The 250,574-nt window shown below is 39.2% G+C and overlaps 3 protein-coding genes and 1 long non-coding RNA gene across 16 annotated transcripts; 2 read left to right on the top strand and 2 right to left on the bottom strand.

Annotated features, from left to right (window-relative positions):
* The first annotated feature begins 8,795 nt into the window (after positions 1 to 8,795).
* Positions 8,796 to 65,760, top strand: igsf9ba (immunoglobulin superfamily, member 9Ba). 9 transcript variants are annotated; one of them, XR_004463191.1, is made up of 22 exons: positions 8,796 to 9,193; positions 23,906 to 24,103; positions 29,519 to 29,665; positions 34,897 to 35,048; positions 39,236 to 39,353; positions 41,625 to 41,766; positions 44,032 to 44,177; positions 45,865 to 46,007; positions 47,052 to 47,192; positions 47,305 to 47,424; positions 47,572 to 47,722; positions 50,140 to 50,263; positions 52,443 to 52,618; positions 53,907 to 54,133; positions 54,666 to 54,750; positions 54,873 to 55,034; positions 55,696 to 55,741; positions 56,585 to 56,671; positions 57,409 to 59,034; positions 61,368 to 61,413; positions 62,214 to 64,150; positions 64,241 to 64,254. XR_004463191.1 is itself a non-coding variant. In XM_033325494.1 (21 exons), the coding sequence occupies exons 1-21, from the start codon at positions 9,130 to 9,132 to the stop codon at positions 64,447 to 64,449; spliced, it is 4,383 nt and encodes a 1,460-aa protein (XP_033181385.1). In that variant the 5' UTR covers positions 8,796 to 9,129; the 3' UTR covers positions 64,450 to 65,760. The 9 variants fall into 9 exon arrangements, 8 of the variants coding, with proteins under 8 accessions (XP_033181385.1, XP_026171299.1, XP_033181386.1 ...); XM_033325494.1 differs by lacking the exon at positions 61,368 to 61,413 and having other exon boundaries at positions 50,140 to 50,251; positions 64,020 to 64,150; positions 64,241 to 65,760; XM_026315514.1 differs by lacking the exon at positions 61,368 to 61,413 and having other exon boundaries at positions 8,797 to 9,193; positions 64,020 to 64,150; positions 64,241 to 65,760.
* LOC113135481 (uncharacterized) lies at positions 56,770 to 61,444 on the bottom strand. The gene is made up of 3 exons (XR_003296180.1): positions 61,343 to 61,444; positions 57,406 to 57,518; positions 56,770 to 57,160 (listed from the first exon to the last, which is right to left on the bottom strand). It is a non-coding gene; the product is annotated as an uncharacterized LOC113135481 (long non-coding RNA).
* A 4,995-nt stretch (positions 65,761 to 70,755) lies between the features above and the next one.
* On the top strand, positions 70,756 to 92,909 carry arhgap32a (Rho GTPase activating protein 32a). Of its 3 annotated transcripts, none has more exons than XM_026298826.1 (22): positions 70,756 to 71,002; positions 76,431 to 76,544; positions 77,435 to 77,540; positions 78,205 to 78,293; positions 78,551 to 78,635; positions 82,154 to 82,240; positions 82,358 to 82,495; positions 82,706 to 82,798; positions 83,693 to 83,815; positions 83,969 to 84,046; positions 84,488 to 84,569; positions 84,799 to 84,948; positions 85,667 to 85,769; positions 86,417 to 86,561; positions 86,925 to 87,007; positions 87,310 to 87,417; positions 87,563 to 87,708; positions 87,814 to 88,027; positions 88,426 to 88,574; positions 88,744 to 88,818; positions 88,937 to 89,611; positions 89,785 to 92,909. In XM_026298826.1, exons 2-22 carry the CDS (start codon positions 76,456 to 76,458, stop codon positions 92,028 to 92,030), a joined length of 5,064 nt encoding a protein of 1,687 aa, XP_026154611.1. In that variant the 5' UTR covers positions 70,756 to 71,002; positions 76,431 to 76,455; the 3' UTR covers positions 92,031 to 92,909. The 3 variants fall into 3 exon arrangements, with proteins under 3 accessions (XP_026154611.1, XP_026154612.1, XP_026154614.1); XM_026298827.1 differs by having other exon boundaries at positions 88,429 to 88,574; XM_026298829.1 differs by lacking the exons at positions 70,756 to 71,002; positions 77,435 to 77,540 and having other exon boundaries at positions 76,435 to 76,544.
* Positions 92,910 to 106,888: 13,979 nt separating this feature from the next.
* cadm1b (cell adhesion molecule 1b) lies at positions 106,889 to 241,150 on the bottom strand. Of its 3 annotated transcripts, XM_026319461.1 has the most exons (11): positions 241,023 to 241,150; positions 149,706 to 149,726; positions 145,011 to 145,157; positions 140,407 to 140,559; positions 137,745 to 137,882; positions 133,050 to 133,208; positions 131,024 to 131,120; positions 130,584 to 130,756; positions 122,547 to 122,597; positions 108,495 to 108,623; positions 106,889 to 108,339 (listed from the first exon to the last, which is right to left on the bottom strand). In XM_026319461.1, the coding sequence occupies exons 1-11, from the start codon at positions 241,096 to 241,098 to the stop codon at positions 108,221 to 108,223; spliced, it is 1,263 nt and encodes a 420-aa protein (XP_026175246.1). In that variant the 5' UTR covers positions 241,099 to 241,150; the 3' UTR covers positions 106,889 to 108,220. The 3 variants fall into 3 exon arrangements, with proteins under 3 accessions (XP_026175246.1, XP_026175263.1, XP_026175254.1); XM_026319478.1 differs by lacking the exon at positions 122,547 to 122,597; XM_026319469.1 differs by lacking the exon at positions 149,706 to 149,726 and having other exon boundaries at positions 241,023 to 241,139.
* Between the last annotated feature and the right edge of the window lie 9,424 nt (positions 241,151 to 250,574).

A 250,574-nucleotide genomic window follows, 5' to 3' on the forward strand; every position in this document is an offset into this window, starting at 1 on the left:
CACCTAAAATCATATGTAACACAAATGTACTAAGCCACTCCTGGGCTTGCTAAACTATTAACAGTAGTTCTTAAATCAACACACAGTGTGAGGAGAAATATATTCTTCCATGTGGTTCATCATATTAATCTTATATTTCTTATATATTTAATACAACATCATTTGTTAAAAGAACTGACCCTACAATAACCATCCAATCATCTTAATTAGTTTTAATTATAACAATGAGCAATTAATACCTCATCTGCTCTAACAGTCTGCTCTAATAAAAATAATCATAATAATTAGCTTCCATTATTCAGTTCAGTGATGTTAAGGCCAAATTTGCCTCTAACCATCGAGATCTTAGATCCAACAGATTCTGACCAGTATTTTCTGGGCTTATATCTGCCTAATATACGGTGTATAGCCTAATATATATGAAGTTTTCAAAACATTTGGTTATTAACTGTAGTTTTAGCTACTTGATAACTGATTGAATAGTCTAGTCATACAGTGCAAATAGATATTTGACATGCTTGGTGCCAATGTGAGAAGCTTGATGCAATGATCAAAGAGGGATGATAGAAAAGCCACCAATTATCTTTTTAGTAATCACCAATATCGAACAATTCATCAGGTGTCATGGAAAAGCTTGATAGAATCATAAAACACTGTCAAAAGGTTTTTTGACCAATAGCAGATATTTGGTCTATCTGTCGATGGTCTATAATTTTTGCATATTTCCCCTTTAGGGTGTCTTCATATAAACTACTGGATGCCCAAAAGGTCACAAGATACATTTCTCATGTTTTACAAAATGGTTATAGTGAAGAAGACTTACAAATACCATATTTACTCTTTTGCTCTTCATTTCTAAAAAGCAATTTTAGTCAGACTGTTCACATCTCTTAGACATCTTTTAGTATATGCAAACACACATAGATATTTGCACACAGACATATGCAAACATCACTGGTAGGAAACCGATGAAGCTGTGCCTCCACTGTATTTGTATTATCTTCATCAGCCGCAGAAGGTTTGATTTGGCAGAGAGTTTGTGTGCTATTGACCGGCAAGCCAGCAACTCTACAGAAGCTTGCATGTATTGTGATCTCTTAAAATATGTATGATAACATAAATTGATCATTATGCACTTGATATCATTTTGACAGTGCTATGTAGCCATGCCAATGTCACGTCTTTTCTGAGAAAACACAAAGTAAATTTTCACTGCATATTAGTTTGCAGATTATCTTTGTGATTCATCAGTTAGGTGTTTGGTTTGTAGATCTGCGAATTAACTGTCAATCACTTCAGTTAGAATCTAAAATGCTATTGGGTACTATTGACTTTAATCACTGTAAAGTCATAAGTGGGGAGGGGAGCTCTAAAATAATTTTAGTGGTGTAAAAATATAATATTTCCCTATGAAATGTAGTTGGGTAGAATGATAAATGAGCATGGAAAGAAAACCCCTAAATTTATATTTAACTACTGTACTTGGGAAAATATTTCCACCCTAGTGCAGTCTAACCTCCATTGCTAGAATAGTATTAATCTTATGGGAATACACTGTACCAATCAGCTGGCTGGCAGGCTGAATCAGTTTGTGTTGCCAAGCACTGCAAGAAGTGTCTATATTGGTCGCAATGGGATTAACTTTCTGAAAGTCATCACAAGCTGAAAAACAATGACTGACTCTAAATGTTCTCTCCCTCTGTCATTCTTTCACAAACACATACATAGATACTCCCCTTGGTCACAGCAGCTTGAATAGCCAGTTCCTTCATGCTAAAGAGATGCTGTCAACTGAATTTCAACCACGGTGAAGTTCACCCCGCTCAGAAAGGCCAAACGGCACTATGATGCTATACACTGCACGGAAATTAGCAGGCACTGCATCTGCAGCTCAGTTAGCACTGTGATATTAATAGCTTTCACAAGCGAACTGAAAGACAGCATGATGCACAGGAGGAACGACGGTGGTGATTTCACAGTGATAAAGGAAACGTATAGATTTAAAATATGATTTCCACATAATTTCGTCTTTTTACATAGGATATTGGTGACTGGGTGGATTTTAAATAACAAATTAATAAGAAGTGTTGTTTCTAGCAGGAATGTAGAGAGGTATGCAAAATGACAATTTTTATGCACCTCTAGCTGAATTGGGTTTAACAAAAGGTTTGGATGTTGTGCAGTCAGAATGTGGAGCTGGATTATTGTCACTCCATGTGAAAGATTAATAGATAAATGTCAGATAACAAGACAGTGATTTAATGCAGTGTGCAGGCATGTAGAATGCTGTTGTGATTCAGTACACAAAAAAGGCAAAGGCCGGTGCTTCCCTTTCCCCATAGATCCTCCATTTGGGTGGGTTGCTCACAGACTCCACTGATGACCACTGAACATGACAAGTGATTCTCATGTGAGGAGCAGTGCAGAGAGTGAAAGTGACTTTGAGGCCCTAAGCCTTTCTGCCAACACAACGCGTGTGTCATTCCCATCTGCTGCTTCATAGGCAGACAGAGAAAAAAGACAGGGAAGTGAACTTTCAGCCCTGATATTGGAGGTTTTATTTTACATTTAATACCCAGTTCAAATTACATTTGTATGTACAGTCATTTCTCTGAAGGCTACAGTGTCTCTTAAGCACATAAAAGGCACATATATACTGTAATTATTAAGAATGTGAGTAAAACAGTAAATTTGGTGAAATTTATTTAATGTATTATACCTTCAGTGCTATTTATGATCAAATGATACCTGCTTACACAGTGTATATGACATACTGTATGCTCAAGATATCTGGCAACATCTTGCTATGATCAGCTTGGTCTGTTTAATTCTTTGCAAAAAAAAAATAAGTAAAGGTGTCTGACTGTTGATGTCAGCGATAGCAAAAGAAAAACAATGGCATTAACTTTCCCTATCAGAGGCAAAAACTACTTGTCTAGGTTTAGTTTAGTTTGGTTTGGTTCAGTTCATGGCTTCGGTTCATATGCTCATCAATAAAAACACAATGTTTTACAGTGGAACTTTGGGAAAGTCTGATGTTTTATGAACCATCCATCAACCCCAGTGTCTTCCTGACATAGACTTTCTCACTTTATATACTATGTCACCCCATTGCCTAATTTGATTGCATCATCATTACTTCACCGACTAGAGATCACCCATTTACCGCATCTATCGATACTGGGAGACGCTTCCTGAACCATATTTATGGCAGTGATAATGACAGATACTAACCAATGAATGGTGTGACCACACTGAAATTGGCTGTTTATTGCACAGACTATGTTAGGCTGTTGTCCTTACTTAAAGTCAAAGGGTGAATTGAAATTCCCCAAATTAGATGCTGTTATTTTTATCAGAATTAAAATATTTATGTATTTATTATTAAACTGTGATATAGCTTATTTTAAGAACGGGGCCTTTCTTTTCTTTGTCATTAATCGTGTTGCCTATAAGTCATAAGACAACAGCCCCAAAGCACATATTGGGATTTTAAAATTACATATATATCCCACATATTATATATTTATATTTATTATTTACAGTTCAGTGCTGAAATGTTTATATACTTACAGGAGGTAATTTCTCTTATAACTGACTTTTTTTTGGGTCAGAATCCATAATAATATGAATAACTTGAAACATAAATATATGATGTGGTTAAATCAGTGACACATACTAAAATTGTATATTCTTAGATTGTTTTATGATAAGTTTATAAACATATATTTATATATGTTTATACATAAACGTTTATACATAAACGCACAAATAAATACTACTGAGAAACAAACCTATAGCCTTTTGTGTAAAACGTTGCTGACCACTACTGGTCAAAAAGATTAATTTACTGGAGTGTGAGGCTATGACGACAAGCAGAGCTTATAAAACACCATAAACAGACATGCAGCAGAACATCTGTTCAGCAGCCAGCATGCTCAACATCTTGTTTGGTGCAGGCAGGTTAGTCAGCTGCAGGTTGACTGATTGATGCTGGATAGGGCCCCTCAGCATACACATCCATATGTCTATGTCACTAAAGCATCTGACTCTGTGTGGAAGTATGCCGGTCTATGCTTAGTCACGCTAGTGCACAGATTTACAGTGCATAGGAATCGAGGAACAGTGCCAGGATTGTTGTAAATTTTGAGTATTTGCAAATTTTAATATTACAGTCAAGCATTATGGATTTGGAATGCCCTACAGATGCATACTGCCTTTCAGTCTCTAATGTGTCTTTCTGCTGTGGAGGACATTAAAAAAGCCTTCACCAATGCAGACATCAAACAAGTCACCTAGGCTACCCATCATGGTGACAGACTGAGAAGATCCCACTGGATAATGGTCCTAAAAATAAATGTGTGACAAATATGTATTAAATTTTTATTACATTGTTTTTGGCAGGGCACCAGACATACAGCAATACAAAGATTATCTTATCTTGTCACAGCAAAATAAATAAATACATAGGCTACTATATTATTTTCTCTCAAAACAAGACTATGCTGCACTGGTGATTTTAGAGTCTTTACAGGGGCGTGCACCTATATGGCACCTTAAACATGGATTGTCCAACATGCCAATAAAGTGAAGAAGAAGCAGAGAAAGAAGAAGCAGAAGAAGAACACCAACAATAGCAACAGCAAGGTGGCCAAGGTAAAATTACAGCCGAGTTGAAATATTATGAAATAAAATGGACATTATTCGTTACAAAAAGAAAGAAAATTCACTGGTAATATTTACTGTTATATTAAATAAGTCAATGGTCTCAGAGCAGAATTTAGTTTTTTTTTTCAATATGATGTCTTTCTTACTTTCTCTTATGTCTTCCTATGTGTTTGTTTTATTTTTTCAAATATAGCTCACAGAAACAGCTTAACATGATGTAATTTGCTAAACGTCACCCTCTCACTTGAGAGATCTAGATCTATCATATAGATTGTGATAATATGTATTATTCATTGTAATATATTAATTGCTACAGTTGAATATCATTTCAGCTGTGACACACAGGTTCTCTCAGTATAGTTATATGAATATAAAGTTTGATTGCACTGCCATATTTTGTCTAAAAACAAACAAATCACAGTCTGTTTTTCAGTGTTTCAACTCCACTTTGAAGTAGTCACTATGTGCCTTATTCTGATGGCTTTATGGTATGCTTACATTACATTAATTTACAGTGAACTGAAATATTGGAACAAACTCAGTCCGCTTTTTCAGGTTGAGATATGATTTTTTTTTTTTTTTTAGAAAAAAGAATAAGATCAAAATTATGTTACCTGACTGCCATCCCCACAGCAACCCAGTATTTAATTAGACTAGTGTTATAAATCAATATGGATAAATTATACCTTGTATTAGATTATAAATTCTCTGTTTGGTTATGTTTTTCTTTTGGTTGACAACCCAAGGAAGGAGAGAGGATGAAAGAGGTAGAGAAGGAGAGAGAGCAGGATGGAGTGAGAACAAGAACCAGGTGAGAAAGTGGACAAGTAGTCAAGGTCATATGTTGATAAACTTCTGTTTTCATCACATTGATTGCAGTGGAATCCATAATGATTTCTCATAACTAACCAAACAATTATCAAATGTAAAACATTCAAGTGAAAGTCCTGTATTCAAAATCCTGCTTAGTTAAAAACACATACAGTAAGTATTACTGAACTATCCATCCATCCATTTTCTATACCCGCTTATTCTTTAACCAGTGTCACAGGGATCTGCTGGAGCCTATCCCAGCTCTCTTTGGGTGGAAGGCAGGGGTACACCCTGGACAGGTCACCAGTCCATCACAGGACTATTACTGTACTAAAATATCAAAATTAAATGTACTTATTCTGCAGTACAATGGTCCGGTGATTGATATATCAGAATATCGAACATTATTATAGTTATCTAATTTTACTCTATGCGCTGTTTACTGTCACTATCACCTGTGCATTTGTGAGTTTGTTAATGTGACTGAAAGTAAGAAAAAAAAGTCCTGATGGACACATCTAATTTTATTTGTTGGATATAATTGCTTTTTCTGAAATCATAGTTAATGTTTTCTGTTTTTAGACAGCAAAGACTCATCTAAATCTCACTTTGTAACAAAAACAACTCATGGACATGGGAAACATGACAAAGATACAAAACAATAAAGTAATTTGCTCTGGTATAGAATTCAAATAAAAATACATCAGAATATTTTTTCTGTGGCAGTTCAAGAGTAAATCTCCCTAGTTCAGTTGCACAACTGTTCTTAAAATGAGAGGTAAACCATTAAAGGGCTGTTAGTGGACATAGTGAGTAGGTCAGCATTAATGGGAATATCCTTCTTCTGATCACTGAGAGGTGAGAGGTGCAAACATTCATGGGATACTGAGTAAAAGATGGATCTGATCATTTATACATTTAACCAGGGATATGACAGCTTCCTGCAGAAAATAATAAAGTTGTTTTTTCTAGACGATGCCCCAGATCCCTGCAGTTTTTAAAGTTTAGAAACATTTTCATGTTCCCTCTGTGGCCTGTGGTAACAGCCATTCTCAGTCTCCCTTAACAGAGCTGTAAAACTAATAGTTTTGTTGCATAAGAGATTATCTTAAGTGCTCTTATCTCCTCTCTCCCCTAGCTGGGAGGAAATCAAATTTTATCATAGAAAAAAAGGAAAACTAACTCTCTTGTGGCTTCATGAAGCAAATGTGGTGTGGATTATTGTGGAAACAGAGTTCATACTTGTCAAGCTTTATGCTACTCAAAGTACAGGCCTACAGTATGTTCTGGGGTTGTGTCAGCACTTCTTTAACTTTTAGGTGGGAGTGTGTAGGTAATGTGACCTTGTTTTGTCATGCAGCAGTCGCAGCACTCTATCGCACACCTCCGCTGACAGTAATTGTAAGAATCTGTGGGGTTGCTGGAAGATCCACCTTCAAAATGGCTCGGTCATTGACAGTAACAATTCCTCCATGCTGCCCTCTCTCTGTGGAGGAGAGTTTCAAATGTGAAACCCTTTGTTTCACCTGTTTGGTCAAATAGCTGAATGACTCCACAAGGACTGCACAACTAATAATTAAGATTCATAACTTATGACTCTTAACTTGAATCTTCTGCAGAGTAAGGTTTTCCCTCCGTCAGTTGTGCTACTGTCTTAAACTTTTTGTGTCTGCGATCTCACATGCATTCATTCTGCTTTCACTCACTATTTTGGAGAAATACTAACATGCATACATCTGTCAAATAAAATGCTAAGCCTGAATAAATGAGTTAAAAAATATATATAAGAAATACGGAGGGGGTTGCTGAGTGGATTGATGAGTATAAAAATTATGTGAATCATAAGCCCTGGATTTCACAGTCCCCAGAGATCAACCTGGCTGGCAGATTTTACCTTAAGCACAAACGTATTAAGCAGCGCTGTCCATCATCATCATCAGAAGACCAAATGAGGGAACATGCATTGGAAATGATGCTGTGCTCTACGATTCCAGAGAGGTGGAGATTGCATGCTAAAGAGCAGTGCCCAGCTCTTGATGCACCAAACACTATTCTAACATACTTCATGATGACGAATGTCTTAGATTTGTCACCCATGTCTATTTAATGATGCCGGATCTGTGATGCCTTGACATGAGAGCGAGCAAGCACAGCTGAACATTATGGTTTTCAAAACTGAACTGCAAAATGTAGGGCTAGTCCCCTGAGACAGAAATGGGACCTGTCAGCCGAATACAAGCTTGAGATGATTATAGTGATAATGTTTAAATGTTTCATTAAAAATATCATTTAGTGGGATTTTACTGCAGGAAATAAGAGGGTCTGAGAATGTCTTTGATGGTTTTGGTCACCTCCTCTGATTTTTTTTTTTTTTTTGATTTCAGACAGGAATATGACACTCTCCAAAAAAAGAAGGGAGGAGGGGGAGACAGACAGACAGAAATGCCAGACAGAAATGTTACAAAGTCAAGATTGGAAAATCACAGGGCTAGTGCCTAGTCTTCCCCAAATTCCTCTCAAAAATGACAGATCTGTTATGTTACACATTCCAGTAACACACAGCAGCAGCAGCAGCAGCAGGCAGTGTGCGAGCATGTTATTTGGCTGTGATCTGGTGCTGATGTCGAGCAGCCAGGGGCGCACAGGCGCTATGATTCCTCTGCGGTCATTGCATGTAGAAAACAGAGGGAGTGAAACCGAGGAGGCAGCCTTATCAGTGGTGAGCATGTGTGTGCAGTGGGCAGCCTGATGAAGAGCTGCATCCTCACCGCCGTCGAGGAAAAAAAAAAAACGAACACAGGCGAACGGTATTGTATCTGTCGCCACACCCATCACATAAAGCCAGACACGGCGAGTGGGGTGGTGGTGGTGGTGGTGGATGGGTTGGTGGGTGTGGGGGGGGGGAAGAGCGTTTTATGTCGATGACAGCGACATGACAACAGCCGAGGGCTATGGGTGAGCGACAGATGAGTCACACCACATCCACCAGTTTTCCCCCCTCTTTTTTTCCCTCGCTCATACAGTAAACCCGCAGCATAAGGAGCTTTATGGAGCCAATGCTGACATGATGAACGGTGCAAAAAAAAAAAAAAAAAAAAAAAAAAAAAAAAGAAAAGAAAAGAAAAAAAAAGGAGCAGTATGGATGAATGGATGATGGTGCACGTGGGGCCCGGTTTAGGAGAGAGGTATTTAACGATGTGGACGCGGCTCTCTTGTCAATGCGCATGATACTGCGGTTCCACTACTACAGCACGCTCCAACTCACCTTGAATCGGCGCACGGCCCCGCTCTCCTGTCATTCGGGTGCGGGGCGTAAGGAGAACCAATACACGCCCCAAAGCCTCAATCAGCAGCCAATCCGATGACGGAAGAGGCGGACCTGTGGCTGCATTCTCACACTTGGTTTCACTATGCGCTCGTAAAACGGCTCCGTCTACTACAAACGCGGCGGTGCAGGTGCTCTGTCTCTTCGGGAGAGGATGCGGATGGAAGGACGGGGGAGGGAAGGGATGAAGGGAAACGCCACGAGGAAAGAAAACGGGATATGAAAAGGGGCTTTTGCTGCGAGACCGTGAGGTGCAAGGTCGAATATGAGAGATTGGTTGAACGGGGCACTTTGCGTGGTAATAGCTGGTCGGCTGTAGTACTATGATTTGGTATGTGGCCACTCTGATAGCAAGTGTATTCAGCACCAGAGGAACGGCCGCTCAAGGTGAGTTGAAGTGCAGTATATATATATATTGTGCCGCACACAGCGTAGGATTTCTTCTGTCATGGTGTGCGAGTGGTGCTGCTTTTTGCAATCGTTTTTTTAAATTTAATTTAATTTAATTGAATTGAATTTTTGTGTGTGTTAGGTCATATGAACTGTGAGGCTGTTTCATCCTAACAAACAGCTGCATATATCATATGTAAGGTTAAAGTTCATCCTTTGATAAATTCTAGCAGGGAAACAGCATTTGTCTTGAAACAGCCTGGTTTATGTGCATGATGTCTTGAGATGGGGACCATTCACAGGCTGACCACGACAACTATAAGTTGATTCATATGGCTGTGGGTTAGGCCTGTGTTGTGATACACATATGAGGCTCATCCGTGCCATTAAAACACGCAAATTGCTGAGAGGAGATGTGTGTGTGTGTGTGTGTGTGTGTGTGTGTGTGTGTGTGTGTGTGTGTGTGCGCGCATCGTAGGCTATCATCATACCAAGCAGTCCCATTTGAGTTCTCCAGAGAGGGGTGTGACCATCTCAGCCCTCAAGATGGAAAAGTAACTAAATAATGCATCACGTGTCAGATAAAATACACTCTTGCATTTGACACAGCCCACTGCTGCATGTAAGCCTGTTCGATTCATTCTCTGGATTTCACGTTGCCCACAGATAGGGGTCACAGTGGTGTATGTGACGCGCTGAACATGTGTAGGCTGCAAGACCCGCATACTGCTGATCTGAGTGGCTCAAAAACTAGTCATTCCCGGGGCCACAAACCACACAGTCTCCGTTTTGTTCGTGTTCTTCTGAGCACACTGTATACTGATCCACGTACTTACTTAACCTTGCTTTTCCGCTCATGTCCAGATGAGGGAGACATGTGCCAAGCTGCTGCCTGGTAACTGATCCCAATGACCCCACATACCCAGTCAAAACTGGTCTGCTCACAGGTCTGGCTCCTCCTGTAAAGACAGCTGAATCCAAGCGAAGCACAATGTGAAAATGCACTTAAAAACGCTGTGAAACACATCTGACAATGGAACATCCCTGGGGTGCCATTGTCTATAGCATAAATTCACTATTTTACCAAGACTTTGTGCCTTAATAATGTTGATTCAAATGTGTCGTCTGGTATCGGCACTGCACTGAAGGTGAATTACTTAAGAATGGGCTTATAGACTGCTCCGGAGAGTCACAAATCTCCACATAGCAGGTTAGTAATAACAAATGAGAACTGGTTTCTTCCTTCTATTGTGCTTTTTCAGTGTGTGAAGTGTCTGAACCCAGCCTGGTGCTTCACAGAGCATGCAACCCATATTCACTGAGGCTCATTTTCCATTCCCTTTTGCTAATGATAAAAACAACTCAATAACCTGCCATCTAAGCTTAATCTTTTTTTTTTTTGAGAATAACAATGTATCTTTAACAGTTATATACTTTGCATAATCCACTCACAGGCTATAGACTCAGGAAAAGTATATATGTATGCAGTTTGCAGCTTTGAAGTACAGCAGGTGTAAGGATGGTTTACTATTTCTTATTAAAGGGAAAGACATTTTGGAAAATCCACTTTTTCATCTTATTTCTGAGAGGTAGATGAGGAGCAATAAGCTGGAACCAGCACCTTTATATCTTACCAACATGTTTGTTTTTCGTTTTATGCATGTTATATGTCGGACTATTTCTTGTTGAGACCTGTCATTATTACAGCTGAGCCTCCACAAAGCCACTTTTTCAAGTTAATAAATAGCGGAGCATATTATTCTTCATAGATTTTTCACTTTGGTTTTTGTGCAGATTAAACATCAATGTTTTATGTACTAATAGTGAGTTTTAGAGGTGCTCGTAGGCAGTTTTGTTTTTGTTTAACCCTTGGTAGAGCTGTGTTAGCTGTTGTCGGTCTTTAATCTAAACAGCTGCTGGCGCAGTCTTCATATATAGGCTACTGCAGAAACCGAAAAGTGCTAGCAATCTTCTCATCTAAATCTCAGCAAGAAAGCGAATACATGTTCCAGACTATCACTTTCTCCATTGAGTCCCCCACCCTGGATGGGGTCAGATTGGACTGGATGTCATAATACCAAAATAGTGGTCAGCACCTGACCCTTACTGAACAGTTAGAAAATACCATATTGGTTTCCCATGGTTACCATATGGTTTTCCATTGTCAGGCTTGAAGATAGGATTGCAGATTATGCTGTGATTAAGTCGGTTTTGTACATTTTCTTCATCTGACGATACTAGCCTATACATCGGAATAATTTAGTATTACTTGATGTGTTTAATTCAGAACGTCACTGTGGGTGCATTGTGCAACCCTTTAGGAAGGTGGTGTCATCTGCAAACATGTGAAGTATGAAAAAGTGAGGGACATATGCATCTATGTCAATGCAACAGAAGAAGTGGAAGAGCATGTAGTTGATAACCCCTATAGGAGTTTATTAACTAGGGTAGGGATAGGATGTAGGTAGGATTATGTTTCTGTAAAGTGGCCTGTAAAATAACCAGTGAACAAAGCCGAGCATGTCTGCATTTTTCAGAAGTGTCCTCTGTGTTAACTGTATGCTTCATTTTCAAATTTGTCTGACAAAGGAAACTGAGGGTCATACACTGTATTCATATCAGGATTAAAGCATCCTGATGTTATTTAAATATCATGGCTTGATGTTTAAATAACCTTGTCCATTTTGATGAACAAAGGCTGAAGCCAAACCATGTTTGCAGCTGTAAGAAACACCATATTTGCATGTGACTGCTGCAGTGTGCACAGGCCATGGCAAGAAAGACAAGAGCACTGTGTAAGGAAGTCACCACAGTTTATTTAATGATCCACCTGCTTTGGCACAGCTGGGATGCCATCTGACAAAAAAAAAAAAAAAAAATTGCAGCTAGCTCAACTTTTGCAGTAATCCAATGCAGTGCCTGCTGACAACATCAGAACTCTGAGGTGACACACCTTATATGAGATGAGATGAAGTGGTGAAAATTAAGACAATAGAAAATTCTTTGCACAGTTAAAATGCATCTAAGATTGCCGTAGGTATTTATTGTGATATGCTCCCACAGTTTGTTAGAAGCTCTGGAACGTCCTGGACAGCGAAATGATTCATCTGATCTAGAAGAATACCAGTGATTTTTCCAGGGATCTGATTTGTTATTTGTTGAGCTGTTCCTGCTTCTGAGCAGGTTAGTTGTGCAGGGTGGTTACCATAGTGATCTTAGCTGGTTAAAAGTGAGGCAGCTTGATGATACCAGAAAACCTGAGTTAAGGCCAAAGATAACTGGATAACCCACTAATCTTCATGGTAGAGGCCCACTGAGGATTACTTTGTAACATTCATTGCTTTGCAGGTTTGTAGTGTCTGATTAGCCTTCAAATACATGCACTGTCATCTAACTTATACTTGGAACAACATGTCCTCACTAGTGCAACTAATTGCTTTCTTTAAATAGATGACTCATTGTGATTTAAAAGTGTGCTAAATAACCTTTGTCACTGCACCAGGACATTCACCTGCACCTGTTGTCTTGTTCTTGGCAGGTGCCGGAAATGTTAGGCTTGCAGTGAGCTATGGTATTAGCCTGCAGATGAGCTGTTTAATTAAATCATTAATTAAACTTTAAAGACCAAAAATAAGTTGTAACTTTGAGAAGTGAACGTAAAAATAGTTAAAAAAAATTTTTTTTAATTTCATTGTAGAAAATTGATGCAGTCCACAACTTTGTGAAAAAAACTATTGAACCAGTTTCCAATTTTTTTAAGTTCAGTTGTGCATAAGGAAAAACAGACTTAATCACAAAAAAAATCTATGTACAAATGTAATTACAAATGTTTACCTCACACTCTTTTTTTTTACAACCAGTTAACAACATCAGTCAGTGATTTACACTGAACAGTTCAGGTATGAGCAATCAGTCACAGTAAATGGACGGTCAAAGAAGTTTTCTTGTGCCAAGTGCCCATCGGGGAGGTAGCATATGGTCAGGGAGACTCGAGATTAGTTCAACAAAGTCACCGGTGACTTGGCAACCAATCAAGGTGAAGCAAGAGGGACTCTGATGGCAATACAGAAGTAATTAAATGTCATTGGCAACTGTCGGGAAAGTGGTATATTTGCAGAACTATTTTCAGTTAGAATCACTGATGGCAGATTGAGTTTCCTCTAAGGTCAAGCACTGGGACCCTGTGTTTTTTAACTATTTGTTGAGCTGGCTTTTGGCCAGATGGTATTCATCTGTGATTCCCTTCCTGTGAGCCAGCTCCTTGATGTTTCACAGGATTCAGTTCTCCCTTGTGAACCGTGGGCTGGCACACTTGTTCTTGTCACTGGAACAAAGGGGATATATAGAAGAAGACAGGGTTTGTGAAGGTGTCAAAACTGTCACTCAAATATCTGAGGCCTCCCAGTAGTGCACCGTCTGAGAGCCATTCTACTTTCTCTGTGGGTTCAGCGTCAGATTGTGGTTCGGCTAGATTGGGCTGTCTTTTTTTTTTTTTTTTTCATTTTCTCCGGATGTTGAAACACTCGGGGATGTTGTGTGTCTGCTTTCCCTGAGACGACTGAGAAAATGTTTTGACAGCAGTGTTTTAATTTGTGTGACATATGCAGTGCTTTCAAAAGTTTTAATGATATGGGTAAGGAATACAATTCTTCCTTGAGAGACTGTCCTGTAAAAAAAAAAAAGAGTCCATATGTCGTTTGTGTCTGTATCTTATTACAAGGAAAAGTAACATGTTGTGGTTAGGTGACCTCTAGGGACTATGGTAATTGTGAAATGAGCAATGACGGAAGTCAGGGGAGATAGTATATAACCACAGGAGGTGCTTGGGGTGAAACATATTTTTTATCGACAACTACCCTGACGCTAACCACGTTTATTACTGTAACTATGTAACTATTTTAATGCAAACCTCATAAAACTGCAACAATAGTATACTCTTTGTGAAAAACATTCATATAATTTCAGAACACATAATTTTGGTGCAATTTCTCTTTAGATATAATTGATGTCATTAAATCACATTTGTTTGACCCTCACCATCTGTAAGAATTAAAGTGTCTAGGTCCCTGAGAGTGCTTGCAAGCCCTGCAGTTTTACATCCTGGTAATGCGCTAATGGGCACTGGCCATTCTGGGCTGCAGAGGTTGGGTTCACCTTTTTTTTAAAGGCAATTAACGCTGCACGTGAATAAAGAAAAACAATATTTGATGGATCTGAATTTGATTTCTGGCTTGATATGGTGAGGAATTTGGCATGTTGCAAGTCTTTATTCTTGTATTTTCTTTGGATAGAGATTATAGTCATAAGTGCTGTGCTCTTTGCCCTGGACTATGGATGAACACGTAATATTATGACTGACAGATCCCTGCAAATGATTTTTAGATAGCCAAACAACATTTGATGGAAAAAAAGACTGGTCTAGTGGAGCAAAGCAAGAGAATTTTCTATACTAATAATACAGAGGGGATTATACAACATGCAACAAAGGTTTTTTTGTAAATGCTGTACATGGCTAATGATTTGATACTTTTCAATACTGCTGATTGTAATTGTGATATTAAAGGGACAATAAAGTACATCTTGAGCTTGATATCTTGAGCATCTGGACAATTATGTTTCTGTACTATATCACGCAACAAGGATGATAATTTGAGTACATGTGGCTCCTAGTAGTGCACCATCCTTTGTATAATGCACGCTATATTTTCTCTTCTGAACAATACAATAAATGGAGTCATGTATATAAGGTTGAATTATATAGTAGCTCTCACTGTGTCACTCAGTCACTGATTTCTATTATTACTCATTGCCAGAATGGTGATAGTATTCACAGCCTATGTTTTATGTCTATTAGTTAATCTCAGAACAATATATCATGTTTTAGAAACTGATTTTTTGGATTCAATTTTTATCTAGAAAAAGCGACTAATAATATCAGATAACTGTCACTGATGATTATTTTCCTTACTCATTAATCATGAGTGAAATGTTTAGGACCCGTTAAGATCACTCCATCAGGAAAACACACTGGAGAGGTTTGTTGATCTGAGCTGCAAGACCCAACAAAAGGATCTAAACCATCACCACCATGTGACTGTGCTCAAAAGCAAACTGGCCTTGTGCAGCTCATACAAACATCACTAATGGCATTTAATGAAATCTTATCAGACAGTTTAACATCTTGTTTTCTCAGAGCATCTGTGTACTGCACTCACTTGTTATTTATCTTTATTTTTCGCAGCATTGTGTCATTTGCATTCTTACATTTTTAGGTTTTTTGAAGTGTGAGTATGTGCATCAGCCATCTTTGCTTGATGCTGATGCATTAACCTATATCCGAAGCCAGACTGAAATGATCTGCCCTTGATTTTTGGTCCAATCAGATGATCATTTTCAAACAACCATACAGTATAACTTCATCTCGCTTCTTCTTTTTTTTTTTTTGCTGTACTTTCTTGCTCACAGTCATGCGAGTAAAGCTTAGTAATGAGCTTAGGAGAGGGCCTGTGCTCAAGCAGTGGATGGCAGACTCTCAGTACTGGGCATGTGCCAGCTCTTTCTGGTGATGCCCTCTCCCCCTCCTCCTACTCTCCTTTCTCTCCCCCCTCAGCCAGTACAGTCCTAGAGGAATATCCTTGCAAATAAAGCCAAGAGCATTCTGGGATGCCACTTTTTCAGATCATGTGGTTTTGGTTGGATGGACTAATGCTCAGAGCCAGTAGACCATTATTTTTCTGAAAATGTGGAGTGCGACTTATTATCCTTACATTAGGTGCAGTTAGATTATCTGTAGCAACACTCAAGACATACTGTGCAGTAAAATCTGTCTCCATATGGATTTGAAAAATAAATACGTATACACCCATGATCAGGCAGTCGACCGATAAATGTATGTAATGATTTACTCTGTGGAAAAACAAAACAGTAGTCTTTGGATGACTATAATGTAATGCAGATTATGTAATGTAACTTACTGAGATCCCGACTGATGAAGCTTTGTTTATAGAAAGAAAGTCTGGATGCTATTGGTCACATTTTCAGTATATTGCCATTGAGCTTATTTTACATAATTATATTGTTGCCCTGTTATCACTTGACATTTTTATTGGGTGACATTTGTAGACAAAGAAAATCTAAATTTCACATTTTCCAAAATATCAGCTGTAAAATGACTGATGAGCACTACTGATTTCTTGATGAATGTCTCCATTATATTCTTGCATGAAAAGGTATATTCCTATTCCTAGTTCTGCAACAACTCAATTCATTGATTACTCAATTGACAGAAAACTAAATCAGAACTATTATAAGAATAATTTCAGACATGTTTTAAGTTTTTCCAGAGCGAGAATTGGCTGCTTTTATTGAAAATCTCAGGTGTTTGGACTGTTGGGCAAAACAAGACATTTGAAGACATCGGTGTAGTTGTGGCGGGAGTATGTTTTGTATTATCATAATGCGGAAATGTGTTTATTTGGAAAGGTGCAAAAATCCTGATATCGAATGTATCAGTAAAGTGTTCTCTGACATTGTATTTGTTTCCCTCCCAGATCTCTGGTTATACTGTATACCTGGTCAAGGTTAGAGAAAGATCATGGTCTGATTTAAAACTGAAAAAGTAAAAGAGTCACTTTTACATTTAACCAAAAGTGATTCACATGTTCATACAAAACTGTCTTTCACCCGAAGAGAGCTGGGATAGGCTCCAGCAGATCCCTGTGTCCCTAAATAGGAATAAGTGTGTGTAGCTGATGGATGGATGGATGGATGGATGGATGGATGGATGGATTTAGGGTGATGTTTGACAATAATCTTTGTGATCTAAATGTATTTCTAGTGTTAGAATATAGTGAAAAGGTGAGTAAACAAGTAAGAGAGCATAAGACAGAAAGGACAATATCAAACAAAGCCACTACTGCAAATTAAATTAAACCACTTATGGAAGGAAAAAGGAACCACTACATGCATATATATATAATAGTATACATAATCGGAACTATTTTCATCTTTCCTCAGAACACAACTTCTTCTACCTTCAATCAAGGGCACAATTTGTGCAGCTGAGAGGAACTTTCCAATCCTGAATCTGTCATTCTCTCTATTTTAAGGACCCACATACAAGAAGTACTTATATCCAGAGATAACTTTGAGCACATTTCCATGGCTGTGGACTGAGCTCGAGTGTGTATACTGTATTAGCAGCCATAGAAAGAGGAAGTGAACATGAGAGAGGGCAGGAGCGAATGGGAATTATTTGAAAGTGGATACACTGATTGGAAGATATGTGCAGCTGATGTTGTTCGGTCGATGCATGTAATATAAGCTGCTTTGAATTTTTCACTAACACGGTTCTATACGATTTATTGATGCTGAACAGGCATTTTCATAACCAGCTATATAGCCACATGAAAGCACCAATAACAGTTATTAGCAGCAGTATGCCACTTTGTGTAATTACTTTAAAATACTTTGGCTAAGGTATTTATAATTCATGTAAAAAAAAAAAATGCTTTAAGTGATTATAAAATAACTGAATCATGGCTGGACTGAGGATTTTCTGTGACTTGCTCCTGGCAACGATGCATTATAATGTGCACCTCTGGCAGTGTAGTGACCAGCAATGTTGGTTTGCCCTTTGTGCCTTTGGCAAGCCGAGCCCGTTTCACACATCTCCCTCGCTCTCTCCTTGCTGTGTCTTTGAGCAGGTGTCAGCACATCCAATGCACCCCTGACTGAGCATTGCTCGTCTGTGAGGGAGGAGCTTTGCCATTGAAGAGGGCTAAATAATGAAGAGACCAAATCAAAAGAACTGTGAGCAGGTTGCAATTTTTACCTCCTGTAAGTCTGCAAAAGTACTGAAGTACTGTATATAAACACAACTTTTTAAGTACTTATGATACTGTTTCAATACATTTTAGGCAGCAACACTGCACTTTTTACTGCAGTTCAATTAGTTAATGGTTGGAGTTATTATGTTTCATTAGAGAATTTGAATTAATTAATTGTTTAGGATGAAACTGCCTAAGAGTGCAGTATATAGTAAAATTGCTAATCGATAATGATAGTATAATATGCCATTTAGCAAATAGCTTACTTTTAGTGCATTTCATTGTTGATACATCTATATTTTATTAAAGGATCTCCATCAGTGCCAGGTTATGTTAAGGTTTTTGAATTAATGTAAAGAGTATGTCAGGAATTTTTTAAGGATTTTGGCATTTTGCCTTTATTCCTTAGTGATCAGTAGAATAATGACAGTAAATAAGGGTAAAAGAAAGGAAAACTAAAATGCGATCACAGTACATGGGCATTTTAACAAATAAACTGTCAGAGTGGCCTCTTATCCTGGTTTTTAATCTCTGTTTGCTGAGTACACAGGTGCATCTTTAACCTGAGTTGTAGTGGTGTTTGAGAGTCCTTAATAGGAATCACTGGTTGTGGAGTTTGTATTAGTGCCTCAAAGCTTATACTTCACTAGAGATCAGTATGGGTTTACACTTGGATAAGAGGTAATATATATCAACAATACAAATTAAATTAGTTCACATTAAAACTCCTGTAGCTTTGTCCTCATGATTTCAGTAAATATCAGCTATACACATATGATTAATCTCAAAAAAACCATTGTGTGTCAGCTAGCCTCTTACAGGCAGTCTGCTCAGCCACATGTTGCCATCTAGTCTTAAATCATGTTATATGGTGATCATTACTCATCCTGTAGTCGCAATGACAGTACCTTTATCTCAAATATATCCATCAAGATGTGAGAGAACTATCAGACAAACTACATGAACTGATATATACTAGCTCCTGACATGCTTGTATACATGCTGTCCAATCAAACCTACAGGGCCAGTGTGCCCGAATCCTACTGCAAGCTTGATGAATAAACAGGTAAATGTTGTACCTATGATGTGATCACAGTCATGATAACAGTCTGATTACAGTTTGGATCCTGTCGTAGTTTAGCTGTTGCTGATTTGAAATTCACAAACTCAGATAAACACTGGCAGACAGATAGGCGCAGATACACACAGGCATATCCCCCACACCACAACACATACTGTACACACTATTCAGTGATTTGACCTTCAGCACATGCAGGCTGGCATTCAATTACCGCCCTGTCAGTGGCCCACCCAGCCCAGTGGCTGCATGTCCTTGAGATCCTCTATCCAGCTCCCCGGTCTTTGTCCAGTCTATATTCCATTACATCCTCCACATTGGGAGGTCTGTCCAGCATAAAGCGGCACTCCAGTCCTCTCGCACATCATTTCAACTCTTGATGTATCTCCAGCTGCAGTGAGCAGTGGTAATCCTTGCTACATGGAATCAAATCCAGGCAGGAGGTAAATGTTAGATTTTAGTTTTACTGGGTGAAATATTATTCTGGCTTCAAAAAAAGACATTAAGGGACTCTAGACCAGAAAAAAAGCACTGTTTATCTCACATTTTCTTTCATTGAACTCCCTCAGTTTTCACATTTTTCCTCAATATTGTTCTTTTGTGTTATTGGACCTTATTACAGTCAAAACATTGCGGTGGCTCTGTTCTGACTGATTATGGTCCAAAATTGGACTGAGAATCTATTTACTGTAAAAATCTGTGATCATTACTGAAAGAACAGTGTAGCTTTTGTAAAAAGGCCCATTTTCAGTCAGTATGACTAAAAAAAATGTTGGAATCCATTGCATATTTAACCCTGCATGACCTGAGAGTTATACTGTGATGATTCATCTGCCAGTCTGGACTGCTGTTGATTGACCTCAGATATCTCTCATTGGTTTATATTTGTTACATTACATTATATGTATAAGTGAATATCTTTCTTTGGATGCTTAACTGTTCCTAATATTTTTTAATTAATGCTATAAAGCATAAACTGAACAACACCCTTTGGATTGGCGGTATGTAACTTATCTCAGTAGAGATTCTCAGTATTGCAATTATTAGTTAATCAATTAGTCAACTGCAGTCAATTAGTTAAAATCATTATTCAAGGTAAAATACCAAACTCTTTATAGTTTCTGCTGCTTTGTTTAAGATTTTTTGATGTTCTTGTCTCAGTATTTCCACATCCAGGGGTGTAGTCATCTCAAATGCATCTCGCGCTGAATCTAAATGAACCACAGGAACCTTAATGGAATAGGTATGAAGAAAAAAAATTAAGTTCCGCTGCACTAATTTGAATTTTTATCTCCAATCTCAGACCCATTTAGGACTGGAGACAGTCTAAGCCCTCATTGAAAAGCTCAGGCCATTGGTTGTGCACCTCATTTTAGTGAAGTTGGAGCGCTTAACTAGATGTACATGGAACAAGTCTTTTCTGTTGGAAACACCAAACATATAAATCATCTATCGCACTATTGTGTTGCTTACCCATGTAGATTTTTAGTGCAGTGCCATCCTCAGCTCACCATGGTCTGTTATGTTTTAATGGGCTCATAACTGCCCCCTGAGGCCAAAGGGTGGAAAACACCCTACTAGTACTTGATGGCTAGTGAGCAAGAGGCAGCAATCAGCCCATTCCACAATCAAACCTTAAAAATCAATACAAAGGTGAATTTTATCTGTGTCACAGCCTATCAAACAATATATTTTTTTCTATTAACACAAAGCTTTCCAAAACATTTTTGAGGGAGCTATTTAATCAATAAATAAGTAAGTACTGAACTTTGGGTTAAAGGCCATGGGTTAAAGGATCACAAGTTAACAGGTTTGGGGTCTTAGATCAATGATGAATTGAAAATTTTGCATTTTGTATTATTGGTTGGACAAAACAAAGTGTCTGAAGATATCATTTTGAGTGCCAGGAAATTGTAACTGGTATTTTGACTAACTCACTGTGGCAATGGCCATTTAACCTGTGTCAAAGAATGAGGAATTATTTCCTCTTATTTTTCTTTTCTACATGAACTACCTGCCATTTAGATGATTTATCTGACAACTGACTGAATTGTTACCTTTCAGAAAATTCATGATCATAGCAGTAAATCCACTATACAACAAGGATAGACACATAAAACATATTTGTCTCCTGAATTTATTAGCTGCCTGATTTATGCAGATCAGATTTCTACCTCTGTGGGGTTTCAGTCTTCACTCTCCAACTTGAGTTCAGTTGACATTTACAGTACCAAAGCCAAATCTGTCATCATTCCTCAGCTGTTTTAAACCTTTTATATCTACAGTGCTGTTTATTAGGAAGGTCTTAAACATGGACCCCTGTATCACATTTATGTCTTGTTGAGAACATAAATATGTTCCCCTTAATAAATCCACATAAAAACTACTGGGTCACCATGTCTCCATTAAGGAAATGAAAAAGGCAGAAATTGTGATCAAGGTTGTGCTGATGATCCCCTCATGAGGATCTCATAAAGGAACTGGAGAATCATTAGCCCTCCAATATATTATGCCAAGTCTCTTCTGTGTCCAAAGCATGCTTCCCTCGCAACTAGGAATAAAAAATAAATAAAAAATAAAGGCAGCTAGAAACCTAAGCAGCTAAAAATCTGCAACCTGAGCTGTCTGTATAGAAAACAATGGATTTCAGCAGCATGCACTGTTGTACCACAGAGTTTGAGCCTATGCTTCACGTCAGGTGACTCTACTTACTAAGCTAAACAATGTTTCCAGTGTGTTTCATGGTGAAAGGGAGCATGTGTTCTGTTTCCTTCTGACCAAAGAGCACAAGTGTGTCAACCCTTCAGGAAAAAAGACATTTGAAATTGTCACAGCAGCGACTTGGACACCGCAGACTGTAGTGAAGTCATGAGAGTGGTATAAAACGACCTCAAATCTTGGCAATAAAACAAACAAGCATAATTTCCAAAATGTCTAAACATGTCTTTAGTACACTCAAAGATGGCACAGGACCCACTTTGAGATTCACTCATTAAATTTCCTTAGTTCTAAATAGAATTTGCCAGGCAAATTTAGTGGTTCACGCCTCCCAGCCTAAGCACGGTACGAAATGTTGACCCATGTTATTGTGATCATTTTAAAAAGTGTTACAAATGAGGCTTCAGTGGAGCGTGCTGAGGTGTGAATTTCAGGCTTGTGGAAAACCTAAAAAGGGTTACTTTAGCAGATTTCTGATTTTGTTGTGGTTATTACTGGATGGGAGATATTTTTTGAAGAGCACATTAAAGGGTCATGTTGTATTCAGGTTGCAGGGCAGAGTCATGCCCACAGAAGCTCCCCACTAGTTAATTCTCAGCAGTCTTTATGCATTTTGACATTTTACACTGTGCTTGAGTCAACTCACTTTCCAGCTTTGCCTCATTTTTAAGATGATTAAGATGGTTCAAATTAGCACATGTTTAATTGTAATTGTCAATTGGTTACCATATGAGCTTTTTCATTAGGTATTTACAGATAGGTCCAAAGTTAATTTTGCTTTACGGTAGTAGTCACACTTTGTCAGCTTCTTGTACTCTGGCGCTAGTCTATATAGGACCTATACAGACATATTTTATTTTGGGTTGGTTTGCTCATTAGTAAAGAGGCACCATAATAAAGCAGATTCCAGGACTGAGGCCTGTAACTGGCAGACCACATCTCCACTTTAAAAAGTGTAATTTGATTAAATCTGCACTGTTTCGGTCCAGAATCTGTGCTGGCTGGAATGAATGAAGTGGATTAACTCTATCAAAGGATAATGCAGATTAAACTGGTAAACACAATCACTAAGTGATGCATATGGCCTTTAGGGGTGGAATTAGAGCTTTATTTTTCAGACAGAGGAACTGGTGAAAATATTTGGGTTTTAATTTCAGTTAAAGTGCAGTGCTGATGTTCAAGTGGAAATTTCATTTCAAACAATAGTGATGGTGTCAGAACCTGAAGTAGAGAAACATCATTTCACACGGTAACCTAAGTGCTGCTTGAGGTCATAATGCTTCTGTCCTTCCTTTAAAAATTTGACCAGATAATGCAAATGATACTCCTAATGAAAGTGTTAAGTTATTCAGATGGTGCTTCTCTGGAGTGAAATGTCAGCATGTCTCTTGATCCCTGAAGCTGTTCTCCCTGTGGGCGAGGGTGGGTAGCCATGCTTGCTCTGACAGTGGAGATAAAGCCAGGTCAATGAAAGCGGGGGTGGCGGCTGGAGAAAATCCATTCCCAGAGTGAGCGCTCTGCTGAGGCAGGTATGCCGACCTTTCAGTCATCTGATAGGTCAATGCTCGGCAGCGTGCCTGGACATTCATGGCAAAACGCCAGGCCTGGTGGTGCTCATAGTAAAGCTCATCTGAGCAGCAGCCAGCTATGATCAATGGAACTCCTTGGCAGCTCATTTATAGTACAGTATGGCACCGCCACAAAGCACTCACCAACAGATGCAAATGACAGATGACAATGGAGGGATGAGGAAAGGTGATGAAAGGGAGTGCGTTTGCCCATGTTCATGGTGGCCAGTCAAAATCTGCATAGCAATTCCAATGTAGGCCATGAGTTGCAGTGCATCTTAAAAACAATGCAGTTTTAATCCATTGCACGAAACAGTTTATTCGCTCACTTTTAACTGCCACCCAATTATTGCTTATAAATTACTCTTGGATAGCTTAAATGCAATGACATTTTTCTGCATTGTCTGCAGAAGTCCTAGCAGATGTTTTTTTCCTGCATCGTGCATAAAAGAGTATCTTGTGTTCTAGACATTAAAATGCCTTGGTTGTACTGAAAGCAACCTCTTTCTCCTCTCAGGTGCCCACGGAGTGAGAGAGGAGCCCCGGTTTGTGACAGCGCGCGCCGGAGAGAGCGTGATCCTGGGGTGTGACGTGTCCCCTCCCCTGGACGGCCAGCAGCCCCCCTATGTGGTGGAGTGGTTTAAGTTTGGAGTGCCTATACCCTTCTTCATCAACTTTCGCTTCTACCCTCCTCATGTGGATCCAGAGTACACTGGTAAGATGATCATAGGTGTGTCAAATAGGCTGACACAGAATACAGAGACATTGTGAAAAGTCTGTTGTATCTGTAACTAATTTAATTAAAAACTTTCAAATTAGTGAACATTTGGATGGATCTGAGGATAAATCAGTTTCAAAATCTTTTTAGTTGCCAAGAACAGTAAATCCACAGGATATTAACTTGCTGACACTGCAGTCGATACCAAGTTGGCAACAGTAGGCTTCATACTGATAAACTGTGACCATATAGGACACAAATGGGGCTAAAACATGTAACGCACCTACTCTAAGGGCTGTTTATGGTCTCTGAGAGCGGTGCTGTTCAACTATGTCGGAAATCAAAAATGTTGATAGCCTTTCCAAAAGCCATCACTGGCTGTGAAAACTGGCTGTGATAGAAATGGAGGAGACATGATTTTGGAAATGGTGACAAGGAGATATTCATAGAGATTAAACAAACAAGATGTAATATGTTAATTATTGAGCACTGAGGTGCTTTAGGTGAACTTTGTAATATTTGAGTAGATCTTCTCATTTCTCAGTAAAAAAGTGTTGCATTAACTAAAATAATCCATTTACTGAAGTTCGATGGTATTGGTATTGTCAACTAGGAAAGTCATTCCTTGACCATTATTTCTCTACACCAGAATTGGCTACAGAGCATGTCTACCTTTGTGAGGACATCAAACTGATGGCTATAGTAATGTAAAGTAGGATAGATGAAGGCTATAATAATGATATATAGCATCAAAAACATTGCAGAGTTTAGCTTTAAGGGTCCTGCATAACTATAATCATTTTGTAAACATCCCTTTGATTATGAAGTATATAGCTTTCCCTGCACTGCTGCAGACCCTAATTATGAGCTCCTGGCTGAGAGCTGAGCCATTTCTGACAACCAGTTAAATAAACTGCAGTGCAAATGTGCTGTGTACATGTACCCCTCAATCCTATTTAATTGAAAAGATTGACCCACAATTCTGGCACGATACAGTGATTTTTTTTTTTCTGAAGGGATACTTCAGCTGTTTAGAGTTTAACTATGAAGCAAGGTACAGTACACTCAGCCTTCTTTTGTGTAGAGAGAAGACTTGTCCATCTTTGCAGTTTTGCTTCCTGAACTACATTTCTTTGTGTTATAATATGTTCAGGACTATGCAACGGTGACCCAAATGTTAGTACCTTCAAAAAAGAGGATTTATTGCAGGAGTGTTATATTAGACAGCATCGGTTTTAGTTAGGTTTTTAACTAACATTATGAGCTTCATAAAGATCGATGCGCATGACTGGGCCCTTGCATTGGAATGCATTAGATTGTACATGTGTAATGTACCTAATAATGTGCCTAGTGAATCCATGATGTCACTGAACACTGTAGGCATTTTGCTTCACATTCATTGCAGCATCACACAACCTTAATCTCCCTCTTATGGCCTAGACAATGTGTCTGCGACTGTCTTCATACAGACTCCTTACTGCAGAAAATTGGTTCCTCTGATGTTGCATCAGTGTCTGTGACAAGATGGTGAGCTGTCAGATTGAGGTCAGAATTATCCCTTCCTCTTCCCACGTCTTTACCAAGTACAAAACCCCTGCCTGACCTGGTAATATGCTGTGAAATAAAGGCAAAGCACAGCTTGTCGAAACGCTGGAGGATTCATCTCCCTGGTGTGAGTGTCCTAAATGTAGACACAACGGATTTTTCTTTTTTTTCTAATTATATGAACAGAGTGAAAATTGAATTTATTGAAATTCCTCCCTGTGGGCTTTTCAAGTAGGGTCCTAACTGCATACAAGCCTAATGGCAGTGACTCACTGCCTGGGGAACCCTCCTTTTTGTTTTGTAGGGACTACAGTACATAGCGCAGCTGCTGGAGCATTTCATTGTTTACTTTAACCTCCTGACTAGCAACAGGGTATGAGTGAACAGCGCTTTTCAAACAGCATAACACTCCACTGTGCTCACTGGGGATCTAGTAGTGGGCCTCTGCCATGTGGCGTCAGGTCCACTGTAGAGAAATTACCAGTGAACAGATGCAATATGAATATGGCCAGTCTCATTACATAGATTAAAATGTATTCTGGGGATTGCATGTGCATGACGACAGTGTGATAATGATGCTGGACTGTAGTTTACGAGATGCTCTTTGGGTTGCTTAATGGGTCTGTGCAGTCTCCGAGCTCATTTGGACTATTCTCATGAATTGTTATCACTCAATATGAAGAAAATTGGTGAATAGAATGAATGTGCTTATTATTTCAACGCACAGCTGTGACCAAAATATCGTGGATTATCCCTGAATGCTGTACTTACAGTACTGAAAAATCCAAATGTTTTCACAGCACACTGTAGTTCAGATTATAGTTTCGATTTCAGTGATACTAAATCCATCCAGGTCCAATGCGGCTGAGTTTGTCTGGATCAGTGAGCATTACCACTGTTCAGTTTAAAATGTAAGCATAGACATTTTTTCATTACTGCCTTGTGTTTTCCCTGGCTAATTGTCTGCTCAGCGACAAATGATACATATCACCTTACAGACAGAAAGCTATAGATCTTTTTTGCCAGTTTCTCTTGCAGCTATATAAAAAATTACATTTGAAAATAGCTATTTTTGTACTTACTAAAGCAAAAGCAATAAGTCAGATGTGCAGCTATTGGAAAACTCCTAGCACCAGCTTTAGCCAAACAACACAAGAATAATATGAAGGCATATATATGTGCATTGTTATTTTTAGATTGCTACAGACTGTTAAAATAAAGAGGGAGTTACTTCTAATTGTTAAGCAGACAGAAAAAATACAAAGGTGTCATTTGTGCATTTTTTTCATGAGTTCAGCTCTAAGCAAGGTAGCACTTTTTTTTTTCAAATTCAATGACATTTTCAACTGGAATTAAAAATAAAGACAATTTCTGGTTTTCCCTCTCATTTCATTCTGCTGGCATTGCATAAATGCTGCAAAAAACACTAGTTTATCTTTAATTTTGTTCCATTCCAGTTAGGTCCAGAGCACTAAATAATCTTTAGGTGATTATAAATACTAAATTGTGAGATGATTCTTTTAAGGTAGCTTTACTGCTCATCCTGTATTTATAATATTTACTACTTTAAGTAAAAGATATATGTGAGCTTTGCCCTTTATCCACATTTTCCTCAGTGAATCATATCTTTTTGGAATTTGCGGAGTTAAGTGAACCACATTGCCAATCTTGTCACTTTGGATATGTAGTTTTGCCTTTTCAAAGCTATTTGACAACACCTGTGACACGATTTGATCGAGGCACTAGCGCTTCTGTTTTCACAGCAGACAGAACCCTATGCTGTGTAAGCGGTGTATGCTCAGGGGGACGGTCCTGACGTGGATACATCCCTGTTAACTCTGTTTACAGCAGCACGCCTTCACTCCTTGACAAATGGGAGCCGAGGTTGATCCCCACCTGTCACGGCAACACCCACCCCACTCAGCACTTTGATGCCGAAGCAAAAATAGACCTGACTTTTTAAAGACAAGCTTACTACTTTTACGGCAAGACTGCAGTCCACACTCCTGTTCTTCACTCTTTGTTATATTGATTTTCTGCTAACCAAAAAAACAACATCAGTTTTTTACCCCTTCTATGGCACGAATCCCATGATTGGGGTATCAATCTATTGCATTTATATACAGTGCTGTTAGAGCAATTTAGCCTTCCCCTCAGTGTCAATATATTTACTTGACACCACAGTGTCAAGTAACAGGAAAAAGGGTTTTCAGTACATCTACACATCAAAGTTTGGAAAAATGCTCCATCTGAGAACACTCGTCAGACAGAGTAGAGGCGAGTGTTTCAGTCTGTTGGGCTGTCAGAGGCAGCCATGTGAGCAGCGGGCTGGAGGCTTAAAGACAGGCAGCTTAGCAGCTGAAGATGCTGGTTTCCTGAACTTCTACCATCCCTTCTGAAGTCCTCCTTTTAGAATTTCAATTTATCCCCAGGCTTGGAGAAAAAAAGGAGGGCGAGATTGAAAAGTTCCAGAGGAAATTGATGATTTCTATGAAACTGAAGCCCGGTCCTTTTCCACACTAAGACCAGATAACTTAACATCATTTTAATTCAAGCTGTGGCTCTCTCTGGCCTGAGAGAGACAGTTTTACGGTTAAACTGTATGATGTTTAAAGCTGGAGGAATTCAAACATTTTAGGGAATGAATTTATTTACCAAGAAGATACAAGTGTCGTATCTGTTGTTGAGATATGAAGCTATAGCAAGGAGATGGTTAGTTTAAGTACTAGCTGAGAATGCAGACTCATTGGAAAGTGTTGCTCTGCACAAAGGTAACAAAATTCTAAATAATATATTTATAAATATAATAATTATTTTTAAAAAAACTCTCAGGGTTGTGTCTTATTTGTGGACATTCATGAACAATGACAAAGGGAAATATTTGCTTAAAGGAACATTTAGAGACTGGGAAGGCCTGTTTACTCTCTTGCCAAGTGTTAGTGAGATAGATACCACTTCATACCAGCAGCAACTTAGCTTAGAACCAGTGCTTGGACACACACTAACCAAAGTCCACCTCTAAACTCAAAACTTTTACCGCATCTTTCGTAAAGGGCCAGGTTAGCTGTTTGACCTACTTCTATTATTGCAAAGTTGACATTAAGCTGACCATCTCCTCGTGCTTCAGTTTTTGTACAAACAAAACTATTTTGCCAACAATCCTTGGAGTTTGGGGGTATCTAGAGTCTGTGTGCTCTTTATATCCATTTGTGTTTCCTCCAACAGTCAAACGTCTTGCAAGTCAGGCTGAGTGAAGGCTTTAAATTGCCTGAAGATGAATGTACACTAAGTGTTATGGATTGTCTGTCTCTCTTAGCTCTGGGAGAGACTGGCAACCTGTCCAGGGTGTTTTCCTGCCTGCAGTGCTTGGACCAACTCCAGACTGTTACACTCTGTGAAAAGGAATAAGAAGGCAAATAATCCTAGACTTTGTACATCAGAATAAGCCTGTGCTTGTTCTTATTTTAGAGCTAGTCGTTCAAAGTCTGAATTTGTGTAACCCTTGAAGAATGGTTGGAAACGGGAGAAACAAAAACTGAAATAATTCTCCACTTTAATTTCATTAAAGATCAAATAAAGGCTTATTTAAACAGCTAGTTACCGCTCAGCACTAACCTATTACACAATGACTTTAGACTGCTGTTGATGCAAAAGCCACCCAGCACATCATAAATCTGTTTCTTGCTGCAAGTTCAAGTAAAGCACTTAGCCCCCAGCTGCTATGATTGATCTATGTGGTGACCAGGAAAGCTGCTGGGTGTGAGTTTAAATAGAGAAGCCAACCACTGTGGGAAAAGAGCAAACATGTGTCTTAAAAAGATGAATGTATAGTGCTGAAGTGGTTAATTGTGGTATTTCTGACTGCAGGTAGAGCCTCTCTGCATGGGAAGGCCTCCCTCCAGATCGATCCAGTGCGGTCCGAGGACCAGGGTTGGTATGAGTGCAGGGTCCTGATGCTGGAGCAACAGTATGACACCTTCCACAACGGCAGCTGGGTGCACCTCACAGTCAATGGTGAGTCACCTGACTGTATAGCCTGCTCTCTGAAGCGGGATTGTGTGCGTGGGTGTGAGTGAATATGATGATCTTACCAGTGTACTCTGGATGTCCTGAAGACATTTAGAGTCTGTCAGTATATCTTTATAATAATTATTTAAATTAATTATGTAAATGTAAATGTTAACATGGTTTAAAGTCATGTTACTAGTGTTCAGTTTTTACATTAGTTTCAGTGACATTCGTTTCATTAGTTTCAGTTATTTCTGGCATCGGGATTGAAGTAATTTTAAGAAATAAAAAATTACATTCCAATTAGATTTTCTTGAACTTGAATTTTTAATAGATTATAATGATTTTTTTTTGCTTCAGGAGCAATGATCCAATGTTATTTAGAATTATATTATACATACAATCTTTTTTTCTGGCTTGTTTTCAATGGCTGATTTTCACACTTGCTTTGGTTTTATTTCAATATTTTAAACATGAAATATATTGTAACACCATCTGTTGGTAATGGTTCATGGTCTAAGTTCTCACGATGATAATGTGAATGACATTTCCTGCAACATTTTTTTCAAAACATTCTCAGGTGAAGAGGAATGAGGGGCTGGTTAAAAGAGGATTGATCGAAGGGCGGTTCCGGCAGGGATCGTCTGTGATAGCCTGAGAGCTATCAAACTGATGACAAGGCAGAAAAAAAATCTGCATCTTTTGCATTTCCAAGGAAAGCCCTAGTGGTTTAGAAAATCCTGTGTAAAGTGGGTCTTCACGTTGTTGCAGAGGACAAGAGACTACAGATGCCACTGTTTTATTTTTTTAAGCTCAGTATCTTTTTCATATAAGCAATGCTTTTTCAACAGATATTATTTTAAGCCGCTTCATATGCTTTGCTGTAGGTGGAATTGAATAAAAGTTTGCTGTTTGCAGATATGCGTTTATGAATAATGCAGCAGTGATGCAGTATAGTTGCCAAAGTAGATTCATATCGTATGTCTCATTTTGAAGTATTATTGCATTTCTCTGCATTTTTTTTTTTTTTTTACAGTAGTTGAGTTTGAGTTTGAGTTGAGTTAATACATATGGTGGAAGATTTCTTAAATAGGCATTTGAAAAGGAAAGGCTAATGCGAAAAGAGGTGATTTCTTATGTTGAAGCTTCACAGGTCTATGATTTCAGAGAGCTATAATCCTCTATGTTGGTAGAGAGAGACTTTGAGAGCAAACTACTGTCAAGCTCATTCACATGTATATTTTTAGTCCGTGAACTTATGAGCGCGGTGTGAAACTCATGCATATTCGATTTGATCATACACATGTTTTACAGTAGATGCAGTTCTCATACTTGAGGAATGATTACACTGTGCTGTATGCCATATACTGTGTAAAGACCCTTTTATAAAGTCTGTTGTGCCGCATAATCACTTTGGATTAAAAAAAAAAGGTGACTTGTATAAATGGTTATTATCAATGCAGAATATCATGTTTTCTTTTCGCTCATATTTCGGTGTCAGGATGTGTTAATACACCATGCATTTTTAAATGACTTTCTGTCCTGTGTTCTGTGTACAGCGCATTCCATCAACATTGACATGAGAGCGTCTCATTTTGCATTTTGTGAGTTTGTATGCCGCTAAATGAGATCTCTGTCTGCTGGTTGAAGTTGTAGCTGTAGAGCGAATGGGTCGTACTCTGCCGCCGAGTGTCACCTGCACACTCTTGTGATGTTTGGAGTTTGTGATCTTTGGAGTTTGTGAACGTCCGTGAACGTGTGTGTCTGTATGTATGAATGTCTTGTTGTGTAGGCATACAGCGTCTCTGTAGCTTGCCTCATCAGTATTCACTCCTAACTGCTTCCCTACCTCCTTCTTCTCCTGCTCTACTCTCCTGTCAGGCCTTTTAACAGAAACTGAGCTCTTTGAGCTGTAGCCGAACTGATAATATCCCTGAATGTCATATGTATTTGGCATTTTAAATGATGGCGTATTACATGACCACATGTATGTAATGCGTGTATCTAAAGAGATGCAGTAGAACCTGCATGTACACTGATGTACACTTGGAGCAGATACATAGACAGGCACAAAATTTACTTTTTCTAGGGCTGTTATTTGAATAATTCATGGATATATCAGAAGCAGCAGTTCTTTTAGTGTCTAGACATCTAACAGGGGAATTTATGTGAAGACTTTATGCTACTGTTCTCTTCTAAATGGATGTCTGTGAGAGAAGCAGGTGCCATTTTCGACTGGCCTCCACACAGACATTAAGGGCACCCATTTCCTTTAGCCGCTGGTATTTGCATACACTCCTCCTTTGAGTTCCTGTTTGCTGGCCTTAACTTCCTGCCAAACGGACAGGGAATTCATGCCCACTCAGTGGCAGGTGTCAGATGGCAAGGCTTTGTGCCCAAGAAAGACACTAAGGCCATTCTCTCTAATTGCCCTCCCTCCTACTCATCCTCTCTTCTCTAGTCTTGTCTCCCCTGTCCTTCATATCACTTTATTTTTAAAGCAGTAGGCTTTTCAGAGATAAAAAAAATACACCAGCACATGAGCATTTTTATATGATTTTAAGGTAACAATCTATGCTGACATAAAATATTAAACTCTGCCATTGTGTCAATGTGTTTGTGATGGGCTGGCATTTAGGGCACATTTGGTTCACCCAGCTGGGGCTCAAATTCCATCTCATTTGGCCATCAGCTCCACATACTCCCCATGTGTGTCCGGTCTCGTCTGTCACTAATGGGGCCCAGTGTGGCTACAAGTGGAGCCCATATCAACGACCGTCCTCAGGACTGAATGTGACCCCAAGGTTAAAATGTTTTTCTCTGTCTTTGCCACCAAATTTGTCACATGGTCGAAAATGTCAACCAATTAGGAATCCATGTTCAGCCTGTGTAAATATCAAGCTAGTATTTAATTAAAAAATGTGTTTTTCTGCATCAGTGTAAGGCCAGGATCACACTACACGCCTTTATCATTTAAGACATTTTTTGGCATTTTGTCATCTTAACATCTTCTACAAGATACTCTAGGATGAATTAGGAAGATTTTTATTTCAATTTCAAGGTAACCTGTCAATTTATGTCAATCCAGGTCAGTTTATTTGTAGAGCACAAAACAACAAAGCTGAAAGTGCTGTACAGCATGATGAAATTATGAGCTTATTACTCCAGTAATCCTCAACACAAGGCCATTATACCAAATTAAAGAACACCAAGGTGGAAAATAGTAGTTCCCTGCTGCAGTTGCAGACTTTACCACACCCAATAGCTATTGCAGTATGGTTCGAGAGGAAGCAGGTCCTTCTTTTTGTTCTCTTAATTATAAAACGTTATAATCTCGATTATGTGGAGTACCTTGAGCACGCTGACACTGGGAGAGGACGGAAAGTATCCTTGAGTGCGTCTTTCTTCTCTCTGTAACAGTTTTCACTGAAACGTTTGAGGTTCAGGATGTGAAATCAATGAAAAATGTGCTCTCTGCGTAGCTGTAGTCTCTCAGGAGGAGAGGCAAGAAAAGAATGACCGAGCAAGAGAGTGAAATAATGCAGACACACTCTTAAGTTAGAGAGCAAATAACAGCGAATGTAAACCTTCAAAAACACAGACCTAAATCCAGCATCCAGGCCATCTGCTTATGTGCTGTGTTGTCTGCAGAAAAGAACAGTGAGGGTGCAGCATCTTCAAGCATCTCTTAATGTATATAATTGATGAAGATCTGCATTAAGTAGGGCAAGAATTTTATACTCATCTTACTCTTTTTGTAGAGCAACTCCCTGGTTTCCCAGGCATGGGGAGACTACTGTGTGTGACGAGCTGTGAAGCAACTCCCAGGTTGACCAATGTACCTTCTGCTGTCACTGCCATGTGTGCCACCTATTTTCTGTCAACTGATCCATATTCCCCTGAGAATAGTCTAATTAAGATTTGAATTAATAACAGCTCAGCACACCACTTGAGTGGTGGAATAAGTGCTCAGATCCTTTACTCTTTGGTACTTTAAGTAAAAATACACCCTACTAAGTCATTAGCATGAAGTGATTAATTGGTGTAGACAAAGTTCTGCTCCACAATTTTAATTTTTATACTTTTTGATAATTTCTGCTGTATTGCAGAACTATTGAATAATTTTGCATTGGCCTCAAACTGTTTTTCAAAGGAAGTCATTTAAGAATGGAGGGCCAATCTGTTCTTGGTGAATCTGCTACTACATCATAGACCCCCCACTAAAAAAAAAAAAAAGGCTGGGAATAACTAGTTTAAACTTTAATGTGTGTGTAAAAAGTGCATTTAAACTGAGATGCAACCTGCAACTAAAGCTGTCAAACATAATGTAGTGGAATAAACAGTGTAGTATTTTGCTCTTTAATTGTACTGGAGCATCAATTTGAAAAGTGTGAAATAGAGTACCCGAAAATTGCACTTAAATTCAATACTTGAGTAAACGTACACCACTGAACAGTTAAATGTAAGAGGATGATGCCGCCATAAGCAGAACAGACTCAGTGGTTAAAAATAATTAGTGTGGGTCACTTCTCCCAGTGATAGATTTATCTTGAGATAGAAGTGAAGCTACTGCACAGAGTTGGCTCTTAATAACAAAATGACGCCCCATCAACTACGTGAGCTAAGGACACATAAACCAGTCGTGCATTTTATTAGAATCTGCATTAATCTGCTGTATCGTGTAATGCAACGAGTGTTGGTGAGTGAGAGGGCAGTATGGACAGGCAGATGTCTAAATGTGCTAATTGGGCGATTTGTTTACACCATGCCAGGTGCTTGTGTGCAAGTTGAAGCGTGGCAACACTCCCAGCAGCAAGCAATGACCCACTTGTACAGCAGCGCCTTTTTTTCTCTTTAGTTTAACCCACTGTCACTGTTTATAATCAGAATGTTATATTGCAACATTAAAGGCAGCTGACTGGGGAAGCTACACTTTACTGGTCTGGGGTAGGTGGTGACACCCTTACAGCTGTTTGGTGGAGGTCACAAACATCAGGTTGAAGTTCTGTAATATTGCAGAGTCATTTCTTTAGGTTTTGAACGACATCAGCTGCTGCAGCAGCATGTGTTTTGCTGAGGCAATTAATAGATGGTGATTCAACTTGATGGCCATTTTTGCGGTGTGCAACAAACTAACAAAGACACCTCTCAGTATAACTAAACACAATTTGTCAATTAAATGTTATTTGTTTTTTGCCTCATCAGTTACTACTGTTTCTCCTTCATTTTCTCCACAGCCCCACCCTCATTTACAGTGACGCCACCACAATATGTGGAGGCGAAGGAAGGGGGAAGCACTCTGCTTAGCTGCTCTGCCCAGGGAAATCCAAAACCAATGATCAGCTGGCTGAGGGAGGGGGAGGAGCTCGCAACCAACGCAAAATACTCGGTAAGAAAAAATAATGGCTGTAATACTGATTTATGATTGGGTTTAAAAATAGAAGCAGGATGTGCACACAGATGGTGTCATCCACTGAGTCCATCTGTACTGAAAATATGTTATAAACTATATCTCACTCTGGCTAATATCAGTTTATTGTGTTGCTGTGCTGTGGAAATATTACATTTTTCTGTAATAAACATCAGTCAGTGGGTCAGTACCTGCTTTAGTCTTTAAGATTGGTGGTGCTGAGTCTTCTGATAATGGCATGTTGCAGTGAGTTAGTTTACAGATAGGGATGTGTTATTGTAAGAATAATATCAATATCTTTTATTTACATTTGATCACAGACACTGTAAACTGATATCTGAATGTATTTTGCATACAGGGCATATGAGGTTGTATAACATTTGGTTAACAAGGACCACAATTTTTGATCAGCCTGACTCTTTCTGTTTTTCTGTAATGTCTTTAGTGAAACAAAAATGTACCTTGAATCATTTCAGCAATGTTAAAAACAGCTTCTGGAGACACACCTCACATTTCTGTCGTCTGGTGATACCTGATTTATATTCCTGTGGATAAATTCCCAAACGTAGAGCTCCTGATGTCATGACGAGATATTTCTGGCACAGGCTCAGCAGGGCTTGATAGCGGCGAAATGTCTCAATTTAAAGCCTCAGCATAAACCATCAACAATAAACATCGGGTTTTTGGTATAAGTCGCACAGAACATTTAACACACCGTCCCTTTACAGATGACTCAGGAACACCAAAAACCTTCAACAGACGGTGAGGCATTGCAGCCACAGGATGTTGCAGCATGAGTAAAAGGTGCAAATGTCACTTATTCTCACAAGTACTCTCTCCACCTACACGTGTAGCTGACAGCTGAATGCAACCAGTACACATCTGGGAGTCTGAGCAGATACAGGAATCAGAAGTAGAGGAGGGAAAGTCCTGGTAAGCTAAAATATTAAATTCCCAGCAGCTCATAACTAAAAGAGCTGCTAGAATGCTTTGGACATGGTGTATTGTTGATTATGCAAAGCAAGCACAAGGGCACTGAAGGGTGTTTTTTGTGCTCCTTGTAATTGTTTTTGGAAAGTTTTGAAATGTGGATGCCTTCTTCCTTTTCTGCAGGCCTTCAAGTTCTCATATGTCACTGATATTGCAGTCTGCTGCAGGCGCTATCAACCCATTACAGCTGCCTGTGTGATATGGTGTAGAGGAAGTGACAGGAATGTCTGTTAGGGCTCTTTCTGCTTTCATTTTCATCCTTTTTTGCTCCACCATTACCCCCTTCAGCCACCTCTTTTTAACACCATCTCCTTATTAAATGATTAGACAACATTCTGATGCATTATTAATCAGCTTCTCCCTCATCAATATTACATTAGTTCTAATATGAATGTTTCACCAAAAAGGAGAGTCAAATAGCTTCACTGTTATATATGGAAAATATAAAAAAGCAGCGCATTTGCCAGCTTTCTTCATCCATTTCCCTTTTCTTTGTGTATGGCCAAGCAAAAGCCTCGAGCTTGCTCTCTCTCTCTCTCTCTCTCTCTCTCTTTCTCGTGATGAAAAGAGAACCAGTGTGTGTCTGCGTGTGTGAGCAAGCATAAGGGTATATTTGCTCACCCACATGCTCAGATCCATGGAGACGTGTTGGAGAAAGGGTGGAATGTGACAGACAGGGTTAGAGAGGAGAAGGAATCCTCATCCTACTTCTCGCTTTACTTTTCTTTACTGCAGACTTCTACTGCAGACTTCCTCCACCTCCTCATGCTTTTTTTTCTCGAATCATCTCTCCCTCACCTTGCATTGAGCTCATCCAAGTTATTAAAGGAGTTGAAACGGACTTATGACCATTAAATATGTTGAAGTTTGAGATAAATGAACATTGAAAGGCCCATCACAGGTTAACAAATCATGCTACAGCTTATCTTTCCTGCAACCTGCACTTTCTTCAGCAATTTACATGAAGTTGCACCAAGTAGTGTTTTGGTTTTGTTAGCTTCTTTAATGCACAGACCACAGGCATATTAAAAGAGAGGTGTTAGAAAGTGTAATAATGGCACAGCCTGAAAGCCAAGTTTAGGGTGGCACACCACATACACAAGCCAGGCACATTTTCAACACTTGTGAAAATGTCCCCCTTTCTTTATCGATGTCTCCTGATTCCTGTGCCTGCCTCTCTGCAAGCCACTGGAAAATAAAGGTAAAAATGCCCCAAAAAATAAAGGAATAATGATGTTCTCGTCCACAGACATGTGTCAACGGCAGGTAAAGACTTCTTGGCCCAGCACAGCATTGCATTTCAGTTGTTGCTGGGTAGTGGCCAGTTTTTCACAGTCCTGCATCACCTAATCCCATAATGCCTTGTGAAGTGCTCTTCGCTTTGAGCCGGACTTTTCCCTCAGCAGTCCAGCAGTCCAATTTTCTTCATTTATTTATTTTTGAATTTATTTTTTCAGGTTTTTTGTGCAAATGACGTGAGCCAAAAAAAATCTGTTCGCATTCTGCCTTAATATTTTACAGCTCCACCTTTATGAATACAATGAGAGCGAACAATAATAAAACACATAACACCTCAGGAAAAGGGCTCACATCAAGAATGGTATTTGTTTTTTATAGTAAGTTGTAACACAAATAGCAGATCAATAATACAGGTGCTGTATGTCAAGGTGGCTGAACAGTAACAGAACACAAGGCAAATCAGCCCAGTCAGTATTCACAATGTCATCAAGCTAAGCTTCAAATCAATGCTTCACAACACACCAGTGTTTAGTTTAGCTCAGCACTTCACGCATGTTGTATGTTGTTGCTGCAGTGATACTCAAAAGTGTTATCCTGTGACAGACATTCTGAGCGATCATGGCAACACAGTTTGCCAACAGACTGGCAGACGTTGAATGTTGCTTGTGCTGGTCTACTAATAGTTTCGGCTGTAAAACATTTGAGAGACAGATGAATAGGGATAATTCTGCAGGCATGGCAGATTCCCCCTCAGCTGCATGAATGGACAGACTACAGCTGTGTGTGACTTGAATGGACAGAGCCTCTCGCAACCTGTTACATAATTTATGAGGGCATTTTTGTTAAGTTTGGTAATTGCGTTTTTTTCTTTCTCCACTTATTGGTTCTCATCAGTTCCTGCGCACAGGGACACAAAAAAACATAGAGCCAGACGATTCAGACCTGGAGTTAGTTAAATTTTGTCCCATTCATGACTTTTATGTGTATGATGCATTTTCTTTCATGTAGACTCTCACCACAAACCTTATGTCTATATCGTTATATAAGCTACTGTTTGTTAGCAATGTAAAATAAACTAGTGGACTGTAATTAGGTTTGAAGTGGAGGTAGGATGCAGTATTTGTATGGTACTTTTTAAATTTTGACCATTATAGTTACAGTATCAACAAGAATTTACATCTGAATCAAGTTTACATGCCAATGAGTCAATCTCTACAAAAAATGCATCTTGACTAGTTTTTAGTAATGGATTAATGTAAATAATTTTCCCATGCAAAAATGACTCCAGCTCCTTGTTTTAACACTTAATCCTCACAGTATATCACCAAGTCAGTTAAACCTCAGGGATATCAATTTGTGCATTTAGGAAGCACATGTGATTGTGAATCAGTGTCACCTCTTTTAGTACAAAAGAAGGTGACGACAGATGCAATGGAAAAGCAAAAGAAAACCCCTTAAAAGGAAATGATTTTACACGTGGTGGCCACAGACAAACATACTTTTCTTATGCTTCCTGACTGATTCTTCTCAGGTTTTGTGTTTTGCTAGTGTCCTTGTCACTACTGGTAGCATAAGGCAGTACCTGCAGCCTAATCAGTTTGCACAGGTAGTACAGTTACTCCAAAAAGGCACATACATACATCACGAAGGTTTGCCGTGTCTCCCAGCACAGTCTCAAGCACCTGGAGGAGACACCAGGAGCCTGCTAATCATGTCCGATGAACAGTAAAAACTCAAAAGCACTGCACCTACTATCATAGAAGAGTAGAAAAAGTCAGGCAAATATTTACATTGTACAATTTTTGTTCAGATTGTAAATGATTAATCGATTAATCATTGACTCGCTAGTCTGAATATTTCCCTTGTGTTAATCACTGTATTTCATTGTTTGTATCAGAAGACGGATGTTATTCTGTTTCTCCTGCATGTAACCACAGGTACATGATGGCAGTCTCACCATACTTGGCATAACTAGAGATGACAGAGGGGCGTACACGTGCCGAGCCTACAGTGATCAGGGAGAAGTGCTCCACACCACCCGCCTGTTGGTTCAAGGTAAGCGAACTGTATCAGTCAAGCTAAGTCACTACAAAACTATTTATTTAAGTGTTTTTAACAAATGTATGTGTACAGATGTGGGAAAAAAGAGTAGTTAAGTTTTAGTACTTATCCTTCAAAGCATTTACTGTAGTAGCCTTTTAATGCAAAACTATGCAACTCTCAAATGTACTAATGTATGAAATATACTTTATGGATCTGTATCAGTCAGTCAATACCTCAGTCTGAGGTCTCTGTTATGTCATGCGTGTGTATTGCTGTGCACAGCCATGTGTGTACAACAGGATCTGTCTGTGAGAACGTCACCGTCTGTCTCCGGTCCATTAACCAGGCTCTCTTCTAGACACAGATCAGATAGACAGTTGTGATACCAGCCTCTAGTTCCTCTTGCTCTCCTGATGTAGCATCACTGGGGGGAGATTACAGTGTGTATTTAACAAGCAACCGAGCATCTCACTGTTATGGTAGAGTTAGTGTAAGGTCTGATTTAATGCCTGGCAAAACAGATGAACAACTCTTTGTTCCCAGTATAGTAAATATAAGTGCACAGATAGTGCAAACACACATTAAGAAACCATCAAGTTGTAACCTAGTGTAACCAGTTTTGGAGATATTGAATTCTCATATATACTTTATGGTTATTCTCAGACTTTGCCAACTATGCAAGTCATTAAAAAAAAAAAAAACCCATGACAACAAGGCTTCTCTTTTCTCATAAAAATATGCTTTGGAGATTTTCACAGGACACTAACACAATGCAAGCCAAAGTGGGCAGATGCTGAAACACAGAGACTTATCCGAAACAAAATTACACAACAATTATTTTGTGTTAAGATACTGGAGAAGAGTTTCCCTAGATTGTCCCCATATAGACAAACTTTTCAACAGAGTTTTAACAAATGAATGTTCCCATTTTCTAAAAATAACCAAGATAATTTGTTTACATGCTCTAGAAAAGGATTAAAATATTAGAGCAAAAATAAATCTAACATCAGCCAACCCCCAAATTGAGACACTGTGGGATACAATTTGTGCAGTAATTTTTTTTGGATTAAAAAGTAGTTTTTATTGGCCAGCTGCTTGATTTGATTACACCATGTTTTTCTGTTATTTTGTCCAACCCTATTCACAGAGCTTTCTCCTGCCATGAGTGAGGCTGAGCTTTAAATCTAACTCCCTGCAATCGAGTTAAACCTTATGTCATATTATAATCAGAATATGATTATATATCTTATACTACTGACTGTACACACACACACACGCGCACACACACACACACACACACACACACACACACACACACACATTGTTACATTTTACCTCATAAAACCTTTTAATGGATGAAATGCTTGAGTAACAGAATATAAAAATCTAGAGTAAGATGTAATAGGATGTTGAGTTTGTTTGGAGTTGGCATAAAAAATACTGGAAAAAAAAAAAATAGATGATATGACTCATATCCAGAGCAATAACAAGTAGATATCTGAGGAGTCATGATTCTCACTCTGGTGATCTGTTTTTAATTGTTATGTGAGACGGTGCCGTCAGTAGTCCCATCTGATGTTTAAAGCTGTTCTCGCTGAGAGGAAAATAACTAAGGAGCCTGTATCTGGGCCCACTCATAAAAGACAGCTTACCTTTCATGGCATCTGCTGTTTTATTGAGAGTTAAGAGCAAACCTGGAGTGTCTCGAGGGGTAAAAAGCTCACAATGTGAAGCACGCATAAGCTTCAACACTGAATAATATTAAGGTTACAGTATCTGGCTGCTCACTGTATTTTACATCAGACTCCGGTGATATATTGTAAATAACATACTGAATGTTCTCTCTCACTCTGAAAGAAAAAATAAAGACGTTTCCAAAGCAGGAGAAGTGATGGCTCACATATGGTTTTAAGACCATTTTATGATTTAATAATACTTTTCAATCTTTTAATGTGCTTTTCTATTGTTTGGTAGAAAACATATTTTAAGTTGTGATATGTAAGTTCTGTTCAGTTCAGTTCTAATCTGACTGAGCTACTCAGTTAAAGGCCAGGCCTGTTTAAGAGAAGATATAGATATATAACTGCTTAGAACATTATATTCTGTTATAAACCCCTTATTAATTCATCATATGCTGCTTCTAAATGCTAAACAGCATGTTTGGACTGTAGTTACCGCTCAGATGACAAAGAATTGCAAAATAACTTTTTACTTTACTTACTTACTGTGTTGTTACAGCTGCACAACAAACTCAAACTATTGTTTTTGTTTTTTTCCTTTTAGGGCCTCCATACATTGTGTCACCACCAGAAAACATCACGGTAAACATATCCCAGAATGCACCCTTCACCTGCCAAGCGGAGGCGTATCCTGGCAACCTGACCTATACCTGGTTTTGGGAAGAGGATAACGTCTACTTCAAGAAGTAAAGTTATGATCAAGTTTACTTCTGTACTGTAGCTGCAGTACCTCTCTGTGTATGGAAACATTTTAGTTTAGCGCTTAGGTGAGATTAGGACTTAGAGCTGCACTCATTTAAATCGACACCATGAAGCCTTGTGAAGTGACACCGTGTGTCTCTTAGCCCTTTGCTGCGCTAAATTTTGAGTCACTGTCAAATGGTATTTGCTCTCTGTATTTCTATATGTTTATGTGTGTGTGAGTGTGTATGTGTGTGTGCCCATGCCCTGTCCTGCTGTGATCTTAAAGGCAGTAAGACACAGCCTGGCAGGGGTCTGTCTGGAGCATGCCAGGCGAGTTAGTGTACTCTGATGACAATATCACATGACTCAGGCCGTGTGTCATCTTATGCCTCTCATGCAGTGATGATCTGAAGCATAGCCAGGACCTCTGTGGGCTCCCCAGAGCACGTCTTTAGAGTCTGAGAGGGTTTTTACAGAGAGCAAGTGACAGACAGAGCTAGTGGAAGAGAAGAATAAGTGAATGGGATTTTGACTGGCAGTGAAAACAAGTGCCTGAGGGGCTTTCACAGAGAGGGTGCACTGCAGTGTCCAGTCTAATTTTAAACAGCTTTAATGGCGGCGATCTTTACTTTTTTTCTGCAGGATAGGTAAGATTTACTTGAGAAAATTGTTACCCTTTTCTAATAAGGTACCCTTTATAAAACAATGAGCCAAGATATGGCCCCTTTACACTCCAGTCATGTGTGATCCTTGTGGCCAGGCCAACATAGGACCAAGTTTTTACAATGACTGCTGCTGCAACCCATGTCTACAAACTAACCAAGAACAAGACGACATGAAATGAAGCAGCATACACCACAGAATGAACACACACAGACCAAATCCATGAACTGTGACTCATCAGTGAAAGAACATAAACATGGATAGCACAGATGGACGACCCCAGTCAGTTTGCATTGGTTCTCATTTACAAATTTTTTGTGGACATTCCTCAGATTGACATTGTACAGTCTGATATAGAGCAAGACCCAAATTTTATTAGACCTTATGCACCTTATATGGGGTGACACACAATAAACTTACACAATGTTGTCACACAGTTTACAGGTTTTGATAGAGTTAAAACAGTTTTTCACTCAATGTGAGGAATATGACACTTACTTATCAAGCATCCTGATCTTGTTTATACGAAGTGGAGGAGGAATGTTTAAGAGAAGCTCATCGCTGGTCATGTGATTTGTGCTTCATCTTCCATAATGTTTTAATTCTTTAAAAAAAATTCAGCAATTTTAAGTTTTGCCCAGTGATATGCTTTTCTGCAAAACTAGATGTGGCTTTAATTTTTTTTCAGAAAAAACTTTTATTTTTGTGAGATCTGTAATTACTGCTGGAGCAGTTAACATGTGAACAGCATAATTTATAACATATAATGTTGGACTCTGTGGGGGTCTTACTGTTTGTTGCAGGACTCCTTGTTCTTCTTTTGTCTGAATATCAGTCTACCTACCTGAAGTGGATAAGAATCTAAACATCTAATTTGCCCAACACATACATATATACTGTGTGTATATTGCATATATTGCACAATTTTCATCTGTGGTTTGATATATGATCATGTATATATATATATACATATATGTATATAATACATAATTATGCATTTATTATTAACAATGTATTGGTTTCCCATATAAATGCACATTTCCAATACAAACAAATATAGATTATCTAATAAGAAAATAAAGGAGCAAAATACCATATCTAGAACCAATAAAATAAAATGTTTATTTCTACTTTTGGACCATTTTGAATAAAGATCTAATTATTTATGTGTTTTGGTCGAAATCAGTCAATGGGACTTTTCACAATCCAGCAATATGTAATCTCTAAAACTTTAGTAACCTATACACTACCTACCTGTGAGCCACTGGTTATAATTGATAAACTTGGTACTGCTTTATTTGAGAGACAGTCAATTAGAACTTCAGTGCTGTTTCATGATAAAATGGTGAATTACTGTGTGGTTAAGGAGAGTAGCGCCATTAAAAAAGACAGAAAATTGAATACTGTATGTGCTCCATCATTTGTGTGTTTAATTTTAAATGGTGTCAAGAGGGAAAGCACTGTTTGACTCTCTGCTGCTCTCTTATGGCACCTTAATGTAATGTACCAAAAAAAAAAAAAAAAAATAGAAATAGATGGGTGCCCTGTTGTGTTGGTGTGTTTCAGTACACAGTGTGACAGGACGTCTATGTGTCTTCTTGCAGTGATCTAAAGCTCCGAGTGCGCATCCTCATCGACGGCACCCTTATCATCTTCCGGGTCAAGCCAGAGGACGCTGGGAAATACACCTGCAGTCCGAGCAACAGCCTCGGCATCTCGCCCTCAGCATCAGCCTACCTGACTGTTCAGTGTGAGTGTTACCGTGGCAACAAAGTGGCGGGGGAGGGGCGGGAGCGGGCTGTGTGAGGAGAAGGAAACAGCAGCAGCAATATGGAGGCTGCTCGTGGTGGTGGCTGCTGTATTTTCTGGCTGATCCGCCATACCACTGTAATGCAAAGTCACCTTCTTCAATTTCAAGGTCACACTTTACACAGAGGGAGCAGAGATTCCCCTTCATCATTTTGACTGAGCCTATTTGACCGTTTTCATCGTCTCAGAGGATTTTATTGATTGAATTATAATCTATTTCGACTCCAGCCTCATTCCTGTGCACAAAGATGGAGACCGTCTTGTACTCAGGCTCCATTTTTCCTGGCCTTTTTTTGAACCTGGCCCCAGGAAATAAAACGGTGACTTTCCGGTTTTACAGTCACGGCTGATGAGACAGAAACAACACTACTAGCTATCTGACGTTTCATCATCAGCCCTTGGGTGTTGTGCTAATTTGCTCCCAAGTTGCTGCTGGTTATTGATTACCGTGCTGCACAGTATGAGAGAGAGAGATGGTGGATTCACAGCACTGCAGGCTCTGATTTCTTTACAGGCTTCAAATACAGCAGGCCATTTTGAAACCAGTGTCTTGAATATTTTATGCAAAGCATATTATGGGCCTGTATTTATCAAGCACCTCAAAATCACTAAAGTTAACCAAGCACTAAAAACACTCCTACATGTAACTAAGAGTGGGTCTGTCGGAATAATTTCTTGGTTGAGCATCTTTCACTTAATTACGGCAGTAAACAAAGACCAATGGTCAATACATTTGATGTGTGTTTTTGTATATTTCAGTGATTCCCTATTGATGCTAAATGAACAGTCCTTTATTTTAATAATTTAAATCAACTAAATGCAGCTGCAGGTGTGAAAAGTCAACACAAAAAGTTAATTCAAAAAATTTATTACCACACATCTTTACTACAGTAGTATCAGACGCTGCAGTCATCGTGTGATGCTTAACGTCTGTGTAACGTGAATTTATATGACAATTTTATAGGTGTTATTGATACTGCAACCTGTCATAGTTATATAGTCATTTATTAACCATTTACATACTGCTTTTAAAGTTAAATAGGGCCATTTAAAGTAAAATGTTACCAAGCAGTGTATTTATAAATAAAAATAGTAGGTAGTTTGAGTTGGCTGGGGAAATGGCCCTGTCCAATCATATCTTTTTACAAGAGTGTACATTGCACAAAGATGATCTGAGTTTATCTTTATGACTATTGAAATTGTTGGTTCAGGCGGAAGCAACACTGGGGCACGGTTGTATTTTCCACATTCCCAAAAACATTCGAGGGCATCGGTCTCTGAGGAGAGATCATGTGCTCTAATCTGCATTCTGCACAAATACAGTCTAATTTACTTTTTGTCAAAACACTGTTTTAACAAGCTTATTGTCATTTCCAAAACATCCTATGCATGAACACACTCCAAACATTTTGATTTCCTAAATTAAGAAAGTTGATAAAACACTGACTCATTTTTCTTTGTGGCCAAGCTTAAAGGGATTTTCTATTCTGAGACTTTGATCTTTTCCTTCTAGTAACAGTCCACATGTTCTGCTGTGAAAGGTTCTTTACACATTAGATTATATCAAACATTCATGTTATTGGTCATGTGTCCAGCATCCCTCACACTTGTCTTTCCTTTACTTTCAGACCCTGCCCGAGTGATCAACATGCCCCCAGTCATCTACGTTCCACGGAAACTGCCAGGTATCATTCGCTGCCCAGTGGACGCCAACCCACCTGTGACATCAGTGAAGTGGGAGAAAGATGGTTATCCTCTCAGAGTGGAGAAGGTCAGTCTGCTTCAGGCCTTTAATAAGTCAGGCCATTCTCTGGGTTACTTCTATATTACCTTTAAATGCCTTTGCTTTGTTTTCTATGTTTTGTGTTGCTTTCCTGCAGTTCTGTACTGTATGTCTCAGGCTAAATAGAGTTTGACAGTTGTTCCAAATTCATGTGAAATATGATTATGCTGCGATACAGTATGAACCATTGTTGATTTGTAGGTGGCTCCATCCGCCCCACAGTATCGGTAATTATCAGATCAACAATAGATTTTCTAACAAGAACACAGTTTTTTTTGTTCAAAATGTTCAGTTTAAGTTGCTAGACTGAGATTTTTAATAAACAAACAAAATACAGTCATACATGTGCAGCCTGCAGCCTCAAGTGGTGAGTAGAGCTAACTTTATTATGGGTTTAGTCCAGAGCCAATGGCATTGATCTTTTTGATCAATTTGGACATAGTGCTTTGAAGTTAGGGACATCATATTTCAATCATATTTCATATTCCTGTGTGTTTTGTCAAGATTATTTTTTCTTTATTTTTTCTTTATGTATAAACCCATTAATACATACCAGTACATGTGTATTTTACGTTCAGCTAAGATTTTATAATAGTACCTAGTCCATTAGGTGATACAATGTCACTGATTTAAATGGTCTCATTTTTAATCAATGGTCTTTGTAAATATAGTAAGCAATCAATAACTCAGCTAAGGAGTTTCGTTATCATTTCAGTATCTATCACTGTCACTATCCTGTCTTTGTGGAGCAGTGTCTCTTTCAAATTTGTGTCCCTCAGTCCCTCTCTCTCTCTCTCTTTCTCTCTCTCTTTCTCTGTTGCTCTGTTTATCTGCTCTCTAATCTGTTGTCACTGAGGTCACACAATATTTTGCTGCTGTTGAGGTCAGGACTGTATTGCATAACCACCTGATTTAAATAGAGTTTTGGGGTATTTCTGTTTTTCTGTGCAGTTCAAAAACATTTAGATGGGACCCTGAGATTTCAGGAAAAACCCTGAAATCAAGCATTTTAGATGCCCCCTTGTCTTGTAGTACCCTGGTTGGAGCCTGATGCCAGATGGAAGTATCCGGGTGGCGGAGGCCACAGAAGACTCCCTGGGCACCTACACCTGTGTGCCTTACAACGCCCTAGGTACCATGGGCATGTCCCCCCCTGCCACTTTGGTGCTAAAGGTACATCATTGCTGCACTGGGAGTGTCTGCAGTTCAGTTTCAGGTTCATGTTTTATTATGGACAGGTCTGCCCAGAAGTATGCATGATGTGTGATTGTGTGTGTTTATCAAGGATCCCCCTTACTTTAATGTGAGGCCTGGGGGGGAGTACCGTCAGGAGGCTGGGAGAGAGCTAGTAATCCCCTGTGCTGCTTCTGGAGACCCTGATATACCATCCATCACCTGGAGAAAGGTGTAGTAGACAAAACACATTCCCATAACAAATCTTCTGAAAAGTAAATCATTTTGTGTTTGCTTATACTTTTAAGGATTTATGCTGAAATATGTGTTTGCCCAGCTCTGCTGAACCATGTCACTGTAATTTTTGTCTCCATTAAAGGTGGGGAAGCCAAGCAGGAGTAAGCACAACATCCTACCCAGTGGCAGCTTACAGTTTGTGTCCCTCAGCAAGGAGGACCATGGAGAATGGGAGTGTGTAGCCACCAATGTGGTCACAAGCATCACTGCCAGCACGCGTATCCTAGTCATCGGTACAAACTGCACAATCTGCACGGTGCTCTCAGCTTCCTCAGCCACTGACCTTTCATAGATATTTTGAGTTCAGTGGGGTCCCACTTTGCTGTCTTTTAAATTATGTGCATGAAGAAGACGAAGAAGAAGAACCTCATCTGTCATCTCCACCAATTTTTTCCCCTGTGCATCATTAAAATGTCATTTGATCTCATCTGTAATCACTTCATACAGTTAATTTAATGCCTCAATTTGTAACTTGCAGTGTGGTATCCACCCCTCTGCTAAATCCCTGGTACTGCAGTCTTCGTCTGTTAAGTCAATCGACCAAAAACATTATTTTACTCTTAAACTGATTAACTGAAGGGTTGACAGAGGCATGCAGCGTTATGAAGTTTACAGACAGTTGCGAACGTGCACATACACAAAGATTTCATTGTTAAGGCTTTTTTTAAAAATCTTTGGACCTTGGCTTTTTCGCTGTGCGTTTAAAGGTCATGGTACCTCCAGCCTTCAAACGAATTGTTGAATGTCTCCTTTAACATACAAATATACAAATTATAGGGTTCCGATTTTTAATAAGTAATTTTGGTGCCTTTGTCTTTGGGCAGCTATTATCCAATTTGAGATTGTAGCACTGATTATGCCCGTTCCGTGTTTTGTCTTTATAGCAGTAATAACAGCTATTTTAGGCAGGTACGATACATGCATTGCCCCAGTAAAGGGGCAGAATTTTAGAAAAGTGTAGTCCTCCACCCTTAGCCCTTTAATGTTTGCAGAGGGAAGAGCACTACATGTGATCACTTTCAAATTTTGAATTTTTTTTTTTTTTTGTAATTTAACTCTATATCAAGAGAGATGACAATGGTCTCTTAGCTAGGAAACAAACCATGAATGCTGTAACCATATGGCATGCACCCCAGCCTCTGAAATGTAAAAGAAATGTTATTACAATAGTATTTTATTGAAAGATCTGTGTTTTTTTTTTTTACATCTTGAGAAAATAAGCTCATTTACTTTATGGCATATAGTTAGTTAATGTATACCTCTCTCATGTCTGAACATTAAACATGGAGCTAGCAGCAGCCACTTGGCTCAGACTAATACAGAACTAGGAGGAAATAGCTGACCCGATTGTGATCAAAGGTAAACAAAGGTCTACCAGCCTTGTGGCCTCACAGCGAGAAGACTCTGGGTTCAAACCAGTGCCTTTCTGTGCAGAGTTTACATGTTTTCCCCATGCACTCTGGCTTCCTCCCACAGTCCAAACACATGCAGGTTAGATTCATTGTTGCCTCCAATAAATTGCATGTGGGTGTGAATGTTTCTGTCTACATGTCAGCTCTGTGACAGACTGGTGATCTGCCCCCCAAAGGCATACTGTAGATAAGGGATTTATCTAATTTCTCTGGACAAAAAACAAGTTACTTAATGCTAACTTGACTTTACTGAGCCTTCTGGCTTTAGCATTAGATAGTGTGTAGAGATATGAGATTATATTAATGTTTCAGCAGGAATAAGCATATTTTCCAAATGTTAAACTATACATTTATCTGTTCATCTGTGAAATGTGAGCAAGTCAGTGAATCTGCCCCAGTATCCCATTGCCCCAGTGCCTATAGAGTCATTATAATGTCACACAGCTGGCAGTGCTCATCCTACTTCCGTGTGACCAGCCCGCAGCTGGCAGGTGTCACAGGGCAGCACACACAGCTGTGCTCCTCAGACCATGCTCAGGTCTCTCTTTTATGCCAGGGAGAAGCAGCTGGCTTCAGGCCACACTGCAGCTGTTAGGTGGGTGGAACTGCAGACAGCACTGCTGCTCTTGAACTTGACCTTAGAGTGGTCAACACCTCAACCAGCATCACTTTATCCCCCAAGATACATGATGCAACACAGCAGGTTGTGGATGTAAACAACATCAAATTCCATCTATCCATCCATTTTCTATACCCTCGTATTCCTATTTAGGGTCACAGGGATCTGCTGGAGCCTATCCCAGCTCTCTTTGGGTGAATGCAGGGGTACAGCCTGGACAGGTCACCAGCCCATCACAGGGCCACATATAGACACACAAAGACAAACAACCTCACACACTCACACTCACTCCTATGTTTTTGGACTGTGGGAGGAAACCCATGCAACCGCAGGGAGAACATGCAAACTCCACACAGAAAGGCCAGGTTACGAGCCCACGACCTTCTTGCTGGGAGGCACCAGTGATGACCACTCATCCACCGTGCTACACAACAACATCAAATCGCTCAGTATAATAAATATTTTCAAACACAATCAGCCATCAGGAGTCTGGTTAGCTTCATTCCTGCTGAGTGATATTAAATGACCATTTTAACTAGTTGTATACTAGTTGTAAATTAGTACTTATGTGCTTTAAATTTATTCCCACTCTCTTTCTCTGTCTCTCTAAACTACTCAGGCACCAGCCCACACGCTCCTGGCAATATCCACGTATTGCCCTCGACAACTACTGCTAATGTGTCCTGGGAACCAGGTTATGATGGCGGCTTCGAACAGACATTCTCTGTGTGGTACGGTCCAGTGTGAGTGCTCTTAGTTTACTTCAAATCAGTGGCAGCAGTCTGCAGATGTGGAAACACTACCTGGAGGCTATCAGCCCAGTTTGACATACAGTAGGAGCAGGGTTCTCTCATTGACGGTGATAAAATATGCAGTTCAGTCAGAGGTTCGCAGCAGAATTGTTTTGACAGCACATTTCTCTAGGTATTTCATGTGCATAATTCATAGTGTGTATTAGGTGAGTAACGGAGGGCCACTGCAGCAACATGCCTCTCAGCGTTATACATGAGCTGTATGCACCTAGTAGGCAGAACAGTGAACATATTTGTTTGATGCATGAGTAAATGAAGAAACTGATACTGCTGTAGGTTTTTGCCACAGCTGCCATATGTGCAATGGCATTTCACATGGAGATGAAACTACAGATTTATATGGGTCAAAGTGTTGTAATTAGTAAGAGATAATTACATGCTAGACAAATTTTGCATTGTCTATCCAAGGCACACATTACACCCTACTGGAGTGTAGTGGATGTAAACACAACTAAAAAACAGTGATTTGTCCTTAACATGGCTGTATGTAAAGTGTGCATTTTGCCAGTAATAAGTAAAATGCACAAAAGAACTAGGCAAGTTTATAGTTGTGTTCAGGTTTTATCCTCTTCAGCATCACTCACCTTGTTTTTGCTTAGCTAATATCAAAAGTCAGATGAATGAAGAGAGAAATGGATGAACATGTTGATATGCTCATCTAGTTTGCTATCAGTTATTCCTGTGTTCACAGCAATTATATTTTGAGAAGCAGAAAATAAATTGATGACTTGTTTTTTCCAAAGTTTTGACTTTCAGGATGCAAACAGGTGGCTGCGCTCCTCTTTGATTGGCACACGTTTATACCTAAATAACTAGTTTTGGTAAATCAGCAATAAGAACAAAATGTTGTCTTTTCAATGCGAAGCTGGTCAGTGTCATTAAAACAGTACAGTAGACATTATTCTGTGTGGAAGTCCACACACTTACATACAGGGAGTAGAGGTGAAGAAGGTGAAGGATTTTAAGTACCTAGGGTCAACAGTCCAGAGCAACAGAGAGTGTGGAAAAGAAGTGAAGAGACGTGTGCAAGCAGGTTGGAACGGGTGGAGGAAAGTGTCAGGTGTGATGTGTGACAAAAGAGTGTCAGCAAGAATGAAAGGAAAGGTGGACAAGACAGTGGTGAGACCATCAATGTTGTCTGGTTTAGAGACTGTGGCTCTGAGAAAAAGACAGGAGGCAGAGCTGGAGGTAGCAGAGCTGAAGATGTTGAGGTTCTCTCTGGGAGTGATGAGGATGGATAGGATCAGGAATGAGGACATCAGAGGGACAGCTCATGTTAGATGTTTTGGAGAAAAAGCCAGGGAAGCCAATTTGAGATGGTTTGGACATGTTCAGAGGAGGGACAGTGAATACATTGGTAAAAGGATGCTGAGGTTAGAGCTGCCAGGAAGGAGGCCTAGAGGAAGACCAAAGAGGAGGTTCTTGGATGTAGGAAAAGAAGAATAAGTCCACACACTTATGTACACATGCAGCGTTATGTTTACATTTTCTTGCTAAGCCTGAGGCTTAGTTTTAAGTCAGCTGTTGTTGGAAATATTTCAAATTAGAAAACTAAAACTGTCCAGTGGCCAGTTGTAATGCCTGCAATATGAGTATTTTATGAGGTGATAGTGATAGGTCAGTACTACCAATTTGATACGACACCTAGAACACAGTGAGTTTTACTATAATGCTGCACTAAGCAGAATTTGATTTGTAGTAGTTGCAACTGCAAATATTAAATTTGTTATTTTTCTCACATCTTTCTACTTGGCACTCTGCTGTGTACTGTACTTACTGTTGCAACAACGCAATTTCCTCACTGCGGGACAAATAGAGGTTTTCTTATCTTATCTTATCTTAAAGTGAAGCTTATGTCACTTTGATGAGGGATATATTTTTACAGTTAGAGTAACGATATAAACACTTTCAGATGCTCCCGAATGCCACACCAAAGGTTTTTGTCCTGAAAAAGCTAAAACACCCAGGTTCATACATTAAAACATTCCAGACAAGTAGGCTGGTGCAAGACCATGAAGTCCTTCCAAGACAAGTAAATAATTTTACTTAGTTTTATTTTTAATCGTACTGCACATTGTGTTCTGTTTTTCTGTCTCATTTCTGTTCTCAGGTCAAAGAGAATGGATTTCGGTCCTCATGACTGGCATTCGATGCCAGTTTCTGGTGCTCAGACCTGGTTACTGGTGTCAGGGCTGGAGCCTGGAACAGAGTATCAGTTCAGTGTGTTGGCACAAAACAAACTGGGCACTGGCCCTTTTAGTGAAGTGGTGACTGTCAACACTGCAGGTGGGTGCCATAAATCAAAGGTTTTTCCATCTATGTCAACTCACTGAGCTGCACTATTTATAGATTTAGAATAAAATTATTAGAAGCAGTATGGGGTATACTGCCCTCTAGTGATGTCTAAATTGATGTATTCAAGAGCCTAATTTCTACATGTATAATTTCCATATATATATATATATGTAAAATGTGTGCTGTTCTTTCATGATATAAAACAGTAAACATTAAATCCACCAATATTAAACGCCAAAGCCAACAAATTATTTTTAATAACTAAGCAAACCAGATTTTATCAGAAATGTAATGCCCGTGCCTAAGATTTACAGGCATCATAAGGAAACAAACTGATTTCAGGTGCACAATGCCAGTCCAAAAACACATGAACAAATATATTGTAGATCATGTCTTAATGTGGTCAGCTACGAAATAAGTATTTCTCATTTTACACACTGTGAATTGTTGAAGCACAGTTGTAGTTTAATTATAATGTTGGCACTGGGCCATTTAGATATGCCAATAGGCCAGCAGGTACAGGCTTTATTAATGTTATTACTTCAACCCGTGTTTGACAGGTCATCCTGTTTGCTGTGAGAAAGATGTGTGTGGGGAAATGAGTAGTTTGTCAGTCACTTAAGCTAAATGTAGCTGCTGCTAAGAAATTCATGTTTAATGTGTATCATTACTGTATATTCTTGTGTGTGTTTGGATAAGTCTTTACATGCCCGCCATGTGAACACAGACTAAATTAAAGGTGTGTGGTATTTAAAATCAATGTCTCAGCAAAAAAAGGCATGAAAGGAGAAAAGTGCAAGGCTGGAATTTCCACCATATATATGGCAGGCACAAAAAAAGTGTAGGTTTTGATTGAAGGAATGCATAAAACAAGGCACACACAAATTCTGTAACATCCACACAATGATTTTTTTTAAAATCAAGAGAAAAGTAAAATCATCCTCAGAATTGGAGATTTAGGAAAACATAGAAATGAATGCATGAATTCATGTTATATAGCTATACAAATATATCCAGGCAGCTTGGGCTTACAGACACCTAAATTCATACAAGCCATTATTATGACTACACAACATAAATCAGACATCACTCATAGTCTTATTCCTAATGCAACATTTCTTTTCTTTCTTTGTGAAATATAAATGGAAGATAGACTTTGGATAAAGACATAACTGGTACATCACATGATACACCAGAGTATTAACCAGAGTATTTTACTGCAAAGTATCATTCAGAATGTTTTTGTCTTTGTAAAATGTGCAAAATTACTGGTCCACAGGCTCTCCCCTGGGCACCCCAGAACCACTGGTGCTTCTTACTCCACCACGTTGCCTCACAGCCAACCGCACGCAGCACGGAGTCCTCCTCACTTGGCTCCCTCCAGCGAACCACTCCTCGCCAATCGACCGATACATCATGGAGTTCCGCCTCGGGGAGAGGTGGGAGGTGCTGGATGACTTGATCCCATCCACTGAGACCGAGCTCATAGCCCGAGACCTTGTTCAGGTTAGTTAAATGCACATTTTGATAGAAGGTTTTCACTCTTCGTTCTTTTATTTCTTTGAATCCTAAGTGGTGCAGGAACAACTGAGGAAGGAGGAGGAACAACTGAATGAAAAGTTAATCTTACAGAATCGTTTTTTGTTCCTGGTTCCAACCATAACTGGTAATAACATCAACATGTATTATCGTTATCATATGTAATTAATTTTAGAGAACTGACCACTGATCAGTATTGACTGTCCTAATCAAAGTGTATTTTTTTATTTAGCTTAATTTTAATTCATTGCATTTTAATAGTATTCAGCTGTAGACAACAAAATCTAATTTCTAAAAACTTATTTTTAGTGCTTTAGTGCTTAAATTACTACATAACATTTAAACAAAACAGTTGTAAATCTGAATTCTCTTATAATTATGCTGACATTAAACACAAAAGACTTACTGCATGTGACATTATAAAACCCAGTCACAAAATGCTTTGAACAAACAATGCAGTCTGTATCATAAGAGTGTGTTTGGTGTGTGTTATTGACAGGAGTCCTGGTACGAGTTTCGAGTGATGGCTGTTATGGATGACCTGATCAGTGAGAGCAGCAATGTAGTGGGAGTGTCCAGCACAGGTCGGTTTCATCTCTGAGAAGTATTCTGAACTACATATTGAAATGATTGACCCTCGAGGGAGTACATTTGGGAGCTTTTTGTTCGCAGCCTTCCCATTTTACCTCCTCGTCTGTCCCCTTAGACCCCTTCCCCCCTGCGGAGTTGCCTGAAGAGGGCCTGGCACGGCCTGTGGTGGCGGGTGTCGTGGCAACTATCTGTTTTCTGGCAGCAGCAGTACTATTCAGCACTCTAGCAGCTTGCTTTGTCAATAAGCAACACCGTCGCAAACTTAAGCGTAAACCAGGTCGGTGTCCCTCTCCACTTAATTCACATATATTAAATATAGTGCGTGGCCCACCATGGATGGATTACAGACCTATGAGGCACAGGTTAGGGGGTCCTTGGCCAAACCTCTTATTATATGTTTATTACTGTTAATAAATTGGACAAAAGACAGACAGACAGACAGACACAAAAGGGCTACAAAGAGACACAAAATATATATACATATATAAAATATACACAAAATATATATAAAGAGATGCATATATGCTGTAAAATGACAGATGCAAATTCAAAAGAAAAAGGAGACAAAGACACTCAGAACAACTACAGGTACAAATACATACTAAACTGTCAAATACATACCGAACTACAAGGTGCCACCGATTCAAAATAACCAAACAAAAAAAAAAAGTACCATAAATAAATGAAAATCAAACACAAAGAGACAAAAAATCCAGACTCAACGCAAATACTGTACATGCAAAAGAACTAGAACTGGTTAAAAAAAACAGAGTAGTAGTAGAAACAGTGATGCAAAATGACGCATGCGTGAGTGATGCAGAGCCTGGTACATATATGTGCCCAGGTGTCCATTGTATCATAATCATTCCACGTGTCTGACTTCTACTTATGGTGTTCAACAAAGGAAATGCTAAAATGAATTATTTTTGTCCTCTCAGATCCTCCCTTGTCGGTGACACACTTCAGGAAAAGCATTGAATCACCGTAAGTAAAACCTATGCCAGAGCCCAGGTCCAGAGGTGGCAACTACTGTGCATCTTCTTTTGCATTTATTACAAACTTTTTCTTCCTTGCAACACTTTGACAAGACATTTAATAATGAATAACAGGGAAACCTGCCAAAAAGCAACTAGTAATAGTCTTTTTAGAGTCTTGTTGGTGAAATTGCATATTATACAATCCATGCATTGTGATGTGCTTTCAGACAAGAGGTGATACAGCAAAAGATTGTGTATTTAAGCACTAACCAAATAAGCATGCAGAAGAAGCAACTTTGACGAACAATAATAATAATAATGAAAAAAATCATTGATTACATGCTCAAGCTTTTCTGGAGGGTGTGGAAGAACATGTACAGTAGCAACACCTGGAATGTCATGGGCAGAAGAATAAGTAGAGTCCAAAGTGGTCAAGTCAACATTTTAAGCACATTACCCAGAGTGACCAAACTACAATACGTGCATTTCTGATCCATCTGTATTCTTTAACCTCAAACACTGTCTGCTTTCTGCATGATACTCAGTGTTTAATAATCTGTTTTTTTTTTAGCTGCATATTTATTGTATAGTGTCAGCTACATATGTGCACTTGTCTGTCTGTCTGTCTGTAAAACTTGTGTACATCATTTGTGACAATAATCTGTGCAAATCCCATTTCAGAATAAATGTTTGTTTTTGCCTGAGATTTTAGGTAAATCATTTTTATGAGATCACTTTTGTCTATTTTAATTAAATGGAGCAGGCAGGTCAGTGAGGTTACGCTGAGTTCTTCCTGCTAAGGGCGTAGTTAAAGATGAACCAGGCCTATGTCGTTTGTCTCCCATCGCAGGCCTCCTCTCACCCCCTTGCCAGGGGTAGAGCCCTGCTGGGACGAGCCTGCCAGGAGCAGTTTCTTGCCCCCGCCCGCCAGCCCCCTGTGAGTGCCTGCCTGCACCAAAATACAGAGTGTGCTGCACTGCACTGGCTTGGCTGCATGGTTAATGCATTGCATAGTAATGATCAATTGACAATGACTATTTGTTGTAGCAAAGCCTTACTGCTGGCTTTATTGCATGACTGTTTTTTCTTCGCATCATACAGGGATTAAATTGCATTAGCTCAGCTGCATGTACAGTACAATAGTGGGTATACGCACTCTTGTCTGGTATGACTACCTGACACATTCAGGGACCCAGTAAGTGTCAACTATGCTGCTCCTGGTGTGGGCAAATGAGGCCTGGTTAGATGTCATCTGCTTTCCCCATCACCGTTTGGTGCAGCATATGGAAATAGGTCTCCCGTCTGTTCAAGAAGATGTAGATTCAACAGATCTTTGGTATGGTTGTCATGGCTGCATCACTGGTTCTCCTCTCATCCTGTCACCCTGGCTTGGTTCATTGGTGGCTGTCCTGTCAAAATGCTGCCCCTGCCATAAACTGGTCATTATTATAATGCTACATTATTTATTATGGCTGTCTTGATAGAGTGCTTTGGCTTTGTATCATGTCATCCTGTTAGTCTAAGAGTGTAATCATGCCTATTCATTTACAGATTGCTTCAGAGTTGTTTCTCTTTCTCTTTTTTAAAATAGTTTACACATTTTCCTCTTGGGTTTCATTTGGTAGAAAATATGTTAAATTAAGCCTGTGGCCTTGTCTCTCTATATTTTACCAGGTTATCGTCTGGAAAGATAAGTCCAGAGAGCTCCCCTCCATCTCGGCCCCGCTCTCTTTCTTCAGAGGGTTCCCATGGTCCAGGCTTGTACGTCAGGAAGCTGCCCAGCCCTCAGAGAGAGAAAGACAAAGAGCTCTCATTCTACAAGAAAACCAAGCGTGCCATAGCCAGCAAGAAATACAGTGTATCCAAGCATGAAGCAGAGGTCACCACACCTATTGAGCTGATAAGCCGTGGCCCTGATGGCCGCTTCGTCATGGAGAGCAGCCCTCCACCACGCCGCATCCAGGGCTTCCCCTTTGCAGAGGAGTCTGACATGTACCCTGAGTTCCGGCAGTCTGATGAGGAGAATGATTTTGACCCCGGGCCTCTGCCGCCCATCATGCCCACGCTGCGGCCCCAGCTCTCCCCAACGTCCTCCAGCCTGGAATCAACGCAGCCCCCCACCTACAGTCCCCGCCTACACAGGCCCATGGAAGGTATGAGCTTTGCAGAGGGCAGTGCACTTCACGCCTCAGGGCAGGCCCCGGCCTCCCGCTACCGGGGCTTTCCCCAGGGCCCATTCTATGGGTATCTAGGCAGCCGTGTTGAATCAGGGATTCCACCACCATTCTACATGCCTGACATCAGCCCGCGTAGCTCCGCTCTGTCCTCCCCCCCTGGCACAGCAGAGGGGCCTTTTGGTTACCCCTCCATCCCCGAGGAGAGTGGTGAGATGGAGCACCATCAGTACACTGCGTCTGGCCATTCTCTGTCTCACACACACAGCCCTCCTCCTCGCTCACCTGAAAGCTGGCAGCCTCATGAGCTACCCTTCCTGGGTCTAGAGGGTCCACGGTTCATATATCCACCTCACCATCCCTTACATCATCCCCAGGATCTCCCTGACCCACCCCCATACCCTCCTCACTCTCTTCCCCCCAGTCGCCTGCACCTCCCTCCCCTGAAGGATCCAACAAGCCCTGGACTCCTGCAGCTGGAGGTACCTGTGGCTCCCCCAGGCAGAGACAGGCCCCCAGGGCCTCCGGTTAGGCGTTTAGCTATGCAACAGGCCCAAAGTCTCGGCCAGCTCAGACACACGGCCCACGGTGTGGGTGTACCAGTGTTGCCTTACCCTGACCCGGCAGCCCGTGCAGGGAGCCCAAGCACAGCCCCCAGTAGTAGCCCTCAATCTTGGCTCAGCCCGAGGGCAGGGCGCCGGGCGGATCCCAGCCTACCCCCACTAGTTCTCCAGCCCTCCCGCCTCTCTCCACTTTCTCAAAGCCCCCTAAGCACCCAGCCGGGTTCTCCAGATATTCTAGTGCGACCCCCTCCACGCCCTAGCATCCTCCGCACCTCTCGGTCTCTGGAGATGCCTGAGATCACCTTGCAGCCCTCGGCCACTGTCAGTTTCTCCCGGAGGTCCTCCCTGACCGCCTCTCCCACTCAGAGCCAGGGCGCCAAGCAACCCAGCCCCAGTTACCACGCCCATATGTCCTATGCCTCCACTGCAGCCAGTTACCCTTCCCAGTCCCCCTCTCCCCCTCCGGAGGGCAGGGATGTTTTCGGGCAGAGGCCATCCCAGAGAAGGACAGAGGAGGAGATGCTACCCTCAGAGCCCTCCCAGCTCCAGATATCAGCCTCAGGGTAGGTGATCCATTCCAGTAGAGAATAGTCACATATTGATGTAAAGAGGAGACTTGTCTCCTCATCTGCTCGCTATTCCAAATTTCCTCAGTATTTATCCACAGTTTTAAATTGATGTTTCCATTTAGGTATAATTAAGATGCATATTGTACTTTAATATGCAGAAGGCATGTAATTGCATTTAGCACACGTTGTAAGGTTTATAAAAATAACAGTTCTATAAACGTATATAAACAGATTTAGTGGAAAAATCAGTTTGATCATGCATTTTATCTTTAGTATCTAATAGCTTATTTTTAATTCAATAAAATATTGATTTCATCTGAACTGAAAATTAAAATAATGACTGGAGGAAGATTTAATTTAAACCCTCAAGTTTACTGTTTTTTAGAATTGTGCTATCTTTTTTTTAATCAAAGTATTTTGCACAGCTTGATACACTTTGAGTTTAATAGATGTTGGAAAGTAAAGTATTAATGTGTGAAGCACTAGCAAATGTTTTCTATGCTCAGTGTTAACAATTTACTGTATATTTTATTAACACATTTACAGTTATACTGTGACATAAACAAAAGGTACACCTTTCTGATAAGTCATTATTTATAAAGTATTTATAATCTGTAACAAATGGCTTTACTAATGGTTCATTAATTGTTTAGTAATATTAAAAAACAACTTTTGAGTAGCTAGGTTGTGTCTTATGATTATTTTTGACTGCAGAGTTGAATTATTCTAAGAAACATAGTGTTATGTACAAATACTGATGATTTACTAACTTCCGCATGTAGCTAATTAGCAAGTCAGAAACTCTTGGCTTTTCTAACCCTTTTCTAATGATTACATGTTTATGTTAATGAGTGCAGACCTGATGGTTTGTTACCCTTTATATCGATTACATTTATCCAGAGATTTTTCACAACCTGGCAAACCAAAGGTTCTTTTTTTCAGTGATTTGTAACTGTTCCACAGAGCATAAAAAGTTAATCAGTCGCCTGTATTTATAAGGTTAGTAAGTCATTAATACAGGGTTCTTTTAAAACTCTAGGTCTGCAGTTAGAAGTAACAATTAGTTGTTAATTAATACCCTGGCTCAGATGCTCTGCAGCCCTTTTCCAGGAGATCAGAGGTCAAACAATCCATCAGAGGGGACTTTGTAATGAATAAAAGAACTACAGGGACAAGCTACAACACTGAATATTGTTTTTTTTAGCAGTCCATTGTGCAGCTAACATGCTTAAAACAAAAGGAAGTGTGCACAACTGTACAAGACAATAATTATAAGCAGCAAACAAGCAAAAAATCTTGCAAAGAGGCACGAGTGCTTTTACATATCTTTATCATGTGCTGAGTAACACTCATTTGTCTTTCTGTCTTAATGATCTTGTCGGTGACACACTTCTGTCTCTAGATGAGTATTATAATATTATTTTTGCACCAACCTTTTTTCATTGCTCTGATGGATTCTTTGTGGGAAATATATCCTACATATCTGAATGCTGTATGAGTCATTTTGTTACATATTGTATATTAAATTAAGTTCTGATCATTTTGTTTAACGTAGTTGTCCTTTTGACACAGAAATTATTTTTTGTGTGAAGCTTTATATATGACTGGTTTTTTTCTTAAAAATCTAAAAAATCTCTCCTACTGCTGAGAGGATAGCTCTCAAGGTGTTTTTTGCTTGTTTTCAGCCTTATGTTATTAAGACGTGTAGTTGAGTATATCAACTTGATGTTTTCATAGCTACTGTACACATTGGACAGCTAAAAAAACAGAAGTACAAAATCAACCATAACTTATAAACAAAACAATAATTATTTAAGAGCTTTCAGCTGTCACCAAAGCATTAGTAAACAATTCATCAACCATTGGCTTTAATAAGTTGACGTTGTCAGAGTAATTAGTTAAACCTTAGAAACCCTTTATAAAAAGAGCCTTATTTGAAAGTGGTACCCATTAAGACAAAGCCTCATTGAGTATAAGACAGTTTGTCAGTGTTCACACTACAAATCATTTTCACTAGAAGGAACTATTTTCCCCCCACAACATCGCACATATTGATGGGTCAGGGCCTCTGTATCTACAGATAAAAACATAAAATCATGTCTGAGGCTCATAAAGTTTTATGCCCCTTAGTGTTTTATACTGGATACTCTCCTGTGGCCCCTCACACCCACCTCACAACCCCAGAAGCTACAGTCATACAGTAGCTAAAGCGACGAGGCAGAGACTTGCTCCTGCAATATCACTGGCCTTTAAGGGAAAGTAGCTTATAGGGCTGCTGCTTTATACAGGGTAAGGGTCTTACCTGATGTGTTTTTGATTGATCTCAGCTATCTGGGCAGCGTTGTTGTGACCCGGTCCCCCACGCCGCAATAGGTAAGGGTCGGACCCATGTCTGAGAGGGGAGGGGTCAGCAGGGGGAGGGCTCTAATCACTCTCTCCTTTAAAGGGGAATTGCTTTGGGTTGTGCCTCTGTGCTGGATTCAAGTGAAGTACAACTAATGGTAAAAATGACTGCAGGACCCATTTGTCAATACAGTTCCAAGGCACAGTAAGCCTGCTGTGGTGTAGGCTGCAGTAATTAGGCTTCTGAGCAAGCAAGAGGAGCGGTTTTAGACTGTGGAGAAGCATTTGATTTTTGTCTTTTGATTGTTTGAATACAGACATGTTTCCCTGCACCAAAAAAAGCCTTGAATCAATAGAGGACGCACATGAATGATTGACTGGAGTATTCCCCTTTAAAGTTTTGTTCCATGTGCAAAATGCCATGCATGCATTCTCTAAACTTCTCTCTACAACCAAACAAATAACAACAATTCTCAAACTAAATTCTTTGTCACATTTGTTGTCCTAAGTGCTTTTGTTTTTCTGTCATGTGACTGTTTTAATGGCCATTTCCTCTTCCTGTCATGTGACTTGTTCTTTAACGGCCATTTCCTCTTCCTGCCATCTCCTCCCGTCAGCATGGTGAAGCCTCTGTACGCAGTGTTCATGTTTATAAAAGTGTGCTGTACAGTGTTTATGTCTATGGAAATGTCCTGTATTTAAAGACACTGTGGTCTCTGCACACAGTTTATGTGATAATGGAAATGTTCTCTATCTGTCCAGGACTGTTACACTTCTCAGATTTGTCTCCCCCTCCCTGCTAATGACTCTCAACCTCTCTCTCTTCACAGTGACAAACGATGGACATCGTCTCTAAAGCTTTGCGTTCCTGTGCCTTTTGAAACAGTACATGTTTGGCACATCAACCTGACTTAATAAAAGCGTTACGTCAGGTTCTGAAGCTGTTTGTATTCAGTTCTTTGAAAGATCCTGAGCCAAGATTGAGCCTCATGAACCACAACTTAAATGCTGAGTTTGTGAGGCTCTTTGGACTTTATTTAACTTTGTTGGATCTTTCTATGGAGTATAGAGTATGAGGTAACACAACGTCAAAGATAGACCCCATGCTATGAAGATGCTCTAACTTTACGTGATTATTTTTTTTAGCTGATTAAACATTGATTCTTTTTTCATTCAGTTTAGCATGTATCACTCATGAAATGAAAATGGTTCTTCAAATTTCAGATCCCTGCTTATTCACCAATTTGAAATACGTTTGCACACATACTGTACCTTCGCGCTCTCTCACCTACCCTACTACAGGGGTCAGCAACCTTTTCTATAATGAGTGAATAGAACCGGTCTGAGAGTGGCATTTGATAATGCACATACTATTTATTTATTTATTTATTTATTTATTCTGTGTATTGATAGTTAAGTGGAAGTATTGTTTCAAATTCTTAAAAGGTTTTAGGGTTATTGTGCACAGTCTTCTCTCTAACTTAAACTCATAAAAAATCATATTATGATGTAGCCTGTTAATAATGATAATGTAAAGTAGATTGATCATCTTTTCAAATCCCTGCCATTTTACTGTTCAGTAACACCATGTCCCTTTTTTAGTCATTTCAGTATTTCTGTAATGCATCTCTCTGCAGCGTCCTTAATCCTAAACATGACGGTGTCATTACTCTGCAGTCAGGCAAAAAAAAAAGACACCTACTGTTGAAGAAAGCCTCTTTTATGTATTGTCTGTCTCTGCTGCGTCTTGTTTGACTCAGCTTTTTAGTTTCAAAATGACGCTTTACTTGAAGTTCCACACACTGTGTTATGCACAAACAACCTGGCCTCCTCATACAAGAAAGTAGATATTATTGATGTCAGTACTGTCGGAGAGTATGTGCTTTGTCACGTGCCACTGAAAATAGATTTGCATGTGTGATAGGTTGCTGACCTATGACCTACTGAATACTAAAAATATTTTATTGGAGCATTTTAAAACTAAATCTACAATAAGACTTTATTGATATTGGAACATTGATTGTACAGTTCCAGAAATAATTTTCATTTTATGAGTTTTATACAAAAAACAACCAATATTGCCCATGTTTCTGGAGCAGTCATTTTTTTTAAAGACCTTGACCTGAAGTGGCACAGTAACTGCTTGTCTAAACGTTTCCATGCCGCAATGCCAAAGTCGATGATTTTAAATTACAATTATGGCACTGAGAATTGTTGAAATCATTTTAGAATAATTTGGAATCTGTATTGCGATAATCTTTATAAATCCTGGACTGGGTCTTTAAAATAAGGATTGTTTGAGAAGAAACCAATAGCCAATAACTTCACCAAATCCACTGCCACATTGTCAACTATTCTTTCGCTTTCTTTCTTCCACTTTTCCTTTCACTCTTTCTGACTGTCTTTGTGCCAAATTTTTACCATCCATTAATGCAGATAGAAAGTGGAAAGTCACCATCTTAGAGAACGGACTCTCAGTAGAAGTACAAGAACTCATCAAATCATATGATAGCACCTGCTGGATGTAGCAACCAAAGTACCATTGTGGTTTTTTTTTTTCACTCTGACGCAGGTCTGAACACGACTGTTAAATTAATCCAGAACAACGTATGCTGTGCTGTCTCCCATCTTCTCAGGGAACCTCTAGGTGCGTCTAGTGATCCTGCCGGGTCTGAGAGCTTACCAGCACTGCTACACCACTGCATTACTAAAGCCAAGGGAGTGGCTGCCAACAACAATAACAACACAACCTCCAGAAGGAGAACAGGTTAGACTGCCAAGTAAAAAAGAGATGGTAAATCAGTTGTAATATCTGTGGGTGCTGTGTTACTCCTGTGCTCCTCTGCCTCCCTCTCAGGTGTGTCACCCTCTCAGACCCAGCAGCAATCTCAGACACCCCAAGAGGGAGAGGATCTCAACTTCAACAGAAAGAGGAAAAGGCAAAACAAGAAGAACCCCTATCTCTATTTGACCTCCTTCCTGCGTCGCAGGCAGTCTGAGGAGGACCAGACAGGCATCCTGGCCAGTGCAGACTCTGAGGGCCCAAATTATGGGACTCTACGCTGACCTGTGTGCCTACCAAGCCATTGGACTCGACTAAACTGACCTCCCCTTAAAAAAAACAAACAAACAAAAAAAATAATAAACTAAAAATAAACAAAAAAAAAAAAAAACACCTCAGTCCTTCCTACTCCAACATGGTCTCTGTAACAAGCTAATACATTTATAATCTCTAAAAGTTCATCTGTGTTTGGGGAACAGGAAACATTATTCTGAATACTCTAGGGTTGGAAAAATCTTATTTCAAGACAAGAACAATGGCTTTTCTGAGTTGTCACTACTACTTGTCTCTGAGGAATTTCACTTTAAAATGCTCTAAAAATATATAATGTATATAAATAGTAAACAAGGGAATTTAGCTTCCTCCTACAGTAATAACAATGTGTTGGTTGAGTATGTCACAACACGTTAAAGATTTTTCACTCACTAGTCATTGAGGGGTCCATATCTTTAGGTTTTTCACTGATACAGTGTACTGTTAAGCCTGGTGCGTCCTCGGACAGGGGCATGAGTCTACCTTTCCTACAATACAGATAGTGTCAGTATTTAAACACAGGGTTTCTACTGCAAAATATACCTCAGAGTAAACGCAGAGTTGCTGTAATTCTTGTGGTATACTGTACGTACTTGACCTTTTTACATATGAACGGTATGTTTAAAAAGGTTTATATCACACACCACACTCATTCAAATGGATAATATGGCCTAACTTGATCTAATTTAGAAGCTTTTATTATCAGTAATAGCTGGCATGCCGCGTTTAGTTGATTTACGATACAATGCCAACCATTAGAGGACAGCGTCTTAATTTTAGTGCTTGATGGCTCGGTGTGTTTACACTTTTCATTAGAGCACTGCAATTAGGACAAGATCACAGCCTTCGAGAGAATAATTTGGGACTTACTTGCTCAGCAGAGGTTGGACTTGTGGGGTTAGAAGAACAGGGTGATGAATTGTGAAGTGTACTGTAGTATGTTTCATTTGTTAAGGAGTCATTTGTGAAATGTGGCACTTTGCGAGGTGCCTTTTTTTGCCTTTTTCTCTCTCTTGTTTCTTTGAATTTTTTTTTTTCTAACATAGACTGCCTTTTTTCTTTGCCTTCTCATATTTGTCTCATCAAGGGGAGTGTTGGGCTGCAGTTATATGTGTGTCGTTCATTTCTCTGCCAAGGACACATGAGAGAAAATGCTATGAAGGATGCGTAACTCTTGCATTATTATTTTGTTTTTCAATTTATATTTTCAGTGGGTACCTGCTCAAACTGTGTATATCCAAGTAATAGGACAGAATTAGAATACGCCCCCCCCCAAAAAAAAATAAATTAAAAATACAGAACTTTTGATTCAAAACAAGGCAAGAAAATCAATAAATGTAACTGCAGTGAGAAAGTAAAGAAGCACCATGGTTTTTCATGTGGGAGGAACAAAGCAGTTCAGCAAAGATGTTAACAGATGTGAACAGCAGCTGTAAGAGGTAGATTGTAATTTCTTTATAAAGCAAACAATAGGAAATACTCAAACTACGGCCACCCTGACTGTTTATCTCTATCAACTGTATAGTACCTGCTAGCTACTTCTCTGTATGTTTATTAATTTTTCGACACTAACCGATAATGAATGTATGTTTTGCTGTACAGGAAAATGAATGTGCCGATGTCAGAGTACACTGAATGACCCATTACGTTGTTTATAGCGCAGCTGCGATTGGTGAGATGCCCAGTTGGCACATTAAGTCCAACAAATTTTAACTTGTGTTTTCTTCCTGTGTGTGGTGACGACTAATGGGCCCCACACAGGTTCTGAGCCAAGCTCCCTTTGTTCCAACAGCTCCAAACACTACTGTTTTCCTTTTACCGCAAAGCGTAGTTCACTCAAAGACATATCAGATAGACTTTCACCTGCTACCAACAAATCTGAGGTTTTCCAACAAATATCCACAGGAATGCATCAACTCAATGTCTGCTTACTGAAATGTCAAAACTCTTTACACAAGTGAGAAAGTGATGATTGCCTGAAAATGAGCGTCGACGTGAATATTCTACTTTAACGAATTGGTTTCCTGTAAGATACGATGAAAAAAAAAAATCTATATTTGTTATGTACTGTACATGGTGAGTATTGTATTTGTAAAGAGACATCAAACCATGTTTTACAGGAAGATGTTCTTGTATGACAATGAATGAAAAGACGGGAAGGACAAAGAAATTAGATTCTATATAAAAATATTGCTTACAGTACGGCTTTAAGTGGATAATGTTTTTAAAACATTTTAAGGTGCCTCATTTGTCATATTTTAGCAGACATTATTATATCTGAGAAGAAAAGAAACCTTAATGTTAGTACCGTACAATGTATTATTGCCATAGCCTGCTGGCTGCACAAGTTGAGTAGTATTTTCTCTGATGTATAGTATGTGAATGCCCATTGGAAAAAGCTTTAGAAGCAAGAAGTGTGTTGCCCTCTATAATATTTCTGGAACAAAGTTATACTGTATTTTGCCCTTTCATGAGCACACGTGTAGATTTACTCCAGATCTCTTTGCCTTCAGGAGTCCAAAGCAAATAAACTGAAGGAAATTTTTTTCTAAGAGTCACAGACATGCTATAGTCATGTACAATACGTGCTGTGGAGGAAACTGTGTTTACATTAGTTTGATAAAGAAAAGCGTGTTAGGGCATAGTTGCTTTGAACATTAAGACTTGGTGCTATGTTTAACTTTGTGGTGCTGTAGAATAGAGGTCTAAAGATTTTTTCGTTTTCTGTTTCCACAAGCAACTCTTTTGGCCTTGTGTGTTTGAGCAACTAAACTAGCTCTGGTAGACACAATAGGTCCTTATCATAACAGTATCATGGCGTGATGACAGTAATAGACAATACTGGAAAATAGTAGTATAACCTCAAATAATAGAGATTTGTGACATTCAGATTAATTCAAGGTGACCTGTTTTCTATAGTGTGTTTGCAATGTCTGTCTGTGCTTCCAAGGTACCCTCTCTAAAGTATATTTGTGATGATACTGAGAATATTAACCCAGCCTAAAAGGAATAACATAATCTGATTTAGATTAGTAAACACCACAGGACACATGGGAGGGAATCTGAGAGCATCGTCAGGTCATGGTAGCGGGGAGCTTTTCTACACACTTCCTATAGGTCTACAATCTTTGGTTAACAGCACTGTTTTTCAAGCACACTACTGCAGGGGCGTAACCGTCTCACATCATCCGACCACCTCTTTGACGGTAGAATTCCTAATAGTACTGTACAGTATAGCCATGAGTAGTCACCAGACCATGTTTGCATTTACCGATGGTTCTCCTGGTTGAAAGGTATAGGGAAAGCTCATACATCCTCTCCATGGATTTTATGAATGGATGTCTTCCGGGCTCTTTTTTGCATATTAAACCGAAACATGTACAGTGTTTAAGAGGGCTGCTTTGGACATACTGTTAGCTCTATTTGTTTTTTTTATTTGTTTGTTTTTTTTTGTTTGTTTTTGTTCTGTTTTTCCAGTTTTTCTGCTTACAGCTTTTAGTGCATCAGTAGGTGCTGGTAGGATGATACTTGGAACTGATTTGATTTTATTGTATTATTCTTGCATGTAGAGACAATACAAAAACGCCTATTTAGCAATCATTCATGGACATCTGAGCTGGTTGTTATTGGACGGAAAATAGAAATATGTAGTATTTTCTATATTCTCTGTTTTTTCATGTGTACCAGCACTGAGAAACTAGAATGTATTATTATTGTAGGCTACAATAAGCACTACATTGTTGACTGTTTTAGCTAATGCTCATACTTAAGCAAACCAAGTAGTGCTTAAAAGGAAGAAAATTTACAATGTCATTTCATTTTCACCCACTGAACTCTGTGCTGTACATCACATGTTTACATTCTGTATTATATGTTGTTTTTTTTCTTAATGTTTTGTGCTTAACATTTCCATCATGTCCTTCTTTCAGTTGAAACATGTATTCAACAGTGTTCATATGTAAATATTTCAAAGCATAAACATTTTTTTTTACTTTTATCTGTTTTAAAATGATAACCTGATGTTTCCTTTTTTTTTTTTTATAAACTAGTCATTCTGTTCTGTCACTGCATCAGGTATTAAGCTTCACTTAACTTTTTTTTTGTGAGCGATTAACTCATACTGTATGGTGCTGTACCAAAGCCTTATGTATAATAGTTGTATTACTTTTCTCTCGTTTGCCACTGCTGTCCAGTGATTTCTGTATCGTCTGAGATCATGTCTTACTCACTCTTCATGTTCAACTGCCATGGATCTCGCTTCTTTGTTGAGTTCAAACAGAAACCTGAACAACCTATGATGTACAAACACTGGCCTGTTACCAACTGGCCTGGATATATAATGACAGTCGCCATCTCAAGCCTTTATTGGGGAAAACTCACTGGCTCACTCTGGGTGGCTTATAATGACGTAGACATGGGCCTGGCACATGATCTATGCTCTATCTATGGCATGTCTGTGAGAATATGAAAGCAGTGTTGTATTCATGTCACCATATCATTTCAAATGCTTAGTCCCATACGAAATTTTCCTCTCAAATTTTTGTATTTTGATATAATAAAAAAATCAAAAGAGTTTTTTTTTTTTTTTTCTTGTTTTGTCTCTGGGAACGAAGTGTGATTCAGTCTTTAAAGAAAAGGAAGGTGTAGTTCATATGCTGGACACAGGGTGTAAGTGTTGGGCAAAGAGTGGGAAAGATAGTGTCGTGATAAGTGCAGCTTAATCAGGTCAGCTTTTTTTTTTAATTTGTTTTAATTCTAGGACACACACAGTGTTTCAAATACATTTTTCCTAAAAAAAAAAACAAAAAACAAAAACAAAACACACAGTTATCAACACTTACAAATGCAACCTAATTTATAACCATAACTGTTCAAGGAAAAACAAGGGTTATGTTTAGACGTGTGCATTTGTTCAATGATTAATAATTTGACCCCAGCTTTACCATCTCCACCAAGAAAGAAAGGAATGAATTGTGTGTCGGCTGAGCCAGAACAAGGGAAAACAAATAACATGAAAGTGGATGAGGCCTGTCAGATTGACCTTTGTTCTTTTGTTCAGATTCCCTTGGGCAGGCTGGGAAACAAACAAATGAGCTGCCATCTGCCTACACCTGAGGAAAACCTGAAGTGCAGTTAATCCACTGATCAAACACACAAACCTTTGGAGGCCAAGCAGCCTGAATTTCTCAGAAGATTCTTGACTAGAGAGGTTTAATTGTATTCTCACTTGTAATAATCCACCATTAGGCAAATTTGTTTTGGTAAAATAATCATTGATTTAAGTGAATTTAATCTAGGGATGTTTTCTTAATTTTTATTAAATTGTTTCTTAATTTTCAGTAATTTTTTGGCTACAAGATGCCAGAAAACAGCAAAAACTAAAATAAAATACTTACAAATTAATCACAATTTCAAGTCCAAGGAGACAGTAACCACAAGGTAGAGTATTAGACAGTTAGCTCAGCCTCACACCGAGACTGGAAATAATTAATCTGACTCTGCTCCAAACGGAAAACAGCCAAACATCTTCTCACAAATAACTTGCTATAACTTGTTTGTTTAATCCTCAATAAACTTCATTCTAAAAATGACAAATTGAGGTTTTATGAGTGTTATGCCATATTATTTCTTGGTTTGGGAGCAGTAAGTCTCCGGAGACTTGCTGTGACTGAGGTGGCAGGCAACAAGCTGAGATTTATGGAAGGTACTGTTCCCTCGGTTTTTGGTAGTTTCTTTCTAAAACACTTAACTCTAGCCACGCTACGGTCAGTATACTATGTGTTAGACATTTCTGCTTCATAAAATGTAGAAATAGGGATTAATACATTTTATCTTATCTTATTGTCTCAAAAGGAGGAAACATATTGGTTCAAACATAATGTGTCATTAGTTTTGAGTTCAAGGATTCCAAAAAAAATGTAGTCTTGCAGGGATAGGGGTCCCAGTGGTCCCCTACCAAAAAAACAGAATTTTCACATTATGTCCTTCAGTGGACGAGCACAATAAGATGGTGTATTAGGATGAGTGATTTCCACACCAGGTTTCACTCCTCTCACTGTTACACCCACCTACACTAGATAGTTATGTAATTCTGTACCAGGCATTACCTAACACCACACAACTTGCCAGTTTGGGGGCTCCTCTGACTGCTCAGTATGACCATGCATACCCGCACTCTGACCTCACATTTGGGTCCTTTACTTTGAAAAGGTCTGAAAGACCCTGGGGCTAAAATATTGGAGGCGCGGGCACGACATCTGTTGCGCGCGCTCCCGTTGCCCGGTGCAGATTTCTCAGGAGTCAGTCAGTTAGGCAGGCAGTCAGGCAGTCAGGCAGTCAGTCGTGGGTCCTCGATGTGATGACCACACTGCCTCGGCGATGTCGCAGCATCTGGCGTGAAAACACCGACTGGTGATGATCGGCTGTAGCCTGCGTGTGTGTCCGAGCTGAGCGTTTCTGCACTGCGATGCTGACAACATGTTTCCTGGTCGAGAAGCGTAGAGGAGGAGGCAGCAGCAGTTACAGGTAGGCTGCTGGAGCCAGGCACTGCCGCTGTCACGTCCTGCACACACTGTTGTGTAATGGCAATTTCTGAGCTTGACATTTATTTCTTTTTTTTTAATACAGCTGAGCAGCTTGACAGTGTGTGTGCGTGAGAGTGCGCGCGCGCGCGCGCGCGTGTGATCGGTGATCTGCCAGGCCCAACAGGTCAGAGTACGCTGGTGGTAAAACTTTTCCCATTGGATCCCAGTGCAGTCTGTGGTTATGTACTATAGGGTTGTGTTCACATGACATGAAAACAAACCTGAATTTATCTGTCAGGAGAATTTTTGGTGCTAATTTATTTATTTATTTATTTGTTGTTTTTTTTTTTTTTTTTTTTTATGGCTGCTGTTCCTGTAGTTAACATGACCGTGCACTGTGCGGCCTGTGTCGGGTGTCGACAGGTGCAGGGACAGAAATAACTGGTACATGTCAGGTAGTTTGCGTGGAGATGAAAAATTTGATTGACAGGAATTCCTCAAACACAATTTTAAAAGTCGATTACACTTTTAGGTCATATAGTTTGTACAGACCAAACAAACTGAAGATGAATAAAGCTATAGCACTGAATAAAAAAGAAATAAATCGTTATTTGCAGCCCTATAAGATCTGGTAAAGCCTCTAATAATCCAAACACATTCAACATTCCCAAAATTTAGTGGTTTAAGCTCCCAGTTTTACAAATTTGTATATTTGTGTGTATTTTCTTCTCTTTTCAGATATCATGGTAAACTGAATATCTTTTGATTTTGGACAGTTGGTGGGAAAGTACAACAGAAAGCTGTGACATTTATGATTGCCTGACTTTTTTTTTTTTTTTTAAACCAAATGATTCATTAAGAAAATTGTAAGATTAATCAACAAGTGAAAAATTGCAACCCAGCTTTGCGTTTTGGAAGGATGTACTTACAATATACAGTGTTCATATTTGTGTTGAAGCGTAAGAGGAGAAAATAGGGCATACATAACTCAAAGGTTATGAAATGGCTAGTCAACTATTTTTATAATCAAATCATGGGTTAGGTCATTTTTTAAAGTGCAAATGCCAAATATACCCCAGCTCCAGCTGCTCAGTTATAAGGATTTGTTGCTGCTTTTTGTTTGTCTGATAACAACATAAACATATCTTTAGATTTTCAAGTATGCATTGGGTAAAAAGGTGGCATTTTATGAACTCTACGAGATTCTGATGGTCATTTTTCAGAGTATTGTACTTGTTGCAGTGATATTGTATTGGATTGCATTAGACTGCACAGGTAGTTGTGATCCTGTATCACTTACTGTGTGTGTGTGGGGGTGTTTGTGTGGTGCTCAGTACTGCATTGAGCCAGTTGCACAGCATTATGGTTATACTCTCTAGAAACACCCCTAACATATTTGTTCCTCACAACAAATTTCCTCTTACTTTCCATATTGTTCTGTTATTGGTCTGTGGAAAAGGAGGTAACTGCATTTGTGCTTGAAAGAGAAAGGCCCATGCTTCACAGCTTGAGTTGTCTTCCTTGGTGACAGATCGGCTTGTTGATTAAATATTTGGGTCTTTGTTGCCTACAACTTAATCGCCCTGCTGTTTACGCCGCTCTCTGCCCTTCATCTGGGATCACTGAAGGTTGAGCTGTGACACGGACTCAGTGTGAAATGAAATAAAGTTAATCTCGCTCTGGTGGATTTTTAAGGAGATTATTGGATCATATGCCATCCCACCTCCCCATCCTCCTCCACCAAGAAGTGAAAGTGAGTGACACAGGTCCAGGCACGATGGTTTGATGTAAAGCACTTCCTGCATTGTGGCTGGCTTAGACAGCAGCAGCAGCACCCCGGGGAGTCTGAATCCTGCAGGCGATGTCATCACCTCCAGGCAGATTGGCTGATTGGGTGGTGATGATAATGGTGATGATGTGTCAGAGCTTGTGGTCAGAGGTTCCCATAAGGCTTCATTTTCCCTCTGGTGCCACCCTCGTCCTCAGTCTGGAGGAGAGTCTAGTCACGATGGACAGGAGAGAGGTTACCATAGCAACCGTGGGCCTTCCTCCACTGCGTCTCTGGCTTGTGTTGACTGCATTCCCGAGCTCAGAATGAGAGCATGAAACCAACTTTCCCTCACTGACAACAAGGGGCTATCACTTCTTTAGGATCTGCAGCAAAATCACAGCGTTTTGAAGGTGCAGTTAAAGCTGCTGTAATCAATATTTTTATACACTGGATACAATATTGATAGCAAAATGATGCATGTGTGTGCGTGTGTGTGTGTGTGAGTGCATGTGTGAGAAAGGGCTCGCTCGTAGTGATGAAGCCACAGAAAAACAGATCATCTAACTTTTGCAATTTGCCACAGCTCTACAGAGCATTTCAGTGCCTCTCAGCTCATTGTTGAAGTTTTCTGGCTAACACCATTATTGGCTCAGTCTAACAGCACCCAGCCTATACACAAACTGCCAAGCACTATACAATAAACACACACATTTAGCAACTAGCTGGTGAACACAGAGGAGCATTTAGCATCTAAAGAGCCATTTATATCCCCCAGGAGCTGGTGGAGACTAAACACAGAGAAGAAGGGTGAATCTTGTTTGGACACAAACACCTTCTAAAATGCATCATAATATTGCTCCGTATCTGCTGCATATACAAATAAGCAAATGTCAAGTACATCTCAATGTAAAGGATTGTACCAGAGGCTATTTGATGTTACTACATTTCCATAATCACCTGCAGGGGCCTATAGAAGTACTACCTACTAATCATGTGTGGACTATACTAGAATAAAAGAGGTCTACATGTGTCAGGTACATGCAGGCCTAATTGCGTTCGCATGGAGTCTTTGTTGTCAAACCCCAATAAAGGTCAAGAGGCACATTCCCTCTTCTTTTCCTCAATTGTACTGAGCTGTAACTCTCTTCTTCTGACCGTGTGTTTGTACCTACAGATAAGTACGCAGCTATTTAAGTGTTAACACGCCCTGATACTGGTTTCATAAACAGCGCAGAATTGTGTAGGCTGCCCTGTCTTTTTCCTGCAGACAGCATGTAGGCCATCAGATACCAGGCCGACATCCTTCTGCGCTGACACAGTCTCCTGAGCGTCTCTGTCAGTAAGCGTGGCAGGTAAAATGTCATCTCTATCATTGCATTGTGGAGTAGTTGCTTAAAACTTTATGAGTGTTAGATAATGGAGCGATATTTTCTGCCTGATTGACGGTTGTGTTGGTTAGGGTTTCTAACATCAAACTTAGTGTTACAGATTCTGTGCTGCCTAGTTCCAATATTGTTCCCTTTTTCTTGCATGTGATGCTGCCCACAGCGTCAGTATGTGCCATCCATTTTCCTCTCTGGACAGTGTCACATACAAAGCTTAAATCTTACACTTTTTACAGCAGTGACAGTCTAGTCTTTTTATAGCTCAAGCTATTTGGGGATTCTTCAAAACAGTCTGTTTTTCTTGTATTTGTAGGATTCGTAATGCTGAGGGACACTTGCTATAATGGATTCACTTTTCTAAACGTTGCTTTCATAGGGTCTCTGATTGTAGATTTTAGATGCAAACAAAAAAGCCCATGACTCTTTTGCGAATCAAGCTATTTTGTAGCACGCAGCTAGGCATCCTCCTCCGCACAATGTGAAGTACAACATGTTCCTGCACTTCAAAAGACTCAGCGTCTGATGTGGTACAGTCTGCAAGGTCAGGCATTGTACTGCGTACCATCCAGTGTTTTTTATCAAAGAATGCATGCAGCCGCCAGGAATATTTGTCCTTCATTAGCATGACATATTCAAAATATTGCAGACTGGGTAATCATAATAATCACATCTTGATAACTGTGTGGTGCAGCTTTTGCAACATCACATCATTACATGACGTGCTGCTCCTTCAGATGACTTTAAAAAGATGTTTTTCCTAAGCGACACGTATAAAATAGCACTTTCTGAAAGAGTAAATGAATCTGCTGTTCTGTGCGTTGGCAAGCTCCTGGGGTCAGTTCGAGAGGAGATTCAGCATGAGATGTGAACAGAGTGGAGTCCAGTCTGGCCTGTATTCCTGTCTGCCTGCTTGCATTCTGCTGAGTCAGGAGGCTTTGTGGAAGTCAGTCAACAGCAACTTAGTGAGGCTCCGGGCCAGAGGGGCTGGTGGGAAACTGCTACTACAGCAGAGGTCGAGCCTGATGAATCTACTGGTCTATTGCAAACATTTCCAAAGTACTAATGAGTGAGTGTTGCTTAGGGAAGAGGTAAAACTGCCTCTGTGTTAACTGAAGGGATTTTTTCTGTGCTGTAGTTGGATGTCTGAGGTGGGAGATGGAGCCTGTTTTTGTGCACACATGCCCTGGAGTCATTGTTTAACTCTAAGCACTCAAATACATACGAAACATAATGTGAACAAATTGAAGCGGAACAGCAGGAGGAGTTCAGTTTCACTTCATCGAGACGTGTCCTTTGTTTGTCTAGAGCAAATTGTATAGTAATAACGCTAGGGTGTGGTAAGGGGTGAGAGTTATAGGGCCTTTCCCAGTATCCTGTATCATGTGAGCAACATATTGACCAAGAGCCCTCTAAAAGAGCGGTCCAGACAATGTGATAACGACTCCACCTTAGATGACACTGTATTTAAGTGGTGCAAATTTACAATGAACCATCTTGCAAAAAGAAAAACAGCTGAAACACAGTGAACCTGGTTTTCTGGGCTTTACTATCATGTATAAATTTCTAACTTATGCAAAAACAACTTAGAGTCTTAGATTTTTTTTTTGTTGTTTTTTTTTTTGTTTTTTTACTTAAATCATATTCCTTTAGCACAGCATTGATTTGAATAATTTGTGTGAAAAATAGGATGGATGGTACTAATTCACTGTATATTTGGTGGGTTCACAACATAGAACATCACTGAGATGTCACCTGTCATTGTGGCTGAACTACTCTTAAAACACCATAGCAGTTTATATAGTCTAGAGAAAATACATCTCCGTTATCTCCGTTATTCCAGAAATGAAGACATAACCTAAATAAATACAAAAATGTGGACCCTAAACCTGGATATCCAGGCAAACATACTGAAGCGGCTGTGACAGTCTTGACGTTTCATATTTTCCAGCTAAAACCTGTCAGTGCTCAGCTAAAACCCACCCGATACTCTGGTGAACCCATCCTATGAATGTGCAGCCTGACATGCATTATCTCTGAAGCAGCTCCCGGCACCATAGCATGATGTCATCGCTGATTACAGTCTGGGCTCTGTGGACTGTAGCCTTCACGGTCGCACATGCTGCATCCTCAAACGGGTTTAGGTGTCTGGCTTCATTGCTTCAGAGTCTTTCACCCATCTTTAACTCTTTTACCCACCCACCTTCCTTCCCTCTCTCACTCTCTCTCTCTCTCGCACTCTCTCCCTTTTTCCTCCCACTCACGTTTGTCTACAGCGGGCTGTTGCAGTAAGGCAGCATCATGGAGGCTGGATGTGTGGTTGCCGCGGTGATTGAAAATGCTACCTCAGGACCCCAGAGGGAACCAGGAAGTGGTGACGTCCTTGAAGGGTGAGTTACTCTCTTCACTCGTTTCATGTCAGCTGATCTGAATTATGTAAAACCATAGATAGCTGTGTGTGTAAGTACTATGTGTCTGCGTGGCCATTTATAGGTATGTTTGCATTTAAATTACCTGCTACATATAAGAAGGAGCCAAACTGCCCTGTGTTAGGGAAAAACATGACCCTATTCTCACAGAGAGATGATCTGTCCCTCTTTAAAGCTCAGGTTCATAACTGACTGGATTTCTTATTTATTTACTTTATGGCTGTAATTAGTTGTGTCACATGTGAATCAGATGAATTCCGCTGTGTATTAGTGTCCTGATCTCGTCACACTTAATCACTTTGGCAAATCCGAGACCTCTGTCTCTCTCTTTTTATTTTTCTTTACTCAAAAAAGTTGAGTTGAATGGACCTCACCCTCCACTCCCAAATTCTTTGACTCACAGGAGTAGATTTTGTGAAGCACTCCCTTGTGGGTGGATTCCCTTTATAACTCTCTGGATAAACCAGCTTTGCTATCCTGAGTGCATACTGAATGACACCATGGGCCTTTAATGGAAGATCCTACCATTTTTTTTAATACTAATCTGTGTTAAGGATTAGTTTCTTGCATTTGTTCTATCTAGGTCTAATTGGAACAGATGATTGTTTGCTCATGTTTTATTGAGGCTGTTACAGATTCAGATACTACAAACCTAGTACATCATGTTTTCTGGATCATGCTGGTGCAGTGTCATGATTTGAGCCCAAGCCACCTAATATGAATTTATCTCCCTGACTTGCTCCCTCTGGTGTATTTTTAAGAAACTACAAGTCTTATTTTAAAGCCATGCATATGTAGGTGGGCATGTCCTTGTTCTAGCATTTTAATTGCTGGTCTGTGTTTTTCTGCAGAAACACGCTAACATCTACTGATTTGGGCAAAGACGACGCTTTACCTCAACCCACTAACAATAATCCTACAGAAGAGAAACAGCCACATGAGACATCCTCTGCCATGGTACATGCCCACAAACACAACTCTGACTCATCACTTGCAGTATACAGAAAGATACATGAACACATACCAAAGGACACGTCACCCTTCTTCTACTAGGCCGCATTGCTTCTCTAATGTAGTTCATGCCATCATGTCACACAGCATGATGTCATGTGGTAGGCATGTGAGTCACAGTGATAAAGGAGTGGACAGGTATAATTTTGCATTAGAGAATGTCTCTCCGGAGAGGGAGGTGGCATGTTTCAAGATTGCTGAGGTAATGGTGCCATGACAATAGATAATTGTTGATTTATAATTAATGTTTTGAAACCATATATCATGAATCCTGACGTACCATAACAAACCATACAATCATAATGCTAGCAAAGCATTGCATAATATTGCATTGACATTGTTTTTGCTACATATACTACTAATGTAGCAAAACAACATTGTTCTATAACATAAACTAAGAAAGCATTAGTATAATATAAAATATGCTTCCAGACTTAAAATAAACTAAACACTACTCACTACTTTATTAATATAGCAGGCATCTAGAGTAGTATCTTCCCTCTTTTGCTGCATAATCACTGTTTTATGGTGATCATAGTTTGAGTGCAATTTCATCCCTATCTGTTGTCCTTCGATTGACTCAATGATGTCTGTATTCTCTACATGGCAGGTGAGGAGTGATATCACGGAGCACACAGCCGAACCCCTCCTGCGCTCCTGCGTTAGCACGGCCAGCATGAAGGTCAAGAACATGAAGAAGTAGGTGCTCCCTGTGACGGTGTTGCTGCTATTATAGGCTGCAAACCAGGACTCTTATCCAGGCCAGTGAAATGAAGGCCTATTAAATGATGGGTGCGGCACAGACAGACAAGTCACAAGTCATCCTGCTGCATTTCTAACCCTGTTCTCACACATAGGTCTTTGCGCTCCCTTTCTTTCCTCTCCATCACAGTGTCAGTGTGTTGAATACTTATTAGGTGCTGTTGTTTTTTTGTTTTTTTTTTTCTCTTTTTTAGGCTAACGTTCCCCAGAGGTCACTTCCCCAGGTTGGCTGAGTGTGCCCATTTCCATTATGAGACTGTTGACTTTGGCAGCGTTCAGGTGAGCCCTGAAAAGTTTTTACTGAGAGTTCCACAGCAGAGAGTTACTGTGTGTGTGTAGTAATTGTGTCTTTGGCTCAGGTTCAGTGGCCATTTTGTTTATGAAATTCAAATTATTTTTTTTTTAAATAGAAAGTGGCAATTCAGTCAGTAGCCTTGGTTGTCTTTCCTGTATAATCCCACCTCGATAATTACATGTTCCTTCTGTTTTCATTTGAGCTGTCAGTGTGTCATTTTACCAGAACTATAAAAAAATTAATTTGTCCACAATTATACCCTGCCTCTCATAAATCGTGTTTTCTACATTACAGATTTTATTAGTCCTATTCATATTAAACCTATGATCCAATTTTATCAAAGCGTTAATCCACTGATTTCCAGTATATCATCCTACCTGTGTAAACCTGTGATGCTGCCTTATCAGTGTGACTAAAGCACGTGATGTCAGCAAGTGAATAATTGAGATTAACCAGTTTCCTGCATAGAGACTTGAGTCTCTCCAGGAACCGGAATAGACGACTCATCTTAAAGTAAATATCTGTCCTGACAAAAGTAACATAGGGATTTTATGGTTACGGTTGTGTGTAAATATCACAGTGTTGTGTTATAGACGGTTTTCTAAATATTGTAATCAAACTGTTTGTAAGTAATATTTAGCCACACCAGCAACATGACTCTAAGAATGCAATCGATGCATTTCTCAATGCAATTCTCAGATATTCAGTGAAATAGCACATCTACAAGATGAATTGGCACAAAACTTGGTAGAGACATTCATGCCGCCTTAAGGATCAATTGTAATAATTTTTCATTTCTTTAAATAACAAGGATGTTTATGGTTAGCATGCATTCAACTCAAAATATACTTTAGCTCTTTAATTTTTTTTTTAGATAATATGGTAAATTAGTTGCATGATTCAAACTTTAGGTGGAGGGCTTCAAATTGAAAAACCTACGGTTTTAGATTTTGTTATTGTGGATCTACTCAGTCTTTTAACAGTCAGCACATGATTTGGATATCTAGACATTTTCTTACTTTAAAGCAGAGCTTCTTCACAGCACGATAATGAGAGAGAGAGCTAAAGCATTGAAGTGGTTGCTCAGTCATGTGGAAATGGCTGTTTTCTGCCTGGTTAACCATAGTGCAGTTCTGTTTGCTTGCCAGCAGAGCGCAGCAGTCGTTTCTTCACAGCCAGACACTGCCAGTGCAGCTTAACACAAAGGAGAGCAGGAACAGTGCACATATGCTGAAGGGGTGAGTGGGTGTAGCAGGATGGATGGGGCTTAAATCCCCAAGATGCTGTCACTCTGTTGGGTAAATGTCCTGCTGTGGTCGCTATGATTGTAAAGGCTCAATCAGTAGAATAGAGGAGAGTGAAGCAGCACAACAGTTTCAGTGACCTTGAAAATTCCCACAGGGAGAAGAAAGAGAGAGAGAGCAGAGTCGGGAGACACCGACATGAAAACTGTACACGCTGGGTGCACATTCACGTACAAACAGAAAGCAGGCACCACTAAGATGATTTTTTTTTTTTTTTTTAACAGTGAAGGACGAGTCTTTTCTTATGTTGATATATTTATATTATATTTATAATTCTTTTCTTATCCATAATGCATTAGCTGGTCTCTGTGTTCCCAGACTGTGGCAGCAGGGAGGGAGGGTGGTGAGGTCTCATGTATCCTAATGGCAGAACAGCACTAGGACAGCAGACTGTCTGTCTACACTCTTTCTGACTGATTCCTTTCCAGATTAGCCCCTGTCTCACAGACAGCGGAATGAATGAGATTTGTTTTGTAATGAAGACGGGTTGTCTATCTATCTTATGCAGCTTTGCAGCTGTATGATGGATGAACATGTGCATCTGTGTGTACCAGTTGAGCCCATTTACTGCCAAACCCTCTTTGTCATTAGAGAAAGGAGAAGTGGCTAAGAGAGAGAGAGGGAGGAAGGGCAATATGGAGGGGAAGGGGGATGGGGGGGAGAAGGAGGCAGAGTACAGGAGAGGGAGGAGGGATGAGATCGATGGACGAAAGGAGAAAGGGGCGTAAGACGCACACAGTGGGAAGCATCCTCTCTTCATATTTTGTGCTTTGAATAGAGCAGTGAGTGCATGGTGATCCAAAGCTCTGTGAATGAGGGTTTTACGTAAGCAGCAGGAGGCGACAGACAGGAGAGTAAGGAGCAGCATTTAAACGCTGCTTCCCCCAGCCAGAACTGGGCTTGTTGGGAAAGATTACTAAGGTCCAGGACTGCGGTGGCACACAAAGAGAGAGCCACTTCCTCCAGCTGCGGATGGAGATGCCTTAGTGGCAGGTAATATGAATGTGTGGCTATTTCAGTATTAATATGCACTTCTGCTGCCAGATGTTTGAATAAATGTCATAACGCAGGTTTATGTATGTTTCTGTGCAAGGGGTTAAGACGGGGGCTGTGTTGGTGTGTTTTTGTATAAAATAAAGGTTTTAGGTCAGGAGGATTAATTTGAGGTTATGAGCATCACAGAGGAAGTGATGCGCAAGCATGCCTTTAGTGAAAACTTTCAGAATTTTTGCTGTTGTTTTTCTTTTTCTTTTTTTTTTTTGTTATTTTAATCAGGCTAGTTCTTTGTTACATCAAAAACTGATCCTATTTAATCTGTACTTCTCATATGATCTAGGTTCCCATCATCCTTTTGGCCTCTTGATTCCCATTCAGTACTTCATGCAGCTGTTTGGATCCGACTGTTTTTTTTTGTTTTGTTTTTTTTTCCAGCTAATCCTTGCAGTGAATAAGTCCTCTTCCCTCATGAACTAATCAACAGCAATTCTTCAGTCCAAGTTCTTTGTCAGTGTGATTTGTTGTCTTGGTGTTGAGCAGTAACTAGGTTGCTATGTGTTGTGTAACAGTGTATCTGGATGAGCAGTTATAAATAACCAGAACTTCCCCATTGGCTTCCAGGCCTTTGAAGTCTCTGTAGCAGTAATGTCTATCGGTGTATTCACAAAATCTCACAAGGCTTTGAGCTCCTCGGTTTTGGGGCACAGAAAATAATGACGAAGAGGAAGAAGAAGAGCTCTGAACTACATGTACAGCACCACCAAGCACTGATGTCTTAGCAGCTTATGTATTATACATTTCATACTGTAGGATTTATGATGAAGTGAGAATATGAATCACTTCTGTGTTGGCAGAAGACAACGCATTTTTATTTCTCAAATTAAAGGCTGTCCAATTCATAAAACATATACCAGACTTTCTGTGGACACTCATTTCTAAAAAAGAAAACGCTTTTATTTATCTATTTTTAATGTTTCTTTAAGTATTTCCTCTTGTGACTCTGTTACTTGGGTCACTATACTTCACTACTGTAACAGTGGTTTTACTATTTAATAGGAAAAAGGGATTGGACATGGTGCTCTTGTATACCAGGTCACATGCAAAGAGGTTGTTGTATTATACACATTCATTATTTAGAATATAGCCCTGCTCCATGTTAGCTCTTCTGCTGCTCACTTTTCTCTGGTTGCTTCCTCTTATAGCTGTCCTTCGCAGAGGGCCAGAGTGAAGGACCAAAGGCTGGTCTGGACTCTAAAGAGCTGGTCTTTCTGGTCCAGATCACTTGTCAGGTACCACTGTTTAAAAATTTGAGAAAAAGATTGCATGATATCACATATTTTCTAATAATTCTTTTCTTCAGCCACAGCGGAGTTTCTCATCTTTTGGATTTGGTTTGTTTTTGCCAGGGTCGAAACTGGCTGGTGAAGAGGTCATATGAAGACTTCCGGGTGCTGGACAAACACCTGCACTTGTGTATCTACGACCGCCGTTACTCCCACCTGACGGAGCTGCCTCGATATGACACGTTAAAGGACACAGTTGAGGTATCACACAGCAATAGTTAATCTGTAATTTGTAATACACAAGTTACTTTACACAGATAATCACATAGCAGAAGATAGAAAATAAAAGAAAAACATTTCTGGTAATCAGGTTTTCTGATAATAAGATTAGCTTGTTCTGTCTGATGTTGTGAGAGAAGTGACAGTTTGTTAGATTTTTCTAAATCTTGATAATTTTGTCTTTCCTTTCAGTCAGTAACCAAGATGTTGTCCACGTACCTGTCCCGCTTCTCAGCCATCGCTGACAACAAGATCAACTGTGGTCCAGTACTAACATGGCTGGAGGTATCAGTTTTTTGCTCATTGTTGCTATTGATTCTATCCAGTCTGGACCCACTGTCTAAAACTACAATATGCAAGTTCTGCCAATCAAGTTATCATTACAATGACACAATGAAGTAGACCACTCAGCTCCTCCCATCCCTGTCTCTCCCTTCTCCATTATGCCACACCCAGCCCTTCACATATATGTCCTTGTTGTGTTCAGTGACTCAGTCAATACAGGAATCAGGAGTTTCCTAGCTGGCGAGTCAGGCACAGCATCATCTTCCATTAGCTTTATGTCTTGGTGTGAAGGAAACGACAGACCAGATATGTGTTCAAGCATCGAATAACAGCTGTGAGCTGTGTCTCCTGACTTTACCTATCTCTGATTGGTTAGAAGGGCGAGGCTCACACAGAAATGTTAGAAGGGAAAATCTGCCAGAACACTGTGGCGCAGCTCAGCACAAACTGGGGTTATCATTTATCCTCACAACAAGAATGTGACTAGTTAATGAGAAAATATGATAACACGGTACAGCGGGACATGCTGTGTGAAGTTAGGTTTACAGCATTTTGCCAGCTTTTGGAACTATGAGGTTTTTCTTGGCAGGTTTCTATTTTCATTTATTATGTGGGAGTAGGCTTATAAACAATCTTGTGTTTCTGCTTTGTTGTAAACACATATAAATAACAAACTGTTATAAATATGTGATTGGCTTTGTTATGATGCATTGGCCAAGGGCTTCTACAAGTCACAATACAAGCAAAACCCTAACTAAAAAAAGATCTAGTTGCTTCCTCTCTCTGCCACTCTTTTTAACTTTTCAAAATAAAGTTACAAAGGATAATGGGACTAACAAGAATACACTTCCTCAAATGTCACACAGTGTTTATCTCATGCCTTTTTATTTTTAGATCGACAACAAGGGGAACCATCTGCTGGTGTCCGAAGAAGCCTCAATCAACGTCCCTGCTATCGCTGCTGCCCACGTCACCAAACGCTACACAGCCCAGGCCACAGACGAGTTGACCTTTGAGGTAGACTCTGAGTATATATCAGTTATCATCAATCATTCTGCCATCATTCGCCTGCTCTTTCATATTTGGGCAGAATATTTTTTTTTTTTTTTTACTAGATGTGTTTTGTTTTTTCTGATCCCATCATAATGCATTTTTTATTTTGTGATCCAGGTGGGCGACATTGTGTCAGTGATAGACATGCCTCCTAAAGAAGACACAGGCTGGTGGAGAGGGAAACATGGCTTTCAGGTTGGGCATCTGCTTTAAACTGTACTGTAAAATAAGGTGGACTGCCACAACTGCACAACTTGATGATAATGCAGTGATTAAGCAAAAACATTTTGCATCCAAATGACATTCTGGAGCCCAGGGAATTCGTAGTTAGAGATTAGAGAGTGACATAGTGTCTGTTTAGCTCCCTGTTTGTTCCAGTTGAAATTGTATGAGTTTAGTTCTATATTTTTCGATAGCATTAGTGAAAGGAAGCTAGGATGTCACTGTGGCTGAGTGAGAATGCTTAACACAATAAGAAAGTAAACCAGTGATTTTTAGCCTTAGGCAGTTTGTACCCTTATGTTTGCTGACCTAATTCTGCACCTTCACCCTTCAACGGTCTGCTACAGCACTAAATGCCCCCACAGACCCTTTAAAGGACCAGTCTCTATTGTCTCTGCTCCTCTGTGCTTTTAGGTTGGTTTCTTCCCCTGTGACTGTGTAGAGCTGATAAATGACAAGATTCCCCCCAGTGTTCAAAGCTCAGTGCCGAAGCCAGGTACTCTTCAGTGTGTCTGTTTAGCTGTCAATGATTTATTTAATACTCACTCCCACGATATGAGGTGGATTGATTTATAGTGGCCGTGTGTGTGTGTGTGTGTGTGTGTGCGCGTGTGTGTGTGTGCGCGTGTGTGTGTGTGCGCGCGTGTGTGTGCGCGTGTGTGTGTGCGCGTGTGTGTGTGCGCGTGTGTGCGTGTGTGTGTGTGTGTGTACGCCATTTTAACCAGTGTGCAAGAAGCATGGGAAACTCGTAACGTTCCTGAGGTCTTTTATGAAGTCTCGACCTCCGCCACAGAAGCTGCGGCAGCGCGGTATCCTCAGGGAGCGAGTGTTTGGCTGTGACCTGGGGGAACATCTCCACAACTCTGGACATGAAGGTAAAGTAGTAATTTTATTTAATATTTTTTATTAAAAAAAAAGATTCTGTGATTCTTCCTTGCAGACAATTCACAGCGAAATGATTCACATTTTCTAATTTTAAATACCCCAAGAAAGGATGACCAATGAGAATCTGCTGGGTCTGTCATAGATTGCGGTCATATGCTCGATGTGAAATGACTGTTTTGTTTGCCAGGAGTGTGTGATTCTGCATAGAACTGTGTAAATTTGTCAAAAGTTGCTTTGCTTGTTTTCAAATGTTTTTAACCTCTGAAGAGTTTACTTTTAAAAAAAAAAAAAAAAATCATCTACTTTTCTTCAGATGACTTTAAGCTCTGAGATATTTTAAGCTTGTCCTGCACTAGCAGGGTGTTTAGCATGTTAGCATCTACCCACAGATTTAGTCTTTTTGCTGCAGGGATTGTAGCACTATATTTTGCTTCAAAAATGGACAAAATGTGTAATTTGTCAAAACTTTTGCACACAGCTGTATTATTTACTTTACAACATACTACTTGGAAATTTAAGTTATGACCTCATTATAAATAAATAACATAATAAATAATCAGCTACAAACAGTTATAATTTTAAAAAAACAGCAAAAATGTTATATTTATTATAACATGTTCCAGTTGGACAAGGATGAACTTCCCTTTTTAAATCATAATGACTTAATGATAGCCCAGTGATCTTCTGACTCTGTGCTTTCTCCTGTAGTCCCACAGGTTGTTAAGAGCTGTGCTGAATTCATAGAGAAGCATGGAGTGGTGGATGGAATCTACAGACTGTCTGGAATCTCCTCCAACATCCAAAAACTGAGGTACCGATTTTCTTCAGTGTCTTAACCAAAATAATACATTTACAAGAAGGTTTTGGTTTTAATAGAGCCCTCAAACGTGTATTTTCATGGCATGGTCCTCACTGTACTAACTGATGCTGCGCTCCACTTGCTCTTTTTGAGCTGCTTTTTTCTGGAATCCATCAAGTTAAATTCAAAGCTGTGAAGCTTTGAATTACTCTGAAGATCTTTTCATTTATTTTATGCTTGCAAAGAGGAATTTATGCCAATTAAAAAGACTTTTCATAAATGGTCTTCCATTTCTCGTTCACCATCATCAGATCTCATGTCATTATTTTAGGAAGATAAATATCTGGTGACTGTGATGTTTCTCACAGTTTATGTGTTTAGGGAGATGAAGAACATTCTGCTTTACCTGTTCACACTTTAGCAGACAAGGAGATGGAGATTAAACTGTTCATTTATAAATTGTTCTGTATATTTTGGCAGTTTTTGGCAGCATTATTGAAGTAAACCACAGAATGTCAGAAGATAATTCACCATTAATTCACCACCTAACTTAGCAAGTCCAAATTAGCTTTTGTGTTTTCATATTGACAGATGGGCAGTGGGATGTCTCCCATGCTGTTCTATATGTAAATCTTCTTTCTGCCTCCACCTCCATCTAGGCATGAGTTTGACTCAGAGCAGATCCCAGACCTGAGCAGAGACGTTTTCCGACAGGATATCCACTCAGTGGGCTCCCTCTGTAAGCTGTACTTCAGAGAGCTGCCCAACCCTCTGCTCACCTACCAGCTCTACGACAGATTCTCAGTAAGGACCGGAGCAGTGCAACTGGGGCACAGACTTTTTTCTGGGGATTAACATGGGAGAAGACAATGCCATGAAGAAAAAAAAAAGCTGCAGGCAACATATTTCTGGTTACTCGGTGATAAGAAAAGAACAGGAGAAACAATTTAAAAAATTCAGCTTAATTTTAAGTGTTTCTCACAATGGGGTCATTGCATTATTCCAGGCTTTCCAGGAAAAGCAGGGGATGTGCATGCTTAAACTGAATAGCAGATTAAGTGAGCCAAAACACTGGCTGCTCTGAATATAAAAGAGAGTGGGAATGTTAACTCCCTCTGCTGTGATTATCAGCCTCTGTGTTGTGCGATTTATCCTCTGTCTTCACAGGAGGCCGTGTCTGCAGCCACAGATGAGGAGAGGCTGGTCAAAATCCACAATGTCATCCAGCAGCTGCCTCCTCCACATTACAGGTCAGAGTAGTAAAGCTCAATGCTGCACCCTGGTGGTGTGAAGCACAATTGCTTAATATATAGAAGATATTTCATCACATTAGAGAAAACAGTCTGCTGTGATTGTGATATGGTTTATTTGGAGACAATGTGCTATCAAAGCCCTATTTATCTGTGCAGTCCTGTGTCTCAAACACATTTATGTCTCCCTTGAGCCGCTGATAATATGGAGGATTACAAAGTTCACCCAGGATCTTTTACTGTTTAATATGGAATATTTTAAAATTTAATATTACATATCTGCATTTATGCATCATTTACAGGACACTGGAGTTCCTCATGAGACACCTCTCTCACCTGGCAACCTTCAGCTCCATCACTAACATGCACACTAAAAACCTGGCTATTGTCTGGGCGCCCAACCTCCTCAGGTGATTATCACTATCTACACCAATGTCTGGCTGCATGCACAGCAATCGCTGTTTTGTTCTAGCCTTTCTGTGACAATGAACTGGGGCATGTCTCAGTGGTCTTGAGCTTTAAAATAGGATGTCTTGTACTGTAACCGTGTTTCAGGTCCAGACAGATCGAGTCGGCTTGTTTTAGCGGCACAGCTGCATTCATGGAGGTGCGGATCCAGTCGGTGGTGGTGGAGTTCATCCTCAATAACACTGATGCACTCTTCAGTCCGAAACTCAATGCCATCATAAGGGAAAGCACTGGTAGGTCAGGTCTTTTAACCTCAAGAAAGGTGCAAAGTAGAAAAAAAGGACAGAATATATGCATAACGAACACACTTCACACTTATCTAAACATCTTAACTATAGGTAACAATACCTTATCAAGACCCAAGTCCCTGCTGGTCTGCTCCCCGTCCACAAAGTTATTGTCTCTGGAAGAGGCCCAGGCTCGCACTCAAGCACAGCTTGGCTCCCCAGCCACTACCCCATGTCTTACCCACAGTGACTACATTGAGGTCGGAGAGGGACCTGGAGCTCTGCTCGGCAAGTTCCACACAGTCATCGAGCTCCCGATGGAGAGGTAGATTTTAAAGTAGATTTTAAAGTAGATTTTAAAGTCCTCCAGAGCAGCCCTCCATCTTTGTTCTCATAGGAATTTTTCTGCTTTTTGAGCATCGCTCTGCATGCCATGGTTTGAGTTGTTTAAACATAATACTTTGTTGTGTATGTAATAAGTCATGTTATTCAGTGCTAAAAATTATATAATATATATATATATATATATATATATGTGTGTGTGTGTATATAATTGTGTAATTATTATAATAATTATAATTAATATAATTATTATAATAATTATAATTAATATAATTATTGGTGGCAGGACTAATGTTTTATTTTTGATGATTTTAACTTTTCTTGTGTGTGTTAGCTAGAACAATTGAACAGAGCTGAAGATCATTTGTTTCTGTGTTGCAGCAGCAAACGACCTCCTGCTAAGGCTAAGAAGTCTCCTGTGGGAAACTGGCTCTCCTTTTTCCACCTGGGCAAGTCCCATTCTGTGTCGAAACGTAAACTGAAACGACACCCCAGTGAGCCTAACGAAATAAAGAGTATTGCACTGCCAGGTCAGATCCTTGCTGCTGGTACACAGCCAGAAAGCATAAAGCTTCTGCACCTGTACTTTTTAATGAATTTGAACTTCTTCCATTACTCTTGCCATTTTGATGTGTTGAAGTGTTCTTTTAGAGGTGATGATTCACTGTATTGAGAAAAATGACGCTCGGTCGTTCGCAGGTGGAAGAGGAGATAGTGGGACACTGCGCTCTACAAAAAGCGAAGAATCTCTCACATCTTTGCACAATGTGGAAGGTAATTTTCTATGCAAATACTGTAGTACACTGTAGTTGCTTTCAGTGGTTTGTGTAACCTATTTATTGGTGACCTATGAAGACTGTCTCATTATGCATGTGTTTTTGTTCTATCTCAGGGGAACTTCCAAGCTACCGTCCCCTCAGGCCTCGTTCCACCAGTGAGGCCATTTCTGCCATCACTAGAGATGATCTCCGCAACACCAGGAGTAAAGACCACTTTAGAACCCCCCCACTGAATGAGAGTCATAATGGTGCTGACCGTGTTCGTACCGCGGCATGTATTTCACCTCCACACCAGGAAGACGATCTCGATCTTTGTCCGCCAGCTGCAGGCATCTCTACTCTGGACTTTGACCCTATGTCTTTTCAGTGCAGCCCAACCTCAGCTATACCTGGACTGCAACACAACAGAGATGAAAGTAAATGGAGGAAGAGTGTGGGCTGCTCTAGTGAATCAGAACCAGTTTCCTCTCCAAACAACATTAGCTACTCTCAGTCTCCGGATATGAGCCCGGTTCTCGGTAAAGGTGGGAAGAAGGTTACCTCCAAGCCGCTGTCTCCTAAACTCAGGAAAAAATCATTTAAGACGCAAGCAGATGTTCAGACAGCATCCTGCTCTCTGCCGCCACTCCCCTCCTTCTCCTCCCCCCCAGTGGAGAAGAGCGAAGCTCCAGTGGCACATGGAAAAGAGCCAAAAGCATCCTGTCAGCACTGCAGCCCACTCAGCACAGCGAGCCAGGCATCAGCCCTGACTGACCTCAGTCAGTCTGCACAGAACCTGCCAGATCCAGGTCAGTGCCACTCATATTTAGTATGCATTTACTATATATTAGTTAGTATCTATTTAAATAATATTGCATTCTGTAGTTTCTTATGAAAGCTTTTGTGTCTTGTCCCATCATGTCTTACCATAGCTTTGTTTGTCCTGTCATACTGTAGCGTTGTTTGTCTTATCCCTCCCCAGGAACAGATAGACTTATGAGTTCAGTGTCTGTTCTCCCTCCTCACCCTCCCTTGACGAGTGCTGCACGCAAGTTGGCTTTGGCTCTAGCTGAATCTGCCCAGAAGGCCAGCAGTAACTCCCAGAGAAGAAACAACGCCCCGTCACACCCTCTCCCGAGACCCGAAGCTCTTCACACCCAGGACAGACCACCCCGGCCCTCTGTTCTGGATCTCCAAGTTTACCCCCTGGAGTACTGCAGCCCTCATGTCTCGTCCGTTTCTCCATTGCAAACTTCAATGCACGGCCCCGTGGAGAGCCTCTGCTGCCCTCACCCTGTTCATTTCCTACCTCCACACCTCTACTCTGAGCCTCTGCAGGTCACTCACGGACAGGAAAGCATGTGCAATTTCACACCTAACGTCAGCCCGCTCGGATCAGGGAGCTTAGATGATGGCTGCAGAGAGGAAAAAGAGTTTACAGATGTCACACAAGAAGAGCCCACTTATCAGAGCATTGGTGTTTCGACACCCACTCAGCCTGCCTGCTCAGCTCAGAGCCCGTTGAATTCTCCCCTATATGTGAACACTGACTCTATCAACGTCTTTAATTTCCGTGCTGTTCTGGCTGAGACCTCCATGCCTGCCTCTGTTGAGGAGGCCCTTCCACATCCGTTACAGTCCACCTCAATACATCACCACAGCCCAGAGGAGGACAGACCTCTGGGCGTTGATGAAGATGTCTACAATAATCATCGTCACCGTCATCGTCGGCCGATCCAAGCAGTACAAACACCTGCACATCACTGCTTTCGGCCCGATGGTCTGCCACACAACGTTTCGGGGCCTAAAAGCTTGTACAGGCAGTCTTCTGAAAGCCGCCACAGCACCTTAGGTTTAAGGCACCCTCTGTCACCTCAGTACAGACGTTACCATAGAGATGAGCAACTCAGTGGCTCTCACAGGCAACAAGGCCAATGGAAGAGGTCAGAAGATAAAATAATCGGGCATCCAGCCATCCGAAGGGCTCGCTCCTTCCATGCCCCTCAGATTAGTCACTGTGAGCTGGCAGAGTCGGAAGTCCTGCCCCCTGACACCATGTTTTACGTCGAGCAGAAGACAAGCCAGGGCACGCCTTATCAAAGGCGCCTTCAGACTGGCATCCCCCCTGTTCGGCCTCAGTTTGAGAACCTACGTGCTGACTACCGTCACAGCCCCTACTCAGATGTGAAACCAGTAGATGGCTCATGCTATTTTGTAGAGCCTTATCGGCACAGCGGAATCCGAAACAGTCAGTCTTACACTGTGTGCTCCTCAAGGGAAAGCGGACAGTCAGATTACTACAACTACTCCCCACAGCGGGGCCCCTCTGTGAACAGGGAGCTATACATAGAAAGCAGGGACACTGTCGTTTACGAGGCTAGAGATGCAGGAGTTTTTGAAAGACTTGTCTACCAGCCAGTCAAGCAGGAGAGTAAATCCAGGCATAAAAAACCATGTCCGGTTGTGTCTCCTTATGAGAGCCCTGTGTCTCCAAATGACTCAAGAAGCAGGGACATAATGCACACTAGGAGCAAGTCAGACCCCGGAAATGCCTGCCTCCTCTCCACTAACAGGATGGAAAGCCAAAACGTTGTTGTTGCTACATCCCCAACATCCCAGAGGGCTCAGCAGCTAGACCCTGTGGGCACCAGGCTGCAACGTGGGCACCATTCTAGTGCAGAACCCGGACAGTCCAGGCGGATTCAGATCAAACAGGGAGCATCACAGCAGCCCCCGCTTCGCAAAGTCCCCTCTCTCCCAGAAAGGGGCTGTCCTAACCTCAAGAACATCAAGCACAATGACAGAAGCCATATGCAAGGTCATGACCAGGACACATTAATGATGACCAGTGCCGTCAACAGCTACTCTGGTATTGTGAAACCCAGCATCCTCAGGAGACCTGGGCGGTCACAGAGCACCAGAGAAAGCCGACGCTACTATCATTACCAGGCCAAATCCCCTTTGGATCCTGAACATCTGGGCTCCTTTTCCACTCAGCCCAACAGAAGGACTCAGAGCACTAAAGTCAGGCCCACACAAAATGACCACATGGAGGGGTATTACGCAGCGCCCAAACTTAAACCCACAAGATCCAGTAAAGCTATGACCGGATATTTGCCTGGCCAGAGCTGCATGTCTCCCCGTGGGCACAGACTGTTGTCTCAGGCTCTGGGTCACGAGGCTTTTTATCATGCTGCTCTGAGATCAGAGACTGGGGTCTACGAGTGATTCTGACCACCGTTTTTTATCGCATCCTGTATCTGGGCCAAAGGACAAGAGCACTTTATCCTCCCTCAGACCAACAGACTGTTTGTGACAGTGTGTTTGTTTTAACCTTCAAGAGCTGCTAAAAAAGTGTGAAGTGAGGCTGTTGCTGGGGATTCATAGTGTTGCCATCACATTTTGCAATGGCTTTTTAAAAAAAAAAAAAAAAAAAAGCTGAAAGGGAACAAGTCCATCATATGTAGATATTGTCCTAAATGTAGAGATAAGAAAGGAACATTAAGAGGGATGAGTATGAGAAAATTATGGTTTATATACATTAAGAACCTGCAAGCTAAAGTAACAGGTTTTATTAATCTGATTTTAAAGTACATATATAAATGTGTATAAAAGAACATTCATTTTAAATGTATTATATTTGTATAAATAACACACAGCTAACATGTGACCAATGTACTGTATATTTTGTTTTCTATTCTAGTCTTCTCAGACTTCAACAAGCACTTTTGAAGATAACTGTGTATGAAACACATTGTCTTAACATGGTGTACATGAAGCCTCTTGATATACAGTCTGTATTTTTTCTGTAAGAAACAGCTTGCTCTAAATCATTAAATACTAAATTAGCACTTTGGTGCATTTTCTTTCATCACACATTGTATAATGCAATCTTAAAAATAACAATGCTATGATTTCTGTTGAGGTCAAAGCTGCCATGGTGAAATATGCTAGACATAAAAGCAAATCAGCGCAAGTGCATTTTGTATGGCAATGTGGTTTTGTCACAAACATGAAAGTTTCTTTCCTCTTTTAGGGAACTTTAAAAATGTGGTGTTTTACATGAACTATGATGTTTTATTCATTAAAGATGCTACTTCCAATCCAAACATGTATATGAGGATATTCTGTTAAATGCATTATTTTAGTGACAGTCTTAAAAATAAAAAAATATTATCAGTGATTTGTTGAACTCTTGTGTCAGAGGCATATTAGAAAAGAGAATTTGAGCTGGACAGTGCTGTGCAAAAGTTTGATGTAGTTTAAATGTTTTAGTTTCTTCTGCGTTGCATATTACCATCGGAGAGGAATCGGATTGCTGCCGCATTCATTCGTCCATGTCCACAGACCGCTGATCTCAGACACACAGGATCAGCCTGGGATTACATGAAAGACACTGAGATGGACTAAATGTACAGAAGAATGGAGGAAACCTCTGCAAGATACCAGGAACAAATCTGAATGACTTTTAAGGTGGGTAGGATCTTCTGCTCTTTTATTACCTCCCTGCTCCAAATCATAATAATATGGAGTTAAGAAACAGTACCCATTTTTTCAGATTTTAGAGTTCAGAGATAATGTTAGCTGTTCCATAACATACATTTCCTGACCTGTTTCTGTCCATTTAAGGGACATTTCAGGGTTATTGATTTTTTTTTTTTTTTTTTTAACTCAGTGCTAGTACTATTTGTAAGGAGGAATTTTAGAACGGTCCCCAATATTATAAAAACTTCCATCAGACTTATCTCACATTTTCCAACACTGATCGTGTTTATGTGTGTTACTTTTTGTTGTTTTTTCCTGCAGTTATGAAAAATCGTAACAGTTTTTCATTTGAGCTGGTAGAGCTGGTATTCTCTGTATCAGCTCCTGATAACTTGATGTTAGTTTCTTTTTCCTACCTTCCATATATTTTTCACATGGAATAGATTCTAGGTATCGGTTTTCTATTCATTTTGCCCAGTGGATACATTCATCAGATGCCATCCTTTCTGCACAATGGTCTTGTTGCTTTTATCAAAATTTATAAATTAATTGAAGTATCTGAAGAAGTCTTTATTTCTCTGAAGGATACAGTATGTCAAACTTACAAAGCATGTAATGATACCCATTCCCATAGCAAAACTATGTTTAAATCTACCATCCAATTGAACTAGTATGAATTCATTCATATGCTACTTATTGTAGTACTTCATTCAAACTATGAATCTTTAGATTTCTTTGTACCAGATGTTTAGAGTCCAAATGGAGAGTGAAAATTGTTCGACTTTCTAAATCCTTTCCATTTCACATCACAATAAGAACCACACCAGTAAATCACAACGTGTAGCTGTGCTGCTCTTGTAATAGTCTTCCAAGTGGAGTAAATCCATTAAACCTTTGTCCTTAGGCTGTTGTAATTTCTGAAATCTAATCCTTGGTTTTTACTTACCGCAAATAAATGTTCCAATAATTCTTTTGCATTCAACAGGCAATAATTGAAAAAGCAACAGTAATACATTCATCTTTATGGCATCTATTCGATTATACATATCCACTCACAAAAACAACCATCTATTTAAGTCTGCTTTTATATCCGCTGTTATGGGAATGTGATTGTGCTCATAGGCAGCAGATAAATCTTTATGCATTTTAATAATGTTACTTTCCTATTTAGAATTACAAGATCTGTATATGTTTTGTGGTTTGTAGCAAAAAAAAAAGAAAAAAAAAGAGTTTGAGCTGTATGTAAATATAAAGCAGGGATAATAATTTAAGCAAAACTTGCCAAAAAAAAATTTCACCTCCAAATTTCGGATCTGCCATCAGCACCTATAGCTCCTCTAGCTGCTCAATAAAAAAACAAGATATATGGGACATTACACTTTTCACAGTTTTTGCAAATGTATTCACATCATGGGACCAGACCCACACTTTGGACCCCTAGAGCATTTGCAGGTCTATGGCAGTGGTGTTAGCCCACCACCAGGTGGCACTTCAGCACTGCGGAAATGACAAGGCTCTCCTGCATTTGGTAAAGATCAGAGACTCAGATTTGCTTCTCTGTTCAGAAACTCCACAGAAGAACCCGGTGATTTGAGTGTTTATATAGCGTTTCATTAATATGCACCAGGATTATATGTACAAATATGTAAAGAACTTATTTACTCAGTATGATAGAGCTCTCCACTTGACTATAGATGTGAACTCAGCTGTAGATGACATGATCAGAAAGTGAGTATGGGGCTCATCCTCATATACTACAAGCTTGTTCCCATAGAACACTCATTCAGTCGTGGTTTAAAGTGAGTTGAGTGGCTGGAGGAAAACCAGAAGACCTCAGCCAAGGTGGTCTGAAGTGCCTTGGGGATTGTTGCTTTGTTAGAAATTATTAAAGTGTTCCCCCCACATCCAAACAGCCTCCCCATTCACAGCTGACTGAAAGGCCTGGTCTGTGGCAGAAACCATTAAGAGAGCCTGTGGACTCAAAGCAATGTCTCCTGGCAGCTCTGCATTGCTCCTGGAGCAGTGAGCCATTGTTTATTCATCGCCGCATTGGCATTCAAAGTGCATCCTCACTGTTCTCTCTCATAACCAACAAGTTGCAATTTTTATGCATGTGAAGGCTGAAGGCAAATTATTTATGGGAGACTGGACCTGAGGAAAGAGAGCGGCCTCTAGCAAAATGGTTTGCGTTGAGAGCAATCCTTTTCTATAGGCTATTGAATTCGCCGGATCACAGCAAGATATGCATGTATTATTCAGCATTTCAGAAAAAGAATTGTTGCCCTACGAGACAGCCATCTGCTTTTTGGACATTGTGATGCATTTGTGACATGCTACCTTTCAGAATCAAGTTAAAGTCTTATTTTTCAGCAGGGGGCAAATGAAATGAGTGGAAATAGGCTCCCAAGTGTCCCTGCCTCTAGATTTTCGCTGCCCCTTACTGCAGTGGGGGTTTTAAAGCAAGAGACAGTCGAGCAGAAATTGTGTGCGCTTCCCTTGATCTTTCTAGATTGGAAGAAATGTAGAGCAAGTTAAGGTTCATCGGTGAGGGAAAGGAACTTTCACCTGTACGAGAAATTATTCAAGAACATCTGGTGTCGTCCAGATGCAGAGATGGGATGTGTGAGGCGTGTGGCGCCAAACACCAGCAGGTGCAAGGTGAAAGGACTGTCACCTCTCCAGGGGCACGTGATCAGTGGGATAATAGTTGCCCTACACACTTGAGGAGATGACTCTTCAGAGTTGAACAAAATTGTGCATTATAGACTCTTTACATTCTGGAAGAACAATTTAAAATCCGTAATGGTTCTGACTGACTGCAGTCTGCAGATCTATTAGTAATATAGCACATGGCGGTAGCTGTGTTTCTCTGGTTCACAGCACTTTAGTGGCTCCATAAAGAACCATTTTTGGTTGTTCATTACAGTGTAATGTTCCATTACAAAACATTATTGGAACTTTATGAATGTACACCTCCTCATTGTTTCTTTGATGGATCTTGACTGTGAAGTGCAGAGCATATTTGAATAGCAAAATGGCACAATACAAGTCTTTACTTCTAAAACAAAGTCCTTTATAAAGCTATGAATCCTGCTGGGGCTTAGTTTGGAATTCATATTGGTCTAAATATGGGTTGATTATTTTTTCTTCTTGTGAATATGTATGAAGAAGTATTGTCTTTTAAAATGCTGCCACTGTGTAGAGATAGCACAAGTGTGATTGGTTGAAATCATGCCTTAAAATAGACGTTTTACCGAATATATATAAACTGCTATCTGAGCTGATTACGAGCCAAAGCATCGATTTTTGGTTCTACTCGTTTTTGTGGCAGAGGAAAACTCTGATCTGAGCTCTGTCACTCTGGCTCACCGCCGCATTGTCCTCTGTGCTGAGATGAGTTTCACAAACACTAAACGGGTAGATGGCAGTTCCTACATTTAGGCATGCCATCTTTTCAACATCTAACTGATTATATAGGTAAGTGAAGCTGCAGCCCATTGTGCTGTAATCAATAGTGTATCTCACAGTTTGTTTCCGTCTACTACTTGTTTGTAAGATGTAGCAGTGCCACTGATAAGAGAAAGAAAGTTCTTAGGGATCATCAGTGGCTCACTTAATTACCTAGTTAACATGACAATGGGTTCTAATTAAATTACAGCAGCCAAGAGAACCTTGTTAGTACTTCACATAACCAATTACACCCTGGCTGTGGGCAGAAATATATATATTTATTCAAGTGTATCCATGGTTTTTGAAATAGAAAATCAGCTGCTTTTTAGAGGGAGCAGTGGTGGCTGGGTGGTGGAGAGCAGGGACACAATGCTTATTGATTGAATAAGTGATTAGACCTCAGGTTTACACAAAGGCTCCTCACTTGCAGTAATGGCTGCCTATTAGGGCTCGGTTTTCTAATCTGACATTCACATGCATATCAAAGTGACTAAGCAACTAGAGGATATGTGTGCTGGCCGATACAATGCAAAACTCAGTTTGTGTTGCAAATAATGCCCTTGACCTTTAACTGATGAATAATAAACAGAACGTAATTATCAAAGGTATTACAGTCGGTTCAAAAGGTAACCACCAGTTGAATTAGCTTTAGCCATGTGAATCCATTTGGGCATTTACATGATACATCTGTTATTTGAGGCATGACTCTATGGTGCTGAATACAGTTCGGTGATTTTGAATTTTGTCAAATGTAAAACCAGAAGGCATTACTAATGAGGAAGTAGGAACAAAAGCCAAACAGGTTCCAGGCTATGGAGAATATGGTTTTTTTTCCCTTCAGAAATAACACAAAAAAAAAATGTTTGTTTAAAAGCCTTATCTGGATCAGTGAGCATTTAGTTTAACCATCAGATGAAAGGCCAGAGTAAACAAGCTTACACTGCTGCTGTGCAGGATGCACAGTTGCTAATGTTCTATTACTGCAGGTGGACACAATGTGCTACATTTTGGTTGGTGAGTCACCCCCAAAGTCAGAGAGGTAACATGACACAGGGTGTGAAAATTATATGTCCAAAAGCAGAACCTATGAAGTAATTATGTAGGAGACCTCACTTGCGTCAGTATTTAATTATGCACATAAGATATAAATGTTATTTTTCTGTTAAGCAAAGAGGCACATTTGGATATGATTTATCTTTCTGACATGGCCTTTTTAAATTGGACTAAATCAAATATGGTTTAGGGTGGAGGCAAAATATTTTTCTAAAGAACATTTTAAAGGTCTCAGCTTAGCAACAGCATGTGATAGATAATGTGTGTAATTGCATTACCTTCCTCTTTCTGTTGTTTGTATTTCATGCTCTCTGGCCTTCCAAATTTTATCCTGGAAGCACATAATGTTTAATAAATGTGCTCAATAAAGACACAAGAAATTAGAATTTTTGTGTTTTCAGCTTAAAGCACATTTCGTTTTGTCTATTGTTGTGACTTAGATGAAGATCACGTCACATTTTGTGGCAACGCAATGAGCAAAACCAGTAATCCAAGGGATTTACATACTTTTACTTGCCACCAATGCTTGTAGTGTATTAATTAATTAGATAGATAGATAGATAGATAGATGAAGTGAACTTATGAACTGTTAACATATGGAGGATTTATTAGAGGAAAGGGTCGACAGAGGCTTAATTATCAATATAAATGGAGAGTGTTGTTCACCTATAATTGCTCAAGGACGAAAATAAAATTCTTAAAATAACACATTATTCTTGGTACTATTACTTTTCCTCAAAATAGTAATTAACCATTGTAAAAAAAAAAAAAAAAAGTGTTCTCCATCTAGGTTCCATTAACTCCTCTCATTTGCTCTTTTCTGTACACATTTTTCTTGTTTCACTGCCTCAGTTTTCTTTTGTTCACATCACAATCACTTGGTAAAAAGTGCACCAACACTGGGTACTTACTACATCTCAGACTCAGGCTTTCATGTCTTAAAATGAATACCCAGTGATGGCAAAAGAATTATGCTTTAGATAGTGGCTTTCCTCATCTCGTCATGGTTTCTCTGCCTGTGTGCAATCTCAACCACTGTGTGAACATAAACTCATTGTAGATGTGTAGAGATGACCACACAGGCAAACTGGGTAAACAGTTCTGCTCAGTAATGTTTTACCAAGCAAAATCTGAATCCTTTGCACAGCTGAACAAAGGAAATGAATACCAAACATTTCACTGTATTTGTCTGTAAACCACACTTCCCAATCTTTCTTAATCTGCACTTGCATAAAGCCAAGACACAATAATAGTACTAGATCTGACATCTTACCTCCCCAAAGAAAAAATATTACAGGCCTATCGAAACAGCTAGAATCCAAACAGTGACTGCTTCAGCTAGTTAAGGCCAGCTGGTGAGACAGCCTTAACTACACTCCAGCATCTTTGTAATTGCAGTTTGGGTTGTCACATAAATACAACTGTTGCTAAATCTTAACCCATTTAATGCAGAAAATTAGGGACAAGATAATCATATTTATGTAGCTTTTTTAAAACATTATACTTTTAAGATGAATTTATTTTGAGCTGAAAAAGAAATAAAAGCACATATTTTGGACATTGTGTTGTCCCTAAAGGCTTTAGATTGTCAAAGGCGGGGGAATATGTCTCCTTGATTTTATCTATGGTCTGTGACAAATATTAATAATCAGTGGAAAATGCGTAAAAACATGTTATATATGCTGCTGTACCATCGGCACATATCGTTCTACCTTCACTCTATCTGTACTGCCTTCTGCTTTCGTGCTTCCTGGAAGGTACAAAAAGAGGCATGGTATCTATGCATGAGGAATCCATAGGGCTCGGCAAACGTTTGAAATGTAGCAACTAGTCTATTTTGATCAAAATGACATGCATTTAATAACTGAACAAACCATAGAAAACTCTACTTAATCATTTGCTGAAATGTATGAAAAAAATTCCTATTAGGAATAGGAAAAGAATAAGAAATGCCGTTATGTTAGGCTGAATAAACTACATCTCGTGGAGAATCTCAGCGCTGTGTTGAACAGTTTAACTGTCATCTGAAAACGGAGCCAAAGCTGTGAAGGAAAAGTCGAAGGTTTTATAACTTGCACTGGGCAAAGTATCTCAAACTTCAAACCCTTTTTCTCAACTTCACAGCTGTCTGCCTTTGTAAGGCGGTGCAGTGTGTTGCTATCTGCAATTCTTATTTCAAAAGAGAGTGACTGCCATGGTTATTGAGCATGAAACATTTTTTTTTTTTACCTACCCACATCTTCCCAAATGAAATTGAATTTAAGTTCAAGCTCATTCAAGCTGATGAAGTTTATCCCATGATACTGTTCTTTCCAGTTGGAAGCCTTGTGTTTGAATTCAATGCCAATTTAATTAAAACATGTAACTTTTAATTACCTAATCAATTTAATAAGTGAAAATAGGCTCAGAGTGATAAATTATTAAGGTGGCAATGTTCCTGCGGCAACTCACCGGCTCAGTAAGGCTCCTTGCGACTGACTTCAAGGCTGTGTACAGACACTTTTTTAGACTGTAACAGCCTGTCCCACAAAAATAGAACACTTTCATATGCTGACAACAGAAACACGCACGCACAAAACATAAGTGAAAAAAAAAAAAACATCCACAGAGGAGCTGCGGTGTATCAGAAAGAAGTTGGATGACTAAATAAACTTGTAGTGCAACAATAGCAATTTTTACAACTATCTCAAAAAGACAATCACGAACAGCTATCGAAGTGTTTCAAATTAAAAATCTACTTTATATGAAAATTAATTATGCATCAACAATACTAAATATGATAGAGAGATTACATGCCGACGTAGCAGAATAAAAGATAAGAGGAGACGATTGTGAAATGTTTGCCTTGCTTATTGTATCTGGGTGGTGACTATGAAGCGGAACGTCAGTGTAAATTTGGCAAAAGAAAACTTCTCTGCTTCTTCTGCAGAAAGGAGTCACCTTGAGATGTGGTTGAGGGAACTTCAGAGGATGCTTGCTTGACGCTCGGGCTCAGCAGATAATTACAGATTTCCTCTGAAACACTTAACCTTTTTTAGGGGGGGGGTGTAGGAAGCACCCTTTTTTTCATAGCTTTTTCTAATTAATCACACCTAAAACTTCCACATCAACATCTAACACATTTTCTCCCTCTGGTAAACATCCATCTCTGATTAAGAATCAGAGTATTAAACATCAAGCAGCACCACCACTGCTGACATTAGAGCCTATAGTGCTGTTCACAGCATCTTTCAGGTTGGGAGTTAATCACCTCACAAACACAGATATCTTCTCTCTGACACTTTCATACAGGATTAACAGGCTGGCTGTGTGTGCTTTAATTAATGCAGATTTCTCTGGGTCACACTGCAGCAGTTGGAGATAATTGTGTTGTGGTTATCGGAGGCTTCAGGTGCTAGTCCTCCATCATTGTTTAAAACAACTAGCTCATAGAAAAACTCATACAAAATGACCTGGCATATTCAAAACTCCTTCAGCCTGGCTTGGATTGGGTTTAATAATAATGCTTTTTGTTCCTGCCTGTTATCTTATATTTCACTATCTTACATTGTGTTTCGGTGTGGAAAAATCAAAGTGCTAAAGTGACTTGTTAAGCTCTTACCTTATAAAACTAAATGTTGTCTCTGGACACACAGTACAAAACAGTGACATGCGCTCAGTCCTGAGAATAGACTCACCTACTGTTTGTCATGGTATTAGTGCTTATTTCTGCAAATTACTGACTCAACACTGTGTGTTTGCAAGCATTTCTACTGATTGTACCAATATTATCCACACGCAGTCACCACTACTGCCATAATTTTCAACAAGGAGTGTGTCTGATAGAGTAAAAATAATACTGTGGTTTGCTGTAGTTCATCCATGTGTTCTAGTATAACAGTATGACTGTAGATTAGACAATTACATAAAACTTGTGTTATATATACACACACACACACACACACACACAGTGGATGGTGTAAATAAAAACACTGTGGTTCATGCATAGGAAACTAGTATAGTGAAATGCAATTGTCCTTTTTGCCTCATATGAGTACAGAGTTTACAGTGTTGTAAAGTCAGCCTGTAGACTAAATCACATACATCCATCCTTCAGTCATTTATTGCATATCCTCATACACTTATGGTCACAGTAAGGGGAGCAGGAGCCAATCCCAGCTGACAGTGGGTGAGAGGCAGGCTGACCCAGGCTGACATATAGACCAGACAAACACTCACATTTACACCTAAGGGCAATTTAGCCAGACAAAACCCACACAGACACAGGGGGAACATACAGTGTCCACACAGAAAGGTCCCAGGGTTGAACGGTATTTGGTACTTTCTTGCAGTGAGGAAACCAGCCATAATCACTGCACTGCCATAGAGCAAATTCACTAATTAAAAAAAGGTTTAAGAAGTCATTGTTAGTCTACTGCAGTGATATTTAACTAATATGAAAAGCTATGAAGAATGTCAAATATCAACACATTGAGTCAGCTGTAACATCTGGTAGAAAAGATACCTAAAGTAATGGATAAGTGTCTGTAATATCCTACTTCTGCTACTTCAAGTGGGTAAAGTTCAGATAAATTGCCCTAAAGATTGACAACTCTGTAAATAAAAATGATGTAACCCTATCCATTTGTACAACATAAGAAAATAAATAATATTCAGTTGGACATCAGTTGAAATAAACACTCTGGGAATATGATGGGTGATGTCAGGGTCCAAGGGTACAAAAACGCTGAAGCAATAAATAATTTCAAAGAGTGAAAAAACTGCACAGGTTTTCTTTCACTGCTGTCTTTATAATGTTTGTGGAAATGATCATTGCAGACTTTTTTTTTTTTCCCGGGATCTTATATATGGTGCTGCATCATATATTGCATAGTTTGATGTTTTTCTATTTAATGCTATGTGACTATTCAAGGCTAAAATCATGGAGAGAGTAAAAAGAATTTTGTACAAAAAGTTTTACACATCAAAACTCTGTCATTGAACCATTTTCCTCACAAGTAGAGGCCTTTTTTACTGTAATATTTTTCTATGCAGAAAAAAAGTTGAAATCTTGTGAAAAAGAAACTTGAGCTGTTTTCTGTAAGGATTCATAATGTAGTTTAAAAAAGACTCACTCATCACAAATAAATAAGTACTGAGCAGGTCCTTGAATTTTTTATAGAAGGGAGGATATAAGCGTGTAGACATATCCTGTTGAGTTTGCCTTTGTTCACCCACTATTTATTCTCACATCATTCAATTATTCCTCAGCCAAGCCAAGTGCTACATGCCATCAATCTCAATCAATCAATTAGCCAACTAAACAAGCCATGCTCAGACATTCGTTCACTCTCAATTTCCCCATTGTGCTAATTACACTTAAACATGTCATTCCAAATTAAAATTGAACATTTAAATGTGATTAGTAGGATCTAACTGAAACATCACCCTTCTACATCCATGCATTCATGACGCACCGACAGCAGACACAGCAGAGCAGGAAAGCCTTGTACCTGCCTTTAATGTGGATAATTTAATTTCAAGAGTTTAACCTAGAAAAAAAAAAAAAAAAAAACATATAGAGAGAAAATCCCATAATCGGTCATATTTCAAAAATCAATAGGCAGGTTATTTAATGTTCCTTGAGGGAAGCATTATATTCCAGTGATTGCATGAGTAAGGGAGAAAAGTGGCTGGTTTCTAAGGTTAAACTATTCCCATTAAAGTTTGAATAATGTTATTGACCTTTACCTGCGATGGATCACTTAAAGTAATGGGAAATGGTGGCACTGACAGAAATATGATGACAGAATAGCTTATGGTTATGAATTAGGTCTTGTTCCTCGAAATGCCTATCAATTTGTCAAATCACTAACATCCACGTGTTGGACCAGAAATTTTAACAGGGGCCCCCCGAGCCTGTCAGTGTCAGTCATCATGTCATTTAAAATGTTTCGCCTCTATCTGTATCACAGTGCACGTGTCAGTCGCTGATGGGAGCTCAGATTGCTGCTGCCGCTGCTGCACCTCATCCAAATCAAAACTGCAGCAGTACAGTATTTTTGCATCAACTCAAGATCTTTCTTCTTTGGGAGTTTGACAAGTATCAGCAGCTGAGGATGACGTGAGCAGGTTCAATCCAGCTAATGTATTCAGCACGTTAAACAGGCAATGAATCTGACAACAAATAGAGGTCAGTGAATTCTGTCATCTCCTAGAAGGACAGGACAACACAGCGAAATCACGTTTTTGATCAAGTCACAACAGCAGAGAGCTTTAAACATTGATATCTTTTTATTAAGACAAGTACTCTTCTGATTTTTTTTTTTCTTTTGTAAAAATGTTGGTGTGAACCAATACAAAATATGCATGGTCATATGAGAAACATCCTCTTCACTACACAAAAGGAAAAAAAAATATTGCCTGGGTACGGAGAGAAATTTAAGATTTAACAACAAAAACAACCATTTCGGGGGTAATAAAACAACCAACCCCCGCCCTCCCTCCCCAGGCTTTCAACGGTTTCATCCAAATATCCAAGACAGGTTACAGATCATTCATAAAACTTCATGTCACAGTAAATACACCACCTTTTCATCTATGAAACTTTATGCATGAATTGACTGAATGCAAACAGATGCTTGAATGACTGTCTGTGGTCACATCCTATAATTACTAAATAACCAATACTGTATGAGCAAAGTGTTACAGTGGAAGAAGAAGAAATTTTATGAACATCATCGTGGTTTTGTTGACACTGACTGTACATAATTGTTGTCTGCTTAACAAATCTAGTTTTCTTTCTTTGTGAACTAGGTCTATGCAAAATAATATTTAACGTTTACTGTAACAGTGCACCATATTAAGAACACATAAACATGTACAACTGAGAAAAACATGTACATCTTGTGATTTCTTCACTTTTTGAATAGCTGTTGTACTACAGTATATACTTGGGGCCTTAAATTTGCATTCTACCTGAGATGCAAAAAACAACTATTAACACTCATGAACCTGAGAGAGTGAAAACAAAGACACTAAATATCAAGTATTTAAAACAAATCAAAAAATTGGATTAGAATTATGTCTCTGAAAATCTTTTCATATTCCTCGATTAAAAGCAGCACTCACTTTATAACCGTTTAAAATAAATATCAAACTCGAATGAAAATAAAATCTGCCATGCGCATAACTGTTTCCATGACACTGAAACTCTTAGATCCAGACAAAATGTACTTCTGCTGTAGCTTATTATAGCTTCTAGTATTGTATTTCTCTCTGAATAACACTAGTGAGCCTTGTCATTGACAATATCCAAATAAATAACAATTGAAGTGAAGCAGAGAAAACAATTATGACCAAATTGGTTTATGATAAACTAATTAAGACAATAAATACTACATCCTGTCATATGACATTCTGCTCAGTGGAAGCTGCCATATCACCCTGATAAACAAAGACATATTGTAATCTTAACATCAAATTCATTCCATTGTTATTTTTATTTTATGTTCCTGGTTGTATTCGTGATTCAAGTCTGTGCTGCATGAATACAGACAACGTACATATATGAGCACTGACCCTGTTAGTTAGAAATGACAGAAATAGACAAAATACACTGTAAGTGTTTACGAGGATACTGTATGATACTAACCATATGCCTCAAAATCAAAGAAGGCACTAAATTAAGTCCTTCAGTCTTTTCCTTCATAATAAGTATCAAGGTGTGTTTAAGGCAGTGGCTATTCTTTTTCATTACACATTTACTGATTTGATTTTTTTCATAGTTCAGTCAATACAATGAAATCTCTCTCTCTAATTACCAAACTGGTTTTTCTCTTCTAGCTGTGACATATTCAGAGGCATGAAGCCTGTAATGTGTGCACACTGCATCTCTGTCTGCAAGTGTAGGGTCTTCTGATTCTGTTTGGGGGGTGGGGCAAAGGGGCTCCTCTGTGAAGGTTTTGAGGCTGCAGGATGGCAGTAAGAAAATGATCTTTCCCAAACCAAGTCTAAAGCTCTACACATATCTTTGATAACTTGTAAGGCTGAGAGCCCTTACAAGTTATCAAAGACAGCCCAAAGCTAAAATGTCTTTACAGACAGCATGGAAATATAACTGATTCATGTTTGCAGTGATTGAATGTCTTTTTACTCATGTATGGGTAAGGGCAAGAAGTCCATGTAGCAAGGATTTCTAAGCAGTGATTTTCTTTTTCACTTTCTATGGGCATTCATACAGACATACCTTGATACCTTATACATTACTGAAAAGAAACTTGCCACTGAAAATGTAAAATCCTTTCTTCCCTTTACCATGCTTCAGTCAAATACAAAAAAAAATACAACCTCGGAAAATAAACCAAAATCCTTGTAACATTTCCAATTAAATGGTCAATATCCAGCATAATGAGATTTTAAAATCTCTATTATTTATGGAGGAGCACTCTGCCAAATGGACTTTCAGCCTTTGCTGTATACAAGGTATATTCACTGTATATATACACATTCCGATTACTATTAAATTTGATCCATTGATTTGACCATGTCATATTTAAACTGAAAGCACACAGAGCAGGCTTTACTCATATCTAATAAATAATAAATTTTATTACGATTTTCTGCAGCAGGACCACTTACTCTTTTAGGTACTACAGGATATGTGCAGTATACTCTGACCCTATTACCAACATAATGTCTCCTAACAATCATTCTAGATACAGGTGTGGCCTTTTGGGGAAAATTAACTTGCTTGGTAAGAGCTGGACGAGAGGATGGAATATGAAACTACAGCCACCGGATGGTTAGCTTAGCTTTGAACAACAATAGGAAATGGCTAGCACTCCAAAAAACAAAATTTGTCACATCTCAAAGGGGGATTTTTTTTTTTTTCACTAAACCCAAAATTATCTTCATGTAGCTGCAAATTTTAAACCTGCTTTTGCCTTACGTTACAAATGTCATAAATCAGGTGCCGAGGAGACTGAGATGCATTTTCATTCTCTCCTCCTCACATAATTTGTGCTCCTGAATTGAAACACTTTAAAAAAGCATCATACATGGGACCAAATGTTCAACTTTCTGTGGTTTCTTGTTTATGTCCAGTGCAAAACCCCATTACGACTCTTTAGAAAAAAGAAAAACACCAAAAAAAAAAAAAAAAAAAAAAAAAAGAACTACAAATAGTTCTTAGTAAACATTCCCCTAAAGCTCACTAAGATCTTTTATCCTATTTCATTAATCTATCTAAAAGGTAAAGTGGGGTGGGTCATCCACATCTTTAGAGCATACCAGTGTTATTGATTTTTACCTTTGGACAGTGCTAGCTATTTTCATTTATCCAGTTATGCTAAGGCTGTAGTTTCATATATATTATACAGATATGAGAATGATATCAATCTTTTCATTTAAATGTAAATAAAAAAAAAATGAATGTGAATTTCCTAAAACACCACTTGCCTTAAGATTTTGTTTGTGAAAACCAGATGTTCAGCTAATGACAACAAAAAAAAAAAAAAGAAAGAAAGCATATCATATTTGTTGCTAATGTACTGTTTACCCCTTAATCATCAGAAACTCCTCAAAATGACTAAATGGTTCAGATTTTACTGTAGAAATTTGAACTCTACATCATGGTGAATAACAGCTGTCAGGACTGCACTCCACAGTATGCTAAACAAAGAATAACCTAACTGACCTCACGTCTACTAATCACCACATGTTTTCTTGAAGCCAACAAGAGACCGGTTGTACTTGCAGTTTGGTTTGAAATGATACTTCACGGCACACCTACATCACTTTCAGGAACAAATACATTCTGTGATGAGCATGATTACTCACAAACTGTTACATTAGTAATCAACACAGTGCCCTTGCAGGGGTTGAGTTTAAAATCTGTGATGAAATATGTCAAACTCGATCAGACCTGCGTGTATGGTGGAAATGTATGCAGGGATTGTTGCACTTAGACCCAGCAGGGAAAAAAAAAATGTGTTGACACTGTGCTCGGTTACTGACCTCTGGAGATTATGTGGATTAGCTGGCTCCTCTCAGATCTGGGTACATGAGCTAAAACCTAGCTGCAGCACACATAGACGAACACCGGCCCACGAATCAGGTGGAGTACATGGAAAAAAAAAAATCCAATCCAACAAGCATGTAGAGGGGAAACAAACAACCAAATAAACAAAAGAAATAGAACAAGGCACAAAATTGTCTGTAAAATAATTGAACTGTACAGAATAGGCCCCAGCAGTCCAGGAAGGGTCGGATAGGAGACTTAGCAATGCCTTTTCGTACAACTTGGCCACGCCAGTCCTACTTTCTACATTTTTTTCTTCTCTTCCTCTTTAAATCTCACCCCAAGCCATCTCCGAACCAGAGTTAGACATTCTACAGCACCACCACCACCACCACCACCATCCCCACCCGTCTCTCCTGGCCGGTCCAATTTAGATATAGTACTCCTTCTTCTCATCTGTGTTGTTGTGTCCTCCCTCCGCATTGATGATAGCTGTGTCTGCGTCGGCAGCATCGTCCGCCCCTTTGGCTTCGTGTGTGAAGTAAGTTCCTGTGAAAGAGTACAGATAAATTAGTCAATACACCTCCTCCACCTCCTCAGTCTCCTGTGCACTTCAATCTTATTGAACTCCACTTGCAACAAAAAACACTTGAAACTCTAAGATGTAGTCATGATCAAGTGTGATTGCACTGCCGGAGTTTTACCTTTGTGTCTGGCAAAGTATCGACCAAGTACAATGAGTGCACACAGGATGGCAAACATCACCACAGCAACCACTCCTCCAATGACAGCATGGTCAATTTTCTGTGGTGCCCCTTCGCCAGCTCTGGAGTCTGAAAACAGGACAATAACCATAAATAATTTTATGATCTGAAAAGCCTCTCAGCCAGTCACAGAGCTAATACCCTCACACAGGTGGAGTGTGTTGGAAACTATGGCTTTAAATCATTAGGCCGCCAAACTAAACTAAATTTGTTTCTTTTACAGCATTTTGGCCAGAACACGCAGCACACGTTGGTCCACAGAGGACAGTTAATGTTTAACAATTTGTAACTGACCATCCCACTTGCTGACCAATCCCGTAAATCAATGCCCAACATATTTTTATTTGTTTAGGTTTTCCTAACTAATTTCCTTCCCAGCTTTAAGCCGCAGTGCTACCATCCCGAAATCAACGATTTCAAACCAAACCAATTTATTTCGGAAGATCTACTCACATATTACAGCACATTTAAAGGAAGAGGTTGATATTTTGTAAACATGCGTATTCACGTCCTGGGTGAGAGTTATAATGAGAAGTTTGGTACAATTTAACACTGCTACAGGAAACGGGGTTGCCAGTCATCCCATAAAATATGGAATCATTCCTTAATTGAAAACTATAAAACCTGTTTCATATTGAATCCTTAGTGGATGAGATTTGTTTTGTATGTCTGAGGATCAGTTATATGCAAATATTAAATATATATTAAAGTTTAGACTATTAAGGCAGGATTCTTTGTAGGTTATGAGACACAGGCAAACCCTTCTCTCTCCATGGAGAATGGCAGATAAAATTTTGTTTCTTAATATGTGTAGACTACATGCCAATATAAAGATTTATATCAAAAAGGTTGTTTTCACAGACCAGTAATTGTTACATGATATATTTTATATATGTTTGTATAAAAATACAGTTCTGTCTTATATATGACCCCCCCCCCCACACCCCAACCACCCCTCGCTCACACACGCAGACACACACTCGTCCCTTATTGCCATCTTTGGAAGCTGGCAACCCTGACAGTAAATACAAAGCTACAGCCAGCAGCTAATTAGCTTAGCTTAACATACAAACTGGCATTAGGGGGAAACAGCTAGCCTGGCTCTGTCCAAAACTAACAAAATCCACCACCTCTAAAGTTCATTAAAGCTTGTTTGTTAAATTTGTACAAATGTGCCAGAACATTTCTTGGATGGCGTAACTTTCTTTCATCTTTGTGCTAAGCTAAGCTAATTAGCTGCTGGCTAAAGCTTTTTTTTATACAGACATAAGTTGTTGGCAGGAAATGCATGCTTCTCAAAATGTCAAAACAGTCCTTTAATTAAAAATATAGTCAACTGTTTTACTTGAACGTCTCTGGGGGTGGGGGGGTTTATAAACCACACCAGTTGTGGTGTTATCCTGTTTGAACCCAGCTTGTTATATGAACGTTTTCAGTGCTTTATATTGCTGAAATGGTTGCCTAAGCTTCTTGAGTGAGTGATGTTGAAAAATGTTTTAAGACAGTTATTTCACCATGAAACAGTGGACACCGTCTGCAATTTCAGCAAGAGTTCACACACTGTAAAATACACTGTGATTTAAGAGGCCATTTCTGGAAGTTATAGAGCTCAATCATCAGAAATAGACACAAGTCTGGAGATAAATTGGCGCCTGGTGTCCCCATGCAGAGAAATACGTTGCTGCCTCAGGTGTCAGGGAATATCACTGTCTAGCATTTAGCCAGATTTATCAGTGCACCACAGAAGAACAGGGCAAAAAATTTGAAGCCTTTAAATTTCCAGTCTCAGAATAGTTCAGAGACATTTATCAATAGTCTTCTATCTGTGCACATTTGGACTGATGGAGGAGTGGCGGCTGAAGGGAATGGCTGCACTGTTCTTTGCTGCATGAGAGAGCAGCTCAATTTTCCATCAATCTCACTAGTCATGCCCTGAACTTGAATGATTTTGATAAAAGGCGAGTGAAGAGTGCAGAATTTCTCAACACCGGGAGGGTACAATAAGTCAAGTTGAAGAATCTAAGACAAGCAACAGGATCACATCTCAACCTAAAAACAACACCTTATTTAAGCTGCACTCCGTCAGCATGAGAACTTGGACTTGGAAGTGAGACTGCAATGAAACTAATTAATGAGAAAAAGTTTAGTTTCAGTTGAGCGCTCGCTTCAAAGCAGACCAAGCCGCTGCTGTGCGTTGGTGTGTGTAAAGCAGGGATGCACAAGGCGCAGTTTGTTTACTGTATCAGGAATGTCAGATAACAGCTCATTTCCCGAGGAGAGGGAACAGCCCATGCTCCATGCTAATGAACGTGAACCCACTAAATGGCCTGTGTACCGTCCTGTTTGCTCCACCCCCCCTGCCCCACACCTTCCTGGCCTCACCTTGCTCCCTGCTGTCTGTCGTTTGACATGTGCCAAAAAAAAAAAAACATGCAGGGTCTCAGCTGCCTCGGCACACTGAAGTTTAATTTTTAACAGGTAGAGAAATCTGCATCTGCCCAGAGTAAGCACTGAGACTATCACAAAAATGTCAAGGAGAAACTAAAAATCCATCTACAGTATCAGTTGTTATGGCTGGTTGCATATCATGTTGCTTATATCAAGTACACAACTGCACACTGGGTTTCTGCTTGTCACTTTTATATTTATTAAACAGGAGTGCCACAGAAACTGGGTCTCAAGCTCAGCACATGTGCAATAAATATTACTGTTATTACTGTGCATTCTGATTTTCTGATATTGCTGCAGTAATGCATGATACATAATGCAGTGCAGCACAGAGGTCTAAAGTGTAGTCGATGACTTTAAACTTTAAATATAATGGTCAATAGTCGTGAAGTTTAGTACTCATCCATAAGAAAGTAATTTATAATGTATTGTGCGACTGTGCGGCAAATATTCACAGGTTTTTTTTTTTTTTTTTTTGGGATGGGGCTACAATTTCTTAGCATAAAGGCTGCTGCACAATTTGCTGGAATTAAATTCAAACAATGGATATACCAGGTGTCTTATTTTGTACTGGATGTACAAATATAAAGTTTCAAGACAACAATGTGGTTTTTGAGATTAATTTTAAAACATAACAGCAGGGGATGGCATCTGCAGTGTAGGAAGATAACTTCACACATCCCATAAGCACTTGTGTATAATGTATTATCTGAGCAATCAATCAGCATCTGTTACTATAGTATGTGCTTAAGAGTGACATTCAGGGCAATCACTATTACACCCGGCAGGGAGGGTCTAGTGGAAATATGCTACTGTGGTTACATTATGGAAAATGTAGGTTGCAGCATTTTTGGGGCTAGGCTCATATTAAGGATAAATGTCAGTATTTCACATCATCTGCTAAATTAATTTTGAATATTTTTAAATCTATTTATTATGTGACTAAATTTCTTTAGATATAGCTCACAAGGTAATAACTAAAAGTTTCTTTTAAAAAATTAAATTAAACTTTTCTGCCTAAACTTTTATGACCCTAAAGTGCTATTTAATATCTGTTTCTCAATCTTCCTGGCTGAAGTATTAATATATGTAATGGAAAGCCAGCAGGGACCATATTGGCATTGTTACTATATCACATTTTTTCCAGTATTTCCCAGTAGTATATAACACTAATTAAATTAATGCATAATAGACGAGGATAAGCAGCAGACAATAGATGGATGGATTAAACATTTAATAATTACTAATTCATAAAAAAGTACATTTTTGTCACTCTTGTTTCAGTCAACACTTGCCCATTAATGAGAGGATAAGCTTCATAGCTTACTCCTGCAGCACAATCCACTGTTGCAAAAATCACACTTTTAGATTATAGATGTGTACGATCTCCTGACAGTCTGTAATCAGATAGAAAAACATTTAACTAATATTAATACCTAAAGCAAAACAAAGAAAAAAAAGATTTTGTAAATGTAATTTATGACTTAATACCATCTACAGTGTTTTTATTTAGGAAACTGCATATTGAGCTTTTTAAAGACTTTTCAAGACCTGCATGTACCCTGACTAAATCATCTCCATGACAACTGAGAAAACTCCACTCACTGAGAGAGGTCCCAAGACGTAGCTGAAAGCTTCAATCACAATAAGTGGACCGCCATTAAAAAATATTAGGTGACAAGTAATTCTTTTTTAATTCCTTTTTAAATGGTAAATGGGCTGCATTTTATAGTTGATTGTATGCAAAGAGCTTTACAACATCATTCACACACACACAGACACACGCAGACATCACTAAGTGCAATTAGGGCTCGAATTGCCACCCCTGTGATTCTTAGACAATCTGAGCTACCTACTAAGCTACAGTTGCTCCTAAATTGGGCACATCTGAGACTTTATGGAAGTGGAATAGAAATTGCTCGAGCATCTCTTTTTTTTTCCCTATATGATGCTGTTTTGCTCACAAGTTGGACAAAATAACAGGATATCACAAAAGCTTCAGCCACAGTTGAATGAACTATTTCATGAGCCCTTGTTTTGGACTTCTATTTGGTAACAGGTGTTCAGGCTATTTTGTCCACTTACAAAAGAATGAAAAGGGAAAAACAGTTTATAACTACCATTATTGCCTAAAAATGCTTTTAAATGGGAGGTTGTCGTGCCACAAGTACTGATGTGTATCTCACCATGATCTCTAACCTCAACAAGAACAGATTAGCTTGTCATTCAATGCCTAACACATCCAGGATACAGACTGTGATCCCCTTCAGCTGGCCATGTTCAATATATATGCATTATAATGTTCAAGTGCCTTAGAATAGCAAAAAACCTGGCAGACAGTGTTATTATAGCAGCCTTTGTGGCCTCACACATGAAATAAGTAGAATTTGATTAGGTCTGTAATGTGACTGGTGTCCATACCACCGGCACTGCTCTGCTCACGGCTCCACTGGGGAGTGCTGACATGCCCACACCGATGTCCTGACAGGATGTGCACAGCCGTGGGGATTTATGGGGGAATAAAGAGGATTTGCAACTGATGCCTGTGTCTGTGCGGCGGTGAAATGTGCCCCACGGAAGTCCTAGTACCACATGTTTTACAGCCTCACCTCTACGTCTCTCTACTGGAATGACTAATTACCACTCTGGTCAGTAGCAGAAGATCCTATCAGACTATCTGCCAGTGAGGAGATCAGATCTGTAAGCTTGTCACCAGGCTGATTACATTCAACATAATTTCAGTTTTTTCACCTTTTTTTTAAATAGTTTTGTGCTAATATATTGAGGCTTATCACACACATGTGCTAACACACACAAACACATTGCAATTTATAGATGTAATTACATGGGATATAATTGAAACAATGACTCTCTTGTACTGAAAGGGCAAAGCCTTCACCTGCACTGAATAAATGCTAAAAGTAACCCTTTCCTGTACAGTGGCCGGACAATGGGGCACTGCTGCAGAAATAACTTAAAAACCATCAATAGCCATTTTGCAGCATTGAACTGCTAACATCCACGGCTTTTGTATGTGCTGCCGGTGAAAAGGAAATGAATGTAATGAGATGAGCATACATGGGCAATCTCCACCAAATCATTTTTTGTATTGCTGTTATGGAGGGCCATCAACACAACACAATAATGTGCTCGGTTGAATTCCAATGCCACTGCTTGCCTGCTAAATAGATTCCCTGAGTCCTTTGTAATAACCCAAACAATAATTTGAAGATGTACAAACACAGCTGTGACGTTTAACGGAGGTGCAGGAATACAAGTGATGGTCTGACTACAACTAATAAAATGGTAAATGAATGGAAATAGTGACAGTGAACTTGAACTCCTCGATGGCGGTTTATTGTATCTTTTGAAATTGGCAAAATTCTCAGCACAAAAACCCGTGGCACCCATCTCCACTTCATACTTTTCCTTCAACTTGCCCTCCTCACCCTGGAGATCAAGGCAAAGGAAAATAATAGAAATTACTCTTCGTTTCCTGAAGTTGCCTGTAGTAACCTGCCACAAAAGTGTGCCTTCTCAGTTGAACATGAGGACATGATGTAAGTTTGTTGGCACATAGAGTAACATCTCCAAATCCTAGTGTGCTAAGCAGAGCTCCCCCAAATCATTTACAACTACTCTTAAAAAAAACAAACAATATTACTGCAATAAAACCCTCTTTTACCTTCAGTTTGGGTTGGCATTACTAACCTATTCCCTGGAGACCAATTAAAATGGACCATTAGAATACTTGCTTTTTTCAATAACTGTGTAATGGAAGGAAAAAATGCAAGTCAGAAAAAAAACAAAACAATTTCAACTGAGAATCAGAGTAAACAAATGGAAGGAAAAAACTAATTAGTATTTCTAAATGATTCTTTAATTTTTCCAATGAAATACTTCAAAGAGAAATGATACATGTGAGAGTTAAAACAATGCTGGTAAATTTTTAATGACTAATTATGTTCAATACTAAATGCACTCATAACAGTCTTTGTTGAAGTCAATAGTGCATTTGGAGTTAAAAATTGAATCCCAAGACCTAACAACAGTGCAAACTTGCCAACACCTATCACATACCAATGCTGAGAGAAGAAATGCCATGTGTGAAAACCTGTCAGAAAAAGATTCCTAAAATTCACTCTGGCACTAAATCACATGATTTCCTCACTTGGGAACTTGTCTGAACAAAGACACTGGAAAAACCCTGTAGTCATGTATGTATTCTGTGCATCGTATGTTAAACTCATAAAGATCTACAAATCCCTCACGGCTTAGCCGAGCAAGCAATAAAAACTATATTATAGTTAGTATTGTCAAGCCTAAAGGGAGCAGTCTGGAAGCCAGACTATGGTTCATGTATAGTGTAATGTTTTGCTTGCAAAGCTCTCATTGGCCATTAATTTACAGCATTACACTGTTTATACACTGCAAACCAGAAGGCTATTAACCTCTGAAGTCACTGTTAAACTCATCACACCCTAAAGCCTCTTAAAATGTTTAGTTTTTATTTTCCTTTATACACAAGAGTGAAAATTTGGTTTCAGAGATAGGGGTGCTGATAGGTAAAAAATGACAAAATAAAACAATACCAACCATAATAATAATAGTATAAAAAAAAATTAAAAATGCTACTTTGCTGTGACTGCATTTTGTCTTTAAAGAGAAGTGTCTTCTTCTTTTCCTGTTGGCTGCTCCCTTCAGGGGTCGCCACAGCGAATCATCTGCCTCCATTTAACCCTATCCTCTGTATCCTCCTCACCCACACCAACTATCCTCATGTCCTCCTTCACTACATCCAAGAACCTCCTCTTTGGTCTTCCTCTAGGCCTCCTTCCTGGCAGCTCTAACCTCAGCATCCTTTTACCAATGTATTCACTGTCCCTCCTCTGAACGTGTCCAAACCATCTCAATCTGGCTTCCCTGGCTTTTTCACCAAAACATCTAACATGAGCTGTCCCTCTGATGTCCTCATTCCTGATCCTATCCATCCTCGTCACTCCCAGAGAGAACCTCAACATCTTCAGCTCTGCTACCTCCAGCTCTGCCTCCTGTCTTTTTCTCAGTGCCACTGTCTCTAAACCAGACAACATTGCTGGTCTCACCACTGTCTTGTCCACCTTTCCTCTCATTCTTGCTGACACTCTTTTGTCACACATCACACCTGACACTTTCCTCCACCCATTCCAACCTGCTTGCACACGTCTCTTCACTTCTTTTCCACACTCTCCGTTGCGCTGGACTGTTGACCCTAGGTACTTAAAATCCTCCACCTTCTTCACCTCTACTCCCTGTAACCTCACCGTTCTACTTGAGTCCCTCTCATTTACACACATGTACTCTCTTTTACTGCTGCTAACCTTCATTCCTCTCCTTTCCAGAACAAACCTCGACCTCTATAGATTTTCCTCCACCTGCTCCCTGCTCTCATTACAGATGACAATGTCATCTGCAAACATCATGGTCCACAGAGATTCCTGTCTAACCTCATCTGTCAGCCTGTCCATCACCACAGCAAACAAGAAGGGGCTCAAAGCCGATCCTTGGTGCAGTCCCACCTCCACCTTGAACTCCTCTGTCACCCCTACAGCACACCTCACCACTGTCTTACAGCTCTCATACATGTCCTGCACCACTCGAACATACTTCTCTGCCATTCCAGACTTCCTCATACAAAACCACAGCTCCTCTCTCGGCACCCTGTCATACGCTTTTTCCAAATCTACAAAGACACAATGCAGCTCCTTCTGGCTTCTCTGTACTTCTCCATCAGCATTCTCAAAGCAAATATTGCATCTGTGGTGTCTTTCTTGGCATGAAACCATACTGCTGCTCACAAATTCTCACTTCTGACCTCAGTCTAGTCTCCACTACTCTTTCCCATAACTTCATTGTGTGACTCATCATCTTTATTCCTCTGTAGTTCCCACAACTCTGCACGTCTCCCTTGTTCTTAAAGATGGGCTCCAGTACACTTCTCCTCCATTCCTCAGGCATCCTCTCACTCTCCAAGATCTTGTTAAGTAGCCCAGTCCAAAAAATCTACTGCCACCTCTCCTAAACACTTCCATACCTCCACAGGTATGTCGTCAGGACCAACTGCCTTTCCACTCTTCATCCTCTTCAACGCCTTCCTCACTTCATCCTTACTCATCTTTGCTACTGCCTGCTCCACAACAGTCACCTCTTCTACTCTGTGCTCTCTGACATTTTCCTCATTCATCAACTCTTCAAAGTATTCCTTCCATCTTTCCATGGACCTGTGGCACCTGTCAACACATTTCCATCCCTGTCCTTGATCACCCTAACCTGCTGCACATCCTTCCCATCTCTGTCTCTCTGCCTCGCCAACCTGTACAAATCCACCTGTCCCTCCTTAGTGTCCAACCTATCATACAAATCCTCATACGACCTTTGTTTGGCCTTTGCCACCTCTACCTTCACTTTACGCTGCATCTACCTGTACTCCTGTCTGTTCTCTTCTGTCCTCTCAGTGTCCCACTTCTTCTTAGCTATAAAGAGATACCCTGAATCACCTCCATCTCCCTCCAGAATTTCTCCTTCTCTTCTAACTCACATCCTACCTGTGGGGCATAACCACTGACAACATTCAACATCACACCTTCAACTTCCAGCTTCAGACTTATCAACCTATCTGACACTCTCTTCACCTCCAGAACATTCCTAGCAAAATCCTCCTTTAGGATAAATCCTACTCCATTCCTTCCTTCCATCCACACCATGATAAAACAGCTTGAACCCTGCCCCTAAGCTCTAAGCCTTGCTACCTTTCCACCTGGTGTCCTGAACACACAAGATATCCACCTTACTTCTCTCCATGATATCAGCCAACTCTCTAGTTTTCCCTGACAAAGTCCCTACTCTAAGTCCTACACTCCTGCCCTTCATCTTCTCTCTTTGCCTAAGAACACGCCTTCCTCCTGTCCTTCCTTGACCAACAGTAGTCCAATTTCCACTGGCACCCTGTAAGTCAACAGCACCAGTGGCAGTCGTTGTTAACCTGGGCTGCGACCGATCCGGTATGGAAGTCATATTTGTGATTTGCATGTTTGATTTGGCCTAAATTTTATGTCGGATGCCCTTCCTGACACAACCCTCTGCATTTACCTGGACTTGGGACCAGTATATGAAGACACTGGATTGTACCCCCCTGTGGTTGCATTCTTCAAAGAGAAGTGTGTTTTCTTTTATTTTGGAGTCATGTTAATATTGACTGACAATATGAAGTTAAAATTAAAATATAGATATTAGATATTTCAGTTCGGAGAACTGTTTTACATCTGTAGTAATGTCCAGTAATGTCTGCAGGTATTAATTTCAAACTGCATTATGGCAAAATAACCTGACAGGCAAGATTCAGGGCAAACAGGTGTGAAAAGTAATCATTCTTTAACTGTATTGCTTTCAGTGCATGGGAATAACAGAAGGCTATACTCACATGAGGTTATCGACATTTTCAACTCAGACCTTCTCTCTTTTGCTGCACAATTAGATAAATCACTAAAGCAAAAAAAATAAAAAACAGTCAATCTGAAATTGACAATGGAAATTATACCACTGCCATTACATTATTCAGCAGAGCTTCTACTGCAGCATGTAAACAACCATGGAATGCAGATCTGCAGAAACATAGGGCCTTTTCAATCAGGTCTACAACATAATTCCTTGTTCCACGTCTTTCCTCTGGCACCTCTCAACAAGCTGGGGGGAGGAGGGTTACTGGAGGCTTAGCCAGGATATAAAGTCCCTGCCTTGGATCATCTCTGAGCATCTGACGAGCTGGAGCATTATCACCACAGACTCCCTTTATTCCTTCAGAGCTGTGGATTGTGGGTAAATTCTACCCTCTGCCCAAAAGAAATACAACCATCGACAGAGAACCTGTGGAGTACTTTCATTCCTGTGATGTTGTAACCATCTACAGTCTATTTGTGGGACAATATTCTGCTTCACTCTTTCAAAAAATTTGTATTCTTTTTTTTTTTCAGAAAAAGCCTCATATTAGAGTGCTCAGAGTGTGTGAATCAACTGTTTGGATCAGTGAGAAATAAGCTCACACATATCTGCCAATTTTTCTTGGTACAAGATATCAGCTGAGCATTTTTGTGTGAATATTGGTAATGCTTTAGTTTGCCATCTCCTTCCTGACAATTTCTGAAAAATGAACTGTACATTAGTGATATTTCCTATGCAATTCTACACTAATTATATGTACATGAAAAATGTGTGTATTATATAGTAGCACAAAATAGGTCATAACCTACTGCCAATATCCTTCAGTGTTTACTAGAAAGACAAAGAAAGGTCTAATTTGGATGGCACAGTGTGATGGCACAGTATTTACAGGGGCAGGATTTGGAAAGACAGGTAACTGCCAACTGGATGATAATTAATGCAGCATGAATGTCAATTAAATAGATATATTCAGATTACCAATCAGATTTATAATGTACAGCAATTGAGGATGAATTGAAATTAAGCACTGTTGTTAGTCTTTCCAGTAAATGCTAAATGACATCTGTTAATGAACTGACTATATTTTCACTTAACAACTATATAATTTCCTTCTTTTTTCTTAGAAATTTGAATTGAACACATCAGCCCTTTCCCTTCTAATTACAACCAAAGTGTGTTGGCCTTATTTTTTTATTATTATGAAAAAAGCTGAAAAAGATGAGATCCAAAATATTCAGTATTACCCAAATATTCAATACAAATAGAATAGAGATGGTCTGAAGATGTGACATTTGAAATAAATATTCATATAGTGTCTACATATATATGTATATAGGAGAGCACCGAAGTGATTTGTGGATTAACCTTCTAGGAAACATGTCTGTACCAAATTTCCTGGCAACCCATCTAGCAACAGAATATATATATATGTATTTTCTTTCATATCATAGAGATAAAACACACACCCATGTGGATGTGTTGGTTATGCTCAGAGAATTCATTAAGTTAGGTTTATCACAACAATTGGATACTATAGTAAATATCAATATAGTGTAACACACCCAGATCAGGGTGGAGTTGCCAAAATACAAAACAAAAAAGGGGGAATTTGATCCAAATGTGGAGAAAAGGGGGGTTCCACCACTAAAATTAAGACCCACCAACAGCAGACAACCACTAAGTCTCCTGTACTGGATGTTTATAAATTTTATATGCCCCTCGCCCGCTTCTGACTTTCTAATCCTCCCAAGCTCCACAATATCCACAATGAAAAAATATCCAAATAAAATACTAATACAATAATAAAAGCAAAATCCAGGGGGCACCCTGAGTTATGGAGGTGCAACACAAGCACAGTTTGTGCACATTTGTCTCAGGTCTGCCTCCTCTCTTTATATCCCCTGCTCGCTCGCTCTATCTATCTATCTATCTATCTATCTATCTATCTATCTATCTATCTATCTATCTATCTATGTCTTTCACCGTCTATCTATCTATCTATCTATCTATCTATCTATCTATCTATCTATCTATCTATCTATCTATGTGTCTTTCACCGTCTATCTATCTATCTATCTATCTATCTATCTATGCTCTCTTCCCTTTGCCACCCACTTAGAAAATAAAGGCAAATTCACCAAACATTATGAAAAAAGCAAAACAAAAAGAGAAAAAAATTGAATTGATTAAGAAAAGCAATAAATTCTCATAAATAAAAACAACAAATAAAACTGTTCTGCCAATTATAGTAATGTAACCAGACTTTAGGAAGACAGGTCTCATACATTACTTGCTATTTCATATTTTTTTTTTTTTTGCATTGTTTGTAGCAATTTTCAATAATAGATTATACCTTTATAATACAGAATTTTTGTAATACAAATCTATATGTGGTAACTAAGATGTATGCATACAAAAAATGACTTATTGGTCCTTTATACCTCATGTATGATCAGGATCATATAGTACCAGTTCTGTGGCTGATTACAAGAGAAAGTCACAGCAGGTGGTAGCAGGGGCTGTGCAAATTCACAAGAAATCATGCTGTATACTGTACTTCCTTATTGGCCAGAGGAAAATGCTATGCAGTGCTGTTATGCTGATTAAGGTAGTGCAAAGCAATCTACCACAAACCAGCTTAGCACTGCTCCTGTGACAGGGTATTTAAAAGAGTAGTGAACTGCAAGAAAGCTCAATTACATCCTCCCAGCATGTACTGCATAAATCACGGTAAATCCTCTTTCAAACCTGTCTTTCGGAAATTACTGGAATGTTACAGCAAAAAAACATGGAGGCGGCTGCATCAGTGTAACTCAGGGGAGACAAGCTTAGGGAAAATGCAGAGTAATGCACAGTTCTGCAAAAGCAACTTCCTGTTTGAGTGCGCCAGAGCCAGAGAGAGTCAGAGAGCTGAAACGATGCTCCATCTATGCAGCATGATCATTACCACTACTGCTGATTCTTCAACTGAGACAGAAAAAGGTGGCTGTAAAGCAGAACGGATCACAAGGAAGTATTTAAAACCTGCATAGTATATACCCAGATTGTAAACATAAACAGATTTACAAATAGGACTATACATATTGCCATTTATGTTATTAACCTGATTTTTTAATAATTCCATAAAACAAAAACAACTATTGAAAAGCCCATGGTTGATGAAATAAATTTATAAAGGGATCTGAAAGCTGCCGCATTAGAATACTGGAGCTTTTGATGCAGTCTCACACGGAGTTTCAAACTTAATATGTTTTTTGCCACTTCACATTTTTAGTACTGTATGAATTGCAGAATGGCCCTGACAAAAGGGCCAAAATTGCCGTATCTCTAAAGCAGCTATTGATAAACCGATCTATTCTTTAAGGATAGTTTTTGTATTGAAATGTCACATTCTGGCATATCCAAATGTCAACTCCCAAGGTTGCCTCGCCATCTGTGTAGCCTTAGTGATGCTTTTGAAATAATAGCAATGTTTTTTTTAAAAAATGGGTAATATTGAAATGAATTTTTGCAACAGAGCTAAATCAAAGTATTAAATAGTGTGTTCAGAAGATGCCAAAAGGTTGCTCTGCTATAAACACCACAAATGAACAGCCTTTCTTCCATTTCATATGTCTTTGAGAAAATAGTTATTGATGTTTTTTGGCCTCGCGAAGACGAAATGTGACTAGCATTTGTAGGGGAGATGTAAAGGGCATTATAATATGATGGATGGGCCGGTTGAGATATAGCTGCAGATGCTGATAAGATAGCAGAACGGCAAAGCAGAGACTCTACATTTTCTGAGATCAAACATGTAACTGGAAAGAACTATGACAGGTGTTTCTGACAGCTCTGCGCTGCCTGTCCTCAATGTCACCTATCAGCAGCACTATCTGATTAAAACTGGCCATCCACAGTCTCGCTTAGGCTTAGGTACAAGCCCTCATTTTTTTCTCTCCCCGATCGCCTGATCATACGTGCATGCAAGCTCCCAAACACACGGACACACACACACAGACACACACGCGCACACACACACACACACACACGATTGTTGTGAGGGAGAGGAGTGGGGGCATACAGTACCTTGTGTGTTGACTGGGTTGGTGGTGGGTGTGGGGATAGTAGTGGGAGCATCTAGATGAAAAGAGTAAAAAAAAAAAGAACATGTATAAGAAAAAAAGGAAGACAAAAGTAAAGAAACAGATAAAAGTCATCGAGGATGAGAAACTACACTACAAAATTATAACATGCACATGTTTTACTACTACTGCTACTGTTGTGAGTTCATTTTTAGTCCGTGTTAACACCTGTGGAGGTACTTAGTTACAGTTTTTTTCACAGTTTTTCCAAGTTTACAACATATGAGTAATTTAGTTATAAAGCACTGTGAAGCATTCCTCTTGATCACACTGGGCCTTTTTTTTTTTATAAAAAGAGTTTCAATATAAGTGATGGGGAATACATTTTTGCCCAGAAATCAGGCCTATGGTTTTTTCACCCCCATCTCTTCCATTACAAATATGTTAGGAGGGGGTTTCTTTACAGCCAGTATGGAAAGAAGGAATGACTATGATGTGCAAAACTTTTTTAATCTACATATGGGCACCTGACTGTTCTATTAAGAGAGACTTGAAAAGTTCTGAACCGGTCCTTAGAGCAGCAGCAGTGCTTAGAGCTAAACGCTAACATCAGCATGCTAACATGGGCTCAGTCACAATGCTCACATGCTGATGTTCAGCAGTTTTTTTTTAAAACATGTTTTTTACCATGTCTTCCCTTAACTTGTTGCCATGCTGTGTTTTTGTATAGCCTTTGAACAACAATGGAAGTCTAAACCAGGCTGTAGATTCCTAGACATTACATCAAATTCATTGTTGGGTTTAGTCTCTGTGCAGTAAATAGAAAATAACAAAAACATAAGAAAATATCCAGCCATATCCCTGAAATGGTTAAGTGAAAATGCTGACATACTTGCCTACAAGTTAGTTTGGCATAAAGTTTTACATACAGTAGGTAATCTTCGAACACTGATGGCGCTTTGAAAAATCTACTGGTTGTGCTCTATTAAATCTGGAGAATCCCCAGAGTCACCAGAGTCATTAGGCTTCATCCTCTGGTAGCCATGATTGTGTGAGCCACTTTTTTATGGCAGTCTATCCATTAGTTGTTGAAACCTTTCTCTAAAAAAAAAAAAAAAGAAAAAAGAAAAAAGAAAAAGTCAATCTCATGATGGCACTACATTAAAAGACAGGAGAGCACCGAAGTGATTTGTGGATTAACCTTCTGGGAAACATGTCTGTACCAAATTTCCTGGCAACCCATCTAGCACTAGAAATATTTTGGTCTGGATCTAAGTGATCAACACTGTTATCCATACAACCAGGCTGCCTGACTATAACAAAAGAGACTAAGTTAATATTTCACTGTACTGGGGATTTATGATATATGTTGATCATAAGCTATCAGATTTCTTTTTTTGATAAATTTTTTAATTATCCTTGAATAATAATGTCTGGCAATCATGGAAAGCTATTGCCATTTTCCTCAGTAATTAAGTCAACCTGAAATGAAACCGCTCTGGTGGTCTCTTGTCGCAGCACAGCAGAGCTCCGAGCAGCATCCTCCACCCCACACTGTACTGATTAGGCCTGTCACTAACCTCCAGACAAAATAATGAGAAAGACAAAATTGTGGGCAATTCAGGTATGCAATGGTACTAAAGAGGCCTGAAAGCTTCTTCATCAGAGGAATATATGCCTGGCTGTGGTGCAGGCGAAAGATAGCACGACCCCTTGCTGTGGGAGAGTCACAGCAGGGGAAATTGGCTGGCTGTCTCCACGTCTTTACTGTCTGCACTCCATCAAAAGACAGCAGTAGGGGACCACACACTCCCAAACTAATGATAAAACATCAAGGGCAGCATAATGTTGCTGCTGGGGATGGAGTGCATGGCAGAGGTGGTGTTGATGGTGGTAGGGGGGTATCAGGATATCAGGAAGCGATTCTCCTCTGACAGTATTTGAAGAGGAGGGTGGGCTGGATTTCTTTCCCTGTGACCGAAGGCAGTCTGATAGCTGAAATGTCAGTGTCTGGAAGAGGGAAATTGGCCATTCAGGGAAGAGGGTCTTCACAAAAGCTGGGATAGGATGTGGCACATATAATATCCAGCTGAACAAGAATTCTCCATGGGCAATTTCCAGGCTGGATGACTCTGGGCTCAGCATTATGGGGGCTAAAATATGAGTGTATTTTGGAGAAGACATATTTTCAGGGAGCATTTTTATCAGTGAGGAATTCGATATGAGAAAATGTAACCATAAAGTGAAACAATGTAGGAGAAATTGTTTATCTATGCCTGCTTAAATCTTCTCGTGAACACAACTGAAGGGAATATATTTAGCTTTTTTTCTCTGTTACTTAAAAGTTTGATGTTATAGAGGTTTAACTCGAAAGCAAAGGGGAATGTCTGCAAAAGAGGTTGTTACAAATTAAAAAAAATTTTATCTTATTGTGGAAAACATATCTCCGAACTGATGAGCTGATAGTTGTGCAGTACTGTGCTGCATGATTTTTAAAATTCACAAGGGCAGATTCGCTAAAGCCATTTGTAAGAGCAGAGAGACCCACGAGTCCTGTCTGCTCTTGTTATGTCAACACCCTGATAAACTCCAAATTTCCCGTGGCTTGTGGTTCTTTGACTTCTTGTCTGTGGAAGATTTATAGGTCAGAAAGTCAACTGCAGGCTAAACCATGGCAGTAAAGGCAGCATTGTTCTCTTGCCAACAGGCAGTATATGTGAGTTATAGCACCAGGTCACCTCTGAGAAAGAAAGGCCTCTCTCTGGCCAGCCAGCTCTCTCCCACACCACACACCAGCCAGGGGGCACAATTCACAGCCTGTTGCAGACACACCCTCATGGAAAGCAGCATGACAGGCCTCTTTCTCGGGCTTTCGACCGACCACATACAAAGCACGCACTACAATAGGGCTTGATTTGACATGGATTTACATTGGGCTAACACCTGTCTGAGCTGTCGCACTGTGGAAGGTCATTAGTCTTTTTGAAATAGGAAGAGCATGAAGTACCAGCACCGGCAGCAGGATGAAAGAGAATTTATGGCCATTCCAGCTTGGCTCTCTTAACGATACTCGCAGGAAAAGGTTTATCGAGATACAAAACAACTCATCAAAATATACGTGGTTAATGCAGGTGGAGGAAAAAAAATAAAAGACATTTTTGACAGGTGTGTTCTGGAGATGGATGTTAGTAGATGGGATAAGCATGGTACACTGGTGGATGGTTGAGGTTGTCACACAAAAATAGCACAAGGTTATCATGCTTAGACCAATCTGTGCTGCAGAAACACACACTAATTAAGCCACTGTAGCAAGCATGATTAGTCTGGGACAACAAACCCTCACATGGACCACAACATGATTTTGTCTGGCATTAAATCCTCCAGAAAAGAGGAGTGGGAGTCGCAGACATAATTATATGCGGTTATGAGCACCTTTTACCAATCTCCTGTGCCTCATTATAAGGAGCCGAAGTCATCGAGCTTCCAACGCTCGTACACCAGAGAAACTGTGTTTAATGGAAATTGGTAAAATATGTGGATAGAAAGTTACTAATTGAAGAAGTCGTGGCCAAAGGCGCAAACACTGATCACACTGATACTGTAGGTTTTATCTGGGACCAGAGAATATTTGCCTCCCATTGATTTTCATTCATTCGTGCAAGTTTTATGGATGCAGCATAAAGCAAATGATACATAAAGCAGGCACGTCATCATTCATGAGCTATGAAATACCCACAAGCAATACAGGAAAAACTTCTGAACTATTAGAATTTTATATTAATCCTTTAGAATAGATCTGTGTTTGAGAATAACAAGAACAAAATAACAATAACAATAACAAAACAATCTGAGAGTTTTTACCCAAAGAGTACATTTCAGTTACAACGTATCTTTATACAACAATTAGGAACCTAGTCGTCATAGCTTGAATAAGTCTGCCCTGAGTGAGCTATTTGCTGGCATATGCTGTCCTTTTGTTTGGGAGTGATCATTATGGTCCCATTGGGGAACAAGCAGATGTCATCATCTGCCTGGCAGAGCACGATGATGAATAACCATAGGGCGTCAGAGTTATGAGAGTCACAGGAAACCTATGTCACAGTGACAAAGTCACACATGTCAGCTGCTGAAATAAACAGGTTATTCCTCTAAACATCAACCAACCTACAGAATCAGACATAAGAAGATATGAAAATCTGTACATATTCCATTAACTGTGAGCTTGGAGTTATTTTGTCAATGCAAAACCAATACAGGTGCTTCTCTGAATGCCTTGTATCTGAGAAATTTGGATTAGTGAAGTCCTGCTATGTTTGAAGCCCAGTTTATAAGACATGTCCAATACCCCACTGAGTTATTTTTCCTGCAAATCAAAACATCTACAGCACTGTTCCACTAAACCATTCAGGAGGCAGTGATTTCACAAGTTTTTAAAGTTTCCAGGTGTAAAAATTGAGTCCCAGGTTTTTTTAACAAAATAAAAAAATAAACTATTTTCATCTAGCAAACACAATATTTCCTGTTTTTCTTCTTTAATTTCTCCTGAGTCTGACAGGTTTTATGCTACTGCCGCCCAAGATCTTGTCCTTCCATTAAAATCCTATTCACTGCTTGCCCTACAATTGGTGAGATGGCATTGATGTGAAAAACCATTACAAATGCATTTATTTTCACAAATGCACATTTTCAGCAACTGCCATAAACATTTGTTCATCAGCTAGACAAAAAAAGTAGTACATTTTTGCATTTTGACAGAGTTCATGACTGTCAACACTACCTAAACAAGCAGGCTGAGTAGTAATCAAAACAATATCACCAGTTTGAAACCTGCAATCGACTCTCTCACAAAATCCACAACAAGCTCCTTGTCAACAACAGCTTTGCTTTTAGCATAATACTCCACACCTCAGCTCCCCTCCTTGTCTGATCCTGCTGCTTTGGTCACAAATTTGGTTTAAACAGAAGTGTGGGATTCATAGGCCAACCCTTAAAATCTGATCAGTTTGTGATGTATCAGACATGCATCATAATGCACATTGAAGCTCAAACACTGAACCGAAGTAACAGAAATTTAATTATAGGTTCAAATGGAGAGGAACCTTGGGATCTAAGTCTTAGTTCAGGCTTTTTCTTCAGATAATTTTGGGTACATATAACTGTAAAGTCTATACAGCAGATTCACGCTTATTACTGGTTTTGAGGGTGGCACACAATGTTCTTGGCACACATACAAAAACAAATTTAAAGTTTGGAGAGAAATAAAAAATTCTTTTCTGAACAGCAGGGAGCAAACGCTCCAAGGAGAGAGAGCTAAATTCACCAACAATGGCTGCACCTCTGTATTTTCCCCGCATCCTCGTCATCCCTGCCTGCCGCCAAAATACAAAATTACGTCACATTACATGTTTTCTAAATGATGAAGTCCTAGTGTTCAGGACTTCAAACAGTTCCCTCCTGCTGTTCCCCCTTGAGGATTCAAGCACAAAGATGCCTGGTGCACCTTCAAACAGTCGAGCTGTTTGCAAAAAAAAAAAAAAAAAAAGTTTAAATTCACTGGCAACAGCAATAGTAATTGCATTTGTTATTTTATTTTATTATTATTATTATTTTTTACGTATTTTGGCTTTGTTTTGAAGATTGTGATGTGTTGAAAATAAAACATGAAAAACAGAAAACTGGTGGTGGTGTGCCATGACTGACGGTCATTTAAGGTAAAAAACAAGAAGAAGGAGCGACAGTGCAGAGAGGTTCAAACCAGGGGGAACAGCCCATCTGCAGAATTTAAAGTCGGGTCCTGGGAGAGATGGTCCCTGTATTGCCCTTTACTCATAGGCTGCAGAACACATTGAAATTCCACCCACTTCAATGTGAGTCAACAGCACCAAAGACAATCTTTACCATTGAAAATGAAGTTGAATAGCCATAGCCAATCATCTAGCTATAGTCTATAGTCTTATGAAGATTTTGGTTGAATAGTCTTGCTTTCAGGAATATCCTGTGTGTGAATGTGACGATGCATGACTGCATAATCCTGGTCTTAGCTGGCAGTGTAGTGTAAAGTGCTCGCTCACACTAGTTCTCTGCTCAACCAAACTGACCGGCACTTCACCCCCCCCCCCCCCCAAAAAAAAGGATGTGATCATTTTTTCACATGGAAGATCATAAACTGAAAATAATGTATTGGAGCAATGCTGCAGTTTGTAGACTTGTGGAGTAACAAAGCAAGGTAATGGCAGACAGCAGACATAAATAACCAACTCATGATTAAAGTGGTTTACATGTAAATTTAAAATATCACTTAACAAGGAAAACACAAAGATAAATTGCTAAACAACTATAAAAGAGAATGATGCTGTCAATAGTAATTATGGGAATTCACATGCAGTTGTAAAAGACAGGTCTTTAGATGAGCTTTAAGCGGGAACACCAGGATTTTACACATTAAAGAGTGTTCAAATGTTCACAGTTTGTTTAAAAAGCACCACAGCATATGTGGGAAAATTGAGCTCCAGAGGGATGTGTGTAAAAACCTAATAAATGTTCTCAATGATGTCACTTGAGTCTGTGTCAACTGGGGCTGAAGAGGACGAGTTTGAAATTCTGGGCGTGTGGAGTCGGAAAGAAGCATGCTTACCAGAACGCTCTGTGGCCCGATGCTCATCTCTGCTTAAGGTTTTAGGCTTGAGGGTACATTAGCCACATTAGTATAACAACACACCTGAACTGTTGGTGGTTATAGTGCATTATGGGTAGGGATCAGGGATCAGCAAGGGGAGAATAAAAGGAATAAAAATATAGTATATGGAATAAAAAAAGATTTCTTCTTCTGCATTGTTAATTTCTTCCGTTTTCTTATTTTCAGCTGTCTGCAGTGAGCCTGACAGTGTTGTGCAATAAGAAATCAGTGGAGGAAGCTACTCTTTAAAAGTGGCTATGGATGGGGAAGCCCAGACAATGGAGGCTAAACTGTTCCACAGAACAGGAGAAGCAAAATCCCATGGGACTTTGCCAGGGTAAATTGTAAAAGTTGAAGTGACAACAAGTGAATTTGAGAAGATATTTACAGGAAGTACTGTAAGTGTTAGTGCCACATTATACTCTAGAGCTAGAGCTTGTTCATGGTGTCAGAATATGACAGAAATAAAAATATTTATAGTTTTCTGAGCGACAACACTAGAAGGTGGAGTGAAAAGCTGACTGTCACAGAGAAGGGAGCTGTGACATTATTAAAATATGGGGATAACGGTGCACATTTTCAAACATCTTCCCTTGAAGTATTTCACTTCACATGATGTTCACATGAAAAGTGCCATAAATAGTTGTCTAACAAATAAAAAAAAAAAAAGAGCTAGAGTGTGAGGTTTTAAATATAGCATACTTTCTCATCTCTGCTCAGCTGACCAATCAGAGTGTGAAGCAGGTGTCATGTTGGTTGCAGATCATCACAAAAGTGGTCGGGGCACAGACCCCCTAATCCGATGTCAAAAAGCTTTGGTGGGTGTACCTTTTCTGGGTCTGCTCTATGACTATAAGCAACGTGAGCTGTTCCACATGAATTGTTTTCTACTCTGTTATACAGACTCTTCAAAAATCTTCTACATAAATCTTTGATATCTGTGATATAAAATGTTACTACTTGTGTTTCTAATGTTTCACTGTAAAATCAACAGCCACTTTATGCATTACTTTCTACTCTCTCTGAGTCAAACTCCATCATACATTAATAGTACATCAGCAGCTCAAATCTTCAACATAAATTCATAGCACTGTGGATTTGTCAAGTCACACTTCTGTGATTTTAAGCTCCCTGTTCCTTTCAATAATAGCTTACATCCATATATATCCATACATAAATGTGAATCTGTTTGTTGTACATATGTTGTATTAAATCCTTATCGTTGCACTACCATCCCTAGACTGCCAGCTACTGTATGCAGTTAAATCTGTAAACATTCCCCATATCAGAAATACATACTGAATCCTGGTGTAAAAGAGTGATGGACGCATTTAAACATCAATTGTTATACAGTGTAATACCTACCATATACATAGAGGATGTAGTCGTCATAGGCTTCTCCTACGGCATTGGATGCCACACAGCGATAGGTGCCGTTGTAGGACTTGTTGAGGTTCTCAATGTAGAGGTCAGAGCCGGTGACCACGGCATGAGGCGGCACATCCTCGTCTACTCTCAGCCAGTTGATCTGATGGGGACTGGAAAGCACAAATATCACACACATCACTCAGGCACTGTCTATCCATGCTAGAAATCTGAAATAAAGGTCAAATCTGAAATCGTCTGAAGAGGGCCGTTGGCAGACCCCGTCTAATGATGTGCTTTATACAACATGCTAACAAATGGTAACATTTAAATTGTACAATGAAATGTAAAGGTTAAGGAGGGCTTGGACTGGCTGAAAAGGGATAAACAGGCAAGTATGGAATTAAACAGGAGGCGTATCCATCAGCATGAATACTCACTGTGGCTTTCCTTCTACGATACATGTCAAATCTAGATTGTCACCCTCTCTGGTTAAACCTTCAGGATATGTCACCACAATCTTCACTTCAGGTTTATCTGAAAATAAATACGATGTGTAGTTACAGTGATCTGGTGTCATATGTTATGACATGAAAGTCTTTTTTTTTTTCTTTCTCACACCTGCAGCCAAAGCAGAAGATAATGATTATTAAACTCTAGTTGTGTAGTGCTGAAATACACTTTGAAATGAAAGCAAAACAGCCAAGAGTGAAACTTAGCAGTGGATGAAATTATTATCCCATGTTCTCACTAGACATCCACTACCTTACAGCAAAAAATGTTTTTTTTTTTCCCCCCCTTCTTATCAATGCTAGCCAAAGATTATCAAAATGTCAAGCGGTTCCAGTCAAGCTTTCTCTTCTTCCTTAAAAGGTCAGACAAAACAGTTGTCTACCTGGAAGAAAAAAAATTATATTTTACACATACTACAAAAGGGTACCTTAACCTTTCTTTGATGTTTAACATAGCAAGGCAACCTGTATTACCTCTTATATCAATGCACTATTTAAAGAAACATCTTTTGACACCCGAGTAAATCTTATTTTTTCCCATACGGAGACTGTCCTACGGACCACAACCAATAGGCTGTGAAATTAGAAGGCCAGGGACTGTATTACCCACAGACAGCAGTGGCAGGCAGTGACAAACATACATCTATAAGCTGATGAACAGAGGATACGCCAAAAGTCTATATTTCACCTAAACGTCATCAAAAGCAACTGTCTGATAGCCTTGTTTGCTCACAGCTGTCTTATAGTGCGGTACTAGTCTACAGTATATATCACAGCTGAGTGTGGTCACAAGTACATCAGATTACACGTGACCACACCCAAATGTGATGTTTGCTTCAAGTGTCTGATATATTTCAATCTGTGGTCCATGAATGTTTACATTTGAAAATTTCCTAGTCATTTCCCTGAATCGCTACAGTAGACATAGAGGTGATGTGTATAAAGTTAGCATGAAGCATGAGCATGAGTGCATTATGAGAAAATGGGTCCCTGACACACACACAAAAAAAAGACCCTACCCATCCTATACAGGGACTAGATATGCAGGCTAAAATAGATATAGTGTATTTGCAGTTGTTGTTTCATCTCTGCACTGTCATTTTCTTTCTCTTTGCAGTAGTTTTGTGTTCTCTTTGTGGTAATTTTGTTTCTTTTTGTAGTTGTTATACTGTATCTGTCTTTGTAATAGTTTCGTATCTCAGTAATAACTTGCAAATCTTTATAGTCATTTGGTTCTCTGCAGTAATTTTGCATCTATTTATAGTAATTGTGTCTCTTTTTGTAGTAGTTTTATATTTGCACTTCTTTGTGGTCTTTTGAGTTTGTGGTCACTGTGTATCTCTTGCTTGGCATCTCTGGGGTTTGTTGTGGTCATGTTTGGTCAAGGTTTATGTCATTGTGGTCTATTGGTATACCTTTGCAATCCGTCAATGCCCCTCTGTAGTTGTTTTGTGTCATTTTTGACAAATCAGATGGGAAATAAATGGCCATTGTGTCTCTGTACTAGTAGTAATGAAAAAATAAGCCAATTTATGCAAAATATGCGTAAGTTAAAATATATGGAATTTATTAAAGCTAATATGATTTTAACAGGAAAACCCTTTTCCATACCTCTACAACTTCACATAGACTTATGTTGCCAGATAAGATTATTAGAATTTCAACAGTAAACATATTGTGTACAAAGATTCCTTTTATTCGCAAAACTAGTTGATATGCATCTTCTTGGAGCTAAAAACTCAGCTAAGTCAAATTCGTTGTCCCCTCTTCAAACATGACAAAATAACTAAAACTCTGACAGTTGTTTGTTGAGGTGTTAGTTGTGTAGTTTCTCATGTATTCTGCCCCACCAATAGATACTTAAGTGCAAGTGACCTGCGAAGAGTCTCTGGTGCTGTATGTCAGGTTCTGGTTTAGTTCTAAGCCTGAAAATGCACAGTTTTAGGACACTTACATAGCACTTCCAACTGTCTTTGAGCCAGGAGGTCTTTTGCAGCTGGGTGGTCAATGATGCAGTCCACTGGCACTCCATCATCCTCTTTGGTGACAGAAAATCTTACCCGGCTGGTGACAGTAAACATCCTGTCATATGTCTCCTCAACTGCTGTCTCACCTAGAAAAACATCATAAGCACGAGAGGGGCAGAAGTTAACGGCTAAACAGCTCAACAACAAATCTAAAATCCTGAAGCAGCACCAAACTGCAGTGACCATAATGAGCAAATAGTCATAGCTATTAAAAGCACATCACCTGTCAAAGTGGAGTGCTTTCGGATGGCATTTACATTTAATTTATGATTTGATGATGTGGTGCCTGAATGAGACTTTAGAGGATTCAGATGGGCCCATAGCCTTCGCTTTTGACAAGAGCAGCAAGGACCGGCTGGGTCATATGAGCCTGATAATGAATGCTTCTGCAGCTTGAGGGCTGAGCATTGTTGGGGCTAACCCTGCAGTAATCTGCTGCCCACTAGGCCCTAGGCTGTCAGAGGGGCATTCATTTAGAGAGCATTACAATGCCACAGGGGCATCACATTAGCCGCAGTGCTGAGTGTGATGGTTTACTCGCACTTAATGAAGTGAGGAAATAATTACAGCCCCACTCTGACCTGCAGCACACTTCCATTTCAGCCTTGTCACAGGGGACCCCGGCTGGACTCAGGGAGGGCAAAACACTGTTGTTCCACAGTTGATGATCACCAATACACACACATATGTAGCCTCTTGATGGATATTAACCCCATGTAACACACAACCACCCACCCACCCAAGACCTGCCTACATAAAATTTAAAGTACTGGGATCAGTAAGTGGTCACTGCGCTTGAGGGCATTAAATTTGACCACTCTGCCAACTGCAGTGAGAGAACAGACTGTTTGAAAAGCCCGTCTAACTGGCTGTTAGACAAGAGCAAGTCAGTGATAACAGTAACGTATTGATCATAACAGCAGGGGCAAAAGTGTGACAGTGTGATGAGAATGCATATAAAATGGCTTTCATCCAGAAACTGTGATTACCCTGCTGTATTGTTACAGGATTAATCAGAACCATTGAGGTGATTTGACTCGACTCTAAAAAGCACTGCAAGCATTACTGTGACACACAGCAAATGATCCCAAGCATCTTTAGTTAAAGTGGAGTGCGGTGCTCATTGGTAATACTCTTTCTTTGCTAAGTAACAACAGACATGTTATATTAAGAGTTTTACTGTCAGCATGCAGGCACGAAGACGAGGTGGCATTTCTATGGTCACTAGAGGTGTTTCCAAAAGTTGGGTACAGTGAAATACTAATTGCAGGGGTGTGGTGATTGGCTATTATCTTCTCAACCAGTGGCAGTAACTGGTTATATACAAGTTACAGAGCTGCATTGGTAAAATTGCTCATGAAAAGGGGTCTAGCTCAGCTTCTTCAACTGTGGAAAATCCAGGAGCTTGAGGGTGGCATAAAGCAAACATGTTAGGATGAAATCTTTATCTCAGAATTAATCTACAAATGTTTACTTGTGTCATGGTGTAATTTCAGAGTAGAAGTAGAGAAATATTACAGCAAAATACACACAGTACCAGTCAAAAGATTGGACACATTTTCCTTGTCCACACTTGGACACAAGTGTGACTGGTAGAGTATTTGCAATGAGTTGATATATAACAATATTAGTACACAAACATAATTAAAAAAAAAACTAAACTAAATAACAGAAACTCTTGGTTTAGTTAAATTTAATGTTTGACTAGCTCACTTGTGGCATCTTTCTCAACCTGGGATAGATAACACTGTTGCAGATGTTTCCACAAATAAGCTGCACTTGTAGGTTTTTTTTGCTTTGTTTTGCTTTCACTCTTCGCCTGGAGAGTCTGGAGACTGTGCTGCTGTTCCTGTTCATTTGAAGCTGACGGCTTCTTCTTTTCTTACACAGCCTGGAGGTAGTTTTTGGTCATTATCCTGACTCTCTTTGTTTATAACAATACGTAGTACCGCTTCCTTCTGTGCTTGGGAATCACCACCTACTCCCTAGCTTTGGAATGCAATGCCAATCCTCTGATTTGCACCTCTGACTGGGCTCTTCTCAATGGCAACAGTGGCCCAGGCTCACTGGTTTTGTAGTGTTGACATCTGTTTGCTTCAATTAAGCTGAATTAATTAAAATGGGTGGTCAAAGCATAAACCTATAGGATCAGTATACCATTCAAGAAAGCGCAGAGTTTTTATGTTGAAAGAGAGTAATAAGTGTTGCACCTTCACTGCTGCTTTTGTGCAAAAAAAAAGAAAGCTGTTTCTATGCAATGTCAACCAGAGCTTTTGCCAAAAAAGGAACATCTGGCCTTGTACTCCCTTGTCTACATGAAAGTCCCATGATGTTGTGCCTCTCATTTGACCTCCATACCATGAAAAACACCAAAGGCACCAGAAAAACTTCTAGGTCAGGAATAAAAGCACTGCTGGCACTTGTGCTGTCATGCTCAAAAGAGTCCTAAATTTGAATTTGAATAGAAATTATTTTGGATGTGATGTACAAAATAACTGCAAAAGAAGAGTTAGAAAACTTCTGAAAGTCCAGAGTCATGTTTTGAAGATCAGACTCATACAGTCGGAGTCATTGTCATTGTACAGGCCAGCCGCCGCTTGTCAATTAACAGTGTCATCCAAACCCAGATGAGAAAAACAACTGTGGATCGGGTCGTGAAAGGATTGGAATCTGAATGCAGAGGAGATTTGAGTGTTGCAGCAGAGATGTCAAATCAAATGCTCTTGTGAGCATCAACCACTGATCAATCCCAGTGCAATCAAGCATAGCCTCTTCTCAGGGTGACATTTTCTTTCAGTCAGTTTCTAACCTGAGCCTTCTGTCTGACAACACATTGCACAGCGGTCACTGATCAGGCTGTCTGAACACTGCTCCAACGGTAATGTAGAAGTGGTATTACCATCCATCATAAAAGTGGGCTAAAATTAAGATAAAATAAATGCTAAACTTCACACACTACATCAGTATTGTCTGATATTTATGTCACCAGACAAATGAATTTAGTTGTGAGTTTAGTTGTGAATTAATATTGCAGCTTTCATAGTTGAGTGCATTTTTTTTATTTTCTGAAATTTTATTCTTTTTTCAACTAAATCAAAATAGAATATTAAATTAAAAAAGACAAAACCCCTGCATGTTGTCTCACACACTCACATACAACAGTGTATAATTGAAATGGAGCTGCAGAGAACAACTATCCTTTATTTTAGCAGCAGTAGCAGCCAAACACTGGGCCCCACTACATCTTAATGATATTGCAGCTGTCATTTATGCTAACAAGCATTTTGCCACCTTCTGTGTTGAGTCTGTCTCAGTCCAGAGCCCATCAGTCCTGTACCTGGCAGCATGTTAAATGGTCGCAAACCCACTTCAGCCAATTTGAAAATGTGTTTAAATTAGCCAGCAGATTTCATTCTTGCCATTACAGCAGTCTTGCCGGCACACAGACGTAAGACAAACGCGATCACAGAGATTCTCTAAAACCAGTGTGCTATGTGTCTTTTAATCTCAATATATGCAGGAGCTAATGAATTGTTTAGCACGTCCATAATGAGTAGTGATTTGTGTTTTCCTGGGGTACAGAAGGACGTGACTCTCTGGCTCTCTTTATGTATCCACTGCCACTACGGACTAACCCCACACAGCATGTCAGTGGCATTCACTGATCTAACCATCCTGTTGTCTCTCCCTCCCCTACACAACACTTGACAACTCATAAACAGAAATTGACTTCGACTCCTGTAGGGAACACTGAAGGCACAGATGGCATTTAGCTTCAGATTCGCTCTAAATATTTCATCTCTCAACAAGCCAAATGAATCCTCTCCATTCTAATACATATATAATTTGACAACAAGCCCAGAGATATCCACTCTGTGTAAATATGATATGACTAAAATGAATATACCCCCTTGCTGTACAATAAGTGCATAATGAATAATTGATGACCCCTAATCATAACTGAGAGGTAATAAGGATTTTTCACCCCAGATCATATACCCTTCTCTGCAACAGCTTGCGACTGGCCGAAGGCAGTGAAATGAAGATGAAATGTGCAAATATGAGATCTTAACCATGTTTACCATGTTTAGAGAGTTTAAAAGTAAATTCACAATCTTTAGGTTGGTCTAGTTTAGAAAATATGTTCTATCAGGAGTAGAGGTGTAACTAAACTTCGCAACAAATATTTAAGCAAATTTAATCTAAACAAGAATCTCAGAAATTACAGTTAGCAAGAGAGTGAGAGTGGCCTGAGGGCAAATGGTTTGTAAAATTCATGAGAACCATAACATGAGTCTGGACTGAAGCTGTATATATGTAGTTTTATCATTATAGTGTAGCTGAGCAAGTAGCCCAGGCTTATGGACAGCGGATTTTACACATGGCTAAAAAAAAAAACACTAATAAATGAAAGAATGTACTGCTCCCCTCCACTGTATATGGCAGACATGATAGCCTCCTATACATGTCAATCAACATAATCAGTACAATACACATTAATGTTTTAGAGGAGAGCTGCATTTTGTTCTCAGTGGAAGTGTCTCCAGTGACCAGGACTTGTGGGAAAATGGACAGGTCTGGAGCATGTGAAGCAAACCTGGAAAGGCTTTTATTCTACGGACCTGTCAGTTCTTCCTCCCCTTTCATCCATCTGATGGCAGCAGCTGGTTTGCTGCCAATGGCTGTGCAGGTGAGCTCTGTCTCATTTCCCTCGTTGATCACGTCCTCGCGGCTCTCGATGATAGGGCTGCCTGGCGGGACTGACACATGGCGACAGGAATGTTCAGAAAAAACACTAGTGTGGGAACATTTATATAAAAATAAGGGTATAAGACACATGCAGTACTTCAGCAACGCATGAATACATTTCGGTCAAAAAAAAAGAGATCAAATCAATTTATGTCATTAGTTAAAGCTTATTAAACTAATGCACGTTAACTCAAAGTTACATTGTACACTCATTTAGATGCTGCTACCAAATTGACTGGATACCAGTTACACAGGAAAGGACATTTCAGGTGCATGCTTTTGATCAGTCACTCTGAGAGCAGAACATCTGTTCATACTTACTGTCCTGTACATTGAGTAATCATTTGCAAATTAGTATCACAACATCACTTTACTAGATGGGGCACATAGCTTGTAAGAAAATGTGACTGTTTGTGAAATACTGATGAAGAAATTATGGTGCTTTGCATGTGTTATTTACGCTCAACAGTCTGTGCATGTTGTTGAAGCTTGTAAATGAGATGTACAACAAGGAACACTGGCTCATGCAGCAACATGTAGATGTTTATAGCAGATATATGTAGATGTTTGGATATCATATGTTTTATATGCCAGTTTCATTAAAAAAGGGGAATAACTACTGTTTTGCTTTCAGAGAGATTGATCAAACAGATGGGTCTGAAGTGTAATTTTCTATGTAACTGGATTCCTTCTTGGCAGCAGAAGTTGTGTTCCTTCAGTGTTGCACATAGATTGTACTTGACTATCATGTCTTTTTCTCTGACAAACTGAAAATAATGGGAGTTATGTCTATCTCGAACAGATACAAACAGGAAATAGACAAACTATTTTACCGGCAGATTTTTTTTCTGGTGCATAGAATGTCTTGCTGTGTTGGTAAAAAAAAACATTCATTTTTGGGTTAAAATGCATTGTTGTAAGTTGTGTTACTGAGATTGTAATGGGCACAATATTACCATAATTGCATTAGTAATGCACTATAATATTGTATTACACCAAAAAAAAGTAATATATTACAGTAATAGCATTGCTGGTGTCATGCAATACTACCAACACTGTTTATAGCCGTTCTACTGACAGGTAGTTTTAGCATGAATCCAGTTTTAGCTTGAACATGCCTCAAATCATATGTAGCTACAGTATATAGGGCATTTTTACAACTTCTACTGTCTACAGTGCATGGACTGGATGAAGTGTAGTAACGAGATGAATGTCACTGACTTTGTCCCTTCTCTCTCCCATATTTGTGCTCTCTCGCTCTCTCTCTCTCTCCCTCTCTCTCCCTTCTGCAGGTGTCCCTGGTCCTGGAGCTGTATATTGCTGATGTGCAGTTACTGGCCCCACCAACCTGCAGTGTCTATTTGGTGTTTATTGTTGCTGTTCTTTTCTTTCTCCTCTATCCACTCACCCCAACCGGTCGAGGCAGATGGCCGCCCCAAACTGAGCCCGGTTCTGCTGCAGGTTTCTTCCATTAAAGGGAGTTTTCCTCTCCACTGCCGCCAACTGCTTGCCCATAGGGGATTTGTTGGATTTCCGTTTTTGTTTTTTGTGTTTTTTTGTAAAGTGGTTTGGGATGATTGCATTATGATTTGGCACTATAAAAATAAAATAACCTTAAATTGAAATTGAATTGAATTGATGATTATAATGATTATAATCAGTAGGATTTTTCCTGTGGGGGATCATGAATTCAGGCAGATGTTGAAATATTCAGTCTAAAGTGGTGGACAAGTCACATAAAGTCAAAATAACTTAATCATTTATATTAGGTGAGTAAAAGGATTTCATGATATATTCATTCATTCGTGTGTTAAATAATCACGGGGTCTTGTATTAGTTATGCATTATGTAAGCGTGTGTTGCCTATCCTTATTATAAAATGTTACTCAAAATATCAAAGTTACATAAACATGTATAATTACAAGCTGTGATTACATGGGTGTAAAATCTACACAAAATAGGATAAGGCACAGTTGTCCCTCATCTCTTGCATTAGTCATCACAGCAAACTTGCTGAACTCCAGTTACTTGAAAGCAAAAAGTCAGCAGGGTGTTCATTTCAAGGACTCTTCAATGCAACCCTTGGTTCAGAAATACTGCAGCTAGGTTTCAATTGTACAACCAGAGTAATTACTTTAAAGTGCTTTTAATTCCTTTCAATCCCCCAGGATGTCTGCATGTATAATAAAGCTTAACTAGAGTAATTTCACTCCAAAGCATCAAAGTGTGGCACAGCTGACTCTCAATAGGGAATCGTTTGGAGCAGCCAAGTCAACATTCACCGGGATTCACAGAGTCAACACAGCTGCCAAAATCAACGCGGTCTGAGCCATCAGTTTCAGCATCTGCTCCTTTTCGTTATGCTGTTGAGCACAGCGAGAGCCTAATTGGCTGACATTTTGTTTCAGATGCTAAAGATAACAGGATCAAAGATTACTATTATTTTATATTCACTATCTATAATATAGTGAAATATAATCAAATTGTGTGTGGTGGTGGGGGGGGGTGTGACATGTATCTGAGATTCACACGTACCCAGCACGGTGATGTCTGCGTAGGCTTCCTGAGGAGGATCTGTGTAGAGCTGGCACACATAGCGTCCCTCATCGGAGAGTGACACATTGGACAGAGACACCCGCAGTTCGTTGTCAGAGAAATTCACCAGCTGGAACCGGCTGTCCTTCAGAGCTGTTGGGGATACATGTGAGACAGAGACAGTGAGGATACAGAGTACAGGGACACAAACGTGAGACATGGAGTGAGAAGGAAGCAGAAAAGGGGGGAAAAGGGGACGGGGAGATAGGGTGAGAATGACAGGGGGGATGGAGGAGGATGAAGCAGACGGTTGGAGAAAATGAGCCAGACAGGAGGGGAGTGTGAGGCGGGGAGAGTGCTGCCCTTTTGTGGGCTTTCTCCTTAATTGAGTAAAAGAAAAGTGAGTTTCAAAATGTTTCATACAAGTTGATTTATAAAGTAGCTTTACAGTCCACAGAGCCCTCGCAAAGTAAGGAAAGTGTGAAGAGTGCTCATGAGGACTTCTAACAAGCTAGGAACTCTTAAAACGAGCTACTGCTGGTCATGGATGAATGCATCAAACTCACATATTTCAGAAAAAGAAGAGGCATTGAAACATACATAATGAATTAAATCACAGCAGTGAGGTAGAGGGGGTTGGATGCTTGAAACTCTAAATCAGACGGAACCGAGAATCTGTATACTAATGCCTGTATAGATTGGCCAAATTTTCTTTTAAAGTCATCGAACTAGGTTAGCCAGCACTCTCAGAGTTTTTACTCTGCTTTTCATATGGGTCAGCCCCAAGCACTCCTTTACATGAATAAACAGCTTTGGTTGATTTGATTGGAGCCCTTTTGATGTTCTGACCTGCCTTCTTTATCAAGTCCTTTCTGCAACTGTCGAGCTAATGAGCTCTATTCAGCCCCTGTTTAAAGCTCAGGGAGTTTGTTATTCCCAACAGGCTTTTCCTCTTAGCATCATGATCGCTACCCCAAGGTCTCAGCGCAGTGTCATCATGAAACCTCATTCCCCAATATAATTTGAGAGCTCTTTCCTCAAAGGGAAACAATGACACTGATGCACTTTGAGATTCCATGCACCTTCCAGGAAGGGAAACGCTTCATTTCTGAGACACTGATGATACTTTAATGGATCATTTTCATAACTGGCTGGATACTTACATAATAACATGGAGGTGCACAGTATCTAGTATTTATTAGTCAATGTGTTGGCATGTTTTCAGAAAAAAATACGTGTGCATAGTAGGTTGGCAGTTGTTTTCATTATTGTTTTTATTGATCGGCTGATTATTTTTGTGATTATTTTTCTAAGGCTCTAAAATATCAGAAAATAGTGAAAAAACAATGATCAATATGCTTTTAGTCAAGTCGCCAATCAGTTTACATATTAGTTCAGCTCATTCTAAAGAAACAATATTTTCTTAAGCTAGAATCAATATTCTGATATTAACAATATGTCACATAACTATCTATATGTTCATGTGACTGTGTGTATGTCAAAGGTGTGAAACAAAGCGGTAATGTTTGGAAAATGAGCGGTCAGGCTTTTTTGAGCTCTGCCACAGATGACAGATGTTTTTCTTTGTGTATGTACTGTATTCATCACCTTTGGGACGAAAAGAGAAATTCACGGCATGTAACAAAAAAACACTTCTACTGGGCACATGGTTACACATAAACGTCATTGTTTAAAGTTGTTACTAATGGAAGCAATTGTTAACAACAAGACTGAGATGAATTTAAGCTACACAGCTGGCCTTCTTCATGAAGTAGTTTTATACTTTATTCATGAAGGAACTTGTTAACATGCGCTTTTTAAAGGGCCTTAAAATCTATTTTTACACTTAGCTTTTGCATGAACACACTTTTGTCAGTTGTAGTTACTTTACATGGGAGACTCCTGCATTTGCTAAAGCATTTAGCCCTGGCTTAGCCTAAGCATCCTGCATAGGCTTGTGGGGCAGCCAGAGCCAATCCCAGCTCACATTGGGTGAGAGGTGGGGTACATCCTGGACAGGTGGTCAGTCTATCAGAGGCCTGACATAAAGATAAAGACACTTAAATTTACAATAAACTATAGCATGCTTATTTATCATTACTATTACTGCTATAGGGAAATAAAAAAAGATTCTTTTACCTACAGGGAGTGAGTATTTGTTGCTAAAAGGAAAATCTTTTGGCAGAATGTCACTTTAAACATTAAACCTTTCTAATGCAAAGTCGGAGCACTCCTGAGGAAAGACGCAGTGAATAAATAATATTGCATCAGCATCCACAGAGGTCCACCTTCACTGATAAATGCACTTTTTCCCCATTTCAGATGACAACTCTGCCAAATTACATGTCATTTTGCATACATCTAGCAGAATAAATGGCTCATCCCAACACGACTCGCTCAGCCTCTATACCTATGACATAATTCATCTTTATTTGCTCCAATAGAAATTTGTTTATTTGGCCTTCACTGGTACTGTAAAGCTGTTATCATTTTGGTATTTGTGTGCATATCTGTTTCTGTGGCTGCCACTTCACTAGTAGCTGCTGTGCTTGTAGCTCCCGGTGTGTCTCTATGTCACTGCTGTTTACTTCCTTGTATACAAAGATCTGCTACTGTGTCGAGCGTCCCCGTTGACAGTTAACAATGCCACTGGCTGGGGGTGGTCTCCATAGAACCAGCAGTCCTTTAGGAACAGAGCCTAGAATAGCACTGCCATGGGGTTCACTAGACCCCAATATGAGCAAGACAAACAGGAGCAGCAGCAGCCCAATGACACTGTAGCCACTTGTCAGAAACCTGACATGTATTTAAATCTCGTTGCAGGTAAACAAAACTTGTATTTTGTAATTGACGATGACAGTGGATCGACTCAGGCAGAGAAAATGGCATGCGGAGCAGCTCAATAAAGAATGAAGAGCAAAGGTTGTCGTAACCTTGTGGAAAGATTTCCTCAACAGTACAGAGCTAATATTGATTGCTACTGGGGTGAAGTGGCTAATTATTCTTTGTTGCTTGTCTAAACTCAAATACAGCAAATCTCTATCTGCTCCTTCATGTCAGAATGAATGTTTTTAAGATGAGCACAACATGACCTGTGCTCTTTATCAATTCATTCTTCTGTGCCATATTCTCAGCAGCTTTGGGTATTTTGTACAAATATGACAAAAATGTGCACTCAACTCCCCTGATGCTCTTCGCAAGTGAGAAAATGGAACACACGCCTCGCTACCTAGACTTGTGAAATAACAGCTGGGATGCCGTATAGACTGAAATGAAGGGTGTTTCTTGTTCACCTTGAATCTTGGCTTAGATCCCAGATACAAACAAGTAAAAAGGCAGAGAAAAAAAACTCGGTTCAAAGTAGAAGTAGCCCATATGCTCATGCATAATCATAATGTTCAATATCCTAATCTAGGAGATTATCGTAAAATCTAATGCAGCAAGTGACAAGGACACAAAACTATTCCCATTATGATAGCACTGTGAATTATCTCATATTAATCTTGCTGCGTTCTCAGCTTAATGACTGGTGCAAAATAGCCAAAAAGTCAAGGACAGATGGAATCAAGTTTGCGCAGAAATCTCACCCAAAGATGCTGCTGATTTTATGTACTGATATCTGATACCTTTACTGTCAACATCAAAACCAGGGAGATTTGATTAGTAAAGGCTGCTGTGAAATTTAACACAGCTGACACGAAGACTCACATAAGGCTTAATTTGTGCATATACAGTATACACACACACACACACACACACACACACACACACGCACACACACACACACACACACACACACACACACACACACAATTTCTTTACATTCTTTATTACTTTAGACACAAGTGATGAAGTAAAAAGCTCAGTGGGTACTTAGACCTCTGGCCAAAGGACAGACAAGTGCACAGACACATGCAGTAAAACCTATAACAGGGAGGACATGGCTGTGGTGTGGGGTGTTTTAGATAACCAGACATTAAAGCTATTAATATTTTAGAAAGCTATATGTGTGTTACTCTTTACTATGAATTGTTAAGTAATACTGTGTATATGTTAGACCTGCTGAGAAATGAATTGCTGACTGCCAGTGCATCAGGTCCCACAGTTAAGTGGTGATGTGGGCATGTCAGATGGACATTGTTGTGTGTTGTGTATAGTAACTTAAAATGATTTGAAATTATTGCCCTGACATTTATATCATAAATATTATTCAAAGTTGAGGCAAGTAAGCCCCACAGCCTAGCAGGTGGGCGTCATATGTACGCATATGTAACATGTTATTTTCAGCACCGTGTTGTGCACACACTCTGTGCACCCACCTTGTCACCCCACAGCTTTCAAGCGCACTCGGCATTATATCACCTTCGGATTAGTAATTTACATATATATATATATATATATGAGAAGAAGAATATATATTAATAAAATGAGACCATAAATGACTATAATTCTAAAAAAAAATCTAAATTTAAATTTATTTATAAACGTAGATAAGAACCACTAAGACCTTTGTGCGATTGTTTTGTGGCGGTTTTCAATCCCTAAAACACCATGTTTAAAATTTCAGATTTTGCTAACATTGCATCGGGGGCGCCAGCACTTACGTCTAACATCTTTGAAGTAAATGGTCTGTCTGTTGGGGTTGAGCAGCTGGATGACAGAGTCGTCGTTGTTCTTCACTCTGCAGCTGATAGTGGCTGTTTCCCCCTCGATCACCGACACATTGTCAGTTGCCAGGTTCTGACCTTCAACTTCACAAAACAGACAAAAAATAACTAAATAAATAAATGAAATACAGATGGGAAAATTACATTTCAAACGGGAGATAAGCATTCATGTCTGGATATTTACAGCCTATCAAATATTTAGACTTCTCACTACAGGTGGCTTGCAGTATAAACATACGTGAATAGGACATGTAGATTGTCTGTTTGCAGCCATATCTAATCCTTTTAATATAAGAGCTATGTGCAGTGTTTGTCACTATTGATCTCCCCCTGCTCAGAGTGGGCCCTGTGAGCCAGTGCCAGATGGGCTGTAAGCTCTGCTGCCCACGGAGGTAGGGAGAGAGGAGAGGGTAGGAAGAAAAAAAAGACAAAGACAGAGTATAAGAAAGTGGCAAGAAGTAGCATGGTGGGGTGGAGGAAGGGAGGAAAACTGGGGGAGTTAAACACAGAAGAGAGAGAGAGAGAGGAGAGACAGAGGAGCAGGGCTGGATGCTGTTTATGGTTAAGCTTTATCAGAGCCCTCCATCTGAGGTTCCATGTGAGCAATGTGTGCTCAGTGTGCTCAGTGGTTCTGTTGTGTATCTCTAGGAATAAAAGTGCTGTACGCATCTGAGTCCCTCTCTGTACACTAGCCCTGGACCTTGTCATCGTAACTTACACCTCACACCAAACCCCAACACAAAGAGCTGGCTTTGTTCCTCCCCCCGCCCCGCTCTGTCTTCCCAGAGAACACCAAAAGAATCAAAAGTCACCTTGTGCTATATTTATCTAGCAGGAGCCAAAAAGCGTAAGGAGAATGGAGAATATGTTTTAATGCCTTAGATTCACACCAGCGGAGGAATGACGTTCTCAGCCAGAGCCCCAAGAAAACATCAAAAGCACATTTGCATGCCCGAGTTGTCAGACACCTCTATTGCATTCTGACATTTACAAAGTGGAGGGAAAAAAACACCTACATTTTCAGATAGTGATAATGGGAATAGACAGCCAAACTAACATGATTCAAAATGAACTCTGTGAATGTGACAAGCAATAAGAAATTAACCTCCTGTGGAGAAAAACTCCTCAGACCTGTCTGATGCAATGAACTACCCATTTCATTCCACTCTGTTGCCAGGGCTCAGGTTTAGCACAAAGGGAAGGTAACGGTAAAAACAGAAGGTACACAGCCCATTAAAGCTTTATGTACTTCACTCAACATAGGCCTTCAATGCACTTGTTAATGTGCATGAGCAAAATGTCATAAGATAATAATGGGACAAAGAACACAGACACGAACCTCTAGTTAAACAGCAGAACAGAAATCGATAGCGATTCAGGTGTTTACTGTAGATGTGGTAATGCCTAACGGCCACTAGGGGCAGATAGGACAAAACTAAATGAGTGTGTAAATGAAGTATATAGATCAAAACAGGGGGTTCCCAACTTTTTTGGACATTTTTTTCTGTACTGACAGTGCAATGTCCAATACTTCCAGTGCCAACATTTCTCTCACTTTCTGCAAACCATGTGACTGTGGTTTCATTTATGGAAAATAAACTGTGGTTATAGCACTAGTTTGACATTTCATGCAGAGAGTTAGATGACAACATTGATATCCTATTAAATATGTGTCCATTGAATATAAGGACACAGTCAGCTGGGTAAATAATGCCGTCTAATAGACTCACCTTATAAAACCACAATATGTTCCTTTCACTTTTCATTTTTGTTGCTGATTAAACAAAGAAGATACAATGTGATAATTAGAGAGATTTGACCAGGCTTTCACACCCTTACTTCCCACTTATTTTACCGATTACACTCAGTACTTAATTAGTACATCTAGCTAAAGGTAATGCGGTCTGATCCAACAGCCCTGGAATCAATCCTCCTACATGAAGGTGTTAAGGTCTGGTTTTGTTGAAACTATTTTAGAGAGGTGCTGATTTAACTTTATGCTCATTTTAGGGGAGGTGCTGCTGAATTGTGTTGTGTTATAATGACAGGCATTTTATCCGCCCCGTTTATATCTGTGTCGAGCAGGCTAAATTACAGAAACACCTCTCTGTTTAATGCAGTGCGGTTCAACAGCGCTGCAAAAATACATGCTTCTTAACAATCATTCAGCTGAATCAACACCTCTCTGAAACAAAACAATACTGAACATTATCACCTTCAACAAGCAGGGATTCATTATGAGGCTGTTGGTTTGGGCCACCCAGTAAATCAATAAATACACTTTTTGATGGGCAGAGTGGGACATTAAGGACATAAGTCTGTGTTTTTTCTGAAACTTCACTTCAAAATCAATTCTTGTTCTTGTGGTCTTCATAGGGAGCAATGAAGAACAGACATAAACATATTGAAACATATTGTGAGCTACTGTACATACAGCCCATAATAGGAATTAATGAGAGCCTTTAAAGTTATAAAATAAGAATAAATTCAGCTTTTTAAGATTATTTCTGGCTGGAAATAAGATGGTTGGGTTACTAGTTTGGGATGGAATAAATTGAGCAATTAGTCAATTCATTACTATCTAAAATTCAAAGAAATGAATAAAGTGGGAAACGATCAACTCAAATCAAAATATTTGTCGTGCAGAGAGCTGAAATGCTTACATTTGTAATAATATCAAGTGCGCCGAAGCTCCTCTGCACATGTATTAAGCACGGCGGAAGATAAGGCAAAAGCAATGTGAAGTGTTTTTGATGTCTATTTTATTTCATCACTGTAAAAGTAATATATTTGGCAGCCAAAACACCAACATAGAGCAGCCTCAAAGCAAGGTTATTCTGCTCCCAATCTGTTGGACTGAGAGAAAGGGAATGCAATAGATAAATTCTCCATAAGGTTTAGCAGCCCCAAGCAAGGTTGGTCCCCCTCCAATATCCTAGCCTAGGCTCATCTCCAATTCAAAACACACATAAATAACGTCGCTGTGATTAGCAATCCCATCAAAGTGAAAACAGGCCACTTTGTGGAACATGGAGGGTTTTTGCAATTGGAGTAAACATTTTCAATTGCCTCGGCATCCTGGTCATGATTGGGTGCAAATGAGGAGAGGCAGTCATTAATTCTGGGTGGTGGGTGGGGATGGAGGGGGAGTGGGCAGAGGCATGGCACAGATGACTGGCTGATAAATTCACACTCATTCCAGCAGCTGTCTGGAAGAGTAAAGCGCCTGTATCTCTACACATGGCTGCCCTCCTGTTCCTGCATCACAACATACTGAATGAAACAGTCAGAGGGAAATACAGACCTTCAAAAGTCTGCGCGCTCTCTGAGGGGATGTACAATCTGGCATCTAGCGTCTGGCATGGAGACTCTGCTCATCAACCATACTCAAAATGCAAAACAGCACCAACCCCAACCAATTTTAACAAAAGTTGATGAAATCAGGAAATATTAGCAGAGCAGCTCCTCAATCAGACGTCGGGAGACAGGCACCTTTGAACGAAGTTGGTTCTCTCTTTGAACTTTTCTCTCTTGTTTTCACATCAAAAGACATGAAAGGGGCAGCGAAAAGCAGCACAGCCAGCCCAGGGTTGCTCTGCCTTGAGTCACCGGAGTCTGCGGCAGTTGTGTCCTTTCAAGGAACAACCAGGACTTATAGACAGTCATTAGCAATGAAAGTTTCTCCTTCTCTGATGCTGCTTTTTTCGCTGCTGTGTCTTTATCTCACTCAGTCATTAAACCCCAATCCTCATGATGAAATGCTGTTCGCAAGCGAGTCTTCTGTCTCGGAGTATAATTAGCGCCGTGCCATTTCCTCTAGACCCTTTGCTTGGGAAGGTTTCAAATTTTTCATACCCACTAAACTGAACATGTTTTTTTATGCTTTTAAACCAGAGATAAACTCTGTTCAAAGCTCTGTGTAACAGTTTCTGTGATGATACTACAACATAAGTGAAAAACAAGGTGCTTCAACCAAAGAAAAACATGTTTCCTTCTTTACTTTAAACTACCTTAAACTAAACTGCCTTAAACTACATCATGGCCTGTGTTAATTCACAGTGAGCTCACCCAATGTTAAATATTAGACCTGAAGGTTAGTGCACCTGTTTGAAAGGAGGAGACAGTCTTACATTCATGTTTCTGAAGGAGACAAATGTTTGGAATTACATAGATATAATAGATGTAATTTAGCAGTTAAAGACAATTATACTACAGGTTGCACTTGTTCCAAGTCTTTGTGCATGTGTATGTAAAAAAAATGAAAAGATCATTGCTGTCTGCTTGAAGAACCACTTCAATGTACAGGCTACATCTGTCTCTGAGTGGTTTGGTGAATGACCTTCAATTAGCGCAATAAATGTACAACGAAATGCCAAACGAGTGGTCTGCACAGAATTTGAAATCTGCAATCACATGTGCAAACTGTTGATTTGAGAATTAAAAATAAAAAGGGTGGATCAGCATGGTGAGTGCATGGCTATCTCCTCCTTCCTGAAAAGAAAATAACCAACATAACCAACCATTCATGCAAATATGCACAGATGAAGAGACTACGATGGACAGACAATCGACAGACACAGTCAGAAACGAGCACTTCCAAATGAACAGCAGGTAGCAAAAAAGAAAGAGTACCTGTCACAATTTCAGCAGCTCCTGTTGCAGCACAGACGAGGACGAGAGCAGAGGAGAAGAAAACAGACAGGTCGTGAGCAGACAGGATGCAAGCTGAGAGCCATATTCCATTGGTAACAGGAAAAATGCATTCATAATTTCTAAATAGGGATGTTGAAATTCATTAAATTCATGCACCATATGCTATTTGTGTAATTTTCCACCAATTAAGAGAAATACAAAAGGCTTCATAAAAGGCTTCACAGTTTTTACAATACAGCCATTCTTGTTTCAACAGGTGTGTACCATCCTGACATGATGAGCTATTTTTCTCTCTTCATCCATTTTCCCTGAGTGCTATATTAATATGGAGGAACAGAGGGAATATGTGGACTTTTGTTTTTTTTCCTCCCCCTCAAGACCCTGATTGAGATTCCAGCCAGCCCCCCGCTCTGGAGCAGCCACTGCCTGGAGACGCTCCCTTCGGACCCGCAGTTTATCCTGGAGAAGAGAGCACCCATTCGGAACGGTGCCCACCCAAACTGGCATCTCACAGGGCATGGGAGACTGGCGTGTTCCCAAGTCCCTGCAGCAGTGCTCAGGGCCTGTACCCTTGGGAGAGCTTCCATCATTCATTGTCTGCTTTCATAAACAACTCCCCTCCCTCCCCCCTCTGTCACACACACAGAAACACACACACACATACCTCGCCCCCACCTCTGTTGCACACCATACCTACGTTTTAATATTTCACATACCATCTTTCATTATATTGACATTTCACACATACTTTGGGGCTTCTCTACTCTGGCTGTGAGCAATGTGAGCTTCAGTGCCGAGCATACAGTATGTTGAAGTGACTGCTTGTCTCACTTGTCATTGCCAGCGTAATAAGGGTGTAAGGTATGACACATGTCCTTGTAATACTCCTTTGTGCATTTTCTATGTGTCAGCAATTCCCTCAGGACCAAAAAAGTGTGAGTGACAAATCACACATGATGGAAAACAAATTCTCAACATTGTCCAGAAGTGCTGCTACAGTACATGCTGGGTTTTGAAACTTCAAGTGTCAGTCAAAACTTTATCTTTATTATGTGATACTTCAATATAATGAGGCTTCTGGGGCAATTCTGCTTCGGCGGAAAGCAAGAACAAAAAGAAACCGCAAGTAATAGAGGTTGATAGCCAGACACAAGCTTGAGCTTGAATGAGCACACCGTATGTGTCCCAGTCCAACCAGCCCTCAGGACAGCCCATAATGAGGCATTTGAGCTGCTTTAATTGCCAGGTAATTATAATGTTGTAGCAACATTATGTAAATGACTCGTTATCATCTTGTATGTGTAGTATATCTGCCCTCATTTTATGTTACTTTGTCAGGAGTGTAACCCAGAAAAATGTATCATGCTGATACCGGGCCATCTCAGTGTTTAATCTTGTCGACAGAGACCTATATCTAAACAGAGAGACTTGTGATATAGTGTGGTGACACCTTCCCTAACCCTTCAGCATGATCCACTTCCTGCTGGTGGCCTCAGAAGGGGCTATAAATAGCTTTGTGGTGGCAGTGGCGTGTCTGCCGTGCTCCCCTTCTCTCCTCTGTATCTGCAGCACATTAGGTAGAAGTTATGAGGTGCCAGCTCGCCTGTGATTAGATGTCATGGCTGTCGCTCTGCTTAGACAGTGCTGATAGACAGATTTCTGGGGAAATGCATGTGATGGCATTCGTGCGAGTGCAGCCGTTGCACCAATCTGTCAATCACGCGGGATGAGAGCAGGCAGGCCAACCGTCCTCCAAATAATGTCTGTCCTTGTCTCCTCACCTCTTCTCCTTTTCATCCAAATCTCATCCGGCTGTTCCACACTTTGAGCAGCATTATGTTTGGAAACAGAAAAGTGGAACAGTTCCTGCTGTTCACCTACAGTGATTCCAGCAACATTTCCTGCTGGAAATGCACTTACTCACTGCATTATGTTTTCTATAAGAAGTGATGCTCAAGTACTCTGGTATTCAGGCATCTGTGTTCAACCCAGTGCCACCCCAGTGAATTCATAATGCTCGGCAGTATTTTTTAGTCACTGAGGCAAACTAAGATCTCTGGAGGCTGGATGTCTGTGTGGTAAGAGTGGCACATAGCCTCTCTCTCTCTCTTTCTGCTGCTCAGTAAAGGCAGTGGGGTAACACTAATGAGGCAACATTTCTTCTCAATACCAGTGCGATGCCTTTGAATTAATGCTCTTCCTTTCAGGTAAAACATTCCCTTGCTTATTTATGCTCATGATTTGCAGCGTGTTGCATGTCAACCTAGTGCGTGATTGCACTGCATAAGAGGACCACAGCAGAGCTGGATGGAGGAACTCTGTGTGCTGTAGGTCCCCATAGAGATCCACACTGGTTATCGTTGTGTGTGCGTGCGTGGAGCAGTGTTGTTTAACTGTGTGTAGCCCACTGTGTTCATTTAATTAGGAGGATCAGAAGTGGGCTTCAAACTTTTTCTCTTCAAGGAAATCAGATGGAGAAACTAGCTCCTGCAGAGCAGACCCAATAAACATAGAAGAAATTTGAGGTCAGGATTTTCACAAAAGAAACCAATCAAAGACTTTAAGCTGTCTTTGCAAAAACAAAATAAAAAATAAAAAAAACCTTAAACTAACCTTTATTGTCAGAAGAAGAAGAATCTTCAAGTCTGCATTAAATAATTCATGTTGCATATTACTCACTGATACATAAAATATGACCTTTTACTGTGACTATATGAAGTAATATTGGAGATTTGACAAAACAATCCTAATAGCATTTCCTGGTGCTTTCAGCCGTGCCACTCTTCTTTATCAGGAGATGCAATGATTGAACGTCAGCTCATCCATCGGCGAGACAAATGACCCAACTTCAAACTGAAGCTGCAACAATTAATTGATCTGTTGAATGAAGCAATCATTTTGACAACTGATTAAAATTGAGCTAAAAATATTGAACACTGAATGACTTCAGCTTATCTTATGTAATTATTTTCTGGAATTATAGTATAATAATAATATTATTAGTAGTATTACATTATAGTAAAAACTAAATAATTTGGTATTTTGGATTGCTTGGTTGGCCAAACAAGCATTTCAAATATACTCAGGTTTAAGAATAAATTGGCACCTTTTTATATATTGATTTATTTTCATTATATTGCTTTTGAAAATACACACAATGTGTACAGAAAATAAAGATGTTATGCACACTGGATGCACATCTAATCATTACTACTGTAGGTTCCATATTCCTGCATGCGAAATCAGACTAGATATTGCAAGGTATTTTCAAAGTGTGTTATTTGTAGACAAAGGGGTGAGATCAGAAGATCAGACTGCATGATACAACTGAGAGCTATAGAAAAAAACTACATGAACATTCATGCTCAGTCGATGCTTTAGCTGCCATATCGTTTATACAACCTCTGGAGGATGTTGTCGAAATGCTGCAAAAATAGCTGTTTGTGCTGCCTTAAAACATCACTAATTTAGTTGCATTTTATTTACATACCTGACCTGCTTTTTTTTTTTTTTTTTTTTTTAAACTATCAGCACTCTGGTACAGCTTAATCCAGAGCAACCTGTCAGTGAGATATCACAAAATGCTCACCTGTAAACACTACTGGGAATATTCAGATTAATTCTCCCCAGAGTCAGCCGAAACATAATAATCGGGTAGGTTTACAGGAGATGAAAAGTGTATTCCTGCTCGATAAACTGTAATAAAAAGGAGATTATGTATGTACATTCCCATGGAAGTAGTTAATTGCTCACTGCTGATGGGGTATGCTTTGTAAAAGTCCAATCTATGACCTGAATGTTTGTGTTGTAGTCAGGAGGACACAAGTAGCCAAAGACAGCTTTAGCACTGGGAGATTAAGGGATAAGCCTTCAGAAATGCTTCCAGATAAAAAGCAGATATATTGAATTTGGTGCTCTGCCTCCTTTTAGTAAAGTGGTATGGGTATTTACAGTTAGACACAAATAACTCTAGGTGGGTATTCTTTTGAATGAAAGGCTAAAAACTAAGACATTTCAGTATCAGTAATGTCTTGTCTGCAGCTGACAAAAAAAGTGCAAACTGCACCAGCCGCTTTAATGTCCACACAGCTCAGGTGTGTTTGTCTCACACAGTCATGTCAAGGAAGAAAGACAGAACTAACACATTCCTGATGACTGGCTGGTGTTCCACACAGCCTCACATGACAGACACCAAGCTCTCCCTGGAACACAAATAAAAAAGGCATCAAAATGCAAAAATAAAAGTGAAATAAAGAAAGACATCTATTGCTTATAGCACAGTATCACATCTATCAACAGGCAATTTGACATAATGAAACAAGACTATTCTGCTGGGCAGGATGTCTCAAATCATCATAATATGAGGCTGGAAGAATATTATTTTAACACACGATTAAAGTCATGCTGATTGTGACAAATGCAGCAACTTTAGAGGTCTATAAATCACCAGCCAAGTGCATTCGCTGGGAGGTACAATGATTTCCTTTTTTCTACCAGGCACAATCATCCACTCTGTTATGTTAACAAGACTGGTTGACTAAGCATAGACTTAAGTGCAGTGGTGACAGTCTGCTTTGCACCCAAAACCACACAGCAGAGGTTCCCTGCTTAAAGCTGAAGCAAAGCTTAACCTCTGGCTAAGTGACATATCACATCTCATTCAGATTGTCTATTTTGGGTGACACTGCAGCTTTTTGTTTTTCTCCTCAGAGGCAGCAAAGACAAGACTCTTTTCAGCCCTGGTCTCACAGGAGAGAAAGCGAAAGTCTTATTCTGCAAACAGAACATTTCAAATCAAAGTCTCTTAAGAGTCTAAAGGGAGGAATTTATTTTGCTATCCTGGAGACACTGTCATGTCTCATTTATACTATGGTTTCTTACCAGGAAAACTCAGATGAGCAATGTTCACAGGCCTAATGGCGCGTATGTGAGGGTGTGCTTTTTAGTATGTTTGGCAGCATATCTGCTTACTCACTGTGAATGTGCGTATATGTGCACAAGTGTTTCCGTGTGCATGTGTGAGGGGTAATTAGGACATTAGGAGAAGCTTCTGACAGGCTTGTCATCACCACAGCCTGCCCAGTGGAAAGGAGGTGGTCAGAGGGGTAAGTGGGGGTCCAGCAGGGTCAAGAGACAGCTGCTGCACCACCACTCACTGTCTGGAAGCTCTCAGAGAATATTAAACCACCGGGGCCTCGGCCAAGATGCTCCCTCATTTATGGAATACACAAAGCCTTTTGACAAAGAGGTAGCAATTAATTTAGTAATTTATGCCACTGTTCTAAAAGTGCTTTTGTTTTTTTGTCCTGAAATATGAGAAGAGAAACATAAAAAGACTGAAATAAATGGCAATGGCATTGAGGTAATTGAGGTTATTTTGTAAATCAGCAGATTTGGAACGGAATGATTGTTGTCCTCCTTCTTACACTCACACATTTTTTATTCATGATGATAAATCTGTGTGGTCTCACACCTCCTGTGTATCTGTCTCCAGCAGAGAGAAGCTCTATTATTGCAATATGAGACACATTAAACACATCCCCAAAGGCTGGCGACCTTGGTGATGATATACCATTAATTGTATAGATGTATTATTATCATCACAACAATAACGTGGCTAGTTTTGTGCTCCACTCTCCTTAACACCTGTGCCCATTCTGTGTTTGCCTCTGCTCATATACTCATAATCACATCTATCAGCCCAAAACGTTAACTGCATCCGGAGACGCTAAACACGTCCATTTGTTTGCAGTTGTAATGTCTTTTGTGCACCTCAATCAGGCACCTGTCAGACACACACCTGCTACCTCAGTGCTAAGAGAAAAGGCACAGGGAAGGCCTTTTGTTTCCTCACAGAGTTTATAATCAGTACGTTGTTTCCAATCTTCTTCCACCATTTTTCAATTTCCCATTTCCCTTTTCTCAGTCAAATCACTGCTATCAATCAGGTGCGTGTTTGAGAGAGAGGAGAGCGAGTATGTGTGTGTGTGTGTGTGTGTGTGTGTGTGTGTCTATGTGTATGTTAGAGAACGAGAGCGCAAAAGAAAGAGGGGGAAGTTCCTTGATGGAACCATCTCCAGCCCTAGGCCTCATTAGTCAGAGACTGCAGGAAGAAACGTGTGTGCGAATGTGAGCAGCGGATGCATGTGTGTGTGTGTGTGTGTGTGTGTGCGCATGTGTGATAAAAATGAATTCTGGTAGAGTGTGTCTGTCAATATGAGGCCATTTAACATTCCCCATTCCATCCAAATGATGCACAGCGGACATTACGCTCTCTATTTGAGTTCCTCTAAATGGATACTCAGCCCAGTAAGTTCTATTATATTTTGCCCTTTCCTTCCACTGTGCTTACTGATATCATGGCAAAAGATGACCTATAACGTCGCAAAACAATTTCACAAAAACATCTTCTCCATATCAGCATGCCACGCACTAAAAACATCTCAGAAATGGATGCAGTTGACTGATGCAGTAGTCAATATGAATCAAACTACAACAGCTGCATAGGCACAAACTGTATTGATCTCATGTGACAAGTGCAGCTCGCGAGTGCATTGACATCTTTGAGGAGAGTCAACCTAGATGCTTTGATAGTCTGTTTGGCTGAACAACCAAACTATTACAATTGAAAAAAATCACAAAGTCCTCTGTTAACATTCATGAGGCACAAATGAGGCTACAAATACAAACAGTGAATAAAGGATGAGCAAACACGAGCCCAGATTATTGCCAACGTGGCAATATGCTGCATGTTTTACTGAGTGTATTGATTATAAAAGAGATCTATTTGAAGTGACCATACAAAATGGCAACTATAGTAAATTCACAATGGCAGGGTAATATACGGCTTCACTGCTTTCATTTATTCACAGCTTGACATTTCCTCCCTTCCACAGAGTGTGCTCTAACTGTGTGCCAATGGCCACATCGTTTAGACTAGACCCGCATGAATATTTAACATTAGTGCCTGGCTCGTAGCTCACAGAAAATGAATTATTTTTAGTGGGCTTTGCAGAAGCACCGTGAAAAACCCTTACTCTGGTGATGAATCGCTGGAGAGTTTATGTTGTATTAAGCAGGCAAAACAAATGGCTATCAATCATTGGAAGCTTTCCATGCTTGCCAGCTATGCATCCTGTCCCCCCTTCAGAGGTTCTGTTGGTTTTCTGAGGGATAAGCTGCCAGACTTGGGTATGTTAAAAAAAAAGGGGTCACCCTTGAGTTTGCCATTGTTTGCTGACAAGACTCCTTTGGAGGAGGAAGACAGACAGAATAGGAAACGTTGGTTACTTTTCATAACCCTTTACTCTCTGAATTGGGCGCAGCCCTCTTGGGTATTATTAATGAGTTTTATCCCATTCCTCATGCTAAGCACTGAAGATAAAATTGTCTACGCCCACCTGGGGTAGGCCCTACTCTGTATGACCTCATCATGTCCATGTTAAAATAGAACCAGCCTTGTCTTCAGCTAGACCAGTGGGGCCCACAGCCCAGAGGCCTGCAACCAGTTCACAGAATCCTAGGATACAATACATAATCAGTGTTCTGTCTCATTGGTGCGCAGCCCTTTGTGCAATTACTAATGGGTCAAAGCTCTCTAGTCTGGGTGGGTTGCAGCAGGTAGGCCTCCAGATAGGAGTCGGTGATAGATGTGAAATAGTCCAATTCTGGGTACAAAGTGAGCTCCAGTGCCGGATCTGACTCTTCTCCTGGGACGGAGGCAGATGTTGTTGGCGGCGGCACTGGAGGGGAGAGGTAGAGAGTGGAGATGGCTCCTTGGTCTGCTAGCACTCCTCAGGGGGTGAGGGAGAGAGACGTAAGCTAACGTTAGCTCTTCCAGGGACAACCGCTTGAAGAAGCATCGGCTGCTGAGGCTAAAGGGCCCAGCTGTTGGGAGCCTCATGTAGCGGGGATGCAGATGCAGCAGCACCCACGCTCGCTGCTGAACCTGGCAACACTGCTGTCATGCAAAAACCTTCTCACAGGAATGAAAAAACTTCAGACAGAATACTCAGACTTAGTGCAATAGCTGAAGAAAAGAAGGGAAGATCTCGCCCGAACTGCCACTTATATATGGTTAGTGTGAACATGATGAGGTCACTCAATTCGAATGAAAGGGGGCCCAGCCTCGGGGGGCTTAGTCAATTTTCTCTTCAGTGCTTAGCATGAGGAATGGAATAAGACCCATTAACTATACCCCAGAGGGCTGCACACCAGTGAGACAACCTTCAAGTAAATGTATATAGAATTACAGATTCATCTCAAACAACAAAAACTAGTTAAGTTTAAACATTTTGAAACAGTTTACAGATGTAGTTATCTTGTTAAAATAACGTTTTGAAGTAATTAGGTCAAAAAACATTTTTCGTGATTCATTTTCCCACAAGCCTCGAAGTCAGAAATAGGGCTGCAACATCCAATTACTTTCACTGTCAATTAAACTAATTATTTTAGTGTTGATTGACTGATCAATCAATAATTCTGTTAAATGATAAATAGTAAAAAAGTCCAAAGTGATACCTTCAAAAACAAACTCAAAATTCAAAATTGATAAAAAGACACTGTCAGTATTCTGACAGTGAGGTCCAAAATTCCACAAAGTCAGAATTGCTACAAACCAGGTAATACCAGAACATGACATGGGATGAATACACTGCAGCATAATGCTACCGCTCAAACATCTTTTCTCTCAAACTCACAATCTACATTGCCCTACTTTTTCCTGGCTACCATCAGCTTCACAATCTCTTCTGTCTCTTCTGAGGCTTTTCAACACTTGCATCAATTTATTTTCCTGTTTACATTGCACTGTAGGAGTATACTTCATTACAAATTCAACACTTCATGTAAAATGCCTCAAAACTGATCTGGCGTGCACACATGCACACACCAAGATTTTATAAGACCCATCTCACGCAGTGTGATACAATGAACTTGTAAAATTATTGCACAGTCTAGAGGCACCATTACCCATATCAGCAGTGATAACACTTAAAAACACTTTGAGGCAACAGAGAAAAACTAAGGTCGAATACAAACTGCAACCAATTAGCCTTGCACAGACTTCATCTTGTAGCTTGAGTTTCTACAATTTTCATCTCTGAAAATGGAAGGAGTTCAGTCAACTACATACCCACCCAATCTAAACAATCTAAACTCTTTATCTGCAGTGTCGGGAGAATGAATAAAAACTTATTCGAAAGGAGTAAAACACTTATAGTGGGCATACCAAAGTCTCTATGAAAACTATCAAACATTGTATGGCAGGCTGAATATGGGATGAGTGCGTACAAAATGAGACAAATGACATTAGAAATGTTCAAAATTGTTTTGAAAAATAGTTTTGATAGAATATATCCTTTTGTCCCACTACAGAATGCAATTTGTTCACAACCTGTGCAGGGGAACCACAAGAAAACCAATGAAAACAGACACTAGGCAGGTAGAGTATATATAGGCAGGTGATATATATATATCACCTGCCAATTGCAAATGACGAAATATAGATTAATACAAAACAAGTACAAAGCAATTATTTTGCCAATTCCTTTCATTTAATATACAAGAAAGCAATCACACGATGCAGCTAGAGTGAAGAGGTGGAACAGTCTGATGCAGAATATGTATATGACACTTTTTTTTCCAGTGTAACGGAGTCTGGTGATAGTTTGGTAAAGTTTGGTATAGGCACAGGCAGAGATCAATAAAAAAGCAAAGAGTCAGATGTATGGAGGGAGTCATACTGATGTGTGAGTAAGTTATCATCTGTGCAACCCACTTAAAATGCCGGTAGCAAGAAAAGGGCTATTGAGTTTTGCAAGATCACTATCAAGGCCATTGGTACAATTTTTGATTTTTCCAAATAAATAAAATGTCCTGTACAAAAATAAACTGAAAAAATAAAAATCCTTCTGCTCATTTAAAATTAACACTGTAAGAGCTTGAAGCTAAGAGTGCATAAAGGGGTAGTTCTTATAGATGATTAAATTAGCTCTTCACGCTTCCCCTACCTGCTTTGAGTACTTTTATTTGATTGGCTATGTAATTACCTTAACATTGGTTAATTGCTAGTTAATTTACCTCTCATAGCAATCATATAACCCTTTAGTCTGCCAATCAGTAATTTAAAAATCATGTCAGTCAGCTAAAATACACACAAGTGAATGCCCAAACACTGGTGTGACACACAGAGTTTACAGATTCTCGGATTACTTGACAGTTTCATTAAAACAGATTACCATGACCCTGAAGTTTTAATCTTCCAGATAAAGCAAAGCTGTTTTTACACCTATCCTCCAGGATGCACTTTATTTCCAAGAACATCCAACCTGAGATGAGATCTGGCCTCGCTTAAATACAATCTGAATTGCTTCAATTGATTAAACAGAAACTGGCAGGCTGAACAGAGCAGAGCAGAGTACAAACCCGTCCACACAGCCACTGGCAACTGTGGACACAAGATTGAGGGTAAGATATGTGTGAGCGGCCTGGCACTTGAGTCACGGAGATAGTCTGTCCTTCTATGGAGTGGGAGGGATAGGGTCAAATTGGAGACAGACTGGGTGGCTTTGCCTGTGCTACCCCTTCAGGTTAAAATTTTATGGATGTGTGATACAGTTGAGATGACAGTTTGAGATGACTGAGAGTCAGCGTGCAGGCGGCAAGAGTTCAGCGATTTATTAGAGGAGAGGGAGTGCAGCACCGTGGAGAGTGAGGATGAATCTGAGAAATATGTTAGTAGCTGTTAATGTGAGGAGTCTAAAAATGACTAAAGGTTGTGCTCATGCTTGTATGCATGTATGTGTATGTGTGTGTGTGTGTGTGTGTGTGTGTGTGTGTGCAGGAAGAGTAAGTGCTATCCACAACCCAAGCCCATTAAAAAGCAGAGGCACTGGCAGTACAGATGTGTCTCTCTCAGAGCCCAACATAAAACACAGGAAACGGCCTCTTTGATCATTACCTACCTGTCAGTCTGCCCTCCACAGGGACTGCCTGTTATGACTGCTGATGTGCTGCACTGACAGGCTAGGAACACATGCAAACTCAAACACATCGAGAGAAAAAGCAGAACCGTTATGAGTCTGACTGGTGTTGGCATCCAAACTCATCCCCGAAGAGGCATAACCATGGCGACCAGTAGTGTGGGCAAAGCGCAGGTTTATTATTCTACATTTGGATTCCAATTAGCCTCAGTGACTGTGAGGCTTGCTGGGGGCCACATTCACATTCATAAGAATGGGCAATTTAGTCTGCAGTCCTTGTGATTGTATGTTTGTTGTATGTGGGATCAAACAAGCAGAAGTCTATGTGATCAAAGGGAGCACAGTGAAAAGAGAGTCACAGGAAAACAACTTTACCCAAGTTCATTTCCTTACCTTCTTACTTCTACAATAGCTATATACCCTGTAACCTGCTGTAGAGAAACAGAAGGATTCTATGATTTAACCATTGCACCAACCAGCCTATAAACCCACTAAAGTTAAAGTATAATGTCCCTATATATGCTCTGAAGTTTGGAAAAGGTATTTGGCAAAGAGGCTGTGGTTAAGGCCTGGGCCTAGTTTGCCAACCCCAATTTAGAAAACACTTGGATTGAATTAATTTCTGTGGGGAAAAATGACAGCCTGTCCTGCTTACAAAAGAAAATCCAGAAAATACATTGCCAATTGTTTTCTTTGGGATTATATATTCTGTAGAAGTTGTGTAATATTTCATTATGGTGAACACTACCAGAAACTATATTAAATTTGTTTTCACTGTACTTAAAGTAGCAGCAGAAGTTTCAAAGCCAGACATTTAAAAACCTGGGCATATAATACAGAAATCTATATCATTATAGATTTTTGTAATTTGGGAGACCTCACCCTTTGAAACTAAGCTACTGATTTCAGCAGTAAAACTGACTTCATACTGTGCGGGGGCTTGCTGGCTTTGACTAAAACTAACTTTCCTAACCAACTCCCAGTGTGAGATTGTCTAAAATGCTGCATCTCTGTTGTCTGGGTCGCTTTTGTTTGTATCTTTGGGTTAACAACCGTTGGTCAGCATTTTCAAAAAGGAATCCTTCAGAGACTTGGCTTGCTAAGCTTGTTATGGGAATTTCTGCACCTTTATGATCAATCAAACGCTTTCTCAACCCTCATTCCCCCTGCTGCCTGTTGCTTTTTTTTTTTCCAACGGTCCCTGTTGCTCTTGTTCTCTGATTTTTCTGTCACCGCTGTTTCCAGCTTCCATAGGTTAAAGTTACCTCTTTAATCTTCATGTGCCCTCACTGGCACAGAGTGTAAACAAATGAGCAATATAACACAGCAGCAAGTAAACACATATTTATATGCAGAGTCGTGTTTGTCTGTGTTGCTATTTCAGGCGACTTCAACTTCGCTGTTAGTGTACCACCCACACGACTTTAGGGTGGTCACATTTGGTTGCAGCAATTTACACAGTTTAAGTTGTAATGGCGTTTCCACATCTTTCTCAATAACAGCTAAGACACCTCTGTAACTACTTTGGGGATACACTGTGCAACCACAGCTCCAACACCATTAGCATACATTATACTGTCAATTTAAAGGTAATGTTTGCAGCTCTTTCTAATGGGAATGAGTCAATTCGTTCTGAGGAGTAGGACGAGGATATGAGGACAGAGGAAACATGTGGCTATGATGTCGTGTGGAATTCGAGCAGAAACATTATACTGCATATGCCAAGTCTCCTGATGCAGTCCCACATAATGTCATCCCTGTCATGCTCCAGATCAGAGCATCAGATCTTTCAGCACGACATCAAAGACTCCTCACCAATGAAGTGCACGCCAAGCAAGCGAGAGTCCAACAGAGTGGCAGACTCAAATTCACAGGAGCTTATTCGACCTTGTTTGAGCTGCATACATCTGTACCTTCAAACCAGCAAACATACTAATATGATCACATCAGACAAGGGTTTCCTATCTCTCTTTGCACTTCTCCCCTCATATAAAGAAGAGATGCATTTCATCTATCACTGCATTACAATATTTAACACATACAATATAAATTCATATAAATTCATTGATATTATGCTGCTTTTAATGCAGTCCAGTGGCAAAATTGTTTAGCTCCTTTACTTAAAGATGCACTAATCCATATTTATGTATTAACAATGGATGAAATGATGTGCAATGGGATTTGAACATAGTGAGGTACCCATTAGGAATAGCCACTTTTAGCTCAGTGCTTTAGATTTACTGCTGTGCTTCATTCCTATTGCTCTAATCAGCATCATTTTCGGTGTCAGATAACAGCTGTTTATAGTCAAAAAGCTGTATACTGTATACTACCTGCTCAGCACCAGCAGCAGGCAGATGTTAGCAACTAGTTGGTGAACATAGTGGGGGATTTAGCAGCTAAAGAGCCAACATTTTTCTCAGCAGTTGACAGACACCAAAACAGAGCTAAAAGGCCATAAACATGACTCCAAACAAATGTTAATGTTGCTTCATGTCCAATGGACATACAGCTTGTTAACAAGTTCATTAAAACAGCCTTATAAGGTGATATGTCAGTGCTGTATTTACAGCTCTAATTGGAGCTGCCTTCAACATTAAGTATACGCATATTATCAATAAAGTATTTTAATAATATCTTTGACTGAAGCAGATCTCATTTTAAAATAAAGACTACTGACCCACAGGGAAGATCATATATTATATGCTCATCATATACTGTATATTGTTTGACTCTAGGTCTGACTGACACATTTCATCAGTTTCAAAAAAGTACTGAGGTTTGATTGTTAGTCCTATAGTGAACTAACAAAAACACTGTAAGACATAATTGTTCAGTGTTTGTCACAAACGTTTCCTAAGTCCACAGAAGTAATACTAAAATCATGGGTCTGATACAACTGATACTATAAAAACATCAATCCAGCTGTTATTACGACTGCTGGTAATAATAATAAAATGTGAATGTAGGATGCTGCACAGCGATCTTTGCCGGAGGAGGTGATGAACACAGAGGAGATGACGAGCACGGAGGAAATAAAGAGAAAGAGTCGGCTAATCTATGGCACACGCTGCTGACACCTCCCAAGATTATAGACGCCTCTCAGTCTATATCAGTTCTCTATCTGCATGCTTAGCACCATTACTTGCTTTGTGGGGTACTACCCTCAGGGGAACATTGCCCACAAAAGGGCAGTTTCCAAGCTACAAAGCACACACACACACACACACACACACACACACACACACACACACACACACACACACACACACACGCACACGCACACACACACACGCACATATGCATGTGCTTTCACAGATGAGTCGATCGTGATGATTAACAAGGAAGATTCAAGGAACTCTTTACAGAAAGAGCCAGAACGTTTCTGTGGGCTGACAGCACAGCCACTGTGGTGGAAACTACCCAGCAGCCTCGCTCTACTCATGAGTCTCCTCTCTGTCAGATTTTAAATGCAAAGTATTACATCTCAGGTTCAACCATACTGCTAATCCACCAACACAGACTGTTGGAGCTTTGATAACCAGAAAATGGTATTTGAAGGAATTTTCTTTTGCATAACAGAAAACACACTAGTGAGAGTGTGTTTTCCAGAAGGATCGGGGCTATGCATAGGGTATTGTTTGTTTTGGGCAGAGAAGAGACTGCCACTGGAATGCCAGTGTAAATATCCGGTTTTGTCAGTTCTGTGTGCTGCTGTTTGGGATCCAGGATCAGCATCAGAGAACATTTTCATCCCTTGGCTTACAGACCCACTGAACTGCAGCTCCACATCCTCTTCCTAGCCTTACTCTTAGCTGTGAGCCAAAAATGCCCCCACAACAGCTCCACACATTTGATTTGTGTACGAGGTTGAAGGAAGCATAGTTCAATGGCAGGTTCAGCTTGGGAGATTTGCTTTTTGTTGCAATATGAGAAATTAATAAAGGAGTTTTTGGAAGCCTGTTGCTGAGAGCAATAAAATAAAATGAGATGACGTTTTTTTGTTGTTTTTTTATCAAATATACCAAATTCATCTTGCAGCAAAAACACAAATATATTTCACCTTTCAGTTTCAATTTGCACCTTCCCACTCATGTTTTTTTTTTTTTTTTTTTTTTTTTGAACAGGTTCAAGGTACCACAGGTGATTTTTTAAAATTAAATTACCAGAGTCAGTTTCAACAATGCAAAATACCTCACATACAACCTGGCTTGTATAATGAGGTAAAATAAAGGCTAAATGAATCCAAATCAGACGAGCCACGGGACTGGGAGAATGCGAACAATTAGCTAACTCATCCAGCATACAAATCAACTCCTGGCACATTACGCACGTACTGTAAAAGCTCATTACTGCTGCAAAACACACAATCAGTCGATCAAATTCAGTGACAGAGCGGTGAGTGAGCTCTGTCAGGATCTGCCTGTCATTCAGCTCTCTAACCTGCTGCTGCAACTCTAATCACCCAGCGCAGATACAGCAGCAGCCACATGCTGGGTCTTAACAAGTCATGCTTAGCTCTGTGTAGGACTTTTCCCACTTTTTTTTTTTTATTTTTTGCTTTCTGATGGCTGAAGACTGTTGTGATGGTTTCATTGCCTCCCTCCATAAAAAATAAATAAATAAATAAATTCTTGAACGCAAATACTCAGGGTTAAACATAAAAGAGCTGAGATATTTTAAAACTGACATCACTTCAAAGGAAGTGAACTCATTCAAAGGGTATCAGGAAAGAGATTCGAAAGCCTGCTAGTCACCTGTAATCCACTGCTAATACTTAGTCCCCACAATTGCATATTAACATTCACACCATTCACACATGCTCTGCTTGAATATACAGATGCGCACAAGGCAATAGGTGGCACATTGATATTCCACTGAACGCCAGCAAAATGTACAGCCGCAGGAATTTCTCATGTAGATATTTTGTAGTTACTTTGGCGTATTGATTCAGCATGCCAAGAAGAAGGATCCATACACGTACACGGATTATCTCATGAATATATCGGTGTTATTACACATCAGCAGTCGCTTCATAGTGACAACTCTCTTGTTAGCTGGCATCTACCTCCCTTCCTTTGCTGTGTTCGGTGTCTCAGTCTTTCATCACTTCAGCTCTTTGTCTCTGCCTCCACGTTCTTTGAATTTGTTGCCTCAGTCAGTTCGGTTGAAAAGTGTATTTTTGAAAGGAGAAACTACACCTTACTTCAAAATAAACCAATGAAGGCACTGTACCTTCAAACGCTTGGTTTTTTTTTTTAAGCCAAGGAAGAGACGATAAAAGTTTTTTAAAAGTTTAAGAAATAGCACTAAATCATTGATGCAGTACAAACAAGCATTTAATGAATGTTTTTTAATGATCACCATAAAGTGCAATACTATTATTTTGAAAGTGAAACAGTAAAAGCTGTAACTACTGATATTACTAATGGTTATTAAATCATTAATGTTTTATTTTGATGTTGACCAAACAGTAATGGAAACAAATTATGGGTTGCAATGTTAATTATATAAACTTTTTTTTTTTCATGCATTGATTCTGTATTTGTAATACATTTTTACAAAGGTGGGAATTCCATTAATAAACTGTTTTTGGACTTTCTAATAAACCTTGACATATTTCCTTATTAGTTATTAATTAAAGATTTTTAATCCATGTTACATAGTTTTTGACACAAATCAATATAGAGACTTTGTGAGGTGTTTGGAAAGTCCATCTAAAGTTGAAGAACCCTATAAAAGTGTCTTGATTTAGTCAATAGCTGCTTGTCACAAACAACAAGGAGCAGCATTGTTCCTGTATTTCAATGCAGAGATATTTTATTGTACAGAATCATAACAAATTACATTATTAAAATGTCAAAACATGTCATGATGTGGAATCAGTGATATTAGTTGCAGGATTAAACTTCCTCAGACCAATAAAAGAGCAGGAGTCACTGACAATAAACTTATTAAAAGTTGATAAAACATTAGTTAAACTTACAAACTTTTTGTAAATGATGTTGGTGTTATTTTGAATACACACTAGGGAAACACTAGCACTATTGTTCTGTAAAGTAATCTCAGGCATCAGGCAGAGTAAAAGTGTAAACACTGTATAACAGAAAGAGGCTGTGAACATCAGCCAGTATACCCTCGGTACAGTCGCAGTGAAAAAGAGAATCACGCATTTTGGCAGCTCACTCACAAGCTCTTAAGGGAAAAACGAGCTTCATCTTTAAGCTGCTCAAATTTCCATTTCCATTTGATTGCTCTCTCAAACTGCAGTGTATTAGCTTGGCACAGCAAGCAGATAGAGTCCATTCTATAAAATAAATCTTTAAACCATTTTGTTTCTGGGCATTTTCACTTCGACCCAAAAAAAATCTGCAGATTGTGTGAACAGACAAGAGAGGCAAGCAAAGGAAATTAAGAAATAAGAGCAAAATAAGTTCCTTTGAGGCCCAGACAAGGAAAAAAGAATATTTAGGATTCCATGTTAGACCGTTGAAAGCTAATAGATGTTTACTTTTTCATTTGTTTTTATATTTTTTACAAAGCCTCTAAACTGCCTCCAGGCTACAGTTTGGTATTTTGCACAAATATGTTATAAAAGTATCTTGAAGCAGGATGCATGGCTCTAAGATCACTACACACTTTGATTCATACTTGAATCAGTATGTATCAAATACATCGAAGGACTCGGCTCTAACATTAATGCAAAATCTACAAAATATTCCAGTGTTCTCTCCTTTAAGCAAATAACTCTTGATGGATCAAAGGTGGCAAATGACAATAGTCTTGCAAAAACACACAAGCAAAAAGTGACCACCCTACAGGTGAGGCTGCTTCACAGTAGTTGTTGCTTATGATGTTGTATGTCTTTATAGGATGAAAAAAAAAAAAAACTTGCTAATCTCTCCACTGTTATTGTTGCTGTCAGTTTAGATTTATTCATTGTATGTGTGCAGATTTGGCAGTCAATTTCATAGCCTTAAACACAATCTCCTAGGAAAATGCTAAGGTCAAGAAGGATCCATAAATAATCCCTAAGTCTGCGACTCTTCCACTAAACGTTATTCAAAAGAGGATCGATAAGATGTTCTGATTCAAACACTAAAACCTGTTCTTTTGGTTATCAGCAAAGCTCTCTCCCTGCACTTTCTGGTGATCAATTATTAAAATCAACTTCACATGGCCCCCACATGTCAACAAAACAGGGAAGTCAGATTTATTCTATAGGCTAAGAGTTCTGAGAGGTAATTTTTCATCTGAGTGGCCTTTAGCATTTCTTATTAAAATACATTATTGTTCTTGTAGATTTATTTATTCAATGTGATAGCTCATTAGTCAGATTAATGTAATGTACTCTCTTCTCACTATACATGGTATGTCTGCAAAGGGGTCTGTCTTGCTGTATAGCAGCAGGTAAAGTTCAGATCTTCTGCTTTTTGCCAAAACAGTGGCTTTTCATTATGCATCTATTTTTAAGGATGTTGTGATGCAAAATTAAACTTTCAGTACAGCAGATTTTAATGTCAGTGCAGTGCATTTTAAGCTAAGGCTTTGATTCACAATTAAAAACACTATTATAGTTAGATTGTGTTCTATATATATATATATTCAGTGGTGTGAAAAGGTGTTGGCCCCATTCCTGATTTCTTATTTTTTTGCATGTTTGTCACACTTTAATGTTTCAGATCATCAAACAAATTTAAACGTTAGTCAAAGATAACACAAGTAAACACATCATGCAGTTTTTAAATGAAGGTTTTTATTATTAAGGGAAAACAAAATCCAAAACTACATGGCCCTGTGTGAAAAAGTGTCTTCCCCCTAAACCTAATAACTGGTTGGGCCACCCTTAGCAGCAACAACTACAATCAAGCGTTTGCGATAACTTGCAATGAGTCCGTTACAGCGCTGTGGAGGAATTTTGGCCCACTCATCTTTGCAGAATTGTTATAATTCAACCACATTGGAGGGTTTTCAAGCATGAACCGCCTTTTTAAGGTCATGCCACAGCATTTCAATCAGATTCGGGTCAGGACTTTGACTAGGTTTTTCATTTTGTTTTTCTTCAGCCATTTCGAGGTGGACTTGTTGGTGTGTTTTGGATCATTTTCCTGCTGCAGAACCCAAGTTCGCTTCAGCTTGAGGTCACGAACAGATGGCCGGACATTCTCCTTCAGGATTTTTTGGTAGACAGCAGAATTCATGGTTCCATTTATCACAGCAGGTCTTCCAGGTCCTGAAACAGCAAAACAGCCCCAGATCATCACACTACCACCACCATATTTTATTTGGGTATGATGTTCTTTTTCTGAAATGTGGTGTTACTTTTACGTCAGACGTAATGGGACACACACCTTCCAAAAAGTTCAACTTTTGTCTCGTCAGTCCACAGAGTATTTTCCCAAAAGTCTTGGGGATCATCAAGATGTTTTGTGGCAAAACTGAGATGAGCCTTAATGTTCTTTTTGCTCAGCAGCGGTTTTCGTCTTGGAACTCTGCCATGCAGACCATTTTTGCCCAGTCTCTTTCTTATGGTGGAGACATGAACATCGTGACCGTAACTGAGGCAAATGAGGCCTGCAGTTCTTTGGATGTTGTTGTGGGGTCTTTTGTGACCTCTTGGATGAGTCGTCGCTGCGCTCTTGGGGTAACTTTGGTCGGCCGGCCACTCCTGGGAAGGTTCTCCACTGTTCCATGTTTTTGCCATTTGTAGATAAGGGCTCTCACTGTGGTTCGCTGCAGTCCCAAAGCTTTAGAAATGGCTTTATAACCTTTTCCAGACTGAGAGATCTCAATTACTTTCTTTCTCATTTGTTTTTTCATTTCTATGGAGCTCGGCATGATGTCTAGCTTTTGAGGATCTTTTGGTCTACTTCACTTTGTCAGGCAGGTCCTATTTAAGGGATTTCTTGATTGCGAACAGGTGTGGCAGTAATCAGGCCTGGCTGTGGCTAGAGGAATTGAACTCAGGTGTGATAAACCACAGTTAAATTATTTTTTAACAGTGGGAGCAAACACTTTTTCACATAGGACCATGTAGTGTTTGTTTGTTGATGTGTTTGTTTTCCCTTAATAATAAAAACCTTCATTTAAAAATTGCATGATGTGTTTACTTGTGTTATCTTTGACTAATATTTAAATTTGTTTGATGATCTGAAACATTAAAGTGTGAACAACATGCAAAAAAATAAGAAAGGTTCCCATGTGTGTAGGAAATTATTTGAAATATTTTAACTTTAGGTAACACAATGCATATTACCCTACTCAAACAACCTGAATTTTTCAGAGAAGCAAGAAAGTTAACGCGCTTTTAAGATTCTTTAGTGAGTTAATTGGAGTTTTCTGTGGAATAACTGTATTAGACAGTTTATTATTCACAATAGACTCATTTTAAATGTCTTTATGAATAAATGGAGGGGACCTTTAATAATGTTTACCATGTTCATCATCTTGGTTTTGTGTGGTAACATTGTGCTTTTCCAATTAGCACTAATCACAAAGCACAGATAAGGCTAATGGAAATGTCATGTCGAGCTTTATAAGAGTTTTTTTTTGTCATAAATCGAACTAGTGACAAAACCTGATGTGGTGCTGGGAAAAAAAGTGCAGGTATCAAAATAATCACTGCAATACTTGTAGCGGAAAAAGTGAACAGCAATCCATGTAATAGCTATCAAGACATTTTACTTGATAACCAGTAAATGTCAGTATAATCATGGCACTAGATATAAAATCAGGGAATGACCAAAGTCTTCAGGTTTTAGTGTCTGGTACCTATGGAAGTCTACAAAATTTCATAGCAATCCAGCTAGTTGTTGTTGAGCTATGTCAGTCTGGGTCAAAGTGGAAGTCCAACAGAAAGACAGTAAGACACGAGGCAGTCATATAGCAGCTGAGAATTGTCGATGGTAAAATAGATATTATAGAAGTTTTAATGCTGTAAATAAAATAAGTTCAAAAATTCAACTCCATGATGTTCATCATTTCCTACAAGTGCTGTTTATTATTATTTATAAAACAAACTTGAAATGGAAAAAAAAAAACGATTTATCTAAAAGCACCATAATTCAAAGCAACCTTTCTGTTTGACATTTTACAAGTTACTGTATAAACTAAATCTTTGTTTAATAACTTCGATATTAATGTTTGTCCCCAGTCGTAGTACCGCTTAAACTTCTACATGAAACAGCTGGCAGAAAAGTTAGATGGGCCGTTCAAAGCTATGCAGTACCTGAATGTATATCCAAATAAATAAATAAAAACTTGGCCTTGAAAAAAACACGGCACATACTGTGGTGTGTGAGAGTCTGGGGATTTCATTGTACAATGTGTGCAATTCATCCATTTACTTGACTTCACTGCAGTATATCAAAGTGGTCTCCTAAAAATTACATTTAGATACTTCTAATACACTAATCTCAAACACCAAAGACAGTCTAATGCTGCCTGGTTTACATTTTATCAGCATAAAATGGTCCTTTTTACTTGGATTATTACTTCTGAATCCATTCAATGCTGTGATTTTTTTTCTCAGTTAATTACTGTTATGGCATAATGCAGACAAACTGGTCTTCCCATTTAATGATAATATAACTGACCAAAACTTTGACTTCACTGTGAAGAATTACCCGACTCAAGCAAGTTTCCAGAGTTGTCTTATTGATTTGTATACTGTGCAGAAATGAATTGAAACCGATGACTGTGCGAAATTGTTGAGGGGGAAAAAAGATTCCTTCAAATCTATCCTTTGAAACATAAAACTGTATTTCCTGCATTTGAAAATGGTCAGCAAAAAATGTTAAGTGTAGATCATTTGTAGTTAAGGGCTGAAAACTTGCACTGGTAAGGTGGATTACATAATCACTTTGATAGCTAAATCTTGGTCTCTGGCCCACACAGTCTAACGTTCTGCCAGGAAACATAATCCAGTATTTAGCTAACAAAAATGGTTTCTAAGAGAAAAGGAATATGGTTTCTAAGAGAAAAGGATTAAGTGTATGCACACTTAGATTTTTAGAAGTAAAAACATTTTAATAAACTTGTTTGTACACATTTTCCCAATGAGTGAAAAAAAAAATTCCCTTCTAACCCCTATAGGTGGTGTGTGTGTTTTCCTCAATCTCAAGTCCTCTACCAGAGGCCTGGGAGTTTGAGGGTTCTTCACAGTATCTTAGCTGTTCCTAGCACTGCTCTCTTCTGAACTGAGATCTCTGATGTTGTTCCTGGGATCTGTTAGAGGCACTCTCCCTTTTTGGGGGTCACAGCCCCGAGGGTGCCGATTACCACGGGGACCACTGTTGCCTTCACCTTCCACATCTTCCACATCAGCTCTTCTTTCAGCCCATGGTATTTTTCAAGCTTCTTGTGTTCCTTCTTTCTGATGTTGCCATCACTTGGGATTCCTACATCTACCACTACGGCTTTCTTCTGTGGTTTGTCCTCCACTACTATGTCCGGTTGGTTAGCCATCATCTGTTTGCCGGTCTGTATCTGGAAGTCCCACAGGATCTTAGCTTGGTCAATCTATTTATATATATATATATATATAAAGACCACCAAACATAATGTTGGGCAAAAATAGAACAGAATTTTGTGTTAGACTTTTGTTTTTTTTTTTGGACCCATGTCAAAATTTCAAAGTGATTTTTCTTGATTCAACTTTTTATTCACTTTGCTCCAGCTCTCCAAATCATATACTGCACTGCACATCAAAACATTTAAATTGGCTCTCTTATTCGAGTGCAAAGTAGGACACACCTTCACTCTGGGGAAACACTGCCCATCTCTACGGCTATTTGAAGAACTACTTACTCCCAAAGGTCTGATTTCTAAAGTCAACAGTATTTGTATGAAATGTAGCACTGACTCGTATCCACTCTAACTGCCGACCTCCACTCAAGAAAAAAAAAAGGTAGGATGATGTCTTTCTTTTTACTATGCCAGAAAAAAAGACACCGCTTAAAGATAAACACTGTTTGCAAAATGCTCTAATACTCCCTGTTTGAGATGATGTGAATCCAGTGTTTGATCACAGTCCTAAGGCAATTTTTCAAATCTATCTGCACTACAAAACAGTCTGATGGAAAACGCATTTGCTCTGCCCTGATTACAGATTATTACAACCCAATGAACAAACATCTGTCTTGTCAACATCTCCAGTGTGAACTGCTTTCTTATTGTGATCCTATTTGAATTTTGCAACATGCTATTTTTCATGTCAGAAAGCCACTCTCATATGTGCTACTCATGAAATGTGAGAAAAGCTGGCCATAGGGTCTGAGGCAGCCGCCGTTTAAGCACAACATCCTGGGTTTATATATCCGGCTGAGAACCGTTTCAGCATGTCATCCCCCCTCTCTCCCTTTTTCTTACCACATTTCTTTGGTCATGCGCCTCCTCCCACTGTGTTGTACAGGCAAAAAATGATTTAACTTTATTCTGACACATTCATACAGAAACTGGTCATTTTGAGACATCAATCGATTTAATAAAAATAGCAGCAAGGCTTTACTTCACCTATTTATGAACTATGTTTCCTTAATCTACTACATAATCTGCTATGTCTGTCTTTAAAGCTCAAACGTAATAAGCAGGTACTTAGTAACTGTTGCAATTAACACTTTCTCCATTATCTTTATGATTAGTATAAAATTACAGGCAAATACCACCAGCTCTTTATGAGATGTTATAAAAATATTTATATTCTGTTAGACCAATGAACAGCAGATTAGGAGAGTTACTTTCCTCAACTAAGCTTGCCAAAATCAGCAACAAAGGTGAAAACTGCAGTAGCTTTATTAACGTTTAAACAAACAGAGAAACTGCAATTGTCTCTTTAATGGTCTAAACAAACTGGCAGCTGAGATGTCAAGCTTTATATTTTGTGTTTCTTTGTTCCACATTGTAGGTTGACATTTGCATTTCATATTAATTCTGTATTATTTCATCAAGCAGGACATTTTAAAATAAAGATATTTGAAATGATAAAGTACTATCTGACATAAAAGGCTGGTTATTTAATCTCCACTACGTGGACATAAGTTTTATAAGGGGCTGTTTCTATGATTGGGGTTTAACAACTTTTACATTTCAAAGCGAAACCATCCATCCATTTTCTATACCCGCTTATTCCTTAACCAGGGTCACGGGGATCTGCTGGAGCCTATCCCAGCTCTCTTTGGGTGAAAGGCAGGGGTACACCCTGGACAGGTCACCAGTCCATCACAGGGCCACATAGAGACAAACAACCTCACACACTCACACTCACTCCTATGGACAATTTAGAGTCACCAATCAACCTGGACTGCAGGAGGAAACCGCAGTACCCAGAGTAAACCCATGTAAGCACAGGGAGAACATGCAGGGAGAACATGCTAACTCAACACAGAAAGGTCCCTGCTGGGCTCAAACCAAGAGCCTTCTTGCTGTGAGGCAACAGTGCTAACCACTATTCCACCGTGCTGCCCTCAAAGAGAAACCCCATATATTTTTCAAAGTTTCTTTACAAGTCTTGAGGAGATGCTGTAATCAATTGCAGTCTATACCCCTGAACCTATCAGCATCACCGTACTATTTTCCTTTCCTCTTCCAACAACTGAATCTTGATGTCTCTATGATTTTGTTCAGCTTGTACCCTCTGAGTACTGGTACAGCCTGAAACAAATGGCTGGCAGTGTTCAGTGCTAGACAGGCCATTTGGTGAAGTTTGGCAGTGAGAGTCACTCTGGAATACCACTCAAAGAGATTCTCATATATTAATTTATTTTTGTTTTTTCATTTACTCTTTTAGGAGATCAGAAATACTTTCTGTGAGCCAGATGTGGGGAAGAGGGCAACACATATGAAGTTCCAAGAAATGCATTATCATATTACAAAAACAAACTTGCGGCCCTAAAAACACAGATTCCGACAAAGAGACAGCCTGGAAGAAAACATTGCTTATGCAAAACAATGCATCCCAAAGGATTCATCTTATACAGCCCTAACTGAGACATTGAACCCAGTGAAAGAAATTAATTTCTAAAGTTTAATGTTTTGCTGCAGGCGATTCAGCCCAGAGGATGAACTTCACGTTCAGTCAACACAACTGAAGGTTTGAACCCTGAACTTTACCGACCCCGTCTCACTGTCTTAATAATAAATTGGAAGCTGTTTTCATAATGAATGACCTTACTACCTTACAGTATTTTTATTTATTAATTGTCAACCATTATTACTATCACATCACAATTCAGATTAATAATTAAACAAAACAATATGTAAAGCTGTCTATGTAATAAAGATTTCTTCCACTTCTTTTAAAGCATTTTAGTCAGTTTCACAGCTTATGTCTGTCTTTGTGCTTTGATTTTGTTACCTATCACATTACTACCTATTACATTTTAAGATCATTACATGTACAATAACTTCTGCAAAAAATGTCTGTTAACTGATTCCCAGAGCTCCTCTGTGCAGCAAATATATTTACTATCTACTGTGTGAAGTCACAGACCCTCCCAAAGCAAAAGCTTGGCTCTCCATCCTGAGGTTGTTGGCATGGTGGTCCCTGCTGGGGCCACCTTATTAAGCTGAATTATAAACACTTCAACACTTGAAGTGGAGAGATGCTGGAAGAGCAGACGTGCTTTCCCACATTTCAGTTGCTTGTTAGTTTTCCAGAGTTCTTTATTATTCTGTTGTGCCATTTTGACTTTGCAGACTGCTTAACAATCAAGTACTGGACTTAAAGCTACAATGTGTGACTTTTTTCTAATATTTTCATTTCAAAAATGCTCCAGAATTACAGTACCATCATATAGACACGTGCTGCCAAAGGCAGCTGTTCAACTGTCTTGTTGAACAGCCTGGCAGCAGTGTATAGATATCTGTGTATAAAGTATCTGAGTAAGCCCCACCCTTCTAACCAGTCACAACAGGCCAATCCCAGGGGTGAGATATCATGGATATCAGTCATAAGATGAAAGATGAATTTGCTTTTGGTCTACTACTCCTCTTCCACCAAGGCTTAAAGCTGGTATTAGTTGCTCAAAGGCTAGATCCTGATTCATAGAATGAATGCAACAAGGATGCCAGTGGAAGGCTAGGGAGGATGTCAGAAAAAAAAAAACAACTTACTTATAAAACATATGATGCTTTCTTATGGATTGTTACAGACTAATAGACTACAGATGCAGTTGCTGGAGATCCCACTTGACACTGAGCGAGAGGTGGGACACACACTGGACAGATCAGCAGTCTATCACTGGGCTGCCACAGAGACAGACAACCAGTCACACCTACAGGTAGTTTAGAGTGAGCAGTTAGCCAAACCTGCATGTCTTAAAACTGTAGGAGGAAACTGGAGTAGCTTCTTGCTCTGAGGCGACAGCAGCGGCCACTGCATCTCGGTTCCGCCCCCCCATCGTAAAAAGGATAGTTAACCATAATTCATGCTAACCAACTATGACATTAAAATGCTTTAACACTACATTTTGGTGTGTTAATAATATCCCAGTGATATAATACAGAATGACACACACAGTGGTCATTTATCTGCATTGACTATTTAGATACTTTATATGCATAATATTCACATAATATTTATATTTACATACTAAGTTTTACTTTAGTAATTTTTCCAATGCAAGACATTTACTTGTGAAATATTTTTACAACTTGGTATTGTTACGTTTACTTAAATATCCTCTTTTTTTACCTCTAAATGCACTATGGAGATGTTTTTCTTGTCTTATTTAGACGCACAAGGGCATATATGTATGTTCAGGGATATTGCAATACTCCTGCCGGTGGTTTTACACTATTCCACCCAACCACAAGTGGTGGGAACATGCCAAGATACACAGCAACATGTAGAAGAAGACTGCTAGCAAACTTCAACAGTACTGGATTTAAATTACTTACAAATCGAGCTTTGTTCTATGATTAAGGAAATAAATTCAACGCATTTGGTAGAGCTCAAGGACATTCAAGCTTTTTGGTGAGTACCATAACTTTGGTTTGTTTATACAAAAACTCCACTGGGCACCTTTAAGTAAAGGATCTTAATACTTTCACCACTACTTCAGGCACATGAAAACACAATCCAAACACAATCCAGGTATGTACAAAACGTGTGTGTGACACGTTTTGTACATACCTGGATTGTAATTACCACATCTAGATGGAAAAAAATGATAATATTTGCTGAAACCACCAAATCAATAACAAATTTGAGAGATTAACTAAACAATGCAGTTTACCCTGATATTTAAATATATTTTGCCTGGGAAAAAATTGCAACTTCACATGACATGCTATGTCCGGAGTGACCTGACGAGCAATGCTTGAGGCACTGCTGCCACAGAAATGCAGTTTAATACTTGCTTTTTGCTCCAGCACCAAGATATTTCCCCCACTGGCTTTTCTAATTCAATGTATGACCTCTCGCCAGAGAGTTTTAAAAAAGTCTTCAGGCAAAGATCCAGCAGCTTTAGGTCTGGCCAATGACAGATGAGCCGCAGAGGCAGGAGCAAGACAGCTTTGCCCTGGGCAAACCACAGAGCTTTGGTCAGCCTGCAGGGGTGAACGTTTGCTACACTGAGGGGAAGGAACAAGCTCATGTAACATTATTTTCATGCTACAATATAGCACTGTCCTTTCAGACCAACTACCAAACACTGCCTGCATTATATGCAACTGAGCAGTAGGAGACCATTATTATATAGGTAGTTTGTCTTGTCAGATTCTGTGCTAACACATACTGTACTGAAGACCTTAACTGGCAACTGTTTATGACAGGCAGTGGTGGACTCAATTCCCCGTGCAATCAGTAATCACCTGTACAGGAAATCTGTGTACAAATACAGTAAGTAACTTGTTATGCAGTTGGATGAAGACATGTTTAAATTTAACTGCATGATCTGTTCAGATCACAGTCTACAGGTTCAGTGATTAATGACACCAAAGGGAGACAATGTGAGAGAAACAAGAAGACAAGGCGTGTTACCCTCTGGTGTTACTAATTGCTACCACGGAGTTTATTCCATGAGGATTTTTTTTAGAGTTGTTGGAATGAGGCAAAGCTCATTTAGTAATTGGATATGCAAGCAAGAAAGTGAATAATAGATCTTAAGGAGTAAAAGGGCTGTTTTGCATATGAGGGGAAGCTGCTATTTTGCATAGTAGTACACTTGAGCGTGCTGGTCATTTGATTCTCACTGATGAACAAGCTTTTATGTTTGTATGATGTATGGCGTGTATGAGGACACCTATTTGATGTTTAAAAGACGCAGTTCTAACTTCAAACGTTTTCGTTTCATTCGTGTTAAACCGACTGTCCTATCTTTCTTATAAATAGTTCTTTGTAGTGCATCACTATATGTTATATCAGTGTATTACACTGCACATTCGGGAAGATGAGAATATATGTACTTATGCTGAAAGGGCTTTTAAAGATTAAAACTGATCATTTAAGGGAAATTAGCAGCACTTCTACTGTCTGTTATTTGTCAGTGCACTGATCGTCAGTAGATTTAGAGTTTCCTTGTCTCACTGACTGTTTCTCTTTGACTCACGCAGATCTTTGCTATGTATCTTCTTTGCCATTGTAGTCCATTGCTGGAGGGAGCCTGCCCTCCAGTTACGCCATTATCAGACAGCTGATAAAATGTTAACAAAGAAGACATTAGAAAGCAAACTAAAGACAGCTGGTGCAATCTTAGCAGAGCAGAGGAGCAGTGGAGATGTCAGACAGTCATTCTGAGTCGCTGCCAAAAGCCACAATATGGTCACTAAAATTCTACTGCATGGACATTTTGCTTCACTGCGCAAGGAAAAAAAAAAAAAAAAGACGAAGACTCAGAAGAGGATAAGAAAAGTTTGGTTAATGGTCATTTGTATGTATTTGCTTTTTAAAAATACCTTTACCTCAACTTTATATCATTAGGCCTTTACTAAGTCATAAAAATATAATTCCATGAAGAATTAAAATTATGAACAGTGCTTTAAATAAAGTAGTTTCTCTCAAATATTTTTCATTTTGGAGAATTTTGCACATAGCCTTGGTGCAGTGTTAAGAGTTCTTGTGAAATATATTTGTAATCACCTTGAATTTCACCTGTAAACCAAGTGCTTAAAACACCCAGGAGCCCCACTCAAAAACAGAACTGTTGTTTCGTGGCACTAAACAGAACTGGAGTCCTGAAGCTTAATTATGGACTGTATTATTATTTTTTTTTTTTTTTCATGAGAAAGAACCACTAGCAAATTTTTAAATTGGTAGTTTGTTGTACACATATGAATTTCTGGCATGAAATGTATCTGAAAAACATCTACACATACTGACACACTTCATGACCTTATACTAATACTAAGGATTTACCTAACCCTCAGTTTTGGTTAAAATATTGGTCCTGTAACTTTACAATTTAAATGAAACTGCTGTCTTCAGATTCATTGCCTGACTTGGTAAGGTCCCTTCTGAAATGGGATTATCTCTGTTGTGCTTGTAAATTTTGTACAAGCACAGCTATAGTCAAAGCTTAGACTTTGAAGGTGATAGCCATAGCTTGTCTAAGTAACAAATACAAACAAAGCGAAACAGTAGCAAACAGAAAACAAATGTAAAACAGAACAGAAACATCAGGAGACATCCATAGATAAACTTCTTTTTCAGCTTTATTTTAACTTGTTTTTAGTAAAACTAATCAGTATTGTTTGTTAAAATGTGCTGCGAAAAGTCTTTCACTGGACTAAAGGGTGTTTGTGTCTAATTTACATGTTTCTGAATTATTGTCTATTGCCAAATATCTTTTAATTGTAACAAACTCTTAAATCAGTAACTAATACACAAATTCTGTGTTCAAAAATCCTTGTGTTCTGTCTAAGTAGATAGTCTTATAAGTCCAAATGAAATACGAGTTCTCTTAATTAGAAAATTTTATCTGCTTCTTCCAAAAAACAAAAAAATACCATTTAAAATGTGATAGGATACGATACAGAAAAGCTTAATCAATCAATTGTAAGCTACTCTTTTGGCCCTGCTGTTTGTGTCTTTGAGTTTATCTTTGAGCAAGCAGGACCAATTTCTGGCCATGCCTGCAGCAGTCAGCAGTGAGTGTCGGCAGTGCAGACTGCACATTTGTCATAATTGTCTGCAGGCAAACACACAAAACTAGTAGTTACAGTTGTTGTGCTGGTTTTCTGCTTTGACAAGCAAACATACTGTAGGTGAACACACCCAGCCGTATGATTGGCTGGAAACATTAAGTGGGGCAAAGTCATAAAATACTGGATCTCTAAATCACATACACTGAGACTGGGAACTAGAAAAAAAAATATTTCTACATAATGAGGTGCACAGTGTCAGATACAGGCAACATTCAAAACAGACAAAACACTGACAGGATTGATGCTGTTCTGCTGACATCAACAGTGGGGATCTGCTCATACTAATCCTTTTTTGTGAAAATTCCGCCAAAGGGCATCAAAACAATGCATGCATTCATCTGTTTGTACTGTATATGCAATTTTGGTATCAGTGTGTGAAGTGAGAGAGATGCAATATCCTTTGTTGCATCAGACGTGACTGTCATTCATCAATCGGGTGACCTCTGGCCAGTGCCCTTAGCCACGTCCACAGTCTGTAGCTATGATGGATGCCTTATTAGAATCCTTTATTAGTGTACTTTAGCCGGGAGATAAACTTTGTAATTAATGTCTCAGTTTGAGTATATCTCATTTATTTCAATCGGATAAAGGTGACTCTTCCAGCCGACCGGAGAACAATGGCCATCGAAGGAGACAGCAGCTTGGCAGCCGAGCGGAGCCTAGGAATGCTGAATAACAATCCCGTCATCCATCATGGTATGTTGGGAGTCGGCAGGCTGTGAGGAGAAGCTCCAAGAAGCAGTTCACGACCATGAGGGATGGCAAGACTGAAACCGGCCACGTCCCCCCCGACTCTGAATCTACAGTATATTCTTCAAAACAGAGCAAAATAATGGGGTTGTGCTTCTTTACCTAACTCTGCACAGTGGACTTCACTGAAAATTCAAAGCATTTTAGCAGCCAGAGGTGCTGATATGTACTACTGGCCTTCTGCTGTAATCCACAGTTCAATATTACCCATGCATCATTAAAATCAGAGCTGATGAATGACATAATGATGAGAGCAGCCCGAGCTCTGCTCAGCTCACGGTCTGTGATGATGGCAGCAGTAATTTTCCTGTTAGTCTGGCCCCTCCTGTTTACTTAACCTTTCCGCAGTCCTCATTAACTCACCAACACCAGCAACTATGTTGGGTTGCCAAGGGCCAGTACAATGGGCAGATGGAGCCGAGCTGAGACCATCACTTAGCAGGGCTGAGGTCACTCTGCTATCCTGCTGGTCCGGACTCTTCAGTCTGAATCTTAACAGGTCATTACATTATTCCTGCTGATAGCTATGCAACCAGCAATAACCACTATTTCACAAGCTTTCATTTTCATTTAAGGATAAGGAGAGGCATAAATCAGCAGGGTGTTGTTGAAGGAAAGAAATCACACTATTTCTTCCTGCTCCAAAGATACTGTGAGGTTTTTTTTTTTTTTTTTTCTAGTAATACCCTTCAGTTTAGCTCCATGAGAGAGGACAAAATGCAAACCCAGCACTGGGGGTAATGGGATATGCAGTCATTCATTCTGCTGCTGGTTCATGCTCTCTGGCCAAATGACATCTTGGAACAGGGCCACTCTGATACAGTAGCACCTCGTGAAATAACAGCTATTATTAATCCAGAGAAGGACAGCAGTCTGATTACACACAGCCATAAAAGACACAAAGTCACAAAACACAAAACACTGAGAGTTAGTCATGCTCATCTATAAAGAAAAGCTTAACGCAGCACAGAAAATGGGCGCAATTAAATGTTCAGGAAATCCAATGTAATGATAAAAACCACCTTCTAGCTGTAGCCTGTTCATTTCCTCGCATTCACTCTATAATAAAGGGTCCAGAAAATCTGACTCTTTCATTTTACAAAACCATTATATGCTTATTGTTAGTAAGCAGTAAATTATGAATACATCATTTACTGCAAGGGTGAAATTAGATGACATCATCAATCAAATCATCTGGGACCTGACCAAACATGGTCCATATTTATCAATCGCACATCATGTAAAGTATTTCCAAATACATTAAATAAAGTGTGTTGTTTTTAGTGTTTCACTACTCTGCAACACGCAATATATCAAATAATGGATTTCAGATTTAATGACCCACGGATTAGCCAGAGTAGCACGCAGGTTAGTGCGTGTCAGAATGACTATGAGTCCATTGGGTTTTAAGGTGCATGTGACAGTCCTCTACCCCTCCTTTCATTTACTGTCTGCTATACAAATCAATCAATATAATTATTAAAAGGTTATTTAATGTGAGAATTTACTTTTCTTTGTCCTTTGTCATAGTAAACTGATTATCTCTGGGGTTTGGACTATTGGTCAGCCAATAGTCACTTTTTCATTAACTGAGAAAAAAAAAATTCCACAAATGAATTAATAATGAAAATAATTGATAGTTGCGGCCCTATTCATAACATGTACAAGTAAAACCATCCTTGGGTACTGTGTATACTATGAAGGTAAGTGAGGCAATGTATGTTTTGTAAACTGAGTGAGCCAAACTTTGTATTACTATTATTATTATTATTGTATTGCTGTTATTTGACATTTTACAGACCTGAAATTAGTTTAAGCAAGTATCCAAACATTATATACAGACCTATCTGGAAAAGCCAGGACTCTATGTAACAATTTAGACTAATTCTATTATCAAAAAAACAAACAAACAAAACAAACAATTCAATGAAACAACTTATGCAATGACCAACAAAAATAACACAACACTAATAATTTGGCTTTTTAATTGAAGCCTTACTACAAATCCAATCTAAATCTGCCTGCCAGTTTTAAGTACCCCCACCCTCATTGTTCCCCCAGTCGACCTGTTAAAGCAGATGGCCGTTAATGTCAGCACTAACAGCAACTTCTTCTCCTAAGCCCAACTTTAGTCTCTGTCAGGTCCCTCCGGTTATTTTAAATGCTCAGGAAAGGTCACGTCTGCCATGCTGGAGTAAACAAGAAGCCGATTATACCAACGTGTTTTGTCTTTGTAACAATCTCAGCAGGACGCCCGCGTTCTGTTTTGTTTAAGTGGGCCTGTCTGCAATCAGTTAAATCAACTGCAGCCACTGGAACAGGAGGCAGAGTGACAGGTGAACTGTGGCACTGCCTGCTTGCTATCAGCTATCAGCTCCCAGGTTTGTGAATGGCATGACTTGAGCCAGTCTCCTGTCGATAGTGAAACAACCCACAGGGACACAGAGGAAATCCATTAGCCCTATGCTGCCGTTTGACATGCTCCGAGTGAATTGCATTTATCCTGCCACGCTGCCATTGGAGGCTGTCTTGTGACTAAATACTGAGCGTTCTGTAACATCCGTCTGAGGTGCCAACCAAAAAAGGAATATTTTTAGTAAAGCCTTTAAAGGTTTAGTGAACCCAATTTACAAGAAAAAAAAAAAAAGAACCCATTTAGCATCAGTGATATCCAGTCATACAGATAGTTTGGGCCGTATTTGTCCAGATTTTGACTAAGGCTGCAATAATTGCAGATTATTTTACGGATTAATTGATTACAACTTTTTTTATAATTAAAACATTGACAGTAATCCTGAAGGATTTTAAGGATTTTAATAATTCATGATTTTAAACTATTCAAGTAATCAAGAGCTAGGGGTAACATTTTGAATATAATTAGCATAACAAATCATCTAGAGCTGAAAGGCAAGGCTGCTGTTGAGCTGCAAAGTCAGTCCATATTAAACTGTATTAGCAAAACCAGTATTTGCTGCAGGATAGAAAATCTGTCTGCACTAAGCCACTGCCAGCCCTTATAATTCTTGCTATCCGGATTAATTGTTTTATCAGTAAAATGTGGAAAATTGTAAAACATTGAAAACTGTCTGTCATTTCTTGTACAACTCAGGCAAACAAGATGTAAAATATTAACTTTATATTAACTTTAGATACCACAATAGCAAAGAGTTTAAATTTATAGTGAGATTGTAGTTACACCAACATTGCCAACACTTTCACATCAGTAAGTAAACACCAGTCTGCACTAAAGAGGCTCACAGTTTGTCAGGGATAAAGGCTGCTGACCTTCATGCCATCTGGTGACCTGCTCAAAGCAACTACCATACATTTCTCCAATGGCAGCCAAGCAAAGTAGCGCCTTAGACTTTATTATTGGTTCCATCTCTAGGTGTCCTTCGGCCCTATTTAGGTCACTCCCTCCACCGTGTTATACAAATAAAATTACGCATAGACTGCAACCCTACTGCTGTTTCTCCATTTTGTAAATTGCTATGAGGCTAAGAGAAATTGAAAAAGCTGGCGAGGTCTCAGGTACCTGACAGTGACTGTGACTATGATAAAGTATTCTCCTGTTACCACTTGACTTTGCCAAATATCAGAGATCTCCACAGTCTCCACCCATGCTCCAGGCCCGCCAGGTTTATAAACAGAAAGGAACTGGTGCCAGTATTTCTATAAGTAGCACCAACAGACCAGCCTGCAGGATCGTGCCTGTCCAAGTGTCAAGCTGAGAGGTTACTTTGTCTTCATATTCATTTCTGATTTTGAGATCTAAGGTGCAAATCTCTCCCTGGCCTCAGTGGCTTATAGCACTGAAAGATTGGAAAGCTAACCTGTTGAGAGAAAAACTGTGAATCAAAGCAATTGGACACAATTGCTGGTGTTAAAAAACCAAAAAAAAAGGGGGCTCTAAAATCCAAAAATGAATCTATATATATATATTTTCCATTTTTCATTAGTATTCTCCAGCATATAATTGTGGTTCTGGCTGACTGCGTTGATACTCCAGTGATCAGCTGGACACCAGACTATTTCACATGAAATTAACTTTCTTATTTGTACAGTAGAGAAGAAAGTGTGACTCACATTCCACTTCACCTAAATCATCACACATATCACACTCACAGTTGGTTTTCTTCCTGAATATTTCGGAATCAACTTCAACAGCTAGTGGAAGTATAACAGCTCTCAGCTAAAGATCTTTGGATGCTAGTTAAACCAGATTTAACATACGATTCAGATCCAAATTTTCTTTTTCTTTTTTTTTTTTTTTTTGCACGTCTCCCTAATAAGCATATTCACCTCGTCAAAAACAGAGGGAAGCTCTTCAGACTGTGGCGAACTGTGGATTTATGCCACATAAACACATTCTTGTTTGTTCTAGAGGTTCAGGACCGCTCATTTGAGGTCATCCCAGTTGGGCCAATGGAAGAGAGGCTGCTATCTCTAGGTAGCCCTGCTCCATCTCATAGATAAATATATCATCTTTGCACAAGACAAACCCACATGCAACAGTGTAATTTAAAAACAGGATTAGATTTTTTTTTTTTACATGGCCTTCCCCCAGAAATCTGTCCAGGATATCCTTTAGAACCAGATGTATGTTGAACATATAGTCATCAGATGTCATTAAAATTTAGAAAGCTATGAATCTTAAAATTTTGTCCAGTTTGTACAGACATATAAATGTCATTTCTGGGTTGTGATGGAAATCTAGTAAAAATAAATGCGAGTAAAAGCCAAAAACCTCTGCTCCATGAAATGAATGTTATTTTCCTAAATCTCCCTTAAATCCTCAGGTTTCGTTAGTGGCTTACCAACAAAGGACTGACCAGGGGGTCACCAAAGCCTGAACTCTGTGGCTATACTTGTAAACCACTACCCTGCATATCTCTGCTTAGTTTGAACATCACTATGTTTATGTGGCCTAAATTCCACTTTGGCAGCAACATGTTTTTGTATTTTATTACATGATGCCTTTCTTCTGATTACGGTGCATAAGTCATACTCATTATATGATTTAAATGATTTGTGCTGGTTTTAATTAGAAACGTTGCACAACACTTCAGTATGCACACAGTGGAGGTCAGACAGAAGCATTACGTTACTCTTATTTTAACCTAAGTCCTAGGTCATGAACAATTTCTTAAAAGTGCTTTAACGCTAAATACCTTCCTAACCTTATTTACCCAGGTAACCTTGATATGTTGGAGGGGATGACTGCCAATAGTAAAGGACCCAAGCATCTCTGCTTCCATTGTCAGTGTAAATATGCTCTGTTCAACTCTGCCACTGCAGCACTGGCACCGCTTGAGAGCACACAACATAAATCAGCCACAGGATATATCTATATTGTAGAGTAGGTTTAGCACTGAGTGCTCAGGAGCTGCCAATCATTCATGAATGAAAAGTAACATCCAGGGGGAATTAGTGATAAGATAAACAAGTTCAACTATTTACCTCAAACCTTCTCTGATGAAGTTAGTTATCTGGGCTGACTAGCTAACTGTCTGAGTAAAATACAAAGATGAACACAATGACAGATTTTCCCAAATGCTAAATGTTGTTAAGGCACAGGATACATCACCAGTGCTATGAAGACTTAGAAAAAATGCTCAATTTGTAAACTTACTGTATTACGGTCTATAGGCCAGACAGGACTACATGCTCCAGTCAGTAGCACGCCACACCCCCTCTCAAATGTGAAACATAGAAATGAGCTGCTGTCTCCACAAAAAGATAAAAAAATATAGTTTGAACAGTAGTAAAATATGCACAATATCATTATAGTGTGATTATAGTTCATCACTTCCTTCCACAAAAACTGTAAAAAATGTAAAACACTGTGTAAGTTTAAATGAAGGAATTAAAATCTTCAGTTCTAATTTTAAATCCCTCAAGTTGTACATCTAAATGCGGTACACAACAACACAGACTGTCTATGTATGTCAAATAGACATGTATACACACAGACAGACACACACGAATGCACAGTTTTTCATACACGCTGAACTCAGAGAGGAAGAGACAGGTTATGACAGAAGTAAAGTGGTTATCTGAGATAAGAAATGTCTATCCTTCAACCGAAACTCGCATTTCTCACTTCGCATTTTATCTGTGTGTAACACCTGTTGCAATAACAACAAGTCAAATACAGACAGATGAAGAGTATTCACTTGCTAGTATACTTTTAGATCCCAGGCAGGTAAAATGAAGTAACACTATATATGGTATCCCATTTAAAATCACACTTTGATGTGCAAATTTGTGCAAGTCACATGGCGGTGGCAAACAGCCCTCTTCACAAGCACCTGAACTACTGGCTCCTTCCAAACCACAGCTACCACAGCTGGCAATTTAATCTAATCCCACAATCACTGACTCTCACATCTCAACGTAAACACGCTGCATTTATCCCACAAAGTGATGGCAGAGAAAATCTTCAGGTCACTCGACCGAATCCGTGGTAATGTCCCCTTCATTGTCCATCGATCATGTCAGGCCACTCCTTTAGCTTGGGGACATTTTATGTTTTGACTAGCCTCACTAGACCGAGCACCCTATGTTTAAGGCTGAGAGTCTGTGCTTATGTGGCTGCTGGCAGAACTACATGTGGCGTGGAAATCTGATCCATTTATCTTTTGGATTGTGAAGATCCATCTGACCTTGCTGCCCTGGAGGAAATGTTGATAAAGCTTTTTACCCCTGACTCACAGTTGATAGCATTAACTTTTTTTTTCTTCTGGTGCTTCTGTGTTACAGATCAGTTAATATTTGCAGACCGTAGACTGTGGTCTCGAATGCTATGGTACACTATGTTGTGGCTTGAAATTGGATATTTCTCAGTTATGTTTCCTGGCAATGTAATATTTTGAGATTCCTTAAATAAACTAGAGACATTAAAACTGTGCATATGTGCAGCTGAATTGTCTAGTTTTGACAAAATACTGCACAAAAGTTGTGTTTACAGTATCTTGCATAGTACACTTCAGCTGTTATATTCTCAGAATGATTCTTGACATCCAAAATGTAAATGTTCCAATATGGTTTGTCAGGTGATGGTCATGTCTGCCATACCTGAGGAAAAAAAAAAGAAACATGATAATATTAGGTCAGCGATAACAAGTGGAGAGACTGTGGCTCCATTCCTCTGCCACTAATTTCGACCTGTGCTATCTCACTAAGGGACCCTGTAAATTGCTCCTGTACATCCAGCTCTCAGCCGGTTCAGCCATTACCCATCAGCTCAGAATGCAAGTCTGCTTATTTGAATCACTAATCTCCAGTGAGCTGTCAATCTCATTTCTACTCTGGTCAGTTCTGCAACCACTGGTCCATTCCTGGCGGTGATGGAACATAACTACATACATTCATCGTTAATCACAAGTTTTTCAAGCTTTTTATTGCAGTGACTCTCAACAAATCAAGTGTCGGTTTTCTTCGGTGTGTATACAAATCCATTCCGAGCCATCAGTTTTCATTACTCTAGAGGCTGGCTACTAACTCATACATAGGAAACTCCATTCTAGCCCGTATGTTTGGCCACCAGCTGTCCCAACAAAAATTTGTTATGACAGTAGTAACCAAGAGCTGCTTGCTTAGATAGGACACACTACCATGGAAGGATATATATAGAGATATATATATATTTTATAAATGTGGCTGGATCATGAGAGGATGCAGCAACCAATGTGCTTAGCTGATTTCTTTTCACGGCAGTTGGATATTCCTCTTCTTTGTACAGTCACAGAACACCGACCCTCTCTCTCATCAGTTCAGCTTCATATCCAGCAACCTGACGTCACTGTCCAAGCCTCCTGGCTGTGTCCACTGTCAAATGAAAAAGAGCCTATCCTTTGGGAAAAAAAAAACAAACAAAAAAAAAAAACGACCTAAAAAATCTTGACTCCTGCAATAATCCTCCGAACTACCTTTGTTCCATCTGGGTTCAAGTCATCCAGAGGGAACACTCTTCAAATCTCATCTGTTGTTGTATTGCACAGTGTGACTTTTTCTCCCAATTCTTATAGCCTCCCTTCACAAAAGGAATTGGTACTACTCGTCCCACCTGCCCAACCAAGCGCCATTTGCTGACCTGTGCCTGTGTCTTATCATCCATGTTGACACATCTTTGTGGGGGCTGGAACCTGTCTGTCCCCTCCTGATAGGAAAACAGCTGCTGTCATCGTGCTGATCAGATCTCTGGGTTGACGCGTTTCATCCGATGCCACAGTATCCTCTGACATTAACCTTCCAACAAACCATGGTGTCACAATCAGATCTGCCTTATCAAACTGAACCTTACCCATGAAGACAACTGAGTCAAAAAAAAAATTGTCAATAAACATATTAGAAGGTTTTGACACCGCATCAATGATCTATTGATAACCTTGCTGCCATCCATCTTTTTGACTTATCCAATAAGATAGCCATCTATGGTGCAATAAGTCATACCTCCAACTGTTCTTGTGGAGATCAGCAGAGACTGTCCTCCCAAGAAAACGTGAACATCAATCAAATGACCAAGAGCAGCATATGTTTAAACTAGCGTGACTCTTGTTTATCAGGAGGAAGTAATGTTGAAGAGAGGGAGTGGTTAAGACGGGTAGATAGGACAAGTACAAGTCAGTACATGGCATCAAAGGCTGCTTCTTGCATGATCATCCGTCAACCTTAATCGGGTGATCATTGTTTTAAGTTGAAAGAGGTTATTAACCTTAATGGAGCAGTAACTATAACCCAAATCACAATGTTTTTCCCATCCCACCCAGCTAAATGTAAAACTCTGTTATTTCCTCTGGTTTTGGAAGATTATGGCAATAATTTTAATCTGCCAATAATCTATTTACCAAGGTTTTCTACAGTAGTTTATATACAATGCTCATCTTGTTTTATCAGTTTTTGATTGTAAATGCTTTTAATATGGTGTTGATAAGTCATGTCATTAGTGGTAATTAAAATCTCTAGCAATCATCCTGGTGTTCTCATGCTGTTTGGACTGTGGCAGAGCTCAGTGGTAGAGCAGGGAGCAGGGAACCAACATTAGCACCATGCAGAGCAGCAGCACTCTGATTTACTGTTCCCAGGGCTGGTGATTGAGTGGAGCATTACGTCACAGATGATAGATCAGAGAGTCTTACAGCAGAGTGGAGGTCCATCAACTGCTGCTGACAGTAGCGTTAGTGCTGACAACCAGTGAAAACAGATTTATAAAAAAAAAAAAAAAAAGAAAAACACAGATACTCTATGCACTGACACAAAACAGTGAGAGAGCTTACACACATACACACTAACACTCAGTATCGTGCAGGCCCATAATTCTTGAGTGCAAACACCCACATTCAATAAAATACATGAAGACATTAGTGCAGTAAAACTAAATCTGCACAACACAGATGCTCCAATAAAATGTTAACTGGCAAAGCAAAAACATGGAACAGCGACAAGGGTGTGCAGGAACACTTTAAGTTGTCAATCTAACACAGTATTTTGTGTTAGTTAATGCATTGTTATTGTTTCTTCATAGGCTGCAGTTAGTGTCACCTCACACAAAGGTTTCCTCCAACAATTCAAAGACATACAGGTTATTGGAGCTGAAGACCTTACATTACCCATAGGCTTCCTTGTTTTAAATGAGTCTAACATACATTTCTTGTTTACATAGCGTGTGATGCACTGTTGTGTTGCCTGTTTATTTGCTAGAGTTCTGCCTGAATGAGAATTTTACAAGTCAACAGGTTTGAGCAAATATTTTACTTTTCAAGGGGGAGGGTCAGGGCTTTATGTATTTCTTAGGGGGGAAAAAAAAGCTGCAACCAAGGAAGAGAAGACATGTATATTTCAATTTGTCATTCAGTTTGTTGATTTATTATCTTATCTACAGATACTTTTGAGTTTCTATCAATACATATTAGTGCTGCTGTTTCTCCTCTATACCGATTAGATACAACTATGATAAGAAGCTGATTGTCAGTGATGAAATGACAAAATGTGTTGGGATATGCTCTGGCCTCCTGCAACCTTTCACACAATAAGCGGTATAGAAAGCGGGTGAACAGATGGATGGATGTTTCATTGCAATGCATTAACTCACCACTCAGCACCAGGCTGATGCATTCTTTTTTTAGAAGAATGCATCAGCCTGGTGTGGACCAGGAAAAGTTTGCAAAAAGTATTTAAGTTCATGATTTATTTAAAATGTACCTGTATATCTGAAAACTTTGATTTTACATCACCCAGAGGCTACAGTTAAATAATGACTCACTGTACTGAATAAATGCATGATTTGGGCTGCGGTTAATAACAAGGAGTGACACATTTTCAGACTTTAACTAAACTCTAATGGACCAATAGAACCGAAAGGCATTTACATTAGTTTGCTGATCACATGTAACATTGTGGTTGTCAAAGTGAATGTTACATGAAACATACAGGGGCATTATGAGGAGTTGTGACCTCTTAATTTGAAGGTATACTCCTTAGAGTGTATTAAAATATTAAACCATTAAACAACATGAGCCCATTGTAGTATAATTTACATTATGATGTGATTTTTTTTTTTTTTTCCTGTAACCTCAGCAACCAATCCAAATTTGATAAACCCAGCAACAACAGCAGAGAAGCAGGCTCTATGGGCCCTGCATACCAAATGCTTATCAACACAAATGCTAATGTGACCTTTAATATTAGAAACAAAATTATGAATGAGATTCAAATTCAATAGCTGGCAGACATGAAACATATTCACTCACTTCATGCGAACCTCCAGCTTTCACTATGTGGGTGATGTGGGTTAATCGAAGTTACTCTGTTTGAGAAGCATAAACGTGCATCTGACTTAACAAAGGAAGACAAATGTAGATGAGTTATGATCCCATTAAAGTTCACGCTCAGACATGTAACTTCATTACATGTAGTGGATGTAGTGAAGAATGTATTGACTGTTTTGGTGATATTTCCACTGACTAATTGACGAGGAGCAAAAAATTCACTAGAACTAGAAAAAAAAACTGCACCTCACTGCTGCACTCAAACTTCAAATTATCAAGCTCATGCTGGAGGTTTAATATGTTGGATACCTGTTTTTGAGAGTTTATCAGCTATTTTAGCAGGATAACAAATTAAATCATAGACACGTTGTAAGATTGCTTAAAAACTAATTTGACACATACACACAATATATTTGAACTTTAACCATCCTTGTCACTGAAATTACAGCAACCAAGAAGCTTGAAGCTCTTCAAGCGTCTGTGTACTATTAGTATAATATTAGTATAATTGCTTGTTTTGGCTTTCCTTGTATATTACTTTGACAATGAAAGTGGAACAAGGTAAGGTGCCTAAATTGAAGCAGTACCTTACAGACATACCACTATACAGTACACTTCATATGGGAAAAAGCTGATCTGTCTTGAAGCACAAACACGACGACTGTGCACAAACATGATATCTCTTCCTTATTTCCTTAGAAAGTGATAATAATGCAATATAACAGTATTTTGATTGCACTGGTATGTCACCAAAGTGTCTTATATTTAGTGGGGAACTTTAAAGCAGGTTTGAGGGAAGGGTTTTTATTTTTTATTTTTATGTGTATTTTTCCATTTCTTCATTTAAGCTTGTCTCTGTTATGAGACTTGCAATATTGGCTATGCCTGTGCAAACTCAATGTCTTGTATGTGTGTTGCCTCAAAACTACAATAATAAAAATACTGATACAAAAAAGTATGCATGATCAAAAAAAAAAAAAAAAAAAAAAAAAAAAATATATATATATATATATATATATATACACAATTACAAACCCCTATCTGTGTATCTGCATTGAGCCGAGCAGTCGGCTCTAACACTTCACTCATTCCCTGCGGTGGGAGAAGCGCAGACTCCTTATAAACAACCTCACTACTCCATATACTACTGGGTGGTTAAAGCTCTAACAATGCATCAAATTTTATGAGCTCATTGAGCATTCTGCATGTAAGAACGTTTGTGTATAGTTACTGTTACTGGCAGGACAACAATGTCTGCAGAGAAAAGAGTGGAGCACTGTATAGAGTACATTACCTCCAAAATTTCTAAAAAAAAAGTCCTTCATGATACTTGACATTTGGTTAATCAGGACTAAATAGGTTTTAATATAACAGTCCACTATAACTACTACCTGCCGAAAAAAACGTTTTATTTTTCTATATTCTTCTCATCACACAATGCCAACAAATCATCATTCCCCATGAGTTACTACTAGGAAAGACATCTTCCCAACAAAAAGACTTATGGTGCTAAATGTTCAAATTGTAATTGGGATGTTTTTTGAAGGAACTGGTCACATTTGTAATTAGTTGCACAGCTGCAGTGCAGCGGCAATAAAGGAGTCCCTTCAATTTTCTTTAATCAGATGTTAGAACACAAAGGCTGCCTGATAAGGATTATTCCTAAGACGTCTCAATGATGACAAGCTGGGTGTAATGTGTATTTGCTGTATGGTAGGTGGTTATTAAGACTAATCTATAGACTTCCTGAGACCATTAGATGGGTGTCTCTTTCAAGCATATGGCACCCTGAAAAAAAAAAAAAAAATCAGGAGGGAAGCACTTCTTCTCAAATAACCAGCATCCTTAACCTGCAAACCACTTTAATATATAGTACTACCAAAAGATTTGCATAGCCACAAAAAACTATGTTTCCACCACTTAATCTAACAAGATTGCTGCCTCGTGTTTTGCCTTGAGCAAACTCTTTCCTACCCAAGCTGGGAGTGATGAGGCCTGCTATCCAGATTGAGGTGAGAGAAGGGTTGGTCTCCTGCCTCCACCACCATCTGCTCCAGAGGGCCACTTTTAGACATGCTGAATAGACAATACTGTACTTGCAAACACAGACTGTGATTATCAATGCCATGACATCATCAATACAGATGGTGGTAGAGGGATGGTTAATGGTTTTAGAAATGATTGGCTTACTGAAGTAAGCTTATGTTCTATCATTGTAGCGCATCCTATAAACTGAGCTACAGTCAAACCTATGGTTAAGAAAAAAATATCTTCGAATTGACCTTTTGTCAGCAAGAACCAAGAGAAAGAAAGTATGTAGGCAACTGAAACTGGAAAGAGGTCGTAGCAGAAACTAGTAAATGGAAACTAAATAAGAGTCTGACTTCCCAGTGCTAACATTGGTAGTGTCTCTATACAAGACCTCCTCTAGCAAAGTGTCAGATCACACTCTGCTGGTACATGAAGTAAGCTGAATTGTGTTTTTTTTTTTTTTGTATTTGTGCTTCAAATAACTATGACCTGGGAGGGCTTGTTTCCAATACTGTGCACCTTACTACAGGACACATCTCACACTCTATGAGTAGTTTTTTGTTTTTTGTCTTGTGATCTTGAATATATGTAATTTATTATCAGGGCTCAAATCTTAATCTCAAGGCAGCTTTTTAGAACCAGTTGTATTCTACCTGCTCACCACCAAATGGCAAACAATCAGAGAAGATGGTGCAGTTAGCAGCTACAAAGCCAAATACATAAAGCCAAAAACACAGCATAATATGTGCATTACATTTGCCAGGTGGCCAGAAACATGACTCCAAATGAATGTTAATGTTGCTCAATGACCGTTTGCTAACATGTTCCCCATTTCAACTTAATAGTGTCAACATACGAGTATTATTTCACAACTAGTTCCTGCTGCCGCCAACTGGCCAAAAAAGATCAATTATTGCAGGCTCAAAGCTATTATAAAAGAGTAAAGTCCACATCGTTTTTTCCATAATAATGTACAATGAAGCATTAAATACCCAGGATGTGTTAAAAGCTTCACGCTCACATGAACTCAAGCTAGAAACAACCAGTACCTGGAGAGACAAAAATGGCTTTCGTGCTACTAGATCACAGCAGCGGCCCAACCTTTGAACTTGGCAACAGGAGAAACCGAAAAGGGAGGGGGTATCGACCAAGGGTAAAGGCAGGGCTGCAGTAAGTGGCTTCCGAGGTGGGAGTTTCCGTGTCAGTGGGCTCATCTTACAGCCTCCCTGATGGACCACAGTGACGTCCCCCAGGGTCCAGATGGGATTCAGCGGTCAGCTCGGTGACAGCTGGTGAAGGGTGGTCAGGGCTCATGCATAAGGGAGGCTCAGCAGACCACACCACAACCTGACTGCTGCACTGATGTCAAAGCAGTTCTATCTCAGTGTCAATACTGCAGGGTTACTGGAATATTAACTGCTGTTTAAGGCGTAGACCCTGCTATCAGAGCAGCATTTTCTATGAATTCGATTTAAACAGTTTGTAAAACTTGGCAGAACATTTCAATCAGGGTGTTGATTGATTTTGACTCAGTTTTAACAAAATCTCTTGTGGTCTATAACAACCTGACGTCTTATTTTCACAGTTTCAGACTCAGCAGTGGAACTGCTCTGTAGACAATGATGCTCTGAAACTTCCCAACCAGATAATAATTTTCTGTGTTTGTTGTTGCACATGTCTCTTTTCACATTTATATGGCCAGCTGACCTTTTTTTAATATAATAATACTGACCATAGGACCTTTAAGCAAAGATGTAGGTTGCCTTGCACAAGATTAGATAACAACTGTAAATGTTTTACTTATTTATATTTCTTGTAATTTGTGTTATTTTATTACCAATTCAGTTTATTTTATCTTTGATGTGACTGCAAGAATTTTCCCTTGGGGCCAAAGAAGCTGAACTTGGAGGTTTACAATGAAAAATTAGAGTAATGATTTTATCATGTTCCTTTTTCTTCTTCAATTATAATTTTCCAGAGGTTTGTTTAAAACCTGTTTAATTAGCTGATGGCTCATGTGCCTTGCCCTGTTGAACCTCTTTTTAGTCTTTTTCATAATTATCATATGGCTAATCATTCATATTATTACTATAATGAATGATTGTCAAAAAAATAGGCCCAGGTTGCATCAAACTGGATTATGTACCACCCTACTGTGTAGTTTCTTTCCTAGCTTTACATCTCCAGGGCACTGAATCCTCACTTGTCAGTATGTTGAGGAATAAACACCACCAGCTATTCTGCTGTGAATGGATACACTGCAGTACATAACCTCAGTCAGTCATCCCAGTCCTCATAGGCAGCCACCACGACTAGCGACCCAACCCCCATCCCCAACACAGCAGCGAGAAAGTGCTTACCTAGGAGAAAAAGACAGAGAGGACATTAAATCAGTGAGCGTAATATTCTAGTGAGCAGCAGACTCACTTTCACAGATTAGCCAATCTCTTCTTTGCACAGCGTACTGCACAGAGTTTTAACCCTCTCTAACTTCAATTGAAATAGGGAGGAGATTATCCCATATATTCAGGTGCTCAGCATTTTCCAATGTGTCTAAATACAGGAACTAATGGAGGCTGATACACACTTGGAGTTTATCAAGTATGATGGCAAAGACTGTGGGTCTGTTTTCTTTTTTTTTTTTTTTCTGATCATTGACAGAACAAAAGTCAGTGTACCAAGCCCAGGGACAGAGAGAAAAATTAAGGAAACAGGCTATGGGGATTCTGTGTGTTAGCCTGGGAGGGACTGAGTCCAGTATTCAGCCCACAGCCTGAGTGAAGTGTTTTTCACTCAGCACGATCAAAAGACAAGGATGTCTTCCAATGCCCGATGTTACATCACAGCTAGATTCTTCACACCATCTTATCCGTCTCCTGCTTATTTGTACCTATTTAAGTCCAGAGATCTCACAACCATTGCACCAAGCCAAGCAGGCACACAAACAAGGCTAATGAACAATCACAGGAAGGATGCTGCACGACTACTGAGAGAAAATAAATGGATATGCATGTTGTTTGTGGAGGACTTCAGTAAATGGGATCTTGATCAATCAAGTACCTGCTGTTGACATACGGTGGCAGGGGAAAATAAACTGAGAAAGCACTACTGGTTATTAGGTTTAAGGAACAACAACGGATGTGAAACAGGATTTTACCATGTGAGGCGATAAATTATTCAAAGCACAGCACCTCAAATGCTTTTTCTACTAGTCGGTGTTAAACCATTTGATAATTGTTTATCCATGTATAGAGCTAAATTATGCAAACGAGCAGTACTTAAAATAAAGTGTTATGATGAAAAGTTTCTGGAGTGGAAGTTAAATTAACAGATGAATAAAATGTTCAAGAACACATGGTCAAGTTAGTTTTGTACCCAGCTGCGCTATTTGAGTCCATCATTAAAAAGGCCTCCACCCTTCATTCTATTGCACTACAGACCCCAGAGATCTTCAGAGATATTTTTTTTCCCCCTTTTTTTAAATTGGATGAGCTGTGACAGCCAATAGAGCAGGACAAAGATCGACACATGCAGACAGATTAGCACACATAAAGCCTGGGAGACATGAGGCCAAAGCACGCTGTCTAGACTGCTACTGATAATCTGTCAAAATGCATCGGTGGGTCAATGGTTAGGAGGAGTTCAAGGTTGTACACCTGAGTGGATCTCCCTTGAAAGGAGCTGGCAACTGCCCATTCAATAGAATTAGCATCAGCTTTCTGTGATCCCTGATAAGATGCAGACAATCTCAGGAGCAGAGCACTTTTTCACATTTTATTTACCTGGGAATAATGAGATAGCTATCCAGTGAGTTGTGCTTAATAGTTAGTTACCTGTGTACAGTGTTCATCCTAGTGTTTCCAACCATGGGTTTACTGATGTCAATGCTGCACAGAGCAGCTCTGTCACTGTTGTTCTGTGGCCTTGATAAAACAACCAAAAAGAAGGACAGACTAATTTTCCAGCCTTGAGCAGTGTTAAGTGCAAAGATTGTTTCCAGTTTTACAAAGAGCTCTGAGCCCTGAATTTGCAGCAGGGAGATGAGCTGCCTACCAAGGTCACAACTTCAACAAAGTTATACAAGTGCAGATGAAGAAGGATTTCTGCAAACTCCAACTTATGCCTTGTGTAACAATGCACAATATCCATCCATCCATCCATTATCTATACCCGCTTATTCCTAACCAGGGTCATGGGCAGATCCCAGCTCTCTTTGGGTGGAAGACAGGGGTACACCCTCGACAGGAATACACAATATTAATAACAAAACACTAATGATAAACAATTGAGCTGGGTCATTATAAAAAATATAACATCATAGGCATTTTTCCTTACTGTTTCTACCGTAGTATATATGCATACGACATATATCGTTGTTACTGCGGTATAAACAGTATTTAGCTACATTAAGATGATTCTAACCTTATCTCCTGCACCTAAATGTGCTAATCAGAAGTTTATTACATAAGACCATCTTGCAGGTGGGTGTAAAACAATAAAGTACAAAGTTCTGCAAACCAAGCAGCTCTTAGCGAATGAATGCCATTGTGAATGTTTACTTATTGTGGTGCCTGTGCAAAGATCAATGTGAAAATTGCTGTGGTATTAGAGGTGTGTGAATAGTTTCATCTCCAGATAATTAATGCATAACACTAAATGGCCATTCAATTAAAAAGCCCAGGATTGTCAGCTAAGACCATTGATTAACAATAAATCAACTTATTAAATAATTAACACAAAGCCTTAAGCAATTACTTTGCCATTCTAGGTGACACATCTTGCTGTGTTGCGTTTATCCTGTATTTAAAGATACATATACTATTCAATAAGTACAAAATCGTACATCAATCCAGGTTGAGCAGACCTGAAGCCTGGAGAAACTGACACTGTGGTGAGGAGCTGTATTCCCATGAAGTTAAAAAAAAAAAGGCTTGTTTGGATTTTTCCTCAGGCAGTATTATGCAAAACATGCCTCTGAACCCTATCGATACTGCCCTCGGTTTTGAACTGAAGACTCTGAACTCAACCGGGGTTGTCAATCTACAGCACACACTTACAATTTGCTCCTGTGTCAAAAACAAAGACATGAAAAGAAAACAACAATCCAAAGCTGCATAATTTCACAGAGAGACAAGGGCATGAAAGCAATATTGAGAGGCATGGGCAGGATGGCATTGTGTTTGGGCATCGTGCAGCATTTTAAACCGTGGACGCAGCTTTATTATTTTAGAAGGTTTCTTCCCAAGAGCTGCACCAACTCCCTGTGGATCACATCAGTGTCAAACCATCATCTGACAGCAAACTGCCACTGAACGCACCAAAAAAATGTACCTCCTGTGGACAAGCAGCAGTGACAACGTTTCGGTTAAAAAAATTCAAAATCTTCTGACAATGACGTTAGATCACATTAATTATCAATTACACTTAATGGTGGAGGAGAAATTTAATTTTTTTAAAAAGTCATGGCTGACCACAGGATACGAAGAGGTATTGTTCTTGGCAGCCGCATTCTATTCATTCATCATTGACGTAAAGGTAATAGGACTTCAGAGCTGTACTAATGACCAACGACAGCCTCTCTGTAAAATAGATGAAAGGTGTGCCATTATGGGGTGGACTCATGAGAGGAGAGGCCATGCGGCTAATGACTCATTAGAGACATCTATAGCCAGACAGGCTGGGAGCCAAAAGGCCAGGAGTCCTTTTTAAAGACTCAATACCCCAGCTGACACTAATTGTAGCCGTCAGGATAGCATGGATTTTCATCGCAGATAATAACAGTCTGCTCCGCTGACACATCTTGGCCTGTTCCCCACAATTGCAACTGCCCAGGTCTGCTAGTCCTGCTCAACAGTGTCTTCTATCCCAAACAGTTGGTGCACAACAGAACCACCATAAAACAGCAAGTGATCAGTGCACTAATGATGGTTTTAAATCTGATAAGCTGGTGAAGTATCAGAGAGTGCGATGCAGCAGTGAGGCTGGGCCCATAAAGGCAACACCGGAGAGAGAGAGTAATTTTCAATATTCTCATTGCATCATCCAGCAAACACCTGCAGTGTTGAGCAGACACATCTCTCATTTGGACAGAGGCAAAGCGGGATGTTTTATGGTCTAGTCATTCTCCCTGTCACTGTGCTAATGTGATTCAGTTCCAAAACAGTCAGAGGAAATGAGAAAAGCTACTCTTTCCCACCCTTGCAGCACTTAGACATGATACACATGGGGCTGTACACTGCTAGCAGCAGAAAAAAAAAAAAATTACAAAAACCTTTCATGATACATTGACATAAAGGGAAGAGAGACACTTACCACCAACAGCAGCAGTGGCGGCGGCAGTGTGTGATTCTTGATGCTACATTTGAATGTTAGAGTAGAAACTGTGGAGGATAGATTGGTGGCAGTTCATTACACTTCAAACTAAAAATGACTGGCGGTGACTTTCCCCTGAGCTAAGTAAGAAACAAGAGCCGGGGTACTGTATTTTGTAGGAGACAGACTATCAAACACACTGGCAGTCAAACTAATAATAAGAAAAACATTTCGATGGAGCGCTGTGTTTTCTTTTAAGGTCTACTTTATAGGTTTTACAGAAAGCGTGGCAATACCAATTGACCACAAGCCCTGCAGTGTTAGCTATTAGCCATTAAAAAAACTGCAGACTATCCAAATGTTGAGAAAATGTTCTGACTGGGTTAAAGTGAATACAAATTTACTTAAATGGAGAGCCGGCACAAACCCATGCAGTATGTGGTACTACTCAGCACAATTCAGCGCTATGACTGTGCAGAAATTGAGGTGATTATGAAAGTGTCAGCTGCTCATTTTTAACGTAGCTTGCATTAACCGCAACTGCACAGAGAACCAGGTCTGTATTGGAAATAAAGACAAATTGGTTTTTATACTGATTTCACTTGTTTTATGCATTATCAGATCCCTGTGGGGGTGTGGTGGTGAGCACTGTCACCTCACAGCAGGAAGGTTCTGGGTTCGAATCCTGTTTGAACATGGGGACTTTCTGTGTGTGCGTGTTCTTCTCTGTGTATATATGGGTTTTCTCCAGGTACTTCAGCTTCCTCCTACAGCCCAAAGGCATGCAGTTTGGGATTAGGCTAATTAGTGACTCTAAATGGTCTGTAGATGTGAGTGTCAGCCTGTGATAGACTGGTGATCTGTCCAGGGTATACCCAGCCTCTCATCCACTGTCAGCTGGGATTGGCTCCAGCCCCCTGCGACTCTGAATTGGATTAAGTGGTACAGAGAATAGATTGATATCTTTACTGGATCATTTATGCTGTTTGATTATTGCATCCTCAAAATGACCTCCATGTTTCTTGAATTATGTAGATTTTAAATAAACATGGCTCTAACTGAAAGAATCAAAGAATTAATTAACTGATAGAAATGTGATCATTAACTCTTAAAATTCATTTAATTCCTTATTTTCTATTTCCTCATCACTTCTCTGTATGTTTTATACCATTGTAAAATCAACATCTTTGGGTTATTCAATGTTGTTCAATAAAATATAAAGTCAGGTCATCATTGTGGCCAAATTACTAATCAATTCACTTAAAAATTATCATGAGATTAATCAATAATGAAAATAATAATTAGTTACAGGCCTGGAGTGTGGGTCTAATGACTCTCACCTGATTTACAAAGCTCACCTAATGAGCCTGTGGGACTAGGGGTGGAATGAAACCAACCTGAAGGATAAATTGGAGCTTCCATATCAGCTTTCTCTTAGACTGATGAAGCTACTTAGATGAGTAGTGAAATATTTTGACGTAAAAACTAGAAGTCCAGTTGCCATCACTCAACATCTAGATGACTCAACCTCTAAATACAGCCCTGCTGTTTTTATCATTAATAATTTGTAGTCGGTTTGTAGTTGGTTTCAGTTTTTCTATCACACTTCTGTCAATGAAACAACATCCTGCCCAGATGTTTCACATTAAACATTTTTCACTGGAAGGACATCTCTTCCATCTCTATATTGATTTTATGCAATCTTCTTTTCTTTTTTTTTTTTAACATTTTTTAATACATTTTCGAAATTAGCTTATATTGATTTTGTGGTCTTAACTAGCAATTACCAGTGTTGAAAACTGAAAACTACATTCTCTTATCAAAATTGTCACAGGATTTTAATTTGAAAAAGAATGTGGTGGTGCTACCGAAAATGATAAAGTATTTCTGCAGCACACTCTTTGGACATGACTATTGTAATGAGCGTGCCATGGCAGAATTTAACATGTGAGCTACTTCAGTAATTATACTCTATTGTTCCATCTATTATTTGACCCTCTACCATTATTTGAATCTTGGCTTTTAATTGAGATTGCATATGGTACCATACAGAGCAGTGAAGTTGAGAGTCAGATTCGTAGTAGTGAGCATAAATATTCAGCCTTAAGTTTGACTGAAATAGCATAGCACTAGACAGATCCTGCATATATGCACAGCTTGAATATTTAATAGGGCTCTGCACTGAAAGGACTTGAATTACAGTATGTGCAGTAGTTTTCGGTACCTTAGATTCTTATTCTTATTACATAACACTGTCATTGTCTGACTGATCCCAGATTCATTGTGAAGCTCTTTGTATGGGACAACAAGCCCATAAAGAACCCACTAGAGTCCATGAAGAAGTATTTTCAGAGACAAGAAGAACCAGGAGTCCTGCAGCAGATGGTCTGACCCGCACAGAGCCCTGATCTCAGCAGTGTGGAGTCAGTCATTCAAATGAAGAAGAAGAAAAAGATGAAGAAATGAAGAACTGCAGCAGCTTCTCCAAGATGCTGTCAAACCAAAGAGAACTGCTGCTGGTTTTAAAGCAAAGTGGAGTGATGTAACTACTGATTAGATTTAGGGTTTGTTCCCTTTACAACCCTTTGTATGACATTAACTGATAAATGAAAAACTATTTGTATAATTTATAGTAAAAACATCCCCTGTGCATTTTTACTGCATTAAACATTTGCACACTATTGTACTTACACAGCTTTAAAATTAAAAAATGCTAAACTGTCATGTCATTCAAGCTTACATATTCCTCTGGAATAATTTCATTTACATATACACCTACATGCACATATTACTGAACATACACAAGGGGCTGTTGTATTTCATTTGCATTAAAACCATTATAAAAATCTAGCTGTCTGTCAAATGGGTGTCACAAAGCTATAAAATGTTAACCAGCGGAACCGTCAACAACCTATTCATTGGAAAAAAAGAAGGAAAAATGTCCTTCTGACCTCAAATTTGAACTATTATACAATTAACTATAACTTAAGAGGAAGTTTGAGGATATGTGGGTGCATGATTAATGTTCAGTATTATATATGTATGCATGCATGAGGGGATGATTTATATAAGGATATGGAATATTAAGTTTGCTCTGAGAAAATAGAAGTTGTATCTAGAAATTCACTAATGCAATAACCCAACCCTTCATTCATTCACAATATCTGCCCTTCGTGGTGTTAAAATGTCTCACCAACAGTTGGCACCATAATTTTCTACTTGCCTCCTCTACATACTGCTACAAAGCAGAGGAAGCTTTGTGTCTATGAAATGGGTTGTGCTTTTTTTTGTTAAAGGGCTTCCAACAGTGAATTAAAACCATGCTGCCTCAGTCAACCATCTCAGTGAGAGGAAACAAATCCATAACTACTGGCTTTAAAAGGCCACAGGACCAACAAACCTTTTAAAAGACCAAAAGAGGTGTAAGCTGAGAAACAAAGGTCAATCTAATATGGACTTCTTTAACGATTGTTTCGCTCTTTGACTAATTCACAGAGGCTAAAAAAGAAAGAAGGCAGGAAAAAGGGGAGGGAGGGTGGAAAGAGGCGGTTAGCTTGTCCACTTTTTGCTGCTGCTCTCTGCCTGTTGAGAATACGTCTTACACCATAAGATCCCACTGGGAATCAAATCAAAGTGAGGTCTCCCCCACCTCTGAAGCCCTTTTCAACTGATCTTAAAGCGACTCTTAAAGCTAATGTTCACAACATTCATGACTATGTCAAGATATGACACTGTAATGATAGCAGGGCCGAGGCAAGCCCTGCCTCATGTCTGCCATTGCTAGGCTAATCTAAACTCCCCAAGAGAATTTCTAGATTTAATTTAGGCATTTGGGGATGATGCTTGGTGGAGACAGGGGCCATCCATCTTCTCTTAACAGTCCTAATCTTTATAGAGGCTCCAGACTCCAGGTAGTCCATGTGATGGATAGCACCCCGGGCTGAGGACAGTCCATTAGTGGAAGAGAAAACCACAAAGCCAAAGCCCAGCTACAGTTTCTTAAGAGTTATTCAGAGGTAGAGGCAGCTCTGTATACTGCATTGCTAAAAGCAAAAAACAATGTTTTGGAACAAATGTCCACCCCACTTAAGCGTTCTGGTATCCCTCATAGGTACAGATTATTGAACTCCAAGTCTTCAGAGAGTATCACCTCAACTGCCACAGAGCTCAGCAGCCATTAAAGAAAAAGAAACTCTCGACTCAACAGTGGGAGTATTATTCTGACTTGGGGCAACAATCATGGAATAAGAGGCGACTAGAGTGCATCCACTCTGAACTTCATTTTGAAGCTTCAGTCACAAAAAAAATCCTTGACATGTTCAATAGTTTAGCTCTGAAATAGCAAAATAAAAACTTCTCAACTCTGATTGACAGAGCTCTTGATACAGTACGTTGATTGACAGTGTGTGACAGCTCAGTTGGTGTTTGATATCAGTCGAAGTTAAAGTTGTTTTTTTTTTTTTCATGGAGACAGACTGAAACTAGGTCTGTATTTTGGATTTCAGAGGGATGTGTAGGTGTAAGTAATATTTTCTGCCTGGAGGACCTAACCTTGAAGGTTTAAGATGTATACCACTATTCTGTATCTGTTTTAAAAACCCCTCTAAGCGTTAAATCATGTTCAACTTTGAATTTATCACTGAAGCTAATATATGTATCCAGAAATCTCCGTGAACTTGTACCATGTGGCATTATTGGGAGGATGTTACATAAACAGCAAATAAACAGAAAAACAAACTTTGCTAGTTAATCAGTGAAGATGATGTGCTTTTACTTCCCCCATGATGTCCAATTAAGAGTTGTGTTTATCACTGGAGCTCTGCAGCAGAGCTTTTCACAGGTACCCGCTGCTGCCGCTGCCACCACTTTTATCTGCACAGACAGCAGGACACCAGTTCAAAACAAAAACACAGATTATGTATAAAGTAAGGGAGGAAAAAAAGTTGCATCCATATTTGCAAAGACGTGTTTGTTAAATCATTCTGAGCAAACACAAAAACACTGTTTATCACACATTCATTTGGCATTATAGCAAGCTTCAGTGCACTTCAACGGAGTAAATAAAGGGAAGATAAAATGCAGTAATCCATCACAAATCATCTCAGGCCTCCTGTCATCTCACACAGCATGCTAGCCTGCCTTGGCTTTAATTAAGTTATTCTGGAACTGCTGACAACAAAATAAATAAAGAAATGGAGGGAAAATAGAGAAGAGTGTGAAGTGTGGGGAGTTTCTATGGAGACCTGAAGCATCTGGCCTGATCCCAATAATTTGTTCTCTGCTGTCCTCATCTCTTTTTCTGCCTCTCTCTCTCTCTCTCTCTCTCTCCCTCTCTCTTTCACTCACTCACACACACACACGAACTCCTCATGTGCATATTTCAATGATGTCACAGAAGTTGTAGCTTTGATTATGATCACTGTCATTCTTTAAACATAATTGCATTTTACCACATCTACGCTGAATTCATTTCGTTAAAACTGCTATTTTTGAGGGTTTTCTCTCGTGTTGATGTTCTGTTTAGGGTAGTCATGGTGATTAACAGTGCTTTATCACCTTGACACCTAACAACCTGTTATAATTATGAGATACACGTGATTTTGCACTGATGATTAGAAAATGATCCCAACATATGGTTAAATACGACGACTCTGTGTGGGATTGTGTTAATGTTCATTAATGAGGGGGGGGGGGTTTATGATAAAAATGTGACAGGAGTAAATTAAAATGCATTACCCATGAACACTGTCTGTGAAATGTATTGTTGTTTTCATACAAGGGAAAAAAAAAACTAATTTGTCACAAACTGACAAATGACTGATGTGATACTTTATTTAGCAGATGTGGTCGGATCCGTCACTGTTTACTGTCTGCCATCAAGACCATTAAACAAGGGAACATCAGCCAAATTCAGCAGAGCGAAAGAAAATAAATGCAAAATCTTCTTCACATGCTGTTTCCTTCATGTAGTTCACAGGCACTGGTATTTCAAACCTGAAAGTGTAAGGCAGTATAACAAATGGCGTAAGGTGCATGTGAAAACTGTGCCACGCAACTACAGCATTCAGTCTCAATTTGGACAGTGAAGGAGCAACAGCTTTTAAAGCCTGTGGGCTTGTTTCAGAGCAGTGATGGAAGAGGTCGTAACAGCCTCTCTACAGCTGATTTTAGGGAGGAGAGAAGAGGGGTGATAGATGGGTGAACTTCATATTTGAGCGAAAGGATAATAGAACACAATGTAAACTGTGGGCAGACGGGCTGTCCTGGAATCCATAAGAAGGCAAGATGAAAGTTAAAGTTCAGATATGCCTTACTTTCATTTGATTCTGTATGGTCTTTTAAATACATGTATGACTTTGTCATGTGGTGAAATTGATTGCATTGCCTTCAAATGCTAATGTTAATTAATTATTTTAAATTTCTGGTAGAGGTGCCCTCTTCAACAAGGCCACATGCAGTATGATGTACTAATAATAGACTTTACAGTGTACTAATAATTAGACCTATGGCACAGGTTTATAATGACAAATGCATATGATTAAATTACAATGAAAGCTACTTTTCCAAGTGCTTGATGTGTTAAAAAAAATGTCCAAAACTGATATATTAGAATATTTGATGATGGGTAGAGTTGAAGACACTAGTTAAAGGTAAGTAATCACTGATTCGTTTTCTGAGCAAGATCACAAAAGGTTTAACTTATCCCAGATTTTGCAACATCATCTAGCAAGGGGCTGGGCAAAGACCTATGAGTGTTTTGTACCTGATAAAAGCCACATGAGTATCTAAAACTTCAGGCCCCACAAACTCAGCATCTTGCGATTTTTCAATTTGGTCCAAATACCCACAAAAACATCCATCCATCCATCTTCTATACCCGCTTATTCCTTTAACCAGGGTCACAGGGATCTGCTGGAGCCTATCCCAGCTCTCTTTGGGTGAAAGGCAGGGGTACACCCTGGACAGGTCACCAGTCCATCACAGGGCCACATAGAGACAAACAACCTCACACACTCACACTCACTCCTATGGGCAATTTAGAGTCACCAATCAACCTGACATACATGTTTTTGAACATGTTCCTTCCTGTGGGAGGAAACCAGAGTACCTGGAGTAAACCCACACAAGCACAGGGAGAACATGCTAACTGCACACAGAAAGCCCGGGTTGCAAACCCAGGACCTTCTCACTGTGAGGCAACAGTGCTAACCACTCATCCACCGTGCTGCCCCCCACAAAAACAAAAACTGTCAAATTATTTTGGCTTTTGGTGCTTTTCCATAACTGAAGCACATGTTAATAATATAAGGTTGCAATTCTTTTCTATAGTAACTATAGAGTGCTTAGTATTCTTCCAGAGTCTTAATAAAATACAGTAATGCTCTGCTGCATTCAGCATAAAACGACATACAATATTGGACCAACATTTAATATAAACAAATTCAGCTCATTAATGTCAATTTGTTAGTTATGTTTACGTTGGGAATGCAAAATTAGGTCAAATTCATTAAACAAAATCATTATTTCATGGGTTTCAGCAGTGTTAGCTGCTGCTCCTATATCAATGTTTTTTCAAGCCTATTTTTAGCCCTGCACTAATCCCTTCCTACTGTCAACAGCTAAGCAACAAAATTATATATGAGCTAAAAGACATTGTAGTATCTGTGACCAGGATTCTAACAATTCTTGGGTATTAGAGAATCACTTAAGACTCGTTATATTGAGGACAATTGAAGGTAACTTAAGTTGTTCGTGCCCCCGGGAAGCTTTAACATTTGTATTTATTTAAGGAAATGTTTCCATGCATGACAATAACTGTGCACTTGGCAGATTAGATTTTTTTTAAATAAGACAACGCAGAACACTGGATTCCCCATGGGAGGAGAAACCTTGGCTCCTAACGCTACACCATTGTCTCCTAGTCTTTTATTTTCCTCTACTTCAACAGAGGGATAATCTGCTTCAAATGACACCATATTGTTGATAGCAGAGAGGCTTATTGTCCTCCTTTCATGTCTCAGATAAAAGACACAGAGAGCTACTGTTCCAGCCACCAGGACTAGAGAAGAGAGTACCATTACACTTCCTCATCTCCATAAAGTCTCCATTCATCCATTTACCTCTCAGGACTGTGGGCTTCACCAGCCTAAAGGAAGAAGCAGTGGAGTGCAGAAAGCTGCTTCACTTTGCTCAGCTCAGTGCGGTATGGCACCCAGGCAGCGTGATGTGCTGAGTAGTGACAGTCAGCAGATTCGCTTTGTTGTGCACTTTCATTTAGGCAACAAGGGACTGCTTTCGTTAAGTGCAACTCACTGGGATGAAAGAATTAGAGTTGGCGAAGGCAGGCAACGTTAGTTTTACTCCATCACTTTGAAATCCCAGCAATAACCATCTGTCTAACTCACTCCAGAAATTCAAGCCAGCAGAACCAGGGACAGATTATTCATTTCAACTCCTACAGTAGACACAGCACTGTAGTTATGAGGCTTATCCTAGCTGCATCAATGCAGAAGCAAGACAGACTTAAAGTTATCACAATTGAATATTAATATGACTTACCGTAATTATCCTTCTGGGGCACTCTCAGTCCAAACATTGCTGATGGGAATGCTAGACTTGCTGGAACATTTTGCTAAGTGTTTTAATGTCTCATCCTTAATAGGCATGGGGCTCAGAGGAAGAAAAATGAGCATTTTTACTTAGAGAGGATTCACAAATGGCAGTGTTTTTTTTTTTTTTTTTTTTTTACTTTTTCCTTTAAGATAAAATCTGTCTGGAGAACTCCAGAAAACTGTTCAATACCTCACTTCTGCATCCCAGCCAGACGGCTGAGCGTTAACAGGAAAGGCTGGAGTCTAAAACCTGACAGTCATTCAATTCACACATCCACTGACCTGGCCACACACCTCAACCAAAGCCCTCCCTACACCACACACTGCTACATACACACACACAGACTAATATGTGTTTACAAAATAGAGCCCTTGAGGAACATAATGGTTGGAAAAAGCTTTTGTGAGCTCTGAAGAGAGGGGTGACTGACCCTCACTTGGCCATCTTCATTAAAGCCTCTGGGAGAGCAAAGAGAGCTATAGGCCAACGTTGAAGTAGACCAAGGCTAACCAGCAATCTCCCATACATGGGACACACACACATACACACACACACACACACACATAAACACTTACTCCCAGATTCACATACTCTCCCTAACACACCCACACATTTATTTATCAGGAAACAATGATCAGACATGCACACACTGTCAAAGTCTATTCTCACACTATAAAGGTCATATTCACAGGTCCAAGGATTGTCTAATTGCACATTTCATACAATCTTGAGCCTCTAAACGAAAACGGCGACAGCATTTCTAAAGATAAAAAAGCAATAACAGCTCACAACATTACGTTTCTCCCCACACATATTTGGTGGAATCATTGGCATTCAAATTACAGAGTATATTTTCCAGCTGATATATTTAAACAAGATAATCATCAGCAGAGGGAAGTGGAGCAGAAATTTCATTGAGCAAACAATGATTGTTTTATTCATAATCCAAGAGAAAAGAAATAGGGAGAATATCAGATGAGATGATTCAGGGGTTAGGTGAGCTTAAAGCCACAGGCGAGTCTGTTCTCGTCAACATCAACTACTGTCCTGTAATGCCAGAAATAAAAAGAAAATGAGCAATATTTCAGTATTACTCCTTATCGCCACGTCACATTCCGTAACATGACAGCTTTCTCATACGGCGATATTATGGTTCACAGTTGTCATGTGCAAGTGAATGATGACACATTTTGCTAAAATCTGTCACGGTGTGACTTTCTAAACACTGACATACGCTATAACGTTTTTTTTTTTTTCATGTTTTTTTCACCAAAATAAAACACCACTGATTTCAATGAAATGGTATCTTCAGTCCCATAAATATTAAGCATATACCTGTAGACCTGTAGTCTGTAGACTTTACAGACTTGTTACAGTAGTAAGTACGTAAGCAGGTCTCAGCAACAGCATTTAAGACGTTCTGTTTATTTTTACACTGAGCCACCATTGAACAATACCAGGACCTTGAGAATGCAGCAGCTAAACAAGATTCTGCAACCATTAATTCTGTTACTATTACCTTTCACTTATGTGAAAAAAAGTCTATTAAGTAGTGTGTGTGGCACAAAACACATACAAAAGTCAAAGCACAAAAATTATCAACTCCAAATCCAAAAACACATACATAGATGTCAGAGGACAAACATTAAATAAATGCACTGCAAATCCAGAAATACAACAAGTGGAAAAACAAATGCAAAAGGGAATGCAACAGGAAGCGTAGCCTAACTTCGTTTCTGCTCCACGTTAAGCGGATCTACAGCGGAGGACCAGGGTGTAAATTACAGGGGATTTGACCACCCAATGAACACTGACCCAAAGAAAGCAACAATATCGATTGAACTTCAGTCGCAAATGAAAATATATAAAGACATAAAGAAGTCTTAATCACACACATCTAAAGTGATCTGTATCATTTCCACTCACAAACACCAGTCGCCACAAAACCCCCTACAGTTCAGGAGAACTTCCGGTATTGCAACTTTAAACTTGTTTCTTTAAATGTTTGTGCTTTCATTATAGCATGTGCTTTGTCCCTACTATATCATGCTTTCAAAATGAATAATGAAATATTTTAGAAATTTTTTTTTTTTTTAACCAAATTACTATATACTGTGGGAACCCCCCAAACCCTTAAAAATATTTGTTTCTTATACATCAGCTCAGTGAACTTGCACACAATCATGGGCTGTGCCTGAAATCTCTCCCTTGTTCATGAATTCACTTCATTTGTCTACATTAATGGTGACACCAAACATCAGTTGTTGCACCTTTTTTACAAATGAACCAACTGCTAACAACTCAGGTTGTTGCTGTGAGTGTGGGAGAGCTCCTGACATGTCTCAGGTGTTGGTGTGTGCTGTTTGCACCTCTAATGTTAATTAATTGTTATTTCTAGACATTTTTATTGTCTGCCATGTACTGTACTCTAGTGCATGAGGAATAACGTTTTGTTTCTCTGCATGTGTAAAAATGACAATAAAGCTGATCTCAATAACACCTATAATATAGATGGAAGTGTATACTGAGCTCTATGTTAAGATTTAGAATCATCAGTGTTTCTAATTACAGAAAGGTGCAGAGTTGCATGTAAATAATGTTTTCATCTGTAAAATGCATGGTTCCAGAATTATTGGTCATGCTATGGGCGATTGTGGGCGATGTCTGAAGGACACTATGTAGAGAATACTCTTGTATTAGGCATTATGTATATAAGTAAATATAAGTTACATATACAGATGTCGTGGCAGATAAAGACCTGTTAATGCAGAAATGTAAGTTTACTAATGTTTGTTGTTTAAGTAGCAGAGAAATAGTGTAATAATTGAGGTTTAATAGAAGTCACAGTGACAGCAAGACGACTTTCAACAGGAAAACTGCCAGACCTCCTTTGAATATGATCACCACATTGAATGGCCATTATCAGCTGTTGAAAGTAACAATGTCAATTGGTTTGAAATAGGAAACAAAGTATTTGAGTTATGTTTTGCTTCTGCCGTAGCTACTATGGCCACTGTGGGTCGTATTTCAGGGAAAGAAAGTTAGTGATATGCATCTTGTGGCCTACTGATATATTTGTGATGCATAATCATGGGAATAATAATATTAACACTGATAACAGCCATTTAATGGGTTGATTACATTCAAAGTGGGCAATTGCTCCATAGTTTAGTGGTGCTAACAGGACTAATCTGAAATAATGTTGATAAACTGATTAATGCCAAAAACATGAGTGTATATACTGTTTGTCAGTGCTTTATAAACACAAATTGAATTCTATCAGACAAAATGGGTTTTAAGACATCACCTCAGGTCCTGGGAAACTGTAAAGGGCAAATTCACTATTTTCAGATAATTATACAAATAATGACTGTATTTGTTAGATGCATTGTCATATACCTGTATAGCTAAAATAAAAACAGTTTAATTCCTGCAACCATGATATGAAAATTACCCTATACCACTGTCTTAAAGTAATAAATGTACTGTCTGATCAAAAGTCAGTCATATATAGCATGCTAATGCTGGCCAAACCTATATTCAGATGTTAAATGTAATAAGACCATTAAACAAAACATTAACATTAAAAAAAAAAAAAAACATACACGTCCATGTTGTTATACCCTGAGCTGATAGACAAACATACACTTGCCTGTATTTTATGCACACACATCTATGTCATTATTGTGTCAGTCATTTATAATGTCCAACCACACATGATTGTGATAGTTGTAAATTACAGTGTAGACCCTCCTGCTTTGAGATAAAATTCAACTGTTAACTGGAACAAACCTCTCTGGACATCACTTGAGAATAAAACAAAAAACAAAAAGCAAACAAAGGAAAAAAACAGCAACAACAACCCCTTTACTTTGAGAGAATTATTCTGAAACTTGAAACTTTAAGTGCATCATTTCAAATGACAGTAGATGCTCAGCACAATGGGTGCGGTGTGATGTGAGTGTGAATTGATCTTTAGTTCTTCTCAGTAATCTTTACCAGAGAAACATGTCAAAAACTGTGACTGTTTGAGCTACGTCTAAATCTCTGACAGCTCTGAACCACGGCTTCAAGTGTGAATGAAAGGCTTTGTATAAAACTTTTTTTTTTCTCATCAACAAGGTCGATTGTGGTTTCTGGACTGAGACATGTCAGTGTGGTATTCTTTAAAGGTGTTTGGTGGGAATTAATAAAACATCGAACAAATGCAAAGAGAGGGGCATTCAACTGCAATAACCAAGCAACAAAAGGAGAAAAAGTAACCTTAAACCTCACTATGTAGGTGCCTTGTGCAGTACTAGTAAAATTGAATGTAAAACCTGTCATCCTCTTAGCAATACGCTTAATGATTCCAACATTTTCTCTCCAACTGAGATTATCCAATTTGCCTTTACTGTGCTTCTTGACATTGCTAACCCAACACGTGGCCTGATTTCAACAGCCATGTGTCTCTTCTCACAATCCAGCAAGGAGCTTTATTGGACAGTCATAATACATGCAGAGGTTCAACCTATATTTCAAAATCTTTCTTCCTTTCAGTTAGACAGGCTCATCAGCCAGATCAGAGCCACGAGTGCATCTAAGGTTTTGTTGCACTGAGGTTTGGGTTATCACTGAGTTTGTTTTATCATGCTAACATGCACCCCTGAGCACTAAACACAGAGTATAGCTGAGGCTGATGGGAATTTCATTGAACAAATTAAGATTTTGGGTCATTGCAATTCATCCTCTGGGAATCATGAATGTATGTAACAAATTCCGTGGCATTCGATCCTGTAGTTGTGACGACTACACACTAGAAAAAAGTCCTGGTTTTATTAGAGGAAAAGACTAACCAAAGTTTTTAGGATTCACTGTCTGGGGACCATGACAGTTGTTTCATAGTGAACTGACCATTATTTCCAACCCTAAAGCCTGGACATGAGTGTCGTTTTTTTTTTTTTTTTTAATTTATTTAATTTTTTTTTTTTTTTTTGGATGCTTGACAGACTGGGAGAAGTGTAAAGTGCAGGGTAAATGACATCCATTGCTGCTATTTTTAAATGTGGCTACTCATTAACTGTTGGCACATCGTGTTGCAGCTACTATTTAAACGCTCTAATAGGTTGTTTGGATCAGGTCTAATTAGTTCTGGGTTTTGTAGGACTGTGTCTGACTGTCCCTGTATCTCTGCTGGACTGACTCTTCTTGCTTTTGACTATTAATTCATGCAAGATATAATTTATATTTACCTATGTCATTTAACATATTTTTCATAGCAGAGTCTAAAGACTGTTCCTGTTGATGTGTTTGTAGGCTTGTTAAACCGTTTTACCACTGACAACAGTGCAACCGAAAACTGTTGTTGTCCTGCCTACAAGTTTTTCAGTTCATAAAGCCCCAACGTTGTTAATGTGTAAGTGTAAGTGTTGACATTACCTTTTTATACTACAACTTCATGGAGATGTTGGACTTCGGTGTAAATCCCTGTGCCCCCCTAAACAGAAGATACCGCTGCAGGGAATTGAACCTGGATCTCTGCAGAAGTAGGCAATCCTTTATCCCCTTTACCACACATGTAGCTCTTGACGCTTTTGTTTTTAATTATCTGCTTAACTAGATCATTAACAAAGAATTATACTGCCCTGAAACAAAAAAAAAAATAGTTGTGTCTCCTCACTGAAAAAATAACAAAAAAAAAAATCAGGGAGCTAAATGCTGGAGCTTTAAACAAAAAGCTGCAGAGATGAAATGCACACTACAGATATATTGAATGCAGAATGGGTCAGTATGTAAAAAAACAAAAACAACCTGTACACAACAATCAGTGAGATAATAACTCAGAATGAGCCCACAAAGTTCTTTAAAAAAGAGAAAATGACTTATGTCTATTTCCCATCACTTCTCACCACCCAAAACAACACCATTAATAGATAAATCTGTACTTTGATATAGGCAAAGTCAGCTGAGATAACAGCTTCCATTTTGTGTAACATACACACCTAAAAACAGCTCTGAGCCCTGGTGATTGCTTCATGAAAATTGAAACCAGCAAATAAATATGGAAGCCTCTCATGGACATCAACATTTCCTTAGAAGGCAGCTTCATTTATTTTTCAGACATGCATATTTAACAGTTGCTCTCACTTGGGTAAAACAGGCCACTTCATGGAACTCATTCCAGGAATTCATCAGCACTCTGTCAGGGAACATGGCAGCCAAATATTTCTCCGTCAGAAATACAGAGACTAAAATACTGCTGGGAGGAAATGGGACATACTGATGATCGACTACGCTCAAGACACGAGGAACCAAAAAGAACAATTTCATAAAGAAGGCAAAGATATTATGTAATGACTCCACATTTAAATGTTATATATTCAAAGAAACACCACATAATCCCTTTACCACCATACAGCCCTGGCAATTTCCTTTTTTTAGACGACTTCCTCTCTTCGCACTGTCATATTTTATCACCAGTGTTCACCTTTCTTTTGGTATTTGCTACCTAGATCTTAAGATTAAAGCACAGAGCGTGAGATAACATTAGAATATATCGTGTAGTGCTGCAGGAATTTGTAGGATTCGTTCCGAAAATACATATCAAAAATCATACAGATTCTAATCAGAAAAGCAACAGCAACACACTGGCAATAATGCTTTTCCAGCCTTTATCTACAGACACCCTACTCATGGCTCAACTTCAGAACAAAAGAAAGGCAACAAAACAATAACAAAAAGAGAAATACTTGGTAGACTACCAGACCAAGTTCAAAGACATATGAACTTGCGGTGCATTGCATCATCTGGGGGCAACACTACAGAGTCATCTGCCACGGAGCTCATTCCGCACAAACCTGCAGCCGAGTATGTGTGCAGCAAAACAGATTCATTGATCTTTTTTTTTTTTTTTTTTCCTCCCACCACCATCACCTCGTTTAAACAAGAGAATCTCATGCATGATATTTATGGAACATAAATAAGAAGTAGACAAATCTAATTTATTTCAGGGTCAATTCCATCAGCTTTTCAGTGTCAGTGCAAATCAATGGCACCGAAAACACTGCTCCCTTAAAGTAAAAAAGAAAAGTGAAGTAAAAACTAAAATCTCCATAACTGTCATTGTGAGAGTCAGAGGATCTACGTGGCTGCACCATAAAGCTCTAATTTAGCCTGTTTTTCTAAGCGAGAGCTGCATGAACACACCCACCGACTGCCACATGACCTCCGCAAAGAACTAAAACACAGGGTGTTTTCCCTCAGCGCAGCCATAATGATACATTACTATTTATGTTCCGGCAGCTGGTGGGTGGCTGTGCTGAGAAGTCACTCAGTCTGCATCTTTTATTTGCCCCCTGAATCTTGTAAGGCACTGCAAAGTTCAGTTTTATATGAATGCATCTGTTAGTTAAAATGTAAATTCCTTTTAGAAGTTAGCTAGAGCTCTAGAGTTTATTCTTTTGGGGGGGTTGTTTTTTTTTTTTTGAGCTAGGTATAAAAAAAAATCTTGACTTCTCCATGACTTGTATGTTTAGTACAGTTCTAATATGTTTGTTTAATATGTTTTTGAGTTTAGCTAGAATGATTGATTTATAGATTAGTCTCTATTTGACTTTTTAATAATAAGTTAATTATTTCAGTTAGGTAACCTTAAATTGCCTGTGAATGTGTCAGCCTGACAGACTGACGAGCTGTATATTGCTGATGTGCAGTCACTGGCCCCACCAACCTACACAGTGTTTATTTGTTGTTCATTGTTGCTGTTCTTTTCTCTCTCCTCTATCCACTCACCCCAACCGATCGAAGCAGATGGCCGCCCAAACTGAGCTCGGTTCTGCTGGAGGTTTCTTTTATTAAAGCGAGTGTTTCCTCTTCACGGTCACCAAGTGCTTGCTCATAGGGGATTTGTTGGGTTTCTATGTAAACTGCCGTGAGATTATTGAATTGTGATTTTGGTGCTGAATTGAATTGAACTGAATTGACTTAAATTGACTTAAAGAATTGCATCGAATCGAAATATGGCACATATGTCCTCTCACAAATGAAAAGTTGAATTTGTAGCCAATAAAAAAAAATATAGTAGCTCAATTCAATACCCTGAGGGGATTTGCTGCTACAGCCATTTCTAGCCTGGTATGGCCACTATTTAAGTGTTGGTAATGTTTCTTAATGTTAACATCTCATGCTACCTCTTTAGCATGTCACATGTAAGCATTTAATTCATCTTATCATGAAAATAGAACAAGAGATAAACACCTGAAATGTCAACGTCAGTCTCAAACGTGAGTATTTGCTGCTTTTCCATGTCTTAAATGAGGAATGACAGAACATGTCATCTGACAGTGTCACTATGGGCTCTAGGTAATGGTGACAGACATCTCTATTATTTTCCTACATTTAAAAACAAGAACTAGATTTCTGCAATGGGAAATGGGAAAATAATCATTGGTTTAAAATAGCTAAAGAAATTGCTCTACCATAACCAGCACAACACAAATTCTGCTTTAAAAATAATGCAGGAGTAACAATATCCTTATGATGTGCTATATAGTGATATAATATTGGATTAGTACTGGTATTTTCACTTAATTAAAGGATATGAGTAGTTCCTCTACCACTGACTGCTGTTCACAGTTAATAAGCTGTTCAAATTACATAGTACATGCATACATTTGATTTATGTTTGGAAATTTCTATGCAGTTATTTTATGATTAAGCAAATAATATCAGCAGCAAAGCCCACTGTGTCGTACGCTGTATTATGTATTGTGAAACTTCATAGTAGCCTAATTTACTAGGAGGTGTATGATAACATTTGCAAATAAATTAAATGGGAATTTTTTTCTGCTGTTCTAAACATCCACATTTAATGCAATTCACTTTTCATATAAACCTAACAACTACTCTATGTACTACAGGCTCCACAGGTGGACCTTGTGAATACTATGTCAATATTGCCCGTATTTAAAATTAATCTATTAACCATTTCAACACTTTAGTCCTCTCTGTATGTAGGAGAGAAACATTTGCAGAGATTTTCTGTCTTTGTTTATTAAAGATCAGTTTCTAGCCATCATAGGTCACGATGTTCTCCCTCTCTGGCTGTTCTCTCCTGCCAAGGGCACTGTGCAGCATAATGCATGCAGAACAAAACAGTCGGCACACTGGGCACATGATTAGAAGTTAGATATGCTTTCTTTAGGCATTAAATACCGTATGCAATCAAAGGTGAAATTAGCACTTTCTGGTTTATTAAATCCCAGGGAGGGAGTCATTTGATTATTCTGCTCCTCCACTTGTGTTTCTTACCGCTGTCACACCTCAAACTACAAATTAATTGCGTTAAAAATGCAAAAAAAAAAGGCGGAACCTCATTTTCTTCCAGGTTTTGCACAGGCAAAAAAAAACAAAAAAAAAACTAATTCTTGGTAAGCCAAAATTATCATTAGATTTTTAACTGCCTTATTTTCCTCCATAGACTTTTATTAGATCCAGGCCAATTAATGTATGTATTTACATGAATATGTAACATGAATTTTTCTCCAAGCCAGACATCATAAATGTGGCATGTCTGCACAGATAATTAATTGTGAAATGTGTTCTGAGTATGAGGCCATTTAGCAAGAATCTCTAGGGGTAATAATTTTAACTGTTTCATAAAAATAAATATTACAGAGTATGAGGCATGTATATAAAGAGGAATGTTTCTATAGGTTAGAAAAAGTCACTTTCATATTCTACAGTGCAGATCCAGATTTATTATTAAAGATTTAATAATGTGATCATATTATAGTCTGTGGTTTCAGACCTATGGAGAGAATTGTTCATACTCGTTCTCTGTCTCAGGAGCTGCATATATTCTTATATTAAGTATTATTCCTTTGTATTAAAAAACAGAATGAAGGAGATTTTTTTTAAAGGAAGAATACAATCTCTTTTGTAGAACCTTCTCAAAAATTAATAATTGGTTATGTTAAAAAGGGCTCACAGACAAGTTCTCTTTGTCACTAATGTTAAGAGCCTATGTCACATGCCTTGTCTGGACACAAGCCTTCCTGAATGTATGCAACATACACACTTTCCACAGGAATTAAAGAGCTATAGTGACAAATACAGTAATAATAAATATAACTTATAGTAAGTATAAGTCTAAAAGTGTTAGCAATAAAACAACACACAGGCACAAACCATCTGAATTTTACAGTAAATGGACTTACAGTTTGATCAGTGCTGTCTAGAGGGCTGCAAACTCATTATTGATAGAGCTGTTGTGTATTTTCATGATTATTCAAATGCTAACTATATTGTTCCCTGGTCAATTAGATATTTTCAAATTTTATTCTAATAACACTCAAAACCCAAAGCTATTGAGAAGACTATCATATATGAACATATAAGAAAAGCACACTCAGGCGCAATTTAGAGTCAACAGTTAACATAACATGCATGTGTTTGGACTGTAGGATGAAGCTGGTGTATCTGGCGAAAACCCATGCAGACATAAGGAGAAAATGCAAACTCCACACAGAAAGGCCCCATGGTTAAATTGGATTCAAACCTGGAACCTTCTTGCTTTGACAAGGTGACAGTGCTAGCCACCGCTCCACTGTGCCACCATACAATAATTACTGCACTGTTGATTACTGAAAAGCAGCTCTAGTAGTCTCCAAAGGAAAGACCAGTGCCTTCCTCATACTAACCACACACAGAAAGCTGGATCAGCCTCTGTCAAACATTATCAAGGTACTGTAAATAGCTTGTCTAAGTTCAATATTGATTTTTGGCTACCGCAGTTCTCAGAGCAAACTTTATCCAACCAAGCTTCTGAGTTGCTGGATTGCAAGCGCTGTTTAGTCTTGTTCCACCTGACAGGCCCAAGTCATTAGGGAAGACAAAAACAATGCTTAGGCTGCTGAAGTAAGAAAAAGTTTCTGACTCCTTCTCATCTGCAAATTACCCATTGACAAGATCCAAACGTGTAACCTTAATTAACTGAAGCTGCTGCACTCCAAAGTCTGAGCCACCTGGCTGTCAAACGAGGAACACAGCTGGCCATCGATGTGTGGTCAGTGAGGAAAGGGCTTGTGTGTGTATTAATGTGTGTGTACGTGAGAGAGAGAGTGTGTGTGTGTGTTTGGGAGTTTGAAAAAAGCTAAAAACATGCATATGTATATCTGTGTATGTGTCTCCAACAGAGCTACATTTCCACATTTGCCACATGTGCAGTATGTGGCAGGTAATGTTTTAAACAAACAACAAAAAAAATCAATAATACCCCATTATAAGCAAAACTCCTGCATTTAAAACTGCAAATACAATTTTCTAAACATATGACACGTAAAAGCCCATAGTGTTATAATATCCATTATATAATTGGATTATCACAAATGCATGCAACCAGTATTTTAGTGTTGTAGTTGCTACTTTTTTTTACTGGTCACTTTCAAAAAAAGCTCTGTGTTATGGAACATTACTAATGATTATAGTCTTGTTTTTCTTTTGATTATGTATAATGACATTCAGTTCCTAGTTTTGAGGTCCTCAAACCCTCTCCAAACTTGTGGCAGCCCAGTAAAATGTCCTACTTATTAGCATATGGGGCCTTTGAATAAAAAAAAAAAGAGGGCAGCCACAGCAATTTTAAGTCCTCTCTCCCTCCTCGTCACATACTGCAAACGCTGCTTAAAGAAGTGCTGCAATATCATTTAAGTTTCTAAAGGTCATTTAGTTTGATCATTCACGCTGCACAACAGATGTGATCAGGTCATCTTCTTTGGTTGAGCTTACGTTTGACCCAGAAAATTGGACTGAGAATATTCATGTCTATGTCCTTGGAGAATTCCAGATAGTCTCTTTTTCATGACCGTCTTACGACCCTTCCTGTAGCACACATGGGCACACTGCCACACCATACTGTAAAAATGCTTCCAGATGGCCTCCATATCCTCTTACTGGTCGACTCTGTGGTTATGGGTTAACTGGGTGACGCCCACTCTGGGTATTTTCAACGTGATTGTAGCTGGTGATGTTTGGGCACACACAAAACAGGGCAGCCAGCTTCAAATTTTCCAACAACACAACAATAAAAGGAGAAAAACTGGGGGAAGAAAATGTTTCCCTTATTGCCCTGTATTTGAAATAGACAGTGAACATTCAGCAGGTTTGCACTGGTTTGCAACTGTATTGTAAGTACTGTATAGATAGCAGTTCCGCAGTCCAAAATGTACTTTAGACTACAATGCCGCTAGCTCCAGCTTGTGTGTTACCATTACATATTATGAGTCACAGAGTTTCTTTGAAATACCCAGATGGTCTGTTAAACAAGTACCAGTCCTTATAGTTTCTAATAACCATCTGGATGAGAAAGTGTTCCGTTGCATAAAAAAATCTTAACCTAATTAATAAGCCTGTAGATTTTCATAAAAGAAAAGCATTGTGGATGCTGTTCCAGTACTGGCCAACATATTTGCATTCAGTAATGTCCGCCATTGCTCTCCCGTTCACATCCACAACAAATTCACAGGAAAATGTTTATCTCAGTTATATCAGCCTCACTGTTTAGTTCTTAACACCATGTCAGTCTGCATTAAGTTGCTGCTAATCCAAACCAAATATTTTCCCTATTGCTGCGGTTTCACAATAAAAGCATTCAACCAGACAAGGTTTTTTTTTTGTGTGTGTGTTGTTTTAAAAAACACAAGAGAAGATGCGTCAGCGCTGACAGTGACCATTCATTGACATGCTTATACAAAAAAAAAAAAAAAATCACTCTCATCATTTTTTTGACAGCTGGTCAGTTTTAAATATTGCAGGCAGTAATGGAAGAAGAAGCAGTCACAGTGAGCTGTCAGATGAAGACTTTCACCTCTCCAGGAAGGTAGGAGTCATAGCCTGACTATACGGCCTTGCTGTTTTTTGGAACAATGCTTGTGCTCAGTTCACAGTCATCAGATTGTAATTATTACTGATTGACATCTTGATTAAGACCATGTGAATTTGGCTGCTCTTTCAACAGATACTGTAAGTTCTTCTGTTTGTTGGTCAAGGAGCATCTGTATTAAACTCCAGCTGCATTTAACACAATAAGCGTTTAACTGTATTTCCTAACTGAGGAAACCTGACATGAAATGGTCCATCATCATTTAGTAATTCTGTCAAATTTTGGAATAAACATTAAAACAACTGATAATAACATTATACATTTTGGTTAACGTGGCACAAATTGAGCAGTGAAATATATTATGACCTTTTGTTGGAATGTGGAAAAAGAGCACGACTTGGCAAATGGGTTCTAAGTTTTTGTGGATGTTCAGCAGATGGAATATTTGTTTTGTACTATTCCAGTGGTAGGCGTTTACCCAGTGTTTGGTTTTAAATCTCTAAAATATAAAATATGCATAACTAAATAACTATTCCAGCTTTGACAGAAAACGCTGTTCGTGCAGAAGTGCTCTATATCATTGATACAAAAAAAGCTGTTTCCCAGGTTGACTTGAATATTATAAAAAGATTAATAATACCAAACATCAGTCAGCAAGTTTGAGTGATCATGCCCTACCTGTTTTATTTTAATTATGTTGAAGCAATTATTGAGCTGCATAATTGTCTAGCACTGCATTATACAATACGAAAGGTGATTTGCCACATTTTCAATAACTCACTTAGAGCTGCAAATCCAAACTGCAGCAAGGAGGAATACCAGGATAAACAAAACAAATCAGCCCTAATTGTATCTAAAATTAGATAGATCTGCAAGACAGAAGGGATTTGTAATAGTGAGGGAGGCAGTGGATGAAAGAGCGGATCAAGTCCAGATCTTTTAGAGGTGAGTAACAAAGCCCTGGCTAGCTTTACTGCTGGTGGAAAAAAAAAAAAAACCTCACCTCAAGGTTACAAGCAGCCAGGCTATGTGCAGCAAATGAAATACTCAAGGAAGACATAAGTCTCATTAAGGCCCATAAAGGACATCCCTAATAAAATCCTCAGCCTGACATGCAAGAGCTCTCCAGTGATGGCTGATTAATTGCTGGTGCAAATGAAAGCAAGAGAGAAAGCCGGGGCTCTGCGGCTGTAATTTATCCTCCCCTGTCCTGTCTTGTCCTCACAGCCTGGGGAGATCGCCCAGCAAGAGAGTAGACGGAGAGTGGGTGGCTGGTTTGGAGGGGTTAAGGGGTGGAGGAAAGGAGGGTATCATCTTCATATTATGTGGAGGGAAACATGTTTAGCTGGCCAGTGAGATCATTTGTTTGGATTGTTTCAGTTATAACAAGCTGCATGTGTTGACATGTGGGTGTTTGAATGGGGGAGAAAAATTCCCCAAGCGGGTCAGACTGATAATGATGACTGCAACATGGTTTGTGAAGAAATATGGTGGCAGCAAAGATGACCCAAAATATATTCTCAGCAGTCATACATCAACTAAAGACTGTGCTATTTTATGACAGGTCGCTCTGTAATCCATCAATAATATAATCTTACTGATTCTCAGTCAGGATATATATTTCATCATTTCATCACTTCTTTTGTCAGATCAGTGTTTATGATTAATAGAGAGGTTTCGAATGCCAGCAGGGCGTACTTGTCAAACATATGGCTAATGAGTGAGTAATTACCTCCATAAAATGCTTTGATGCTTTGCCTTTGATCATTTCTGAATCAGACAAAAGTGGATTAATTAATGGTAAGGAAAGATTTAAGAATAGCCAGTGATATATGGGGCTGCCACAGCTAAGGTTATAAGACAGACATGGGGGTCCAAGGACAATCTAGGCCAGGATAATGCCCAGCTGAGGCCAGACACACACCTGCCCTCTAACTGTAATAAGTGCCTGAGGCAACGAGGAGTGACGAAAGAAACAAAGGAGAAGGGGGGGGAAAAAAGCACAGAAAGAAAAAAGGACATCCCTGTGTGTAGGCAGCAGCTACCTTCACATGAACCTAAGTGTCCTGTTGTCCCACTTGTAGGTTTTTTCACAATTTGCACCAAAATAACCTGGTTAAAAATCACACTCCAATACAAGAAACAACTTAAAAAAAAACCTGGCATTTCACAGTTTTTTTTACTGGATCCACTGTTACTACTAAGACCAGTATTGCTTTTCCAAGTGTTAGAAGTTGGCTATGATACCCTGTTTGATTTTAACACTGGCAGAAAGTGATATATTTATTTAAGACTCCTCAAGTATAACTGAATATTCAATATTCAATAGTCAAGGAGTGTCAGTGTGTCTACACATGTCAAAAATGAGTATAGTTGGTACATTTTTATCTTCATGAGAGCAATAATTTTACCAGACAAAGCTACACAATTTGGACCTTCTCCTTAAAACGGACTAATTGCTGGTTTGCTCACCCTGTACGAATGCAGACAGCTGATCTTCAGCTGAACGACATTTGGACGGACAGCAGAATCACAAACTGTGTCAGAATCTCCAGCCTAACAAGCTGCTTCAAACTGATTGAAGCCATGAAAAATTCAACTGGCCACATCACTGCAACGACAAGCAGGACGGAAAAGGGCCTAAGGATGCATCCCCTAAACCTAACTGGCAGTTTAACGCTTAACACGACAGCACGGAAGCAAAAGCTTAATAACGAAAGCATCAAACAACTATTGAAACGAACCGCGGCTTGGTGCCAGACTCATTGTCACTGTCTGTTGGTGGTGCGTATGCTGCAACTCTTAACAGGTGATACATCATGTGAACTATCATACAGCTGGCTAGAGTGATGATGACTTAAAAGGCTTTGGAGAGAGGAGAGCTTGTCTAAAAGCCTTGTTTCACTCTCTCCACAGCATGATGTGATGCATCCAAGAGTCACCTTCAAATGCAGCTCCTCTTGACTGAAGGCTTGATGGGGCTCATAAATACCAATCGTAATTATGATCCGGCAGCAAACAAATCTCCATTTTTCAGGCTATTTTGACGTCAGTAAAGCTAAACTGAGTAGGCCTCGCTGGCATTTTGCATATCTTGTCTGACTGACGTGTCATTGTGACGGTTTAATACTCCATAATTATGCCATTGTGGATGTCTGATAACCATGCTGGTCTGGGTTGGCAATACACGGCCCCGCAGAATGAAGAGTAAGATGTTTTGCTGCAAATTGTGTCATCGCTGATGACATAAGAGGTGATGAATATTCCGAGGTGACCTACTCAACACAAAGAGCAATGGCTGGAGACAAAAACAAACATGTAACTGGTTTGTCTGACATGTTTGTGTGTCTAAGGAATCATTAAACACAATTATGCGTAATCATTGGCCAAAACATGTCACCCGTCACACTAGACTTTGTTTGCCATTAGTACATCATTTCAAACGTCACGTTGCGTAAGCGCAAGGTGACAGCATTTTCCTAATAATGTCACTTACGTTTACAATGTATTTTGACAGACAGGTGCCTCCCAGCGGGCCTGCCAACTGTCATTCAACAGATCATCAGCCATGGGCTCAATGTGCCATCCGAGGAACTATGAAAACTCCCTCTGCTCTCTTTTCATATATCTGTGCTGCTAATCAACAAGTTATCAAGTCAAAGAGACAAGAAATGTCTTTTTTTTTTCTTTTTTTTTTTGCAAAAATGATGTTTTCTGTATATGAATGAATAATTCAAAAACGTGTTAAAATAAATCTCCTCACTCATTTCCTCTTCCTGACAAGTTTAACAAATCATACCATCTCCAGGTTGCACTTTCCACATTAAAGCATAAAATGTGACTGTACTGATGTCTTCCATACTGGTCCCCTACTGTTCTCATATATGGACCTTTTTCTTTTTAAAATACAATTCTCTTTTCTCTACATTTTGTAAGGGAAGCTTGCCCTGCATCTGTTTTTGAGGTTTCCCCATTACTTCCCTGTTAAAAACACTGAACATTTTTGACAAGTGGGTGTATTTACATTTTTGCCTTGAGTTTGATGAGAAGATCAATAACACTTTCATACCTGTCTGTTTAATATACAGCCAGAAGACCGTTAGCATACCTTAGCACAAAGACTGAAAAAAAGGAGGAACAGCTCCACACTCCCCAGGTGCATACGTATTTAATGCAATCCCCAATATCCCCACACTGAAAGGTTACTGTATGCAACACTGCCTGACACAGGCAACATGCACAGCGGTATCATAAATAGTCACCTTATTTAAAAAAAAAAAAAACAGTATCTAAATTGAACTGTATTATGCTGTCAAAAGATGTACCCATCTGTATCGACTAATGTATCTAGAAATCATCTGAAAGGGACAGATACACACCCTAGGCTATAGTAGCTGTTTTCCCTGTTTCCAGCCTTTATGCTAAGGTCATCTTTGCCTGTAGCTTTGCAGTCAGTGTTAGATCACAAGGCTGGAAAGCAGATTCTGGGGGAAGTGAACTCAGGATATGTATATCCCTTCACTTTAATCTAAACCTGACCTTCACCATACCCCAAACCAGTCATATGATGCTTAACTTGATCCCAACCTCACTCTAAGCAGTTTCCTCTTCCTATTCCGATGCTTTGGGGACTAACGTTTGTCATAACATCATATGTCATTGACAAATATGAAAGTACTATTGATCATTTCTTCAAACTTTTCACAAAAAGTGAATGTATATCTCTAAACATGTAAAAAATAACCCTCTAAAACTAACTCAACTTGAAAGAATGCTGTCAAAGAATAAATAAAAGCAAATGTTCAAGCAATTGGATTAAGTCTTGTGGAATACTGGTAAAGATTGGTAATTGCATGTATGCCACTAAAGTTGTACATAATCAAGAAAATTCAATTTTGATCTGTAAAACATCACAGAAGTGAGACTGAGATTAAGGTTACAGTTTTGACCTTAACTGAAGCACAGCAAAATGCTGCTTAATTCATTTTTTACACAGGGTCCCTTACCACACATTTTAACCTTGAGATTGGACACGGAAGGGAAAAAAAAAAACAAAAAAAAAACACAGCCTCGAAGCTCTCCCCATACACGCATTAAGCAGAGAGCTGAGATCTGTGTAAATGAAAGCGTCACGTAATATATCGGCGTAAACCACAACCTTGACTAAAGACACTGAAAAGACAGCCATAGAAACACATCTTCTTTGTTCTCTTCCATATTCATCCTTACAAATTTTCACTGTGACAAATGATTAGTGGACAGGATTAAAACGGTTACACATTATGGTCCAACTAGGGAATTTAAACCACCTGTTTAAATGATTGCAACAACAATTAGATATGAAAATAAAACACAACTCAATTTAAAAGACAGGAGGCTATAAACAGTTACAGTTAGCAAGCTTTACGATTATGTGGGCATTTAGAGAGAATGATTGTCTTCTCAATATGCTGGAGATTTGGGTATGTTTCTGACAAATATTAGATTTGAAAGCTCCAGTGCTTGTTTCTTTTGCTGCATGCAATCTACAGTAACAGCTCCAAAACACCGATCGAAGATGTAAGCTGTGGCAAAAAAAGAAAAGACTCAGTAGAAAATAAATATAAAGATCAATCTAAAACTATGATTGAACTAAATCACCTCGCAACTTTTAGTCAGCACAACAAAAACTCCACCTGCACATGTACATACCTGAACAGAATAAAAATGAGATATTAGATATATTTTTCAAAATCATCTTTGTTGCCAGCCTTTCACTTCACTGTTGACTTATTTAATTATTAGTATAGATTTGTTTTTATTATTGACTGCACGACACTTAGATGCAGCATTAATATTCTGTTTATAGCAATAAAATAGATGGGCAGAGCAATCAGGGTATTTATAGTGACTCATGAGGAAAAGGCAACAATGAAAACCACAGGCATCACAATGTTCATCTCATTATCAGGCTGAGCATTACAAAATAATGTATTTTACTGCACAACTGCAGCCGATGTAAAATGCTATTTTACTCTGTTTTGTTGGTAATAACAAACAGCAGTATTAGAAAAGAGAAAGACAAGGTCAGAAAGAGAAAAGATTTCCGTTCCACTGCTAGGTGATTTTATGCTGTTGTTTTCTTTTTTTTTTGTTGTTGTTCTTTTTTGTGTCCTTATAGTTTTGTTCTCTGGGTTCAAACTTTCATCAGTTTCTACCCTGGCTCCAACACAAGCAAGGCTGCTTTCTGATGATTCAAATAATTCCAGCCCCTCTCTTCAAACGGAACATTTTGATGGATTATGCAGTGTCAACCTTCACCGCACTGAGCACATTTGAATAAATGTAGATTTGAGATTTACTGAAAGATGAGGCCAATGCGTCAAAGTGATACACAGCTGCATGCAAATGCTCTGTACTTTGAATCTCTACCATTTCAGAATTGCACTGTGGAATTTTCCAAACTTCCATGCACCAAATTCAAACTGTTTTTATGTTAATTTAATGTATTCAGGTTGTTGTCACATAACATATCATCATCTTGCACTTGACAGGCAGTAATGAAGTTAATAGTGATTTTGTTTGTGCTCTGAGATCTATTGTATCAACTGTCCTCATTACAGAAAAAGTTTCCACTCGCCATCATATCATTAGAACTTTGCAGAGGATCTGTTCAATGGGCCTGAATGTACAATGTAAAATGGCAGAGGGGATAAAGCAGCAATTTGTGCCAACAGTGACAATCAGTGGAAACCTTAGAAGATGTGACATTTGGGTACAAGTGACAAAATGAAATCATGTACAACAATCCTATTACACATGTATGCCATTTGACAACCCTTAAGTCTACTGATATTTGAACCAGAATAATCCATGTTGTTCAGGTCCAGCCTATTAATTCATGCACAGATCTGGATTCTCTCAGGCTTAGGAAATCAGCTTTTGCTTCAATACCGCCTTTGTCACACACATACTTCCCTGCCCTCACTAACTACACTATCTCCCTGCCTGTTCAAGCAAAACTTTATGCTAAGTAAATCATTTACATCTCCCAAGTAGCCTATCTACATTTTCCAATAAAATCCTAAATTGATGGATGTCATCTTAGTGCTCACAGGCAATAACTCCTGCTGCTTCGAAATAACAATATGTTTTGGTTTTATGAGGTCTAGACATGCTATTCTTTTTAATGACATCCCTAGGCCGGTTCTGTTTACATTTATTGATATCTGTTTTTAGACTAGAGCAGCTTTGTCTTCCTCTGAGGTTTTCTATACAGCGCTAAGTTTGACTTATGCTGACAAAACAAAACTTTTCATTTTGTAAGTTTTAGACAACAGGGTGAAGCTGTAAAATATTTCACTTATATATTTTTCTAAGATGCATTTTGTTGAGATGCATGACAAGCGTTCTACTGTATTTCAAAGTGCATGAAAATAAAAATGTGAGCCACTTTAGAGCAATGATTCATTAAGTCTGACATATTACTGAAGGTGCCAAATGACATCTGCTTGTTATCCATTAAACATCCAAGTTAACAACATTTAATGTATATATCATTAAATTGTATTAAAGACATGCTAAATAAAACTAATAAATAATGTCCCTCTCTGGATTTAGCAACATTTGAATCAAAATCTGATGGCCGCTGGCCCATGGTGCCCTGATGCTGTACATGGAAACAGGGTGAAATTTAGACGGAAGCTATTATCATACATTATTGCTAAGAGTGCAAGGAGAGGATAACAATCAGGGCCAATCACATCGGCTCCTCTAATCACTTTTAAAAGCAGAGCTCTCCGCACGGTGACACAGAGTTTGGTAATGTGTGGAGAGTTCAGAGAAGTTTCTTCCAAGAGGAAACTTGCTCAGGATGTGAAGGAACCGTGAGTGGAAACAGACAGCAAGCAAAATAAATTGCCAGAGGCAAATCAAACTGAATACTGAAAGGGCAGAGGTCACCACATGACAGCACATATTAACTAGATTTACAGTTTTAAATAACATCGCAAACATTAAAAAACAATAAACATAAAAAAAGGTGCAGTTTGTCCTTTTTTACTTGAATTATTACTGCGGAGCATGCAATTAGATTTGGTTGAATCTACATGCAGCTAAACCACTACTGCCAAATTGGGAATGAAACTGTGTTTATGGCTACATAAACTGACAATTCCAGTAATGATCCTGTTTACAACTCACAAATAATGATCCTGTTTATGAACCACTACATTTAAAAAAAAAAAAAAAAAAAAAAAAAAACGCTGTGATTTGTGTCATATGCCCCTATGAAAACACAACCCTCAGATTTCACACAGCCAAATGGCAGTGCCATACGCTACTGTACTTCCATTAAATGGACTGACAGCTCTCATAAAAGAGAGAGCTCTTTTTCTGAGTAACATGGAAGCTTGCACAAAAAAAAATCCCTATATGGCTTGAGGGACAGCACACATAATGTTTCACCAAACCAGTGGGTCTATACATTTCATTTCACTAGCTACTGTGAACTCACTTGTTCTGAAGATGAATTTCTATATGCATACCCATCAAGAGACATTTAAAGCGAGAAGTCAAAGAAGATAGGTGCTAAGATTTTTTTTGTTTTGTTTTGTTTTTTTTGCAAACAGAAGCTCTGTGCTAATGAGTTTTGGCATGTGTTATGCCTCCAAGGAAAACAGAAAACCAATTGAAACACAGATTTAGAGAGTGTGCAGACTTTATAATGACCAATAACATTTAAGAGAGAATCATGGCTTGTCAAAACTAAATGAGTCCTGATTGCAGAGAGCCCATAAAGAACTAAAGTTAACTCTATGTGCTTGTTCTTTGTGCACTGAAGTATGGATTTCTGCCTGTAAGCCACAGCGTCATCCACGAGGACAAAGATCTCTCTTGCTCAAAAACCATCATTACACCTGCCAGTGGTTTACCTAGAGGTACTACTGAGATTTCCTGCTTGCACCCATATAATCTACTCTATTCTAATAAGACCATCTTGGAAGTTCCACTACAGTTTCTACTACAAAGTATATACAATATACAGAAACATTAGAAAGCAGTGTTATATTTTAAAAAACTGGGTCAGTTGGAAGTTTGATGACATGTGTCTTTGCCTGATTGTGCTTGTCTGCCTCTCAATGTTTCAAATAATTATGAGTTAATAAAAAGGAAGAAAATTTTTCATAAATAGCAGGAGGTGTAGTTTCAGTGTTCACAAAAACCTGCAAAAGATTCACAACGCAGTATCAAAAATAGTACACCTTTGAGTGTATTTATATTGTATATGTAAATAACTGCTCTTCTATTCTCTTTTTTTCCAGAAATGGTACACTGGTGGAACAAAGAACAAAGGACCAAAAGAATTAACTTTGAGTGAAAAATCTGACAAGTGAAATCGGCTTATCTTGACAAATGAATAGCATTAATGGCGGTCTGCTACTGAGTGCCATCTGTGGGGAGTATTTTTAACAGTAGAACAGTTTTTGTGCAATGTTAAGTTGTACAAGACTTTTAATAGTGAAGTTATAAAGTACTGTTTGGAAAACCACAACAAAACAAAGCAAAACAAACATCAGCACATAATGATAAGAGAATAAACTTGCACACTGGACGCCATTAAGGTCCATAGCTCATTAAGGGAAAGTCAACAAACTTACTTCAACACCCCTATTAGGCCCCAACTGGGGGAAAATATATATCAATTCATGCATAGCAGGAGTCACAACAAAAAATAAGGAGTTATTAGTTTAATTAATGAAAGTGTGTAAAGAGAAGATGCAAAGTTTGCAGTTCTATTTCTTTATATGTTTTGGGGCTTCAGTAGCAACTATATGTATGTTCACCTTTTAGTCTTTTAAAGTACATACTGTAGTGATTCAGATACATGACCGATGATCAAAACTCACAACATGGACCTGGAGCCTGCTATCAGCCCTAAATCACATCTTTTAATACAAAAATAATATGATCATCAAGATGTTTTCTGACAAAACTGAAACAAGCCTTAATGTTCTTTTTGCTCAGCAGCAGTTTTCATCTTGGAACTCTGCCATGCAGACCATTTTCGCCCAGTCTCTTTCTTATGGTGGAGTCATGAACAGTGACCGTAACTGAGGCAAGTGAGGCCTGCAGTTCTTTGGATGTTGTTGTGGGGTCTTTTGTGACCTCTTGGATGAGTTGTCGCTGCGCTCTTGGGGTAACTTTGGTCGGCTGGCCACTCCTGGGAAGGTTCTCCACTGTTCCATGTTTTTGCCATTTGTAGATAAGGGCTCTCACTGTGGTTCGCTGCAGTCCTAAAGCTTTAGGAATGGCTTTATAACCTTTTCCAGACTGAGAGATCTCAATTACTTTCTTTCTCATTTGTTTTTGAATGTCTTTGGAGCTTTTGAGGATCTTTTGGTCTACATCGCTTTGTCAGGCAGGTCCTATTTAAGTGATTTCTTGATTGCAAACAGGTGTGGCAGTAATCAGGCCTGGCTGTGGCAAGAGGAATTGAACTCAGGTGTGATAAACCACAGTTAAGTTATATTTTAACGGGGGGGCAACACATTTTCACACCACTGTATATAAATATTCAAACGACTACGCTCAACTACTGATACAGTCGTGACTGATGACGCAAACTGGTGTTTCAGGCCTGTACTGTAAAGTACCATTGCATATAAAACACAAAAAATGGAGATTCTGCATCTATTACTTTAAATCAGAGATATAAAAATATAATGAACTTCAAATACCTATACGATTAATAAAAAATAGCCACTGGGTCTTTGACTACTTTAGATGTGCTACCAGTTTTTAAATATGTAGCTAAGAGGCAAAGATCTACAGATACGCAGAGGTGTTTTCTGTCAGGACATATGGAATTATTAGCTGTGTGTCATACTACATACTAATTTTAATCAGGTTTCAAAGTTTACACTGAAAAAAAAAACGTCTTTCCTAAACAGTCAGTATGCAAAGTAAATAAAACCGTTGTCGTCAATGGACACTATTCTCCCACAGTGCAGTGTCTAAATGATAATTACAGCTAACTGTGTGAAACAGCTTCAAGAGTCACTGAAAAATAACAACAAATACTATTATATTTTTTGTAAAGCCAGTTTCCTGTCTCTTGGTTAACTGTCAGTTAAGTATGATTGATTGTATACTTACTGCAAATACAGAAAATCTTGTTAATTAGAGAATCGTAGGCAGTGTATAGAGCATGTACAGTATGGAAAAGGGACATCACATTTCAGAGGCATCTATGTTGGCATTCACCATTATCACCACCTACAAAAGCCAACCATGTGATAGAAGTGGTGTATTTCTGTGCTGTGGAGGTGGCATCCTTTTATCAATGAATATGCCCATATTATTACAAACTGTTAAAGAAAAGAAAAGAAAAGAAAAATCCAAATGTTTAGTTATGCAAGGCACAGTCATGGATTTGATTTTGAAAAATAAACTCTGCTGAGCAGTAAGCTCACCATCTGAACTGCAGGGCAGTTGATTGTACAGCGGCTCGAGTTTACTTTCCTTGTTAGCTAAAGACAGACGGCTATGTGGAAGCCAATGGATCTAACCCATATTTCCTTTCAAATACATTTACCTGTCATCTTAGATGTAAACAATGTGACTTTGAGTTCCCCCTTCCATTAACTCTATTGCCTCCCATGTCTCTCTGCAGTGCAATGACTCAAGTATGAGAAGTAATCAATAGGCTTCTGGTTTGGGTAAATGAGTCTTAGTGCTTTGGTTTGCACAGTCTTGATCAGTCTGACAATGACAGATTATAGTGCTGTATCTGAGAGTAATTAAGATGGGTCTATCGTCACACTGATAACTCAAGAGCATGATCCCCTGAAGGCAGGCAGCCCCAACCTGTCAGACAACAGCTCTCATCTGAGTAAATACCATCGAAATCTTCTCATGATTCACCTTGAGAGGAAGTAAAAAGCTCTCCATCGACTGTAAATTCTGTAATGATTACCCTTTCTTTAACATTAGTCTCACCAAAGACTCCACCGGCTATGAGATTGGCAAGTATAAATTTTAAAATGTTAAAATAACTAAGCACATGTTGAATGTACACATTCTCCTGCCAAGTTACCTTTGAAGCAATCGACAATGTAGCGCAGTCCAATGAGAAACTACAATCTCCACATAGATCATAAAATCAAGTCTGCACACAAACAGCTTTTAACTGATTAATCGAAAAAAAAAAATATGTTACTCATTTTAAGCAAAAATGGCAGATTTGCTGCTTTTCTATAAAAAAAAAAAAAAATCATTTTGTTTTGTCTCTGTACTGTAAGTCAGGCAGAACAAAGCAATTTGAAGTCATCAAGTCAGATCCCGAAAAGCTGTTACAAGCTGCTGTCTTCACTATTTTTTCATATTTTGCAGTCGAAACAATTAACCATTAATTTTATAATGGAAATAAGTTATTAGCTGCAGTTCTAAGTAGCAGCCAGACTTTTTGATTAGTCTGGCTGCTACTTAAAGTTGAATTTACTCACAGGGTAATGCATTACATTACAGGGGGTTCTATTTTTCAGGTCTTTTAATGTATTTAATGTTGTTTCTCTAAGACTTGTTTGTTCTTTCCAGCTGGCATCCCTGAGTGTATTGTTCAAATAAAATTAGAGAAACATTAGTGTGCACTGGGAGCACTGCTGAAGAGAAACACAAAAACTTGGAAGGACCAGGCTATTCTAATGTGGTCCCCAATTTGAGCTCTATCCTGCTGTGTAAGGGAATAATCTTTCATTCAGTCTGCATAAATGCATTGGCAAGCAGCATTCCAGTGAGAAAAGGAGCATCTGATTCCAGTGTGGGACTGTGTTGAGCAAAAAACAGTACCTGTGCTAATATCTCTCTGTATAAGTGAGATATAAATCTAGGGAAATTCGATTTTTATATTTTTTATTCTTATCTTGGAGTAAAGTGTGACACATCCAGTGGATTTTCCTTCTATTAGCAACGTATGATTTATTGATTAATGTAGTGTTTGCATTCTGTCGGCACTCGTTCCTACTTGTTCTTTTGATTTTCTCCCAGTGTGCTGCTTTACTTCCACCTTAGTGCTCCTGTTTACAGAGGACTCCGGGTACATAGTGGTTATTTTATCAGACCCAGATCTCCCCAGACAAGGCCAGAGAGAGAGAGAGAGAGAGAGAGAGAGAGAGAGAAAGGTGTTGGTCCTCTCCTGTTGTCTGAAATGCAGGGTGCAACCGAGCTGTGCCAGAAACTGAATCACTCTTGCCTTCAGATTTCTACACAAGTGATCAGCCATTAAATCAGCATGGGAAAAGTGGACTGGACTGGTCCAAAGGGGGTGTGAACTGGCCAACTCCCAAACAACCCCTCAGCTCAATATGTCCAAATGTGACCAAAGCAAGTAACTAACATAACAGTGCCTGCCTGTTGATCAACTTTCCTAATGGACCAGAGAAAAACAGCTCTTTTTGAACGACTGCTGGTTAAAGCACCAGAACCTTTTTCATTCCAATTTAAGCACTGGATTAGCAGGAGCTGCATAACTGAATTTATTGATTAGAGAGTCTCTCAGAAAGAGTCCCTTCTCCTCCACATTGATCAACAGTTATTTAACCTTAATGTTGGCAGTTTTGTTCTGAGTCTCATCCAGGTCTCTGGTTTCTCTTGTTGGTCAACTTCCTATCTGTGACTGACCTCATGACAGAGTAGCTTACTAAAATATGAGCACAGTGATTTTGGTGTGCAATAAGCTAAAGAAAGAGGACAACAGACCATCAAAGACAAAGTTAGTAAGTAAGACATATGCTGAGGCTGTAACTGTGATTCCCTTTAGACCCAAACAAAATACTTTACTAGTTGTACTACTGCTGTCTCAGATATTGCATGTAACACACGCATGAGTGAACAAATTAGAGAGAGTGTCCTTATGGCCTGTTTGATGTAATTTTTGATAATGTGAGGATCATCCCCAACTTCTGACAAAATCCAAATATTGTAGGGCCCCGCTTTACCCAATAGGTGCACTGTTTAATACAAGATGCAATTCATGAGAAGTTACATCAGAGGCAGCTGACATACAGATAATATATGGATATAGTGCACCTATTAGGTTAAAGCAAGGATACCTACCTGTTCTCTGCTAAAGCAGCTATGATCAATATTTTTTAATAATGCATCAACTGTGGGTGTGACAGCGTTCACGTGTAGTGGTGACCTTAGAAAGAGTTATGTCTATGTCTACTCTGCACCTCCACTCAGTTGCCCAGAGCTTCATAGCAGGTTTCAGCACACTGCTTAGCCGTCCAGCACTTAATTATTGTTTAGATTCACTATCACCGCTCTCATAGCGTCATTTTCAGACACAGCATGCAGCTGTTTTCAGCTCTAAGCAAAGTGGAGGATTTTCCATCTGAACAACCAATGGAGACCAAAAACAGCTAAAAGCGAGAGAATACTAAAATTACATTCAGCAGGTGGTCAGAAACATGAATTCTAATGTTCCTCTGTGGAATCTGTCAATAAAACTGTTTGCTAATAAGTTCACCATATCAAATCACAGCATTAATAAACAAAAACTGAAGACATCATAAAACAAATGTTTAGAAATAAAGACAAAATTAAGGGACTATGAAACACTCGATTTGTAAACCCTCTGTTTTCAGTTCCCATTTATAATTTTACATCACAAAATTGTTGTTCGTTAGTCAAGACAAACTTATGAAACTCAACTATGCATAGCCCTACTTGTCTTGTCTGAAAAACCTATTGGATTATGTCACAGTTTCATATTTAGATCATACCTTTTCTTTGTATTTATATGATTATTTACTTAATGTCTTATTTGTTTTTTTAATATGTTCATTGTGTTTCCAGTAAGTGCAGGCATTAAAGTACTACACAAAAGGGTGCACAGGAAAAACGCCAAAAACTTACAAGGTCTCAAATGCAGAGTTTGCTGTTAAATGGAATTTTAACTGTCGAACTTTAATAAGTCTCTTAATGATTATACATTCATATGACAAAATCATCTTCTGGCACAAGTCAGTACAAAAGCAGATTCTCCCTCTATCAATAACCTTAATATTATTTCCCCTCTAGTATGAATCTTAAACTAATCTGGCAATGCACTACACTGTGCTAAAATTTAGGGAAGGTTTAATGGTGTCAAAACCTGAATCTCCTCCAACACTAGTAAAAACACAATTACTGGCATCTGTGATGTGTGAGGGACAGACGAATGGTCACAGTACGATGATTCATGGTATCTCTACTAACATCTCTGCAGGGTACACACTAATGGGTGGGGTCGGGGGTCGTGGCCTTTAGGCATTTTTAAAGTTTCTTTATCTTTCTGAACTGAATCCTTAACATTTTTGTTTGAATTACAGCACAGTGCAGGTTACAGTGTTTTCTGCCTACTGTAGTGCTTCACTTAGAAAGCACTGTGCGTCAACTGTTCCCCAGCCTTAATAGTGATTTGTAATTGTTTCATCAGCCATACTAATGTGCACCCTGTGCCCCCTTCCAAACAAAAACATTGCATTTCCTTTTTTATTTTTTCATTGTGGACCTGATTGTCACTGTCTAAGCACTGCAGCCAATAGAGTGAGGTCTGTCAGATCCAGGGAACAGAGAGAACAATGTCATATTCATAAGCAGAGACAGCAGCTCTCCTCCTCATTACCACAGCACAGTCATGAATGGAGGCTTCTGTCCCCACAATCATGAAAGGACCTGTCATCTGTCTGTTTCTCTTAATTGACTGTTTACTACATTTCAACACAGACAGACAGATTTTTGATCCTCCTCAGTTTGTCATTCAGCTTGACACCACATTACAAATCCCTTATGTAGAAATGTCCCGAGATTTGTTTTTTTTTAATTTTTTTTATATCTATTACATGACTCAAAGTGATAGCATGTCTACAGTAGCACTTCTGTGACCTTGTCAACACGACCAGATGTAGTATGTACTTCAGAATCAAAAAAGGATCTCATTTAAAGAATAGAAATAGAACATGGACCTCCAAAACCAACTTCTTCCTGCAACATGTTTCATGCCTTGCTACAACCTCTGACTTGTGAAATCCGCCTGTTCACTAGGAACTCCAAGGACCTTCCGCACTCCAACACTTTATAAGCTATTTCAAAGAGAGTGTGAAGACTGATCGGAGATGCACATTCACACATTGCCATGCTCTGACAAGGCAGTGATGGTTTAAATACGTCCAATTTGTAGACAGGGACTTGTGCACAGCAGCCAAATTCAGAGCAGATACAGTAGACAAACACAGCCTGGAGGTGCGATGTCCTCAGTGAAATGATAACAGCATAAGCCCACATGACTTACTTTGCTAAATCTGCTACCAGTGGCTGAAATCCTTACATGCATCAGCTGCCAATTCTCTGCCAGCCCCTCCCTTTTCAACAGTAAGATTAGCTGCCACCGCATAAAGTAGTGCCATGCATTATCTTGCAATTAGAGTGAGGCTTATTAAGCAGAGTTTAATGTAAATTTAATGAGCAATAAATTCAATTTCTTTAAATAGAAGAGTATATTATTGTTACAAATGATGTACTGTGGTGATCTCAACGTACAGGCGATGAAATACTTCGCAAGCGGGCACATATCAATGGGCCATTAAGTGCAATATTAAATTTATCCTGAAACATGGTACTATACTGTAAGTGCTATTTTACACAGATAGTAGAGAGAAGACCACATCATTTGGCTACAGAGATAGCAGTAATGCACCCAGAGCTGAAACAATGACTCATTTAATCGATTAATGAATCCACAGAAAATACTCAGCATCAATTCTGATAATCAATTAATCATCTGGGTAATTTCTCAGATCTCAGCTTCGCCAATTTTAATGCTTTACTTTGTTATATATGGCAGGGCACTGCTATTTTGACCAATTAGACAAAACAATAAATTTGAAGGCAACATCAGGTAATCATTTAAGATACTAACAGACTCAACAAATGACTTAATCGAAAAAAATAAATCAAATTAACATATAACTCACTGCTCATTGTTTTTCTCAGCACTAAAATGTACAATAACTAAGTGCATTTACTCAAGCAAGCGCTGCACTTAATACAATTTTAATGTACTTGCACGAAAATATTATCAAATATCCTTTGTGCTGAGTAGTTTTTTTTTTACATAATTAGCACTTCATTTTTAAGAATAGGTATATTTTGCTGTAAATACCTACTTTTACTTCAGTAAAAACCTGAATAAGTAAAATTTTCAGTATTTTTTCTATTGTTGTACTTATTCTTAAGTAAAGGATAAAATACTTTTATCACCACTAGCCCTTAATACTGTGCTCTTTCCAATTAACCTTCAGTTCTCACGTTAAAGTTTTATGACATGAATATACGTCAATGCAGACAGAAGACAAGCAAAAAATACATCAACACTTGTATGATAAGTGAGACTATAAAAAAAACTACCACCCTCCAAAACAGAAAGTGAGGGCAGAGCAGTACACTGCAAACAGATTTCAAAGCCAAACCGACCACAAGCAGGGACGAACATCTTCAATCACTTACTGTGGCACATGCCAACTGGCAACTAAGAGCACAGTAACAACTGTATGTTTCCTTTTGTCTCTCTGAGATCCTGTCTTCCAGCAGCGCCTTGAGGCTCGTGACAGCTCGTATTGATCCGCTTCACCATCACTCACTCCCAACGAATGACTCTAAACTGGCAACAAGCGAGAATATGCAACCTTTCTGAAATTCAAACATCTGATATGCCACAACAGGCCCGAGTCCCAGGAGATGCAGCGAGGAAAATATTGCTAAACAGATTGTTAAAATGCAAAGTCTCAGCATTTCATAATAGGATGCTCAGCAGAGGCAGCCCTTTAGCTCCAGCAGTCATTAAAGCAGCAACTTTCTGATGGCTAGGATTACCTGTCTCTCACTCTTCCTCCACCTTTCTTTAATTAAACTTCTCTCCTTGGGAGGACTGGTGATCTGTCCATAGTGTACCTCACCTCTAGCCTCTACAGGATAAGCGGTATAACTAATGAATGGATGGCTGAACAATACTGTCTTAGGCAACATCCAGTCAGTGAGCTTGTTCTTTAGATGCAAAGTTAAAATCCACTGAAAAAAAAATGGACACTGTGAAAAAGCATACTGTCAGCACTTCACAAAGCAAATGCTTGGGCCCCTTTTGTTTTGTTTTTGCTTTTTTTTTCTCTCTCCCAGCAGCTGGTACAAAGACAATCAAAGAAAACCTAAGGTTTGAGGCGAATTTCCTGCTTGGAGATTTTACCTGAACCAATAAACCCTGTCAGTTTCCTAATGCTACAACCCTTGGTGTATGGAGCTCTAAGGTGACTGCGCATTTCTGATGCATTATTATATCTGACTGAGAGGTTAATTGAATTAATGTGACAAGGAGATGCTAGACAATGCTGTAAATGTCACTCAGCTGCTATTCAACACAGACCATAATAAATGCAACAACTGTGAAATGAAAACCTTGTAAGCTGTGAGCTGTAAAAAAGCAAAAAACTGCCACCGTCTGTTTAACTAGTAACCTCATTTTGGGAGCATGTTGTCGATCTCACCACACACACACGTACACACACACGCACGCACACACACACATAGACAAAGATACAGGCTTTCATGAGTTTCTGCAGACCTGTTGATGAAGTGGTGCAGATAACACTACTGTAACCTACTAGTGTGGAGCCACTAAATGGCAGTATGTGAATCAGAAATGAAACCAGAGAGTCGCTCAAGTAGTCTTCAAGCGTAAAAGCCCCTCATCGCAACTGTTGCTTTGCCATTTTCACAACCCGGGGATGGACAGAACAACATGTCCATCCAACCCCTGGGAGGGATTTAAAGAGACTGCAAGTTGACAGTTATATGCTTCAAATTCGTCATTACTGTCAGTGGATACGTTTTCCAGGAAAAAGAAGAAAGAAAAAAAAAACACTGACGCATGCAACTCTGATGCAACCGCGGTGGAATAACAGGGAAATGATCGGAACTGGGGACTGCAATGGTCGTGCACGTTTAGGCGCTCCTGGCTGATGTAGTTTCACGCTGTAACCCAAAGCCCAAGAGCGACATGGCAGATTTACATCTCCAGCCTCACTAACCGGAGTAGAAGTGAAGACTGCGGACTAGAAACACACACACGCACACACACACACTGGAATCACAGGCTGCAGTTGTGCGGTCAGAGGACACTGTGCGAGACTAGAGCTGCAATGCGTGTTTTTCACCAAAGCGCACCTGAAGCGCAGACTTGAGCGATTTGTAGACAGTAGGGGGGATGAGTTGGGACTGTGAAGGTTTATGCGGTATGACCGAAGGGTACAAGTGCGTCTGAGCCGTGCTCGCTCACTACCGGAGAACCCGGTCTCATTTGGTAATAAAGAGCCACGGTTTCGATGAAGCTCTGCCTTCAACTTGCCCTAGGGCTAAATACTGTACCACCATTTCCAATTATCGCTGGTGATACTTTCACTCCGCCTATGCAATTGTGCAGCACGAGTTACTTTTCATAGCAGTGGATTCTCTTCCCTTTGCAGCAAAACTCTCACACGGCAGCCCTAAAACGATGCTAAGTACACTGACAGTGTCTACAAACAGACGTGTGTGTTTTGGAGCCGACAGAATAATCGGAGCAACACAAAGTGATGCTGAGATTTTCAGGAAAAGCTTGTGCGCATCCAGCGCGCAAACGCACCACAACTTCTCCCCGGTACTCCCCGAGCTTTAGCTGTACAAGGAATAATTTCTGCATCACCGATACACACACACACACAGACACACACAAGACGGCAAAAACAAAAAAACAAAAAAAACAACAAAAAAAAACAAAACTTACCTTTCGGAAGAAACGCCACTGAAATCACTAAAACAGAGAGAGAAATAGCGAGAGATCCGCTCCCCGTGATCGCCATGTTGGACACCTGCTTGAGACTGGCGGCGCTAAATCACCTAGAGACGGCCATGGGATGAAAATGTAGACACATCAGAGGCGGAGGGAGGGCTCAAGCAGGGAGCCTGCTATCATATTGGGCTGCATTATGTTGCGATGACACCTAGGCCTATAAAATAATATAGGAATTTCAAAGTAAAATTAAAAAAAAATGTCAAAATTGCATTGCGGTCCGTATAGATTGACAGCGAAACCCCAAAACACACACTGTAATTCCCAATATGAATATTAAAGTGATACCAGGGGAAACGTAAAAATATCATGGAGTGAGGTGAGGTAACTATAAACTCACAAACGAGAACCACAGACACTTTATAGGAATATTATAGTAATTTTCTTTTATGGTTATAGTCTGTTAGTTCATGTGGGTGAGACCAACCTATACTCAACTGGCTGCACTTTGATTTTATAGCTCAAGCACAAATAATCCTGAGATAAAACAGCAGTTAGTTTATGTTTATTATACAGTAGTAAGGCCAAGCAGTGTAAGCTGCTCTTTGTTAAATGGACTGTGTATTCTAGACTCCTTTAAGGGCTGCAGATAAAGCAAGGATGTGTTATTTTAACCTGGTTTTACGTCATGTGACCTTTTCATAAATATTATTTAAATGAAATTACAACAGCATGCTGAGTCAGGAGTGTAGTCAGTGAGGCTTTGACATAAAAACAAACAGTACAAATGTGTGTTTCTGTTCAAAAATGAGCATATATGCATATACATATATATGTGGGCAATCCACATAGAACCTATTTAATCAAAGGGAAAAATCAGTGAAGTTTGGTGAACCTCTCAAGTCTTTATGTTGAATGCCTACTCAAAGAGCGCCCCCTTTTCTTTGAATGGAGTATTGTATTTTATAATTGTAGCTGATGCTTCTCCAAAACTGAGCAAAATCATATCAGAAAAATCACATTTTACAGCCATACTGGTTTGAACTGAAATGAAATACTGCAGATTATTAATAAGTGTGACCAACTGAACTCTCTTCCTTTCTCTGCACGCTCTTTATTATATCTCGTAACGTTTCAACTCCCTGGCTTATTCTCACCTGCAACATGGTACATTTGGAATATCTTATGGGAATCACAGAGGTACAGAGAACCATGCATGACAACATTGAATCTCATTTCCCTTTTTCATTGTGTCAGAACAGCACAAAGGCTGCTAATTGCACAATCTATTCTCTGAGACTGCGTGTCAGTCCTCATTCCATGGATGAGTAGATAGCATTTAGAACTTCACTCTAATGCTGCAGCCGTCCCTATCACTACAGATTGAATTCCACACATCAAATTTATTTCAGATGTTATTATCTGTGGCAGCTTGCCAGTTCTGCCTGCCACTCACAGTGTCTCCACAAGGTGTTTTCTCCCCTCAGCACAGGCTGGGCTGCTTTATTTTCCGACCTCATAGTATTAGTGGGCATCAGTCTGGAAGGTGCACCTGGAGGAGATATGCTTAATAAGTTATATCTTCACATTCTGGATTTCTGTTGTTGTAACTTTCTGGATCTGTAATAATTTGACATACAGTACCACCTAATGGGTCATTTCAGTTATTTTATACTCACAATATGCCACACTCCCAACTTTTTGTTTTCACTCTCTGTCTCTCTCACTCTCTCTCATGCTCCTTTGCTGTATTAGTGATTCACTCCACCACTGCATGGCATTTCCTTTGCTCATGAGAATAGATGGGGTTCCTGGGCCTCTCCATGAAGAGAAGCCCAACGTCTCTGTCTCCCCAAGCAGGATGAATAATGGATGGAAATAGATCAGATGGCTGAACTGCTTCATCTGGATCCTCTGTAGTAATGGCCAGCTATAGATTCTCTGTGCATGCATGTGTGGATGGTACCATGTGATTGTGTGTGCTCAATCTGTGTATTATGCAGGGGGTGGCCATGCGGCTTAAAAACGGCCAAGTAGTTTACTTTGGAGATCTCACATATGAGCTAGTCGTGCACTGAATACGGGTGGTGCCATTTAATAAGGCAGCCATCAGCATTTTCCATTTAAATGAGTGAAGAAACTGGTAATAAAAGATTTTCACCCGGGCCTCTCTCTCAGTTAATGTTTGATTAGAAATGCAATGGTTTTAAATTAAGATTTCTTTCCCCCCTTGGTATGAAATCAATCAAATTAACGGAAATTGAATTATTTGAGATGGTAATCTATTTAGGCAAACCATTCACCATGAAAATGTTTTCCTCCTGTTGTGAAAGGAGGAATAATTGAATCAGACCCTTGTAAGTGACCCCCAATGGCTGATCAAGAACAAGGCTTATTAAAATGGAATGTAGATTCTCTCATGCTTGAACCAAATAAGTGAAAAGGCAGGAGTATGTAAAATCCAGTTTTCCACACATATGTACATAGACTCACATGCATACGACATAATGCAACAGGACAGAGCTGAGAGCAGAACAATGAACCATAATCATGCCCCTTGTCCTGCTCATACAGTATATTCTCCCAAAACTCACAATCACATTTTCTTTACTTATTTTAGCACAACAGGATTTATAAAGTAGAATACTATTACTGCAAATTTCCGTCCGCCCCCCCCCCCCCCCCCCGTTATTAGGGGAAATGATATTCCAAATATATCACCACAGGTCATCAATTCTTCATGCCTTCTAGGGATGAAACATGTACACTCAATTGGTTTCCTGTCTCTTTATTCTCATACTTACATACAGAGTCTAACCACTTGTGAATCACATTTAGATATACAATTTTGAGAAAGGAAACCCTGTTTTTGCTACAGGCATTTTTGATAGGTTAATAACTGAGTTGAATGGAGTTGATTAAAGAATATCCATTATAGGGGATTTTATGGTGAATGACGATAACTTGTTAGTTAAAGAAAGTTATCAGACCTGCACAAATGCCTACTGTATTCTTTGTGTGCCCATTTAAAACAGTTTTTTTTCCCATCAGTGTTCTCCAAACCTTAATAAATGTATGTAAATTGCAAACAGTAATGATCCCCATTATTCTCTGTCTTTTCCCTCAACAGAAAATGCATAAACACTTAAATGTTCGACACATACTACCCATTTTATCAGTCATTTCATGCACAGGCAATTTTGCATCTCACCAAAACTGCGGACACACAGCAGGTGATTGTAATAAATCATAAGTCACATGGTACTTTACAGAGGCTTAATGGTAATAAATTTGTCAGGGTATAGTGTATGTCAAGTTGGCTGGATGGGCCTGAGTGTGCCTTTCTTGTCTCTATATGTGTGGAAGAGAAATATTGTTTCAGTCCTCCCATTTATATTAGTCTGAAGTCTGAAACACTCAGGGGCTTGTACTCCATATTTTTTTTGTCCACTTCAACCCTTTTCAGAGCTTGAAAGGATGTATTGACCCACTTCTATTTTTTATCTGTTTCAAGCAGTCTATCTAATCTAAGCAACACACACACACACACACACACACACACATATATATATATATATATATATATATTTATGCACCTTAGGGCATTTTTTTCTGACAGATGGACTGTACCCCCACAGCTCTTACAGATGAACCTCACTGTTACCTGCCATGTTCCAGTATGTTAATTTAAATTCATTTTAAAATTGATGTTCAACACCGTGAGCCTGCATTCAGAGTCTTTCACCACTGTCTGTGCACATTACGAATCATTGCGCTGTTTTGTTATCTGGTGCAATGTCCATGAGTATATGATAATTCTATCATGATTATGGGCAGCATAGACACACTAATGATTACAATAATTACCTCAACAGAGATCATGAGAGCTTATGATGAGACTTTCACACAACTGCCAATATGTCTTCTGCAGACAAACTTTATCATACTAGAACAAGTGCATATGACTAAAAATGCAAAAAAAAAAAAAATCTCTAACTAATTGCTGGCATAGCCACTGATATTGCCAGTAACACCTTACTGGAATTATGAGCACAGCAGGAATGCTCGGCTGAAAATGCCTATATACAGTAGACTGAACAGCATAATGCAGGGCCAGGATCATTAGCATCAAACTGTCCATGACTATTTCTGCTGGCAGCCAAAGGACTGAGGGCTACCTGCTGTTAACGAAGAACACACTGCCTGTCTTTTTCCACATTAGATTCAGAGTGAAATCAATTATCTACTGTAATACCAGTAATAATATCATATTAATATACATGTAGAACCATTTTTAGACAACATAAGCCACATCAATTTTCATTCTGTGCTGCAATGTAAAAAAAAAAAAAAAAGACTGCTTAAATGTCTAAAACAGATAGGAACATTTTACCAGATACAGTGGGTTTGAGGACATTACAGCACTTGCTCTAAATAGAATTAAATTGCATGTGGATTAGGACACATTTGCATATTAATTATGCGGAAATCCAACATAAAAATCCCATAAACTAATTTTGTATCTCCCAAAATCCCAATGAATGACTTGTTTGACAACTGGTCTTACAGAGCCCCCTTCATCCTCAGCACCTACAGTACACGTGGGTTCAAGCCCATGTCAGCAAATATTCACCCAAATCTTAATCAAAATCAAGTTAATTCTCTTTATACTGTTGTACTCTATTCAAAACAACCTGAGGCAATATTTTTGCCAGGTCTGTGCTGTTTGGTTCCAATGACTACACAGCAAAAACACACTCCAAAGCCCAACTAAGCAAGAATCAAATCCAATAAAATGCTTTAACCTTGACAGTGCATGTAGCAATCATCTTTAATCCTATTGGATACACAAATTAGTTTCTAAGACTATGGTTTCACACATCAAAATAATTTCATTTTCAATTACTGAAATCAAAGAGGCAGTAATATTGCCAGGAATATCCAATCACTTTTTGATAGATGTTTTGAAAAACAGGGAGAGGTTAATACTGTATGTTTCATCCTGTTTTACATAAATGATTTACAAGACAACAGAGAGTCTAAGAAGGGTCGAATATCATTGTAATTCTAGCATTCAAAACAGCTATTCAGTTAAAATACTGCTAAAACATACTTTTTCAACAGAGAGGGCATAGTTTAGAGTTTCTTTTCTACGCCACAGTTGTAGTTGATTTTGTATAGATTTTGTTGTCTGCTGCTGAAGCGACTCTTTGACCCCAGAGAGCCCTCTGGAAAGTCTCACTGCCTTCTCTAAAAAAACATTTACAGAGCAGGGAGCCAAAATACAGTAGGATTACCAATCTTTTTGTCTGTTTTGGAGTAAAAACAGTTTATGAAATAGTTTACTGTAACTGCTTTATTGTTGTTTTCTTCTTGTTCTTTTGCTGAGTTAGCCTTATAGAGGCATGAATGTGACCTCTTACTTCATCTTTAATTTTGATGGTTCAATTAGTTAGTGACCTGTAAACTGTTTAGTGGACTTTATAGTGTCCTAATTTCTATGTAAAGTTTTATTGTTATGCTAATGCTAAACTATAATAGACTTTTAATAGAGCCAGAATTATAGTCACAGTCTTTATTCTATCTGATATTAGTTGAAATTAGCAGAGATCTTTTATTTTAGAAAATTAGTTATTTTTAATGTATTCTTTCTATGAATTTCTGGACTACAACGTGACTATTTATGTGCTCTTTTAAAGAGATAGCACAGTGAGTTGATTGCGGTGCACTATGGCGGTACATGTCAGTACATGTACAGCACATGTACATAGTTGATTTACACCTTAACTTAAAAACCTATCCAGGGCTTTAACTCAGCTTCAGTTATAAAGATTCACTGCTGTTTTTATTTTCCCTGTGAAACCATCCTCTTCTGCCCTCGCTAAATAAACTAACAGATAAGTTAAAATATACAGTCCAGTTTCTGTAATTGCTCCTATAAGGCTACTGATATTCATTTTTAAAATCAGTTCCTCTGAGTACAAGACACAGTCTATTGAGCAACAGTCTTAGCATTACAGACTGGTTTTCCTCCTCAGTATTTTAAAAGTTCCCTTATTTAATAAATGAATGGAAATTGTGGTGTGAGGGTCTTTACAGGACAATATCCAGGACTTCATCGGGTGTGAAAATCTAGCCGGGGTAAATTGGGCTTTCTATTTTTTATTTCTCTTTCCCCCACTCTCTCTCGAAGCACGTTTGACTACGTTGAGTGAAATTAAAATTATTCAAATTCTGGCCATTTTAGTTTTACCAAACCTATTCACTGTCAGAAATCTGTCCTTTTCTTCAGTTTCTACCTATGGTAGGGCTGCTATAATGCACATTAACAATTAAGGGTATTTTACAGAGGCTTAATGGTAATAAAGATTTTTTTTTTTAAAAACTGTGGTGTTTCTAATGCCCTTCCAAATGACATGGCTTTTTAATAGGACAAATAAATACTCATCATAAAATATGAAACAATCATCTACAGGTGTGTCATTTTAGAGCTGAAAAATTACTCCTAATTGGTGAGTCAAGTATCAAACTATTGTGATAATCAGATAATTGTTTTAGACATAAAAAATATTTGCTGGTTTCAGCTTCTTCAGTGAAAATTTGAGGCTTTTCTTTGTCACATATAATAGTAAACTGAAATCCCTTTGGGTTATAAAGTGCTGGTCAGACATATCTGAAGATATAAACTTAGTCTAAGAGCAATTACAACAGGCATTTTCACAATTTTCTGACATTTTATAACAAGTGATTTATCGCATGATGGAAAAAAATAATCAGCCTATTAATCAATAATGAAAATGACTGTTAGTTTAAGAAATGACATTTTCACACAAGGTGATACACATTAAACTTCAATTAAAATCATGTCGAGTTCATTCTGAACGTACATGCACAAATTAGATAACGTGGAGCGTGGTGCATGAGAAGGAGGCCATATAAATAAAAGACCTGCAGCAACCCAAATGTTGTAAGCGCACGTTTAGAAAAGGGTTAAAACACACAGCCTAACAATACCAGAGCAGTGAAGCATGCCAGACCTTCCGCAACACTTTACTTTGCGGTTCTTGCAGTGACGTTCGAAACAGGGTGACTGCTACTAAAAGAATAGTCAAGGTGTGTTTTCATAGGCCGAGCCCATTAGACCTGTAGTTCACTGCAAAGAGGCAAGTGACATACATACAGTATTGTATGCAAAGAGGATCTACTCCAGTGATTGCCATACAGCAAAATGACTCAGTCCCCTTCATTGTATTCTTGTTGCAAATGTTGAAGTAGGATGGATAGACAGTAGAGCAGTGTTGCATTTCATATTGTATACTGTTAGTAGATTCAACATGTGAATGGGTTCATTTTTATATGTATGCTCAGGCAAATATTCAGTGTGTGGAGTGAGTTGTGCCTCTACGAAGAATTAAAACACATCATGATAATCCACACTATTAATCAAAATACTACCAATCACTAATGTGATTCCACCTTCTTCTAATCACTCACACAGTGCAATGAACAACACAGTGCAACGAACAACACAGTGAATCATTATAAATAAAAAGAGGCCACAACTGAAATGAGATACACTATGATGAGGGAATGCAACTGGTTTCATTAACTAATTTGCACACTGAGTTATTCAAATCACAACCAGGGGAGAATGATGGCTTGTGTTTGCACAGTGACCCTAATTATCAAAATACTTTATTTGCAACATGCACTGTCCTGGTATGCTGCCCTCACGCTGTTTGTCAGGTCAGCAAATGAAATACTCGTGAGCCCAATCAGAACAACATTATGTAGAACGCTCCAGTGTTTGAATGAGCGCACACTAATTAAGCATTTTAAAATTGTGTTCGTATGTATTCAGTATTCCCAAACCTCAGATGTTTGGTCATAGTCCCGTGGTATCAACACATCATGGTGCTATAATAAAGACATAAAAACAACATATTTTAAACCACTAAAGAATTTTTCTCTCTTCTTTTCTATCCAACACACAAATGCTCAGCCTCATATTTACGTGTGACTGTAGAAGCAAACTGTATGTAAACACACTTCTATAGTCAATTAGGCTAAAATTATGACATAATACATCTGCAGCGGGCTGCATGAGCCAGTATTGTTGACAAAATATTTTTTTCTTTAATGTAATTACACTGTTTTATCCTGAAAATATTCTGAAAATATAAGTATTTTTTATTTTTAAATCCATCATAACATGTAATGGTTATGGTTAAACAACATCCATCTGTCCATCTGTGTGAATATGAACGTGGCAAAAACCAACATGTATGATTGATCAAATGTATCCAATTCTATCAGAAAAGCAATCTCAGCAGCACAATTTACCAAGTATAACTATGGTACAAAGAGAAGTGCAGGGTTCTTGGCCACATGAAATTCTGCTTTTCCATCCCTCAAAATTATTCTGAGTATTCTATCCTTGTAACACCCTAAACAAGTAATGGTTGTTTTCCAGTGTTCAAGGATGATATTTTTGTCAAATATTTCCCAAAACATTCCTGTGAGGAAAATAAAAACACTTTAAGCAAACATAAGGGGAGGTCATCTTGTCACGGTCTGCCACACTGGCCTCTTGTCTCCTTTCTCTAGCCTGCTCTCATCCACTGACTGGTCTCCAGATACTGCCTTGCTCATCTTTGACCTGACCTTTGTTTTTAATGTCTTCCAGCTTGATGTCCAGTGGCAGGCTTTTAAGGTGAGATAAAGAAGCGGATGCCGCTGTGTGACATGAACTGACTTTTGCGTCATAGACCATGGTAGAGCTTCATACAGTTATTCCATTCAGTAGCTAGGCTTGATAAAACGCTTTAGTATTACTGATGAATTGCAAAGATACACTCCCCCTCAATGATCTCCAGCCCACCCCTAGTTGTGTTACAGAATATGCTTCTGTAAGAAAACTGCTGATTTATGGTGGCCAATGTCATAAATGTACACCAAACCATGAAGACAGCTACCAACTGCAATTTAAAGTCTAGCCACAGTTTCCAAAACCATCAAATAGGTTCTGCTCAGTTAGAGGGAGATCAGTGTAAAATGATGGATAGTGTTTTATTGTTGATTTAATGTGATTTGAGTAGTCTATGCAGTATAAGTACAATATACTTTCAAGTACTGGAACAAATACTTTTCATACACAATGAAAACAAGACTAAAGGACCACGGCCATACTGGCAACTCTCTGAGGCTGCCTTAATTTAAATGCTAATATCAGCATGCTAAGAGACTCACATCAATGCAAACATGCTACACTTTAGCAATTAGTACTAATCAGAAGGCATAAGTTGATGAGAATACGAATACTATTGGTTGTGCATGTGTCTGAGTATCAAACAATCAAAAATGTATTAATGTTGACATTTACATACTTATACATTACTTTGCATCTTTCTTGTGTTCTGATTGAAAAGAATGGCAAAAATCTTTGTTTCTGATGTTATTACCCAACAAGTGTCTTATGAGATTTACGCCTCTGCCTCAAAAAGAAAATGAGCTAACCTATTCTAATCTAAACTAACTGAGAATATA

Source organism: Mastacembelus armatus, chromosome 13 (genome assembly GCF_900324485.2).
Source record: "Mastacembelus armatus chromosome 13, fMasArm1.2, whole genome shotgun sequence".
In the NCBI taxonomy this organism is placed as follows: domain Eukaryota; kingdom Metazoa; phylum Chordata; class Actinopteri; order Synbranchiformes; family Mastacembelidae; genus Mastacembelus; species Mastacembelus armatus.

Coding starts and splice junctions, on each gene's coding strand:
- arhgap32a (XM_026298826.1), top strand. CDS start 76,456: ATGGAGGCTGGATGTGTGGTTGCCGCGGTGATTGAAAATGCTACCTCA. Junction 84,570..84,798: donor AAGCTCAGTGCCGAAGCCAG/GTACTCTTCAGT, acceptor CATTTTAACCAG/TGTGCAAGAAGCATGGGAAA. Junction 87,008..87,309: donor CTGCCTCCTCCACATTACAG/GTCAGAGTAGTA, acceptor CATCATTTACAG/GACACTGGAGTTCCTCATGA.
- igsf9ba (XM_026315514.1), top strand. CDS start 9,130: ATGATTTGGTATGTGGCCACTCTGATAGCAAGTGTATTCAGCACCAGA. Junction 52,619..53,906: donor GGTGACTGTCAACACTGCAG/GTGGGTGCCATA, acceptor ACTGGTCCACAG/GCTCTCCCCTGGGCACCCCA. Junction 64,151..64,240: donor AACCTCCAGAAGGAGAACAG/GTTAGACTGCCA, acceptor CCTCCCTCTCAG/GTGTGTCACCCTCTCAGACC.
- cadm1b (XM_026319461.1), bottom strand. CDS start 241,098: ATGGCGATCACGGGGAGCGGATCTCTCGCTATTTCTCTCTCTGTTTTA. Junction 133,209..137,744: donor AGGGGAGGAAGAACTGACAG/GTCCGTAGAATA, acceptor ATGTTTTTCTAG/GTGAGACAGCAGTTGAGGAG. Junction 108,624..122,546: donor CAACCCAGTCAACACACAAG/GTACTGTATGCC, acceptor TCCTGTTTTCAG/ACTCCAGAGCTGGCGAAGGG.